Source organism: Dama dama, chromosome 21, assembly GCF_033118175.1.
Source record: "Dama dama isolate Ldn47 chromosome 21, ASM3311817v1, whole genome shotgun sequence".
In the NCBI taxonomy this organism is placed as follows: domain Eukaryota; kingdom Metazoa; phylum Chordata; class Mammalia; order Artiodactyla; family Cervidae; genus Dama; species Dama dama.
Window position 1 is genome coordinate 29,992,742 of NC_083701.1, and position 288,358 is coordinate 30,281,099.

The 288,358-nt window shown below is 40.5% G+C and overlaps 4 protein-coding genes and 1 non-coding gene across 18 annotated transcripts; 3 read left to right on the top strand and 2 right to left on the bottom strand.

Annotated features, from left to right (window-relative positions):
* Positions 1–13,093: 13,093 nt before the first annotated feature.
* ARMC1 (armadillo repeat containing 1) lies at positions 13,094–35,193 on the bottom strand. Of its 2 annotated transcripts, XM_061123389.1 has the most exons (7): positions 35,014–35,193; positions 30,025–30,245; positions 27,547–27,638; positions 19,137–19,326; positions 16,399–16,515; positions 16,238–16,312; positions 13,094–15,274 (listed from the first exon to the last, which is right to left on the bottom strand). In XM_061123389.1, the coding sequence occupies exons 2-7, from the start codon at positions 30,205–30,207 to the stop codon at positions 15,083–15,085; spliced, it is 849 nt and encodes a 282-aa protein (XP_060979372.1). In that variant the 5' UTR covers positions 30,208–30,245; positions 35,014–35,193; the 3' UTR covers positions 13,094–15,082. The 2 variants fall into 2 exon arrangements, with proteins under 2 accessions (XP_060979372.1, XP_060979374.1); XM_061123391.1 differs by lacking the exons at positions 19,137–19,326; positions 35,014–35,193 and having other exon boundaries at positions 30,025–30,091.
* Positions 35,194–42,605: 7,412 nt separating this feature from the next.
* Positions 42,606–43,977, top strand: LOC133042302 (biogenesis of lysosome-related organelles complex 1 subunit 5-like). The gene has a single exon (XM_061122821.1). The coding sequence runs from the start codon at positions 42,711–42,713 to the stop codon at positions 43,305–43,307; it is 597 nt and encodes a 198-aa protein (XP_060978804.1). The 5' UTR covers positions 42,606–42,710; the 3' UTR covers positions 43,308–43,977.
* Positions 43,978–46,101: 2,124 nt separating this feature from the next.
* Positions 46,102–105,897, top strand: MTFR1 (mitochondrial fission regulator 1). The gene is made up of 8 exons (XM_061123406.1): positions 46,102–46,205; positions 61,121–61,260; positions 67,988–68,086; positions 77,663–77,778; positions 100,221–100,456; positions 102,483–102,750; positions 103,382–103,550; positions 104,330–105,897. Exons 2-8 carry the CDS (start codon positions 61,198–61,200, stop codon positions 104,396–104,398), a joined length of 1,020 nt encoding a protein of 339 aa, XP_060979389.1. The 5' UTR covers positions 46,102–46,205; positions 61,121–61,197; the 3' UTR covers positions 104,399–105,897.
* PDE7A (phosphodiesterase 7A) lies at positions 104,720–215,602 on the bottom strand. Of its 13 annotated transcripts, none has more exons than XM_061123393.1 (17): positions 215,168–215,602; positions 214,168–214,287; positions 154,649–154,709; positions 151,323–151,406; positions 134,448–134,599; positions 132,641–132,704; positions 126,891–126,986; positions 124,525–124,625; positions 122,352–122,483; positions 122,055–122,146; positions 119,098–119,242; positions 118,093–118,189; positions 117,309–117,389; positions 110,776–110,947; positions 107,420–107,651; positions 107,033–107,201; positions 104,720–106,614 (listed from the first exon to the last, which is right to left on the bottom strand). In XM_061123393.1, the coding sequence occupies exons 1-15, from the start codon at positions 215,279–215,281 to the stop codon at positions 107,465–107,467; spliced, it is 1,698 nt and encodes a 565-aa protein (XP_060979376.1). In that variant the 5' UTR covers positions 215,282–215,602; the 3' UTR covers positions 104,720–106,614; positions 107,033–107,201; positions 107,420–107,464. The 13 variants fall into 13 exon arrangements, with proteins under 13 accessions (XP_060979376.1, XP_060979377.1, XP_060979375.1 ...); XM_061123394.1 differs by having other exon boundaries at positions 104,720–106,175; positions 106,454–106,614; positions 107,033–107,651; XM_061123392.1 differs by having other exon boundaries at positions 107,033–107,651.
* Positions 215,603–223,365: 7,763 nt separating this feature from the next.
* Positions 223,366–223,437, top strand: TRNAY-GUA (transfer RNA tyrosine (anticodon GUA)). Its single transcript has one exon. It is a non-coding gene; the product is annotated as a tRNA-Tyr (tRNA).
* Positions 223,438–288,358: the final 64,921 nt, after the last annotated feature.

Sequence of the window (288,358 nt, forward strand, 5' to 3'; positions counted from 1 at the left end):
CCTAAAGATTCTAGTGGGTAAAAACAGGTTCCCTACAAAAGAATAGAATTCAAAGTAATACTAGATTACTCAACAGGCTACCTGAATAATGTAACACAATATCTTAAAAATGGAAAGGAAGAAAATGGTATGGATCTACAATCTGTATTATTCAGTACTGGGCATCCAGAACAAGGCAGTAAGATTTTTTAAAGATAAGAAGTGGAAAGAAAAAGATAAGGCTGATTATTCGCAGGTGATTTGATCTTCAAATCAGTCAACTCATAAAAATAATAAGAGAATTGAGCACAGCTCTTAGATAGAAGATAAATTTATCAATAGTGTTATTCTACACTCACCCGGTGACTCAGCGGTAAAGAATCCATCTGCAATACAGGAAAGTCAGGCAGGAGACCTGGGTTTGATCCCTGGGTCAGGAAAATTCCCTGGAGAAAGGAAATGGCAACCCACTCCAGTATTCTTGCCTGGAAAATCCCAATCCATGGGGTCACAAAAGAGTCAGACATGACTGAAGGACTCCACAACAACAACACCACTCGCCAATTAGAAAATATAATTGAAAGTAAGATACCATTCAGAGCAGCAGAGTCAAGCATAAGGAAAAATTTAAAGTTTTATAGAGATGCAATGACTCCTTTGACACACACCCTTATGGGAAAAAAAAAAAAAAAAAAAACATAGAATCTGAAAACAATGAGGCTAACCCAGAGTACAATGAAAAGACCTTTCAAACAGGGAGCTCAGCTCAGTGCTCTGGGACCTCGGGAGGTGGGGTGGGAGGGAGGCTCTAGAGGGAGGGGATATAGGTACACTTCCTGCTGATTCACACTGTTGTACCGCAGAAGCTAACACAACACTGTAAAGCAATTATCTTCCAATTAAACTTTTAAAAAATAGCAGCCATGTGGCTAGACCGAGACATTAAAATGTGTTAAGAAGTGGATCACAAAGAGTCGGACATGAGCGATTGAGCACACCCGTAGGTGCAACAGAGAAGCAGAAGCCAAAGCAACAAGACAGAAGCTTTCCCAAGATCAGAGTTGTCTGAAGACCAAAAGGGCAGCCTAGGAAGAGCTACACTGATGAACACAGCAGCAACTGGGTGACAAAAGGAACTACATTAAAAAAAACAACATTCAACCCTGAGACTTTAGTCAATGTAATGTTTCTTTTTTTAGTATCTATTTATTTGGCTGTGCCGGGTCTTTAGTTGCAGTACATGGGATCTGAATTCCTGTAGCATGTGGGATCTAGTTCCCTGACCTGAGATGGAACCCAGACGCCCTGCATTGAGAGCTCAAAGTCTTAGGCACTTAACCACCAGGGAAGTCCCTCAATGAGATGTTACACATTGAGAGGATGTTGCCTCCAAAGTTTATGCTGGGAAAGTAGACAGTCAGGGGATGTTTTTGATCCAATATTTGACCCACTATGGACAGTGGATATGGCCCAAGCTGCCACATAGGATCAGACAAAACAGAAGAGGACTGAGTTAGCCTAGTGAGTCTTTCAGGGCCCTCAGATCACCCTGGTGCCAAGGCCCAAATAGAGTTAACCATCTAGAGAAGGATGCTTTTACTCCGGCTTCTTTATGGATTGTAAGCCTGTCACATTTCACTCGTTTCATGAGCACCATCTACAAGCCACACTAAAAATTAATCAGCGAAACAGGATGGTCGCTGTGATTACAGGACACAGAATCTAGAATCAGGAATGTAATGTTCACCACAGACCTGTCTGGTGAAGCCACAGAGACAGGAGGAGGGCCTGACCATGAGAGGATGATGAATCCAAGTTTCCTGAGCCACTCTTGCATGGTGAGCCCCCAGGAAGAGAGGACTGATGCAAGGCCCCATCACAGTCAGCACAACCCTAGTCCACGTGATCAAACTGTACAATCAGGGGTGGAGGCCAAGCTGATACATCAATCAGAAATAAAGCAGCTGCGACCTCCCTGGCGGTCCAGTGATTAGTACTCGGCACTCTCAATGCCAGGGCCCAGGGTTCGATCCCTGGTTGGGAAACCAAGGGATCATCATTATTAGGTTCTGCTCTAAACTGAATCCCACTGTGAATCCCACAACTGTACTATATGGTGATAACACAAAGGAAAGCTGGTCTCAAATTTAAGGGAAATTTTTCAACAGAAATTTAGAATACACTCCCACATATTAAACAGAAAAGACAACTTCATCAATTGAAAAACAAATATCTTCTTACTAGAAGTATAAAACTACTTTCTGACTCAATAGAGTACTCACAGTTATTTCAGTGCTCAAATCACTTTACTATTTAGTGCACCAGGGCTAACACCATCGAAAACATCTTGCATCATTTTAGATTTCACCTTAAGGATCTAGATCTTTATACAGATATATATATATATATAAAATCTTGCCTAGTCCCCATCTCTTTGAGAGAGAAAAGCTTCATCTAAATTATTTCATCTGATTGATGATTATAACTTTATTGCTACTTCTACCTTGAGTATTCCTTTGGAAAAGGTGTATAGATTCATTACATATTCTAATGTATTATCTATAGATTATAAGATAAAGTCAAGCATTTTATCTGCTGATACTTTTTAAGTTGACCTGTCTTTATACTTAGAGATGTCTCTTAATAGTAGGCTTCTCTGGTGGCTCAGATGGTAAAGAATCTGCCTGTAATGCAGGAGACCCAGGTTCAATCCCTGGGCCAGGATGATTCCCCTGGAGAAGGAAAATGGCAACCCACTCCAATATTCTTGCCTGGAGAATTCCATGGACAAAGGAGCCTGGCAGGCTACATTCCATGGGGTTGCAAAGAGCCGAACATGACTGAGGGATTATCCCTCAGTCACACGTACAATTTTACTTATTTTTGGCTGTGCTCGGTCTTCATTGCTGTGCAGGCTTTCTTAGTTGTGGTCAGCGAGGACTACTCTCTAGTTGCAGTGCAGAGGCTTCTCATTGCAGTGGCTTCTCTTGTTCTCCGTTCTCTAGGTGCACAGGCTTCAGTAGTTGTGGTGCAGGGGCTTAGCTGCTTCACAGCATGTGGGATCTCCCCAAACCCGGGATCAAACCCAAGCAGATTGTATCCCCCAAGCAGATTGTTAACCACTGGACCACCAGGGAGGTCCCAGGAGTCTAGATCTTTAGAGCTGTGATTCTCAAACTTCAGTGTGCATGTGTCAGACCTCTAGGAGAGCTGGTTAAAACCCTCATTGCTGGACCTCAGCCTCAGCTTCTAACTCAGTAGCTATGACTGGGAGGGAGGAGGGGGTCTGAGTATTTGCACTGCTAACAGTTTGCACTGATGTCAGGGCTGCTGATATGGGAATCACATATGAGAAACACTGCCTTGGGCATCATTTTCTAACTCAGAGAATCCAGCGCACGCAATCCAGCCTGTCATTTCTTTGTAAAAATAGTCTTATGGTGACGCAGCCCCATTCATTTGTTTTCTTGTGGTCTGTGGCCGCTTTCTTGGTACAACTGCAGGATCAAGTAGTTGCAACAGACTTTAAGGCCTTCAAAGCCTTTTTTGGTCTTTTACAGAAAATTTACTGTTCGGTGCTTTATAGAAAAAAAAAAAAAACCAAAAAGCTCTGGTCTAATGCATCATCATCTAGCCCTAGACAACCACCACATCATGTACTGGACCGGACAGAGGACAATCCTATCAGGATGTTGCCGTGACTGGGGCTTATTTCACTAAAGATGCAATTTGATAAAATTTTATAATAATCTCGACTTTGTGTGGGTCATTTACAACTCCATATAAACTAAAGAAAGGGCTTTCCCAGGTGGCTCAGTGGTAAAGAATCCACCTGCCAATACAGAAGACACAAGGGACCCAGGCTTGAAGCCTGGGTTGGGAAGATCCCTTCGCGGAGGGATTCTTGCCTCGGAAATCCCACCCACTTGCCACCCCAGTATTCTTGCTTGGGAAATCCCATGGACAGAGGAGCTTGGCGGGCTACAGTCCATGGGGTTGCAAAAGAGTCGGACACGACTGGCTATGCGTGCACGCATAAACTAAAGACATTTGCTCAAAACCCTGCTTTATATTCAGGTCATTATTTTAATTCCTTGAATGAAGACTTTTTTAAAAGGTCTCCATATACTTTGGAAGATAAAGAACTGTTGCAAATATGTTATCCAGTAACACAGGAAAATTGGAAAGATAACAGCATTTATGATGGAGTTGTATCTTGTGCACAGATATATACACAAGGAAAAAAAACCCCTCATGGAGTCAGAATTATGCTTGGAAATCAAAGTCACCTTTAAAAGATACAGTACACAACATTTACAGACCATGTTGGAGGCAGACTCAATGTGTCCAACACAGCCAATTTTCCCTTCAGTGTTCAAACAGATGGCTCATTCTTTGGGTGAGCACCAGATGAAGTAGTTGGCTTGCATTTGAGGCCATCTTGTGTAAAAAATACTTATCTTTAAACACTAGAATCACACTCTGCACCGTGAGAAGCTCACACTACAAGACACAAAGAATCTATGACCAACTTAGGGAGTTGTGGATTACTGTCTCCCTTTGAACGCTTAGTCCCGGGAGTACTAAGAGAAATGGTAGGCACAAGCGACTGCATGACTTCAATTCTCAACCTCTCTCTTTCTCTGTGGCCCAGCAAATACAGTTGGATGTATAAAACTTGAATGTGCCTCTGATGGGACTCCCCTGTGTTCCTGAAGACTCTGATGCTATAATAAAGGGTTCAAAATGGTGCTTCATATCCCACTCTTGGGACCAGTTTCTGGTATTGCTCTGCTTAGACTACAAGTAAGAAATATGCCCAGGTAAACCTAAAGGAAAATGGATTATTTTTAAGCTCTATCAGCATTACTGATGGTACTAGTACGCTGACACATTGTCATCTATTACGTCAGGGCTTTTTAGCTTCGAATAACCCAAGCTGAAAGCTGATTGGGTCATTTCATCACCATCCACCACCTCTGATCCCTGAAGAGTTATTGTTATTGTTCAGTCACTAAGTCGTGTCTGACTCTTCACGAACCCATGGACTGCACCATGCCAGGCTTCCCTTCCTTTACCATCTTCTGGAGTTTGCTCCAACTCACGTCCATTGAGTTGGTGATACTATCTAACCATCTCATCCTCTGTCACCCTCTTCTCTTCTTGCCCTCAATCTCTCCCAGCATCAGGGTCTTTTCCAGTGAGTCAGCTCTTCGCATCAGGTGGCCAAAGTTTTGGAGCTTCAGCTTCAGTATCAGTCCTTCCAATGAATACTCAGGGTTGCATTGCAGCTTTGCTGAGCAGTGGAGGATGTGTAGCATCCCTGGCTCCAGCACACTAAGTGCCAGCGTGTGCATGCTCGGTCGTGTCTGACTCTGCAAACCCATGGACTATAGCCCACCAGGCTCCTCTGTCCATGCGATTCTCCAGGCAAGATTACTGGGGTAGGTTACCATGCTCTCCTCCAGGGGATCTTCCCAACCCAGGGATCAAACTCCTGTCTCCTATGTCTCCTTGCATTGGCAAGCAGATTCTTTACCTGAGCCACCTGGGAAGCCCCTAAGTGCCAACAGTTCATTCCATTACTATGACCACAGCAAAGTGTGGGCGTTAATCATGCACATGCCCCCAAGCGTTCTGAAAACCCTGTGCCACTCTGCTCTTCCCCTTCAAGACCACTATGATGGATGTTACAGCAGCCCTGGACCAAGCTGGAAAAGTAGCCAGTTCTTTGGAAGAGGTTTTTAGAAGACTAGATGTATTCAAGGTAAGATATAGCTGAGAAATTTTTCTATAACTCATAATTTGACTTACTGACTTCTTCACTATTGAGCTGGCTTAATTTTGGAGTAATACATCCCTGTGATACTGAATAGGCATAACGAGTATTTTTTATTCCTGTAGATAACTGTGTTCATTTAAGTTAAAGAAGGGTTCTGAGTCAGAACTCAAAATTCAGGAATTATACCTTTCTCTCTTCCTCTGCACTCCCCCCCCAATACCACCCCCAATCACCACACAAGACTTGGACTTCTTTTTAACTTGAAAGAATAAAAATATAATGGAAAATCAGGGTACCTCTATTTATAAACTTCATGTATCATACAAGATTTCTTTAAAAAAAGAAAATCAGATTTACTAAACCGTTAAATCAATTCCTCATAGCTCAGATGGTAAAGAATCTGCCTACAATACAGGAGACCCAGGTTCAATTCCTGGGTGGGGAATATCCCTTAGAGAAGGAAATGGCAACCCACTCCAGTATTCTTGCCTGGAGAACCGCATGGACAGAGGAGCCTGGCAGGCTACATTCCATGGGGTCGCAAGAGTCAGACACGACTTAGCAACTAAGCCACCAGCACTGATTTTATAGAGCACATTTATATATTAGTTTTAGATGTGCTTTTGGAAAATTGTTATGCAGGCACATCTCACAAATATATTACACTGCAGAGCCCCAGTACAATTATAAGAACTACAAACCAGAAAATCTTAACTGAATAAGACTGCATGGAGGCAACTATTAAAACACAGGTGAATCTGAAATCTAAAAAGTAGGTGGAGAATCAATCTGCTTTCATCCTTTCTCTTGGATAGTTCATCTGCCAAAAAAGAGGGAGGTAATATTTATAAGAAAACTTTCAAATCTTCAGTTGAAATTAAAACCACTCCTTAGCACACAGGCACAGAATCTTTGTTTTATATAAAACTGTATTGAAAATAATCCAGAATATCCATTACATTTGTGTACTTGATAGTTACAAGTTATAATGTACATTATAGAGCCTTGAATCTACAATATGCACATAAACTGGCAATATTTACTTTAATAATGAGATTGCTTCTGTAGAGCAAATGATACAATAAATGTTCAACTATTTCGAATAGGGGCTATTTCTATTTTATAGTCTTCATATGTCTTCATTGTTTTGAAAATGTAGACAACTGAAATTAAACAGTCAATACCATTCCTCTGCAGTAAGTACTAATAGATGTTACACATGAACCCACTTATAAAAACACACTATGCTTTCCTTAGAAACAGGTAAAGAAAAATAACAGCCATAACTTGCTAAAAAGTCATGTAAGATAGCTGCCTTTCTATTGATGACATTTTTGCTTCTAGGGTTATGAATTAATATTTTTAATTTGCAGAATTTATAAATGTACAAAAAATGTATGACACCCATTAACCAAGACTCACAAACCAACATAATAGAAGTTTATGTAATAATAGAAGCTGTGATTTATAACATGTACCAAATAGCAATTCAAGCTTATTACAACTATCAAAAGCTTTTTCATCCTAAAACATTTATGCTTTTGAATAGTTGCTAGCTCTAAAATGTTTATGTCCATTTCAAGTATTCAACTGATTAATTATAAACCTTCTCCCCAGCAGAACCTTGAGAAAATTTTGAATTATATTCTTACCCTATTAATATCTTTTTACTTGGATCATGCCCTAGATTCTGGCTATCTGGAGAATACAAACATTTGAGGGTATATATGTTGTCGAAATATTTTAAAATAGGTAATATTATTGGGGGCTGAAATAAAAAAGAATTTTAAGGTTAAAAAACTTCAAGTCTATAAAGAACATACACCATCAAATAGGTGGCACCATGCTGGATGCAGTTTAGAATACCCTGACATTTATAACAGGAAACATGTTAGAAATAAGCCCAAGGGCAAAATGAGTACACTAAAAACCATACAAAACTGAGTAACTAATAAAACTGCAAAGATACTCAACTAACAATTAATGTTTTATACTGGGTTGGCCAAAAAGTTCATTCAGGCTTTTCCATTACATCTTCTGGAGAAACCCAAACAAAGATTTTTGGCCAAGCCTATATATAAGCTTTTGCTCAGAACTTCAATTTAAGCAGTTTCTAAACCAGTTGGTTGAAGGAAAGGGGCTTTCCTGAACTGAGAAATAAGTAACAGCTCTCACAAGACTTTTAGATCTTGAAAGTACAAGAATTAAGCCATGGTCTTCAATCTTGGCTGTATATTACTAGCATCAGCCCAAAGTTGTTAAAAAAAACACCCATGCCCTTACCCCATCCCCAGAGACTGGTTCAAGTGTCTCAGCTGGGGACAGACAGGGTTGAGACCCACTAAACTAGATGCAAGGATCAAATGAAAGGATCAGAGAAAGCAGATGGTAATCTGGGAATCTGATGATCTTCCACGGTAATAAGCTGATCCATGCTAACATAAGAAATATGAGTGACTAGAAGATTGAGACTGAGCAGTCTCATTCTGGTTAATTTAATTTTTTACTATTATATTTATTGCCATGTGTGTGTGTGCGTGCGTTCACTTATGTCTGACTCTTTGAGACCCCATGGACTGCCAGGCTCCTCTGTCCATGGGATATAACTGGTATATAACTGCCTTCATTCTGGTTAATTTTAAATAGCCTTAAGATAAAACTAATTCAACTTGCCACCTTAGTCCACGAGGAATTTAAGAATAGGAATATAAGAAATTTCCTAACAGGCCAACCTAGCAAGTCTCTGTTTAGCCTTAGAGACTCAGAAGAGTTCATCTATCAGAGGCCAGGCCTTCCACTCCACTCTGGATTACTACTCACTTCTCATTCTACATTAAATGTCTCTTTTCTATATCTTCTCTCTCAAAACCATCCCACTAACATTTAAACATGTCCATTTCTCCTATCCTAAAACACACACCCCTAGATCCTTCATCAACATCTTCACCCACAACCCTATTCTTCCAGCATCTCCCTGCTCAGTGTCCGACAAGCCCATCAGTGCAGCCACTAGGAGTGCTGGAAGTCTTCCCTCAAAAGGAATCACCGAGTCTTTCTGTGAAAATGCATTAAAAAACGTCTCCATGTCACCTCTCTCCATGCCCACTGCTACTTACCTGAGTCCAAGCCACCATCTTCCCTCACTGCAACTATAATAATACCCTTATTATCTGGTCTCCTTGGAGCCATTCTTCTCCTCCCAGGACCATTCTCCACATTGTGGCCTAGGTAACCTCACCTTAGGCAAATTATCAAGCTTGTGCTTCAGTTCTTTTCACATGTAAAGTCCACTTTTAACAGACCTCATACAATTGTTAAGATTGAATGAATACCAAACAAAAGCAATTATTAATAGCAACTGTGAAGCATAATAAATGGTAGCTATTTTAAATTTGTGTGTGTGTTTAGTCAGTCATGTCTGACTCTGATCCCACAGACTGTAGCCTGCTAGGTTCCTCTGTCCATGGGATTTCCCAGGCAAAAAGACTGGAGTAGGCTGCCGGTTCCTGCTCCAGGGGATCTTCCCAACCCAAGTATCGAACCCGAGACTCGTGTCTCCCGCATTGGCAGGTGGATTCTTTACCACTGTACCATGTGGGAAGTCACTTTTAGTTTATTAAGGTACAAAGACTTAAAAGCAACTAAACTACTTGCATTATGAGAGGAAAGGATACTCAGGAACTAAATCAAAGGGCCTGCAAAGTCTTGTTTTATCTGGCCTCCACCAATAATATTTCAGTCTCAACATCTCCACTGAGTTTCACCAACCAGAAACACTATACATAAAAGAGTAAGGAAAGTATCTTTTTATCCCCCCTAATATTAAGGTTATATTTCTAACATAACTTACAGAGGTAACAAACCATCTGTTTTGCTATGACAACACTAGGGAATGGTATGTGTGCTTAGTCACTCAGTAGTGTCCAACTCTTTGTGACTCCATGGACTGTAGCCTGCCAGACTCCTCTGTCCATAGGGATTCTCCAGGCAAGAATACTGGAGTGGGTTGCCGTGCCCTCCTCCAGGGGATCTTGGCCAACCCAGGGATTGAACCCAGGTCTTCTGCATTTCAGGCGGATTCTTTACCGACTGAGGGAACAGCATACTGAAGGAAAAAAGCTGGTCTATCTCTTCCTGTATCACAACTTGATCAGGATCTTAATTTCGTGAATTAAGGTGAAAACCCTAATTTCCAGTACACTTGCTACTTACTATCCAATCACAGGGTGAGAAAAAATTCCTGTAGGTTGTCATCCCTGAGTTTCACTATACACTGTGTCCACAGGAAGTTAAATAAAAGACTAGTAGTCCTTAATATCAAGTACCACATGTATCTACATCCAGAAATGTCCTTCTGTTGTTTACCGTCCTTACACTAGTTTTCTACTATATTTGACTCTCAAGGGACTCTATAAACACTTGGATTTCTCCTAAGTACGTGGGTGCATGCTAAATCACTTCAGTCGTGTTGGACTCTTTGCGACCCCATGGACTGTAAGCCACCAGGTTCCTCTGTCTGTGGGATTCTCCAGGCAAGAGTATTGGAGTGGGATAGCATGCTGTCCCCATGCAGAGGATCTTCCTGACCCAGGGATCAAACCAAGTCTCTGCCATCTCCTGTATTGGCAAGTGGGTTCTTCCCGTGTGTGTGTGTGTGTGTGTGTGTGTGTGTGCACGCATGTGTGTGCACTTAGTTGCCCAGGTGGGTTCTTCCTGTGTGTGCGCACGCTTAGTTGCCATGTGTGTGTGTGTGCGCGCACGCACTTGGTTGCCCAGTCATGTCTGACTCTTTGCAACCCCATGGACTGTAGCCCTCCAGGCTCCTCTGCCATTGGGGATTTTCCAGGCAAGAATATTGATTAGAGTGGGTTGCCATGCCCTCCTTCAAGGGATCTTCCCAACTCACGGATCAAACCCAGGTCTCCCGCATTGCAGGCAGATTATTTACCATCTGAGCCACCAAGGAAGACCCCTCCTAAGTACATCTTGCTTTAATTCCATGTGTCACCAGAATCTAATTTGAAAAACAAACCAGCCAACCTATGACTAGAGGAACTTGATACATTAAAAAATAGGAAACTTTGTTTTACAAAGCTTTATTTTTACATACAAATTTCCTTAAAGCAGTACACTTTTCCTCTGAGTCTCTGTACTGCTGCTGCTTCTGTACTGAGAGGTAGTAATTCTTCTTCCCATAAAATGTATCTCCTTAAGATGAATCCTGCCTTCTAGATCAACTCTTTCAGTCTGCCTTAAGAGTTTCACTCTATTTTTTCATTCATTGGTGATGTCAGGATGACTGAGTTTCCATGTATCTCCCCTTTTTCCATCTTTCATTTCCTACTATCATTTTAAATTCATTATATGCCACTTTCTTACCTACCAGTCTTCTATTGTCTTTATTTTAAGCTAAAATTTTCCTTTTTTCACCAATCACAAGGTTCCTTTTTCCACTGAAAGTGTAACTGGAATATTCATTTGCAGACTACACATTGAGAATTATTTTTAAAAATGTGCCCTAATAAACTATCATCCCACCTGGAATATTTAAACATGAGAAAATGGGTACTTACACCACCTACATTTTCACACTGAAGTCCTTGTCAGAAGAGAATCAATTAGAAAAGAACCTCAGGAAACAGGCTGGCACAGAAGCCAGTGGTAATGAGGCAGCACAGAGGGAAGCTTCAATGTGGGCTTGGTTTAAGAAGGCGGCAGGGTAAGAGGAAGCATGAGCTTTGAAAGTGATCTGTGCTGAGAGACACTCAAGCCTCTAGACTTGAACAGTGGGAGAAGAGAGGGCTCAGCAGGGGCCCCACGACACAGACTGCCCATGAGAGGCGGAGCTGGGAGCCAGGCCACCCTGTCTAGTCCCAGCCTCACTGCTTACTAGTTCTGTGACCCAGGACGAATGAGTTATTAGTTTACAACTAAACTAATACTTAGTTCCTGTCTCATTTTCACCCATCTATAAAATGGAGACATAACTATCTACCTCATAAACGTTAAGGATTAAATGAGCAAATATTTGCAAAGCACTGAATGCAGTGTCTGGCACAGGACTAGTTTCTGTGAAACTCACTGCATGCCTACCGTGAGCTCAGTTCTAAGAGGGATAAAAATTCTCAGACTGTACATCAGATAGGGACAGCAAAGGAGAGGGGAGTCTCGGGTGATGATAAAGGAAGACTTAGAAGGTATCCACACAAAGGGACATGGAGACAGAGGTGAGTTCTTCAAGGGACCACCTTTAGACAAAAATCAAATAGCTGATGATTAATTAGGCTCAAAAAAAAAAAAAGTCACATAAAGTGTGACTAGAAAGGTATAGTGTTGAGAGAGGAAAATCAAGAAGGAGGGAATATATGGATACTTACAGCTGATTCACTTTGTAGAAACACAACATTGAAAAACAATTATCCTCCAATTAAAATTTTTAAACAGCTAGAAACTTTTAAAAAATTTAAAAAATGTATGGTGTCTCACTTGAGAATCAAGGACAAGAAAAGAATCATGTTAACCTGGTGGCTCAGCAGTAAAGCATCTGCCTGCAATGCATGAGACACAGGTTCAATCCCTGGGTCGGGAAGATCCACTGGGAAAGGAAATAGCTACTCACTCCAATTTCTTGTCTGGGAAATCCCATGGACAGAGGAGCCTGGTGGGCTATAGTCCATGGGGTTGCGAAGAGCTAGACATAACTTACCGACTAAACAACAATTTCATCTTATACTTGTATCACTATTATATTTAACATTCTCCTAGAATAATTCTGTAAGAACACAAAAATCAAGATACGTTAACTTTAACTTCATTAAACAAAGCATTATACTCCTCTCCCGATTAAAAAATAAAAACCAAATAACAAAATAAAATGAAGGAATGTGCCTAACATTAATCTGTCAGAAGCAAACGGCCAGAAAAGAAAAAAAAATACAGCCTGACGTTTTTCCTGTTTGCCCCATGAGTTAAACAGTACCTTCCATTTAGTTTTACTGATTTGAAAAGTTCTTTGTTCATTCTCTTAAATAAATATTTGAGCACTAAATACTAGCCAGGTACCTCTACAGACTTTCTTGGTTCTCAAAGGGGAGAGACACTGGTACATACCATTTTAATCTAATGTGACACACGCTACAATGCATGTATGACAGGAGCACTGATCCAAATGCAGGAAAAGGCAGGTGTGCTGCTGAGGAGATGAATGGAAGATGCCCAGGAATTAGTCAGGTAACACACCTGCAGAGCGCTAGGAGAAGGTGCCAGGCATTGTGAATGCAAACAGGTTTTGGAGTAATCAGTAATGCTTATACCACACGAATGCAACATCCATTCAATTTTAATTATGTCACCTTTTATTATTTTACAGCATATTTCCAAAAAATGCCATTACAGTTGCCTTAACTGCTCTATAAGACCTGGAATCAAAGAACACTGAGAATTAGAACACACACATCAAGCTGTAATACCTACTTGTGCTGAACCATTACTACCAAAGGGATATTGTTTCTTAAATAAGCAGATGTGTGGCAATGCAAAATAAAATACAAACTGGTTAGAACAGTAAACTTTGTTTCAATGGCTATAGAAAGGAGGTGGTTTTGTTGTGTTTTTTTTTTTTAACACATCTGGTCTGGCAGCAAGATGTAATATGCATTTAGAGCAATACATGCCCTGAAAGCTTATATTTTCAGTTGTGTGCATCACCTGAACTCAGAGCCCAGATGAAAAAAGTAATCACTCTCCACACCCTCAACACCCCTCCCTTCATAAGGTCACAATATTCCTAAACTCGAGATTCTTGGTGAACTATTTTACAATTTTTCCTCCAGTGACACTGGATGCTTTTAGTTTTTTCTCTGAAAGAGAAGCAATGAAAATGCAAGGACACCCTCCAGGGTCCAATTTTCACATCACATTCTCCAAGTAGTAAAATAGCAGCTCTATAACGTGGATGAAAAAAGTTTTCAGTTTCTTCCTATTCCTCCTTCAGTTTTTAATCATATTGGCATTAAAATTTATCTGGAGTCAGTGGGCTTTCCCAAAGAAAATTTTTAGTTGCCAAGTACTTTTAGAAATTTATTAAAGCGTTACATATATGTAATTAGCTCTTATCTACCAAAAATATATATATGTATATATATTTGTATTTATTTATCTTACCTTCACTGAAGTGCGTTTTTCTTTTTTCCTGGCTGAACATAAGAACCTAGTGGACGGACAAATGCTGGCTTTATTTCTTTATAAGCAGTAACTGGAGTCTTTTTTCTTTTCATTCAATAGAAACTGCGTGTTCATAATAAACTCACAAAAGGCAATATAAGGAAACACCTACTGAACAGGCATCTGCCAAACAAGTCATGTTAAGGTTGGACTCTACCAAGTAGCACTATGGCATTATAGGCATTCCATTTTTCTTTTTTCAAGTCTGTCAGTTCTTTGCTAATTTTTCCCCCCAGCAGGGGAGAGTGTGTAATCACAAAGTAAGGCCTAGAAACCATTCATAGTCACTCCCAATATTAGGGTGGACATCATTCTCAAGAGCTGATATAAACCAGACTGAACAGGAAGTACTCAACTAGAACCACATTTGGTCCCATTCAAATAGTCTCCACTAACACTTTGCTGATACACATGTTCCCTTCTCGACTGATTTTGTGTTAACCTTTAAAAAACTTCTAACAAGTAAGACTGCAAAGTTTTCATAGAGTTGTAGTCTTAGGGGGACTGCTACGTTCCAAAGAATATGTTTTAATTCACAAAATGTCATTGGTAACGTCTTGTCCATAAACATGGTTGGCAAAATTAAAAAAAGGCACAAAAGGGGAATAACGAGAAATGCTTTCCACTTTCAGTGAAGAGTACCAAAGCAAATATCTTTCACGAGAAAAGGCAGAGAAAAGTGTTCAGTACGTCATGCACAACTTGAGCTAAAAAAAAAAAAAATTCTCTTCTAGGTCCTGAAGCTTGAGAAAATGAGTTTTCCTAATCACGTGCTTCATGTCAAATAAAATGTAAAGCTGCACAAATACATGTTTGGTTTAACAGTGGACCCTTTTTTTTTTTTTAAGTGAGGCAATTAAACAAAGGACAACAAAACCAAAATACCTTCATCAACAAAGCAACTCCACCTGTTGCCTCTGTCCCTTTTACCACTTAGTGGGGTAAAATGTCCGGTAGAATGTAAAATGCAGCATTCTCAATCATGGGATCTAGAAACTTTTCATGATAACTTATTGCAAATTGCACTTGACAGCTCACCACGACAATGGAAAACTGGCCCCTTGTTCGCTTATACAGTCCTTGAGCCCCAAAGGGAAGTCACCAGTAGAATGACCTGGATAAAAAGTTTGCAGCTGTGCTCAGCCAGCTAGCCCCGGCCTCCGGGTGGGAGCCCACCCGGGACACCGCCTTGTCCTGCTCCCTCGTGGGGCTCTCATCCTCGGGCAGGTAGTCAGGCAGCTCCGTGTTCTGCTCCACCTCCACAGGCGTGTCCTGGAACGGGACCAGCATCTGACACAGAGAACACGTGAAGAGTTACTGCAAAATCAGCCTGACTGATGGAAGTGCATGTCACACACTGAAAGTCAACTTTACTTCTCGTTCTCATCCATATTCTCGGAGGCTACATTCCCTGAAAAAGTATCTTTTTCTTGTCTGCAGGTAAGTCCAATTAAAGAGCACTATGTAGGCACAGAAGGAAGAACTGCACATGAAAATTCTCACACTTTTCTCCTGAGGTTCCAGGAATAAATGTTCAACCTCTGTGGTATCTCAGACAGTAAAGAATCTGCCTGCAATGCAGGAGATGCAGGAGACTCAGGTTCAATCCCTGGGTTGGGAAAATCCCCTGGAAAAGGAAATGCCTACCCACTCCAGTATTCCTGCCTGGAGAATCCCATGGACAGAGGAGCCTGGTGGGCTACAGTCTGTGGGGTTGCAAAGAGTCGGACATGACTGAGTGATTAACACTTTTGTTGATTTCAAGATGACAAAAACAAGTATCTGGCTGCAGTGGGCCGCTAAAGGGTCAATGAACCTCCTTTCTTTGGGAACTCAAGTGAACTAAAGAATCTTTTCCCTTATCACAAAGCTAGTGAAGAGTAGCAAGAGGCAAAGATTTTCAAATATGTACTTGCCCAATGATGCAACTGGATCTTAATTTTTTTGGGTTGGCAAAACTAATTAAGGTTAGAAAGTATTTAAAAACCAATGCAAAGAAATTACATACCCTTTCCTTCCACATACAATCAGCAAGTACACCTCCACGGAGATCAAAAATAGTCTGAAATCCACAAAATCTCTCTCCATATTTCTAGAAGTGTTAAGTGTTAATGAAGAAACAACAGGATAATCAGACTCTGCCACATTCCTACATACTCGGTGGCCATTTGTCTAGAAATACTAGCCATCTGCCAGCCCCAAAGAATAGTCGAGAAAGGGTCAAGCAGAAAGCAAACTAAACAGAGCTTTTACCTCTTCTCCACTTTCACTCTTCACAACTTGCTGAGCCTTCATAACCTTGGTTGATGCTATTGCTGATGCCAACGCCTAGGCCAGGATAAAAAGACAACACTTTTGAACATGGATGTGTTTACCCATAACCTCAAGTGTATTTAGCCATTTGAGATACCAACCTCTGCTTTAAGGTCTGAACGGATTCGTACCACACATCTCTGAACGGCCATTTGAAAAGTAAAGCTAATAACACCTTTAATTTTTAACAAGGCCTCTTCACACAGGTTTCTCCGGGACTGAAAAAGTAAAGGCAAACTGTTATTAAAATTTGCAAAATAATGAATGGCAGTAAACCAAACACTGAACTAGTAACACTGGGGAGATAGGAGGGAACAGGCAAAGTAAACGTCCCTATTTCAATTCTACAATTGCATATTTGAAGGCACATAAAGGGTGGTATTTTAGTTAAGTTTAGGAAAACTTAAGGGCCTTTGCAGAAGGGGAGACATGGGCCTTAACAGAAGGAAATTTGAAAAATTCAGAAATATATGGAAATTAAACTCCTAAATAACCAATGGGTCAAATAAAAAGTCACCAGAGTAAAATACTTTGAGATGAATGATATGAAACACCACATACCAAATCTGGGGGGATGCAGAGACAACAGTAGTGCCTAGAGGGAAATTTATAGCTATAATAATGACATTAAAGTAAAAGAAAATTGCAAACCAATTACCTAATACTCCATTCTAGGAAACAAGAGCAAACTAAACCCAAAGCAAACAGAGGAAAGAAATATAAAGATTAGAGTAGAGAAAAAAAAGAAATAGAGAATGGGAGGAGAGAGAAAATTCAATGAAATCACAAGTTGGTTCTTCAGGAAGAGTAAAGCTTGATAAAACTTTAGCTAGACTGATCAAGAAAGAAGACTCAAATTACTACAAGCAGGAATATAAGAGGATATATATATATTATGACCAACTTTACCAAAACAAAAGGATATGCAAATACTATGAACAACTGTATGCCTAACACATTAGATAACCTCAACGAAATGATAGATTCCTTGACATGAAAGCCTACATCCTGTATGATTCCAGTTACATGAAATGTCCAGGAGAGGAAAAGCCATAGACATAGAAGTAGATCAGTGGTTACCAGGGGCCAGGAGGAGTGAGTGCTAATGGCAATAATCAGGCTTCCCAGGGGGCACTAGTGGTAAAGAACCTGCCTACCAATGCAGGAGACCTAAGAGACATCAGTTGAAGATCCCCTGGAAGAGGGCATGGCAACCCACTCCAGTATTCTTGTCTGGAGAATCCCACGGACAGAGGAGCCTGGTGGGCTACAGTCCAAAGAGGTGCAAAGAGTTGGATATGACTGAGGTGACTGAAGTGATTAACACACACACATCAATAATCATATGAATGGTGAATGACCCCAGCACTCCTGATCAAAGGTAGAAATTTTTAGAATTAAAATTTAAAAAGCAAGGTCCAATTACAGAGTGCCTGTCCATGTGAAATACAGACACAAATAGAAGATACACACAATAATTAAAAGAAACCTTGAGCACCTAATATTAAAGGCCGACAAGATAGAATGAGTTGAGAAAAAAACAACACTTTACAACTACTGTACAGTACTTTTAAAAACTGTATAATTGGTATTACTTTTTCCTCAAACGTCTGGTATTAATAAAATTCACCAATGAAGACACTGAGACCAGAATGTCTTTATAGGAAGGTTTTTAATTGCAAAATCAATTTCTCTGATGGACACAGAGCTATTGATTCAGGTTATACATCTCTTTTAAAGTGAGCTTTGGCAATCCATCTTTCAAGAAATCTTCCTGTTTCATCTATATTATTAAATTTATTGGCATAAAGTTAGTCAAAATATTCACTTATTTTCCTTTCAATGTCTATATTAAAGGATCTATAGCAATGTTCCTTCATTTCTGAGACTGATAAATTTGTGACTTCTCTTTTATTCATGATAAGTGAGGTTTATCAATCTAATCGATCATGTCAAAGATCAGTTTTTTATTTCACGAATTTTTCTCTACGGTTTTCCATTTCACTGATTTCTGCTTTTTTTTGTTTCTTCTGCTTACTTTGGATTTACTTTGCTCTTTTTCTAGTTTCTTAAGGTAGAAGCTTCAGTCACTGAGGCCTTTTCCTTTTTGTATATAATATTAATCTGGTGCTAATGATTTCCTTTCTAAACTCTATTTTAGCTGCTTCCCCCAAATTCTAACACTGCATTTTCATTTTTATTTAGTTCAAAATACTTCCGAGTTTCTCCTTTCATTTATTCATTGACCCATGGATTATTTTAGAAACGTGTTAAATTTCTAAAATATTTGGGGGATTTTTCAGGTATCTTCCTGTGATTGATTTCTAACTTGCTTTTCGTTGTGAGCAAGGAATACTTTGCTTGGTTCTAATTCTTTGAAGACTTGTATTATGAGACACAATATGGACTCTTTTCATCATTGTTTCATGGGCACATGAGAAGAATGAATACTATATCTTGCTGCTGAGTGGGGTTTTCTATAAACATTAATTAGGTTAAGTTGATTGTTAGTTATTTGAGTCTTCTATGTCCCTAATGATTCTCTGTATATTTGTTCTATTCATTGGGAGAGTAGTATTCAAACCTCCAGCTCTAGTTGGAGCTTGGTTATTTCTCCTTGCATTTTTGTCAGTTTTTGCTTCACATATCTTGAAGTCACATTCTTAAGGCATACCTATTTAATTAATTGATCCCTTAAGCATAAAATGCCCCTCATTATCAGATAAAATACTGGTATTGGGACTTATTCTTGAAGATTGTTAGCAGGTGACACTGAGGTAACCAGTTAATAAGAGTTCTCTCTCCCATGTTATGAATCATGTGTTCATACAAGCCTTACCGTATCATCAAGACCATCTATATGCAAAACCACTGTTTTGGCACGTTTGTTTGTAGTTCCCAGGAAAAACTGAGCTTTCCTTCGACGTGAATTCATTTCACTGAAACTATCCCCATCTGCCATATTGGAAGATTGAAGAATGTCATAGATTTCAGAGGCTAGCAGTTTTGTTTCCCCTGGAGTTGTAGACCTTGAAAAGAAACATGTAAATTAGCAAAGTAGTCTTGTCATTTCTACTGATTCTGTAATTTTATTCCTCAACTTTGCAAAACCTTGTTTTCCTCATTCTGATGCTTTGTTCAATCTGAAAGAAATACTGGTGAATCCCAGAATAATCAATAATACAAAAAAAGCATCTAGTCTATAATAGTCTTCTAGTTTCAATTTAAACTCATGGTTCATCAATATTTAAAACTCATCACTAGAGTGGTATAAAAGCACATTTAAAGAAATCATTAATTAAACAGGAAATCAACTGAAAAAAAAAAATCAGGATATAACATGTCCCTGGATTAACACTAACATTCAACACTCAGTTCAACTTCCAAAAAAATATAACACATAAAAATCCAAAAGTAAAAAGCAAAATTGGAGAGGATCATTTATATTAGTTATCTCAATACAGGGATTTGTGAGTAGAAACAAACCCCATTTCTCAATTTACGTTTTTATGTACCTTTTACAAAGCAAGTACGTATCGTTAAACCACAACTCAGGCAATAGTTTTCATAAAATTTTCAATCCTACTATGGCTTCTCACATAAATGGTTAGTGCCATTCTGTCCAACAGAACTTTTGGCATTGACAGAAATGTCCACTCACCACATGTGGTTACTGAGGACTTGAAATGTGGCAAGCAAAACTAAACAATTTTATTTACTTTTAATTAAATAGCCACACACTGCAAGTGGTTACCATAGCTGGAAGCACACATTTAATGGTTCTTATTAATTAGTTTAATTGAATAAGCAATCAGTACACATAACCAAGAAAATAATCCTCATTTCACCTATACCTAGGCTCAATTAGGGTGTCTTCCTTTGTAGCTCAGCTGGTAAAGAATCCACCTGTAACGCAGGAGACCTGGGTTCAATCCCTGGATTGGGAAGATCCCCTGGAGAAGGGAAAGGCTACCCACTTCAGTATTCTGGCTTGGAGAATTCCATGGACTATATAGATCATGGGGTCACAAAGAGTCAGACAAAACTGAGCAACTTTCATCTCACTTCACTTCAAACCCTGTAACATGCATCCCAAGGATTTTACAATCTGTCCCCTTTCAGCTTTACCAACATCAGCCAGAAGAGCTTCACCTTGACTGTATCCTTGAAGGCTCAGCTCAACCACCGTCTTCTTCATGAAGCCTCCTCACCCCAATACCCACATTCATTCCTCTGCATTCAAAGTACTATGCTTGTACTTAACACTACTAATTGAAATTTTCCATTTCTCTTCAAGAATAGGGATATAGTCTCTCCATCCCTCCCACAGAGCCAAACAAAATTCTGTGTAATCCATTTGTTTACTGGATGGATTTTTCCTGATATTCAGACTGTACACATTCCAGCTACACAGACCATCAACTCCTGGGGTACTACTCTGGCAATTTTCTAGGCCCCCAACTTACCATACCAAGTTTTTTTCTGGGCTACTGTTGACCACAGAGATCAATTACCTTGAATGATTTTGGCTTTGTATTCCAGGAAGCTACCAAAAGGACAATTTTTTTAGGAGATGTCTCAGCACATTTCAGATAGCTGTTTCACAGGCCACTGCAGTTGTGAGGTATTTTGAATACTAGCCAACCAGAAGTTGTAAAAAGTATGAGGACATGGGTAAGAAGCACCATGAATTTAAATTGAAAAAAAAAAAAGTCTTTCCTCTCTACTATGAATACTGTTTCTACGCATTTCCATCAAATAAAAGAATCATGATGACATGTAATAGGAGATTATCTAATGGTCTTTCTCATAAAACTTTTTAAACACACACTATTCTAGAACTTTTTTATGTGCTTCCTAACCAATCAGTAGTTACCAAACCATTAAAAGACTAATATCAAATTATCTTTCTATTCTGCAGAATAGGAACTAGAACTAGATAGCACTGGTTCTTAAACAAATGGGTCTACTAACCCCTTTGAGAAGCGAGTATAAAATAAATACTCCCACCACCACTATTTTTAACTTCCTTTATTTCATAGTTCCAAGTGTCATCATTTTCATACAGTAATAAATTCCTTTCTGGAAGATTTTCAATTTCTATCTACTTAAAACCAAAAGATTTTAAAAGAATAATATAGTCAAATCAACATGATGGTCTCAGTTTGTTTTGAAGCATGTTCTACTGGCATATCTCATAGGACTAAATTTATTGCTGCACTTCCTATAAAGCAGTTGCAGACTGTTTCTTCAGACACAGTTTGAAGAGACACAGTTTAAGAGACACTCTCTCTTAAATGGAGTAAAATTTTGTCTTAGGCAAAATGAACTCTGCAAAAGCATATAAGCAAAAATGAAGTAAAAATTAAGTTACTTCTTGATCTGGGCACTATATAAAGTATCACAAATATCTATGTGTATGTTGCTGTTCAATAAATTATAATTTCCTTTTTTCCCCTTATTTTTAAAAAATGCTTTTAAAAGCAGAAAGAAAAAGTCAAGATCATCTACAGATTTGGAAGCAAGTAATTTAGTCTTTAAAAAAAAATTACTATTCAAATACTATGATTTAAAACATTCAAGTACAAGAAATCTAGAGTTATGTGGTACATTTGGCCATAAATGTAAGAAAGACTGTATAATTAAACAAGTATTAATTGCCCTAATCTTCTTAGACAAATGAAAACTGAAAGAGCTGATTAATGCCCTGGATTTAGTTCTTCAGTCTTTAAAATGTGACATCCAAGAAAAAGACCATCTTGAAAAACTCTTCAAATAATTGGAATTCTGCTCTTAGTAATTTACTATTCCATAATGAAGTATACTGATCCTTCACCACTTTTTCTAAATAGTTATCTATATTGAAAACAGTCAAAATGTTACTCATAAAAACACTGAAAAGTGAACTCTGATCTTTATTATATGTGAAAAATAATTTTCATTTTGGATATATTTCCTTATTGATCATAAACAGCAATTCACTCTAAGTCTAGATGCTGCAAATAACATTTTATATTACCTATAAAAGCCAGGTAAGACTTTCATATACTTCATGAAAGCAATGAAAATACTATTTCAGTATTAGAAGGCTTGCTATCATCTTTTGAAAAACTTCACAACTTTTCCTTTAGGAGTTGGTTTTACTTTTTTTTCCTGTGTTGCTCACTAAGAAAAAGTGTTCTCGTAATATTTATGCAACACAGAAAACCATCCTCTATCTTTCCACGCAGAAACAATCCTAACTTAAGGCCTCTAAGAAGAAAGCCAACAGCTCTGCTTAGTAACAGTGAAGTCCAAAGGCAGGAAAACTACGACCCTAAGGCAACAGCCCATCATTTATGTATCACCTCTGGCTGTTTTCACAAGGGCAGAGGTGAGTACCTCAACATACAGACTGTGAGCCCAACAAAGCCTAAAATAACTACTATCTGGTTTGTTTTTCTTTTTTTAGGAAAAATTTGCCAACCTCTGTTCTATACAAATAACATAAAAATCAAGGCAAAATGGAGCAGCATTTTCAAAAATCACAAGAAAACAAAAAGTGAGCCACGAATCTAGTTCAACTGTCCTGTTCAATTTTTTTAAAATATTAAAAAAAAAAAAAACACAGGAAAAAGCATAAAGAAATGAAGCACATATTTTTCATCCAAGATTTTAGCAAGAAGGATAGTCCACCATTACTATGGCACTGTTTCAAAACTAGAATTTTAGGAAGTTCTCCAGATGAAATGAGATACTTTGAAGTTGAAATGCCACATTTTATTAAAGTGACTTATTTATACCATATTTCATGTGAGATATTCACACATGCTTTTATAAAATGCATCTTATATCAGAAGTATTACTCCTGAAATACTAATTAACAAATGTCTTAAACTGAATTTAGATGTTCTCCTAACTGATATTCTGAAAATTTTCTTCACAGAGAGATTCAGGGTTAAAAATAAAACATAAAAAAAATTTTTTAATTAAAAAAATAAAAATAAAACGTAAACAGGTTCTAACCGCTAACGATGAGTTTTCATTTATGGAGAATTAAAATTAGAACACAATATGAGATTCATTTTGAGTGACAGAGAACTTAAAATTCTCTTCACAACTGAAGAACTGAACACAACAACGACTGAAGTCAATCCAACTGCTGATCTCTAAGCACCAAAGTGACCTAAACACAAGTCAAACCTGCTTTTGAGTAACATGTTAAAATCTCCACAAAATTCTGTAGCAAAATATAATTTGGTGATTAAAGGACAGAAATTATAAGATGCATAATTTTCTCTATTTTATAAAACACTCCTCCCTGATTCTCCCTGATTCTCATGGTAAGAACCACCTCTACTCTTCCCACCTTCTTCTGATTTCTGGTTTTCTCTTTGATCACTCAAGAGAGGATTCCTCTTCAATCAATATGAAGTAGGAACTTGCCACAAAAGATCTGTTCTGTGGGGTCTTACTAGGATATGAGGAGATCCTTCTGCCTCTTCCTGAGTTGCACAGATTTACAAAATCACAGCTCAATCTCCTAACTCACTGATCTGAATTCCACCCTGCCTGCCTGGCTGTCAAAGGGCAGCCACATCACTGAAAACAATTAGGGTATCTATATTATATGTGCTCCTGTGCTACAGCTCACCAAGATGACCTATGTAAGAATGGAAGAGTGTGCGTCCCTGGTGGTCCAGTGGTTAAGAATCCACCTGCCAATGTAAGGGACAGAGGTCCAATCCCTGCTCTGAATAGATTCCACATGCCTCGGAGCAACTAGCCCCACAAGCCCATGCACTGCAACTACTGAAGCTCCAATGCCTAGAGCTGGCGCTCCACAGTGAGAAGCCTACACATACCACAAGTAGAGAAAGCCCTGGCACAGAAACAAAGACCCAGAACATTCAAAAATAAATAAATATTTTTAAAAAAAAGAATGGAAGAGTGATTAAGTCATCTGTATCTGGCAACACAGGTGTGAAAATGCAGAATAATGTCTAAATAACATATGTCTACAGTGTCAAAACAATTATGTATATATAAAGCTCACCCTGCTCTATATGATAAAAACTTTTCATTTTGATTTAAGAATATTTAACACAAGTACCCAAAAGGAAAAAGTAAATGAGAAAATAAAAAGCCAGAGCAATCTAATTTTTTTTTTTAAAAAAAGAGAGAATCATGTCCAAGGCATGAGATAAGTTTACAACACTGAAATATGCTGAACCAAAACCTGATTCTAATACTTCACAGCTTTACATGTTGACAGGCCAAAACACATAGTTTTATCAGCCTTCTGATAACATTCACTGATAAACTTCTAAAATGATTATTTCGGTAAGCAGAGGTGACTTTTAAAAAGCTTGAAAGGCAACCTTCAAATATCCGATTTCCACTGGCCAAATGAGCTGAAAAATATATATAAAAATTATTACCTTGTATCTCGACTTTTCAGAGGGGTATAGGACCAAATTATAATGGAGTATGCAATGAGTGTGCATTCGTTTTACTACTGGAGGAGCCAGCAACGATCCCCACACTGTCCAAAAAAGTATACTTTATTTGTATTAAAAATAGAAGCTGCTTGTAGCAACCATGAAGACACACTGCTTGGATCTCCCTTTAAGAAGCTCCCCCTTCGGCTATACGAAGCAGAGTGGTAGAGCCACCGGTAACAGTGGCCCTGAGATCTAGCACGGCATACAGTCCAAGGCCTGACCCCTCCCGGGGAGACCCACAGTGGGCGCACTGGGGCCTGGCCAGTTCTGCCCGGTGCAAGACTCACCTACAGGGTGACCCTGGCTTTGCACCTCCCTCCAGAGCTTTCTGTCAGATCTGCACTGCAGTCTGAGACTCTCCTTGTCGCACCAGTTTCCTCTTCACTTTCCTTTAACAGAGGTCAGGTCTGTGTTGTAATCTAAAGACAACAATCCGATCCTTCTTCATTCCCTTCTACCTTTACAGACCATATCTTATAGTAAGCTCTTCCAGTTCTAACTCCATCTCAAGATCTCCCTCCCAGATGTTCTGTTGTTGTTTAGTCCCTCAGTCATGTCTGACTCTGCCACCCCATGGATTGCAGCACACTTCCCTGTCCTTCACCAGCTCCCGAAGTTTGCGCAAACTCACTTCCATTGAGTCAATGATGCCATCCGACCATCTCATTCTCTGTCGCCCCCTTCTCCTCCCAGAAGATACTGCAAGATAACGACCTGAACTGACACAACTCTTCTCCTATAAAGACACTAGTAGGGACTTCCCTGGTGGTCCAGCGGCTAAGACTCAGCGCTCCCAGATACTGATCCCTGGTCAGGGAACTAGATCCCACCTTCTGCAACTGAGAGTTCACTAAAATCCTGCAGGCCACAAACTAAGACTCGATGAAGCCAAATAAATGTTTATAAAAAAAAATATACACTAATAGTCTCCTTACTATGTTATAGATGGGTCTCTCACTTACATACACACACATACATATATACATATCAAAACCTTAGCCAACCAAGCTCAGAAACTGTTGTAAGTTAAATCTATGGTGCCTCTAAAACTTGCTCTAAAGTTCAAATTCGAAGTATATTTTAACAAAGAAATTTTCATTTCTTACATTTTTAAAATTTGTACCATGTATTTTCAGCTTCAATAAACAAACCTGTTAAAAAAATACACAATCTTAAGTTCATCATGTGACTAAAATAATTGTACAGAAGCATTAATTATTATGTTTAATCCTTTCACTGCTTCACAAAGAGTATGCCAGTTAAAAATAATTATATGGCATTAAAGCCTACTAAGAACAAGAATAATGCAACCTCATATTTTATATAACACTTTAAAATTTACAGAGCATTTCTACACAGATATCCCACTGAATCCTCAAGCACTTTGACCTCAAATCATGGGCAATGATTAATAAAATTAATGCCAGTCAATATTTTCTAATATTTATTTCTAACTGATCACCTGAATTTAAAAAAAAAAAACCCTTCAGGTTCTAACTTGTCATTATCAAAGATCAAGGGACCTATCAGTGTAGCTCGATTAAAAAAAAAACTATTAATAAAATAAAATTTATCTAGAAGCCAAGAACACTAAGAAAAAAAATACAGTTCCTTGGAAGTCAGTCTGGAAGATTCACCACTGATATAATTTAATTTAATAGTGTTTGGGAATTATAGATAGCATTATAGAAATTTCGTGAATGCTCAAGCCAAAGAAATTGCAAATTTTAAAAGCCAGTAAATTAAATGGTTACCTATTACAGTCTTAAAGACAGTCATGTCTTAGGTAAGATCAAGATACACAGTAAACTAAGATAAAGCCTCAGAAAACATAGTTTTTTTGCTTTCAGACACAGGAGAAGTATCAAAACACTTCATCTTCAATTTCTATTCTTTTACAAGGAAATCAGCGAAGCCTGAGAACCGGACGTCCCCAGAGGCAACACAGCTGAAGGACTATAGATAAAAAACCTGGCCTCTATGTAATTTTCTTACCCATAAAATTTATCTAACACACTTCAAATAGCAAAATAAGATGAATACAAAAATCTTTGTAAGATGAAAGGTACACTTAAAAAAAACATCCACTTGCTAAAATTCAAATTAAATGGCTCTGAGAATTTTCTGGAGGTCCAGTGGCTAAGACTCCACACCCCAATGCAAGGGGCCGGGGTTCAATCCCTAGTCAGGAAACTAGATCTCATATGCCACAAATAAGAGAGTTCACATTACCACAACTAAAGATTCTACATGCCACAACTAATACTTGGTGCAGCCAAATAAGTTAAAAAAAGAAAAAAAAAATGTTAATGGTTCTCAGTCTCTAAGAGACCTCTCAACGATGCTCAGGAAATTCTGACCTAAAGCCCCTTCAGTCATGATACAGATAAGGTTCTTTTGAGTAAGACTTAGATGGAGTAACAAAAGAATTATGTAGTATAACACTGCATATTTTCAAATGTCACTGTGTTGCTCTACTAGCAAATCAATAAACATTTCACAAAACCTCATACAAGGTAGGATCTTCTCTTCTTAGAAGAAATAATATTCATAAGCACAATGTGTATCAACATTTTAAATAAAATCTAAGCATTTTCGTAAGGACTACTATTAATGTTTAAGAATAATCAGAACACTGCCCATCAGAACAGTTTTGGACATACAACCCACACAACCTACAAAGCTATGCCTTCATTTCACCAATTTCAGTAAAATAACACGATCCACTTCTCTACCCTACTAGGAGACACTACCTACTGTACTTACTTCTGTATAACATTTTGCAAGCTTAACATCATTCCCAACTCTCCTTTCATCTTTTCTCTGTTGGCACGGCACTCTGCCAAGTATCGAAGAGCCTACAGCAAAAACAGGAATAGGTTAATTCACATGTCCAGACAACTCAAAGTGAAACCCTGTGCTCACTGACTGCAAGAGGAAAGAAAGTGAAAAATAGGTTTTTGTTTTTAGAATCAACTGGTTTTGAAGTGTTTGGAAACTCTTCTTTAAATGTGATCAGCAGAGCAGTCCTCTAGGGGAAAAAAAATAATTCTGAGCTGACGGAGCTGAATCTGCTCTTAGAAACAAAGGTTCCCAACTTATCTGCAAGGTCAAAATCAGGATGTTCCAGTTTTATTTTCACTTCATCCTAACAAAGATACAAGGAACTAAATTCCATTAATTTCAGAAAGCAGTCCCAGTAGCCATCATTTCCCTAGGTGCTTTTTACATATTAATTAAAACAAACTACCGAGAGGGACAAAACATACAACCCCCTTTATGGAATGGGTGGTTTCTAGCTTTATAATTCACTTTTAAAATGTCTTTTTTTTTCTTTTCCTTTTTTTAACTGTGAAAAGCCAAACCTGAACTCACTCTCACAGATTTCTATCTTGTGAATTTCACCTTTCTAGGATGCTTCTCTCTTAAGATTTGACGTACATTTTTGCACGTTTCCTTCATGAGCTGGTTCTTGGGGGACTGGGCTGTTCTACAGACCTCCTCCTCTCTCATCATGTGCTGCAGAGTTCAGTACCTGAGTCGCAGGGGAATACCTCTGTGGACTACACCACCCAAAAGGGCCCTGTCACTCCACTGACCTTCACATTTCCTACCAGTCCTCTCCACAACATCTCCAAAGTGCCTGGTCATCACCAGGAACGGTACCATCCATGAAATCACAAATCCAGCAACCTGGCTCTGACTGCAATCTCCTATCTTTCCTATCACTCCTTTTACCTAGATTTTTACTTGCACTAGGAGAGGGGAGCCCAGTGAAGGCTGGTGGTCTTGCCCAGTTAGGGAGGCAGAGAGCAGAGTTGGGGAGGTTAGGGTGGAACAATATAATTTAAAAATATACATTTGGTCTTCATCTAGTTCCTGGCACAGAGCTCCTAAGAGCTGTGGAATTTTCCAACAGGGGTTTGAGGAGGTCCTTTAGACCACACTTGGTTGAGTTTATGTGGAAGAAGTAAGGGAAGCTGGGGCCCCTTGATGGCCTCAGGCTGGGACTAGTCACCAGAAAGACCAAATGACTAGAGGGTGGCAACTTTCAGCCCCACCCACCAACCTGGGTTTCCCAGGTGGCACTAGTCGTAAAGAACCCGTCTGCCAGTGCAGGAGACATAGACACGGGTTTGATCCCTGGATCAGGAAGATCTCCTGGAGAAGGGCATGGCAACCCACACCAGTGTTCTTTCCTGGAGAATCCCATGGACAGAGGAGCCTGGTGGGCTATAGTCTATGAGGTTGCAAAGAGTCGGACATGACTGAGGTGACTGATCTGGGAGGTAGGGGGAGGATGGAAATTGAGCACTATACAAAGTCCTGAAAAAGGAGATGCAGAGTTTCTGACTTGGTAAATACATCCACCTGGCAAGGTGGTGTGCCCCAACTCCACAGGGACGGCAGTTCTGGCACTCCCCTCCAGATCTTGCTACTAGAGAGGAGCCCCCACCTGCTGCAACTAGAGAAAGTCCGTGCACAGCAAAGAAAGACCCAGTGCAGCCAAAGACTGATTTTTAAAAATGGAAAAACTTAAAAAAAAAAAAAAAAATGAAGTATTGACACATAGTACAATGTGGATGAACCCTGAAAACATTATGCTCAGTGAAAGAAACAAGTCACAAAGACCACATATTATATGATTCTATTTATACAGAAAATATATACGCACTTTTGCCAGAGACATCTGCAAATAGAAAACAATAGAGAGTCATGGCTGTTTAGGGAAAGGGTGTGGGGGCTGAGGAGCAATAGAGAAAGAGTAGAGCTTCTTTCCGACATGATGAAAACATTCTAGAGTTAACTGTGGTGAAGGCTGCAACTACGAATACACTAAAACCCACCAAACTGTACACTCTAAGTAGGTAAACTGCAAGGTCTGTGATTTCATCTTAAAGTTGTTACAAAACAAAAACAAAACATAAGTGCCTCTTTGAGTGTCTTTCTGTATTGATATAATATAATCCTGAAGATTTCTTCCTCTTCCTTGAAAAAAGGAAGCTGCAGAACATTCCATGCAGGTACTATGCTACCATTTGTGCCAAGAGTAAAAACAGTGTTATATCCTACCATTTGTCTAAGAGGACTATACACATTCATATGTTTGCACATACAGAAATATAGTCACACTAGTATCTGCTCTACACTTTTAACTTCTTACCATGTCATCTGCTATTTTTCCAAATTTTCTTTAACTGCAAAATTATAACACTGAGACTAAAATTACTGTAGTCAACTTACGAGCAAAGCTGAGTGGACAACAGGGGGGTTGGGATGGTCCATAAATAAAATAAGGCCAGGCAGACATCCCTGATCCTGGACAATGGCTCGTCGGTTTAAAGGATCTGCGGCTAGGTCTCGAAGCTGGTTAACTACAGAGAGAGCGTCAGGTTCCTCATTCATGGTGGAGGAGGACGAATTCATCTTCTATGCCATACACGTGGACAAAATCTTCTTAAATTCTGTAGAAATGGTTGGCAAAATCATTTCTAGGCTACTGAGCTGTTTTACAGCATTTATTAAACCATCAGAATCATAACACCTTCAGAAAGAAATAGATGTATCTAAATCATACAAAAAACTTAAGAACTAGCAATTCCACAGTCTGGGAACACAGTCAAATGAACATAAGAAAGGCTAACTTAAAAAAAGTTATTTATGTGTGCACAATGTTTAAGGAACATATAACATCTTCATGATTCCAATTAACTTATTTTTTAGCAATACAAATTTTAACACCAAAGTCACAATAAATAACATCTTTACAGTTCAAGTTTATAACCCTTGCTACACTTCTCAAGGAGCACTGAAGAACTGATGCTTTCAAGCTCTGGTGCTGGAGAAGACTCTTGAGAGTCCCTTGGACTGCATGGAGATCAAACCAGTCAACCCTAAAGGAAATCAACCTGAATATTCACTGGGAGGACAGCTGCTGACGCTGAAGCTCCAATACTTTGGCCACCTGATGTGAAGAATCGATTCACTGGAAAAGACCCTGAAGCTGGCAAAGACTGAGAGCAAGAGGAGAAGGGGACGGCAGAGGATGACACAGTGGGATGGCATCACCAACTCAATGGACATGAATTTCAGCAAGCTCAGGGAGATAGCTGCAGAGCCTGGCATGCTGCAGTCCATGGGGTCACAAAGAATCAGACAAAACAGTGACCGAAAACACTTCACAAAGTGTAACACTGCCAGTGTTTTCTTCCTCTAGGATACTACTGGAACCCAAGTGTCTCAGGGAAAAGCTGCTAGCTGACAGCTTTTTTTCTAATTCATCTGTGAACAAAACCAAGCTTACTGAGATTACAGCAGATAAAATCCTCTAAGGAAAGAAGACAGTCAAAGAAGGCCATAAACACAGAAACCAAGAAGGGTACCTTGCCCTGTGCCTCAGAACAGTGGAGTTTGGGAGATCAGCGTGAAAGTGAAAGTCACTCAGTCATGTCCAACTCTTTTTGACCCCAAAGACTGTAGCCTGCCAGGCTTCTCTATCCATGGGATTCTCCAGGCAAGAATACTGGAGTGGGTTGTCATTTCCTTCTCCAGGGGATCTTCCCAGCCCAGGGACTGAACTCTGGTCTCCTGCATTGCAGGCAGATTCTTTACCAGCTGAGCCCCAAGGGAAGCCCTAGAAGATCAGGGTGAATCTGAACCAAATCCAAGTACATCTGTCCATCCCTGGGTGGACCATGCTCAGAAGAATGAAAGAGAATCTGAGGTGACGTCATTCATTTGATAGATAGGGAAACTGTCTCCGAGAATTTAAATAATTTGCCCCAGGTGACAAAAGTTACGTAGTATGGAACTGAGCTAAAATCTTATCTCAACTTGATGAAAACCAAGCTGGAAAGACTGCCTGGAGAAATATCAATAACCTCAGATATACAGATGGTACCACATTAATGGGAGAGAGCAAAGAAGAACTAAGAGAGACTCTTGATGAAGGTGAAAGAGGAGAGTGAAAAAGCTGGCTTAAAACATTCAAAAACTAAGATCATGCCATCCAGTCCCAACATTTCGTGGTAAATAGATAGGGAAACAATGGAAACAGAGACACACTTTATTTTCTTGGGCTCCAAAGTGACTGTGGACGGTCACCGCAGCCATGAAATTAAAAGACGCTTGCTCCTTGGGAGAAAAGCTATAACAAACCAAGACAGCGTATTGAAAAACAGAGACATCTCTGTTTGTATCTTTGTACCTTTGTCAACAAAGGTACATCTAGCCAAAGCTATTGTTTTTCCAGTAGTCATGTACGGATGTGAGAACTGAACCACAAAGTAGGCTAAGCACCAAAGAACTGATGCTTTCAAACTGACGCTGGAGAAAACTCTTGAGAGTCCCTTGGACAACACGGAGATCAAACCAGTCAATCCTAAAGGAAATCAGTCCTGAATGTTCATTGGAAGGACTGATGCTGAAGCTGAAACTCCTATACTTTGGCCACCAAGAGCCAAATCACTGGAAAAGTCCCTGATGCTGGGAAAGACTGAAGGCAGGAGGAGAAGGGGGTGACAGAGGATGAGACAGTTGGATGGTATCACTGACTCAAAGGACAGGAGTTTGAGCAAGCTCCGGGAGATGGTGAAGGTCAGGCAAGCCTGGTGTGCTGCAGTCCATGGGGTCAGAGTCAGACACGATTGAGCAACTGAACAATAGCCATCTCCTAAACTGGTCAGCTCTTCCCACTTCCCATACCTTCCTTTGAAACCCAGCATACCTTTTTTTCCCACAAAAGTAAACAAGATTTCTAGATAATGTAACATGATACACATACAAGCCAAAATACAATATATCAAGGAATAATCTTCACAAATCCAGAAAGTTAAAAACAGAAACTTCCATTAAACAAATTACACAGTATATTTCTTATTAGGAGAAATATAAAGGTGTAAATACTTACCACAAATTAATGAGTTAGTTTAATGTGAATTCCAAAAACAATGCCAAGTGGGGGGAGGTGGGCTGGGAACAAAATTATTCTGTTAACTCCAGAAAGCCTACTAAAGTTAGTTGGGGACTGGTGGGGGTGGGAAAAGGGAAGGTAATAAACAGCAATAGCCTTCCAAAGTACTGAAATACACAAAGATATAGAGTAAAGCCATAGCAGGGGCTGGAGGGGCGGTGGTCAAGAGATACTGCTCCCAAGAAAGCTGTTTATACACCCAATCGCAGGCTCTGTGTGAGTCAATACCCAGGCTCCACCCATTGTTAAATGTGATTTTAGGCAGATCACTTGAACTCTTTGTCTCAGTTTCTTCATATGTAAAATGAAATTAATCACAGCAGCTCTTAAATGCTATATTGTCCAAATGAAATAACAATACACACTAAAAGGATCAGGGTACTCAGCACACTCTAAATGCTCAACAAAAATAACAGTTTTAAGTTACAAGGAGTCAAAAAGCAATTTTAAAAAATACAGTTATTCAAAAAATGGTACTGGCATAACTTCTAGGCAACTTTAAACCAGTGCTAAGGATCTTTAACTCTTAACATATTTTAAAATATCATACCCCAGAAAAAAATTTGAGAAGTTAAATTTCTGAAGTTTGCAAGCAGATGCAAAATATAAAACTCAGAGAACACAAGGCCTTAACAGGATAGTACTTGGCAGATAGTTTTCTCATAATGAAAATATAGTTACTTCAGCAATTTTAAAAAGAATTTCTTTTTTTTTTAAACTATAGACTGAATACACATAAGACTAAAGGGTTTGCCTCTTCCGTGCTTCTATTATCAACAGCATGAACATCCCTATTTACAAATCAACTTACGAATGAGCTTTATGTGCTGTCACCAGCACAAACCATATCCAAAAACCAAAACTGCAGAACCAACCACTGGACCAACGATCCAGGAACCACACTTAAGAACCAAATATGCTGGGTGATGGCCTTTGGCGTACAACACTGGCCTTGGAACCTGAACCCTCCATCCTCAACTAAAGAGTACTTAGAGAACCACTCAGTGGGAATGACTCAGTTTCAGTGAGCCTCCCCTGTTCCTTTGAGATGAACGAAAAAATCAGAAGAGTTAAGACTTTCAACTGTACCAGTCCATTGATAAAGAGATGGCACAAATTAGGATTTGCCCAGGAAGAGGCAGGAAATAACACAAGGCATACCTTTTCCTTTCTCTCATTTAGTTCAATTCGGAGAAACAAATCATCATAAGACAATGAAGGCACCCCAAACTTTAACAAGCACTCTGATCCCCATGTTAAAAAAAGCCAATTCAGTAGGTGGGGTGAGGCCTGAGATCTGAATTCTATCCTGCTAGTTGAATTCTATCCTGCTAGTCAGGGAACCACAAAAAACAGGAATTAGGTGATAGACGTGAAGCACCTGTAGCTAGGCAGCTGCCTGAAAGACTGTCTTTTCTTTCAACCAAGACATACCACTCAACTGGAAGATGTATTTAACTCTCATATGCAAAGTTAAATATAAATACACAGAACTGTGGAAGAAACACACCCACACCCTAAATCCACATTCAGCTAAGTTGTTTTTTTTTTTTTTTAATAACCTCAGGCATTGACAGCAGATCTGGCTTTTCCTCTGCTACCACCTAACTGTAACTATTAGAGAAGCTGGGTTACTACCTTTGAGCCTCAGCTTCCTCTCATAATAATCCTGAGTGGTTGTCAGGTTCAAAGAAAATAAGAACTTGGCATGGTGATGAGTACCAGCAATTACCAAACCACAATATTTGATCCTGTGGGGATTCTGTAAGGCCAAATGTTAGGGTACACACAAGAAAGGAGCTGCCTGTGTGCACAAGTGCCCCCAGCAACAGCTTTTAAAACACAGAGAAGTGAACGCTGGGCTCGCCTGAATGAAGCTGAACACAACCACCTCCTTCTGCCCCTGAAAGACAAGCGTGGACACAAAACTAATAGAAAGTCGCCAAAGAACTACCTGGAGAGATGAAGTGACGACGACACCCATTAATGCTGCTAGGGTCAAAATAGTGATAATTAAACTAGGGTTTGTAAAACTGGCGTGTAGAGGACGGGGAGGAAGTGAACAAAGCTATCATTTTCACAGGACACGTGGGAGCAGGACGCTTTACAGAGCCTGGAGGAAGGCACTGCTGGGTCCTGCCTGACCTGAAGGTGGGCAGAGCACCCCCGCCCAAGAAGATTCGCCGCCTGGGTGCAGGGGCCCGCATTCTGCGGCCTTCCCAGCCCCACCGCTTTGTCTGCCTTCCCCGGACACTACATACCACTCCAGCGCTCTAGGAATTCACAGCCTGCCGCACCATTAGGGCCACATCGACGATGAGGTAGAGGAACCCAGAGGCGCGTAGCAGAGTCAGCGACGACAAACGACCAAGCTGTCTTCTGGAGCCTAGACGCGAAGACGCTGGCGGGGAAAGGCTCTATAGACTCTCCCTCATGACCCAACCACCTCCGCCGGTTCTGCCCTCCCATTGGCTGAGACTATTCCAAAGCGAGGATAATCTATCCAATAAGAAACTGTCTTCTTAGACTAAAGCGTTCATTGGTGACCAAGGGAAATACCCGAAGTGTTAAACCGGAGGACCCAATGAGAACCCGGAAAGAGTGAATTGGCCCAAACGACTCTCCGTCTTTTAAGCGCTAAGACAAGAAAACTTCATTCCCCAGGAGAAACCCTCGCAGTTTCCCGACTACAAGTCCCAGAGTTCCGGCGCTTGAGGAACCTCTCCGCCCCTTTCTTCAGCAATTCAAATTGAGCTTTACTTCTCAAGCAACTCATTCAGTTCCAATAAAGCAGTTTTGTAATGCTTTATTCGCTTCTGTGGGTCTTAATTCAGAATCTTTTCAAATTTTTTTGTTTGTGCCTAAGAACATTTGCACTAGCTTCTTAGCAGCGCGAGGGTTGCAAAGGACAGGCTTTTTGTCGTTGTTGTTTTAAAGGAAGCTTCTTTTTGGAATGACTTTTTTTGGGGGGCGGGGTAAGGAAAAAGAGACTAATGATGAGATAATTTTCTCCAATTCTTGAGGAAGTATTTTTTAAACTTTTTTTTCTATTTAGTTTATCAAAGTAAGGATTTAAATACTTGTTTAATTCATGGATGTCACTGACATTTTTGTCTAGGTATAGATTTTACATTTTAAAATATTTCTCTCAGTTCAGTTCAGTTCAGTCGCTCAGTCTTGTCCGACTCTTTGCGACCCCACGAATCGCAGCACGCCAGGCCTCCCTGTGCATCACAAACTCCCGGAGTTTACTCAAACTCATGCCCATCGAGTCGGTGATGCCATCCAGCCATCTCACCCTATGTCGTCCCCTTCTCCTCCTACCTTCAATCTTTCTCAGCATCAGGGTCTTTTCCAATGAGTCAGTTCTTCACATCAGGTGGCCAAAGTATTGGAGTTTCAGCTTCAGCATCAGTCCTTCCAATGAACATCCAGGACTTATCTCCTTCAGGATGGACTGGTTGGATCTCCTTGCAGTCCAAGGGACTCTCAAGAGTCTTCTCCAACACCACAGTTCAAAAGCATCAATTTTTCGGCGCTCAGCTTTCTTCACAGTCCAACTCTCACATCCATACATGACCACTGGAAAAACCATAGCCTTGACCAGACGGACCTTTGTTGGCAAAGTAATATTTCTCTAAGTATAATTTAAATCCCACAGGCCAATCTGAGTATAATGATTGCATTGCACTCAATAAACTCATTGAATAAATTCTGAATTCTCTTTCACAGTTTCATTCCACCATGTACTAAATATATTAAAGTTCAGAGGAATTCGACAGGCCTCTAATGGAGAAAGTGTGAGTGAAAATAAATATCCCAAGCTGTAGTCTCTGCTAATGCCTCCAAAATTTAATTCGTCTATACGTAAATTTAAAAGCAAAATAGATACTTCTGCTCAAATTTTTTTGCCTTCTCTTATCTTTGGTTAGGGCTTCACAGATGGCACTAGTGGTAAAGAACCGGCAGGGGAGAAGGCAATGGCAACCCACTGCAGTACTGTTGCTTGGAAAATCCCATGGACAGAGGAGCCTGGTAGGCTGCAGCCCATGGGGTTGCTTGAAGGGTTGGACACGACTGAGCGACTTCACTTTCACTTTTCACTTTCATGCATTGGAGAAGGAAATGGCAGCCCACTCCAGTGTTCTTGCCTAGAGAATCCCAGGGACGGCAGAGCCTGGTGGGCTGCCGTCTGTGGGGTCACACAGAGTCCGACACGATGGAAGCAACTTAGCAGCAGTAGCAGCAGCAGCCAATGCAGGAGACATAAGAGACCCAAGTTCGATCCCTGGGTGGGAAAGATCACCTGGAGGAGGGAATGGCAACCCACCCTAGTAGTCCTGCCTGGAGAATCCAATGGACAGAGGAGCCTGGTGGGCTATAGTCCATAGGGTTCCACAGAGTCGGATACAACTGAAGCAACTTAGCAGGCATCCACGCATCCTTGGTTATTCTTCTCTTCCTCCTAATTAATTTGAGCAAAAGGAGCAAGGTTGAGTAGAAAAAGTCTCTTTCACACCATTTGACCTATATCAAAAATACAAAAACATGTTTGGCTGGTTTCTGCTTCCCAAAGTCACAACAGGGAGTGGTGGTAGTAAGTAAATGTTGTTATGTTGTTGTGCTCAGTAGTGTCTGACTCTTTGCCGCCCCATGGACTGTAACCCGCCAGGCATCTCTACCCACAGAATTTTTCCGGCAAGAATAGTGGAATGGGTTGCCATTTCCTACTCCAGGAGATCTTCCCAACCAGGGATTGAACCCCGAGTCTCTTATTTCTCCTGCACTGGCAGCAGGCTCTTTACCACTAGCGCCACCTGGGAAGCCCCAGTAAGTGAATACTGAGTCTAAAATAAAAAGAAAACAAAAACGATGGATAATGTCTGGTGGTAGAAGCACCAGCCTCATTTGTAACAATCAGCCAGACCAAGTAACAGCTAGAACGGAAAAAGAAAGAAACAGGGGAAAAAAGGAATTGTAAATGTAGAAAGATGTGAGAAACATATGTCCAAACAGCAGTCAGATTAAACATAGCCCATTGATTGAGTAAATGAAATTTCATTTGGTATTGTTATTGAAAACAATAACCCAGGAAAATAAACTTGCTATTTTTGCTAGATTAATTTGCACATTTGAAAGGGGAAAGACATTTGGGGTATTCCTAACTAGTAATTGATAACATAGGTTTTTAGCACCATCCAGAATAAAATGTTTAATAGAGTCTTTGACTTTTTTAAAATCATACTTCTGATTTCATAGTATTGAAAAGACCAATTCTTCCTAGCAAACTGCCATTATGGAGGGAGGGTAGGTGACTGACATTAAAAAGTAGGGCATATAATCAAAAAAACAATTACTAGTTTCATAAGCACCTATAATCCTATAAGCCACAAGAATGTCTTTTGAGATTTTAAGAATTTATGTTCCCATGCTAAAAATGAACTCAACACCAGTGAAGTTATAGTACCTGCCATTGTGAGTCATAGCTTGTGTTTAACCTCAGACATCTCGCCACAGGACACAGCTGGAATGTCAGGTTCCTCAATGGCTGTGTTGCTTAAGATACGAATCACACAATGGCAGTTTTATTCATTTGATTCATTAACAACCATTTTTGGAACACATACAACGTGCCAGAGACAATCTGAGCAATGGATTCAAAGATGAGGACAATCATTCCTCTCAAAGAGCTCAAGGTCAAATGCAGTGGTTTCTAAAACTTTTTTTTTTTTTTTTGAGCACATAGCTCTGATATATACATATATTATTTATTTATAAATTCTATACACACACTATCAAACTACTGTGTAAGACTTAAAAGCATGTCAAAATAGAAAAGTTTAAAGGATGACAAATAAACAGAAGCACTGAAATATAAAATTGTATGAACATTAAAGAGTTAGCCATATATCACTTACCAAAGAATTAAATTCCAGATAGACTAAAAACTCAAATGTAAAAAATGAAATATTAAAAATTCTTTAGGAAAATCTTGGAGACTACAATGAACAAGGAGGGGGAGACCTTAAATAAGAATGGAAATCAAGAAGTTTACAAGAAGAAGAAAAAATTGACATATTTGACTTGTTTTTAAAAACTTTTTTGTATGGTAGAAAGATACATAAGCAAGATCAATAGGTAAGAGATTTGGAAGTAATTTGGTGAGCAAATAGAGAGTAACATTCAAAAACTGATTACCAACTGTCAAGAAGGGTGTTAACAACCCTATTGAAATTGGGTGCACCTCTTCTAAATACATCCAGCTTCCCTTTAAGTGTCCCTATCATGGGTGTTCATTGGAAGGACTGATGCTGAAGCTGAAACTCCAATACTTTGGCCACCTCATGTGAAGAGTTGACTCATTGGAAAAGACCCTGATGCTGGAAGGGATTGGGGGCAGGAGGAGCAGGGGATGACAGAGGATGAGATGGTTGGATGGCATCACCAACTCAATGGACATGAGTTTGAGTAAACTCCAGGCATTGATGATGGACAGGGAGGCCTGGCATGCTGCGATTCATGGGGTCGCAAAGAGTTGGACACAACTGAGCAAATGAACTGAACTAAACTGACTGATCATGGGTACTTCACTGTCTTACCCAGTGGTCTTTTACCAGCTAGGTTTTCTTAGATTCTAAAATCAGGAACTCTTGAGGCCTGTTTCAATGTGATATTTTTTTTTATAGACAGGCAATCAGAGCTGTCAAAAAAGCAAAACTAGAGAAAGGGTCTTGTTTATCTATTTATTCATGTATTTTTGGCTGCAGAAGGTCTTCGTTGCTGCATGAAAGCTTTCTCTAATTGCAGTAAGTGGGGGCTACTCTCTAGCTGCAGCATGTGGGCTTTTCATTTTGGTGGCTTAGTTAGTTGCAGAGCGAGGGCTCCAGGTATGCGGGCTCTGCAGTTGTGACACATGGGTTTAGTTGCTCCACGGCAAGTGGGATGTTCCCAGATTAGGGATCCAACCAGTGTTCCTGGCATTGCAAGGTGGATTCTTCATCCCTAGACCACCAGAGAAGCCCTGCCCTTAGTATTTTACAAACGTTACACAATTAGTCCTCAGGACTACCCTTTGAAGGTGACTCTTTTCCCCACTGTCAAGAAATCGAGGCCCACAGAGGCTGGCTGGCTTGCCCAATGCTGCATAGCTGGTAGTGGCAGGAGCATATTTGTATATAGGTCTGTCTGACTTAGAAGCCCATAGTCTATCAATACAACAGAATTCTGCCTTACCACCAACCAATATGAATACATAGGAACCTAATCTCTTGTTAAATCTCTACATAGAAACTGGCCCACAACTGGCCTTGGTCACTTTTTTATTCCCTAATATACACTTAATGAGGATAAATCTCCTTGCCTTAATAATGGCATTATAATCCTTTAGTTTCCTGTTAAGAATCTGGAGGCATGTAAAGGTCAAGGTACTTTTTCAAGGCTGGACATTGAGTAAGAATGAACTCTTGTTTTTTTTTTCTCCTCTATTCAATAAATACTTCAACTCTCAGATGAAATTTCAGTTATTCTGGGTTCTGCCAAGAAAGCAAAGCCATTGGGTCAAGAATTCCAGGATCAGATACACTAAAAAGAGGTCTATTTTCTTCTAAAATCCCCAAATGGATTGCCCTGTAACCTTCTACAGTTTTAAACTTACCTATACAGAGCAATCACATAAGAATCTGGAAAGGAGCTTTGGTATATGCATTTTTAAACAAATCCCTGGGAATTCCCTGGCAGTCCAGTGTTACGAAGTGTCCAACCTTCCATGGCAGGTGGCATGGATTTGATCCCTGGTCTGAGAATTTTGAGATTTTATCCCATGTGCCAAAAAAAAAAAAAAAAAATTCCACAGTGAAATTTAAGAACCACTGATCTTATGGAAGAGTCAGAAATTGTATTAGTTATCTATTGCTTTCTAACAAATTACTCAAAATATAGCAACTTAACACAATAATCATTTATTATCTCGTAGTTTCTGTGCATGAAGAACCCATGTGTGGCTGAGCTGGATGTTTCTGGCTCAGGGTTTCTCATGAACCTGCAATCAAGGTGTCAGTGGGGCTGCAGTCACATCAAGGCTCAAGGTGCAGAGGATCCTTTTCCAGTTCACTCACGTGGCTGTTAGGATTCAGTTTCTTAGGCTGATGTACAGGTGGTCAGAGGCCTCCCTCAGTTTCTTGCCACGTGGACCTCTTCATAGAGCAGCTCACATAATGGCAGCTGGTTTCTCAGAGTGACTGAAGGAGACATCAAGAGAGAGCAAGCAAGTCACAACCCTTTTGTAACATAATCTTGGAAGGGACATCGCATCACTCTTGCTGTAGTCTCTTCATTAGAAGGAAGTCACTAGGTCCAACCCCACCCTCAAAGAGAGGAAATGACACAACAGCATGAATACCAGGCAGGGATCTTTGGGGGCCAACTTAGAGGTTGCCTATCACAGAGAGGTAAGCAAAGAATTCAAAAACAAGGCAGTAATATATGTCCACTAAGAGAGGCTAGTATCAGTGATACCTCGGGGCAAAAAGTACACCCAGTATCTAGATTTTGGTTCCTAAATACCATTCCAGGACTCCTGGAAGAAAGGGAGAGATGGCGACTCTAATGCTGGGGCAGGAAAAATACAAGATCAGCCTGGAGCTTCTTGTAGTGCAAGAAAAAAGATGGTGATCAAAAAACAAAAAGGACACATGAGCCAACCTCAAAGATTTCAATGGTCGAGATGGAAACATTTGAACTACAAAATTAAAATCATAATATAAAATATAAAGTATTATAATATAAAATATAAAATGAAGTATAAAATATATATGCATATTTATAATAAATGATTGGATATAAATAAGTGGGGGAAGGAGGAAGAGATGAATCTTCTTTACAGAAAAATTCCCAATAATATGCATAAATATTCTACTCCAGGAGGTGAAGCTTAATCTTCTACTCTCCTTCAGTGTGGGCTGGATTTTGTGACTTACTTCCAGACAATGTGAAAAGAGGGCAGAAAATGCTACTTTACAGTGTTGACACTAGCAAACACTACTGTGGTCTAGGTGGTCAGGGTTAAATTAACATCAGCATAATTAAATCATCATGGACCCCTCATATGATATGATGTGAAGAGCATCTAATCCATATGGTATTTTTCCCAAAGCTTATAATCCCAGTCTAATCACAAGGGGAAAAAAATCAACAAATTCAAATGGAGGAACATTTAAAAAAATATCTGACCAGATTCCTCAAAACTGTCATGGTCATAGCAAGGTTATGAAAAACAAGGAAAGATTGAGAAACAGACCAGGGAGCCTAAAAAGACATGATGACTAAATGCAATGTGGCACCTTGGATTGAATTCTGGGACAGAAAAAGAGTTAGTAAAATCTGAAATAAGTCTGGAATTTGTACCAGTGTTGGCTCCTCAGTTTTATAAATATTTTATGATAATGTAAGATGTTAGCCTTAGGGAAAACTGGGTGAAGAGAACACAGAAACTTTTTGTACTATCTTTGTAACCTTTTCAGTAAATCTAAAGTTATTCCAAAATAAAGTTGATTAAAAATAAAAAATAAAGCACTCTGCTTATAATTTTGAAAACGTGATGACTGAAGAATTTCCCCCTAGATTAGCTTCTGGCTGAGCACACTTCAAACCCTCTTTGTCTTCCATCAGCTACATACTTCTAATGGCAGGTCCCACAGGACACATCCATTTATGAGAGAATAAAGCATGGTTGGGAGCTTTCCTGGAAGCCATTCCAACACTGGGAGAGTCAGCAATAACTTATCAGGGAAGTGACTCAAATTCATCTTTTTCCCTCACCCAGATTCCCTATGTGCCCAGAGCCACTTACGTGCATCTAGAATGAAGCCAAGTGTGAATGAAATAAAACTGGAATGGAAAAAAGTCTTAACCAATCCCCGTTGAGGAGGTCTTTAAGATATCTTCCTCGGAGCTGGTCGGGATGAGCGGTGGTGGGACGGAGACCCTGGTGGGTTGTGAGGCCACTGCAGGTGGCGGTGACAAGAAGAAGGACTCTCTGGGGTTCGCGGGCTTGCCGGCGCACCTCATTATCAAGGATCTTGGAGAAATTCATTCAAGGCTCTTAGATCACAGACCAGTTATCCAAGGTGAAACCCGTTATTTTGTGAAAGAATTTGAAGAAAAACGTGGTCTTCGAGGAATGCGAGTTCTTGAAAATCTGAAGCATATGATCCAGGAGACAAATGAACATACTTTTCCGATGTGTGGAGCAACAATGCAAGACAACTTAAACCAAGTTCTCCAGAGACTGCAAGCAGCTACTGACTCGGTCTGCAGACTCCAGCAGAGGGAACAGGAGCGAAAAAAGATTCATAATGACCTTTTGATAGCTAGTGAGAAACAGCACGTGACGCAGTGGGAGGATTTCATGAAAGAGCAGCGCGGCAAGCAGGCAGAAGTGGACGGGGAGCATAGGAAGGCCCTGGAGAAGCTCAGAGAGCAGTATGCTGAGATGGAGAAGGGCCTGGCCAGTGAGCACGTGAGCCACAGCAGTGAGAAACTACCGAGGAAAAACTGACCAAGAAACTGCTCCCACCCAACCAGTTAGCCTCTGCTTCACGCTTAGCAATATATTCGATGGCACTCTTCTGTCGGAAGACGGAGCCCTCTCCTGGAGCCTTCGCTGTTTCCTAGAGGAGTGCCACATCTTTCCAGTTTCAAGTGCCTCTAAATGATCCTTCGAAGGGGAAGAAGTTGGAGGAAAGCGGTGTCCACATGCTCTTGGTTAATGTGGACCAGTCGTGGTTTCCATTGATTGATTATCTCAGAGAACTAACCGTAAGTACAGACTTCTTAGGGAAGTAATGTAATTCATCCTTCTGCAGGGTTAATGTTAGTTTATCATTGTGGCTTAGAAAGCAGAGATGGTGTCTGCCTGTCATGGCCTCCTTGGCTCTTGAAGGAATGTATATGGTGTTATTCCATGAGTAATGTAGACAGAAACAGCTGTCCCGGGAGCAGAGATCATAGTGAAGAGAGAGGAGCGTCAGAACCACGTCTCTGCTGTGACATGGGGCCACGCTGGTCTCTGAACAGTTCACTGGGAGAAGTTGTCGTATAATGCCGTGTTTTCGCTGGACAATAAGACACGCTTGTTAAGATTGTGGCCTTCCAACACTTCATGTTTTCAGCTTTGTTTAAAACATGCTTACAAAGAAAAGATTACCAGAAACACAGTTGACTTTGAACCTTTTCAAGAACCATAATCTTGCCCATAGTCTTTACCTCATTTTTATGTCTGTTTTTGCTGTGGGTAAGCTTTGTAAGATAAATAACGTCTCTACATGTTTCAGCCATTTAATGAGTAATCAGCAAATTCTGCCAAGGCCTCCCTCTGGAACCGTATAAAGATCCTGGCTCTGAATAAACCAGAAGTATTTGCCCACACAGCAAATGATCCATGTTAAATGTAAATCCTTTTTAGTGTTGAACGTCTGTCTGCATAAGCAGGTGTATTATGATGAAACATGTACCAGTTCTGTCATCACTATGATCTTTAAAAATCTGCATTTAACAGTCTAATTGAGGAACTAAATAGATTTTTTTTATTTACCATGAACCAAGCAGAATTTTATGCAATAATTTCAAGAGATTTATGGCAGATGAATGTGAGGTATGGGTAGACCTTTCAGGTGTTTTTCTCGTTGCTCTTCAGTGAAGAAAGGCACGAGGAGGAAAACACCCAGCTCGCTTGTGTTATCTCAGTGTTGCTGCTGCAGAAAAGTGACAATGCCTGTCTGTGTAAATGTATGGCTTACTGTCAAGGCTTCATTCTTGGCTGCATGTTGAAAATGTGATTAAAGTTAATAGAGGAGAAAAAAAAAGATATCTTCCTTTTAAAGAGTTGAAACTACATATGATCATGTGAACTCGGTGCTAGATGCCCTCCTTGGGTCTTGAAAAGAGCCAGTGCAAGTCACGGGGTTTGGGCAGAAGCTTCATTTGTCATTGTTGTTTAGTCACTAAGTCATATCCAACTCTTTTGCAACCCCGTGGACTGTATGTACCCCGTCAGGCTCCTCTGTCCTTAGGATTACTGGAGTGGGTTGCCATTCCTGTCTCCAGGGGAACTTCCCCACTCAGGAATCAAACCTGTATCTCCTATATTGGCAGGCAGATGCTTTACAACTGAGCCACCAGGGAAACCCTCAAAATGTATTAGCTTAGCACTAAATTCTCCATGGAAAGATCTTAGAGGATACAGGTGAATGCTATCAGAAATGATGCAAAGCTTGCCCCCTGCCCCTTTAGCTCAGGTGCTCCTGCTCTTTCATCAGGTCAGGTCCCAGCTCAAGCATTCAGTCCTCTCTATTGGGTTCCCTGAGAACCCAGGGCAGGTTTAGGTAAGTCTTTCAGGCCCCCTCCATGCCTCCATTGTAACATTTGACTACATAAGTTAAGTGTGTAGTTAGCCTGTAGGTTCACTGAGGGCGTGGTTCAAAGCTTTTTAAAAATCTTTGTACTGTCACAGAGGGCCCCCAACAATCCCTTGTTGAGTAAGTAAATTGATGCTCTTGTTGAAGGAGGGAAGCCCCGCCAGGGAGAGACTTGGGCACCCGTGATAAGAACATCAAAGCTCTGATGACTGACCTCTGGGGTCAATTACAATGGGAGGGTAAGAGAAACAGCTCATCACCAACAGCCTCTTGAAAGTTTATACAGAAATAGGTTTCTCATTCTACAAATGAATCTTTAATCAGTCCTACACAGGTTACCAAGCTTAATATATTGTTAGCTATAAATATAATGCTATTTTCATGACAATGGTTTGAAATCCAGTGTCCTAGGATATTCAACTATTGAAAACACACCTGTCCCAATGAATCAGACTAAGATGCTGGAACTGAAGACAGTAAAATCCTCATCCATCAGGCACTTTGTATAACACCACACCCTCACTTCCCCTAAAGACAAACACACCCGAGATATGAAGGCACAACATAGGCTGAGATATGAAGGCACAACATAGGCTGGGTGAGGACACGTCCCTACAGCGAGATAAGAAAGAGCTCAACATCTGTTAGCTTAATAAGGGCTTAAGATTCACAACTTCTTTCAAGGTCACCCACATTTGTGGCCACAGTCAGAATGTGGGTCTTCGTACACACCTAGAGCTTGAAGTTTACAAAGCACTTCGCAGCGCAAGAAGTGAAGACAAAAAGCCAGGTTCTCGAGAAAGCGCACACGATAGTCGAGCCCCGCGCGTGCGCACACTGCTAAAGACAGCCCCAGGCGCGTCCCGCCGTCACCTCGCCTTCCGCTCCGGGCTCTCAGTGCCCGCCTTCGGGTCACGCGCTGATTGGTCGGGCTGGCCGGTGCTCGGGGCGGAGACTGGGTGATTGTCAGCAACGCCGCCGGACAGCCTAGCTCCAAGCCTGAGTTGCCGGAGCAGGCTCCTGGCTGCCTCGCGGCCGAGGTAAAGTGGGGGCTGGCGACCCAGGAGAGCGGTTGGGGCTTGAGGGTCGAGGAGGTGCCCCCGGGCCTGACGGTGGTGGGGAGCCCTGGTGACAGTCAGCGTGGGAGATGAAGGAGCGCGGTTCGGGGTTGCGGGGAGGAGGGCGGGTTCCACCGGCCGGTTGGGTGCCTGCGCCGCGGCTGATGGGAGAGGCTCTGGGGCCGCCGGGTGGCTGAGGGCTTGGGTGGGGCTGGAGCTTCGGCGGAGCGGAGAGACTTCGGCCGACTAGCCCCGAGGGCTGCCCCGCTCCCACCCGCCCAGTCACCCCACGGCTGCCTCCTGCCTTCCTTCGTCTTCGGTCCGGTGTCCGGAAGGCCCTTGGCGGCGTTTCCCGTGGGTGTTGCGCGTCCCCCGGGATCGGCGGGCGCACCTCCCCAGCAGGCCTCGGGTGTCCGGAGAGGGCAGCGCACCTCCCGGGCGGCCCCGGGGCTTAACCAACTCAGCTGGCTGGCTTTTTACTGTTTTCGTTTTTCGCCTCCTTGGACTTTCCCACTGTGTGTTCTTGACCAGGACTTGCATTAATCCCAAAGGGGGATGGGGAGGGAAAGAATCGACCTTTTAACATTTAAAAACACGTTATATTATGGAAATCTAGTCGAGAGACTAGCGTGAAGAACGCGGTGTACCCATCACCCAGTTTCAACAAGTTTCAGTAAATGGCTAAGCTTGGTCCTCTCTCCGGATTGTTTTGAAGTGTATCTGAGACATATCATTATATCTTTCTTACGTATTTCTCAGGATCAATAGTCATCCTTTTCCAGTCATTTGCTTCCCAGAGAGATTGAGTAAAAATAAGGCACGCTTTAAGGCGTAGACGGCGCCAATACATTTTGCGGTAGGAGAATGTGGGCAATTTTCCAACGGTGCAGTCTCATTTACTTGGTGCTCAGGTTTTCGAAATCACTGAAAACAAAGGTGCCAAATAATCTCGTTTTGTCTGTAGCTTTACTGCATTTGAGTGGTAATAATATTTGATTTTTATTTAATAAATTTTGTTTTAGTACTGATAATTTTATATTTACTGAGTCCTTGATGTGTATGAAGCATTGTGAAATTGTTTTCACCTGTTAGTTGTTAGTTCACTGAACTTTTACAACAGCTGTATGAAGTATTGATACGTATTATCCCATTTTACAGGTGAGGGGGGAAAAGAGCTTTAGAGAGGTTAAGCAGTTTGCCTGAGGTCAGGCTGATGTAAGGGGCTTGTTGTTGTTTAGTCCCTAAGTGTGTCCAACTCTTTTGGGACCCCTTGGACTGTATGTAGCGCGCCAGACTCCTCTGTGAGATTTCACAGGTAAGGATGCTGGAGTGGGTTGCCTTTTCCTTCTCCAGGGATGGAACCCAGGGAGGATTCTTTACTGCTGAGCCATCTGGGAAGCTCTATGTATGAAGCAGGGGGCTGTAATTTAGCTTGCTGACCCAGGTCATTGCAAAATTCTTGCTCTTTTAACCATTATTGAATGTCCTAAGAATTGTGGGGTAAACCTAACTGCTGTGGAAATTGCTATTGGGCTACAAATCCATAATGTGAAAAAAACACACCTGGATATTTTGAATACAATAGTAAGATAGGTATTTTTTTGTCCCTTTGAAGCAATAAAAGGTTAATACCATTGGTTTTAAAGTTATGAGCAAAGTATACAAGTGTAGTTCAAGACCCAATCAAAAAATGGGCCAAAGAACTAAACAGACATTTCTCCAAAGAAGACATACAGATGGCTAACAAACACATGAAAAGATGCTCAACATCACTCATTATCAGAGAAATGCAAATCAAAACCACAATGAGGTACCATTACACGCCAGTCAGGATGGCTGCTATCCAAAAGTCTACAAGCAATAAATGCTGGAGAGGGTGTGGAGAAAAGGGAACCCTCTTACACTGTTGGTGGGAATGCAAACTAGTACAGCCGCTATGGAAAACAGTGTGGAGATTTCTTAAAAAACTGGAAATAGAACTGCCATATGACCCAGCAATCCCACTTCTGGGCATACACACTGAGGAAACCAGATCTGAAAGAGACACGTGCACCCCAATGTTCATCGCAGCACTGTTTATAATAGCCAGGACATGGAAGCAACCTAGATGCCCATCAGCAGATGAATGGATAAGGAAGCTGTGGTACATATACACCATGGAATATTACTCAGCCATTAAAAAGAATTCATTTGAACCAGTCCTAATGAGATGGATGAAGCTGGAGCCCCTTATACAGAGTGAAGTAAGCCAGAAAGATAAAGAACATTACAGCATACTGACACATGTATATGGAATTTAGAAAGGTGATAACGATAACCCTATATGCAGAACAGAAAAAGAGACACAGAAATACAGAACAGACTTTTGAACTTTGTGGGAGAATGTGAGGGTGGGATATTTCAAAAGAACAGCATGTATACTATCTATGGTGAAACAGATCACCAGCCCAGGTGGGATGCATGAGACAAGTGCTCCGGCCTGGTGCACTGGGAAGACCCAGAGGAATCGGGTGGAGAGGGAGGTGGGAGGGGGGATCGGGATTAGGAATACATGTAAATCCATGGCTGATTCATATCAATGTATGACAAAACCCACTGGGAAAAAAAAAATAATAATAATAATAAAAAGAAAAAAAGAAAACAAGTGTAGTTCAATAAATAGAATTAAATTTTTTTCTATAGATATGGCCAGTTAAAGGGGGAATGAAAAGGGAAAAAAATATATCAAGGAATAGTCTCTACCTCTTTTGGCAGTTAGCACATACTGGCTATGTATACTGGATACTTTAATATGTATCCCTCATCCTCTCAATTTTACACTACTTCTTATCCTCATCCGAGTATTGAATTGGCTGAAAACTTTGTTCAGGGTTTTTCTGTAACAGCCTTTGGAAAAAGCCAAAGGAACTTTTTGTCCAACCTGATAGTTTTTGAGTAAGGACTAGAGAGAGAGAGAGAGAGCTGGGCTTATTCAGAGGACAGTAGAGAAGACTTGCTGAGTTGGAGTTTAGGATTCCTACTGTAGGGGAGTAATTCAAAAGTCTAGAAGTAAGGTTAAATTCACACATGAAGGAACTTGAGTGCCAATTTAAGAAATCTGAATTTTGAGCAAAGAAGTGACATGATCACAGTCTCCTAGGAATATAATGAGCTGGCTCTGTCAAAAATGGCTTCACCTGAGACGTGGAAGCAATTAGTGATTTGACCTGGTGAATAGAAAGGAAATGGGCTTTCCAGGTCTTTCTAGCTGCAAAGAATCCATCTGGCAATGAAAGAGACGTGGATTCGTGGATTTGATGTCTGGGTTGGGAGGATCCCCTGGAGTAGGAAGTGGTAATCCACTTCAGTATTCTTACCTGGAAAACTGAAGGACAAAGGAACTTGGTGGGCTACGGATCCTGGGGCTGCAAAGAATTGGACACGACTTAAAGCAACTCAACAACACAAATATCCATGAGCCCTGTTCAATTTCAGGAAGAAGGAACTCAAGGCAATACAAAATGGCACAGGGAAGGTGGATATACATTCTGTCTAGTGCTGTGCAGGAAGGGGGAGTTCATGCTCTAAGCAAGTCTGGCAATGAAGCAAGACTCACGGTGTATTAATTTTCCGGGGCTACCGTAATATGCTGAGTGACTAAGCACACACATATAAAGGAAATAGATTTTGGTTTAACTGGTGAATTTATGGACATAAGGAAAGAAATGGAGGAAAAAAATAGTCTGTAAAAGAGTAAGAGACAGTGTGGTAGAGTGGTGCATGCAGTAGGTTCTGAAGTCCAGGTAAACTTCAGTTTCTACTCCTTTGTTTTCTTGGGTAATCTTGGTGATAGGAGTATTATTACTGTATAGCTGCTTTTTGAATTGTTGACAACTCAGCTGTTCATTTGTTCTTTTATATGTTTATTATGTACTGTTGATACAAATTGCACCACTTAGTTTAAGCAACAAAATGTGGCACTATAATCTCACTATGTAATGATACACAAGAAAGGTGGAGAATTCCATCACCTAGCCTGAGACACAGGCAATGTTAAGCTTTGGTATCTTTTCAGATCTTTTCTTCTGTGTATGCGTGTGCATAAAATATTTATTTCACCACCATTTCTATGCTTTATTTTTTAAAACAGAATCATATATGTTAGTCATTTAGATGTTTATCAGATATCCTTTCTTTTTGTTTTAATGGCCATAAACTTAGAATGGGTATGTTGAATTTAACTATTTCCTTATTGATGGACATTTAGTTTGCTTCTAGAGTTTCTCTTTTACAACTAGTACTTCAGTAACTAGGCTTCCCTCATGGCACAGTGGTAAAGAATCTGCCTGCAAGGCAGGAGACTGGGTTTAATCCCTCGGTTGGCACGATCCCCTAGAGAAGGCACTGGCAACCCACTCCAATATTCTTGCCTAGACAATTCCATAGACAGAGGAGCCTGGTGAGCCACAGTCTATAGGGTCGCAACTACCCTTACTAGTTTTTAGAAACTCAACATCTTTTTTGAAACTGACACAACATTGTAAATTAAGTATATTTCAATAAAAAGTAAAAAGTATTGTTAATTTGAAAACTTTAATTAAAAAGGTATAATTTATTGACTTGTTCCATAAGGCAATTTTATATATACATAATATGTAGAGGACAGTAATTATTACACAGCTTATCAAAATCACCTTTACAATGAATTTTCATCAATCTGCTTGGCCCAAGGAAGCAGTTTTAGTTAGTGAAAAATATTATTGACTTCCAAGTAATGTGAGTGTTTCTACTGGTGTCCAGGACCACTTAAGATATTTGAGCAGTCTTTTCAAAAGATTGTTTTAAAACTGATGCCAGAATACTTAATTCATTTGCATCGGAATGCTTAAAATAACACTTTAAGGAAATTCCTGTGTCATTCACAATAGGGTTATATCTCAGACTTACATGAAAATGACACATCTTTAATTCAAATGAAAACATACAATTACCTCTAACCTCTTTTATAACATAAGGAAAGTCATCCTCTAAAAATGTTAGTGAAAATGTCCCTCAGAAGTTTAGTTTCATATCTAAAGCTGTTTTAATTTGAAAGAACTTTCATCAAGTTTTAATTAGGTAATGTTCTTAGGCTTCTTATCTAAATAGTTTGTTGTTGAGAGATGTAGTACAGGTCATGAGATTTATTCATTTGTGGACTGAAAAAAGTTTAACTTAATATATGTCAGATTCTGTGTTGGGTACTAGGAATGTAGCAGTATATTTAATTTTCTATGACTAGTATAGAATATTAATTCTAAAATACTGCCAGTAAATCCCATACCCATAGGTTGAATACTATGTCATTACTTAATAGTGTGATAAAGTGTTCTTATTTAAAGTCTCAGCCCAGACTGATGTGGTCACTATAGCTGGTCTAAAGCTATAAGTGGTCTATAGCTGTGGTCACTAGACTTGAGTTTCTAAAAAGTAGGGTAGGATGTTGACATATGGTAGACAACTTTTTATTACGGTAAGTAAACATTTTTGGGGGGGACGGGGGCTTCCCAGGTGGCTCTAGTGGTAAAGAACCCTCCTGCCAATGCAGGAGACGAGAGATGCAGGTTTGATCCCCGGGTTGGGAAGATCCCCTGGAGGAGGGCATGGCAACCCACTCCATTGTTCTTGCCTGGAGAATTCCGTGGACAGAGGAGCCTGGTGGGCTGCAGTCCATAGGACTGCAAAGAGTCAGACATGACTGAAGTGAATTAACATGCACACACGAGCATTTTACGTATTTTTTTAATTAAAAAATATTTAGTTATTTAATTTTGGCTGTGCTGGGTCTTCATTGCTGGGCATGCTTTTCTCTCATTGCAGTAAGTGGAAGAGGGCTACTCTTCATTGTGGTACTCGGCCTGTCATTGCAGTGGCTCCTCTTGTTGCGGAGCACGGGCTCTAGGGCACATAGGCTTCAGTTGTTGTGGCAAGTGGGCTCAGTAGTTGTGGCCTCTGGGCGCTGGAGTGCTGGCTTAGTCGTTGTGGTGCACAGGCTTAGTTGCTCTGCAGTATGTGGGATCTTCCCAAACCAGGGATCAAACCTTTGTCTCCTGCACTGGCAGGTGATTCTTTACCTCTGAGCCACCAGGGAATAAGCATTTAAAAAAAAAAAAAAATCAAATAACTTTCATCTGCTATCCCCATGTCCTAAAAGAAAAAGCATTTTCACACTAGAAACATAAGAAGGATACGTTCTCAAAGGACAGTAACTTCTTTTTTTTTGAGGGGCGTGGTGCCCTGCATAACTTGCAGGATCCTAGTTCCCCAACCAGGGATTGAACCCAGGGCACGACAGTGAAAACACTGAGTTCTAACCTTTGGACTGCCAAGGAATTCCCATCAAAATAAAGGACAGTAACTTTAAATTGATTAAGCTTTTGTTTTTTTACTTCATGGCCCCTGTTTTTCTTTTGCATCATTGTTTGCACCCAGAATGTAAATTGTCCTTTGGGGTGCACTGATTTGGTTTACCTGACTTCTTAGTTTTCTGAAAACAGGAAACATTCCAGTAATTTAGGCAATGGAATAACTAAGAATGTTCTGTTAATCTTTTTAGACTCTGGGTATAAAGTGGTCACACTCTTCTGTTACATTGTAAAGATAATTAAGTGGCCATTTCTGTGAGTAGTTCACAAAGACATTATAAAAATAAGCTCCATGTACTACTGTAGCTTTTAAAGTTTGTAGCATTTTAAGTTTACTGACAACTTTGTAATCCCTGCTAGCAGGTTTCTTGTGAAACTATTGCTAATAACTTTTTTAAAAGTCATAACTATCTCAAAAACATACACTGCATTACTTGAAACAATTTGATTTGATTGTGGGCTTCCCTAATAGCTCAGTTGGTAAAGAATCCCCCTGCCATGCAGGAGACCCCGGTTCCATTCCTGGGTTGGGAAGATCTGCTAGAGAAGGGATAGGTTACCCACTCCAGTATTCTTGGGCTTCCTTTGTGGCTCAGCTGGTAAAGAATCCCCCTGTAATGTGGGAGACCTGGGTTTGATCCCTGGGTTGGGAAGATCCCCTGGATAAGGGAAAGGCTACTCACTCCACTATTCTGGCCTGGAGAATTACAGTCCATGGAGTTGCAAAGAGTTGGACAAGACTGAGTGATTTTCACTTTCACTTCACTTTTAATTGGTCTACCTGTGTGCTGTTATATATTTTCGTAGTATTTGTGGAGGGAAAAGAAAGTCTGTTTTCAGTGTTTATCTATTTCTCATTCAGTTTTGATTTTCTCTTCTACCAGCTCTCATCCTCCCCCCGACCCTGCTATAGTACTGCACTGTATTTCTATGTCTAGTCTAGCCAGATTAGATTATAAGCCTATACCATCATCATATAATTCTAGAAATTAAATTTTACACACAGAACCAAACCAACCAACCAAAACAAAGTGCAGCCTGATTCTTAGCCATCTTTTTTAAACCTTTTTTATTGTGAAGTGTAACACAGGAAGATGGATAAACATAAATAATACAGCTCAATATATGATCACAAAGCAAACATCCATGCAGTGACCACCCAGATTAAGAGCTAGAAAGTTGCCCGCCCTCTGGAAAACTCCTTTTGCTGCCTTGCACCTGCTACCCATCCCATCCAAAGGTAACCACCATGGTAACACCTTACACTACAGGTTTGTTTTGCCTTTTATGATTTTCTGCATGCCTTTAAGAGCTATAGTAATGTCCCCTTTTTCATTCCTGTTACTGGTAACGTGTGCCTTTTCTTTCCTCAGTAAATCTCATTTAGAGGTCAGTTCTTTTTAGCACCAACTGTTGGCTTGGTAATATTTCTCTGCCTTGATAGTTCTCCGATGCTTTCAAATAGTTAATTAAAAATTTTTGTTGTTGTTGTTCCCCTAGTTTACTTGTTCTCAGCAGGAGAGTTTGTCTGAAATTAACCTAGTTCACATATAAATAGAGGTAAAATTCCTCTTAAGATATCTGTTTACAATTGAGACAGTATAGAAAAGGCACTGGCTTGGGGCTTAGATTAAAGCCTTTCATTTAATATTCAGGTGTTAACTGAGCAACTGTTGTATTCTATGTAGTGTGCTGAGTGCTGGGGTCTTGTGATGAGTAAGCTAGTCTTTGCACTTTGGGCGATTACAGTGCTGTGGAGGAGATAGGCAGTCTAGATACATTGTTTTAATGTGCTATGTAGGAGAATACACACAGGAGGGCCCCAGTACTGGTTGATCAGGAAAACCCTCTTGGAGGAGGTGAGAGCTAAACTGAAACAAAAGATTGGTAGAAACCAGCATAGTCCAGGAAGCATGTTGAATTTTTATTATCTATGGGCCTGAATCAGTGATTAGATTATGAAAAATGCAGAGGATAGGGAAACAGATCAAATCATAAATACTTGGGCATTGAGAATGGATAGAAAGGGATAGTAGAATCAGGGGAAAGGGTGGTGCACATAATCTAGTAATGTATCTGTATAATGTATATTTTTTTACAATATACAGACTCAGCAAGAGCAATAGATATGGAATTTAATATATACAGGAGGGAAAATAGAACTTGCTTGTAGGAAATGAAACAGAAAGAAAGAAGAACTAGGGATACCATTGTCTGAGGTAGGTACGAACACATTTAGGAGGAAAATTAACATGTTCAGTTTTTGCTTTCTTTGGTTTGAAAGAAAATGGGAGAAACCAGAAGGTAGCATGTGATTGCCATTAACAGGGAAAAGAGAATCCATGTAATACAGGGTATAGCTGATGTCATGAGACCTGTGAATGGAGGGGTGGGTATGATCCTGAGTACTTGGTTAGAAGGAGGGATAGGAGCGAGTGGGGGAACAGGTTTCGGGGGACAGAACAGGTGTGGATACAGAGGTGCTGCGCTTGTGGCATATGGAGTGTGAGGTCGTTGAGGGATTTCCTGTCAGATGACTTTTCTTATTTGAATAGTAAGTTTGGTCATCTGAGAAATGACGGAGCTAGAATTAGAGAGATTTGGGTAGTATGGAGAATGCTAGAAACAGCTGCCCTGGAGAATGGAGGAGGGGAAGAGCAGGAAAATAAGACCGCCCTGAGTGCTCGGCAGCAGTGAAGGCCTGGCTCTATCAGTCCCTGAGTCGTGTCCGACTCTTTGCGACCCCGTGAACTGTAGCCCGCCAGGCTCCTCTGTCCATGGGATTCTCCAGGCAAGAATACTGGCATGTGTGGCCATGCCCTCCTCCAGGGGATCTTCACGACCCAGGGATCGAACCCTGGTCTCCCACATTGCTGGTGAATTCTTTAGTCTGAGCCACCAGGGAAGCCCGTGAATACTGGAGTGGATAGCCTATCCCTTCTCCAGGGGATCTTCCCCAACCAGGAATCGAACCAGGGTCTCCTGCATTGCAGGTGGATTCTGTACTAGCTAAGCTACCGGAGAAGCCCCCAAAGGCCTAGTTGAGACCAGAGGTAGTACATTTGTAGCAACTTCAAGATGTGAGGTTTAGTCATTTTTCTACAGCCCAATTTTCGGAAGTGTAGGCTGGTGTACTTACCAAGTTCTGGCTTGTTGAAGAAACAAGACAGTAGAAAAAGGGACCGAAAGTACTAGAAAGCAGTGGTTCAGATGTGGGGCTGCATGAAGAAGAAGAAAGTGAAGGTGAAGGGATTGACTAGGATGACTGAAAGTTCAGGGGAAGGAGACTGAAGGTCTCCATATATGATGCAAGGCGTGTCTGAGTGAAAGCGGCGACATTTGGATTTTGTGATTTCTAGATTTTGTTTTTAAATGACAAGTAAAACATGCTTTGTAGCATTGTTCTAAGCAGCAGAAACCATATAAAGAAAAAATTACTTCTCCCTGCTCTGGCCAGTTTTAATAGTCTGATGTAAAGCTGGTTGGGTGGTGCTGAATTCTCTTAACATTTGCTGTGTGTGAAGCTTTTGATTTCTTCATCAAATCTGAATGAGTCTTGCTGGATAGAGTATTCTTGGTTGTAGTTTCTTCCCTTTCATCATTTTGAATATACTGTGCCATTCCCTTCTGGCTTGTAGAGTTTTTATTGACAGATCAGCTGATAACCTTAAGGGTGTTTGCGTGTATTAATATGTTATTTGTCATTTTTTCCTTGTTCCTTCTAATATTCTATCTTTGTCTTTAGTTTTTGTCAGTTTGATTACTGTGTGTCTTGGTGTGTTCCTCCTTGGTGATTATCCTGCCTGGGACTCTCAATAAAACTTGAATCCAATTGTCTGCTGAGGGGCGGGGCTGCACTCCCTCCCTGTTAGTTTGGCCTGAAGCAACCCAGCCCTAGAGTCTATAGGCCCTGTGATAGGGCCAGTGGCCACCATAACAAGGGCTCATGCCAATGGGCATTTCCCAGAACTGCTCCTGCCAGTCCTCTGTCCCTGCTGTGGGCTGCTGCCCCCTCACGTTTCTGCAGGAGACCCTTCAACACTAGCGGGTGGGTCTGGTGTGTGCCCTCCAAGAGTGGAGTCTCTGTTTCCCCCAGTCGATAGTTGTTCAACAGCTATATCCATGCTTTTGCAAATGAGTGCATGTCCTTCTGCTCTACTGTCTTGAACCAATCTCTGTCAATAGTTTGATGTATATCTTTCTATAAATGAAAAGGTTGAAGATTTTTGTCTTTTACAGAAATGAAATCATAGTATATTACTCTCCTGTATCATACTATCAAGTCATTACATAGACTGTAACTCACTTTTAATAGGTGCATAAAGGTTTGTGATATGCATATACTGCAATTAACAGGTGTTTTATTGATGCACATTTAAAGCTGATCCTGATATTGTGAATAGAAGCAGCACTGCAGAAAGTATCTTTGTGTATGTTCTCCGTGGGTAATGCTTTTATTTCTGCAAAAAATTCCTGAAAGTCACATAATTTAATCAAAAGCTATATGTGTTTTATTTGAGGTGTAACTTGCATTACGAAAAGTATGTAAGTGTGCAGCATCTTGATAAGCATTCCCAGAGTAAACACATCCAACTGTCTGTCAAGACATACAGCTTGGCCAGCATCCACTGAAATCCCTCAGTCACTACCTCTGTCTCCACAACAATTAGAAAAAAAGCTTTGAAAAAGAATTCATAATCTGTGATTAGCTTGCTTTTAGTTTGACCTGTCTTAGATCTTTATGTAACTAGATTCAAACAGTTCTGTATTGGATGCATTATTGTAAATATTATAACCGCTCAGCACTGGCAAGAACATGTGTTTATGATGTACTAGTGCTGAGGAGTCCAGAGTGCACAGTTCCATTTAGGGAAGGACTTGGAGAAGAGAGGAGTCAGCTGAAGTCATAGTTGAATGATAAGGAATGCTCAGGCGTCCTTAAGTCAGTCCTCATGAGGAAGAGAGGGTGGTCAAGCAGTGCTTCCTAAGGAGAGCTGCTTTTGCTTGTTTCTTAAATGAGATACAATTTACATACAGCAAAATTCACTCCTTTTGGCAGATTTCTTTGAACGCAGTCATGTAACCACCACCACAATCAAGATAGAGACTATGTCCATTTTTCCAAAACTTGCCTTGTGCTCTGTTGTAGTTGTTACAGTGGAGCTGTTCCTCCACTGACAGTCCCTGGTGACCCCTGATCTGTTCTGTTGTCTCTTCAGTTTTGCCTTTGAGGGAGAGTTTTGAAAAGAACTTAGAGCAGTAATTCGGAGATGGTTGGATAGCATCACCGACTCAATGGATATGAGTTTGAACAAACTCTGGGAGATGGTGAAGGACAGGGAAGCCTGGTGTGCTGCAGTCCTTGGGGTCGCAAAGAGTTGGACGTGACTGAGCAACTACACTACCACCCCCACAAAGAGCAGTGATTGATTGGAAACAGCCTGGGTATAAAGTGAGCAAGAATAAGCAAGTACTGGACCCTTTGACACAGCATTCTACAGGGAGAGCCAAGTTTCAGTTCGGTGAGGGAGGAAATGCTTACCTTCATTCAAACAGGCTTCCAGAGAGCACAGTGGAGCGGTCTGGAGTAAAGGGTAGCTGTAGGAGGCCCCCAGCTATGTGACCTCTCTTCCATGTTTTCTGTTTAACAAGGATCATTCACTTCCCTGGTGGCTTAGACGGTAAAGTGTCTGCCTACAGTGGGGGAAACTCGGGTTCAATCTCTGGGTTGGGAAGATCTCCTGGAGACGGAAATGGCAATTCACTCCAGTATTCCTGCCTGGAAAATCCCACGGATGGAGGATCCTGGTAGGCTACAGTCCATGGCTTCGCGAAGAGTCGGACACGACTGAGCGACTTCACTATTCTCCTTATTGAAAATTCCTTTTTTTTCTTTTTGATGACAATATCTCACATTTTTCGTTACCTCTTTTGAATATTTTTTCCCACTGACCTTTGCTTGATCCTCAGGTATTTCCTGAGATTTCTATCCTGGCTTCATTTCTTACTCTGTATGAGTTAGCCCATTCACTCTCAGGTTGCATTTTCTAAGCCACGCTTCCTAATCTTTCTCTCTAGTGCAGACTCTCTTCCTTGTAAGAATAATTTTTAAAAAAACCTTTCACTTAAAAAATTAGGAAAAAACTTCTCAATGGAAGCTATCAAAATATGCCCCCAAAACCTGTGAAGAACCCCCTACTAAAATTAAAAAGACTGACAGTACCAAGTATTAATCATTGACAGTACCAGGGATTGTTGAACAGCTAGAGCTCTTTTATTTATCTGCTTTTGAGAGTGTAATTGGTATAACAACCTCAGAAAAGTTAGTTTCTATTAAAGATTTAACCATGTATCTGTATATATTATGATCTGGCTATCTTACTCCTGGGTATAAACTCAAGAGAAATTAGTTCTTATGTGTACCTCGCTATGTTATGTGCATGAATTGTTTCAGCAACTTTATTTGTAACAGCTAAAAATGGAAACAACCCAAATGTTCAGGAACAGTAAATCATGTAACAACACTGTAAATTAACAATATACTTCAACAAAATAAAACAAGAAACAAAAAATCCCTATTAAATTGGGTAAGTTAAATTGTGGTAGAGTATCATAGCAAAATACTGCACATCAGTGAAAAAGAACTGTGGTTCCCAAATCATGGGAATAAATCTCGCAGGCAATGTTGAGTGAAAGAAGTCAGACCCAAAAGAGTACATACAGCCTGCAAATGTGATAGACTGCAGAAGTTAGAGTACTATTTAGATGGGTGAAGCATAGATATTGATGGGGTGAAGGCTCACAGAAGCTCTTGGCATTCTTTAAGTGTTTTATATTTTGGTTTGGATGGAGGTTCTACAGGTTTATACCTGGACACACTTAGAATTTGTGCACTTTTCTGTGTAAGTTATATCTCAGTTTCTAAAAAAGCAGAAAGGGGAATTCCCTGGCCATCCAGTGGTTAGGACTTGGCGCTTTACTGCTGAGGACTCAAGTTCAATCCCTGGTTAGGGAACTAAGATCCCATAAGCCTCGAGGCATGGCCAAAAAACCCCAGAAAACGGTGATAGGTTTTCAAATCCTAAATAAAACCATCCTTTTTCTCTGATCAGTTTTTTTTTTGGCCAGTCATCTCCAGCTTATTTTTGGCCCTCTGCACTTTTTATTCCCATTACCTCAGAGTATTCATTCTTATAAGCAATTATAGATGCTGGTAATATTAAAATATATTAATATCTCACCACTGTTGTAGTTGTGACCGTTTCTTAGTTACCAGTAAATTATATGTTCCTGTTAGTGCTTTCTCTTTCATTACATACTTTGATCTGTCATTGGGGCTGGTCTCTTTCTAGTTCATGTTTCACCCAGCACCTGGCATATTTATGTCATCTTTATTCTACCCCACCCCCCCTCCATTCTTTATAATTGTTCATCAAGTTCTTCTCAAAGTGTAGGCCACAAACTTTATTTCTGGTCCACAAGAGGATAAACTTCTATCAGAATATGAATCAAATATATCACAAAGTACACAGTTTTTTTAAAGGCTTCCTTGAGAAGAAAGCAGCACATTGATTTATATCTGGTCTACAGTCCTTGTCGCTTTGGAGACCAGCTCTTCCAGTAAACTGGTTTATGCCGTATGAGTTCATATCTGTGTCAGATATACAGTGTATTGATGGGGAGAGGAGGAGGATGAGTGGCAGTGTCAGCGCCAGTGAGTGTGGAAGAACTTTGTCATTTTTTTGACCTGACATCTGAAGTCCTGCCTTATATTTATGAAGTTCCTTTAGGATTTTGGTGGAAGGTAGAATCTGCCAGGTGTACGCTCAGTCTCTCTGTCATGTCCGACTCTGTGACCTCATGGATTGGAGCCCGCCAGGCTCCTCTGTCCATGGGATTTCCCAGGCAAGAATACTGGAGTGGGTTGCCATTTCCTTCTCCAGGGGATCTTCCTGACCCAAGGATTGAACCCATATCTCCTGCACTGCCAGGCAGATTCTTTACCACTGCACCACCTGGGAAACCCTGTAGTCAGGTAGGTTTGACCAAACAGATGCCACTAGTAGGACAGCACCTCAGGAGCCAGTGAGACGGAGAAGTGGGACCTGGTAGATTCTGTCCCGTCAGTAGTCACGGGAGCAGCTGTAGAGGTGTCTCCCAAGACAGTTTTGCTATAATTTTGGATGTCTTTCCTGGTTGTGTAGCCTCTAAGTTTCTTCTAAGATTGTTATCTACTGGGTGTCTTTCCATAAATATATTTTCTGCTTAAGTCAGCCACAGTAGGCTTTCATCGCTTTCAACATAGAACCCTGACTGGAAAAGTTAAAAAATAGTTAGAAAAACAATTGTAATACTAGTTTATATAAAGCTGATCTCAAGCAAAAAATTTTTTTAATTTACACACACACAAAGATTTAAGATGTTGTAGATTAGACTGACTTTGTGAGACGTGTTGTAGACAGTAAAGATTCTAAATAATAATTTCACTTTAGTATTTGCATTTTCAAATTTCAGTGTGCTTTATGGACCATGTGCTGCTATGTATGCCTGAAGTACTTGAAATGCAAATTTGGAGAGACTTTGCCATCTAAATGCTTGGCTGGATTAAACGCCTAATTAGGATGATTTTTCAACAGGTTGGAAGCATGCAATCGGTGAGTGCTCAAAATTCATTTTTAAAATCCAGACGTTGATAATTTTTTTCTGGGAAAAATGAATCTATGTATGGCCAACATGTACTGTTTAATTTGCTTGCTATTTAAATCATGGAAATGAATCTTTATCCAGCATCCTAAGGGATGGGTTACATCGAAAACTTACTCAATATTCATGTGACTGTTAAAAGCAATGAATTTGTTATTAGTAAGGAAAAGGCTTAAATACATATATATATATAAACCACTGAATAAAATATGTTTGACTAATGCTTGACAACTCAGTGTTGTATAACTGTTAATATTGGAATATTGAATGCTTTTATTATGTGGTTTATTACACAACTGTTTACAATAAAAGTCATGTCTGCTAAAATACAACTACAGATACAAAGAAAAAATTAGTGTAATATGGTTATTCTATGCCAAAGATGCTCTAATCTTAACATTTAAAAAATATATTCTACTGATACATAATTTTTTTTCAGACCCAGTGTAAAGTTATTAAAACAATAGTTGTACCAAGCATATTTTGTGGAACATTTATCATTTTCAAATTTGGTGTTATTGGTGACATGGAATTAAGCTGTTTTCTTAAAAGATATAGGCAAATTACATAATTTGAGTATACTTTTAATTGCACTGCTTTTATGTTTTGCTTTTATTTTGTGTCTCTTCAAGCTGAGAAGGTTGAACTTTTATTTCCCCCAAGCTCCCAAAGTTAACATCTATTTTCTTTGGAGATAAAAAGCAAAGAACCAAATAAAATTACCCTTTTTTATAGTTGCATAATTTTGAGATTATCATCTTGAGGATAAGCAATGGGAAGATGGTTTGTAAAGTTAATACTTTTGTCTTTTTCAGTTGCATATTCTTATGTTTCCAACTTCACGTAGTGCAGCTATACCACCTTTCTTGCTATAAGCTATACCACTTACCACTATTTGGCTACCTGGGGCAGATGAACATTTCAGTACTGACAGCAAGAGAATTTCTTTTCCATTCGGGAAGTCAGGAAGCTTTTGTTGCTAATGATTCCCCCAAAGTGAAGCTTTACAGTTTGTGATTCCTTTTCATTTGCAGTTTTAGTAAGAAGTGTGGTTTAGTGGAAAGATCATATATAGGTCTTGGACTCACACACACCTCAGTCTGAAATGTATTTCTGCCAGTTACTTTCTTCATCTGCAGAGGACGGGCGGGAGGAACTGCTGCCGCACAGGGCGCCCGTGGGTTAAGGGGCAGGGTATGTGCAGTGGCTGTCCGTGGCTTGTGTGTAGCGTCTAGTCAGTGATGGTTAACTTCTACCATTTTGCTCTGTCATCCTCCTGCCCCCGCCCGAAGTCGGGCAATGTGACCAGGGCTGATTGAGGCCAAAGTGCAGAATTTTGTTTCAGGAACAGATAACACGCTTCACTTAGTTTAATTTGCTTATTTAGCTTTATTCATTTTGAACTCTAAATCGAGTGCCTTTCATCAAAGAATGGACCAGGTAAGAGAGCATTCACTTGCTCCCAATATTTTAATAAAAACTGACAGCCCTTTTTACTAATGGCAGATGGAAATACCATTTTTTTTTTTAATGTAACATATCATCACCTTTAACCAGTTAACTGAAAGTCTATATAAAAATAAATTTTCTCCTAACATGAAGCACTATGACCCTTTGGAGTTATTTTCTGTCTTTGTTTCCTGGATCTCTCAGCCTGCTACCTAAGAGTAATCTGAAAATTAAAAAAAAAACCAAAACCACTTTTTAGTTTGATTTTTCAATGATAAAATATGTATTTCTCACTGTTTTTTGATATACAAATGTACTGTGTTTGAATGTATTCAAGAACAAAAACTGCCTTCATCCTTTACGTATTTTATCTGCCTAAAAAAAAAAGTGCAAGTCTGAGATCAGGATTTTGTTTTTGGTGATGATAACCTATTTGTATTGTATCACACAAATCAGCGCCATCATAATAGCTATCATTCATTGGCTTAGTATACCTAGTTCTTTTATGCATATTATCTGTGTTCACTAGAACAGTGATTTGTTTTTTAAACAGATGAGGAACCTGAAGTTCAAGAGTGTTTAACTGAGTTGTTTAAAGTTACCTGACTAAGTGGCAGAGCTATAATATGAATCCAGTTCTGGTTCCAAAATCCTCTTTTTTTAGTATACTTGGCTACCTCTTATAATAGGGGAAGATGACAGTATTTATTAAATAATACATACTTAAATCTTTTAACTCATTTAATGCTCATAAGCATGAGGTCCCCATTTTATAGATGAGGAAAGGGAAATAGGGATCAATGACTTGCCAGCTTTATACAGACAGTAAGTGGTATGCCTACTTTTATTTCTTTTTTAATTTTATTTATTTTAATCTTGGCTTTTAAAGCCAGTCCCACATGCTGTTGAGGCCTCTCTGTTTTCTCTTTGTTGCCTTCCATTTGGCCTCAACATTTGTTTGACTTTAAAACCATATACAGCTGACCCTTGAACAATGTGGATTTGAACTGCTCACATCCACTGATATGCAGATGTTTTTCAGTAGTAAATACTGCAGTACTGCAGGATCCATGGTTGGTTGAATCCGGGGATGTGAAACCCTGGATATTGGGGGCAACTGTAAAGTTACGTGTGGATTTTGTCGGGAAAGTGGGGTAGTGCCTGGTACCCCAACTTCAGTGTTGTTCAGGGGTCTGCTGTATTCACATTTGTCCAAACTTTCTCCTCAGTGTATTATTACTATATTTTTGCCCTTAAGTAAAAATGTTTTTAAACTAGAGAAAGCAAGCTATGAATCTAATGCGATTCTGGTTAATCTCAGTATTTTACGTTGAAAAGTTACAGCAAATATCTAATTTGAACTAGTAATATATTTCCAGTAATACCTAAGAAGAGTACCCTTGTTTTCCTCCTGTGCTTTGGAGGAAGCGTGTGAATGTGGCTAGTTTAGATGAGGAAGAGAACTGAGGGAAGAGTTATCTTCAGTTGCCGAGTTCAAAATTGTTACAGAATTTCATCTTCCTATCTTTACCCTCTTCTCCCCAACAAATACTCTGGTTCCCTTGGAATTAAGAATTTATACCTTGTTGGTCCTAGACTCCCTAAAAATTTGATTAATAGTATGTCCCTTCTTCCCAGAAAAATGTTGTGTATGCACACAATTTTGCATATAATTTCAGGGATATGTGAACCTCAAAATAAGAACCTTGGCTTAGTATTACATAGTTTTTCTAGAGGAAAAAAAAAATTATTTAAAATTAAGTTTCTACTTTATCTTGCTAAGTGGTAACTCTCAAATAGAAATACAGATTAAACTAGTCTGTAACAAACAAATTAACATATAAAGCTTGAGAGCAGTCATCATGATGAGACAGATGACAGCTTCAGATTCCAACCTTACACTTCAGCACTGTGACAATAGCGTTGCACGTTGTTAAAAAAGAACAAATAGCTTTCCTGTTGTCATCCTCCTGCCTTGCTGTCATCACTTTCAAACTCTGTTGCTAAATGTTATGCACTGTCATTACTAGACTCAGATATGCAAACACCCCCACTCCCGATTCATTATTACATTATTTATCAGTAGTTCTTTTGAATAAAGCAAAACAGTTTTTTTATTTAATAATTACATTTATTTAATTATTCCTTAATGGAATTGAATTCTTATTTCTTAATGAAATGGAATTATCTAGTAATGACAGTTTTCTCCCTGACCTCTCTCTAACATCTGAAAATATTAACGACAGTTTATCTTTAGAGGAAGCCTTTCCTTCTCCAAACAAGTATCCTGACAAGCCAGTTCAGCCACCAGTTAGGACAGGAGATGCGCTTGGGCCGTGCAGCCTCCCATCGTGCGCAGATGGTGACTTTCCATACCATCTGTTCATTATTTCTTCACAGCCATTTACAACTTCGCCCCCTCCATGAGGACTGAATAGAAAAAAATAGTCAGACCTAGTTTTAGGTTAGCTGGAAGTTAGCTGCTCCTTCCTCTAACTTTTTCTTCAATCCAGTAAAGTTTATGGCTCCTCCTCTTTCTGAATATCCCCGTCACTAGCTCATTTAGACCCTTGCTCCATATTTTTTGGTGCTAAATGCTATGTAGTTCACAAGTAACAGGAGAACTACCTTATGTTAGTCCACTATGTATACTTAAAAAAATAATCATGTAAAGCAATCTGTTCTTTTACTTTCTTTAACTTTGTACAAAAATCCTAAATAGTCTACTTAGTCCTTGCAAGTAAAAACTGAGTCTTTGGCCACCTTTTGTGGAAGGCACCTGCAAGTCTTTCCTTCTGATATTAAGCAGATGGGAAGAGAGTAATTGAAACTTAGTCCTGAAGCATACATAGCAAGGAAAGCTAAAAGCTGGCAGAAGCCTTAGTTCCTGACCTCGGCAAGTCCTTTCTGAACTTTTCTTTGTGAGCTTTTCTGTCCTCTCCATCTGCAGTTAAGATCTTTGCTTACTGGAGGGACGAAAGGTTTCACATTAGGCTGTGTAACTGTCGCATTGTGATGCATAAATAGTGTTCTACTTGTACATCATAGAAGAGTTTTCACTTGTGGCTAAATAGAAGACACTAGAAATGGTTGACTGGTGTAGTTACTACTGCCCTATGGATTTTTTTTTTTTTTTTTTTTCTTTAAAGATCCATGTCTATTAACATGTATAAGGTAAAGAGTTTGCTTAAATACTGTCCATTTTAGAATTACTTGTCCTTATTTTTTCTTGGCCTCTTACATTGAGTTTGTAAGTCTGTGATTCTTCCCTTTATCCTCTGGTCAGGTGATTTTCCTGCTCTTAGTTCTTATGTGTTATTAATACTGTTCATGTGATGATCCTCTGTATGATCATTGGTGTGGATAATTTCCTTTCTTCAACTCCACGTAATTCTCTTCTAAGCTTCACATAGCTTCCTCTCGTATCCTTTGTTTAATGTTCTTATTTCAGTATTGATGTCTTTCCACTGACCAGTTTTCCAATCTGTATCATCCTTTTATATTTCTTAAAAAATATTTATGTCTCTAGAGCAGGAGTTAATATAGTTTTTGTTGGTTGAAGTGTTAGGCTATTAGTACTTTCTGGAACTCTCCTAGGTAAAATCATCAGTGAAACGTTGAACGTTGTTTTTATTTTATTTTATTTTTTTAACGTTGTTTTTAATGCCTTGAAAAAACAATCGAAGTATAGTTGATCTGCAGTGTTGTGTGAGCTCACATGTACAGCAGGGTGATTCAGTTAAACATATATAGGAAAATATATCTGTTCTTTTTCAGATTCTCTTTCATTATAGGTTATTGCAAGATGTTGAATATAGTTCCCTGTGGTGCACACAGGGTCCTTGTTATTTTTCTGAAACTTTGAACGTATTGATGATGACAATTACATGAGCTGGGGCAGATGCCAGAGGTATATATACCCCATGATCCTCACTTTGACTCATGCTGTTAACCTTAAATTGGATTTGATTGCTAAAATGTAAGAGATCAGACTGCTTCTCTGTTCGTTTTACAAGTTATGCATGCTTTTAGAATGGTCTAGAGGTCTAGTTAGGGTTATGTGTGGAAGCCATGGCTCTTTACACGAACACTGCTTGGTCAAACTGTAATTCCATTCTTCAGATTAGAATGGGCATGGAGTGACTTTAAAAAGGGCAGGCAGTGTCCATGGCTCAGAATACATTATTTATGTCAGGATATAATTGAATATTTAAGTTGAATGAAGTAAATAGTCACATCATTCTCCCTCTTGTCTTTTAAAATTGCTTTTTAATAGCATACTACCTCTCTTTACCTCTTCTGTCTAGGCTTTCAGGTATAGCACTGAAAACAGATGGATAGTTTTTCTCTTTAAGGAAAGAGCATATACTTGGGGCGAAGTTTCAAGGTACATGTCGTAATGATTTAACATTTAACATGCATTTTTTTGTTTGCTTTTTGCTTTGGAGGTTTATGTTTATTTTTGCTTTAAGCATAGCATAATGTCCTCAGTGTATCATGATTTCATCTGAAAAGTTCTGCTCATTAGGCTTATCACTAGCCTATTTAGTATCTTTGTATAAATTAGGAAAATGTACCTTTCCCCCTAGACAAGGTCTCATGAGAAAATGTAGTACAACTGAATTTTGGTCCCCACTTACCCTTGGCCAGGCCTTCCTGTGTAAGCAAACAAAATGAAGCATCGTGCATGGTACAAATTCAGATTTTGAACTTTGTACTGATTTGCATTTGTTTTGAAAGCCTATTGTAACAAAAGCAACTTGTAGTTTTGAGAGACTTATGCATATATGAAATTCTAAAAATAGAGGAGATAAAATAGCTTCCTTTGCAGAATAGTATGGAAGCCTAATGAAAACAGATGAGAGTTTTTATTCCAAATATAATGTTATTTTACAATTACTCGTAGTTCTTTTTATGGGGTGGGGGCATGCCAGCTTGTGGGATCAGATTCCTGACCAGACCAGGGGTTGAACCACTAGGCAACTCCCACTAATTTTTCTTTACATTTTTATATGATGCCTTACGTTAAGCTTTACTGCATTAATAACTGCCTGCTATATATATTATTACATTTTTAATTGAAAAATATTAGCTTATTTCCTGTAACATAGAGCATTCTGATTCCATAATTAATGTGTCAGCTTGTCATGCAGTTAATTGTCTGATGCTTTTGTATGAACAGTTCTGTAAGTCTTGTCATTGAACTTTTGGTCTTTCCTACTTCCTCAGGTTCTTTGGTCTTGGAAGCCATATGGGTCATCTCGGAGTATTGTAAGGAAAATTGGTACCAATTTATCTCTGATCCAGTGTCCAAGAGTTCAGTTTCAGGTACTGTATTTTATATACTTCAGATTTTATATTAATATGTTCATTGGTAATGTAAATAGGCAAGGCAGCTTTAAAAGTACTTTTTGAACCTCTCCTCCCATTGATGCCACTATCAATAAAATAAGAGGATAAAAACCACAGTAAAGTCTTTCTAATTTTAGTTCCTCTGTGAAGTGATTATTCAAGCTCTTTAAGACATTTATCCTTAAGAATACATATTTGAAGACTTAGAAGCATATAGTAAGCCAAGCAGTTAATTCCCAGGTGACCTTGGACATTGTCTTCTAGCACCAAATCAGGAACCACTCACTTCTTTGCTTGGATGTAAAGGTCGTATTTTTTTGATCTGGGCTTTTGTTCCTTACTGTTGTTTTAGTGTTAGACATGTATCACATAGCTTTGTTCTTGTTTTTCAGTAATTCTCTACAACAGTAATAAGACAAAACCTTTCAGTTCAACATTTAAGTATAATATAAAGTTCAGCAGACATTTATACCAATTTTAGATAATAGATTAGCATGTGAAATGTGGAAGATATATATTTAATTCATAATTCAGAAGCGCTCCTGTGAGCTTACTAGATATTATGTATTACTTAAAAGTTACTCCTCCTTGTAGAGACAGTTAACAGTCTGTTCCTCAGTAAGTGGTAGAAATTAGCATTTGTTCAGATTGACTAACAAGGTTGGTCATTGTGCCCACTAGCAGATTGACTGGCAAAACCCTTGTGCATCAATCTAGACATTGACAAATTGGAACTTTCCAGAAGTAATTTTTATCAAATGATACAAAATGATAAATTTTATCAAATTAAAAAAAAATGGAGAAACCTATGGTAGTAATTCTGTCAAGCACAATATCTGAGAATTCAGTTCAGTTAGACACCAACTGCTGATTTCTTTATTTGACAATTTCCTTCAAATAACTATTGTGTTAATCAAGACTTAGTAACTTTTCTTCTGATTGCACTGTTCCATTTAAATTCTATTTGTCAATCTGCTTAACCTAGTTGCAGGAGAATTTGCTTCAGCATTTGTGTTCACCTAGCTAGATGTGAATGAAAGCAATGGAGATAATCTAGCATTTTCTGGTAGCAGCCCAAATCTGCCTTGACAGTCAGTGGGCTGAGGTACTAGGACCAAGTTCATTTTCTTGGAAGGAGCCTCTTTTTCAATGTTATTAGTTACTTAGAAGGGTCTGAGCAGAAAAAGAATTTTAGGTTTAGTACAGGAGCTACATTTGAAAAGAGATTAACATAAGGAGAGAAATAAGGTATGAGAAATCCTGGTGACCTACTTGAGAGTGTAGTAGAAAACAGAAGACATTTGTTTAAAGTGAGATTTTTACTTCTAGGCAGCTTTGTAGCATGCTGCTGCTTTTCAGATTCAAAATCAATCTTGAAAGTGTTTGTCTGTTACTTAGATAATTTGTCTGCTATTTTTCCTCTAAATCCTCTGGTATTTTTGTTTTGCTTTTACCATGTCTATCAGAAATTTTAAAAATGGAGAATCTTTGAAAAATATAAGGGATGCAGTTTAGAGTGATAAAGTTGACAATCATTTTTGCTATTTTTCTGGCTCATTGGGGGTTTGATTGATATGGAATGGGTTTGGACTGTCTAGGACTCCAACATGACTATAGGAAGTCTGAAACTGGGAAGCCACTATTAGACCCAAGGAGAGTAGACCCCCATTATAGGGCCCTATTTAGGAGACAAAAGTTAAAATAGATTAAACTTGAGAATGAAGCATTCATGGGTCAATTCAGAAGCAGTAGTCAAAGCCAGTTCTTTGTTTTCCCGGGTGATTTCCGTGTTTTTGGAAACACAGTTTTGTATTTTGGAAACACAGTTTTGTATTTTCTTTACTTCCCCTACTCTTGTTGGCTTTCACGTCCATTCCTTCCCTTGTGCCCACACTCATCGGCAACACCTCAACTGTGTCGCCCTCACAGCAGTTTTCACCTCTGAAGTCTTAGGCCTCAGTATGTTCCTTCTAGGTCATACCATCTCTTCACTGTTGTCAGCTGACCCATTATCTGGACAAGTAAGACTTTCACATAAACGAGGGGCAAGACAGGAATGTTACTTTGTGATGTGATGGTTAGGATAACTCTCAGTATCATAACTGGTACATAATTAGTGCACAATAAAAGTGGTGGGATTTTATTGTTATTGTCACCTTACAGCAGAATAGCAAATTAAACTTATTTGGCTCACTAAGTGAACTCTGTGATTTACAAATTTGATTTCTGTATATTTATAGGGTCACAAATCAGAACATAGACCAACATGTTTGTTTACACCTGCATCCAGTTAACAGTCACAGGGAATATTGGGCTGGGAATAAAATGAGATAATAAATGTAAAAAAGCATGTAAAAGCACTCTATATTTTTGCTATATTGTTTGTTGGAATGGGGTTCAGAGGTTTTGATTTACAGTGGTTCTCAATACTAGGTGCATATTTAAATCACCAGGAGCTTTAAAAAATAAAACATACATGCTTGAGCTCCACCCCCAAGGCTCCACCCCCTCACAAAAACACTTAACAGGACTTCTAAAGAATATAGATGTCATTCAAAGTTTACTAAATCTGAATTTCATATATTTGACTTTCTTTCATACATTTGTTTTTTAAAACTTCTTCAGGAGCTTTTGCAGCTGGGGTTGAGGACTTCATTTACAGGTTGTGTTTTCATATTTTGCTGAAAAAAGTTTAAAGCAGTATCATGCCTGTCTGTTGGCAAATATGAAAGTAGTCACTAAGGCACCTTTAGGGTCATTTTTATAAATTTAAAATTTTATGAGTTTAATACATGGAATATAAGTGTGGCTTATTGGGGGTAATAAATAAATATTACGCTTAAAAAACCTAAGGCAACAAAAAAGTGATCTTGCATGCTATCAGATAAAGGGATGGGTGGGGACTTGGCCCTGTGCTATAGAAGTTTAAATCCTTGCTCTGCCACGGGCAGACCTCTGGGTAATTTTACCTGGACTACCTTTTTTTTTCCTGTGGAAACCCTGCCCCAGGCTAGTTTCTGGGATGGCTAAGAGTGATTGTTGGAATTGGTGGAGAAGGGAATGTTCTGTAACCAAACAGGTAATGATAAGATTCTCACTGCAGTTCTCACACTGTCACTAAATCTGGAAGGAAAACAACCACCTGCCCATTGCATTTAGCAAGTAAACTTGAGATCCATGTATTATGTTAGGTACTGTTGGTCAGTGATGAACCAAACAGCCATGATCTTCACCCTTACTGGGATATAGTTCAGTGGAGAGATATGAAGGAAATAAGCTAATAAATGTACAATTGCCATTTATACCGAGTGCCCTGAAGGAAGAGTTAGAGTTCCCATGCTCCATGGGAAGACTAACAGGTGGTCCAGGAGGAATGATAACTAAAGATTAGAAGGAGCCAGCCCCGCAGAGAGCTGAGGAGAGGAATGAAGGTGGGAGCGGTATTGGCTGAGAACAGTCAGTGCAGAGGTCCTGAGGCAAGACCGAAGTGACTGTGTGAGGAGCGAGACCAGGCCCCTCTGTCAGGAGCAGGTGAGGTGGGAGGCGTGGTGTGTGTCATGGTCTTTGATGTCTCAGCCTTCTGAGGATAAGTACCTGGACTCATACTAAGAATCCTCATTAATCTTAACATTTTCCCCAGTTTGTTGTTGCCGGTGTTGTTCAGTCACTAAGTCGTGTCCAGCTCTTTGTGACCCCATGAACTGCAGTACACCAGGCTTCCCTGTCCTTCAGTATCTCCCGGAGTTTGCTCAGACTCATGCCAATGAGTCTGTTTGAGTTGGTGATGCCATCCAACCATCTCATCCTCGGTCACCCGCTTCTCCTCCTGCCTTCAATCTTTCCCAGGCATCAGGGTCTTTTCCAGTGGGTCAGCTCTTCCCAGCAGGTGGCCAAAGTATTGAAGTTTCAGCTTCAGCACCAATCCTACCAGTGAATATTCAGGGTTGATTTCCTTTAGGACAGACTGATTTGATCTCCTTGCAGTCCGAGGGACTCTCAAGAGTTTTCTCCAACACCACAGTTCAAAAGCATTAATTCTTTGGTACTCAGTCTACTTTATGGTGCAACTCTCACATCCATACATGACTACTGGAAAAACCATAGCTTTGACTATATGGACCTTTGTCAGTAAAGTGAAGTCTCTGCTTTTTAATACACTGTCTAGGTTTGTCATAGCTTTTCTTCCAAGCAGCAAGCGTCTTTTAATTTTGTGGCTGCAGTCACCATCTGCAGTAATTTTGGAGCCCAAGAAAATGAAATCTGTCACTATTTCCACTTTTCTCCCCCCATCTATTTGCCATGAAGTAATGGGACTAGATGCCATAAATTTCATTTTTGAATGTTGACTTTTAAGCCAGGTTTTTCACTCTCCTCTCTCACCTTCATCAAGAGGCTCTTTAGTTCCTCTTTGCTCTCTACCATTACAGTGGTGAAAGTGAAAGTCGCTCAGTTGTGTCTGACTCTTTACGACCCCATGGACTGTCCATGGAATTCTCTAGGCCAGAATACTGGAGTGGGTAGCCTTTCCCTTCTCCAGGGGATCTTCCCAATCCAGGGATTGAACCCAGGTCTCCCGCATTGCAGGCAGATTCTTTACCAGCTGGCTGAGCCACAAGGGAAGCCCCATTATCGTGGTACCTACCATCTGCATATCTGAGGTTGTTGATACTTCTCCTAGCAATCGTGATTCCAGCTTGGTCTTCATTCAGCCCTGCATTTCACATGATATAGTCTGCATTTAAGTTAAATAAGCAGGGTGACAATATGCAGTCTTGATAGCTTCCTTTCCCAATTTGGAACCAGTCTGTTCCATGTCTGGTTCTAACTGTTGCTTCTTGACCTGTATACAGGTTTCTCAGGAGGCAGGAAAGGTGGTGTGGTATTCCCATCTCTCTTAAGAATTTTCCGTAGTTTGTTGTGATCCACATAGTCAAAGGCTTTAGTGTAGTCAATGAAGCAGATGTTTTTCTGGAATTATCTTGCTTTTTCAGTGATCCAGTGGATGTTGGCAGTTTGATCTCTGGTTCCTGTTTCTTTTCTAAATCCAGCTTATACATCTGGAAGTTCTAGGTTTACATACTCTTGAAGCCTGACCTGGAGGATTTTGAGCATTACTTTGCTAGCATGTGAAATGAGCAGAATTGTGTGGTAGTTTGAACATTCTTTGATGTTTCCTTTGGGATTGGAATAAAAACTGACCTTTTCCAGTCCTGTGGTCACTGCTGGGTTTTCCAGATTTACATCTACCAGATCTAGTCCCTTGAATCTGTTTGTCTCACTTCCACTGGATAATCATAAGGGATTTGGTTTAGGTCATGCCTGAATGGCCAATGATTTTCCCTACTTTGTTCAATTTGAGCTTGAATTTTGCAATAAGGAGCTGATGAGCGGACCCACAGTCAGCCCCAGGTCCTGTGTTTGCTGACTGTATAGTGCTTCTCCATGTTCAGCTACAAGGAATATAATCAATCTGAATTTGGTATTGACTGTCTGGTGATGTCCATGTATAGAGTCATCTCCTGTGTTGTTGAAAGAGGGTGTTTGTTATGACCATTGCATTCTCTTGGCAAAACTCTGTTAGCCTATTCCCTGCTTCATTTTGTATCCAAGGCCAGACTTTCCTGTTACTCCAGGTATCTCTTGATTTCCTACTTTTGCATTCCAATCTCCTGTGATGAAAAGGACATCTTTTTTTGGTGTTTGTTCTAGGAAGTCTTACAGATCTTCATAGAATCATTCAACTTCAGCTCCTTTGTCTTTATTGGTTGGGGCATAGACTTGGATTATTGTGATGTTGAATAGTTTGCCTTGGGAAATGAACCAAGATCATTCTGTCATTTTCAGATTGCACCCAAGTACTGCGTTTCAGACTCTTTTGTTGACTTTGAGGGCTACTCCATTGCTTCTAAGGGATTCTTGCCCACAGTAGTACATATAATGGTCATCTGTATTAAATTTGCCCATTCCCGTCCATTTTACCTAGATTCATGAACCTAACAGTCCAGGCTCCTATGCAATACTGTTCTTTACAGCACTGGGCTTTACTTTCACCCCCAGACACATCCACAACTGGGCATCATTCTGCTTTGGCTCAGCCTCTTCCTTCTTTCTAGAGCTATTTCTCTCTTCTTCCCCAGTAGCATATTGGACACTCACCGACCTGGGGAGTTCATCTTTCAGTGTCCTATCTTTTTGCCTTTTCATACTGTTCATGGGGTTCTCAAGGCAAGAACACTCAAGTAGTTTGCCATTCCCTTCTCCAGTGGACCACTTTTTATCAGGCCCTGACTTAGCAGGGACCTGCCCTTCAGCATTATCCGTTACTTTCTGATAATCTGCTGTATGCTAGCGTGAAATGTCATACTGTGTGTGATGTCCATTTCTTGATATTAATATTTTTGCTATAAGATGGCCATTAAGGATAACTGAATCAAGATTACAAGTGTTACGTTGTATAAATTTGGTAGCCTGGCATAGTAATTTGAAGCCCAGCTCTGTAAGTAACATTTATGATATTTTATTCTTTCTCAGTAATTGACTTCTTAGAGACTTGTTTCTCCATTGGGGATACTGTTACTTACCTTCCTGGGTTCTTATGAGGGATAAACACATTTCTCTCCCTCTCAACTCTCAGGTCTTTTTTCCTTCTCCCTATTTTCCCCTCACCTTCTTCCTCCCCCCATTCTAGGTGTGTCATGAATAGAAAGTGTTAATAAATGCTCAGTTTTTTGTTTTTTTTTAAGTGACCACATCACTCAGCAGTGTTAGTGCCTGCATTTCAGCTAGAGTATTTGGTGTTCTTTACACAGGCATGCCCTGTGACCTATTGGTGTCACTATATTAAAATGCAGAAATTCTGCTTTTAATATTTTAACTATGACAGGAATTGGTAGAAAAAGAGGAATAATTAAATCTGTAAATAAAAAAGCTAGATGTTGTTATCAGTATTTTACAGTATTGCTTTGAAGAATATATGTTTTGCATTTAGCTATAAACAACTGGTGGTAAAATAGACTGAGTATATTTACTGTTACACCATTTTTGGCAAGAAACAGAGAATCCTGGTTTCCAGGACCAGTGTGTTTATTTTATGAAAAGTCCCATGAGGACATGCTGAGTTCTTCTAATATTTTAAGTATTTCAATACTTTATATTTTTATTTTATGTATTTTATTTAATAAATCAGTTTCTTTAGTATAGTTTTACATTATCAGAATGTTTTAAATCACCTAAAATTACTTTGGTAAAATTCTTGAAATATAATTGAATCTTGGATAATTTAAATTGTATCAAATGTTGATTTGAATTTCTTAAGATCGGTAAAAAATACAGTGCTACTAAATTTTGCTCTGAATGAAATGCTTTTCGTACTTTCTGAAAAGACTTTGGATACTGATAAACACTAATTTTAATTTTAAATTTTATAATCCCCTTGATTTTGAAAAAAAATTTTTTCTATCCCTTCACTGTTGTTGTTTTGTTTTTCCCCCCACTAACAATAGCTGTGATAGGACAGGACCTTGCTGGAACCTTCAGTAAGTTGACCTTTACTTTTTCAAACTTCCCATCAGTCATCCATGCATGTCAGTAGTGGCGTCTACATCCATCCCACTTGCTAGAATTCCGTGCCCTCAGACCCTCTGCCTATGCTGACCTCACCTACACTAGCACTTTACTGAGTGAATTGTCCTTGTCATTTCATGCTTATGCTACTGAATGCACATTTCAGCAACAGCGGAAGAGGCCTTTTAAAAAAAGATTAGTATTAACTGTTTTTTCAGTTTTGTTTTTTATTTTTTTGTATGAGTTTGGTTTCCCCAGGGACTTTGTTAGGCTTTTTTGGTGGCATAAATCACTGTTATAATCTAGGTATGTAACTTAAATATTTAAACTGCCTTATTTTGTGGGGCAGGATGTCAACTAGAAATGATACAGATATTATTAATTCTGGAGTTGGTGCTTGACAGTGTCATTAACATTTTCATTTCATTGAGTACATGTTGTAGACATTATTTCAGTGGTTACATTTAATCAATGTTTAGTAAGATTACAAACTAAATCCATGGAATAATTTTTTTTAAGTTTGTGCAAAAAGCAGCATTTCATGTTTAATATATGAAGTATTACAGATGTAAAATTGAGAAGTAGTATATGATCTTTACATTATAAAATACTCTGACAAGCTGTCACAAAACATATTTTTGAGTATTCTTAGAAAAGTATCATTTTGCTTCCTTTTATGAACAAAACTATCTGAGATGAAAACAGCAATTTTTATAACCTTTATGGGGAGGGAAGAAGGCTTCAGGTCAAAACTCGGTTTATCATAAATATACCTTTCTTCCTACCAACTAATAACTGTATTAGAACAAAATTTATTTTCTAAACAAAGAATTATGTAACCAAACTGATCTTGATGAACTAACACCTAAAGGTATTTAAAATTAACCATATTAGTATTATGTGTTTGTATGGTATATTTTACAGTTGAGGAAGAAGTATTAATTCAGTGTAGCTTCCAAAAGCTTCATCTGCAGTGATAGTAAGAAGGTTCAAACTAAGCATGGGTTACAGTAGAAACTTTCTGATAAACCCGTAAATATGTAAATCTCTCTCTTTGGCCTTTTAAGCTTTTTCCTTCAATTAAGTCTGCATTTTCTTTTTTATTTAAACTCTATAGGAAGTATCATATTAATCTGATAACTATTTGTAAGTTATTATTCATTGGCCTTTTGGCTTTGAGGCATTATTCCATAACAAAAATTAAATTTAATTCTTCTTCCAGTTTTTTCAAGGTAAATTAAAAAGTCTGCATTTTCTTTATTTAAACCCTATAGGAAATACTATGCTAATCTGATTACTATTCTAAAATTATTATTATTCATTGGCCTTCTGGCTTTGAGGCTATTCATATTACAAAACTTTAAGTTCTTTTTCCATGTTTTGAAGGTAAATTTCAGAACTTGCATGCTTTTTCTTTGTTATATTTATTTCAGAATATTCTGTTCCTTCATCTCTGTGTTTAAGGTTCGGTAGGGAATTCTACTCTACTGCTATTTGTATTTTCAGTTCTTTAGTATAGTTAATACTTTTATTTAAAAATCAAGAGATTTAATGACATTTAAAAATGTATTTTCATTGTTACAACAGCAATATCCATTAAAAAATATTGCCAGATTTAGCACAAAGCAAGGTCGCTTGTTTATTCTTGTTTCTATACTTTTTTACTACATCTCTTCAGAAGAGAATTGATTCTAAAAATTTTCTTAATGTTTGAGGATGAACAGAGGTTTTTTTTTTTTTTAAGTCAGTCTCATTTGACCTGTAAAATTAAAACTGGATGAGTTAAATTATAATTCAGAGATTGCATACCTGATTAAACAACAGTATGACATAAATAAAGGTCCCTTTTGTGCAGACCTTCAGTGGAAATGTGAGAAACTGCCTGTGTGTTTGTAATGCTAGAGCTGAAGCTTTTCCTTTAGGTAATTAAGTGTTTCATTCTACCATTTTGGTGCCAGATGAAGAATTTCCCCTATTTGTAACTTACAGCTGACCAGCCCTACGACAGAATGGAGCTCCAGCCCCCCGGGAGAGGATGCAGTGGTGTCTTTTGCTGATGTGGGATGGGTAGCTGAAGAAGAAGGAGAGAGTTCAACAAGACAAAGGTTAGTTTGGGTGGCTATCAGGCCTGAGATGCAGTATTCATTATTTTAAGATGACATGTTTGCAGTATTTCCTTGTTTTTAAACTTATAACTTTTTAAAAACTTGTTTTAGTTGCAGCACACGGATCTTTTATTTGTGGTATTTGAACACTTATTTGCGGCATGTGGAGTCTATTCATAGTTCCCTGTTGTTGTTCAGTCCCTAACTCATGTCCAACTCTTTGTGACCCCGTGGACTGCAGCCCGCCAGGCTCCTCTGTCCTCCACTGTCTCCCAGAGTTTGCTCAGATTCATGTCCACTGAGTCGGTGATGCTATCTAACCATCTCATTCTCTGCTGCCCCCTTTTCCTTTTGCCTTTAATCTTTCCCAACATCAGGTCTTTTCCAGTGAGTTGGCTCTTCACATCAGGGCAAAGTATTGGAGCTTCACACTCAGCACCACTCTTTCCAATGAATATTCAGGGTTGATTTCCTTTAGGATTGACTGGTTTGATCTTGTTCTCCATGGGACTCTCAAGAGTCTTCTCCAGCACCACAGCTCAAAAGTATCAGTTCTTCAGTGCTCAGCCATCTTTATGGTCCAATTCTCGCATCCATACATGACTGCTGGAAAAACCATAGCTTTGACTAAGACAGATCGCTGTCAGCAAAGTGATGTCTCTACTTTTTAGTACGCTGTCTAGGTTTGTCATAACTTTCCTTCCAAGGAGCAAAAGTCTTTTAATTTCATGGCTGCAGTCACCGTCCACAGTGATTTTGTAGCCCAAGAAGATAAAATCTGTGACTTCTTCCACTTTTTCCCCTTTTATTTGCCATGAAGTGATGGAACTTGATCCCATGATCTTAGTTTTTTAATGTTGGGTTTAAAGCCAGCTTTTTCACTCTCCTCTTTCACCCTCATCAAGAGGTTCTTTAGTTCCTCTTCACTTTCTGCTGTTAAGAGTGGTATTATCTGCATTCCTTGCCCAGGGATCAAACCCAGGTCCCCTACAGGGGGAGCACAGAGTCCCAGCCACTGACCACCAGGGAGTCCCCTGCAGTATTCCTTTTATTAGCCTAATATGATCTCTCGTAATTCAGTTCTCTTTTTTGTCCTTTTTTTGGGGGGGGGGGACAGGGGGAGTAGTCCTCTTTTCTGTTCATTTTAAGGACTCAGCTAGTATTTGTAAAGTTCTTAGAGACATATAACTATTCTAGGTCTTTAAGAATTACAGAATTCCCTGCCCTTCAGAAGTTTACATTCTAAAATGAAACCAGAAAGACCTTATCCTAAATGTGTTTAGATAAGTAGAGTAAATATAATGGTCTTATTAGAGCAAAGGCATCACTGTGGATCATATTAGAAGACTTGTGTGTATAGTCAAGATGAGTTTTGAGTCAAAGGAGACAGTGTAAGAGAGAAGTGCTTTCATTGATTTAATAGAGACTGAATAAACTTTTGACTTCTGTTCAATCTAATAAACACTTAATCAACTCTTCATTCTTAGTAGGTATCAAGGATACAGAGATAAAGTAAGACACAGTCCTGTCTTTCAAGGAATACTTGGAAATATTTGCTATTTTACAAAATAGCAGATTACAAAATAGGAGATTTGCTACTTTACAACATAGGAGATTACAAAAGGAAATAAACAATAGCAATACTGGAAAGACTACTAAATAAATACAGTAGGCCACTGGGGATGGGAGGTTCAGCAGAGCTTCTCGGGGAGGGGATGCCAGAGCTGAATGCTGAGGTGTGACAGGAGCCATTCAGCTGGGAAGGCTGTATTACAGGGTGAGTGAACATGATTAAAGGTACTCATCAGGAGCCCACGTGGCATGTTCGGGAAATTCCAAATAGCTCTGTGAGGCTAGAGAGTAGCAGAGAAGGGTAAGCTGTAGGAGATGAATGTGGAAAGTAGGTTGAGGTTTAAAGGTCATACACATTAGGGTAAGAAATTTATACTTTTTCTTCAAAACAATGTGAAGCCTTGGAAGAAGTTGAAGCACCATTGTAATATTACCAAATTTGTATTTTAGTTAAAATTTCCTGTAAACAGTATAAACAGTGGAAGGGAACCAGGCCAGGAAATAGGCTAAATAAGAGATGATAAGAGTTTGACTAAACTAAGAAACTGACAGAACACATGAGAAAAAGGACAAAAATCAAGGGATACTCAGAAGAATTTAAAAGACTTAGAAACTTTTTAGGTATTGGGGTTGAGAAAGGAAGAAACTAGGAAAACTCCTAGGTTTCTGAGTAGGATATTACGAGAATGGCGTAACAGATAATAAGAATATAAGAAAACAGATTTCTTTTTGGTGGACAGGAATAGGAGGTAGTCCAGTATGGACTGCACTGTGCTTGAGTGTCCTGTGGGACACTTGCTCTGGAGGTGGTTTATGTCGTTAGATAATTGATAAGGACATGTGGATGGAATGGCTGATTCCCAGAATACTCAAGGAGCATATGTAAGACAAGAAATGCTGGCTGGATAAAGCTAGTATTTGGGAGTAAATAAGGGGGAAGAAAAGTGGGGGGGACTTCGCTACCCCCCAGAGGCAGCTGAAGAGGCAGGAGGAAAACCAACCGAGAGTGTTGTCATGGAAGGAGAGGTAGGAGAGCTTCAGGGAAGTGGAGTAAACTACCATCAGTGTCAAATAACTTAGAGGTGAGTAAACCAAAACACTAGCAAGTTTCCATTTTGTTTTGTAGTTGAAAGATGACTTTAACAAGAGTAATTTTATTTGAATGGTATTAGCTGAATAAAATAAGGGCCAAATAATTCAATAGCAAAGAAGAAATTTGATGTGAGTGATAGGTAGGAGAGGGGCCATAGCATTAGATGAACAGACCAGGTAAAGAGCCTTTCTTTTTTAAGATGTTTATTTTTTGACTAAACTTTTAATTTTGAGATACTTATAGATTCCTCTGGAGAAGGAAATGGCAACCCACTCCGGTATTCTTGCCTGGAGAATCCCATGGACAGAAGAGCCTGGTGGGCTGCCGTCTGTGGGGTCACACAGAGTCGGACACGACTGAAGTGACTTAGCAGCGGCAGCAGCATAGATTCTTCACATGCAGTTATAAGAAGTACAGAAGCATAGACGTTCCAAGGGTACAGAAGCATTCTCCATACCCTTTAATCTCCAGTGGTAACATCCTACAAAACATGTGCATTATCGTAGCCAGGATACTGACACTGCTGTAGTCAAGATGCAGAATATTTCTGTATTAGAAGAATCCCTCATGTTGGCCCCCTGTTATAGCCACACTCACTTCCCTCCCATCTCCAAACCCTCCTTAATTAACGGCAACCATGTACCTGTTTTCCATTTTCATAGTTTCATCATTTCAAGATAGTTTAAATCAAGTCATGCAATATACAGTCTTTTGGGACTGGCTTTTCTCACTAAGCATAATCTCTAGTGATGCATCCAGATTGCTATGTGTAACAGCAGTTCAGTTTTGTTTTTTTTTTAAGTGCTTAATAGCATTCCTTGGTATGGAGGGACCACAGTTTGTTTAACCATGCTGGCTGATGGGCATCTGGATTGATTCCAGGTCTTGGCTTCTCTAAGTAAAGTTAATGTAAATGTGTACAGGATTTTGAACCAGCCTGAGTTTTCCTTTCTCTGGGATAAATGCCCGTGAGTGGAGTTGTTGCTTCATGTGAGTCACAAGGTGGCGGCGTGTTTATTTTTTAAGAAACTGGCTGAATCATTACATTCTCACCAGCTAGTTTCTGCGCTTCCTCACCGTTTGATGTTTTCACTCTTTTTTCCTTTTTTATTTTTTGCCATTCTAATAGGTGCAAATTGTGCATCTCATGAATTTGTATTTCCTTAATGGCTAATGATGAACATTTTTCTTGTGTTTGCTCTCTTCATATGCTTTTGAATAGAATGTCTCCATGTCTTTCTCCCATTTTCTAATTGGGTTTTCTTTTGAGAGCTCTTTGTATATGCTAGATATGAGTCATTTTTCAGATATGTGGTTTGTAAACATTTTCTCCCAAACGTAGGGCGAGTAGCACAAGTAAAGTAGGACAAGTTAAAGATTGTCTTTTCCTCTGTTAACAGAGTCTTTCACAGAGCAAAACTTGTAAATTTTAATTCATTCCTTTTTCCTTTTATGGGTCATACTTTTGGTGTCACTACAAGAAATCTGTACCTAGTGTTAAGATCCTTCAGATTTTCTCCTGTTTTGTTTTTTCAGGCTTATAGTTTTATGTTTTACAGTTAAATCTCTGATCCTTTGTCTGGTTTTGGTATCAGGGTAATAACAAGCTTCAAAAAATGAAGCTTATCTATTTTCTGAAGAGGTTGTGTAGAACTGGCATTGATTCTTTAAACATTTAGAAGAGTTATCCTGTGAGCCATCTGGATCTGGAGATTTCTTTTTGGTGACATTGATTGATTGATTTTTTTTTTTCATGGAAAGGCATTTTATTTTAAACATAGCAGTGTGTTCCTGTCAATCCCAAATTCCCCGTCTATCCTTCCCTTCCACTCTTACTCACTGGTAACCATAAGTTCGTTCTCTAAGTCTGAGAGTCTGTTTCTGTTTTTGTAAGTAAATTCATTTATATCATTTTAGATTCTGCATATAAGCGATATCTGTGATATATGTCTTTCTCTGACTTACGTAGTCTGATAATCTCCAGGTCCATCTGTGTTGCTGCAGATGGCATTATTTCATTCTTTCTGAGTAATATTCCATTTTATATATTTATCATATCTTCTTTATCCATCTGTGGATGGACATTTAGATTTTCCATGTCTTGGCTTATTGTAAACAGTGGTGCAGTGAACACTGGGTGGATGTATCCTTTCAAACCATGTTTTTCTCCAGATATATGCCCAGAGGGGGGACTGCTGGATCATATGGTAGTTCTAGTTTTAGGTTTTAAGGAACCTGAATACTGTTCTCTATAGTGACTGTGCCGGTTTACATTCCCACCAACAGTGTAGGAGGGATCCCTTTTCTCCACACTTTCTTCAGCATTTATGTTTTCCATATTTTTTGATGAGGACCATTTTGACTGGTGTGAGGTTGTATTTTATTGTAGTTTGATTTGCATTTCTCTAATAATTAGTGGTGTAGATCATCTTTCATGTGCTCCGTGGCTATCTGTGCGTCTTCTTCGGAGAAATGTCTTTTTAGGTCTTCTGTGCATTTTTGTAATTTTTAATATTGAGCTGTATGAGTTGTATGTAAATTTTGGTGACTAATCCCATGTTGGTTGCATCATTTGCAAATATTTTATACCATTCTGTGGTTTGTTTTTTTCATTTTGTTTATGGTTTACTTTGTTGTGCAAATACTTTTGAGTTTAATTTGTTTAGGTCCCATTTGTTTATTTTTGTTTTTATTTCTGTCAATCTGGGAGACAAATTAAAAAAGATACTGCTGTGATTTATGTCAAAGGGTCTTCTGCCTATCTGGTCTTAAAGTTAGGTCTTTAATCCATTTTGAGTTTATTTTTGTGTGTATGATGTTAAAGAATGTTTAATTTCATTCTTCTACATGTGGCTGTCCAGTTTCCCAGCACCATTTACTGAAGAGATTTGTCTTTCCTCCATTTTATAGTCTTGACTCTTTTGACATTGATTAATTGGCCATAGGTGTAGTTGAGTTTGGTGAGTTTTAAAATTATGAGTTCAGGTTCCTTAATAAAGTTATGTGACCATTTTATGAATTTCATATTGGAAGAGATGTAGTAGATTGTTTTTTTTTACCTCTGAGGTCTCTAGTAATTTGTCCCCTGTTTCATTCCTGATATTAGTAATGTATGTTTTCTCTTTTTAAAATATTTGTCCATGTATTAATCTTTTCAAAGAACAAGATTTTTATTGATTTTTCTTTTTTTTTGAATTTTATTGATTTCTGCTATCTATTATTTTCTCCCTTCTGCTTGCTTTGAGTTTATTTTGCTTTTTTCCCCTAGGTTTCTTAGGTGAGAGTTGATATTATTGAAACTTGCTTGTTTCTAATGTAAGCATTTAGTGCTGTAAACGTCTCAACATTGCTTTTATCTGCATTCCACAAGTTTTGGTACATTGTATTTATATTGTAATCCAGTTCATTGTATTTTTTAATTTCCCTTGAGACAACCTCTTATAACTGTTGAAGTTAGAAGTTTGTTGTTCAGTTTCCAAATGTTGGAAATTTTGCTATTTTTCAGTTACTGAGTTCTGGTTTGATTCTGTTGTGATCAGAGGACACAACTGTATCCAGTTGTCCCTTGAGTAACACAGGTTTGGACTCTGTGGGGCTATTTGTATACAGATTTTTTCCATTTTAAGTACTATAGTCCTGTACAATCCAAGGGTGGTTATCTGCAGAATCTGAGGCACTGTGGATGCAGAGGAACTGCAGATACAGAGGGCAGACTCTAATTTATATGAGATTTTGGACTTTGGTGAGGGTTGGAGCCCCTAAATCCTGTGTTGTTCAAGGGTCAGTTGTATTTTCATCCCTTTAAAAATTTCTTGAGGATTTTTTTAATGGTCCAAGATATAGGTCATTTTGGTTTATGTTGCATGAGTACTAGAAAAGAATGTGCACTGTTGTTAATGGAATGTCCTATACATGTCAAATATATCCTGTTGGTTGATGGTATTGCTAAATTCTTCTCTATCCTTCTTGATTTTCTGTTTATTCTAACAGTTACTGTGGAGGAGGTGTTGAAGTCTACAACAGTATTTGTGGATTTCTCCTTTCTGTTCCTTCAACTTTTGGTTTTCATATTTTGGAGTTTTATTGTTTGGTGCATACATATTTAGGATTGCTGTGTCTTTTATCTTCTTATACTTATATAATGTCACTCTCTGCCCCTGGTAATTTTCTTTGCTCTTAAGTCCTTTTAATGTAATATAGCCACAACTGGTTTTTTTTTTTGGTTGACGTTTGCATAATACATCTTTTTCTTTTGACTTTCATCCTGCCTTTATAATCACCTTTGAAGTGAGTTTCTTATAGACTGTTGTTGGGTCATATTTTAAAATTTATTCTGTCAATCTGTCTTTTAATTTTTGTATATAAACTATTTAAATACATTTATGTAATTATTATTTTGACACAGTGGTAAAGAATCCACCTGTAATGCAGGAAACTCAAGAGACACAGGCTCAATCCCTGGGTCAGGAAGATACCCTAGAGTGGGAAATGGCAATCCACTCCAGGATTCTTGCCTGGAAAACTGCATGGACAAAGAAGCCTGGAGGGCTGCAGTTCATGGGGTAGCATGAAAGAGCGACTGAGCACACATAAAATTACTATGTTAGGCCTTACGTATGCCACCCCTCACCCCATGCCTCCATTCTGTTTTCATTTTTTAATGCTTTTCTGTGAGTGACTTATTTTGAAATTCCATCTTCATTTGTGTTTTTGAGTGCCTCTCTTTATATAGTTCTTTTGGTGGTTAATCTAGGTATTACACTGTGTATATCAACATATAGTTGATCACATTATATTGGTGTTGTCATTTTACCAGTTCAAGTCTTCTTTTATGACCTTCTACCTTCCCTGACTATTACATAATTTTCTTTAAAAACTTCTCTGCAGACACTTTGAATGACATAGGACAATATAATATTTGAAAAGAATTTATTTTCTCAAGAGGAGAATTTAAATTATTATCATTGGTTTTTTTTTCTGTCTGATGCAGTTCTTTTTTTGTTGCTTTGTTTCTGTTTAGAGAATTTCTTTGAGCCATTCTTTTTGGGTGGGTTCTGCTTGCAATAAATTCTTTTAGTTTTTATTAATTTGAGAATTACTGATTTTCCCAGTCTTGAAGGATATGCTTTTGCTGGATATAAGGTTAGAATTTCACAGAATTTTCTTTTAGTACTGAAAAATGTGCCAGTTTCTTCAAGCCTCCATGGTTTCAGTTGAGAAAACCTCTGTCCTTCAAATAGGACTCCTTTCCTATTAGGGAAAAACTTTCTCTAGTTGCTTTAAAATTTTCTTCTTTTATTTATCTGTTGGTTTAAAAAATTAACACAAATTTAAATTAAAAAAAATTTTGTCTCACACTTTTGAGAATACTTTCTGACAAAGGCCTTAAACAATGTCTGAGGTCATGTTCATGAAACAACCTCTAAAATAAAATGGACAGTTTTATTTAACTGATAAACTGATTTTTTTCAAGAGCTCCTAATAACATTTGGGGAGCTGGCAAACCAAACTAGCCTAATTTAAATAAGGCATGTAAGCTATCAAGACTGAGAAATAGTTCTAATTTATCTGTGTTTAGTGGTGGGGAAATACTATGTAAAGATATCCTTATTCTTTTTACTAAAGTTGCACAGTTCAAATTCACGTATAAAATAGTGAGATGTGCCTTACTATAAGAGCATGTCACCTCTCTTCACCTTCCCCAGAAAAGGAATATTAAGTCATTTACAATTCTTTTGCCATTACTACTTTTAATGGGGCTTCCCTGGTGGCTCAGCTGGTAAAGAGTCCACCTGCAATGCAGGAGACCCTGGTTTGATTCCTGGGTCAGGAAGATCCACTGGAGAAGGGATAGGCTACCCACTCCAGTATTCTTGGGCTTCCTGGTGTTTCAGTTGGTAAAGAATCCCCTTGCAATGTGGGAGACCTGGGTTCGATCCCTGGGTTGGGAAGATCCCTTGAAGAAGGGAACGGTTACCCATTACAGTATTCTGGCTTGGAGAATTCCATGGACTCTACAGTCCATGGGGTCACAAAGAGTCGGACACAACTGAGCAACTTTGACTTTTAATATTTACTTTTTGCTGTGTTAGGTGTTCATTGCTTTGTGTGGTCTTTCTCTAGTTTTGGCAGATGGGGGCTACTCTTCATTGTGCTGCATGGGCTTCTCTCATCGCAGTGGTTTCTCTTGTTGCAGCTCTAGAGCACAGGCGCGGTAGTTGTGGGGTGTGGGCTGTAGGACATGCAGGCTCTGTAGTTGCAGCTACAGGCGCGGTAGTTGTGGGGTGTGGGCTGTAGGACATGCAGGCTCTGTAGTTGCAGCTACAGGCGCGGTAGTTGTGGGGTGTGGGCTGTAGGACATGCAGGCACTGTAGTTGCAGCTCACAGGCGCGGTAGTTGTGGGGTGTGGGCTGTAGGACATGCAGGCTCTGTAGTTGCAGCTACAGGCGCGGTAGTTGTGGGGTGTGGGCTGTAGGACATGCAGGCTCTGTAGTTGCAGCTACAGGCGCGGTAGTTGTGGGGTGTGGGCTGTAGGACATGCAGGCTCTGTAGTTGCAGCTACAGGCGCGGTAGTTGTGGGGTGTGGGCTGTAGGACATGCAGGCTCTGTAGTTGCAGCTACAGGCGCGGTAGTTGTGGGGTGTGGGCTGTAGGACATGCAGGCTCTGTAGTTGCAGCTACAGGCGCGGTAGTTGTGGGGTGTGGGCTGTAGGACATGCAGGCTCTGTAGTTGCAGCTCACAGGCGCGGTAGTTGTGGGGTGTGGGCTGTAGGACATGCAGGCTCTGTAGTTGCAGCTACAGGCGCGGTAGTTGTGGGGTGTGGGCTGTAGGACATGCAGGCTCTGTAGTTGCAGCTCACAGGCGCGGTAGTTGTGGGGTGTGGGCTGTAGGACATGCAGGCTCTGTAGTTGCAGCTACAGGCGCGGTAGTTGTGGGGTGTGGGCTGTAGGACATGCAGGCTCTGTAGTTGCAGCTCACAGGCGCGGTAGTTGTGGGGTGTGGGCTGTAGGACATGCAGGCTCTGTAGTTGCAGCTACAGGCGCGGTAGTTGTGGGGTGTGGGCTGTAGGACATGCAGGCTCTGTAGTTGCAGCTACAGGCACGGTAGTTGTGGGGTGTGGGCTGTAGGACATGCAGGCTCTGTAGTTGCAGCTACAGGCGTGGTAGTTGTGGGGTGTGGGCTGTAGGACATGCAGGCTCTGTAGTTGCAGCTACAGGCGCGGTAGTTGTGGGCTGTGGGCTGTGGGACATGCAGGTTCGGTGGTTGCAGCTCACAGGCTCTGGGGTGAGGGCTCAGTGGTCGTGGTGCACAGGCTTTAGTCACCCTGCAGCATGTGGAGTCTTCCGAGACCAGGGATCAACCCTGTGTCCCCTGCATTGGCAGGCAGATTCTTACCCACTGCACCACCAAGGAAGTCCTGCCATTTTTTTTTTGAGTACTTTTTCAGCCTTGCCTTTTTACTTCTCTCCTCTTAGGACCCCGATGACACAAATGTTAGATCTTCTGTTGTTGCAGGTCACTGAGACTCTGCTCATGTTTTTTCCCTAGTTGGTTCATTTTTTTGTTTTCCTGATTAGATAATTTCTATTGTTCTGTCTCTAAATTTGCTGTTAGTTCCTTCTGTCTTCGTTCTGCTTTTGATCCTATCCATTGTGGTTTTTAGCTCTAAAATTTTTATTTGGCTTCCCCCCCTCTTTTTTTTTTGCTGAGACTTTTTTTTCATTTGTTTCAAGAGTGCTGGTGAATGTTCACTGAAGCACTTTTATTGTAGCCGCTCTAAAATCGGTTGGATAGTTCCCACATCTCGCCATCTCAGAGTCAGCATCTGTCAATTGTCTTTTTTCATTGTTTGTGTTCTTTCCGGTTACTGTCATAAGAAGTGATTTTATTGACTTCTAGGTATTTTGAGTATCTGAGACCTTGGATCATTTAAACTTTTTCTTTTACTAATAGCTTTCACTAATAGCAAGGGAAGCGTGGGTGCCACTTTGTCACTCTCAAGTGGGAGCAGAAGTCCAGGTTTCCCATTCAGCCTCCATTCACCCTGAGGGCAGTGATCCTTATTTTCACCGGGCAGCGGTGGGTGCTCCAGCTCTTCAGGAAGCCACCTGGAACACAATCCTAGCAGATGGGAGGATGCCTCATTACTGCTGGATGAGGTGCAATTCTGGGCTCCCCAAATTGTCTACACTACCCTACAGGGCTTCCCAGGTGGCGCTCGCAGTGAAGAACCTGCCCGCCAGTGCAGGAGACTTAAGAGACACGGGTTCAATCCCTGGGTCAGGAAGATCCTCTGGAGAAGGGATGGCCACCCACTCCAGTGTCCTTGCCTAGAGAATCCCATGGACAGAGGAGCCTGGAAGGTTACAGCTCATAGGGCTGCACAGAGTTGGACACAACTGAAGCAACTTAGCACACACCCACACATTGCTTATTCACCCTTGGAGGTAAACAGAAATGGCCCTCTGGATGATGTGCACACAAAAGGACTGCCTGATAGAGGAAATGCCTTTCACTGTACAAAAAGGCTTCCCAGGTGGCACTAGTGGTAAAGAACCTGCCTGCTAGTGCAGGAGACATAAGAGACAAGCGTTCGATCCCTGGTCGGGAAGATCCCCTGGAGAAGGGCATGGCAACCCACTCCAGTGTTCTTGCCTGGAGAATCCCACGGACAGAGGAGCCTGGTGTTCTACAGTCCATGGCGTTGCAAAGAGACCGAAGTGACTTAGTACACATGCATCCCACAGGGAGGTGGGTAAGTCCTGGCTTTCTCCGACACTACCTTATAGGGATTCAGGCACCTCATTGCAGCCTGAAAAGGAGGGAAGTTAAGTCTTTGTGGCATGGTGGAGGTAGGGCTACAGTGTTTTCTGTGATGTTTGGCTGGAGCAGAGCCACTGTTTTATGTAAGTTACCTATCGTGGGAGGCTGCCCCTTTCTTGGTGTTTTGGCTAAAGAACAGGCTTTTATTGGGGCTTTTTTTTCCTTCCCTGCATCTCTTGGCATTTCTGGGTTACCTGTTACTTGAGCACCCAGTCTACCATATATAAGGCAAAAAGAAAACTCAGGGAACTCACTCCTATGAATTTTTTTTTTTTTTTTTTAATTTCAGGTCCCACCCAGTCTGCCTTCTCTCCACCTGAGAGTCATCTTACATTTGTTGTATATGTGATATCCAGAGATTTTAGTTGTAGTGAGGATGAAGAATAGTGAAAGTTTCATTTGCTCCATCTTCCTCAAGATAAGTCTCTAAAGGGCTTTTAACGTAAATGTCATGTTTGTACTTGATGTGACATTATAGGGTAGCTATTATGGGGATTGTGGTTATAGAGTAATTGAGTTGGTATAATGGATCTGGATAATGGATTTTGTCTGTGATGTTGAAAGTAACTGGCTAAAGGATCTTTAAAAAGATGCCCGGAAGTATTCCAGGCAAAGATCATCTGATTGTGAACAAAGTGAGAAGGAAACAGAGGAGATCCAGTTGGATCTGCCTGGTGCTGTAGAGGAGGAAGTAGACACACGGGTGGGCAGTGGTCCCAGATGTCCAAGGTTAGTGACACGGCCCACATGACTAGGAGAAGTGGGTGGACTTTGTTTTACAGTGTGGTGCTGTATCACTTTTTGCATCAGTTGTGATTAACTATCGTTGTTATTGTTGTTCAGTCTCTCAGTCGTGTCCGACTCTTTGCAACCCCATGGACTGCAGCATGCCAGGTTTCCTTGTCCTTCACCATCTCCCAGAGCTTGTTCAAACTCACGTCCATTGAGTCGGTGATGCCATCCAACCCTCTCATCCTCTGTCATCCCCTTCTCCTCCTGCCTTCAACCTTTCCCAGCATCAGGGTCTTTTCTAGAGTCAGCTCTTTGTATCAGGTGGCCAAAGTATTGGCGCTTCATGTGTATAAATCTAGATGTCTGGGGGAAGGTACTGTTATTTTCCTGTGGCTGAAAAAAGAGTGAAACTCACTCAGTTGTGTCCAGATCTTTGCAACCCTGTGAACTGTATAGTTGTGTCCAGATCTTTGCAACCCCATGGACTGAATTCTCCAGGCCAGAATACTGGAGTTGGTAACCTATCCCTTCTCCAGGGTATCTTCCTGACCCGGGAATTGAACCAGGGTTTCCTGCATTGCAGGTGGATTCTTTACCAACTGAGCTATCAGGAAGCTGATATCCTAATAATTAGGCTGACAGAGTCTCACCATCTTCCCACAGAAGGGAGCTTTGAGGAAGCTCTATTTGGTCAGTTTCATATACCAGATCAAGTGCTTTTTACAGATTGATGAAATAGCAAATTTACCATAGAATGTATTTTAATCAATAGGACAAAATAGAAGGGTGAGAGCTGATGGAATTTTACTTTGTCTTGACAATTACTTAATGCTGATCCTTTTACCAGGCTGTCAGAGTCTTTTTTCACCTGTCACTTTGATATTAACTGCATTTCTATGGGAGTTTTTTATAGCTTAAACTTGTAACTTAACTTAAAACATGAAATAGAGTACCTCTAAGATTCATATATAGCCATTTGAGTGTTTCTCTGCCTCACATTTATATGAAAGCCAAAGCTGTTCAATATATAATTATTTCTCCCTTGAAGTTTATGTTGGCATTTCTATAACAGTTGGTTACAGGGTTATGGTATTCTCTCTCTGGGAAAATGGCATAAGCATGAGTTATTGTACAATTGAATATTTTTTTCTAAATACCCTGAACTTGAGTTTTTCATCTCTAAATTGAAAGTGCTAATACCTACATTGAGAGAATTTTGAAAGACAACATGAGAAAACTTGTAGCACAGTGGCACATACTATGTGTCTTTTTCTCTTTACACATTTTCATTTCCCTTTGAATTAGTATATGTGCTGCCGAAGCGAGCACTTCCCTTTGAATTAAAAGAATAGCCTCTATCGCTTCTTGGCCTTTTGGTTAAGATCAAGTGTAAAAGAATAGCCTCAGAATTGAAAAGAAATCTTCGTTTTTATAAGAAGCATTGAGATTCTTAGAAGGAGTCAATATAACTGATGGTCTTTCTCAGATAATTAAGTTGTTCTCTGTCATAATAGTAGTTTCTGGAGACTGTATGGTCTTTGGACATAGACACAGCATAACATTTGTTCTCTGTGTGGTGAAATTAAAGACTATAATCTCTGTGGCTTCTAGAAGACATCATAGGCATTATCAAGTTTCTGATTGCTTTTGGAGTAGAGCAGTTGTAAATTTTACTTTTTAATTGTTGTTCATTCACTAAGTCATGTTCAAGTCTTTGTGATTCCAGTGACTGCAGCATGCCAGGCTTCCCTGTCATTCACTATCTCCTGGAGTTTGCTCAAACTAAGTCCATTGAGTTGGTGATGCTATTTAACCATCTCATCCTTTGCCACCCTCTTCTCCTTTTGCCATCAGTCTTTCCCAGCATCAGGGTCTTTTCCAGTGAATTGGCTCTTTCCATCAGGTGACCAGAGTATTGGAGTTTGAACTTCAGCAGTCAGTCCTCCCAATGAATATTCAGGGTTGATTTCCTTTACGATTGACTGGTTTGATCTCTTTGCTGTCCAGCTTTTGCTATACAGTGAAGTGATTCAGTTATACATATACATACATTGTTTTTTATATTCTTTTTCATTATGGTCAGCACCAAGATATTGAATATAGTTCCCTGTGGTATACAGTAGGACCTCGTTGTTTATTCATCCTATGTATGAAGTGAAGTGAAGTCACTCAGTTGTGACACAACGACTCTTTGTGGCCTCATGGACTATAGCCTACCAGGCTCCTCCGTCCATGGGATTTTTCCAGGCAAGAGTACTGGAGTGGGTTGCCATTTCCTTCTCCAGGGGATCTTCCTGACCCAGGGATTGAAACCAGGTCTCCCGCATTGCAGGCAGACGCTTTACTGTCTGAGCCACCGGGGGAGTGAGTCATCCTGTGTTTGTACAATGTTTGCTATCTGCTAACTCCAATCTCCCTCCTTTCCCTCCTTAATCCCTCTCCCACCTGACAGCCGCAGGTCTCTTCTCTGTTTCTGTTTATAGGTAAGTTCATTTGTGTCATCTTTCAGATGCAGTGCTTAAGTGGTATCATATATTTGTCTTTCTCTTTCTGACTTCACTTAGTTTGGTAATCTCTAGGTCCTTTCACATTGCTGCAAATGGCATTACATCATTTCTTTTAATGGCTGAGTAGGATTCCATTGTATATATGTACCACATCTTCTTTATCCATTTGTCTGTTGGCATTTACGTTGTTTTCATATGGCTATTGTAAACAATGCTGCTATGAACATTGAGGTGCATGTATCTTTTTGAATTATAGTTTTGTCTGGATATATGCCCAGGAGTAGGATTGCTGGATTGTATAGTAACTATTTTTAGTTTTTTAAGGAAACTTCCATATTGTTTTCCATAGTAGCTGCACCAGTTTACATTTCCACCAACAGTGCAGGAGGGTTCCCTTTTCTCCGCACCCTTTCCAGCATTTGTTATTTGTACTCTTTTTTAATGATGGCCATTTTGACCCAAGTGAGATGGTATCTCATTGTAGTTTTGGTTTGCATTTCTCTAATGGTAAGCAATAAGCAATGTTGAACACTTTCCATGTGCCTGTTGGCCGTCTGTCTGTCCTCTTTGAAGAAATGTCTATGTAGATCTTCTGTCCCCGCCTTTTTAAAAATTTTATATAATAGCCAGGGTTTAGTTGCAGCATGTGGGATTTAGTTCCTTGACCAGGGATCGAACCCACGTCCCCTGCGTTGGGAGCATGGGGTCTTAGCCAGGGACCACCAGGGAAGTCCCTTCTGACTATTTTTTAATTGCCTTGTGTTTTTGTTGTTGAGTTATATGAGCTGTTTGTACATTTTGGAAACTAAGCCCTTGTCGGTCCCATCATTTACATGTTTTCTCCCTTGAGTAGAACATTATGTAGGGAATATCTAAATGTTTCAAAGTTAATTTCAGTTTGTTCATTCTTTATCAGTGTTAATTTCCAGTTGTATCTGATTGCCCACATTCATATCAAACTATGTATTAAATAAAAATTTATAAATTCACAGGATTTTAAAGTATTTGAGGTAGCTCTTCTTAATACATTACCAGAATGTTTGTAATCCAATGACTAAGAGGAACATACTTACAAAAATCTGACATAAAAATAATGAATAAAGTGAGAGTGAAGATACCAAGATAAAATGGAATGTGCTGTTCTTTTTAAAGCAATACTGGGGAAGAATCCTGACCTCAGAGGATGATAGTGGGTAACAAGACTCCAAAGGCAGGCAAGCAGGCTGGCTTGCTGAAACTCCATAGTGAGAATGTAGGCCAGGAGACATAATGGTTCAGAGCAAGGTAGTTTCCCATTCACAGCACAACAGACAGCAGATGTTATTCATTCCCATCTTAATCTTATTTGGTTGTTGTTCAGTTGCTAAGTGTGTCCAATTCTTTGTGACCCCATGAACTGACGCAGGGCCAGTATTCCCTGTCCTTCACTATTTCCCAGAGTTTGCTCAAACTCAGATTCATTGAGTTGCTGATGCCATCCAACCATCTTGTCCTCTGTCGTCCCCTTCTCCTCCTGCCTTCAATCTTTCCCAGCACTAGAGTCTTTTCTAATGAGTCAGCTCTTTGCATCAGGTGACCAGAGTATTGGCGCTTCAGTGTCAGTCTTTCCAGTGAATTTATTTCCAGGGTTTATTTTCTTTAGGATTGACTGGTTTGATCCCGTTGTTGTTTAACAGACTCTCTCTAGAGTGCAGCACCATGATTCGAAAGTATCAATTCTTTGGCGCTCCGCCTTTATGGTCCAACTCTCACATCTGTACATGACTACTGGAAAAACCACAGCTTTGACTAGATGAACCTTTGTTGGCAAAGTGATATCTCTGCTTTTTTAATACGCTGTCTAGGTTTGTCATAGCTTTTCTTTGAAGGAGCAAGCATCTTTTAATTTTGTGACTACAGTCACCAAGTGCAGTGATTTTGGAGCCCAAGAAAATAGTCTGTCACTGTTACCACATTTTCCCCATCTGTTTGCCACGAAAGTGATGGGATTGGATGCCATGATTTTCATTTTTTGAATGTTGAGTTTCAAGCCAACTTTTTCACTCTCCTCTTTCAACTTCATCAAGAAGCTCTTAGTTCCTCTTCGCTTTCTTCCATTAGAGTGGTGTCATCTGCATATCTGAGGTCATTGATTTTCTCTCTGCAGTCTCGATTCCAGCTTGTGCTTCATCCAGCGCTGCATTTCACATAAATAAGCAGGGTGACAATATACAGCCTTGACATACTCCTTTCCCAATTTTGAAACAGTCTGTTGTTTCATGTTGGGTTGGGTTCTAACTGTTGCTTCTTGACATGCATACAGGTTTCTCAGGAGGGAGGAAAAGTGGTCTCATATTCCCATCTCTTTAAGAATTTTCCCGTTTGTTGTGGTCTACACAAAGACTTTAGCATAGTCAATGAAACAGTAGTAGGTATTTTTTTGGAATTCCGTTGCTTTTTCTGTGATCCAATGGATGTTGGCAATTTGATCTCTGGTTCCTCTACCTTTCCTAAATCCAGCTAATACATCTGAATGTTCTAGGTTCACATACTGTTGAAGCCTGACCTGGAAGATTTTGAGCATTACTTTGCTAGCATGTGAAATGCATACAATTGTGCAGTAGTTTGAACATTCTTTGGCATTGCCTTTCTTTGGGATTGGAATGAAAACTGACCTTTTCCAGTCCTATGGCAACTGCTGAATTTTACTGGCATATTGAGTGCAGCACTTCAACAGCATAATCATATAGCTCAGCTGGAATTCCATCACCTCCACTAGCTTTGTTTGTAGTAATGCTTCCTAAGGCCCACTTGACTTCACATTCCAGGATGTTTGGCTCTAGGTGAGTGACCACACCATCGTGGTTATCTGGGTCATTAGGATATTCATTGTATAGTTCTCTTCTGTAAATTCTTGCCACCTCTTAATATCTTCTGCTTCTGTTAGGGCCATAGCATTTCTGTCCTTTATTGTGCTCGTCTTTGCATGAAATGTTCCCTGGGTATCTCTAATTTTCTTGAAGAGATCTCTAGTCTTTCCCATTCTATTGTTTTCCTCTATTTCTTTGCATTGTTCAGTTAAGAAGGCTTTCTTATCTCCCCTTGCCATTCTCTGGAATTCTGCATTCAGTTGGGTATATCTTTCCCTTTCTCCTTTGGCTTTTGCTTCTTTTCTCAGCTATTTTTAAGGCCGCCTCAGACAACCACTTTGCCTTTGTGCATTTCTTTTTCTTGGGGATGGTTTTGGTCACCACCTCCCATACAGTGTTACAAACATCCGTCCATAGTTCTTCAGGCACTCTACAAGATCTAATTCCTTGAATCTGTTCGTCACTTCCATTGTATAATCATAAGGGATTTGATTTAGGTCACACCTGAATAGCCTCCTAGTTTTACTTACTTCAATATAAGCCTGGATTTTTTAATAAGGAGCTGATGATCTGAGCCACAGTCAGCTCCAGGTCTTGTTTTTGCTAACTGTATAGTGCTTCTCCATCTTCCACTGCAAAAAATATAGTCAATCTTATTTTGGTGTTGACTATCCAGTGAGGTCCGTATGTAGAATCATCACTTGTGTTGCTGGAAAACGGTGTTTGCTATGATCAGTGCGTATCTCTTGGCAAAACTGTTAGCCTTTGCCCTGCTTCATTTTACACTTTAAGACTAAACTTGCCTGTTACTCCAGGTATTCCTTGACTTACTACTTTTGTGTTCCAATCACCTATGATGAAAAGAACATCTTTTTTGATGTTAGTTCCAAAAGGTCTTGTATCAGGGCTTCCCTGGTTGCTCAGATGGTAAAGAATCTGCCTGCAATGTGGGAGACCCAGGTGTCCCTGGGTCGAGAAGATCCACTGAAGAAGGAAATGGCAACCCACTTCACTATACTTGCCTCAAGAATCCAATGGACGGAGGAGCCCGGTGGGCTACAGTTTTTGGGTCACAAAGAGTTGAACATGACTGAGTGACCAACACTTCCATTTTTCTAGAAGGTCTTATAGATCTTCATAGATGTACATAGTTCAACTTCAACTTCTTCAACATTAGTGGTTGGGGCACAGACTTGGATTACTGTGATGTTGGATGGTTTGCCGTGGAAATGAGCCAAGGTCATTCTGTTGTTTTTGAGATTGTGCCTAAGTACTGCATTTCAGACTCTTGTTGACTGTGAGAGCTACTCTGTTTCTTATAAGGGATTCTTGCTTACAGTAGTAGATACAATGGTCATCTGAATTAAATTTGCTCATTCCTGTCCATTTTCGTTCACCGATTCCTAAAAGGTTGACGTTCACTCTTGCTATCTCCTGCTTGACCATGTCCAACTTACCTTGATTCATGGACCTAACATTCCAGGATTCTATGCAGTATTGTTCTTTATAGCATAGGACTTGACTTTTATACCACCAGAGACATCGACACCTGAGCATTGTTTATGCTTTGGGCCTGCCACTTCCTTCTTTCTGGAGCTGTTTTTCTGCTCTTTCCCAGTAGAATATTGGACATCTACCAACCTGGAGGGCTTATCTTCCAGTGTCATCTTTTTGCCTTTTCATAACTGTTCATGAACAATATGAAATTATTTGGTACTATCATTAACTATTAATGTACATCAATAAAATACTGTGGTCAAGGGTAATTTCTGCTACATATCATGTATAGGAAGATCTAGCTTTTAAAATACAAAACAGGATTTTGTTGAACAGAATCAAGAATAGGTGATAAATTCCACTAGTCATCTGTCTAGTGAGAAGTCATCTGTCTAGTAAGAAGAGAAGCAAAAAGCAAAGGAGAAAAGGAAAGAAATAAGCATCTGAATGCAGAGTTCCAAAGAATAGCAAGGAGAGATAAGAAAGCCTTCCTCAGCAATCAATGCAAAGAAATAGAGGAAAACAATAGAATGGGAAAGACTAGAGATCTCTTCAAGAAAATTAGAGATACCAAGGGAACATTTCATGCAAAGATGGGCTCACTAAGGACAGAAGTGGTATGGACCGAACAGAAGCAGAAGATATTAAAAAGAGGTGTCAAGAATATACACAAGAACTGTACAAAAAAGATCTTCACGACCCAGATAATCACGATGGTGTGATCACTCACCTAGAGCCAGACATCCTGGAATGTGAAGTCAAGTGGGCCTTAGGAAGCATCACTACGAACAAAGCTAGTGGAGGTGATGGAATTCCAGTTGAGCTGTTTCAAATCTAAAAGATGATGCTGTGAAAGTGCTGCACTCAATATCAGAAAATTTGGAAAACTCAGCAGTGGCCACAGGACTGGAAAAGGTGAGTTTTCATTCCAGTCCCAAAGAACGGCAATGCCAAAGAGTGCTCAAACTACCGCACAATTGCACTCATCTCACATGCTAGTAAAGTAATGCTCAAAATTCTCCAAGCCAGGCTTCAGCAATATGTGAACCGTGAACTTCCAGATGTTCAAGGTGGTTTTAGAAAAGGCAGAGGAACCAGAGATCAAATTGCCAACATCCACTGGATCATCGAAGAAGGCATTGGCATCCCACTCCAGTACTCTTGCCTGGAAAATCCATGGATGGAGGAGCCTGGTAGGCTGCAGTCCATGGGGTCGCTAAGAGTCGGACACGACTGAGCGACTTCACTTTCACTCATTGGAGAAGGAAGTTGCAACCCCCTCCAGCATTCTTCCTGGAGAATCCCAGGGACGGGGGAGCCTGGTGGGCTGCTGTCTATGGGGTCACACAGAGTCGGACACTACTGAAGCAACCTAGCAGCAGCAGCAGCAGCTAGATCATTGAAAAAGCAAGAGAGTTCCAGAAAAACTTCTATTTCTGCTTTATTAACTATGCCAAAGCCTTTGACTACATGGACCACAACAAACTGGGGAAAATTCTTCAAGAGATGGGAATACCAGACCACCTGACCTGCCTCTTGAGAAATCTGTATGCAGGTCAGGAAGCAACAGTTAGAACTGGACATGGAACAACAGACTGGTTCCAGACAGGGAAAGGAGTATGTCAAGGCTGTATATTGTCACCCTGCGTATTTAACTTATATGCAGAGTACATCATGAGAAACACTGGGCTGGATGAAGCACAAGCTGGAATCAAGATTGCAGGGAGAAATATCAATAACCTCAGAAATGCAGATGACACCACCCTTATGGGAGAAAGCAAAGAAGAACTAAAGAGCCTCTTGATGAAAGTGAAAGAGGAGAGTGAAAAAGTTGGCTTAAAGCTCAACATTCAGAACACTAAGATCATGGCATCTGGTCCCATCACTTCATGGCAAATAGATGGGGAAATAGTGGCTGACTTTATTTTTGGGGTCTCCAAAATCACTGCAGATGGTGATTGCAGCCATGAAATTAAAAGACACTTACTCCTTGGAAGAAAAGTTACGACCAACCTAGACAGCATATTAAAAAGCAGAGACATTACTTTGCCAACAAAGGTCCATCTAGTCAAGGCTATGGTTTTCCCAGTGGTCATATATGGATGTGAGAGTTGGACTATGAAGAAAGCTGAGTGCTGAAGAATTGATGCTTTTGAACTGTGGTTTTGGAGAAGACTCTTGAGAGTCCCTTGGACTGCAAGGAGATCCAAACCAGTCCATCCTAAAGGAGATCAGTCCCGGGTGTTCATTGGAAGGACTGATGTTGAAGCTGAAACTCCAGTACTCTGGCCACCTGATGTGAAGAGCTGACTCATTTGAAAAGACCCTGATGCTGGGAAAGATTGAGGGCAGGATGAGAAGGGTACGACAGAGGATGAGATGGCACTGACTCAATGAACATGGGTTTGGGTGAACTCTGGGAGTTGGTGATGGACAGGGAGGCCTGGGGTGCTGTGGTTCCCTCACATGAGACTGTAAGGGAAATTGGGATGTACTTAACTTGGGTGTGGTGATTATTTCAGAGTGTAAACACATGGTCATATTATCATGCTGTACAGTATTTATATACATACAATATTTGTCAGTGATTCCTCAGTAAAGCTGGAGGAAGGAAAAAAGAGAAAAGGGCTTAAAGGCCAGAAAAACCTAATTGTAGAAAATAGGAGGAAATGGATAAATATACAGATTGACAGTTGAAAAGAAATCTAAATGTTGTTTGCAACCCCAGAAGACTTCCATATGGAGCTACAGTGCATTGCATATTAGAAAACCTTTAAGTGAAAATGAGACCATCTATATAATTACTGCATGAGTTTAATTATTATCCCCTCCCCCCTCCTTTTTAGTGTCTAATGCTGTAGTTTGGGTCATATTGTTAACAGTATGTCTTATAGTTTGGTATGTTTTTATCATATATGGAAAACACTGATGTGGAAATGTGGAAACAAAGACATTGAGGAAGGGTTAATGGACTACTGCTTTGGATGTCATTTATAACCAGTAATTAGTTTACCATTTTTAAGAGCATTAAAGGTTGCATCATCTTAGTTCCGGCCACCAAAACAAAACATGAAGTAGCAAAAACACTGTTGGAACCTGTGATGCCTCCTGATAGTATTGGCTTGAATATAAAATGTAGAGATAAAGATTAAGAATGATGGCAACAAGAAAGTTGGCCTGGTGTGGATCTACATCAGGTTGACAAGTGCTTTGTTGTTTTGCAACTTACAGCGGGGGTTTTATGTAAGGTCAGCCTGGTAAGTGGCTCTCACGATGTTCTCTTCTGCTGTGTTCTGATTAACTTTGAAGTGACGATTTTTCATAGCCCCTCTCAAAGCCTGTGACAGCCAACTTCTGTCCTCCTTGCAGGATAGAGGTCCGGTCAAGGCCAGCCCTTCAGGATGATCTTCCTTTCCTTGAGAAGCCCCACAGCAGGCAGCCGTCCTTACCCACCCTGTCTCCAGAAGAGCCTCCGGTGCAGACCTCGACACTGGCCAATGAGGAAGCGCTGCAGAAGATCTGTGCCCTTGAAAGTGAGCTTGCTGCTCTCAGAGCTCAGATTGCCAAGATCGTGACCCTCCAGGAACAGCAGAACCTCAGTGCAGGTCTGTGAGTCCTCTAAGTTGTCAGTCAGCAAATGGGGGTGGGGGTGGGGGTGGGGGGGAATGCCACTCACTTAGGAAACAAATTATGTGTGTATATATATATATATAGTATGTAAAATTTGTGGACTCCATCTCTTCAGTCGTGTCTGACTCTTTGCAGCCCCATGGATGGTAGCCCTCTAGGTTCCTCTCTATCCATGGGATTCTCTAGACAGGAATACTGGAGTGGGTTACCATGTCCTCTTCCAGGGGATCTTCTCAACCCAGGAATCGAACCCGTGTCTCCTGCACTGCAGGCGGATTCTTTACCTGCTAGCCCCCTGCGAAGCCCCAGGATGCATACATATATATAACTGAATCATATGCTGTACACCGGGAACTAACACATTATAAATAAACTATATTACAATAACATTTTTAAAAGAGGCTCATTAGTGAGTAACAGCTGTTGGGCTTGCTAGAAAACTAGCAGCCAGTCCCCTGCATGGCCCAGTACAGGACCCAGGCAAGTTTAAATGGTTTTCATTGTTTTGAACAATCTTAATGCTGTCAGAGGATGATGAGTGTATTTTGGAAACACAAAATATACATCCACTGATAAAGGTGAACACTGCTCGTGTATCTGCTGTAGGAACTTCACTGTCTGTGATAATGGCACCATTCACATCAGACTGAGGAGGTAACTGCGAAACAGCCCTGACAGGGTTGAGTGTGTTTACTTACCTTTGTGTCCTGAGGCAAGCATAAGGCCTCGCTTTCCTGCTCTATAACTGGGACAGTAGTTACTTATGTTGTGGAGTTACTGTGGGAGTAAATGTGGAAACTACATATAGTATCTTTAGTGCCAAGTAGCTGTTTAATACTCATTTCTCTCCCTCTCGCAGGAGTGGAAACTGAAGTCAGGGCCTCTGACTCTGGTCTCATACTGTTGCTTTTCTTGGTGTGGCGTTGTCACTTTGGAGAAGAAACCACAGTCTTGAAACCCTAGCTTATTAACCTGCTGGCAAGCAATGGTTGTTTTTCCTAGTATTCCTGAGTCTTGACGAGAGGCAGTATGAGCCAGCTCTAAAGGGTAAAGGATAGTTAGTCCACCTCTGAGTCGCTCAGCTTGTGGTCCTGTAGTTTAATGTGACCCACACGGAAACCTCCTCAGACCTGGCTCAGGCCACGACGGGCAGGGTGAAGGTACTCCAGGCACCTGCTGTTACTTCCCTGAAATCTGCAGGTGACTTTTGAAAACCCAAAGTCCTGCCCTTTTCTGTTTAACCTGTAAGTTATTTCTCTCTGGCTTTACCTCCCTCTTCTGGCAGACTAGGAAAACTGCTGTAAATTGTGAGGTCATCTGGGGATTTCTGTTAGATGTTCTATGTACAACCCAACTCCCTTGAATAAACTAATCAATATAGTTCACGCCCAAACAACTCTCTAATCTCCAGTTATGCAGAAAGATGGATTTTTAGGTCCTTATTTTAGAACCGCTTTAACTCTTAGTTACTTATTCTTTTGGGGAATTAACTATACTTTTTTTTCCCTCTCAATTTTTTTCAATAAATCTAAAACTTTTCTTTCAAACACATTGTGGTCAATTTACATTCTCTAGTTCATGCGTATCCTCTATGTAAATATACTTAAGATGAACCACAGAGGTATCCGATAGTTACTTACTCTAGTACTAAACTGTCAGACTACCTGCTGGAGGCAGTTCTGTGTGCAGTCCAGATGCTGTTTCATCTAGAAGTAGCTGCACAGTGTGAAGCAGTGAGACCTGAACATTTGATATCACAAAAGCACCCTGTAAAGTTAAATGGAACATTTCCATCTGGAGACTGTGGGATTAAATGATACCATGACTGAAATTCAGGCATTTAGATTCCAAGCAAGCACTGAAACTTCCTCTTTACTTGTGACTGAGATTCTTTTTAAGGTTACCGCTTTCAGGTATAAAGTCCTTAACATAACTCTACTTTAAAATATTTTATTTGCCTCTTACCACCAGGATTAAGTTGCTTTTCCCTCACTTCTGTAGGTGACTTAGAGTCCACCAGGCCTGCTGCCACAGCACCACCCTCAGTCCCGCCAGCGCCCCCGTTGCCGCCCCCTCCGCCGCCGCCTCCCCTCCCACCCCCGGGGCTCCAGCAGGGCTCTTCTGCTATTGATCTGATAAAAGAGCGAAGAGAGAAAAACGCCTCTGCTGGGAAGACCCCGGCCAAGAGCAGTCCAAAGAAAACAGACCTGCCCAACATGCTGGAGATTCTAAAAGACATGAACAGCGTGAAACTGCGCTCAGTAAAAAGGTGAGGAGACGTCTGCCTTCTCTCCCACTTCCCTTGGTTTCTTATGCCTTTTATAAGCTACTGACTAAGCTGCTTTGGAGGAGGAAGTGGCAACCTACTCCGATATTCTTGCCTGGAAGGCTACAGACCACACGGTCACAAAGAGTCGGACACGACTGAGCACACACACATACACTAAGCTTCTTGAGAACCTTGTTTTACAACATGACTACTGGAATAGCTCCTAAGTTTTTAATTTAAAAAAGGTAAGCCCCCCGGGAGCCCTTGTATGCAGTTAACTGAGAGATTAGCAGGACAGACTCTCGCCGGCTGCTCCCATTTCTCCCCCATTGCCCCTGAAGCCCTGTTACTGTGTGGTCCTTCTTCCCTCAGGCTGTGTGTGTGCCTGCTAGGGTAGGGGCCAGGCTTGTGCCGGAGGGAACCCTGCCTGCCTTGGGGGAGGCTGCAGTCTCTGCTTCTTAGAGGAACTGGGGGACTATTCCCTGGGTACCTTTGTGCTGTTTTGTCAAGCCGTAAATCTAGGGCTGCCACCTCACTGCGTCAGCGTCAGCGTCTCTATCGGGTGTCTCTGCTGCTAGAGCTGTGCTGTCAGCCTTGCAATGCCCCCTTGATTTCTCTGCACTTCTCTAAGGTCAGAACAAGACACAAAGCCCAAGCCGGCAGATGCTGCTGACCCCGCTGCCCTCATAGCAGAGGCGCTGAAAAAGAAGTTTGCTTATCGGTATCGAAGCGATAGTCAAGGTGAAGCTGAAAAAGGAATCCCAAAGTCTGAATCAGAGGCCACCTCCGAGAGAGTGTTGGTGAGTACTGGGCAGCCTGTGGTTCAGCCCACTGCTGCGCAAGACACTCAGCTGGTCGTCTGCAAGATGCAGAAGGATGTGCTGTAGGATTTAGTCCTTACCGCCAGCTAGACTGCTTCCCTCTTGATGCTCTTCTGTAAGTAAAAGCTAACCCTGAGTATCTCCCATGTTAAATTTTCCATGCTGTTTGTTTATATGTAAGCACAGTGAAGTGAAATTCATTACAATAAAATTTACATCTAAGGACAGTGTAAATGGTGTGGTGTAGAAAGGAAAGGTCATTCTCTTAGGGCACCTCTGAGTCTTGTGAAGGGGAAAGAGATCTGACCAGGGCCTTCAAACTGTGGGCCCTGCAGAGGTGGAGACTGAGCAGACTTCATGGAAGCTCTTAAGTATCAATTTAGACCTTCCCTTTCCTCAAGTTACTGTCACTGGGGAGATGTGTTTATCTATCCCAGAGAGGTAGATATCTTAGAAATTCTAGCATCTTTGAAACTCTAGACATTGAAGGGGAAACTCTGTATCTTTCTTCTTTTATTAAAAGAAGTAAAATTGGACTAAGCCAGGGTCTTGCAATGATGACTACAGTTTGATAGGGTGTAATTTTGCTGCTATCTTTCTCACTGTTGATATGAATTGACAGGTTGTTACAAATGTAACAGTTTTAACACTATTGAGCTGCTTGGTTTTTCATGAACATACCTTGTGGCCCATGGTTGGGGGGTGGGGGGCTATCATTACTGTTACATGAACCTGTATCTTTTTTGTTTCTTTTCTAGTTTGGTCCACACATGTTGAAGTCTACTGGAAAAATGAAGGCTTTAATTGAAAATGCTTCAACTTCCTAATAGACAAAGTGCTGAGAAAGACTATCTGAAGTTCAGCTGTTGGTTTATTAGGGCTGTTCGGCTAGTAGATATCAACACTGTTTGTTTGGTAAATACCTGAATTGAGTACTTATTAATGGTCTCCTTTTAGGTCTCACTAGAGGATGATGCTATAACAAAAACACTCTAAGTTGTTTGCTTTTAAGAGAAGGTCAGTTCTGAAGTTTTCCATAGCATATGTACATTCCAGCATGTTTTTAATGTGTAGCCAAGATGTTTAGGTTTCCAGTCTGGAAAACAATTACATAGATTTCAGAACAAAGGAAGGACACTTTGTAGACGTGAGTTTTTAATTAACACTACTTTATCTGTACACATATTTTATATGCATGTATTTGGATATACAACAGGACATAAGATTTAGCAATGGCAGTGACAAGGCTGCTGGTAATCATTCCTGCCCAGTGATGGAGCAGCTGGTATATCCAAATTGTTGAAGTGAAGTGTTCGAGTTTGGAATTTCTTCTTGCCTTGAACAGAACTTTTAGATTCTCTCTCACATTTTCTTGGAGATGGGGTTTGAGTAGGAACCAGATAATGTTCGCTGCTGAAATTCCGTAATACTTTCCTTTAAAGGGAAGTCAGGGATCATGAAAACTGTTTCCACCTCAGTGCCATTCAGTTCTGAGGAAGAAATGTAGTTTTCAATAGTGAGCAATCAAACTATTGAATTAAATCTGTTTTAAAGTAAAAACTAGAATGTACCATCTTTTTCTTTCAGTTTAATAAAATGGCATATCATAAAGACGACTTCTTGCTAAGTTAACACTTCTGGAAATGTCAGCATAATGTAGTTAAAAATTTTTCCAAGTACTGGTCAAAATAGTAGCTTTATAATGAAACACTGAATAGGTGACAATTTCCTGTAAGCTGCTTATCATCGGTCAGACTACTGTTCTGCTGAGCCCCAGCATGTAGCAGCATAACCCGTAGGTGCTGTCAGGAAGTGGAGAACCACCTTTCTCATCCAGGACTTCTAAGGAAGTCGTCATTTCTAAATGTTTCATGTATCTTCATGATTTTCTATACTTCTGTTAAACTCAGCTATAGTTATCCAGAATCTCCTACTGTAAGTAAATAGTTGGACTTATTGTTTAAATCTAGTGGGAAAAAAGTTCCACTTCCCAGGGCGATTAGGAGATATGAAGACAATACATTCACTTTTAAGTTATTGAAACTATGTGCAATGTTCTAAATGATAGCAGCTTTTCATGGTTTGGCTGTTTAGCTTAAATTTGAACTGTGGCTTAATTTTACACATGTTGTTGACATACATTGTTTCTAATTGTTTTCTATGGTTTAAAAATTCTGCCTTTAAAATAAATTCAGGAAATTCACCTGATATACTTAAATATTTCTCAGGAGGTCAAAATATTTGTACCAATAATTGAACTTTTAGCCAGTGCTCCAAAATAAGGAAGTTACTGTTTTGAAATAAAGCAACTTTTCTTTTCCTTGGACCATCATGCCTATATAAATGCTTTTTTTTTTTTCCCACAGTAGGCAACATTCTTCTGTGTTGTACATGTAACTTTAGAATAATTTGCTTTCTGCATTTTCCAAGTGGAAATATACTGCTTAAAATGTGTCACCTTTTTCATTCATCTTCAGCATTAGAGAAAGGCGTGTGGGTAGGAACCCGGAACAGCTGGGAAAGAATCAAGGCTCAAACCTTTAGTTTCTGATTTCACATTTTGTGACCTCTGGTCAAACGCAGTCTTCTCTCCGTACTTAAAATCTGTAAATTGTAAATACAGGTACTGTATTTATACTGAAAGAAGTCCACGTATATGTGGACCCATGCAGTTCAAACCCATGTTCAAGGGTCAACTGTATACATAATGTGAGTCAAAGAACACTGGACTTGGGAGTTAAAACACGACATGTATATGTGATCCTGGCCCAGGCACATCTGTTTTTAAAATGGGAATAATGCTCAGTTCAGGAAATTATGAGGATTAAAAGCAGCATTCTGAACACACTCTATGAATAGCAGAGTACTAAGTAAGTTCTTACAGTACTTTACACAAGGTTCCCAGCAGACAGTCTTCTCCTAGGAGACGAGGTCCCTGTGTGCGGGCCAGGGTAGGGGGTAGGTCCCGGGTGTCTGCCCAGTCACAGGCCCTTCTGCAGAAGCAGCCTGTCCTCTTGCTGTATGAATTCCTGTGAGTCTGCATCTTGGTGGGGAAGGAAGAAAACACGAGGTAACAACTAATGGAAACACACAGCTGGAAAAACCATCCTCTAGTAACTTCTCTGAAAATAGAAGTTCTCTCTGTGGACTAGATCTGGCAGATAAAAGTTTAAACTTTCAGGTGTGAACCCCGTAGCAGCAGCTCTGGGATCGCCAGGCAGGAGGAGGCACTTGGTTTTAGCCAGTATCATTGTTACTGCCTGTTACTGTCAGTCTTCCCCATGACCTTCAGCCTCTCCTGAGTCCTCTCTCCACTCCTCATCCTCGGGTCAGTATTCTGTGCTACTCCACTGAGCCTGTTTAACATCCTTTTTAGTTTTTCCTTATCAATCTTGTAAGCAGGCTACTTCTTCATTGATACCAGAGCAATCACTTAAGGAAAAGAAATAAGAATAGCATACCTAAGGAAGGATCCAGAAATCTTAGATGTTTCCCTCTGAGACTGCTGTCCTTCGTCTGCTTTGTAAGGACTGGACACCTTACTGTTCCCCTGGCTGGAGCTTCTCAGACTTCTTTTCCCAGGGAGGTTCTCCAGCCTCTTCGGAAGGTCAGAGAGCTCCTTCCACAAAGCTGAGAGAGTAGCATGGGTGGGATTTAGATGTGATCAAGAAGGTGATTAAGATGACCCATATAGCGCCTCCCATTCCACCCAAACGGCTGTGGCTGCTGCGGGGCAGTCCCGCCCCTCCCAGCTGCTCTCTCCAAGCTGGCAAAAGCCTTAACCTGGGGGAGAAAGACACCCTTCACAACAGCGATTTTGCCAGAGGTGTGAACAGCCTTCCGCTCACATGGCTTAGGAGCCATCCCTCTTCATTGGCCGGCCACGCCTGCTATCAGAACAGACGGTGAGAAGCAGGTGCGGCGGCACGTGGCTGCGTGACCTGGTGTTCACAGTGAGGGTGGAGAGCAGGCGGCCCTCTGCAAGGGGCGCGCCTGCTGAGGCAGAGGCTGTTCTGCAGCCCAGGGTCAGAGCCTTCCTGAGTTGGTCCAGGTTGTCCCTTGGGAATTTGAACAGGAAACCTGGAGAGAAAGGGGTGCATTCGGTACTCAGAGCTCAAGTAAGCAGGTCACAAGGAACAGCTGTACCCACGAGCAGTTTATACAAAACACGATGCAGAAATGAAAAAGGACAATGACTCAGCCTGAACTATGCGTCAGTACATTTTTTAAGAGACACACATTTTACAGGTTAGAAAGACACTCAAAAGATGAGGTGACAGAAGACTAAACCTAGTCTATCTAGCCATAAAGACAATGCTTTAAAAATGTTTACCGCCTTTCCAAGCAGACACTCCAAGGTAGAGAAGAGGCTGGAAGAGAAGCAGGAGTGGCAAGAAACAGGTGCAGCAGAAAGCTACACTTAAGTGATTAGTCTGTCTCATGAAAACGGACCCTCAATATAAAGCTCCAGTTAACTTGCAGTGACCTGAGACTGTTCCCTACAGTGGAAAAAGTTAACCCCTGTCCTGTGAGGATTCTTAGGTGGAAATTTAAAAATTCTGCAAATGTTCAGCTAGGAATTTTACCACATTCCTTTATGATACTTTCTTCAAAAGATAAAAAGCACCTTGGGATATCATGCACCCTCCTGATTCTTTATAGCAGGGGTCCCCAACCTCTGGGGTCTAATACTTAATGATCCAAGGTGGAGCAGATTTAATAATAATAAAGTGCACAGTAAATGTTATGCACTTGAATCATTCTGAAACAACCCCACCACCACCACCAACCCTGATCCGTGGAAAAACTTGTCTTCCATGAAACTGGTCCCTGGTGCCAAATAGGTTGGGGACCACTGCTTTATGGCCCAACAATAAACAAACACTTTCAAATTTATGCTCAAAAATCTCAAATAATGCATAGCTTAAACATTAATACAAGATGTACTTTCTTCACAAGACTGTTGATGGGACTGGTAAAACTTGCAATAGACTAGTAAGTTTGCTGTGCTTCAGTTTTAAATTAGAGCTAAAAAGAACCTAACATTAAAAATGGGTGTTTCTCTTTCCCCTACAACCTACCAGACTTTAAAATTGGTTCAGGACAATTGAACGCAGCTATGAAAGTAAAAAAAAAAAAAAAAGATACTGTGATAAAACCTAGTATTTTACTAAAAGTATCATACTGACCATCTAACATTTTAGATGACATATTTTAGAATCAAATTTGAAAACTAAATTTTACCAGTCATGGATGTTAATAACATTCAGTAATTAGTAGAAATGGTATCATTTTCATTATTACCCAATAAAACCATTTTGTACAGGATAGAAACCCGCCATGTCATACAATAGATGCTTTCCACAGTCACCCAAACATTCTGAGAACAGGGACCATGCTCTGTCACTTTTAATGCCTTTACTACATCCCCAGTGCAGCGCCCAGCACACAACAGGAACTCAGGTGCTGTGACCACAGACTGCAGCATGGACTAGTGTCAGCAAAACTGCTCATAATGATAGACTGATAGCTAAAAAGGAAACATGATACCAAGTTATTAATTTGTTCAACATTCATTGATGGCAGTTTATGCCAGTCAGTCCTATGCTGAGCACATGACTGACTCATCAGAAAAGACTCTGATGCTGGGAAAGAGGGTAGGAGGAGAAGGGGACGATAGAGGATGAGATGGTTGGATGGCATCACCAACTCGATGGACATGAGTTTGAGGAAGCTCTGGGAGTTGGTGAAGGACAGGGAAGCCTGGAGTGCTGCAGTCCATGGGGTTGCAGAGTCAGACATGACTGAGCCACTGAACTAATGCTGAGCACAAGAGATAAGAAGGTGCAAGAGACAGCTGTGTGCACCTGGCTGTCCACTCCAAGTAGTGGTCACCCCCCTCACCCCCACTGGAGGCCACAGACCACCGGGGGCCTTCCAGAAGACACAGGTTGCCTGCAAATCCTTAGCCAACAAAGAATGTCTCAGGCTAAGTCCTGCACATATCTGGACAACTACCTGTTTCAAATATATGCTGATAAATGGTGATTAATGTCACATTTATTTAAAAACATTACTGAGTGTGTATTAGCCATTGGTCACTGTCCCAAGATGGAGATACTAACTGGGAAAAGATTTAAACAAAATATTTACACGTTAAAGAAAAGTACACATGGAAACACTGTGAACCTCTGATATGAAAATTTTAAAAAGAACTCTTTGGAAACAGAGAGGCCATTACAGGAATCTTCAAAGAGTTACTAGCACCTCTAACCTGCAACCTAAAGTACAAATATATTCCCCAGGCAACGTATGGCAAAAACCACTAGAGGACTGTAATTAGCCTCCAATTAAATAAATTAAAAAAATTTTTTTTACTTTTATATTCAGAAGATCATTATAAAGCACCGCATTGACAGAGTACAAGTACTGACCAGGAACCAGCTTGTTTGGTTTTGTTAAGCTGCTGCTGCTGCTAAGTCAACGTCAGTCGTGTCCGACTCTGTGCGACCCCATAGACAGCAGCCCACCAGGCTCCCCTGTCCCTGGGATTCTCCAGGCAAGAACACTGGAGTGGGTTGCCATTTCCTTCTCCAATGCATGAAAGTGAAAAGTGAAGTCACTCAGTCGTGTCCGACACCTAGCGACCCCATGGACTGTAGCCTACCAGGCTCCTCCCTCCATGGGATTCTCCTTGTTCTGAGGACCTTGAGGCTATAGCAGAGGTGCCGCCCCCAGCACTAGTTGCCCCAGGGCCCTAGCAAGCTGCTACAGTGCTCTAGAATTCTTTGAAGTTTCCCATTTTATCTTAAAAATTCACAAGAACTTTGCACTCTCTTCCATAATACTTATTTAAAATTGTGATCTTCTAAATTACTGTTTCCTCAAGTTTTCTGAATTATTGTACTGTTTCCTTTTTCTAGATTTTTCTAGAAAAATCAATGTTCAAAGAATACACAGGTACTATGAAGCAGAGCTATCAACGCTCATCCCACATGTATGTAACAACATGTATCTTTGCCATGGGTTTACTTACCTGTAGGCAGGAAACAGGAGCACACTCAGGTGTCTCCCCCTCGAGAATGGAAACAAGATATTCCTCTGAATAAGGAACCCAAGTCAGAGAAGCAGCAGCAAGCACAGCCTGGCAGGTGGAGCCCAGGCAGCCTCAGCCGATGCGAGGCTGAGGGCCTGACATACCTACCAGACACGCCAGCCGCGGGTGTGGAGACGCAGCTCCTGGCATTCAGTCCCTAGCCAAGCACGAGCACAGTAGGCGCCTCCTTGTAGGATGCGTGAGGGACCTTGCTCCCTTGGCTCAGAATCCATGCTCAAGTAACCGGCTGATTGTAATTTAGCTTCCCAAGAAGATCTGCCTAAAATGAGAGAATGGTTGATAGTTACCTTTCTCATTGTAAATTAAACTACTAATGGGAAAAAAACAGTCAGTCTCCGTGAGTTTGGTTACAGTGAATTTGCCATGAGACAGTTCTGCTCTCCATGTGCTGACATACTAGGTCTGTGAGCCCCAAGTTTCCTCATCACACGGGGTGCGTCAGATTCGCCTCCATCAGACTTCAGCACCCAGTGGTCCAGCGTGGTGGCCACGAGCCACATGAGGAGACTGGGCACCTGAGACACGGCTGGCCCAAACTGAGATGTGCTGTAAGCGTCAAGGACACGCCAGATTTCAAAGACTTGGTAACAGAAAAGAATGTAAAACATCTCAATAGTCGCTTTTTTATAATGGCTACATATTTTTTTTTTCTCTTGTTTTGTGGCTACATATCTAAATGATAGAATATTCTGGATATGCTGGAATAAATTTCATCTTTTTTTAAAAAATGTGATTACTCCAGAATTGACAATCACCTACTCAGCTCATGCTCTATGTCTACTGGTCCTCACTCTTCTATGCAAATGACGACGGCATGTTTGTGCTCAAGAGTTTACACTTATCCCTTCCAATGAAATAGACTTGAGGAGACCAAGGAGAGGCCCAGTGGTCCCTTTCTTACACTGAAGCCAGTCAAGCAGGATCAAGTGGCCATTTCCTATTACTTGACTTTAAAAAGGCCAACACAAGTGGTATTTTGGTACCTGCACAAGGGTCTGAGGTTCCCACCGTGGGAACAAAGGGCTGTGGAGACCAGCGGGTGGGCTCAGAGCTGACTTCTCCAGGCTGGTAGGACTCAGCCATCTATGCCCTGGGCCTCAGCAACTCACCTGTGAGGTGCAGGTGACAGGTGAGCCCACAGGATGATGCCTGCAGCCAGCGACACCTGAACAAGTGTCCTGTGAGCTAGTGCTAGAATTGAGGAGTGGACGCTTAGTTTTCCTGGTAACTTTGCCTTATCCTTTCCCACAGACTGACTTATAAGGTAAATATCAAAGAGAAAAATGTGAAAAGATAGGTTTTATTCATCAAAAGTGAACAGCAACAGGCACATATTAAAATGAGTCTGGCAAAGCCTTTTACAAATGGCTTTACACTCAAGCTTTCTCCCAAGAAAATGGCTGTTGCGACAAACTGTAAACATAATTAATAAACAGTCTTTTACAGTAACAAGGGAAATACAATGGAACTAAAAGAAAGCACCGGTTTCTCTTAAAACTAGATTACAGTTGTGCTTACTATACATAAAACAATTTAAAACAAATTACAAAAGTGGAATGTTTGTTAAATTTAAAATTAGTCCTTAGATTTTTTTTTTTTTTTTGTCCTAGAAAACATCTGTTCACATCAAAAGGCCCGGCGAAGGGGAACGTTTCATCAAAGGGAGGGACGAGAAAACAATGCACTTTTTTTTTTCAAATCAAAACAAGAAGTTTGGTCACTTAGCTTGGTGCATAGTTAAGGCATCTGGCGTCTGGAGCCATCATCTCTCACAGCCGACCTCCCTTCCCCTCCCATGTGTGGCTGCTCACTACGTCACATTCCACAATAATAAATAAAAGCCAACGTCTCCGATCCATCCTTGCCACGTGGATAAATAGAACACATGCACAGTCACACATGCACAAGCGTGCCCCAAACACACATCCACACACACACAACATACCTCACTCCCTGCAGCGAGAGGGACTTATAGTACCCTTGCTCTGAAGGACACACTGGCCCATCCCACTTTATTTCAGATTGGCAATACCCTGAGCTGATTATGGTGTTTTAAACATTCCACCTTTTTTTTTTTTTCTTGCATGTGCAGGTCAAGTGTACAGTAGTGAAAACAACATGCAATGTCTTCACCGCGGAATCATAATACAGCTAGGACACTGGGGTTCTGCCCCGCCCGCCCCAAATTAAAAATGAAAAGAGTTAAAAAAAAATTGCATTGCCAAACAGCACTGGAGTGAAAGCTTGGCGGCACTCTATGACAAACGCTCGGCTTCCAGTGCACGAAAGAAAACCGGAGCACATGGGAGGCTTTGGTGGCATTCGAAGGAAAAAAAGGCAAACGGGGGGAGGGGAAGAAAGAGCTGCAGTTCTAGGTTTGATCTTCAGAATTCTTAGTGGTTCCTTCACAATCATGCTCCAAGGCAAATTGAGAACCAATATTTCAAGAGTTGGTTTGTAAACATTGAGTCCTGCCAGAGGTGCAGACACTGGGCACTTCACATTTCCATTTTCTCCGAGAGAATCAGTGGAAGGTACAGATAACACACTGTTTGCATCAGGCTGGTCAAATTCCGAAGATTTCTGCTGAAGGCTTCAGTTCAAGCTTCACGATGATGCTTCGAACAGCAATACCTCCTGCAAAAACTTCCTCGCTTATTCCCTCCGTTTGCTCCTGCCAGGCGCTGCCTCTTCAAGGTCTCCCACGAAAAGCCAAATGCATATTGCTGTAGGTTCGGGTCTTGTCGTTAACAAGTGGGTTCAAATGATCCAACAGAGGAAATCTTGGAAATAAATAATGCTGGCATCATTCATTTCCCTTGGCAGTCAAGAGTAAGTTCTCTCACCTCAAGACCCCGTTTCACATTTCTAACAACCTCCAGGAGGCATCTGTCCACTGGTTCTGGGGGTTAGGATAACCGGTTTTCCTGAGGTAATAACTGTGAGCTCAACTCCTCGAACGTAGCATCAGTGTCCTCGCTGCTGGACTGTTCCCTCTGCAGCCCCTTCCAGCTGGCTTTGTTCAGCCCCACGTGTCCAAGCATCGTCTGGGACAGCCTGGTATTGGAGAACCGGGCCCATTCCGTGAACAGAGGCTCCACGAGATAGGTCATAAAACCTGAGGAAACAAGGAGAAAAGGCCTCTGTGTGTGTTCTGAAACTTTCCAAGGTCGATACAGCGTTTACTCTCTTAAGTCCTATTCCAGTACTATCTAGCTCTTATTTTTCTAGACGTGTGTGAAAATTTACATACCTTCTCGAAGAATCTATGTAAGCAACGTAATGAGACTTGAAGTGAAGGTGAGCTGACAAATGCAGCACATCTCTTCTGATGATTCCTCTCAGCTGCACCAACCACATCCTCCTATTAACGTTTCAGCAAAACCGTGGCGGCCCTGTAGCCGGGCTTAGCGGGTCCGAGGGCTGGTTCCCGCAAGACCGCTAGAGCTAAGGGGGTCTCCTGGGCTGCGGGTGACAAGACCGGAACCGAGGTGCAGCGGCTCTGCCGTCAGTGGGGGGTGATCATCACCCCTGGTCATGAGCACAGGGGGCCTTTATGTATTGATACCTCAGAATTCATAAAGCTAGAACTCACGACACCATGGCTTCCCTGGTGGCTTGGTGACAAACAATCTGCCTGCCAGTGCAGGATACCTGGGTTGGGAAGATCCCCTGGAGGAGGAAATGGCAACCCGCTCCAGTATCCTTGCCTGGGAAATCCCATGGACAGAGGAGCCTGGTGGGCTACATTAGTCCATGGGGCCACGAAGAGGCAGACACGACTCAGCAACGAAACGACAACATGACACCAAGTGCAAGTCTAAGAAGAACACAGACTAATTCAAACCATCACTGAAGTGAACACTGGAAGTGTGCTGGGGCTACCTTATGGACAGCTCATACAAACGATCTCCCTTAACTCAGAGAAAAGGAAAGGCGATGTCAGGACAGTCTGCATCTCGGGGTTACACAGTTCTCGAGCCCACACTGTATTTGACTTAATAACACTACACGGTATCTCACACAGGGTGAAAGAGGCCTCCTAGGAAACACCTTGACGAAAGCAAATATGACATCATCTTCCTAAACTTTTGATCAAGGACACGAAAATATACATTCAAATTCTATCACTGTTAACAGTTTTTAAATTTTTTTCATCTCTAAAACTTTCTTCTCAGGGGAAGACTCTATGGACCACAAACTACACATGGTCCACTTAGCCAACAAGAAAATCTCACTGGTGCGACTTCCCTCCTGGTCCGTGCTCCCAATGCAGGGGGCCTGGCTTCGAGCCCTGGTCAGGGCAGTAGATCCTGCATGCCACAACCAAGAGTCTGCATGGTGCAAGTAAAGATCCCACATGTTGTAATGAAGACTAAAGATCCTACAATTAAGACCTGGTGCAGCCAAAAAATATATATATTTTTTAATGTCACGGAAATAAAGCAGTTAGCACCCACTACTTTTAATCAGAAAAGTCATGTATGGTCTGATGGTTGAATTTTAAGGGTACCAATTCTGGTCTCTGAAGTGGCAGTGACGATACTGGAAACATGGCTTTCTTCCGTGTCTCCCATCTCCACACATGTTAACTGAGAACGTACGCTACGCCAGGCACTGCTCTGGGCTGGCCAGGGCTCAGCAGGGAACAGCTGAGATGTGCCTGCCACGAGGAATGTTCTGGTGAGGAGAGGACACGAGAAAAACGTCACCACTGTGGTGAGAGAGCATTTTGGCCTCTGGCAGCGGCCACCCTCACACCCCCGGTCAGGTTGAGCCTGCGCCCGGAGCCCCGTCGTTTTCTAGGTCAGGTCATGAGCAGCCGGGCTCTTATTACCTTATTACCACCGGTTTCACAGGGTCCATTTTCTTTTTTAAAAATGGAATAGCATTCAGCCTTTAAAAAAAATTTTTTTATAAACAAATTTGTGGCTGTGCTGGGTCTTCGTTGCTGTGCAGGCTTTTCTTCAGTTGTGGTGTGCGGGCTTCTCATTGCAGTGGCTTCTCCTGTTGCATTGGCAGGCGAATTCCTAACCACTGGAAGGCCTGGATCCCTGGTGATTCTCCCACCATTCCAACTGGCTGAGAGCATCTGCATCCTGTTTCTCCCATCCAACAGACTAGCTGTCTCTCCAGGCTCTCCGTTCCCTGGGATTCTCTGAGGTCTTAAGCACCTGGTAATAACACCCAGGCCAGGGCCACAGACACAGCCGGGAGGCACCCTGGGCTCACGAGCCGTCCACGCACTTGTGAATCCACTTCTCTGTCCCTGCCCACGCGCCCCTCTCCTTGTCCAGACACCAGAGGGCGCCGGGTCAGGTGCCTGACCCTCACCCAGTACACGACAGACCCAGGGCTCCAATCACAGAAGAAAGCCTATGGACTCGACATGACTGCTGCTTACTGACCGCACCCTGGCTCTGGGTAACTGCTGCTTAGCACAGAATTTATTCTAACAGTCCCCTGACTTACCCTAGAAGGAGAATCTCCGCAAGTCCCACTTTTTCTTAGGATCTGAGGTTGCAAAGACCAACACCTGCTAACTGTATAAACTGGGCAAACTGGAAGAAGAGGAGCCCAGCAGCGCTTGTCTTGGGTGGCTGTGAGTCAGGAGCTGCCCAACCACTTGTGAGTCCACTTAACTGTCCCAGTACAGCCCACGTGCCTGGGACTGCTGCCTTCACACGGTTGTGGCTGTGTGGAGCCCGGTGGAGTCTCAAGTTGCTGAAGGTAAATGAGAGGACGGGTGCTGGGGAGACGACTTGAGGCCAGGTTACAGGGGCCTGTGCGCAGTACTGCAGAGTCAGCTTCAACCAGCAGGTGGCGCTGAAGAGCCTGAGGTCACGCGTGTTCACTGGCAACCGGGTCTAGTGGTTCCGGAATGATTGTTTCTTTCTATTTTGGGGGGTGGGGGTTGGGGGCTGGGGAGAGGGTGCTGCACTGGATCTTCATTGCTGTGCATTGGCTTTTCTCTAGTTGCAGAGAGGAGGCGCACGGGCTCTGTTGCCCTGCAGCACGTGGGATCTTCCCAGACCAGGGATCAAACCTCTGTCGCCTACATTGGCAGGCAGATTCTTAACCAATGGACCACCAGGGAAGTTCCTATTCTTTCCATTTTAGAACAAAAGTTACTGCAACCTGCTCTGCTTCTTTTTTAACTATTTAATTTCTGGCTGGGTCGTTGCTGCGCACGGGCTTTCTCTAGTTGTGGTGCGCGGGCTTCTCGTTGCAGTGACTTCTGCTGTTGCAGAGCATGGGCTCTAGGCACACGGGTGTCAGTGGTAGGGCTCAGGAGTTGTGGCACACAGGCCTAGCCACCCCATGGCATGGGATCTTTCCCAACCAGGGATCAAATCTGTGTCCCCTGCAGTGGAAGGCAGATTCTTAACCACTGGACCAGCCGGGAAGCCCTGCTCTGCTTTTTATCAACTAAAATCAAATGAGAGTAAATTATAAGGGTCCAAAAAAAAAAAAAAAAATCCAGGAATAAGATTTCTTAAAGTATTTAAAAATTAGAAATAAGCATTTTAATATTTATATTTCAGATGTACCTCTCTTCCTGACAAAATTAAAGTCAGTGGCATTTTAAAAACCAGTTATATCTGAGTATGTATAGTTACCAATCTGGATGTTGGCAATTGATTCCGTCTGACGATCGCAGAGTGGACTCACACCCAAATGATACTTTTTTTCTATATCTCCTAGAAATTTAAAAAAGAGAAAGATAATTCTTTATGTGGAATATATCTTATTGGTTAAAAATATAATTAAAGTCTTCATCTTACCTGTAAATTCCTTAGGAAAAATGTAACATACTTAATCCTCATGAGAGGACGCCTTCTAAATTAGTTCTTTTTTAAATTTTAAGTTATTCACACATAGAAAAGGTTGCCAAGCTGATAACCTATTTCAAATGGAGAGGGTGGAAAACTTAACTAGATGTTATCCCAGGATTGTAATTCTGTCACAGCATTTTAGTTTAAAACTTAAGATTTCTAAAAGGAAGATGCATGGAATGAAGATCTTTATCTTTCTGGCTTTAATTCACAAAAATATGTCCTATGGCCACACCCTTCACATGGGACAAGGATGGAGCAAGGGTAGGACAATCTTTCTGTGCAGCAAAACTTCCAAACTTGCTCTGTGTCTATTCATAAATGCACACACATCAGATCATTTCAAAAGACAACTGCTGATTTTCAAAACAGGCCCTCAATTTGTGCATTATTGGTTCTACGTCCATCTATTGTGAACTGTCGCTAAAACTACCAGGCAGCTACTGCTAGACTCTACAGTTGTCTAGCCGTTATTTTGTCTAAGTTGTTTTAATTGTCTATGTTATTTTATTCATATGATGCTAAAAAATGAACAGATGATCACTCAATACTCAATACTGTAACTTGCCTTGATGGAAGAATTCCTCTGTTACTTTTTCACTCCACTGCTTGCTTAATTCCCAGGTCCGACATGGGTTACAAATATCGGCACACTTCAAAGCCATCTAGCAAGCAAAACATTGAAACTGTCTTAAGAAAAAAAGTAAAATTTCAAATGTACTAAGTTTAAATATACTCTAATAATGAGGAAAAGAACACCTTAAAAAGAAAAAGAAAATGTTGCAATAGGACATCTATTATCCTTTACACTGAGTTTGGGGCTTTCCTGGTGGCTCAGATGGTAAAGAATCTGCCTCCAATGCAGCAGACGTGAGTCTGCAGCAGAGTCGATCCCTGGGTCAGGAAGATCCCCTGGAGAAGAAAACCGCAACTCACTCCAGTGTTCTTGCCTGAAGAGAAGCCTGACGGGCTCCTCTGTCCATGGGGATGAACAGAGTTGGGGTACAACTGAGGGACTTTCATTTTCACACTGAGTTTATGATACTGTTAGTTACAGCAATCATTTTATAGAGGTACTGAAAGCCTACTAACCAAACTGAACACGCTTGATAATTCCAGAGAGCTAACACAGAACTGTATTAATCAGAAAGCTACAAACCAATCAGTCATTTCTCATTTTTCATATGTGAGAACTTGTTAAAATAAAATGCTGTTTGGGACTTCCCTGGCCATCCGGTGGTTAAGACTCTGTGCGTCCAATGCAGGGGCACAGGTTCAATTGCTGGTCAGGGAACTAAGATCCTGTGTGCGGATGCGGCACAGCCAAAAAATGTAACAAAAAAAAAAAAGCTGCTACTGTTGACTGGTACTGCATCTTGTAAACACTGTTTTTGTTAGAAATCTCAAGTGTGAAAAAGACAAAAGTGATGGCCCTTTCCTGCGCAGCCTTCTGCGATGCTTTGCAGACCACAGCTTGCTCTCAAGATTTAACCACTCAGAGAACTACATGAGAATATTTCATTTTTATTAACAATCTGCCCTAGAAATAGAATTTTTCCAGGCCACATTTTACCTGTAAGACCAAATGCCTATGCCTGGCATCTTCCAGATGTAGATCGCCCTTGTCCAGATGGGCCCGAAACAAGGACAAGTATTCATTCTGGCGGCTGATGTCTGTGGCCAGTATCAGAGTGCCTATCTGAGCCTCCATCTGTTGTCTGGAAGTAGAGACACAGAGAAAAACAAGGCTTTCAGTTGAATAGCTACTTCTTAATTATTTTTCCCTTAATCTTAAAACTCAGAAAGCTTTACTGAGCTCTAAGATAGTCTGTCATTCAACTTTCAACCTACAGCAAAACATGGGTTTTAAGGAATGCATTTTTCAGTTCAGTCGCTCAGTCGTGTCCGACTCTTTGTGACCCCATGAATCACAGCACGCCAGGCCTCCCTATTTTTAAAACCTACAAGAATTGATGCTTTTGAACTGTGGTGTTGGAGAAGACTCTTGAGAGTCCCTTGGACTGCAAGGAGATCCAATCAGTCCATCCTAAAGGAGATCAGTCCTGGGTGTTCATTGGAAGGACTGATGCTGAAGCTGAAACTCCAATACTTTGGCCACCTCACGCAAAGAGTTGACTCACTGGAAAAGACCCCGATGCTGGGAGGGATTAGGGGCAGAAGGAGAAGGGGACGACAGAGGATGAGATGGCTGGATGGCATCACCAACTCGATGGACATGAGTTTGAGTAAACTCCAGGAGTTGGTGATGGACAGGGAAGCCTGGCATGCTGCGATTCATGGGGTCGCAAAGAGTCGGACACGACTGAGCAACTGAACTGAAAATGGTCAAACCAAGACCAAGAGAGCTTGTGGGGAAATACCACTAGGCAAACACTCAGAAAGGAAGGCCTTAAGGTGGAATTATGTGCCTTAAAAAAAAAAAGTCTATGTACAATTGACATGCTGCTTGAGAAAATTTTTTGCTGTGATGTAGGGAACAACTTTGGATTCTTTGTTTGGTGCCTGAGATGCAGGAGGAGGGTCAGACGGAGGAACAGACTATTCAACTACTGACTTCTGCAGACATGAGAAGATATTTCTGAGTAAACCCTAATGAAGCTCCACCAAGCAATGTAATAAAGTTTAGATTCAATTATATTTTCAGAACCAAATTCAAGAATCAATTATCTGTAAAACTATTCAAATTTTCTGGAAGGGAAAATGTAACATGTTAAAACAGATAACAAATATATCATCTAAAAAGCTTTCTCAAGTCAAATAGGAAGAATGTTTAAAAATTCCTTTTGTTTCAATGGGCCATCGCCAATGTTTTCTTTGTATAATGGTCAGTAAAGAGCTGATCATTATAGATTAAAAAGTTCACAATATCAAGTATTAAAGCCCTGAAGAAAGAAGACAGAAAAGGGTGCGACTGTGTAGTAGTCCTGATTTTCGGTTTTTATTTGAAATAAATATGAGGATTCAACAGGGTTAACATCAAATGCAAAACATGATAAAAAGGGAATCATAAAGCGAACAATTTAATCCATCTTATTCAAGAAAAAGAGCACTTATATATACTAACAGCAGTTAGTATATGGTGGTTTAAATAGTTTTTATAATATTTGTATGACAAGAAACAATTTTACTTACCAGAAGTATTGTCAAACTCCAAATGGTAGCCATGAATACAGACTTAAAAAATTTTTTAAAAGTCCACCTTTTTTCTTATGATCATTACCCAAAACCGTTGTTTTATACAGTTCTTTTAAATTGAGAAAGCGAAAGAGAAAGGAAAGAGCAGTGACAGTAACGTAACCCTTGACACCCTGACACACGTGTACGTCCCCTTTCTCTGGAATTAGGCGCTGACACTGCTTCCCCAGGTCACCTTCTCGAGATGAGACACCATTAAAAGCTTTTGTTGGTGGACCAATGACATGAGATTCTGCTGACAATACCACGATACTGCGCTCCTCTATGTTAGTGCTTTATGTTAGCTTTTCACATGGTGTGTGTGTGTGTGTGTGTGTGTGTGTGTGTGTGCGCGCGCGCGCGTGCACACGTGTGTATACTTAGTTGGGGGTGTGTGTGTGTGTGCATGCGTGCACGTGCTTAGTTGTTCATTCAGTCGTGTCCGACTCTTTGAGAGCCTATGGACTATAGCCCTTGAGGCTCCTCTGTCTGTGGAATTCTTCAGGCAAGAATACTGGAGTGGGTTGCCATTTCCTCCTACAGGGGACCTTCCTGACCCAGGGATCAAGCCTGTGTCTCCTGCATTGGCAGGTGGGTTCTTTGACCACTGAGCCACCTGGGAAGCCCCACTCAAACGGCCTGCTTGACATCAAATGACAGTGATGTCTAAAAAAAAATTAAGTTTTCCATTCTTTCTCTTCATCATTTTTCCTAAAACAGATTTTAATCAATCTATTTCTTATACAGATTGCTTACTTTCTATCCAATTTACCTTTACATTAAGGTTTTATTCAAAAGAGTATAAAATGGAAATATGTAATTCTATTTACATAAACAAACGGTAAACATGACTGAGCCACTGTGTATCCGGAGTACATTCTGTAGTATCTGTGGATTGACCCTTCATAAAAATTCACTGAAAAAAAAATGCTACTGACTGTATTTCAGAATAGGTGTAAATTACTAAAATTTTGATGCAAGTTTGTAAAATAAGATAATTTACCCCCAAACTGGGGCTTCCCTGGTGGCTCAGATAGTAAAGAACCCACCTGCAATGTGGGAGACCTGGGTTCGATCCCTGGGTCAGGAAGATCCCCTGGAGAAGGGAATGGCTACCCATTCCAGTATTCTTGCCTGGAGAATCCCATGGACAGAGGCGCCTGCTGGGCTATAGTCCGTGGGGTTGCAAAGAGTCAGACACAGCTAAGCGACTTTCATTTTCACCCCCAAATTGTGGAACATCTGAATATAACATAATCTTAAAAACTTAAAAAAATAACTATTTTCCAACTTAATATCCACAGTTCATAACTAATTAATTTTGTCTTAACCTACCTGCTTTCTAATGGCATATGTGAGAATAAACCGGATTCTCTCAATAACCCCACTGCAGATCTCCAGTGGTGATTTTCCAGAACTGAGGTATTCTACCGAAAAAAAAAAAAAAAAAGGACAGATCTGAATTAGCAAAGGGTAAGTCTTTTTCTGAACACAGAGCAATATTTCTAAGTAATATCAAGCTGGTTAAAATTCTAACATTCACTGAGAACCGATTTACTTTCACTCCTTTAAAATGTGACCCATTTTCTAGAATACAAGAATATTAAACTTTGAGGAAGAGCTTGCACTCACCTTGTATAAAGTTGCCAGGTAATGGTTAGTTTTAATGAGGAAAGGTTGATTAACACCTGGATGATCCAGATCATGAGTGGCAGCTGCAATTAAGCTCAGCAAGACGTCCCAAGGAGTTACAGAGTTGGCAAGCTAGACAGTGGCGAGGAATAACTGATTACAGACGTGTCTGCAACGACCTGTACCATAACAGCTGTTCTAAACCAGCCCTGAATGAGACTGTCCATGGTCTCCTCCCCTCATGTTTCTCTGACTGTCCCTCCAGGCCAAGGCATGCCTGCCACACGCTGTCCACTCATGCCCCTGGCGGCAGGCGTGCTGTGATGCAGTCCCTTGTCCACGGGGAGGTCATGGACCCGGCTCACCTTTACACTGCTTCATTTGAAACAAGCCTAACTAAAACGACAGCTAAAGTATAAACCATCTTTTTGAGTGTTTTGAGTGTTTGAGTGGTGACAAGTTTTTAAAATAAGGATGATCAGGGCTACACAGGCAGACAGTGTTTCACATCACCACTGCCAGACGTGCACAGGTTAAGACGGCATCTGCACCCCTGTTCACTCCCCGCACACTCTCCCCTCTGGTGCCCAGCATCACTCCCCTCCGCTCCCCAGCCCTGGCTTCCGGCTGGGCGCGGCCAGTGGGAGGGTGAGGCCCGCACGGCCCATGGACTAGGTTTACCCCCACTACTCGGGTCCCCTGGAAGGCAGCACTTGGTTCCATCGGCCCACTTCCCTGGCTGTGTGGGAATGGAGTACCAATTTCTACCACAAGACTGTCAAAGAGAAACTTTAGGCTTGGCCCAGAGTATTTTTTTTTTTCTCCAGAGTATTTTTTTACAGTTTAATTTAAAAATTTGGGCAGCTGGGTGCACATGCATAAAACATATCCATTTTATCACTGTATATGAATGATGCCACAATAAAATCGGTGTTTTTTAATTGGGGTATTTTCACATATTCCACGGTCTCTTGAAAAATCAGAAGAGTGGCACCCACGTTGCTGTCTTCTCGGAGTTGGCATCAACTGGCACAAAATGGCCCTGTCAGCCTGCTTCCCTCCCAACATCTAGCCGGAACTAAGACCCCAGGGGAGAGGAGTCTAGAAGCAGGCCTAAGGGTGGGCGGATGTGATTTCACCAGCTCTAGAACAGGAAACGTCCATGAGCAAACACAGCTTCCCTTACATCTCTGGCTGATGACCCCCAACTCAGACTTCTCTGTTTTACTGCAGACTCCTATCCAACTCTTCACTAGATCCCTCCGCTTGGATATGTCGGCAGGCACACGTATAACCGCACACATCCACAATGGAGCTCAGCATCTCCCCGGCCCTCTCCCCCTCTACCTTCCCTCCCTCGCAGCGATTCCCACCCGCCCCTCTGCGGCCCAGGGCGGTGTCCACCCACCTCTCTCCCGACTTCACCCCCCAGAGGCGTCCAGACACCACATCCTCCTCATTCTGATTTCCGAAGACCTCACCAACCGCCCCCCTCTCTCCTGCCCCAGGGCTACAGAAGCAGCCCCCCACGGCGGCGTCCCGGTTGCTGGTCTTCTCTGCTTTGTTCTCCCTCCACAGCCAGGACGGTTCTGTCAAGTCTCCCACTTCACTCCCACAGCTCCCTACTCATCATCACTGGACACGACAGCAATGCCATCCCTGCCCTCATGGAGCTCAACGTAACCGCCAGACGACTCGCGTGGAGGAGCCAGATGGCTTGGCCCTCGCTTGGGCTTTTGCAGCCTTGTTCTTGACAATCACCTCGATTCTCTAGCTTAAAGTGTGATTAAAAATACAGCCACTATTGGAAACTTGATCCAGCTACAGCTCATTCCTGAGAAGGAAGCTTCTTAGTCTGATTAAATCACCAACTTAGGGCTTCCCAGGTGGCTCACTGGTTTAAAAATAAATCCGCCTGCCAATGTAGGAGATGTGGGTTTGAACCCTGAGTCGGGAAGATCCCCTGGAGGAGGAAATGGCAACCCACTCCAGTGTTCTTGCCTGAAGAATCCCATGGACGGAGGAGCCTGGTGGGCCACAGTTCATGGGGTCACAAAGAAGCGGACATGACTGAGTGACTAAACAACAAAATCACTAACTTAAGGAAACGTTTGAGATTAAATCAACAGAATCTTCTCAGGGCTTTGGCTGACTGTAAATGTCAGCATCTTACCTTAGGTTCTTTCAGGTAACAGTGCATGGCCTGAGTAACATCGGCAGCGTGGACTGCATTGTGGTAAGGGTTCTGACTGTGGTAATCTTCTTGAATCATCACTGCATCAAAGGAAAAAAGACCCCAAATTTAATTGCAAACGGGAGGCATTTACAAGCGCAAAAACTGCAACAATTATGTATTTCCCACTTACCCTATTCATGTGGCTATCAGCTAACAGTTCAATTCAGAGAGATGATAACTACTTCATAACTCACATGAACACCACTGTGACTAACTCGTTTGAAACTTTTAAAATGAGAAGTTATTCATGTCAAATTTATAAAATTATTTTCTTCTTTTCTTTTAAAATGTCAGTCTCATTGTGTCCAACTCCTTTGACTGTTGTTTACTTTAAAAAGAGTATCTTAGTTAAATAACGGAGTGCAATTCATTCAACAAATACATATTGTGCTAGGTGCTGTTCTAGGAACTATGAATTCATTAAAGAACAAAAATCTTTGATGCAATACTAGTACAGACGTTGGGGAATGTGGGTGGATTCCAGGATGTTTCATCAGTGAGGTGAGTTTCGGATCTGGAATTAGTTTTTCAGGAGTGCGGGAAGGATGACCTGTTAGTCCGCCTCCTCTGCTAGTGTCGGTTACGCTAACCATGAAAAAGTAGACGAGGACGAGGGGTCCAGCCAAACCCACCACCATCAAACCTGCGCCAGGGCCCCAGCGGCCCTGCACTCAGTCCAGTGGTACCCGGTGCAGTGGGCCAACCCCAAAGTGGTAAACGAGGACACACAGTGAGGGGCGAAGAGCACTGGAACTCTGTACTGACTCTGATTCCATCCTTTAAAATAGCTTTTTAAATGCTCTCGTTAACATCTATGTTTGTATGTGCTTTTATAATTTATGTATTAGTACATATTACAGACATACAATTTATAAATAAATATGCATTAGAAGTCTCTCAAAAAGTCCTAGCTATCTTCTCTTAGTTAGCTACTTAAGAGGAAAGAAAATAGTCTCTTCTTCCTTAAAAAAATAAGAAAGAATCCTTACGCTAATTTTCTTCTAACACATTTATTTGGTGAAAGACCCCAATTTGTTTCCTGGCAGAGTGCTCTTAAATATCACTGTGCACATTAAAACATAGTCAAAATAATCCTTGGAGGTTGCTGTCAAGAGATTTCAGGGATCAGGAAAAGAGGAGATCCAAGTGCCATGTACCTGATCATTTAAGGTTTTGATCTTTGAGAAGTTAGGAAAGGACAGAAGTCGTGTTGTCTTTGTGAGACAGTTGTGGCTGACATGGGAGACTGTGGGCAAAGGGGCTCCAGCTCCTCACCAGGCCCCTGGTGCCCCCACCCATGGCACTGGGCCCTCACAGCTTCCCCACCCAGAGGTGCGGTCCCCCCTCCGACTGGCTCTGGCCATAAGGTTGTGGTGGACGGGAAGGTGCCAGCGTCCAGCCTGGACTCTGGGCACACCAGCGGTCTCCTGAAACTGGCCACAGCACCTTGAATAAGCTCGGCTTATTGTAAAATAATAATTTTTCCCAAAAAAATTATTTTATTTATTTCACTGCATTGGATCTTAGCTGCAGCATGCGGGATCTAGTTCCCTGACCAAACCCAGGCCTCCTGCATGGGGTGCACCGAGTCTTAGCCACTGGACCATCAGGGAAGTCCCTATTTTTTGTTTTTAATGTGACTCTGTTATGGTGCCAAACTCCGCTGCCTCCCTTTAATTTAACAGCAGACCACAGAGAGCTGAGCTGGGTCAGGCCCGGTGCCCCTGGGGAGGGCCCAGCCGAGGCCCACGAAGCTGCCATGCGGCTCATCCTGTGTCCAAGGCAGGGACACAAACAAGCTCAGCCAGACCAGGAGCAGCCCACAGACTCAGGGCTCCATACATGTGTGTGGCTTCAAAATACTAACTTTGGGGTGGTTAGTTTTAAAACCATAGCTGATATAACTGAGAGAAAAGGTAACAGTTCAGTTCAGTCACTCAGTCATGTCCAACTCTTTGCAACCCCATGAACTGCAGCACACCAGACCTCCCTGTCCATCACCAACTCCCGGAGTCCACCCAAACCCATGTCCATTGAGTCGGTGATGCCATCCAACCATCTCATCCTCTGTTGTCCCCTTCTCCTCCTGCCCTCTATCTTTCCCAGCATCAGGGTCTTTTCAAGTGAGCCAGCTCTTCGCATCAGGTGGCCAAAGTATTGAAGTTTCAGCTTCAACATCAGTCCTTCCAGTGAACACTCAGGACTGATCTCCTTTAGTTTTAAAGCCATAGCTGATATAACCAAGAGAAAAGGTAAAAAGTTCCCGTATAAATATTACTCTTAAATGGGTTAGAATCACTTACCTAAAAATCTACGAAGTTTCATCATATCTAAATGGAAGTACTCAATTAATCCATGGAGACTAAATAAATGAAAGGTTAAACTTACTAGACTATTTCCTAAAAAGAAAGAAGAGGAGACATTAGTAGGAATACAAGATATTAATAACATAACTGCACTGTGCTTCCAAATAAGGGTTTGAATATACAACATAAAGAGTACTAAGTCCTACTAGTTGTCCATCTAAAATTTATATCTTATCTTACCAGTTTTGAATTTTAAACATCACATCTTTTTTCCCATTCTAAGAAAAAACTTTTTTTGGTTTTATTTTTCAAAAACCAAACAAATGGAAGACAAATAATTAGAATTGATAGAAAACTTTGAAAATTATCCACACTGAGTAAGTTTAATTCAATTTCCCAAAGCACCTAAAACTTCCTTGCAACCATCCCCCTAACTGAGCAGGCAGGTACCAGAGCAAAGCGTCTTGACTGCAAACGCTGTATTATTTAACAATTAAATAGACTGTATATTTAAAGGTGTGTGAGCTCATATATTACTGCCAGCATTCAGACAATAACATACACATGATTCTGTATTCTCAAAAGAAATCTATGATTCTTCCAAACATATATATATATATATTAAAAAAGTAAGACCCAACTAGTTCCACAATGAAAATTTGTAGTCATAATATTTACAAAGAATGATAAAGGACTACTGGGCTAAACGAATCCAAAACTGCCTGAGTAACTGTTGAGAAGCCCATGGCTGAGGGAAGAAAGCAAATTAACTGGAACAATGTTTGCATGAGCAACACAGGAAAGGATGTGGCTGCTGAGAGAGCCCTCTTAAACACCACCTCACTTATCATCTTCAAACAGAAAGAAAAAACCATTTCAAATCTTTACCTTTAAGAAGTGAAAAGTTAAAATGTATTCAAATTTTGGTAACACTCTACTGGTGCAAACATGAGCCCATGTGGTCTAGAATCTGGTGAAGAAGTGGGCTATGGTTCTATTTTTACTGCTCTAACAACCAACTTTTCTTGGGACAGATACACAGATATTTCAGAATGTATCATCAAGAAAAAAATCTGATTTTTAAAAACTGAGCTGAGGATCTGAATCAACAGTTTTCCAAATAAGACATACAAGTGGCCAACAGGTCTATGAAAAGCTGTTCACTGATCACCAAGGAAACGCAAATTAAAACCACAATGAGGGATTTACCTCACACCTGTCAGAATGGCTATTATCAAAAAGATAAGAGATAACAAGTGTTGGCAAGGATGTGAAGAAAAGGGAACCCCTTGGTGAACTGTTGGTGGGATTCTTAAGCTGGTGTAGTCACTATGGAAAACAATGGAGGTTCCTTAAAAAATTTTAAATAGAACTACCATATGATTGAGCAATTCCACTTTGGGGTACATATCTGAAGGAAATGGAATCACTATCTCAAAAAGATACCTGTACCTCTGTCTTCACTGAAGCATTATTTACAATAGCCAAGACATGGTATCAACCAAAGGGCCCATAGATGGATGACTGGATAAAGAAAACATGATATATATGCAATGGAATATTACTCAGGCATAAGAAGCAGGAAATCTTGCCTCATGTGACAAACAGACGGAGTTTGAGGAACCGTGCTAAGTGAAAGAGAAAGACAAATGCCACATGATCTCACCTCTATGTGGAATCTGAACCCAAACAACAAAGTCCTCAGTTCACAGATAAAGAGAACAGATCGGTGGTTCCCAGAGTTGAGGGTGTGGGAAGGTGGACAAAGTGTACTGCATATTTGAATGTTGCTAAGATAACAGATCTTAAAAATTCTCACCATAATAAAAAGTTGTAACTTTTATGTGTGGTGACTAGACCCATGTGGTGATTATTCTGCAGTATATACAAACAGTAAATCACTATGTCGTATACCTGAAGCGAATATAATGTTATATGCCAATTACACTTCAATAAAAAAAAAGGATGTATATTCATTCTCTATATTTAGGTTATCATAGATTCTCCCCAAAAGTGTTTCCCACACCTAATGAAATAAATGACTGATCTCTAGCGTCTAGAGTAAGTTTTACGGAAGCTGCAGTCCAATGGTAAAATACCCTCATCTGGAATTCAGGCAAATGGCAGTAAGAAAGGCATGCCAATGTTTTCCCTCCAAGAACCTCAGAGGAATCTGACAAGAACCAATCTGTCAAAGTGCACCACCCATACTAGAATGAAAAACTGCATGCAACATTTTTTCTTACTTTCAGTTCACAAGATACCAACTGACTTAATACCAGTGAGTAAGAATACAAGTCACTGAAATTTATTATTTCAAAGCAAGTGATGCTTAGCTGATATGTTACAACAAGAAATAGGCACTGAAGACATTATTTTACATGAAAACAGAAACAAACGCTTTCTGGGAAAAGAAAATTTATAACTTAGAGAAAAGTTACCTTATACAAAGACATACCAAAGGGCAGGCCTGCCTAAGGCGTTATGGCTCTCAACAGGTTTCTGGATGGGACTGTACATGTAAGGACTGGGCTACGGCAACAACACGGGTCTAGCAACAAGGGCCCTCATGTGCCAGGTGACCTTCAAGGGTGACAAGCCCTATCTTGGTATCTTATGTAACTTAACTCATTCCTGCAAAAGCAATATCTAATATATTCTGTGTGTGTGTGTGTGTGTATGTTAGTCGCTCAGTCATGTCGGACTCTTTACGACCCCATGGACTGTAGTAGCTCACCAGGCTCCTGTGTCCATGGGACTCTGCAGGCAAGAATAATAAAGTGGGTTGGCATTCCCTTCTCCAGCGGATCTTACTGACACAGGGATCCAACCTGCGTCTCCTGTATTGCTGGCAGATTCTTTACCGTCTCAGCCACCAGGGAAGCCCAAATATATCCTACCAGAATATAACTACTTTCCACGTTGCAGTGGACAAGCCAGGAGTCATCTGTCTTAGTGGGAATCAGAGCTTCTTCCCTGCCCTCCTCACAGTATCATTTGAAAAATCACCATAAGAAGAAACACAGGGCATACCGGCCCAATGAGTAAGAAGTGAAAACTATACACTTAGATACCAAGTACATGTAGCATCCAGGATTCATTCCAGGCTAAGCAGCTTTGAAAGGAAAGCAGATCCAATTAAATAATGCAAGTTAAAAAGGAACTTTCTTCTGCCCACTTGTTTCCCAATAATATCTCTTCCTATATAGAATTCCTTAACTTTTGGGTGACTGTAGTGAACTGAGTATGTATTAATAGGTCATCATCTGTAAAACAAGTGGGTAGTTAACCACGGGTGGTTTCTACTAACCCCTAACAACTCTAAGAAGAAATCATTTGGCCACCTTCTTCACAAAAAAAGGGGTGAGATGATTAAAAAAGAGCTGGTGTTAGTTGCTCAGTCATGTCTGACTCTTTGCGACCCCATGAACTAGAACCCACGGGGCTCCTCTGTCCATGGGATTCTCCAGGCAAGAATACTGGAGTAGGTAACCATTCCCTTCTCCAGGGGATCTTCCCAACCCAGGGATCGAACCTGAGCCACCAGCGAAGCCTACAGGCAAGCCAAGCGCTACCTAAGTTAACTCACGTGGACCAGTGGCTAGAACTTCACTGCCACTCTCATTCCACTCCCATTACCACGCCCCCTGGCTGGCAGGATACGTTCTTTTTAAAAATAAAATCTAGAGAAAAACAATCAACTATTTCCGTGAGTGACAAAGTGTCCAGGGGACTAAGAATAGGCTATGAGCTGTTAAGTGTTATGTGAGGTTAGACCTTGAAGGTGTTAAGGGCGGCACTGTATTATCTATATTTATCCTGAGATAAGGACTAAAGGAATATTTGTGTTGCATTAGGAAAGGGGAGTTTCCCAGATCTGGAAGAAGCTGAGGCGCCTATATTTTCAAAGAGGGAAGGCTGCATGGAGGGACAGCTATGTAAATGCGATTAGAGCCCTTTCTATGAGGACAGGGAGGGGCAGAGAGAGACAGAACAGGAAAAGAGAAGAAAAACAGAAGGTGGGCAAGTGGGAGGGAGGTTCCACCATGGAGGTGACCTTGACTGTCCTCACACTTGTGCCTGGGATGGTCTAGTTTATTTTCTGTGACAGACACAGACAACTAGAACATGATCACAAAGTTGTCTTCACTATGCCTGGCCCACACAGCTCAGAGGGAACGATGATGTGATACTAAAAAGCTTCTTCGTTATTGTTCAGTCACTAAGTCGTGTCTGACTCTTTGTGACCCCATGGACTGCAGCACGCCAGGCTCCCCTGTCCTTCACCATCTCCTGGAGCTTCCTCAAACTCATGTCCATTGATTTGGACCCATGCTATTCTCAAGATGACTATAGTTTGGTTTCCATATTTGGCTTCCTTGTAAAAAGGAACTTTATTCCAAAGTAAAATTAGGGGGAAAAAAAGGTAGTTTCAAAGTATAGCAGGGAGCCACATATTTATTTCATTCTCAACAGTGAGAACTTCCTCTCAGTGAACTTCCCACTCTGCTTCATTTATTAAAAAGGCAAAAGGGACAAAGTCTAGTTGCACTATATAGGTACCACCAATTTTTTACGTCAAAAATTTTACACTAAATGAAAAATGATCCCCAAAGGGAATTTGTTCCTGTGCCCAAAGATAATAAAGAAAAATGAACCTTGGCTCAGTTGGTAAAGAATCTGCCTGCAATGCAGGAGTTCTGGGTTCAATCCCTCGGTTGGGAAGATCCCCTGGAGGAGGGCATAGCTACCCACCATAGTATTCTGGCCTGGAGAATCCCTTGGACAGAGGAGCCTGGAAGGCTACAGTCCATGGGGCCACAAAGAGTTGGACACGACTGAGCGGCTAACACTTTTTTCACTTTTTGCCAAAGCAAAACAAAAACTCAGAAAAAGGTAAACAAATCAGAATCACCTTTTTTTTTTTTCCCCCCAATGCACTCATACTTTCCATAGATAGTGATTAGCTCCAAGCTCTCCCCCACCCCACCCCGCCAGGGAGAAGCAGTGTCAGAAGGACCTGCTCTGCTGATCATAAGACACCATCTCTCTAAAGTGTGCATAGAAAGGAGAGCCCGAGAACCACAGCGAGAAGAAAAATCATCTCTCAAAAGGGCGTCCATCTACCACACATCTCGGGGTATCGAAACTGGAATACAAGATTGGAGGATGTCACTGTACATGGCTACAGCACAAAAAAAACCCAAAAAGGAAACGTCAAGAACCATGAGATACTAATGTTCACATTGGGTTATTAATTGCAAGAGAAAAGAAGAATAGAAGTGTGTGCTCAGTCGTGTCTGATTCTCTGCAGCCCTGTGGACTGTGGCCCGCCAGGCTCCTCTGTCCAGGGGATTCTCCAGGCAAGAATACTGGAATGGGCTGCCATGCCCTCCTCCAGGGGAATCTTCCTGATTCAGGGATCGAAACCATGTCTCTTGCATCGGCAAGTGAATTCTTTACCAACTGAACCAGCTGGGAAGCCTCTTATTAACAGAAGTAGGTTTAATTAGAGATACCCAAGTGACGATGACAGTGATTACTTTTTATTACTACTAAGAGTGATAATCAAAAAGTAAAATTTTAGATGGATGCTCTAGGCTTACAGATCAGTCACTGAAGAAGGAACAAAATGATGCTCCCTCAGCCAGCAGAGGGCGCCTAAACTCAATAAATGAAAGCAGCGGCAATCCCATCAATGCAGCAATCCTGAGAATACATTAGAGTAAGTCAAAGTCTTCACTTACCATTTGTTAGTCTATCAAATAGAAAGATATCAAAATTCCAATTTCCAACTTTTTCCAGCATACACTGAAATGAAAACCAAACATTCCTACTGTAATTTAATCTCAGTAACTTTCTCTGTCTTTTGTAGATAGTCCATAAGGAAGCTAACGAAAACAGAAAGTGGTCGCTTAAGAAATGCTAATTATCACTCTCCTTAATCATGACCTTTCCAAACAACTCCAAAATATGTCCAAAAGGATAAACTCCATTTGAAAAACAAATAATGTTTTCTCAATTGATAAATGTATAGGTAAGGCTGGTGTTCCTTTTGACTTATTCTTATGCTCTCATGAATTGTCAAGGATTCCAATACCCATCACAGAAGTATAGTTCACACATTGCATGGTCTAGAAACTAGATTTTAAAAATCTAATAAAAGTTGTAATAGTTGAATACTTGCTACATTCCAGGTACTATTAAAAATGCTTTATTCTTGACACATTCTTACTATTCACACCAACACTATCATGTAGGCATTGTTTTCAACCCTCATTTATAGATGGGGAAAGAGGGGAAAAGTCATTAACTTGCTCAGCGAGAGAATCACAGAGCTGGGTCTTAAGTCAGGCGATCCGACTCTGGAATTCAGGTACCAGACACCTGTAGTATATACTACACTTAAATTATTTATTTGTCTTCTTAAAACACATTCCCAATTTATTTATTAATATTCCTTAAATATCCTAATAAAATAGTCCATAGCATTTACTACATAATTTTTAGGTTGATGGTTATTTCAGCCAAGCAAATAAGCCCCACAACAACTCTAAAAATCAAACAGATATTTTTACACCATGTCTTTGTAACCTGAAAATTTTGTGGACTTTATTTTCAAGAAAAAATTTGTATTTTGTACCCAAAAGTTCACTGTCATATATACATATATGGCTAAACCAGCATAAGCAATACTAGGTATTACCAGTAGAGATGATAACAGTCCTAACAACCAATGACACACAGACCAATATTCTCATTTGAAAAAGCAGAACTTGTGAACTTTTTTAAATTTAAAGAAAGTATGAGTACTTTTCCATTCATTTGTTTTATCAAACAGGGAAGCAAATGTTTTCACTTTAATGTAATCGTAGACTGAGTACCCTGGCCCCATCTACGCAAACCTACAACATCTAACCTGTAAGTGTTAAGTCAAAGAATACTTTTACAAATGTTAGAAATGTGAGATTATTAAAAAATCCTCATTTAGTAAAAAACAACCTCAGCCAATTTCCACCTTCATTAAGATATTTCTTTTAAACTATATTAAAAAAACAATGCTCACAGTCACCGAGTTTAAAAAACATTTAAATCTTCCAAATATTTCACTCGTACAAGAGATTATGAAAAACGTGACCGAAAGTCATGAGACCACCTGTGCTGAGTTTACTTTTAAACAACTGGAAGAGATCAACCAAGTCCCTTCTTAACTATAGTATAGAGAAATTACATCAGACAATCCATAATATTCTTTCCAGCATTAGGATCCTTGTGACCTTACAGTTTCATGTTCCACTGATCTACTTGCTGTTATAATAAATGTTATAATGCTATAATACACAAAAACATTTTCATTATTTTAGTTCCTTGCTCTGTAATAACCTAATCAGAAGATGAACAGTTGCTCTAAAGGAAAAACCTATAATAAAAATTGAGTTCAACTGATTTCACATACCAAAAAAAGGCTATATAAAATCAGTACCATATGGGAGAAACAAGGCTTTGTTAAACTTATGTAAGAATCAATGTTTTCTTGAAGAAAGCTATACACACCTTGGCTTGTCCATTATAATCATCATCTAAAATGTTCAGAGAATTTGAAACAGTAGTACCACGAAAAAAGCGTGAAGATCTAAGATACCGCTGGAAACTTAGTAACCTTCTGATATTCCTTGCAGACACAGAAACTTCAATTTCAGATTGAGCTGAAATGAAAGGAGTAAAAAGGTGAGTAGAGTAAGTCAAAACTGTACATAACCTATTAAGAGCCCCTTCTAGTTACATACAAATAATTCTTAAAATTGATCAACTGTCATGCCACATTTCTAGGAAAGAAGAGGTACTTTGATTTTCAATTAAACAGCTAAGAATGAAGGGGCAAATGGTCAATTTTATCAGCATTTAGAAACATAATGAGGAGTGTGGTTGGATTAATCACCAGTTTTTTCTTTTTTTTAACTTCCAAGAATGATCACCTCTCACTCTGTTGCTTCAATACACTACAGAAACACTACCGAGCAGGAGGACAAAACCTAGTTTCAAACTATCCTTCACACTGAGAAACCAGGTCCCCAGTTACATACGAGACTTAGAACTCAAGCATCTCAAATCCTAACGAGGTATCATTTCAAATTTCTTTATGATAACTTTATTTAGAGGAAAAGGAGGCAGAATGGAGAATAATGTAGTTCGGATACTGACATGTCTTCTTTCCATGAGTATAACCGTCATGTTTCCCTGCAGTGTGGGAAGGAACCAAAGTTTCTGGGGCACCAGACGAAATAACAGACTGTGGTTAAAAGCTATCTTGTAGGGAATGAAGTCTTCAAATTCTATAAACTAACTAAATTCAGCAAAATGTTCACAATATAAAACATGAAAATGAAGCCTAAGGATCAACAAGTCAGCCTCTCTCATCTTAACTTCCATTAACTCTCCAAAGGTCGAGTGACAGGCAATCAAATACATTCTCTAGTGTGTGTCCCATCACTAACTCTTCTATCAACCCCTATTACCCAGTGTTTTCTCATCTATAAAATAATGGCAATGATATCTAATTCAAACAGTGTTGGATTAAATGAGATAAATATATACACAGGTCAGATATATAATAGGTTTCAAAGAAGTGGTGCCAGTGAAGATGGTGATAAAATTGACGCTGATGCCGCTGCTTAAGAGGTAGGCATGCCTCTCAGTAATTATTCCAAGTTCCAAACCTGTTTCATGTTGCTCTAAATAAAAGTATTCATTGGTCTATCGGCATTTCAAAGTAAACTCCATCTCCTTATCCTCGAGGAAAAGGCCTCACTTTCCAGGTGCTGGCTCTCTCCAGACTCGACTCCGGTGACACCTTCCCTGGGACGCACACCTGGACACCTGCATGCACATCCCCCATCTAGGAGAGACGAGGGCACCTCCTCTGGGTTCTCAAGGCTACCTGGGCAGACACCAGCCAGACTTCTGATAATGTACAAAATTACTTATTTCCCTGTCTGCTTCAACAAATTATGACCTCCAATACAGGCACAAACTACTTTTTCACTTTTGTATTTCAAAGCCTAGTAATGGTGCCATGCAGGTATGCATAACACACACTGAATGAACGAATGAATAACTGCATGTGTGTGCATGTGTTAAGTTGCTTTAATCGTGTCCAACTCTCTGTGACCCCATGGACTATAGCCCACCAAGCTCCTCTGTCTGTGGGCTTCTCAGGCAATAATACTGGAGTGGGCTGCTATGCCCTCCTTGAATAAGTGCATGCTGTTTGCAAAATAACTGATGAGTTCTGAGGATCCCATACACTCATATAAGCCAGAAACAACACACAGTTATGTGGTTTTTTCATTTTGCATCTCAGTGAATCTAAAATAAAGAGTATCTAGAACAATTGTGGAGTTACCTTCTGATCTTTATCAACATGACTTACATAAAAAGGACGGGAAGCAAAATGGAAACACTATTAAATATCAAGTGATTATGTTTGAACTAGAATTAGTATGTTTGAGGAATGAGGTTAGCTTAATTAAGTTCAGAAAATGTTACATGTGCTTAAAAAAAAAAAGTATCTCATTTAGCCCTCTACAGTGTCAAAAAATGACTATTATTATCTTCCACTTTATACATGAAACACTGAATCTGCAAGAGATTATATATAAGGTTACACAGCCAATACAGGGTGACAACTAGATTTTAAAACACAGATCTGCTTACAAATCCTGTGTCCACAGTATTACTCACAAACTTCTTACTTCAAATCTACCATATGGTTTATTTTTTTACCATATGGTTTATTGACGGTTTATGATAAAATCTTGCATACACCATCATTCACAATTGTCCTTATTTAGATGAAAGTATGTACAAAAAGACAGACATAGGGGGAAAAGCTAACATGCAGAAATACAAGTATTTAATGTGACCCTTCTAATGTTATTCCTAGAAAAGACTGGACCTGGAAGGGACAGAGTGGAATGACACGAACACGTGGGGACCAGACGAGATCTAATTAATACTAGTACTGCCACCTCTGCATTTACAAGGCACTTTACTGTTTTACAAGAGTACGTTCACACCTGTGATCCCGTTTAGTAATTACAACAATCCTGTGAAGATGGCAAAGATTATCATTCCCATTTTACAAATATAACCCCAGAAACCAAAGTAGAAATGCTGTATAATTAACGCATTAGAGCCAATACATTTAAGAAAGCTTCTAAAAAATGCTGAAGAAGACACATATTCTATTAATTATGCAAAAGTAATCTAAAAGAGTTCAAGGTCATAAGCATGACTTCATGAGCATTCCCTTCTGTTCAGTATCTTAAATCACACAGTAAAGGTAACAGTTTCTGGCAATCACTTTGCATCCAGACACTGATAGGAAGGATCACTGCTCCCAAATTACACGTCCAAACTAACCCATCCTTGAAGTAAACTTGAGAGTCTCTTTGGGAGGATAATTACATAAGGTCCCAAAATTGAATGAGCCTCCTCTGAAGGGTTCAATCCACACTGTGCTAAGTGCATGCAACAACACGCTAGGATTTGCACAATCAATGTAAAGAGAGCTGGCACTGTCCAGGAGTCAGGGCTCTGCTTTCCTCCTATTTTCTAGGTGACTTCACAAGTTGCAACTTCTTGATGTCTCACTTCCCTTAACTGGGGGGAAAAAAACAGAAAACTAACCATAATTCATGTCCTTTTTTCCTGCAGAGCCCTGAAGTTGGGACTCATTATCAAGAATTCTGTTTTGACCACATTGAGCATGAATATTAGATATTAGCTCAAGAGGAAAAGCTCACTCGTCATAGGAGCCCAATGCCTTCCAGCAAGACTGCTGCTGCTGCTAAGCCGCTTCAGTTGTGTCTGACTCTGTGCGACCCCATAGACGGCAGCCCACCAGGCTCCCCCGTCCCTGGGATTCTCCAGGCAAGAATACTGGAGTGGGTTGCCATTTCCTTCTTCAATGCATGAAAGTGAAAAGTGAAAGTGAAGTCACTCAGTCATGCCCAACTCTTTGCGAACCCATGGACTGCAGCCCACTAGGCTCCTTCATCCATAGGATTTTCCAGGCAAGATTACTGGAGTGGGTTGCCATTGCCTTCTCCCACAAGTAACAATTACAACAGGGTAAGAACAAGACCTTCACTTAATGACAGAACCAGCTCTAACAATTACTGATTATTTCACATACAATCTAAGAAAGGCCAGAGTAGCTGTCCAAATGAAATGGCAAATCATCCAGTGAAAAGAATTTTCTCCATCTAGTGGGCAAGAAGCCTATACCTAAGATTACATTCTAGAAAGAACAGAAAATTCCATGAGACTTTACAGAGATGGCAAAGCAAACTAACTCAAAGCTTTGCCTGAGACTTAATATAGGACCAGATTGGGAGAGGGAGTGGTAATTTTTTTTCATTATGTTTTTTTCAAATGCACTGCACTCACGTTTTAAAAATAAAAATCAAGGAGGGAAAGAAGGAGGGAGAAAAGAACACAGTGATAAGTCCTTACCCCTATCCCATTCCCAATCCAATCAACTGCCAGACTCTCCCCTAAAATGATCATCTTTTATCTGAAAAGTTTTGTGGGTATGCTTCCTGAGTTTTTGGAGCAAACATGTGCACACACTGTTGTATACTATGTTTCTACTTCTTTTACCTAAATGGTAGCATATCGTAGTCCTGTTTTGCGCCTTGTCTTTAAATTTTTCTTAGCGTTCTTTCCCTATCAGTACACAGAGACCATCCTCATTTTGAGGCTATAAAGTATTCCACCATATGGATGGACCATAATCTACTTATCCAATCCTCTACTGAAGGACATTGCTATAACTCCACAAATTAAAAAATACCTCTGTTTTACTAAGTATACTTGTGTTTCTATGACTTGTTTTGTCTACTACCTTAGATGTCACCTTTTAATGTTGTGTTATTACATTCTATATCCCCTCTTCTTTCCCTTTTCCTCTTTCAATGTCTGTTAGTGGTCAGAGTGTTTCTCCTCCCCTTTTCATTCCAACCCCCATTTTCATTTTAGTTCAGCTCTGGAATTAAATATTCAGGCCCTTTTACTATGGCTTCCCCAGTTATCTTTGTCTTTGGGTTTCAACAATTTGGCTTTTTGTTATTTTTATCAGATTTTAGTTGCTTTACAATGTTGTGTTTAGTTTCTGCCATACAGCAAAGTGAATCAGTTACATATACACATGTATCCCCTCTTTCTTAGATTTCCTTCCCATTTAGGGCACCACAGAATATTGACTAGAGTTCCCTGACCTATACAATAGATTTTCATTAGTTACCTATTTTATACACAGTGTGTTAGTCACTCAGTCGTGTCCGACTCTTGGCGACCTCATGGACTGCAGCCCACCAGGCTCCTCTGTCCATGGAATTCTCCAGGCAAGAATACTGGAGTGGGGTGCCATTCCCTTCTCCAAGGGACCTTCCTGACCCAGGAAATGAACCCAGGTCTCCCACATTGCAGCCAGATTCTTTACTGAGCCACCAGGGAAGCCCTTTATACAAAGTATCAATAGTGTGTGTGTGTGTGTGTGTGTGTGTACATATATATATATATATATATATATAAATCCCAAACTCCCAATTCATCCCCCTACTTCCACCCTTCCATCCATAACTTTGTTCTCTACATCTGTCTCTATTTCTGCTTTGCAAATAAATTCATCTGTACCATTTTCCTAGATTCCACATTTAAGTGATAATATATGATATTTATTTTTCTCTAACTTATTTCATTCCGTATGACAGTCTCTAGGTCTATCCATGTCTCTGCAAATGGCACTGTTTTGGCTGAGTAACACTCCACTGTATATGTGTACCACATGTTCACCCTCCTTTGAGTTCACCAAGCTTCCTGGATGTGTATATTCACATCTTCATCAGCTGCAGGAAGTTTTCCACTGTTCAAACAGTTTTTTCTGCCCTCTCTTCTTTCTCCTGCTGGGTCTCCTATGAGTCACATGTGGTACACATGAGGATTCCTCAACAGGTTTCTTGCACTCTGATCATTTTTCTTCATTCCTTTTCCTTTCTGCTTCTCAGTCTGGATTATCTCAATGTTCTTATCTTCAAATTTGCTGACCTATTCTTCTGCTCACTCAAATCTGTTGCTGAATCCCTCTAGTGAATTTGTCATTTCAGTTATCATACTTATCAGCTCCAGAACTTGTTGGGTTCTATTTTATAATTCCTATTTATTGAGATTCGGATTTTGTTCACACAGCGCCTTCCTGATTTCCTCTCATTCTCTGCCTTGGTTTGCTTTAGCTCGTTGAGCATTAAAGACAGTTGATTTAACCTCTTTGATTAGCAGTTCCCATGTGTGAGCTTCCTCAGGGTGGCTGTTGTGACATTCTTTTGTCATATGTATGGGTCATAGTTTCCAACTTCTTTTTATGTTCTATAGTTCTTCACTGAGAACTGGACATTGTGCAAATCATACTTGGGGAACTGGAAATCTAATCTCTCACTCTTCCAGGACTGTTTATTTTTACTTGTGGGCTGAAGCCAACTGTTTTGTGATTTTTCCAAACTGGCCTTTGCATATCTATCTGACTGTTTATTCCTTGCTGTGTGTGGTCACTGAAGCTCCTATTACACAGTATCGCTGAAGTCAGTTGGTGACCCAACACAGATTTCCTTAAATGTCTGGTTCCAAAGGCCAGGGGGTGGGGGCAGTACCAATTCTTTAACTCTTCTGGTAGGTGCTGCTGGCCGAAGCCTCTGCAGCTGAAAAGGGATGAAATCCAGGCAAACATCAGTGCTCATGCCTCGGAATCTGCCAGACTGACCTAAAGACGCAACTCTAAATTTTTGGAGGACTGGATCCCCACTGCCCACCCTGGCTTCAGCAAGCCATGACCGGAACAGCGTTCCCACAGGCTGAGGGGCGGAGGAGCGGGTGATGATCACGGGTCTGTGCCCACCACACCGCCAACCGCCAGAGAGCAGCAGCCCCTCCCTCATGTCCAGCCGCGCCTGGAGTCCCGAAACAGTGAATTCTGCCCATCCCCCCTTTACAGTTGCTGTTTTGATGGAGAGATCAACCCCTGGAGCTTCCTACCCTGTTATTTTGAGGCACGCCGTCACTTTCTTTTAAAAGGTATGTTTTTCCTGGTCCCTTCTGGGAGGAGCTGCCCTAAGCCTTCTCTTCTCCGCAACCTGGGTTTGAGAATGGGGACAAGCTGCACGGGAAGGCTTAGCAGCCCAGAAACAACAGTGTCAACAGTCTGGCCCTCAAGGTAGTTTTCAACAAATTATTTCCTATATACACATACGCATAAAGTTTCTCTTTTATCCCACACAGGTCACAGTTTTTTTTAATTTAAAAATTGATGAATATCTCTTCAAGTCAGTAAATGGAATTTACATGTGCCATCATTTTTACTAAAGTATGAAAATCATCATAATTTACTAAATCTTTTTGCTGTTCTTAACTTTCACAATTCTTACCAGCAATTCTATAATAAACATTCCTGTGACTAAATCTTGGCACCCATCCTGATTCCCTTAGAACAAACCGTCAGAAGTAGAACAAGCACATAGGAGACAGTTCAATGGAGAACAGGTTTTCTAAAAGAAAATGATAGAGAAATTTCCAGAACTGGCCTAGGATAGCTTCCAAAGTATGATCGAAGAAAAGGGAATCAGTAACTATAAATCAAGGATGAAGCATGAGATATGAGATCATTTTAAGGTGGAAAATTTTAGTTTCTTCAGGTTTGCTTCACCTACCCTATCCTTCCTCCACACACAGATACACATTGATACTTCCCTATAATAAGTAAGAATAAAGCTTCTATATTGAAACAAGCAAGTAGAGGACACATGGGGAACTGCAGACAAGAAAGAGTGATCAGGGATTTCCCTGATGGTCCAGTGACTAAAACTGCATGCTCCCAATGCAGGGGTCACGGGTTCAATCCCTGGCCAGGGAACTAAGATCCTGCATGCCACATGTGCAGCATGGGCAAAAACAAATGCAGAAGAGAAAAAAATATATATATATAAAATAATGTATATTATATATATACATGTGCAGCGTGGGCAAAAACAAATGCAGAAGAAAAAAACATATATATATATTATATAAAAGAAGAGTGATCATGAGAACTTAACTAGTACTTCTATTCAGACAATTACTAAAAAAGCTCACCCCACACCATACTACATAAAATCTGACCCTACTGCCAATATTCTCATGAACTCATTTTGTGACATGAGACATGACATTATTTATTTCACAGCATAACAGACAACAGATTAAAGGTGTCTTTATTAAAGCCCAGCTTCCACCAGGCTAGGACTATTTAAGTCCTAGGCCTGTTCTAGTTTACATGGTTACCTACATTCCAGTCCAGCTTAGAGAGCCGACAGGGCTCAGTGACTTAATCAAGTTACTATTAAGAACTGTTGGTACTGCTGGTTCTCTTTTAAAATATCACATTACCTCACTGTGTGACCATAAACAAACTAATCAGCCTTCACCAAAACTAAATGAGCCTTGTTACTTAATGATCATGGGAGTTACTTCCAGTCACCCACCCTTGGCTTCTTGGAGCCAGCAATGAAATGTGGGATAGCAGTAAATTTAGAAGCCGTGTTTTTCTCTTGCTTTTCTCCTTCATATTAGAAAGCAGACTGAAAAAAGAAATCTAGGCAATAGGTTAAGGAAACAGACGGGCTGGAAAATCGACATACCTTGAGCAGTATCATGCCCAGCCCTCCCACAGACCCTCTTCTCTGTCAAACAAATGGCATGGCAGAGACATCACCGGCATTTAGTTATTAGACAAGAAAGATTTTTCACAGAAAAAGCTTTTGTATTTTGAGACTTGATCACTACCTGCTTTAATTGCCCACAAGAGGGCACCCTGCAATCACTATCATCTGCTACCTTACCACCGTGACAATCATTTAGATGCATGCTAGCATGAGTTCCCCTTGGAGACTGTTTAAAAAAAAAAATTTTTTTTTTTTTTTTTTTTTAAAATTCAGTGCTGCAAGGTTTTAACTCTAGACTAAAGCAAGGTCACACTGAATGATAATTGAGTAAAAAAATTAAGACATTCTAATCTCTCTTTAATTTTCCTTAAAAAAGAATAGGAGCCGCATCAGGAAGCCTACTGTTAAATACTGAATAAATATATTTAGTTACATCTAAATTCAAGTTTTCTTGGAAGAATTTTTACATTCAGCATGCATGGATAAAGGGGGAAAAGCAGCGAGGCGCCGAGAGCGATGGTCTTTAAGGAGTAGCCTGTACTGATACGGTATGGCAGTGCAGCAAGGGGAATGAACACACGAGCTCTGGAGTCATACCTCTGGGTTTGAATCCCAGGTCTGCCACTTCTACTAGTTTTGTGACATCAGGAATGTTATTTAAGTTACCGAATTGAACCTCAGTTTAATTACAAATGATGGAACAGCCATCTTTGCAGGTCAAATACTGGTTAAAAGAAATATAATAGGAGAAACTATATTTCTAATTTCAAATGTAATTTCAAATTTCCCATTTCCTTGTGAACAGGAAAGTAACGACCAGGCAGTACAGTATGAAAGAGAGCAAGAAAAACAATGTAACAACAACAAAGTCCTTGTTTAGTCATTAAGTCGTGTCTGACTCTTTGGAACTCCACGGACTGCAGCAAAGCCAGGCTTCCTTGTCATAGCTGAGGGAAACACCATGCAACAACTTCCATTCTTAAAGGGAAGAAGCGGTAAAAAGGGTCTGAATTTGCGTGGGAGTTACTGTATACTAAAGACTTAGATAATCCAAGACAATAAAATCAGTATGACATAAGCTTTTAAGCTCAAAATAAACACAGAAACAGATGTTCTTTCTGTTCATATCACAAAGTATCAAAAAAGTTCCCAAGTCTAACAGGGCCCTGTTAGGAAGATAAAAAGCAACCCAAATGCACATGAGGCTCTAAGGCAAAATTTAAAGAGAGTTTTGTCTGTTGTCACTGTAGGTCATCACAATAAAGACAGCATGAGACCTCCGATTCAACGTAAGGGCACTGGCCTGCCTGAATTCAGTTTACGGCTAATACAGATCATACTTAGAGAAATACAAATGGGACCTTATAAAGTCTAACTGATAGAAGGTACACAGTTTAGTCAACTTGATGCAACAAGAATATATTCAATCTTTATAATGAATCATAAAGAAGACTGAGCACCAAAGAATTAATACTTTCAAACTGTGGTGCTGGAGAAGACTCTTGCAAGTCCCTTTGACTGCAAGGACACCAAACCAGTCAATCCTAAAGGAAATCAACCCTCAATGTTCATTGGAAGGACTGATGCTGAAGCTGGAGCTCTAATACTTTGGCCACCTGATGCAAAGAGCCGACACATTGGAAAAGACCCTAATGCTGGGAAAGACTGAGGGGAGAAGGGGATGACAGAAGATGAGATGGTAGGATGGCATCCTTGACTCAGTGGACATGAGTTTGAGCAAACTCCACGAGATAAAGAAGGGAAGCCTGGTATGTTGCTGTCTGTGAGGTCGCAGAGTTGGACACGACTGAGCGACTGAACAACCAAAAATAAGTCACCGGCTGCCAAAAAGCAGAAACAAAAAGATTAGTAAGGCTAAAAGCCTTTGAGGCTACAATGTAAATACCTTGAAAGGTTCCCTTGGTATGGGGTGGAATAAAGCACTAAAGTGAACATAAAGGCTCAAGGTAACAGGCAAAACACATTTACATAGAATGGAACATTACCATGTGTCAGGAATTAAAAGAAAACGGAAAACTGCATTTGTGTGGACATGAAAGAAACATACCGCTTATATTACATCTTGCCCAATGTTGGCAGAGAGACCAGGGCTTCCAGTCTGGATGACGTCAATGAGCTTTGGTGAAGTCCATGAAAAGAGGGAACTGTCAAGCTGACAGCTTCGGTTACTGTTTAGTAATCATGTCAGAATCTTTCAAAGGAAGATCTTAGATTTTCTAAGTGTACATTATGGAGCAGAATTATAATAATTCTCTTATGTTTAAAGAGATTAGAATTTGTTACTATAGAAGCTAAACAGAAAGTGTAACTAAAAGAATAATTTATTAAATACAGGGACACTGAATTTAGAACAAACATGAATTTTGACAAAAACTCAATATGGAACCCATTAAGTCCACCTAGTTTAAGAGTCCAACATATTATATTTCAAGAGAACAAGTGTATGGTCAATTGGACATAGAAAAATATTTGTAGAAATATTTGGGGCTCTTAATCCAGACTACAGAAAGCTGGTCACTAAAGCCAACTGACTCAAAAGAAGGAAGCTGACAGGAAGGAGGCTCCTTGAAAGCCTGGTGAGGCGCTGTGATGCTCAGGAGCAAAGAAGCTGCATTAGGGAGACACAGCTTGGGGGCCTTTTCAGTTCACACCACTCAGCCACCAGCCTAACATCTTTGCCACTCTCTTGCTCTCTCTAATCAATTTCCCTCTCCTCAGCCTTCTTCTCTTCCCCCACTACTTTTTCCTCCCAATTTTTCTTACTGTACATATTGCTCATTATTATCAGGTGCTTCAAAACTGTCAGTCTTCGCAACATAAGTAAGGAGACTATACAGTTTAAAATTAGTTGAATGAGGGACATCAAGATCAGTTTATAAATGCCAGAGGACCAGAATTCTGGACCTTAGTGGAAGTAATTCCTAGACAGAGCAGGTCTGAAGGTTGGGGATCTTCTAAGAATAGGATGAATGTCGAAGTTTTTCAGTAGCTGTCAAAGACGTGTCAATGCTAACACCCAAGTTGAAATATTTGCCAGAAATGAATCAACTGCCTATTGAGAAAGTGCACCAAGCCTTTAAAAAAGATGTATATTATAAAATGATCACACGATTAGAAGAGGGAACTGCTTTATCTGCGAATAATCCTACCGGTTTCAACATCATTACAGGATTCCATGTATAGCTTTGGGGGACAGACAAGGGACAAACAGGTTAAGTAACAAGCACCAATGTGAGCTCTTTGCTATCTAAACAAGCAACTAGTGATGAGCATACTGTGAATACTCATGGTTGTTATGACACTTTTAAACAGCATCACCAGAAACCGCTCTCAATCAGTAAGCAATCTTACATCTCTTTTTGGGCTGAATAAAAACTTCTGACTAATGTAAGCATCTGAAAATTTCAGCAGTATCTTTAATAAGTTAAGATCTTCCAAATTTCTTAATAAACACAACCCATCATATAATTCCCAGTGAAATGTAAGTTCTGGTAAAGAATCTGCCAGCAATGTAGGAGACCTGGGTTTGATTCCTGGGTCAGGAAGATCCCCTGGAGAAGGAGATGGTAACCCACTCAAGTATTCTTGCCATGGATGGAGGAGCCTAGCAGGCTACAGTCCATAGGGTCTCAAGAGTCGGACACAACTTGGCGACTAAATCACCAACATCCAGAGAAGAAAATATTAGTACAAAACAGTACCCCAAGGAATGTTTCTGAGCATCCTAAAATAATGTCAACAATGACTTCCTTACATGAAAAATCCCTTTCTCAAACTATGCAAATATGTATGATATACATTATCTTTTGCACTATAAGGTAAGTAGTAAGAACTCAAACAGAGGCCTCATAAAATTTCTTTCGTGAGAGATGCTACCTGGGAAAATTTTTTGTTTTCTTGTCCCACAGAACCAAGATAATAACACCTGATAAGTTCACAAAGAAGCTAGCATGAACAGTCTACTTAAAGCATTAGAGACCAAGACACAAACAACCAAACAAAACCCCCCAAACAACAAAACCTAGTTAAAAATGAAAGCTTCTGTAGGATACAGCTTCTGTAGGACTCCATTAGTTGAGGGAAGATTTAACTTTTAAAGTAGAATCTGCAACAAACTGATCTTCAACAGATCAGAATCTGAACAGACTAACCCTGACTGCAGATTTACAACACACCAGGTGTTTGGGAAAACACTTCTAGCAAAGAGGATTCTCGGTCATAAAAATCCCTCCACCCTCTGTAATCATGAATACAGGGTAGTTTCAAAATGTCCTCCCAAAGTCTGAACTCTCTCCCTTCTTTATAAACAACCACAGACCTGATCTAATATTGGTTAATAAATTTGCACTCTGAGTATAAACCCCTGATTCTTAATAAATGCATAATTTAATTACTATACTTTTAAAGCTTTTTGTTTGGAGATCACAAAAAGTTGCAAAGCCAAATAGTACAAGGAATACTCTTTATCACATACCTCTTTACTCAGATTTGCCATTGTCAACATTTTATTTCACCTGCTTTACCATTTTGTACTATGTGTGTACATGTGTGTGCGTGCACTGTGTGGTATGTGACCTGATTCTATTCTGAACATCTGAGGGTAGGTTTTAAACATTCTGGTGTTTACCCTCAAATACTTCATTGAGTAACACCACAACCTAATTAATACATGCTCCTTTTATAAATAAGACCAACATGAATGTCTCCACACCTACATTCACATTTGTATAAGATTGTTCCCTTTGCATACATTTCTAGTGTTGAAATCAAAGAGGGAAAAAACATGTTTAAAATTCTTGATGCATAGTTTGTAATAATGTGAACTTCTATCAGTAGCACCTTAGTGGATTATTTGCTTAACTTCCTATATCTGATAGGAATCTGTCTTAAAGAGTGAGGCTGAACACTGCTTCTGTAGTTAATGTATTTCCATGTTCAGCTAATTTTTTTCTTTTGCCTCTTTATACCCTTTTAGAAAGATTCAAAGTCAGAACTCTCACTGCATGATAATGCCCATGGCAAATCCTATTGTGAAAATCCATTTACAGGCCTCATGAAAACAAAAATAACGATTTATGACAAAGGATAATCCAAACCACAGAAACTCAAGGCAGATTATGTGATATCTATGTCATAAAATCATTATTGAGATCCCACTTGTTAACTTGGAGCCTGTAATTGTTCCCTAACTGGCTAAATAGCTAGAGAAGAATGCACTTTGATATGGTAAACCCAAACACTGTTTCTTATGTACCAAGAAATCTTTTTAAGATCACACTTCACCAAATATGCCAAATTAAAATTTTTTCTTTTCAGAATTCTGAGTGGTGTGATAAATAGAGCCTACTATACCAGCAGAAAAGAATGACTCACTTTTCTCCATCTTAAAAACCCCTCCAAATTAAATGATCATCTTGGCTTAGAGAGACACTCCTGTTTTGCAATAACTACAGGATCAGTTTCATAGTGATAATTTTCAACTGTGGCCCAGAGTCTAGGACATTTGTCACGATGGGGTCAGAAAAGAATCCGCAATCCTCAGAAGCTGTGTGGACTCCTCTGACACCAGACCACAGAGGCTCCACATCCGGAGGTTAGGGTGCAGGCCCAGGTCCCCAAACCCGAGGAACCTCAAGCCTGGGACTGCTTCACATTGCCTCTCACCCTTTCTTGTCACTCGGTTTCATTTTTCTCCCAAACTGGGCATCTGTATCTCTGAGGAGTATTTCATCCATTTACCTTACTGCCATCACTGATATCTATGATCATATTTTTGCATTTAGATTTTATATTCTTTGCTCCTGGTTTCATAATGACTTAGAAGATAAACATCCTATTTTAATTCCATGAAAGATTACTTCCAACAATGTGACCATTTCTAACTTTCCTCTTCCACCAAAAAGTCCCATTATGTCTGTTTAAGATTTCCAACATCTTTTAACAATTATAATATTCAAACCCTCTATTTCACTAAATTCAATTAAAGACAAGGGGTAGTTTAGGGACTCACAATGCAACTGCATTTTTCTTTAGGTCAATATGGAGACTTCACCATTTATTGATATTCTTACTCAGAGCCAATTTTTCTAATATTATAATATTTACAAAGAATTTTATCTGAACATTTCAATGGGTAATATGTTCACATGCACCAAAATTCAAAAGGGTGTACAACGAAAAGTTTCTTTCTCATGTCCTCAAGCCACCACAGTTTCCCTCCTGGAGGCAACCAATGTTACCAAGTTCTAATGTATTGTTACAAAGAAAAAGTACTCTTCCTTTCCCAAAGAAACCAGCTAAGCTTGGAGTATTCTTTTATGCTATTCATATTCTTTTTACTAATATTTGTTTCCAAAGATTTTTTTATAGATATTTACACAGAGTATTATATGTGCCTCTTGAATACTGTATTTGCTCTACACAGAAATAAATCTGAATGATTCCTTTTTTTAATCTGAAAGAATTTAAAGAGCTGTGAAACTAATTGTTGTTTAGTCCCTAAGTTGTGTCCAACTCTTTGTGACCACATGGACTGTAGTCCACCAGGCTCCTCTGTCCATGGAATTCTCCAGACAAGAATACTGGAGCGGGTTGTCAGTTCCTTCTCCAGGGGATCTTCCTGACCCAGGGATCGAACCTGTGTCTCCTGCATTGGCAGGCGGATTCTTTACCGTCTGAGCCACCAGGGAAGCCAATAATCAGTCTTTTAAAAATCCTGAATAATTTGCTGTAAAACCTTAGGATGTCATGCTTTTAGAGAGGTAACTGCAACTTTCTACATGTTGATCCCAGAACTCTTTTACACTCTTAAAATTATTAACTGCCCCAAAGAGCTTTAATTTATAACAATTATATCCAGTGATATTTTCCATGATAGGAACTAGAACAGAAATTCAAAATACGTAATGTATCGTTTCATTTAAAGATAACATTACAGGATTTCTGGTTTCTGGAACTGCATAGAAGGAGGTGAGAAGTTGCCATTCTGTCCTAACAACACACAAGAAGCTGAATAGACTGAAAAGTCAACCACTCTTCCAGGATGCACTGAAGAGGTGGGGACACAAGGCGACTCACTGCCCCAAGGCTGGAGAGATGGACGAACAGAGGTAACTTGATAGCGTGGAGACTCACAAACAGAAACCTCCTTGGGAACCAGTGCTGGGGCAGAGGAACCTGAACATAGTTGGTGAGCTTCTGGAGGGTTCCCTGAGAGTTAAAAACTTCAGGGAAATCTAGGCATGGGCTGAGTACAGGAAGAAGCTTGTGAGATTTACCTCCAGGAGCCTGATCAGATTAATCCCACAGTAAACGTCCGCCAAAACTCACAGAGGAAGAATTGGCCAAATTATATCTGTTAATACTACAGAATCTGAATCATTAATCAGTAACCTTCCAAAACAGAAAACACAAGGCCTAGATGGGTTTCACTGGTGAATTATTTAAGTAAGAAATTATACCAATTCTTTACAATCCCTTTCAGAGGTTAGAAGCAGAGACAACACCTCCTAACTCACTCTAAAGAGATGCTATATATAAAAAAGAAAACTACAGACCATTATCTCTCATGCACATAAATGCAAAATTTCTCAATAAAATATTCCCAAGCCAAATCCAAGAGTCTGCTTCCTCCGAAGAGGTTTATCATTGACTTCTGGCAGGTGACCTAGAGGCTCTAAAAAATCACAGATCACCTTAATCTAACCATTGACTGAGATACTTTAAAGTTAGGACTTATTTCTAACACACAGCACTTGGAATTTCTAACTTAAGCATAGAGAGTTTACCAGGACAATCCCCCAGCCCCGGTGAGTTATAAACATTTGTTTTTGTTTTTCTAGCCTCGGGTGTTCAACAAAAAGCTCTGCTCAGCTTCTCACCCACTTTCCCAGCATCAGCAGATGCCACTAAGGGGAAAAGTCAGCTGAAGTGCCAGGCTCATCTCTGGCTCGATGGTACTCTCACACACTCAAATACATTATCTTTTATATTTTGTCCAGTTTTCTTAATGTTTTTAGTTGGAGTGTTACTACAAATGATCTATCCAATGCTACCAAAAGTGGAACTCCTCCAAAAACAGATTTAATATGTAATATTCAAGGGTCTTTAGAAGTTCTGTTTTTTCCTTTTTCTTCATCATGTGCTGGAACCAAACAATGTTTGTTTTCAAAAACATCTTTCACGGTTATATGTATTTTTTATTTATTTATTTTTTAAAAATTTTTTTATATGTATTTTTTAAAATAAATTCAAAGGATACATCTTCTTAGCGATGAAATACCTTTATAAAATATCACTTGCACAGAAACATTTTATCTACAGTAGTGAAGACAAAACATTTAGAATGAAACTTTTTTGAAAATGCAGCTTAAAAAAAAAAAAAAGAATGTACCTAAGTAATTTCACATTTAAATTAGAAAGAAGAAAAACTATTATCAGCTTTCATATTTCTATAATTTCCAACTCTACTTGCCTCTAAACATTTATGAACATTATTTAGGAATAAAGTGTCATTTATAATGACCTAATGTTTTGAAAACATTTTGAACATGTTTTTTCTTGTATTCTTTCTCCCCCCTCGGAAAATTACATCATTTTATGAAGACTCGAAGTTTACTGGAAGTCTGAGAGAAACAGTATATCTGCCAACACTTACCGTGAAAAATACGAAAATCAATATATGGATGAGAACCTCGTCTTTCTGATTCAAATCCTGCTCGACTCCTTACACGTACATCTCCTAAACAGAGTGAGGGATGAAATGAAAGTTGAGATGCTGTTATTCAGGAAGACGCTCCCACATGCAATACAGGTCTCAGTGGTATCACACTCATAAGGAATGGCCTGCTAATGATATAAATGGAATAGGTAGTTAAGAGCTGATTTATCTGAAGGGGTTTACAAATTTTCAGCACTGAGCTGTAAGGTTAGATGAACAGTTTTTTTTTTTTTAACCTCCCTTACAGTAATTATAATCTCTATTTTAGAGTTACCTTCTGAAAGATGATTCAAGTATGTGATAATCCAAACTCATATCTTATTACTCACATGGAGTTAAAAAAATCCTGAGCAGGAAACTTTAAAAAGCCACAGTGAGAAGCAAATATTTACCAAGTGTCTACTCTGCCTAGCACTATACTATAGGCCATATGGGATATAAAGAAACAGAAAATATATTACCTATTCTCGAGCAGCTTACATTTTTTGAAAGGTATAGAAAATGAAAACATTAAGTATTTCGCCTGAGACGTTTAATTTGATCAGCCTCTTTTCTCATTGAAAGTGGGTGTAGTCAAGGTCTTCGGTTTTCCGTTGTAAACTTCGTTGTTGATAAGCTCAGTATGTGACTCTTGTATCCATGTGACTCTTGGATCCACAGCAACATAAACACTACAGTCTTGTGCCAGGTACTCTTTTTGTGCCTTGAAGACATTCTTTTATTTAATTCTCTAACCAACTCTGAGAGATAGGAATCTTTTTCTTTTTAATATTGATTTATTTGGCTGCAACAGGTCTCAGCTGCAGCATGTGGGATCTATTAATAGTTTCCTGACCAGGTATCAAACCCCTTACACTAGGGGTACAGAGTCTTAGCCACGGGACCAGCAGGGAAGTCCCAAGAGATAGGAATCTTAACCCCCATTTTCAGATCCAGTAACCGAGATTTCTAGATGTTAAAGAGCACGCACAGGGCCACAAAGCTGGTATACAGCAGAGTCAAGATTTAAACCTAACTCTGCGGGCTCCAAAGGCAGGAGCTTTCCCATTACACTTCCACAGCCTCCAAGTTCATAGCCTTTCAGTCGTCAGTGCCTACACCTGCTTACAACTCCACTTGCCTGGAACGCCTTCCTGCTTATGCTTCGTTTCAAGGGGCCTGTCGGCCACTGTGCGTCTATCCTATAATGATTAATCACTTCTCTCACGCGGCGATGCCTTCACTCTGGATCAAATGTTTACTGAGCACTTGCTGCACGTCAGGAAATACAGCAGTGAGCAAAATACACAAAGTCCCTGTCTTCATGAAGTGCGTCCTTTCATGCAGAGACCAATAATGGAGCAAATAGATAATTCCACTCTATGGAAGATGGTAACAGCAACATGGAGAAAGGAAACCAAGGAAAGAGGAACAGGGAGGGAGGTGAGGGTGGCCGGGTTGGGAAGCGAGTCATGATGTGGTCAGAGACCTCAGTGAAAAGACAGTATCTGAGCAGGGACCTGAAGGCAGGGAAGCAGAGAGCCTCAGGGCCACCTGGGCAGAGAGGGTTCAGACGTAAGGAAGAGCAAGCATCAATATCCTGAGATGGGAGCTTGAGGCTCCCATCAAGCAGAGAGGCCAGGAAGGCTGGAGTGAGGTGAATGAAGGGAATTGACAGAAGGGGGGAGGTCAGAGAAACAGTCGGGCTAGATCATATTGGACCTTCAAGGGCCTTTATAATAGCTTTGGCTGTTACTCTAAGGTAGAAAACTACTGGAAGATTCAGAACAGAGGAGTGAGATGAGCAGAATGCGGACATCTCTGCAGAGAGATGGAGATGGTAAGGAAGAAAAGGCTCCACATTCCTGTGGGAAATATGTGCTAGAGTAGAATGGAACCAGGCAGGTATGATACACGAGGTAAATTAAAGAGGGAAAAAAAGGGAAGATGACACACACGGGGCATTGGAGAACAAACAGGCTTACGAGGAGGAGGAGGAGTTAGTGAAATGGGGAAAAAAATAAAAGGCCACCCCAGAAGCAGGTGAAGAATAAGGATGACTCAATATTGTGGAAATTGAGCAAGGAATTCTGAGCATGAGAAGAACAGCCAAGCCAGAAAAGACAGTAAGAAAAGATGAGTAAAGCTGCCTATTGGAATCTTTTTAAAATATTTATTTACTTAAAACTTTTTGGCCACTCCATGTAGCCTGTGGCATCTTAGCTCCTGGACCAGGGATTGAACTGACTTCCCCCTTGCATTGGCAACACGGAATCTTAACCACTAGACTGCCAGGGAAGTCCCTGGACTCTTAAGAGCACGTTTTTAATATTATGAACTAAAGTACAAGGGATCGAGGAGTACGTGGATGAAGGGAAAAAATCTGGCAAAGAGAGGGAGTGAGAAAGAAAATTATACACACGCACACACATCAAATCCATTTACCCTCTGGACTTGAGTAATACATTAAAGATTTAAGAACCGAGACTAGGAGAAGACACATGGCCTTCTCACCAGCCAACTGAGAACAAACACATCCAGTGACAGGACTATGAGATCAGGTGTTTCATGGTCTCGTCTTTGTTCATGTTACCGTGGACATCTGTTTAGTATTTAGCAACTCTGCAAATCTGAGACTCTTCATGAAGAATCATCAGGACGCATCTTAAAATTGTGTACTGGTAACAGAGTCTCAGTTATACAGCCAGAGATTTCTTAATTACCTATAATTATTAAGATGCCCCTCTTCTGCACATCACGTTAATTTTGGTTTCTAGATTCAACTTCAAAGTAATAGACGTTTATGCTGCTAACAGTGATGAAAAGCTACCTAATGAAAGATATCTCAGTCCTGAATAACAGCAGATAACAAAATTAACTTATACTAGTGCAAACTTAATTTTTTGATTTGCGGTGCTACAGGAGACTCTTGAGAGTCCTTTGGACAGAAAGGACATCAAACCAGTCAATCCTAAAGGAAATCAATCCTGAATATTCACTGGAAGGACTGATGCTGAAGCTCCAATACTTTGGCCACCTGATGTGAAGAGCTGACTCATTGGAAAAGGCTCTGATGCTGGGAGGGATTGGGGGCAGGAGGAGAAGTGGGTGGGTGACAGAGGATGAGATGGTTAGATAGCATCACTGACTCAATGCACATGGATTTGAGAAACTCCAGGAGACAGTGAAGGACAGGGAAGCCTGGCATGCTGCAGTTCATGGGGTCGCAGAGTTGGACACAACTTAGCCACCAAATAACAAAATGCAAAATAAAGAATTCTTACCGAGCATACGAATGTACAGTGCAGTCTGATCCGAGCTGTCATAGGAGATAGCTCCACGCCTCTAGAAGAAAAAACACACATTTTAATGCAGTCAATTTAGTATGTGATATCGAGTTCAATTCAACATATATGTATTTGTTATTTTCTGTGATGCACTGTGCAAGAGAAGTTGGGATACACAAAATGAAATTAAATATGGCATTTGCCAGTCCTGCTGACATCTTTGTCTCAGACTTCCAGTGTCCAGACTTCTCAGTAAATTCTGACCTTGCTCCCCACTCTGAGTATCTGTTGTTTAAGCCACCCGGTCAGTGGCACATGTTAGAGTAGTCCAAGCAGACTAACAAATGTAGGTAAACCAGGGTAGGCAGTTTTAATCCTCTGTGTTCAGGCCAAAAGTGGAGGAAGAGTTTCATTTTTCAAGGTATATATTTTCTTTTTGGTGTGTTCCCAATTTTGGCCCACTTTTTAACCTATTGTCTATTGCCTATCTAGTCATTAGATTTCATTTTCATGTTAGTAAGACATGAAAGTCACTTAGTCATGTCCAACTTTTTGCAACCCCATGGACTATACAGTCCATGGAATTTTCCAGACCAGAATACTGGAGTGGGTACCCTTTCCCTTCTCCAGGGGATCTTCCCAACCCAGGGATGGAACCCAGGTCTCCCGCATTACAGGCAGAATCTTTTCCAGCTGAGCCAAAAGGGAAGCCCAAGAATACTGGAGTGGGTAGCCCTATCCCTTACAGATCTTGCCAACCAATCGAACCGGGGTCTCCTGCATTGCAGGTGGATTCTTTACCAACTGAGCTATCAGGGAAGCCTGTTAGTAAGATATACTCACAAGTAATATGTTTCAACAATCCCTGAGTGAAGTATTCGCTTATCTTAATGCTTATTTTGTGTAACTATATATCTGACTTGCATCTGTTAAGTACCAAATACATGTTCCTGGAATGCAAAGTCAAGTGGGCCTTAGAAGTATCGCTACAAACAAAGCTAATGGAGGTGATGGAATTCCAGTTGAGCTATTTCAAATCCTAAAAGATGATGCCGTGAAAGTGCAGCACTCAATATGCCAGCACATTTGGAAAACTCAGCAGTGGCCACAGGACTGGAAAAGGTCAGTTTTCATTCCAATCCCAAAGAAAGGCAATGCCAAAGGATGCTCAAACTACCACACAGTTTCACTCATCTCACACGCTAGTAAAGTAATGCTGAAAATTCTCCAAGCCAGGCTTCAACAGTACATGAACCGTGAACTTCCAGATGTTCAAGCTGGATTTAGGAAAGGCAGAGGAACCAGAGATCAAATTGCCAACATCCACTGGATCGTCGAAAAAGCAAGAGCGTTCCAGAAAAACATCCACTTCTGCTTTATTGACTACAACAAAGCCTTTGACTGTGTGGATCACAACAAACTGTGGAAAATTCTGAAAGAGATGGGAATACCAGACCACCTGACCTGCCTCTTGAGATATTTGTATGCAGGTCAGGAAGCAACAGTTAGAACTGGACATGGAACAACAGACTGGTTCCAAAGAGGGAAAGGAGTACGTCAAGGCTGTATATTGTCACCCTGCTTATTTAACTTATATGCAGAGTACATCGTGAGAAACACTGGGGTGGATAAAGCACAAGTTAAAATCAAGATTGCCGGGAGAAATATCAATAACCTCATACATGCAGATGACACCACCCTTATGAGAGAAAGCGAAAAAGAACTAAAGAGCCTCTTGATGAAAGTGAAAGAGGAGAGTGAAAAAGCTGGCTTAAAACTCAACATTCAGAAAACTAAGATCATGGCATCTGGTCCCATCACTTCTTGGCAAATAGATGGGGAGACAGCGGAAACAGTGACAGACTTTATTTTGGGGGGGCTCCAAATTCACTGCAGATGGTGACTGCAGCCATCAAATTAAAAGACACTTGCTCCTTGGAAGAAAAGTTATGACTAACCTAGACAGCATATTAAAAAGCAGAGACATTACTTTGCCAACAAAGGTCCATCTACTCAAAGCTATGGTTTTTCCAGTAGTCATGTATGGATGTGAGAGTTGGACTATAAGGAAAGCTGAACACTGAAGAATTGATGCTTTTGAACTGTGGTTTTGGAGAAGACTCTTGAGGGTCCCTTGGACTGCAAGGAGATCCAACCAGTCCATCCTAAAGGAAGTCAGTCCTGAATATTCACTGGAAGGACCGATGCTGAAGCTGAAACTCCAATACTTTGGCTACCTGATGCAAAGAACTGACTCATTTGAAAAGACCCTGATGCTGGGAAAGATTGAAGGTGGGAGGAGAAGGGAACAACAGAAGATGAGATGGTTGGATGGCATCACCGACTCAATGGACACGAGTTTGGGTAAACTCCAGGAGTTGGCGATAGACAGGGAGGCCTGGTGTGCTGCAGTCCATGGGGTGGCAAAAACGACTAAGTGACTGAACTGAACTGAAATACATGTTCTACTTTATTTTCCATTAAAAAAAATACGGCATTTGATTTTGAAATCTATAGTTGTGACGCAGACAAATTGTAGTACAATGTGATTAAGCATTTCCATCAAAGTGGATAGGCAGATGCAAATTTAATGTCAGAGGTCATACAAGCTCACCTGAGGACAGAGCAGAGGTAGCCAGAACTGACAGAGACACGGTTCAACGACCTCACTATTCTCCTCAATTAAACACAAATGAATAAGACAATGAGAATCATCAGACATGTGCACAAACCCTCCAGCTAGAAATCAATGAAACAAAATGAAAAACCAAATGGCCCAGAAGCTAGCAAGACATAAGAGAATTAAAAAAGTTAATGAGCATACTCAAAGAAATGTGAGAAGACGCTGCATCTATTACACCAAAAATATGGAGTGCCATTGAAAGAGCACAGATTTAAAAATACATTTTGAGATTAAAACTGAACAGATATAAAAAGCAACATTATTCCTAACAGCCCCCGAGTGGAAACAATCCAAATATCCACCAACTAATGAACGTATAAACACACTGTGGTACAGCCATACAATATCTCATTCGGTGTTACTCAGTCGCAGAAATGACTGAAGTACTGATGCATGCTACATCATGGTTGAACCTTGAAAACAATGTAGAGTGAAAGGAGCTATCACGAGGCACCACGAAGCCTATGGTTCCATTTATGTGAAATATCCCAAATAGGCAAATCCACAGAATTAGAAATAGACTGGTGGCTGCCAAGAATTGGGAGCAGTGGTGGGAAATGGAAGTGAATGCTAATGGGTACAGAGCTTCAATCTGCAATGATGAGAATGTTCTTAAAGTAACCACAGTAATGACTGAACAACTCTGTGAATACACTGAAAATCATGAAATTGGGGATTATATACTTTAAATGGGTGAATTGTATGGTATATGAATTATATATCAATAGAGTCATTATAAAAATAGCCAGTATTGCAAATATTTTAAATACAATTACAAAAAGAAAAAAAAAAAAAAAAACCCTTTGTAAGAGCTGAAACACCCTCAGCAAGTTCTGCCAACTCCACTTCCACAGCCGTCTCCCTCCTCAATCTCCTTTCCTTGTTCTGTCTCAGACAACAGCATCTATCACCTGGGCTCCTTGGTGGGCTGCTGCCTGGCTTTCCTGCCACATCCCTTGACCCCCCAGGCCCTTCACACACAAGAAGCTAGAGTGACCTTGCTTCCAGCTACTGCTCGAAGTCCTCCAATGGCCCCCGTATACCTGGAATGGAGTCCACAGACGAAGCTCTCCACGACCTGCCCACCCCTCGGTTCTACCGCATCTGTCTCTTCACCAGGGAGACCCAGCCCCCTGGCCTCCCTGCGTCCCCTCAACCACGCCAACACACAGAGCCGTGCGACCCGCTGTTCTGCGCAGGACCGCGGCAGACCGTCTCCTTCCTCTCTCTCAGGTTCCAGATGAAACGTCATCTCTTCAGAGAGCCATCCCCAGGCTACCAAACCTAAGGTCACCTGAGAGATGCCCTCACTCCTCCTGAAGGCAGGGTCCCCCTGACCTTCACCCGCCACCCCGCACTTGGCCGACCTACTCTCGTTTACTTGTTCCAGAACAAAGGCGCCACAAGAGCTGGGACCCTGTCTGACTTATTCACCGCTGTATCTTTGGCCTCTAAAACTACTATTATTTAGCAGATGCTAAATAAATACCTGGTAAATCGATGATTGCGTGCATTTATTGTAAATAAGTTAGTGAATAATTTTTTACAGATTAAGTTGATGAATACATTTGATGGGCAAATTGACGAATAACAACTGAGATGAAGACAAATTAAACATCTAGAAGATAAAATTAACAAAGCCTCCTACCAGACTCTAATCTCTGCGGGGGCAGGGACTTTGTTCAGTGCTGTATCCCCAGATTTAGAATAAATCCCAACATTTAGAACAGTGCCTAGCACACTGAAAGAAATCAATAATAGTAGCTGAATAAACAGGCAAGCAAATTCTTAATACAGAATCTAGAATCAAATCCAATAATATATAGTAATTTTATTTATGCTAAAGGATTTAAAAATCTGTGGGGAAAATATTAATTATTTAACTTGCTATTTGGAAAAACATAAAGCTGCATTATTACCTTTCTATCTACTCCAAAATAAATTACACATGGAACAAAAGTTTTAATGTAAAAAAAAAAAGCATGAAGGTATTAGAGGAAAACACGACTGTATTTTTAAAAATTTTAAACAACAAAGACCTATAATGAATCACTTTGCTGTACATCTGAAACACAACACCGTAAATCAATTATACTTCAATAAAAAAATTTTTAATTTAAATAATGACACTAAATCTTAAATAGGAAAGACCTAATTGTCCTCTAAAATCGAGAAGTCATGAAAAACAAATCAATTTGGCCACAAAAAGTTAAATTATGCATGGCAAAAAATACCATAAACAGGCAAAAGACAAACCCCAAACCACAAAAATTAAGTTGAACAGATGACAAAGGGGTAATTTTTCCCCGCTAATCTAAAAAAAAAAAAGTCTCACAAATCAGTTAGCAAATAATGAATAACAATGCATAAAACAGGCAGGACATAAAAATACTACTCAAGGAAGAGAAATAATAAATAAACACAAGAAAAGATGCTTGACTTCATTAATGAAAGAAATACACGTTAAGGAAATGAGATGGTATTTTTACATATTAGATTAATGATATTCTGTCTTCACAAAACTCTGGCATGAAATTTACAGTTCTTTAACATACACCTAAAAATCTCAAGGAAAAATAACCATGCTTTTTACTATTATTATAAAGAAATTTTATTGCATTTAAAATCCTCATTTGGATTTAGCATGCAAAGTATTAGTCGCTCAGTGGTGTCCGACTTCTTGCAACCCCATAGACACACCGGACTCCTCTGTCCATGGGATTCTCCAGGCAAGAATAGTGCAGTGGGATTGTCATCCCTACTGCAGGGGATCTTCTCGACCCATGTATAGAACCCAGGTCTCCTGCATTGCAGACAGATTCTTTATCATCTGATCCACCAAGGAAACAGCTCCCCAAATCATTGTTTTGCATGCGTGCTTAGTCGCTTCAGCTGTGTCCGACTTTTCTCCACCCCATGGACTGTAGCCTGCCAGATTCCTCTGTTCATGGAATTTTCCAGGCAATACTGGAGTGGGTTGCCATGCCCTTCTCCAGGGGATGTTCCCAACCCAGGGATCAAACCAGCATCTCTTACAACTCCTACATTGGCAGGTGGGTTCCTTACCACTAGCGCCACCTGCAAAGCCTACTATTTAAGAGAAAAACATCAATTAAAGTCATGTATGATTTAATGAAGATGTAAACAAACAAGCAAAAACCTCCAACAGTTCATGAAATATAAAAGGAATACAAGTTACAAGCAAAAATAAAATTCTAATTTTTGACACTGGCTGCCTCCAAGGAAGCTGAAGAACACAAAGGTAAGAGGAGAAATTACCAATGAATACCTTTTGAATTTTGTAGCATGTGGGCTTCTCAGGTGACTCGGTGGTAAAGAATTCACCTGCCAATGCAGGAGATCTGGGTTTGATCCCTGGTTGCGAAGACCTCTGACCTCCTAGAGAAGGGAATGGCAACCCAACTCCAGTATTTTTGCCTGGGAAATCCCCTGGACAAAGGAGCCTGGTAGGCTACAGTTCATGGGGTCTCAAAGAGTAGGATATGACTAAGCATGTTCACACATAGTTATCATATATTCACAGAATAAATCAAATAAAAAATACAATAGGAATCTACTACAAAGAAACCTACAAAGAAGTGGATGATCTCAAATTCTAAGGGACTAAATCATACAGAACACATCCCTGGCAGCATCATGCTTAATAAAGTTAACCAACAGAAGACCCTAAGCCTCCTGCAGTGTCTCATCATAAACTACTTATTCGGGCGCAGTCACTGTAATCACTGGTATTAAAAGGTACAACTCACACCTGCTGTTCACATCCCCACCCCAAGATATTTAGCTCATTAGATTTCAAGCCTCCCCTAAATACCACCATAGGAGAGGAAAATCTAGTAGTATGAAGAGCACAAAGGTGGAAATAAGTATTCCTACCGGCCAAATCAGATTCATGAAACCACAGGTATGATTGTGTAACAGCCTGTCACGGTCAGTACCTATCAACCAACTCATATCCAATAAAACTTGAGTAAACAGCTTGTTAAAACAAATTGTAACCTGTTATCTCTAACAGTCCTCTTCAGGAAACCGGTTGCCTTTTTTTTTTTTTAAAGTGTAGGGAAGGGTATTTACTAAAAGAGGCACTAATTGGAGAGGTAAAATCTCATCACTTTAAGGACTGAGAAAGACTAATACCAGTTGTTAAAACAGTGTAAGTGAAAAACTGACTTGTTTGTGGCCAAGTCGTGTCCAACTCTTGTTTGTCCCCATGGACTGTAGGCCACCAGGCTCCTCTGTCTAGGGGATTTCCCAGGCACGCATACTGGAGTGGGTTGCTATTTCCTTCTTCAGAAAAACTGGCTAATGAACATAATCTAGATTATAACTATGACATACTAAACTTATTTTAAGGTATTCACTTTAGACTTATTTATAGGGGCACCAGTTTAGATATTAGAATTGTAGAGTCTGTCTTAGTTAATCATTTTTAAAAATTGGCAAAAAGGGTAGAACTTAATTTTAAATATATTTTAACAAATTACTTAAGGATGTGCAAAGTATTCATTTAATTTGATTCATTGCTAATTTAAGTAAGTCTTAAATACTTAAAGTCCGTAAATACTTAAAATTCTACCCTAAACCACAAGACATAACTCTTATGAAATAAATCTAAATGAGACAAAAGGAAATTTTTTTAAGAATGGACTTAAAAATGTGAACCATCAATGAATACATTCTGAGTGATAATTTACTCATTTACTTGCCTCACAGATGAAGCTTAAAATGAATATCAAATTTGTTTCACTAAGCAATCTAGGAACTCCTTTTGGAAAAATGCACTATAAATTATGAATTATAAAAATCTGATTTCCATGTTGTGTTATTTTAAAAAATAATCATAGGGATCTCCCTGGCCATCCAGTGGTTAAGACTCCCGGCTTTCACTGCAGGGGGCATGGCTTTGATCTCTGGTGAGGGGGGGCAGGGAACTAAGACCCCACCCCACATGACACACAGCATGGTCAAAATAAATAAACAAAAATTAATAATAAAAAAGACCTACATTTACTGAAGGCTCAATTAAAAAAACAATAATTATATGTGCTTTATACACCAAGACTGAAGCACAGGCTTAACATATACCTTTTCAAAAAGATTATCACTTTACAAGCCATATAGTTGTAAAATTCTATTTTTAATAAAGATAGTAAAACAAATTGAACCAAAATCTCAAGTCACGCTGTCAGTCATAAAACACCGTGAGCTATCATCCACATTCCTGCTCACCTCACCAGTGAATAGAAATAACTGAGAGGCTCCTACTTGTGACTTTTCTAATTTAGCCATCCTGGGAACAGCTTGTAAAGCGAACCAGTATAGGTCAAAACACGGGCGCGGCTGAGTTAATCCGAAACTGATGGCAGCACAAGCAAGTTAAACAGTAAGGTTCCAAAGAATCTACAGCCACAAGAGTGCCCAACTAAGACACGCACCTTGAATCAGGGTGAACTGCTCTTCCACAAAAGATCTGACTTACAAGGTAGAGGACAAAAGGCGTAAAAGTTGTTCCTGGTATCAGTTAGGATATAACTTTTAAAGACAGACATGTTGTGTGCTTTTGGGGGGGCGGGGCGCAATGCTGCAAGGCTTGTGGGACTTTAGTTCCCTGACCAGGGACTGAACCCAGGGCCCCAGCAGGGACAGTGAGAAGTCCTAACCACTGAACTTCCAGTGAATCCCCAAGGATGATGAGTTTTAAAGGGACGTCCCAGGTGGCTCAGTGGTTGAGAACTGGCCTGCCAATGCAGGAGACGTGTGTTCCATCCCTGAGTCGGGAAGATCCCCTGGAGAAAGGAATGGCAACCCACTCCAGTATTCTTGCCTGGAGAATCCCATGGACAGAGGAGCCTGGTGGGCTACATACAGTTCATGAAGTTGTAAACAGCTGGACACAACTGAGGGACGGAGCACAAGCACGAAAGATATTTTAAGTGCTATGGTTTTTATCTTGTTCAACTTTTCCACTAAAGTAACCTATTGTGCAAAAGAGTGTGTGTTTCCCTCATGTGGTAAAGTAATGATATATTAACTCTTTGCTGCGCTCCTACTCTGTGCCAGTGAACGCTCCAGGTGCTTTCAGACAAAATCTCTCTTTACTGAACAAGACCTCTGAAGGTAGGTTTTATACTCTCCGTCATTATACGCTCTGCCACAGGGCCTAAACACAGTAGCACTGAATACACTTCTGGGTCACATTACAAAAAATGGTAACACAGTACAAAAGATGAAGAAGTCCAAAGTTCTGAAAGCTTTCTCTGATGCAGTAAAGTGAGCTTTTTCAGAGTGTTTTCATCTTACACCTGGTGGGAAGAGCCAACTCATTAGAAAAGACCCTGATGATGGGAAAGACTGAGGACAGAAGTGGGTGACAAACGATGAGATGAGATGGTTAGATGGCATCACTGACTCAATGGACATGAATCTGAGCAAACTCTGGGGGCTGGTGAAGGACAGGGAAGCCTGGCATGAAGTCCATCCATGGGGTTGCAAAGAGCTGGACACAACTTAGCGACCAAACAACAATTCTTCTTACATATGCCAAAAAAGCGTTCCTATCTGAGTGCCTATCCAAGACCCACATCCATCCATTGAACTCTATCCTCCAGTTCTTCTTTGCTATATAAATATACCTCTAAAAGTCACACATCGAAAATAACAGCAGTCTGTTGCTTAAACACTTTTAAAAATTTTTGATTGTTATAACAAAGTAAAAAAAAAAAACAACTACAATTCAACTAATCCATTATTAACTTGACCTTCATCCAGTAACTTGGCAAGCTAATCCTCTAGAAACAATGAGTAAATTGGTGTCAGTGTGACAAAATTAATTAATTTACAAAAGACAAAGATTAAAAAAATTCAAACCTATTGTTTTTCTTTAAGAGATTTCTTCAATCATGTTCAGTAAGAAAACAGGACTGCTTCAAGAAAGACACAACTATGCCTAAAACAGTATGCTTAAATGTGAAAACACTACCTTATCAGTGATTAAAACCTCGCTTGAAAAAGAAGTTTAACTTTATAGAAGTTTTTGTGTTCCTTACTAGCATATGGTATTGGTCCTAAACATTTTAAGTTTACATTCATACTTTTCAGTTTTCTTAATAAAGGAAGAAAAAAGCTGCATGGTGGGTTAAAGATATAATCATTTTTACACAAGTACAGACAAAATAATTTTAAATAGTATAATCGTAAGTATTTCCTACTTTAGACTCTCAATCAGATGCCAAATGACTAGCATTCTATCAAGCACTTCTTAAGCCTGGTCTTGGGAATCCAAATTTAAGATCAACAGATACATAATACAATAATCTTACTTCTTTCGCTGTAACTAAGACATATATTTCAGTAGCAACAAGACCTTAAGTGAGAACATGCTAGAAAGTGGTATTTAGTTTTTTTAAAAAGTTTACAATAGCTTAGAAATCTCCAGTAATTATACTTTGAAGTTATAAGTAAAATAAATTTGGTATCTCCAGAAGAGAATGTTTAAAATATGTACACCAAAAGCCTAAACTGTTCAGTAATTTCATAACCTTAGAAGCTGAACTTCTTTAAGCATAAAAACTTGATTTTTAATGGCAATGAAGACTTCAGTTTGTTTGTCAGCCCAGTGGCACTCTAGTTTTTGGATAACTTCATCTTGATCACCCTGGCACAGTAAATAGACATGACATTAACTAGTTTGAAAAAAAAGAAAACAGACTTCCTTAAAGGCATGATCCTGAGCAAAGCTACTTCGATACCAAGAAATGATCCATAAAAAGCCCTTCAGGAGGAATAGATGGGAGAAAACTGAAAATACACATAGCAACATGACAATAACATGAAAATGACAGCTGACAGGTAAAACCGCAGAGCTCCTGTAATCAGAGGAACAAAAACTGAAGCAAAAGGAGAAGGAACTCCACTAACTAGTCCATTCCTACCAATGTATAAACTAAAGATTCATGTCACCATCCTAAAAATAAAGATGGCCTACCTTAGAGGTGATCCACTTGATGAGAACCAAGGCCAGACACCAGATCAGTGTAATTCCCATTGGGTCTAGGAAAAGCCCTGACGCATAACCTCCCTCCTCGCCCCGCAAGCAAAGAGCAAGGGAGGCTCGTCAGACCTGACAATAACCAGCTGTCCCGAGGCAGAAGAGAGGGGAATGCCCGCCCTGAACCTCACACAGCTGCCTTCAAACAAGGGTCACATGACTCTGAGAACGCGCTGCCAGCCAGCCTTCCTACCGGCGCGTGGTTACTGCCACAGCCCAGGGCTGGGGTGGGAGAGTCAGTGACGTGGGGAAGAGGAGAGGAGAAACCTTCGCGACAGCCGACTTAACAGTCCCACACAATGGAGGCAAACGAGGTCTCTGGCTGGCCCCAAGCTCGTCTACAACCTTAACATCAGCGCTGCTTTCAAATAACTTTCCCCCAAATGTCTGGCAGCACTAAAAAAGTGCTCATTTCTTCCATAAAGACCAGCTCCACAGGGAGAACTGTCCTGGCGCTTAAAAATATTAATGCATTTTATTCTATCTTTTCAACTTTTAGTACTGAATGTGTTCAACTTTTTCTTTCCTTTGGAGCTAGGATTACTTCACGAATGTTAGGGGCTTTCACAGACAATGTTGTGCTATACATTATAATTCACGCATTCTGGATTTATTGACAAAGGCCAGCCTACCTGTGTGTTTTCAAGCAATTATAAGAACATTACTTCCAAGCCCTAACTGCGATCTAGCATCTATGATAATACTTGTGCTCCAGGTCTCACTCACTCTTCCTTCAGCTATGAGTCGGGGGGTGCGGTGACAGCAAAGTGGGCCTCTGTCCACCTCTGTGATCTCTTACAGCAGCCAGCATGAAAGGAAAAGCCTTTCATGACACTTTCATGCAAGTTACTTCTAAAGCAGCAATCAGGGACCAGGCCCTTGGTGAGATGCCAGGGGTATTCAAATGGAAACAGACTCTGGCTCCTGCCCTCCTGAAGCTTTCCATTTCATCAGGATCTACACGAATCAAAGACTGTAAACAAGCACAACGCTGCAACGGAAACAAGTGTGATGGGGCTGAGGCGGGAACTGCCAACGATGCTTGGGTCTGACCTGGTTAGAAGTGAGGAGCTTCTTCCCAGGGGCCCTGAAATATCCCTGAGCTGAACTGAAGGGGCAAGAACACAGAGAGGATGGGAAGACAATCTGTGTGGATGTGACAATGCATGACAAAACCAAGCAGAAGATTCGGGAAGAAGAGTAGACGAGGCTGGAACGCGGGTCACGGGATGGCCCGAGGGGAGATTCTTTTGACTTCATCCTAAAAGCTAATCCCAACCTGCTGGATACTTCGGAGGTTTTGGTCAAGTGCAGCTCGGTGGGATAAGGCTGGGTGGGCACTCAGGAGACCACAGCAGAGGGGATCACAGCTCTGGTTGGGGGCAGGGAAGGGGAGAGAGGTTAGACAGGCTGGGAAACACTCAAGGCAGGACTGCGTCAGGGACCGCGGTTCACAGCGAGACAAAGTCATCTGCCTGGTGATGGGACCCACGTTATGGTTCTAAAATATCTGAAAATAGCCCCAATAGCTCAAATACCAGTGCTGTTTTCATTATCCAATCCTCAGGACAAAGAGAGCATTAAAAAAGAAAAAAAAAAAAAAAGTTAATTCTCAACCTGTTAAAACAAGGCATAAATTCAAATTACAGGTCCAAATAAAAATTTTTCTAAATTTAAGCTATACATGAAACACGGCCATGTATTTCTCACTACACCTTATACATATCTCTTCTTTCTTCTGAACAAGCTGTGATGCTAATCTTTGCACACACGGAGACAACTTTTTTAGTCTGTCATGGAGCTAGGTGTGACATGAGACTGTCAGGGGCTCAGGTTCCTCTTCGGGCAGTGAGGTTCCAGCCAGCAAATTCAAAGGATGCCCACGACAGGGACAGAGCAGCTGAGTGGAGTCAGCCCCATTCCCAGGAGAACGGCTGGTGGTCATCATTCATTACCTGCTGGGCTGGCCTGGGCGGCACACACCAAATGAGCCTGCTACCTCCATGCTCAGCCCAGAAACACTTCTTATCCTCACAGTGCCCTGCCAATCAGCTGCTCAAAAAGCTGAGTTCTCAGAGGCAAACACAATACTGCTATTTTTGACACAGTACTTAAACATTTTGATGTATGTCTTATAGGTTAACGGTGAGGTCAACAATCTGTACTTGCGTCTTATCTAAAAGGGAAGGATGGAACACGGGAAGAGGAAGAAGATCAGAAGTGAGACATGGAGGGGAGAAAAAGAAAGACAGTTCTAAAACTTCTCTCATTGAAAGGAACTTCCGTTGAGATTATTCCACCATCTCCAAACTGTACTGGGTCTGGAGTCAAGAGCCTGGGTTTGCTTCCCAGCTGTGCTGCCAACAGCTGAGTGAACCTGGGCGAGTCAACACCTTACTTGCCTCCCTTCACAGAAGTTAAGCGACATCTGTGCAAGAAGACCTTGCTCAGAGCAGGCTCTCAGAAACACTAAGTCAAGTCCAGATTAAATCAGTAAGGCCCAACCATGGTAATGACCTAACCTCTCCAGCTACACCCCAATTATGGGCCTAACGGAAACCACACGGTCCAGGAGGGGAACACGTGCGGGGCCCACCCAGCACCCAGAGACGCTTTTCTGGGTCCTGGGAGGGCCAGGGTTAATTTTTCACACCAGTCAACAGGCTGGCTCCCTACAAGGGTTCCCCAGCAACTCCTTCTTCAATTTCCACTACATATCTGACGCTGAGATACAGAGATAATCAAGACAATCCTCCCAGGTCAGGAAATTTCCTATTTGAATAGAAACAGCAGGGACTTCCCTGGTGGTCCAGTGGGTAAAGCTCTGTGCCTCCAATGTAGGGGTGCAGGTTCCATCCCTGGTCAGGAAACTAGCATCCCACATGTCAAAAAAAATTTCAACAGAAATAGCTACTGTGTTTATGCCTAAAATCATAGCTCCTTCATTGCCGATGACACATGTACATCATTCAAATCTCACAAAAACCTCAGGCAATAGTTTTTTCTTAGTATACTTATCGTTCTTTAATGGCATGAATCTAACGGCTTTAAAACTTTTTCTTCTTTTGAGATATGAAATACTTACTACTAATTTATCTTGACAAATTATAAAGCTTCTCTTAATAATAAAGAAATTTCAGTAAGATGAAATAGAAACAAAAGCTGTTATCAAATTGTATTAATACTCATCTATGATATTACATTACTTATCATAAAATTATCTTAAAAATTAATCTCTCCAAATATAATTTATTTTCCCCTAAAGAAATAGTTGCCTCTTTTACAACAATAACAAATGTATTTTTTTATATTAACATTTCTCACCTGCCTCAAAGCCTGAGTGAAACATGACAGGCTAACAAACAAGGGTCACTTGGCTACACTAGAAAAATTCATGCGCAGGATACAGTGGAGCTTTTGACAACAGAATTTGATACTATAAGGGGAAAAAAAGGATAAAATCCTTTACCTCCCTGGGCCTTACAAAATATCTGAACAATCAGGGTATTAAAAGCAAATCTCACTATTTTAAGAGCACAATCAATGGAAGGAAAAGGTACAACTTTGATCGCTGTGTCTTAGAGAAGTAATCCAAGTACAAATTTTACCCCTGGGGCTCTTTGCCACTCACAGGACACCTGTCAATCTTGGCAATAGCCTTTAGCTATCCATACAGAGACTCAGCATGTCCTTCTCTTGACCAAATTAGGCCAACCTCATCTGCATTGACATCAGTGTCTATAATTTTGGAATCATGTTGACAGGAATAGTCTATCCCAGAGTTCTTTATACGAATGTAGTGTCTGTTGAAACCACAACCAGATTTATAGTAGAAAAGACGTGAATGCGATAGTCACAATTTCCACTGCGCCCTTGTCATTTTGTATTCCAGCCAACTTTAATAACAAATAATAAATCAGGGTGAGCTTTTTTTTTAACTGATATTTCTTCTACTGAAAACCTCATATCAAAGCTGATTATTTTTCAAATGTTATGAATTTCAAGATCTATGAAATTGGTGAAAAATTAAGCCTTGATAAGTAACAAAAATTATTTTAAAACTATGGTAACATGGGACTTTATCAGTTAAGACCTCTGTTAGCACTCTGAATTAAGCTTTCTATATTTCTGTCATCTCAGTATTTAATGGCAACGAACACATGATTAGTCCTAGTATGAAGGAAGTAATAAAAACACCCTGACAGTTTACAAACATTCAAGTCTTCTGGTTCAGGAAACTACATCTAAAAAAGAACTGAGATTTGCTTATTGAACCATCGTTCACAATATTTTAAAAATATGGGAATCCTGCTCCTCACCACATTTTCTCACAAGATTTCCAGGATCAACTGATTCCTGGCCAAAAAACAAAAGCAGAATAGTCCTATTCCCCAGTGGATTCGAACGAAAACTGGTACTGAAATCAGGTACAACTCCAAGAGAAGACGCTGGAGGAGAACCAAGCTGGGTCCATAGGAAGCCTCGGGCAACACATGGCACATGGATGGAATCTGAGTCAAGGTCAGCTGCATCTTACACTGAGAACATTGCTACTATTCTAACAGCTGGATATGTTTTATTGGGAAAATGTTTTTTCTCTTTGTGTCAGTGTTTCTGCACTAATGCTGTGGCTCAGTAATAAATGTGAGAACTTTTGTTGGAAAAAAAATTATGGAAAAGTAGAAGTGGCCACAATTACCAGAAGGGAAAAAAACCCAATGGTGTGGCTCCTACAAGTGTAGAGTTTGGACTTAAGTTGCTAGTATAAAAGACCAGGAGCATGTCACAGACATCGGCCACCTTAATTTCCGCAAGGTTGCACAGTCTCTGGATGCATCCGTAAGAAGAAAGCAGAACACTGTTAGGCTGACTCCTGGCTGACTGAGCAAACTTAACCAGAGTTCAAGTTCTGGATATGAAACTAGTGGAAGAATTCCAAAGATACCTAACAGAACTCTATATCCGACTCTTTTTTTTTTTTTTTTTTAAGGGCATGGTTTTTCCACACACGCTGTGAGTACATCACTCTCTCTTTTTTTAAATTTCATTTATCTATATATTCATCTGGCTACACTGGGTCTTAGCTCCAGCACGAGGGATCTTCAGTCTTCACTGCAGCATGTGGGATCCAGCTTCCTGAATAGGGATCGAACCTGGGTCCCACGCATTGGGATCTTGGGGTCTCAGCCAATGAACCCCCAGGGAAGTCCCCTGACTTTTTTGTTATTTATTAGGAAGCAGATTGGACTAATGTATATCAAATCTGCATATAAAACAAAGAGTAAACCACATTTTAATACAAAATAACCTGAAGAGAATGGAGTGTGTGTTTTTATGGAAGATAAACTGCACACAGATAGAAGAGAGGAAACAGAGCTTAAAACAGTTTCCTTTGAAAAAAACAAGTCAGGATATTTCAACTCTAAGAGGAGGCAGTAAGTGAAGGCAACCTTAGGAAGCACTGAGGGTCAGGTATTATGTTCAGTAGCTTTAGTTGGGTCCGACTCTTTGTGACTCTATGGACTATAGCCCGCCAGGCTCCTCCATCCATGGGATTCTCCAGGCAAGAATACTAGAGTGGTATGCCACGCCCTCCTCTAGGAGTTAGATATTAATAGTATCCAAATCAAGGATGCTCCTCTTGTCTCAATACAGGCCACATTTATAAGACTGAATTCAGTTCTGAGTATTACACTGGAAGATGCATTCATACATAACATTTTTAAAAGTACATAAGGATATGACAAACTTAGTGTATTAAGAAGCAGAGACATCACTTTGCCAAGAAAGGTTCGTACAGTAAAAGCTATGGTTTTTCCAGTGGTCACGTATGGATTTGAGAGTTGGACTATAAAGAAAGCTGAGCGCTTAAGAATTGATGCTTTCAAACTGTGGTGCTGGAGAAGACTCTGGAGAGTCCCTTGGACAGCAAGGACATCAAACCAGTTAATCCTAAAGGCAATCAACCTTGAATATTCACTGGAAGACTGATGCTGAAGCTCTAATACTTTGGCCACTTGATGCAAAGAGCCAACTCACTAGGATAATATATAAGGAATAGTTGCATAAACTGAGATGCTTTAGGCAAAGAAATAAAAACAGGGTATAAACTGCTATGAGATAAAATAAGCTAAAGAATTTAACTTCAGTCTATGAAATCATAAAAGGTGGAAGCAGGCCCAATGCGCAGAAGTTTGTGGAAATATTGATTCAATATTACTAAGAACTTTCTACAGTCTCTAAGAACTTTCTGCAATCAGAATAATGGAAATTGAAAGAAGCTATCTCAAACTAGCCTCTGTCAAGGAGACTGCGGGCAAAAAGAACAAATGACCTTCAAGGTCTTCGCCAATTCTAAGATTCCACAATGCTATGTGTCCTCAGTCGCTTCAGTTGGGTACAACTCTTTGCTACCCTACGGACTGTAGACCGCCAGGCTTATCCTCCATGAGGATTCTCCAGGGAAAGACACTGGAGTGAGTTGCCATGTCCTTCTCCAGGGGATCTTTGCAACCCAAGGGATCAAACCCTTATCTCTTATGTCTCCTGCATTGGCAGGTGAGTTCTTTACCAGTAGTGCCACCTGACTCAATTTCATTTTCAAAGAAGCCTTTCTAAGAAAGCTACTATTATTAAAGGCTCTTCAATGGCAACTGCATCCCTTACCACAACCCACAGACCTAGCCATACTGACTGCCTCAAAGCTATGAGAACAATTAAGTGGTTACCGGTATTGATCTCAAAAGATAATTTTAAAATGAGAGCTATTTGCAGGTACGGAAAAAAAAAATTTCACCTCTAAAAATAATATTGAGTCAAGCACTATTTGTGGGTAAGTGTATATCAAAATATTTGGAACATAAATACTAAAGAAGAGGGCTTCCCTGGTGGCTCAGTGGTAAAGAATCTACCTGTCAATGCAGCAGACATGGGTTCGATCTCTGGTCTGGGAAGATCCCACATGCTGTGGAGCAACTAAGCCTGTGTGTCACAACTATTGAGCCTGTGCTCTAGAGCCCACGAGCCCAACAACTGAATCCTGCATGCCCCAGAGCCCATGCTCCACAACAAAAGAAGCCACTGCAAAGAGAAATCTGAGCACTACAACTAAAGAATACGCCCTGCTCTCCATAACTAGAGAAAAGCCCCTGCAGCAATGAAGGTGCAACACAACCAAAAATAAATAGAACAAACAAACAAACACTGTTCAAAATACTAAAAAGGAAAACTATTGATCTCTACAGAGACTGGTCAAAAATTTTTAAAGGAAATTTCTGAATAAGGATGGCAGCTGTCAATAATTGTTCCCCTCTCCAAACCAATCGGAGCAGAGGCATAAAACACTTCAAAAGCATACTTGAGGCACTGAGTAACACCACCTCATCTCACATACAGTGGTGCAAAGGAGAGAACAGGACACAGAAGAGATCCTGAGGTTCCCGCAGGGCTGGCCGTGAAGGATACAACATAACTGGACACGGTCCTTGCCTTCAAGTGGATCAGAGTTTTGTGGGGACTACAAACGACCACAATAACAAATAACTACAATTACAGGCAAATGTAAGATGAGTATGGGTACCAAAAGGAGTACTTAAGCTATGAGCACCAAATATGAAACTTCATCCAGGATTTGGTAGTGGCTAGAAGACCACTGGGGGAAAGTGACATGTAATCTGACCCTTCAGTGATTTCAGGAGTGTCATACAGGTGGCAGGGGAAAGAGTTCCAAGCATAGAAAAAGCAGTAGGTACACATATCAGAGGCAAGCAAAATCATGGCCAACTAAGAATATTAAACATGGTTCAATAAATGGCAGGACAACTGACAGTGTACTAGCACTCCCATCAGAAACAACGAGAGAGCTGGGTCTTCTGTATGAGAACAAGAAGTACAGGACATCGATCCCTGAGACAATGGGGGTAAAAACAAGGTGAACCCTATAGTTGCCCAGCTTTCTTGAAAGGAGTTACCAAAGCCCAAAGCAGAGCAGGGTAACCACGCAGAGCAAGAAGGCTCACAGAGTGGAGGACACAGGGACTGGAGCTCAGGGAGGGTCCAACACTGGGCTTTTGCAGAGCTGTGAAGACAACAGGCTCCAGGCGTCTGAAACGGGGTCTCCTTGAGCCTGTGGCCGAATACCAAGCTACGCATGTGTAGGACAAGCTCCCGTGGGGCTTGGAAAAGAACAGTTACCAAGGAAAGAACAACTCAAGGGAGCTGGGAGACATTTCGGTCCCAACCAACCACGGAGAAGAACTCTCACAGGATACCCGGAGTGTCTCATAGAGACCCCAAAAAATGGCCTTTCATCAGAGAAGGGCAAATGAAGGTCATCAACGCAAAAAGTTCTACTGGACAGCACTGTTCTGGAACCACACTAACAATGCTTAAAATATGCCAAAAAGGATCAGGCTGATCCACAAGTAACTAGACTGCTTACCAGATCAAAACCCAACACTCTTTTAAAGATGGTACATGAGATATTATAAATTAGGGGAATAAACAAGAAAATGTGATCCCAAACAAGGTGGGGGACACCAATAAAAACAAACTCAGAAATGAATAAGATGATGGAATTAGTAGATAAGGACTTTAAAAACGTTACTGTGAATATATCCAATTATTTAAAAGAAAACATGGGCATTATGAAAAAAGAAATGGAAACTTAAAAAAAAAAATGGATCACCTATAGCTGAAAAATACAACACCTAAATTAAAAATTCAGTTGGTCTTAACAGCAGAAGAAATGCTATAGAAGAGATCAACAAAAAAATACTTCTAAAATATTTTCCATATTTGATGACAACTACTAATGCAGATGTCAAAGAAGCTCAATGAATCCCAAATAGGAGAAACACTAGAAAACCACACCAAGACACATCACAATAAAATTACTAAGAAAAACAACTGATGCCCAAACCAGACAGACATTACAAAAGGAAATCATGGACCAAATAGCTCATAAACAAAGACACAAAGATCTGTGAGAAAATAATTGTAAATCAAATCCAATAATTTATAGAAAGGAAATGCATTATGATTAAATGGATATTATCTCAGGCCTCAAACTGGTTTATTGTTAAAAAAAATAAATGTAATTCAACATATTAGAATTAAAAAATCATATAATATTTCAGTTGGTAATAAAATTCAACACTCATTTATGCTAAACATTCTTTACTAGGAATAGAAGGACACTCTCTCATCTGACAAAGGATATCTATAAAAAACCTACAGCACCTCATATTTAAAAATAAAAAAACTAAATGCTTTTGCCCTAAGATCATAAACAAGGCAAGGATGTCTGCTCTAAATCTTTAATAGGGTATTTAAAGTCAGAGCCCATGCATTAAGGCAAGAAAAAGAAACATGTGGCATCCAAACTGGAAAGGAAGAAGAAAAACTGTCTTTTATTTGCAGACAACATAATTATCTATATGGAAAATCCCAAAGACTCTACAAAGGAACTACTGAAATTCATAAAATATAGCAACATTACAGGGCACAGATTTGATATGCAAAAGTCAGTTGCATTTCTATATATTAGTAAAAAGTGATTGAAAAATGGAATTTTAAAAATAGCATTTCCAACAGCACCCACAAACATGAAATGCCTGAAGACAAACTTTACAGAATACGAGCAAGATCTGTACAACGAAAATTATAAAACATTTTTGAGAGAAATTAAAGACCTAACTAAATGGAGAAATATATCATGTTGTTGTAAGATTGAACTGTGTTTTCCCCAAGAGATCTGCCAAGGTCATAACCTGGTACCCATAAGTGTGACTTTACTTGGTTCCTTGCATATGTAATCAAGCTAAAATAACAATATGCTGGGTTACAGCAGGCTCTATAGCCAATATAACTCATGTTCTCATAAGAAGAGAGAAATGTGGACGGAGATACACACAAAAGGAGAAGATCACGTGCACAGGGAGGCAGAGATTACAGATTTACTGGATCTACAAGCCAAGAAATGCCGAGGATGGCCGGCAGCCCCCCGAAGCTAGAGGAGACGAGGAAGGATTCCTCTCCCAGAGCCTTCAGAGAGAGCACACCCCTGATGGCACCTTCATTTCTGACTGCGAGAATAAATTTCTGTTACTTTCAGTCATACAGTTTATAATACTTTGTCTTGGCAGTCCTAGGAAAGTAATACATAAGTTTATGGAAGGCTTGACGTCGTTTCCAATTTTTCTCAAGTTAATCTATAAATCCAACACAACTGCAATTAAAATTCTAGCATGCTTTCTTTAAGAGAGAAATTCTAAAATCTATATGGAAACACAAAAGATCTAGGATAGCCACAATATCTTTGAAAAGAATAAAGAAGATTGGAGGACTTACACTACCTGGTTTCAAGACTTATTCTGAAACTACAGTAAACCAGACAATGTGGCTTTTACATAAAAGCAGATGTAGAGCCTCAGAACTGAATAGAGAATTCAGAAACAGACTCACACTGGTGTGATCAATCAATATTCAACAAAGGTGCCAAAGTAATTCAAGGGCAAGTATAATCTTTTCAACAGATGGCACTGGAAAAACTAGATAAACTTAAGAAAAAAAATCTCAACATGCAATCTCTTACTATACAAAAAATTATTATATCTAAACATAAAGGCTAAAACAAAATTTCTAAGAAAAAGGATGAGACTATATTCAAGATTTGGGGTTAACTAAAGATTTCCAGATACAAAAATACTAGTTACAAAAATTTTAGTTATGCTTAATTATAATTAAAAACTTCCCTTCAAAGATAGTGTTAAGATATGAAAAAGCAAACCACTGACTCAAATATTTGCAATACAAAAATCTGACCAAGGATTTGATCCAGATTATATTATACATCTACTAAAAACTCATCTTAATGAAAAATAATTCAATTTAAAACACAGGCTAATGACTTGAGCAGACAAGTCACAATGGGAAGATATATAAATAGCTGATACGCACATGAAAAGATGCTCAACATGTTTAATCACTGGAGAAATGAAAATCAAAATCATAAGATACCATTAAACACCCAAGAAAAATGGCTAAAATTAAAAAGGCTGATAATATCTAGTTTTAGGATGTGGAGCAATCAGAACTCTGTAAATGAAACATATGCCCCCAAAATGATCTGAACATGAATGTTCATAGCTTTATTCTTAATATAAGCATCCCCAGGAGACAGTACATGTTCAGTTATAGATCACTGCAATAAAGCAAATGCCACAATAAAGCAAGTCAACCCGAAGTCTTTTGTTTCCCAGTATATAAAAAAGTTATATTTACTGTGGTCTATTAAGTGTGTAATGGGCTTCCCTGGTGGCTCAGTGGTAAAGAATCCACCTGTCAATGCAGGAGACTCAGGTTCAATCCCTGGGTCAGGAAGACCCCCCTGGAGTAGGAGATGGCAACCCACTCCAGCATTTTTGCATGGAAAAAAATGGGGATCTTCCCAATCCAGAGATCGAAACCATGTCTGTCTCCTGCACTGGAAGGCAAGTTCTTTACCACTAGCACTACCTGGGAAGCACTATTTAAGAGTATGTGTATGATTTAGGAGAGTGATGCATAGGCTATATTTTGGGGAAAAAAAATACTTTGGTGCCAAGGGATGGAATTGATTAATACAGTGGAAGGCCAGTCTTCAGGAGCTCTGCAAGAAGGCTGCTGCCTTAATCCAGAATAAGATGATGGCCAAGATTAGGGATGGTCCATGGGAATGGAGAAAGGTGACAGGATTCAGGGGACTAATTTGTTGTGTTTCAGGAGAAGGCTCAGTGCCCCAGGGACAACTGAGTGGAAGTGTCCATTCAGGAGTCTGGCTTGTGTTGAGCTAGAGAAGGGATCTGGGAGTAATCACTCAAGACCATGTGGTGAGTCAGACAGAGAACAAATTTATGGCTGCCAGGAGTAAGGATGAGGGGAAGGAACAGTTAGGGAGTTGAGGACGGACAGGTACACACTGCTATTATTTCAAATGGATAAACATTTTAAAGGACCTACTACACAGCACATGGAACCCTGCTCAATGTCATGTGGCAGCCTGGATGGGAGGGGAGTAGGGGGAGAGTGGAAACATGTGTATGTGTGGCTGAGTCCCTTCACTGTCCACCGGAAACTGTCACAACACTGTTAACTGGCTATACTCCAACCGAAAAGAAAATGTGAGAAAAATAATAATAGATATAATTGCATCCCCCCAAAAGAAGACCATGTGGTGAGTTAGATTGAAAGTGAAAGTCGTTCAGTCGTGTCCGACTCTTTGCAACCCCATGGACTGTTGGAATTCTCCAGGCCAGAATACTGGAGTGGGTAGCCGTTCCCTTCTCCAGGGATCTTCCCAACCCAAGTCTCCCACATTGCAGGTGGATACTTTACCATCTGAGCCACAGTGAATCACCAGATTACTCAAGGAGAAAAGCTAAGACAGTTAAAACCAAAATCTTTAGACTTACAAACAGGAAAGGCCTGTGAGGGCAAAAGACCAAAATTCGCAAATGGTTAACTATTCAAACTAACCAGTAACACCTCCATGTAGTGTTTTTTTTTCCCTTTCACACATGAATACAAATTACATTCCCTCTTCTACCTCTGTCACATTAAAGCCAGTAAGAAACAGCTTTAAGTGCAATACGAGAAGCAAGTGACAAGAAGACCATCACTCAACAAATCTCTACCTGCACTCCTGGCAGGGCTTATAGCTCCTTTCAGACCTAGGCTAGCGAAGGAACTTTTGGTTCAGACCCTTCCTCCAGTTCAGGCTCTCTTAGTTCCTTTATAAAATGAAAGCGAGATACAGTAGATAATACTAAAAATTCTTCCATCCAGTCCTGTAACAGACACTGATTTGGAACAAGGAGCCAAGAGTAAATAATAGCAAATTAAGACAAAGCCTGTGTTCTAATTTCTATTATTATTTACTCAGTGACAGTAATGAATCAGTGGCCTCTGAGACCAGTTCCATTTTCAACAACAGACTGCTTTAGAGTGGACCCTATCACTGAACACAACGGAAAATGCTAGAAAATATCTATAGAAATAAATTCATGAGCTGGAAATAAAATAAAGAATATCTGGGCAAAAACTAAGTAAAGGCAGGGAGGCAAAGAGAGAGGCAGAGTACTGAAGCTGCCTCTAGCATTTAGGTCAAAGTAAAGTGGGTGAACCTGAACGCCGGGTTTCTCACAACCTCCTGAGTACATGGAACAACAGCAAGAAAAAGCATAAAGTCCATGGTCTGCCCAGAGTAGAGAGAGCACCTCTGAGTAACCACTACTAATGAATACAATGAGCAGGAGTAGTTATATTTTATGTATACCTACGGCAGATTCAGGTTGCGGTTTGACAGAACACAACAAAATTCTGTAAAGCAATTCTCTCTCAATAAAAAAAATCAGCCTGAGTCAAATCACATCAATCATGGTGTGATTTGACCAGCATCAGCTAGGAGAACACAATGGACTTACATAGGCTAGTGAAAAGACTGTCATCTTTTGCATTTGCTACTATTTTGATGAACTTAATTGCAAAGGCAGTTAAGATTAAATTGATGCCACCTTAAGAAGCTGGAACTGGGATAATGTATTTTAAAAAAGCAATTTGGTAATAAGGTTCAGAAAAAAGAACCATTTTCTCTTACATTAACACCATTTGTTTACATTTAATAAAATGAAAAGAACACAAAGGCTTCTGTACTTAACATATGTAATTACAATGTTTTGGTTAAAAACAATAGACAAAGAAATAAAAAGGCAAAAATAACTTCTAATTTATGGCAAAGTATGTTGTACTTCTCAAAGAAATGCATTCATTATCAACATTCTATAAAGAAACAGAAAACTTAATTTATGCTATCTAACATCAACAAAACTGTCTCACTAAAAAGGAATTTTATCCATAGAGACAAAAAGTAGAATAGAGGTTCCTAGCGGCTGGGAAAGAGGGGACCAGCAATCACTGTTTAATGGGTACCTAGCACCATGTGGCCAATAAGAAAGCTGGGCAAATGGAGAGAGAGGTGATGTTTGCCCCACACTGGTGAACAAACTCAATGTCACTGAATTGTACATCTGAAAGTGGTTAAAATAATAAGCTTTATCTTAGGTGTATTTTAGCACAATTTCAAAAATACATAGGCAAAAACAAAACATTTTCATTTAATTTCCCTCAAAGTTTGGATTCTCTTAAATTTGAAATTCGTGCCAACATATATCTTCTTAAAGCTGGACCAGGAGAGCAGAGACTTTGTGATCATGGGTTCAAACCTTCTTATTGTCCAGTTTTGCTACAAGTCACATTCTAAAAACCTCTGTTTCTAGTCTTCCATTTGGTGACGTACTGTATCACACTGATTGACTCCTGGATACTGAAAAATCCTTGCATCCCTGGGATAAACCCTATTTGATCACAGTATATGATCTTTTTAATGTGTTGCTGGATTTGGTTTGCTAGTATTAATATTTTGAGGATTTTTGCATCTATGTTCAGTTGCAATTTTCTTTTTTTGTGATACCTTTCTCTGGCTTTGGTTATCAGGGTGATAGTGGCCCCACAGAATGAGTGCGGGTATATTCTTTCCTCTGCAACTTCTAGGATGAGTTTCAGAAAGGTAGGCATTAACTCTTCTCTAAAGGCTTGACACAATTCGCCTGTGAAGCCCTCTGGTCCTGGACTTTTTTCTTTGTTGGAAGATTTTTAATCACGATTTCAATCTCACTACTTGTGATTGGTCTATTCATATTTTTTATTTGTTCCTGGTTCAGGAACAGTCTTGGAAGACTGTACCTAAGAATTTTTCTAGACTGTCCATTTTATTGTCATAGAGTTGCTTGTAGTCATCTCTTATGATCCTTTGTATTTCTGTGTTGTCCGCTATAATTTCTCCTTTTCCACTGCCAATTTTACTGATTGGAGTCCTGTCCTTTTTTTCTTGAGTCTGGCTAAAGGTTTATCAATTTATCTTCTCAAAGAACCAGCTTTTAGTTTCATTATCTTTGCTATTATTTTGTCTCTTTCTTTCTTTTTTAAAGCCATGCCATGCAGCATATAGGACATCAGATTCCTGACCAGGGATCAAACTCACGCTCTCTGCATAGGAAACACAGACTGTTAGCCACTAGACTACCAGGAAAATCCCTGTGCTTTTATCTTTACCACTTCTTTCCTTCTTCTAACTGTGGCTAAAAGGCACATGGAAAGATACTCAACATCACGCTATTAGAGAAATGCGAATCACCTCACATCAGTGAGAATGGCTATCATCAAGAAACCTGCAAAGAATAAATGCTGGAGAGGGTGCGGAGAAAAGGAACTCCTATACTGTTGGTGGGAATGTAAAATGGTACAGCCACTAAGAAGAACAGTATGGAGGTTATTGAAAAAACAACAAAATAGGGCTACCATATATATGATCCAGCAATCCCACACCTGGGCAATATACCTGAAGAAAACAATAACTCAAAAAGACATATGCACCCCAAAGTTCACTGCAGCTATGTTTAAATGAATTTAATCACAGGTGTATTTACTCATATTGGAAAAACAGTTTAATAGGTAAGTCGTGACACTTCTGTGACCCCGTGGACTCTGTAGCCCCTCCTCTGTGGACTGGGTTGCCATTTCCTCCCCCACGGGCTCTTCCTGATCCAGAGATGGATCCACTGGGGAAGCCCATGTCCCTCTCCAGTATTCTTGCCTGGGAAATCCCATGAACAGAGTCAGACATGACTCAGAGAGCAAACAAAAACAACAAATATATGAGTTTTTACATTTACTATTGCAAATACATGTGGGTTCAAGAACCCCTTGCCAATATCCCACATTCTCCTGGGATCTGCCACAATCAATTGGGAACTATTTGTCAGAGGACCGTGAGGTCAGGTGTGTGTGTATGCATGCCCCTCCCCTCCCCTACCCCAAAGACACCCACTTCTAAAAGAGGTATGTCCCATTCAATATACCACCATATCACTTAAAAAAAAAACAAACTGATTAAACTGAGGAGGTAAAGGTGATATGAGAAAAACTGATAAGAAAAACACACAGGATCAAGGTTAAAAGGGGGACACTCCAACGAGCACTAAGTATTTAACCCTCTCACCAAGCTGCACACATAGCATCTTATCATCCATCCTTCCCTACCCTGTAGGAGGATATTTTTTATTACCAAGAAGACAGAGAAAACCAGTTAATATTTGTCTTTTATGGCACAAATTTAACCTCATTATCTCATTTTCACCCTATACTTACTTGCTCTAAATAATCTGCTCACGTTTTCCTGATGAGAGCCTGGACATGGCTACGGTCACACCTGCACCCAACTCACTTCCTCCATCTAGAATACATTCCCTTCCACTTGGGAAAGTCACATCAGTTTTAACACCTCCAATGTCTGGTGTGTAAAGAGAAAAATAAAAGTCAGAGATTTTTGTCAGCCAAATGGCTTATTTCAAGATTTACTGAGGAAGCTTAAAAAATTAAAAAAAGAACTGAAATAGCTAATTTAATAGAGCTTAAAGATTTATTGTATGAACAATTAAGAGCCAGTTATATAAAGTTCAGGCAATCTGCAACTGATTAATAAGATTTATTTAGAGAATTTCTTGTTTTGAACTTAGAATACTAGATGATACTATATAGTTGCACTGCTAATTTAAGACAATGTTTCAAGTACAACTGATATAAAAATTATGACTCCTGTTCACTGAAAAGTTTCTAAAGTGTTGAGCAGAAACAATTTTCAAAATTTGACAAGTTAATTTGACAAGTTAAATGCTTAACTGAAAGGCATTAGTATACTTCACAACTTACATGATTCTTACATTACTTTCTGAGTGTAAATTAATACACGCTTTCTTCAGGGTAGTTTGGCAATGTTTATCAGAAGGCTTTAAACCACACCTAACATTTTAACGAGTCATACCACTTCCAGGAAATAATCTTTAAGGAAGCTACCAAAATAGACTGATTGGTTAACTATTAAAGTGAAATATGGAATAGCCACAGTCATTTACAGTGAGTGGTAAACAACATAGTGTTCTATTTTCAAAAAGATTTAATTCCTGGATACTTTTAACTACTTGAAATTTGTAGTAAAAACAATGCACATATTCCATATGTAAATACACACAGACAGAAAGTAAATGACTAGTTGCAGGGGCTGGGGAGGGGAGTGAGGAGTGACTCTGGTTTCTTTTTTAGGTGATAAAATAGTAGTGAAGGTGTGCAATATTCCACAACTTTGTGGATGTATGAAAAAACACGTTACATATTTTAAAAGAGTGAATTTCATAGTATGTGAGTCATTTCTCAAAAAATACACATATTTGAACATTTAATATTTTAACTCTTTGAGCACTCCCACCTCTGGCATCTCTATGTATCTGACTGTTTCATATATGTACTATTGTTTAGCAAAGTCCAAATTAACCTTCTTTTTTCTCATTTGCTCCTGTGTGTGGTTCCTCATGTAAAACTGTGCTAGATCTACCAAAGCAACTCAGCTCCACAAACAAATGCAAGGCAAAGTTCAGATGCATCTGCTCAGTCATTAAAATTAAGCAGTTTTATACTAACAGATGAATATGCAAGAACACACCGGCGTTGTATAATTTTTAATGCTTGGTGTGACTCTGGCGTACTTTTCTGACTTTATGACCAACAAGATGGACGGAACTTTAGATATTATGACTGACACCTACATTGAAGCAAACATTTCTGAATATTTTTCCTTCAAAATTCCAGATCATTAATTTTAAAATATTCTGAAACTGCAAGGGAAGCTTTAAATAAAATACTGTTAACTTTTTTTTAAACAGCTTTCTTGAGCTACAGCTCACAAATCCTGTAATTCCCCCATTTGAATATACAATGCAATGGTTTTTACAATAGTATAGTGACAAATTCAGGCACCCATCACCAGTGTTAATAGTATTTTCATCACCCCAAAGGAATCCCCGGACCTGTAAGCAGTTAGTCCCCATTCTCCCTCACCAAGCCCACTGCAACCACCTATCTTTTTATCTCGATTGAAATACATTTCCTGAATATTTTATATAAATGGAATCATGCCCAATGTGTCTGGCTTATTTTCTGTCTCAGCATGTTTTCAAGATTCACCACATATCAGAAATTTATCTTTTTTATTGTTGAATAATATTTGTCTATTATGGAAATCAGTCCTGAATATTCATTGGAAGGACTGATGCTGAAGCTGAAACTCCAATACTTTGGCCACCTGATGCGAAGAACTGACTCATGGAAAAGACCCTGATGCTGGGAAAGATTGAAGGTGGGAGGAGACAGGGGAACGGCAGAGGATGAGATGGTTGGATGGCATCACCGACTCAATGGACATGAGTCTGAATAGGCTCCGGGAGTGGGTGTTTAACAGCCTGGCATGCTGCAGTCCATGGGGTCGCAAAGAGTTGGACACCACTGAGCGACTGGACTGAACTGACTATGGATATAACACTTTAGTCTATCAGCTGATGAACATTTGGGCTATTTTCACTATCAATTTAATAATGCTGTTATAAACATTCATGTACAGATTTTTGTGTGGCCCTGTTTTCCCTTCTCTTAGGTATATACCTAGAAGTTAAACTGCCAGGTTGTAGCATAACTCTACACTTAGGGTTTTGAGGAACTGCCCAACAGCTTTCCGAAGTGACTGCACCATTTTACATTCCCACCAGTACTGTATGAGGGTTCTGATTTCTCCACAGCCTTGCTAAGACTTACTATCTTGATTTTTTTTTTTCATTTATTTTTATTAGTTGGAGGCTAATCACTTTACAGTATAGCAGTGGGTTCTGTCATGCATTGACATGAATCAGCCATGGAGTTACATGTATTCCCCATCCCGATCCCCCCTCCCACCTCCCTCCCCACCCGATTCCTCTGGGTCTTCCCAGTGCACCAGGCCTGAGCACTTGTCTCATGCATCCAACCTGAGCTGGTGATCTGTTTCACTATAGATAATATACATGTTTCAATGCTGTTCTCTCCAAACATCCCACCCTCGCCTTCTCCCACAGAGCTATCTTGATTTTTTAAGTCATGTCCCATTGTGGTCTTAACTTCTATTCCCTGATGGAAAAGATTGGACTATCTTCCATGTCCTTACTGGCCATTTGTAAATCTTCTTGGGAGAAATGACTATTCAGATCTTTGGTCCATTTTTTAATTGCATTGTTTTTCTTTTTATTATTGACTTGTATGAGGTCCTTTTATATCCTAGATATGACTTCCTTATTAGGTATGTGATTTGCAATTATTTTCTTCCATTATGTGGGTAGTCCTTCACTTTCCTGAGAGTGTACTTTGAAGTATAAAACTTCTCAACTTTGATGAAATCCAAATCTATCTATTTTTTTCCTTTGTTGCTCAAGGTTTTCACACCAAAGAATCCTTTTGGAATCCAAGGTCATAAAGATTCACCCTATGTTTTCTCCTAATTTTGAAAGTTTCAGTTTCTAAGTTTAGGTCTCTCATTCTAAGTTATTAGGATCAACTATCTTTGTGGGGTTCTGGTATCAGGGTAACACTGGCCTCATAGAATGAGCCGAGAAGAATATTATTAATATTTACAATTTTTCTCGATGAATGAAAACTTACTACACAATCAAAATAAATTAGAAAAATATACTGAAGATGATGATGTGATTGGAAGTGTCATCCACAATCCTGTGTAGACAACACTGTTGGCTGTATATTCAATAGCCACCCCTCCTTCCTCCCTTTCTAAAGCAACATTTTGTTCAGGTGTGTAGACAGCCATGAGCATCAGAGAAGTGTGGGCAGCCTCAGACCCGGACAGTGGGCTCTGACTGGTCCACACCAAATCAGGATGGGCCCATCTCTCTTGCCATGGACCGAGTTAGAAATGGCCAAGTGAAGCAGTCAGGAGTGATGCAAAGTTTGTGGTGGGAAGCTTCACACGATGGGGTTCTTTGCACTTAACATGATACAAAACCGAAGACTGCCCCTTTCTTCCTCTGGAAGTTGTCCTGCCTGGATACAGAGAACTGTGCAGCCACAGCAGAGACACATCATCATACCAAAGAGGGTAAAACAGAAAGATAAAGCACCTGGGTTAGTGATGGTGATACGGAGCTGATCAATCAACTAAACCTGGAGCCACTCTTGAGTCTTCTTGCTAAAGCTTTTGCTTGCAGAAACTGGAATTAGTTTTTGGCTACCTTCAACTAAGAACTAGCTGTATAATGAGTGGTGAGAGGGAGCCTGTGCACATCAGCTCCAGGCACCAAACTGTGCACTTGTCCCGACAATTCGTTCACTGATCTCACGTCAGCAGCGTCATATCAGCCACGGTAAGGGTAAGTACGACGGCAGAAGCTGGCACACAACACAACTCAGGGTTACTTTTTCCTCAGAGATCCAGTCATTTTAAGCCCTTCTGGATACAACTCGATTTAAAATTTTTCTTTTCATCAAATCAACCTTTTTATTCCCATGATAAAGCTATAAATGAGTACTTACCAAGTTTACCAATAGAATACTGTACATATTTCGGTTTTTAATAAGACTACTCAGAAAAGAAACTCAAGTATCTGAAATACTGCCATAAAATATCCCAAATGAAAAATTACTGATAATGTAAGTTTTAGAAGATTATAAAACATTATGCACAGTAAAAGCCAGAAAGAAAGAATATATCTGGATAGATATTAGGATTGTTGAGTGAAGTGAAAGTTGCTCAGTTGTATCCAATTCTTTGCAATCCCACGGACTATATATAGTCCATGTAATTCTCCGGGCCAGAATACTGGAGTGGGTAGCTGTTCCCTTCTCCAGGGGATCTTCCCAAGCCAGGGATCGAACCCAGGTCTCCTGTATTGCAGGCAGATTCTTCACCAGCTGAGCCACAAGGGAAGCCCAAGAATAATGGAGTGGGTAGCCTATCCCTTCTCCAGCAGATCTTCCTGACACAGGAATGAAACCAGAGTCTCCTGCATTGCGGGTATATTCTTTACCAACTGAGCTATCAGGGAAGCTCAGCTTGACACCAATATGTTCATGCTGCCATCGCTGGGTGGTAGAATTACAGATCATTCTTATATTTTTGCCTGATTATTTTTCCCCTAAAATTTCCATCATGAACATGTATTACCTTAGTAATGACGAAAAATACAACTCATCCTTTAAAAAGGAAGAAATTTAGTGTTTTTTGTTCATGAACACGAGAAGACACTATTTTTTATTTCATTTGTATCCAGAAAGAGCCTACATAATCCTCTGCAGGCAGGAAGAGAGTTCCAGTTTTTAAACTGGGTGATTCTGTGCTACTATCTATAGCACAAAGTCATAACCTGTTCTCTGACACTACCTCAAGATGTTGCAGGCAGAAACTGAATTATAATATGCATTATAAGAAGAGTGGCTGAATTCACATAATCCTTTGAAAATAAAATCTGAACCAAAATCTCTATTTTGAAATATGCACGTGATATGATCTATGAAATTGCATTAATTCTATTCTTAAAGATAATGAAGTAAAGGAGCACAGGTAGAGTGTCAAAAGATTTGGTTGCTAGAGGTCAACCTTATTATCCTTAGGATCTCTGGCAGGCAGCAAAACTCTCTGAACCTAAACCTTTGCACTTGTCAAATGGGGCTAATACCTTCCCATCTCTCTGCACAGGTTGAGACAAAGGAGATGAAAGAACTATTAGGAGAAAGATGGTATTATATGTCACCACTTCATTACAGACACATTTTAAGTCTTGTAACAACTGTATTATGTTCCACTCTGATACAAAAGACAGCAGTTATAACTAACAATGTATGATGCTAGTTTCCCTGGTAACAAGTTAACTTCCTCACTGCTTTAAAAAGCTTTGTATTAAAAAAATCTCTTCTCTTTGCTGCCTTGCCTCAAAAAATATAAGAATGCTATCAACAGGATACTGTTACCACAACACAATATTGGATGGGAAAGAAACCTATAGATCATTTCCTGTAGAGTGCTGCAAATGTCCTTAACAAAATACTAGCAAGTAGGAATACCAGACCATCTGACCTGCTTCTTGAGAAACCTGTAGGCAGGTCAGGAAGCAACAGTTAGAACTGGACATGGAACAACAGACTGGTTCCAAATAGGAAAAGGAGTACGTCAAGGCTGTATATTATAACCCTGCTTATTTAACTTTTATGCAGAGTACATCATGAGAAACACTGGGCTGGAAGAAGCATAAGCTGGAATCAAGATTGCCAGGAGAAATATCAATAACCTCAGATATACAGATGACACCACCCTTATGGCAGAAAGTGAAGATGAACTAAAAAGCCTCTTGATGAAAGTGAAGGAAAATTAAAAAGGTGGCTTAAAGCTCAACATTCAGAAAACTAAGATCATGGCATCTGGTCCCATCACTTCATGGGAAATAGATGGGGAAACAGCAGAAACAGTGTCAGACTTTAATTTTTTGGGCTCCAAAATCACTGCAGATGGTGACTGCAGCCATGAAATCAGAAGACTCTTACTCCTTGGAAGGAAAGTTATGACCAACCTAGATAGCATATTTAAAAGCAGAGACATTACTTTGCCAACAAAGGTCCGTCTAGTCAAGGCTATGGTTTTTCCAGTGGTCATATATGGATGTGAGAGTTGCACGGTGAAGAAAGCTGAGCGCCGAAGAATTAATGCTTTTGAACTGTGGTGCTGGAGAAGACTCTTGAGAGTCCCTTGGACTGCAAGAAGATCCAACCAGTCCATCCTAAAGGATATCAGTCCTGAGTGTTCATTGGAAGGACTAATGTTGAAGCTGAAACTCCAATACTTTGGCCACCTCATGCGAAGAGTTGACTCATTGGAAAGGACCCTGATGCTGGGAGGGATTGGGGGTGGGAGGAGAAGGGGACGACAGAGGATGAGATGGCTGGATGGCATCACCGATTCAATGGACATGGGTTTGAGTAAACTTCAGGAGTTGGTGATGGACAGGGAGGCCTGGTGTGCTGCAATTCATGGTGTCGCAGAGAGTAGGACACAACTGAGCGACTGAACTGAACCAAGGACCATTAAAGGAATAACATACCTTAACCAAGTAAGAATCATTCTAGGAATGTAACAGCTAATTTAAGAACACTTACTAGGATAATTTACCAAATTAGTGGTTCAAAGGTGAAAAACTTTAAGCACCTCAAACAGATGTCCCAAAATGCTTACAAATAAAAGAAACAACCGTTCCCAAATAAATACTCCCAATGAAGTAAAGATAAAATGGCAAAATTATCATTATTTGCAAATTCTGCATTACTTGCAGGTGATTATGAAATAAACAAGGTACTGAAAAAACATTAGAAAAAGAAAATTCAGTATGCAGCTGGTGACAAAATTAATACAAAAATCAATCGTTTGTCTACTCAGACAGCAAGATCAAACCAGTCAATCCCAAAAGAAATCAGCTCTGAATATTCACTGGACGGACTGGTGCTGAAGCTCCAATACTTTGGTCACCTGATACGAAGAGCCGACTCACTGGAAAAGTCCCTAATGCTGGGAAAGATTGAAGGCAGGAGGAGAAGCGGGTGACAGAGGATGAGATGGTCGGACGGCATCACCGACTCAATGGACATGAGCTTGACCAAACTCTGGGAGATGGTGAAGGACAGGGAAGCCTGGCGTGCTGCAGTCCATAGGGTCACAAAGAGTCGGACACAACTGAGAGACTGAACAACAACTTACAAACAGAAAACATAATGAGAGAAAAGATTCCAATGACAACTGCAACTGAACAGAAGCAAACCTGGGTATAAACAACAAAAATGATAAAGGACTCTACAAAGATAATTTTCATCTCTATTGAGGCATCTCAAAAAAAAAGACTGGACTAGAAAGACTCAGTACTGGGATGAAGCCCAGTATTGGAATGAGAGCAGTTTTATCAGTCAGGCTCCAGGCAGGACACTGATGACATACTTCAAGGAGTAACTGAGAAGAAATTCAGGAAAGAAATATTTACTAAGGTCTGGCCATGGTGAAGTTCTCAGAAGCTAGTAGTAGCAGGAAGCTGTTACTTCTAGATCCTAGTGAGGATGCTCACCATAGGCGAGGAAATACCAGGTAGAAGGTGAACCTTCAGGAGACAAACAGCGCTAAGAGGGTGAGAGGCTGGGAAATACACCCTTAACCTCTCCTTCCTCCCACCGCCCGTCTGCCGCCAACCCTCCCATGTCCAACAAGAAGCCAGGGGCAAGAGACAGCCGGCTGAAGAAATCCACAAAGGTCAGCCTCCTGAGTTGGTGCAAAAAGAAGACCCAGCAGCTTGTCTCTTCTGACTCCTCACTCTATGTTAAGCACTGGTCTAACCAGGTTGTTTGGATGAATTCTAAGAATGGCAGTTTGCCCACACAACAAATTCCAACAATCCCAGTAAAACATACCAATAGGATATTTTATGGGTGTGACTAATCATAAATACTTCTAGAATAATAAACATGCATGCCCAACCAGGTAGGGGAAGAAAGAGGGGACAAGAGTCCTCTCATTATTTTAAAGTACTATTAAGCTACAATAAACACAACAGTTTAATCCTGGCACATCAACAGACTGCTCACTCAAAGAGAATAGGGTGCAGCAATAAATCAGATAGATACCAGAATTTCACTCATGATAAAGGTGGCATTTCAAGCTGTCTATTTAATAAATGGTTTAGGGGAAACCGGATAGTAAGTAAAGGAAAAAAGAGAGATTTGTGCCTGATTTTCTTACACCACAATAAATTCTAGAAGGAGCCAAGATTAAAACATGAAAAACAAACTGTGGAAATAGAATTATCAATGTAAAAAGACTATGGAAGAATACAAGAAAGCTCTGTTATCTTGAGGCATAGCAGTAAGACTCTAAGTATGACACAGAACCAGAAGCCTTAAAAAGGGGTAAAATGATACACTTCACTAAATTACCACACACAAAGAATTGCCATAAAAAGTCAAAAGAGACTAAATATTAGTAACATTATAATAAGAATTTATTTCCCTAATGTTGGGACACTACTTTTATGATATAATAAGACATTTTACATGTTATTTAAAAATATAAATGCCATTAAAATAAAAATGTGCATAGTATCACTTACAACTAGAGAAGCAAAACATACCTACATAGATACCTTTTTAACCCAGCACACTGTCGAGGACTAAAAACATTGATAACAACATCTCACTGCCAGTGAGGGTGTGGTGATGACATAAGAAAGAAACAGCAGGTATTCTGCATTATTCAAACTCTCATCATCTAACTCAGGAACCAGCAGCATCCAATCAGTTTTCAAATGGCCCCCTCACTGTACAGATTGTCCCTACTCTGGCCATCCAAATCTTAGGAACTAAACAGATTTCAGTAACACCACATCTCTCACTACTTGAACTCACTGCACAAACTCTCACTGTGTTAATTAAGAAAAGATGTGAACAACAAGGAACACACTGTGAAGTATACAGACAGTTTTGCAGTAAGAAAGTCAATTGGTGCAACCCTTCTGGAGCAAACAGAATTGTAAATGCATGTAGCTTTTGACCCTAGTTCTTCCCCTTCTAGAAATGTACGCCATGGATATACTCACGTGGGAATGTGAAAATACATGCACAGGATATTCACTGCAGCACTGTTTTTAAGAGACACACAAACAAAAGTACTGTTAGCCTAAATGTCTTTTCTTCTTTTTTTGGCCACACCATGTGGCTTGCAGGATCTTAGTTCCCCAATCAGGGGTTGAACCCAGGCCCTGGCAGTGACACCACTGGCCTGCCAGGGAATCGTACACATGTAAATAAATGCTCACTTGTGTCAACTCTTTGTGGCCCCATGGACTGTAGCTCGCCAGACTCCTCTGTCTGTGCGATCTCCCAAGCAAGAATGCTGGAGCGGGTTGCCATTTCCCACTCCAGGGGATCTTCCTGACCCAGCAAATTTCCTAGCCTAAATATCTTAATCAACAGGGACATAAAAGTTAAAGAATATTCATGCAATGAACTCATGAGTTCCCAGTTTTCCAGAGATGACTGATACTGGGAAAAGACCACTTAGTAAAACTAAGGAGCAAAATATCACTGTAAATATTAAAAATAATTGATTTCTAAGATTTTGACGTGCACGTGCAAAATAAAAAACATAAAAACAGTTATATTTAACAAAATTTAGGTTATAATTTTAACTATGCACAATTCTAAGAATAAAAAAAGAATCAAGTATTGACTATTGACTTTTCAACAAAAATGTGTAATATAGCCTTCATGTTTTCTTCCTCAAATCATGATGATCATCTTTTCCAAAAATACTGAATGGCTTCATCCATTTTTCCTAAGATTCTCTCTTTAATTATTTGCATCAAAAGTCACTGTAATTGGGTTTCCTTAAAAACATCTATAATAGTATGTTATCATCTTTCACCTTCAGTTGGCCATCAATAGTTTTGAATTCTTTAATGTCACACACATGAATCTCATGAAAACCTGCATACTTTTTGCAAGATATACATTTCAGTTTGCAACTGATTTTATTGTATTTGACCAATAAAAATATTAATAATGGACCAAAAGCAATATTTAAGCAGGAATAAATTTTTAAAGTGGTAAATTTTTTTCCAATAATCAATCTAGTAACAGATACTAGATACCTGTGCAAAGAAAACAGTGATCAAATTGCCAACATCTGTTGGATCATAGAAAAAGTAAGAGAGTTCAAAAAAAATATCTGCTTTATTGACTACACCAAAGCTTTTGACAACAAACTGGGGAAAATTCTTCAAGAGGTGGGAATACCAGACCAGTTTACCTGCCTCCTTAGAAATGTGTATGCAGGTCAAGAAGCAACAGTTAGAACTGGACATGGAACAAGAGACTGGTTCCAAGTTGGGAAAGGAGTACGTCAAGGCCATATATCATCACCCTGCTTATTTAACTTATATGCAGAGTACATCATGTGAAATGCTGGGCTGGATGAAGCACAAGCTAGAATCAAGATTGCCAGGAGAAATATCAATAACCTCAGATATGCAGATGACAACACCCTTATGGCAGAAAGTGAAGAAGAACTAAAGAGCCTCTTGATCAAAGTGAAAGAGGAGAGTGAAAAAGTTGGCTCAACATCCAAAACACTAAGATCATGGCATCCAGTCCCATCACTTCATGGCAAATAGATGGCGAAACAAAGGAAACAGTGAGAGACTTTATTTTTTTGGGCTCCAAAATCACTGCAGATGGTGACTGCAGCCATGAAATTAAAAGACGCTTGCTCCTTAGAAGAAAAGTTATGACCAACCTAGACAGCATATTAAATAGTAGAGACAACACTTTGCTGACAAAGGTCCATCTAATCAAAGCTACAGTTTTTCCAGTACTCATGTATGGATGTGAGAGCTGGACCATAAAGCTGAGCACCAAAGAACTGTTATTTTTGAACTGTGGCGCTGGAGAAGACTCTTGAGAGTCCCCTGGACTGCAAAGTAATCAAACCACTGAATCCTAAAGGAAATCAGTCCTGAATATTCATTGGAAGGACTGATGCTAAAGCTGAGACTCCAATACCTTGGCCACCTGATGTGAATAACTGATTCACTGGAAAAGACCCTGATGTTGGGAAAGACTAAAGGCAGGAGGAGAAGGGGACGATGAGAATGAGATGACTGGACGGCATCACTGACTCGATGGACATGAGTTTGAGTAAGCTCCGGAGTTGGTGATGGACAGGAAAGCCTGGGGTGCTGCAGGCCACTGGGTCACAAAGAGTCAGACACAACTAAGCAACTGAACTAAACATAGACACTAAGGAATCATTAAAATAACATACCTACTATACTCATACAAAGATGCTCAAAATTTATGTATTTATAGAATAATGCTTATTATGATTTCATGTGCTTAAAAAGGATTTTCATATATATACCTATAAAATGTACCCAGATGTATATGCGAACAAAACTGCAATAAAAAAAACCTTTAAGAAACCACAAACACTACTTATCTCTGGGGAACTGGGAAGGAGAAGTTTCCTTAACTGCATTCAATACCCTTCTGAATTTTTAAATTTCACCACAAAGAAGTATTACTTTTACAACAATGATGGTGATGAGGACACTATGGGCATGCTGTGTGTGGGTGCTGAGTCACTCAGTTGTGTCCGACTCTTTGCGACCTCATGGACTGTAGCCTGACAGGCTCCTCGGTCCATGGGATTCTCCAGGCAAGAATACAGAAGTGGGTTGCCATGCCCTCCTCCAGGGGATCTTTCTGACCCAGGAATCAAACCTGAGTCTCTTACGTCTCCTGCACTGGCAAGAGGGTTCTTTACCACTAGCGCCACATGGATGATGCTGTAACTAAGCTATAAATTAAGTACCTAATAATGATAGAGAAAAATCTGTGATTCCAGCTTCCAGGAGTTTAAACTAAGTCCTAACTTACTGAAGGCATTAAATTTAGAAATCTCAAAAGCTAGTTAATGAAAAGCCTTTCAAAAGATATTCTTACGCAATACTTGATTACCCTAATAGTTGTTCCCCCCCAAATATATTACCTCAGACAGCAAACTTTTTATTCTATTATCCTTTAGAGATAAACAGGAACAATGAGCTTTGAAGGAACAAAGTTTAACAATGAATCAAAAAATTCACCAATAGTTTTAGACTCTACACTGCAACTAACTACCCAGAAACTGCCACTTCTTGAGTTCTGGCATCACATCAAAGAAAAATATCAACCATTATAAGGACAGGCAACTATAATACATCTCTTTTTCAAATAGCAGGGCCGGATTTTCTTCACATACCTCAGCCAAAGCAACACACTGAAACAAGTTCCAAGCAGACTGTCTTCCATTAAGCCAAAACTAATGAGATCTGAAAAGTGTAAGTCAACGACACTCATTAACTTTTGTGCTTTGGAAGACACAGAATTTTTTTTCATTAAAAAACATTTTGTTAACACACAATTGGTGTTACTGTTATTTTCAAATGAATAGTATTTGAATTTTTCTACTTTGTAATACAAAAAAATATCAATAGATAAAATCCATATTTTAAAAAAAAAGCTCTTTAGCATCTTCACCAACTTTGTTAGCGTGGTCCTGAGCCAAAATTTTGAGACCAGTTCAGTTCAGTTGCTCAGTTGTGTCCAACTCTTTATGACTCCATGGACTATTATGTAGTCCATGGAATTCTCCAGGCCAGAATACTGGAATGGGTAGCCCTTCCCTTCTCCAGGGGATCTTCCCAACCCAAGGATCAAACGCAGGTCTCCCACATTGCAGGTGGATTCTCTTCCAGCTGAGCCACAAAGGAAGCCCAAGAACACTGGAGTGAGTAGCCTATCCCTTCCCCAGCAGATCTTCCTGACCCAGGAATCGAACTGGGATCTCCTGCATTGCAGACAGATTCTTTACCAACTGAGCTATGAGGGAAGCCCCCCCCTCCCCCAAAAAAAACACATTATGGTAACACACAATTGGTATTACTGTTATTGTTAAATGAATAGTATTTGAATTTTTCTACTTTGTAATACAAAAAAAAAAAAAATCAACAGATAAAACCCATAGTTAAAAAAAAAAAAAAGCTCATTTGCATCTTTACCAATTTTGTTAAGAGTGGAAAGTGGTCCTGAAACCAAAAATTTTGAGATCAGTCCAGATCAGTCGCTTAGTCATGTCCAACTCTTTGCAACTCCATGGATTACAGCACGCCATGCTTCCCTATCCATCACCAACTCCTGGAGCTTGCTCAAACTCATATCCATCGAGTCAGTGATGCCATCCAACCATCTTATCCACTGTTGTCCCCTTTTCCTCCTGCCTTCAATCTTTCCCAGCATCAGGGTCTTTTCAAATGAGTCAATTCTTCACATCAGGTGGCCAAAGAAATGGAGTTTCAGCTTCAGCATCAGTCCTTCCAATGCATATTCAGGACTGACTTCCTTTAGGATAGACTGGTTGGATCTCCTTGCAGTCTAAAGGATTCTCAAGAGTCTTCAACACCACAGCTTGAAAGCATCAATTATTGGGTGCTCAGCTTTCTTTATAGTCCAACTCTTACACCCATACATGACTACTGGAAAAACCATAGCTTTGACTAGATGGACCTTTGTCAGCAAAGTTGAGATGGTAAGGACCAAAAGGCAAACAGCTTGGAACAATTTGTGTACAACTAGGATGAATGAGTTAAAGAACTGGACATGGAACGGCAGGCTGGTTCCAAATAGGGAAAAGGGTATGTCAAGGCTGTATACTGTCACCCCACTTATTTAACTTCCAGATGTTCAAGCTGGATTTAGAAAAGGCAGAGGAACCAGAGATCAAACCACCAACATCCGCTGGATCAACAAAAAAGCAAGAGAGTTCCAGAAAAACTTCTATTTCTGCTTTATTGACTATGCCAAAGCCTTTGACTGTGGGGATCACAATAAGCTGTGGAAAATTCTGAAAGAGATGGGAATACCAGACCACCTGACCTGCCTCTTGAGAAATCTGTATGCAGGTCAAGAAGCAACAGTTAGAACTGGACATGGAACAAGCGACTGGTTCCAAATAGGAAAAGGAGTACATCAAGGCTGTATATTGTCACCCTGCTTATTTAACTTATATGCAGAGTACATCATGAGAAACGCTGGGCTGGAGGAAGCACAAGCTGGAACCAAGACTGCTGGGAGAAATATCAATAACCTCAGATATGCAGATGACACCACCCTTATGGAAGAAAGCGAAGAAGAACGAAAGAGCCTCTTGATGAAAGTGAAAAAGCAGAGTGAAAAACTTGGCTTAAAATTCAACATTCAGAAAACTAAGATCACGGCATCCAGTCCCATCACTTCATGGCCAACAGATGGGGAAACAGTGGAAACAGTGTCAGACTTTATTTTTTTGGGCTCCAAAATCACTGCAGATGGTGACTGCAACCATGAAATGTAAAAGACGCTTGCTCCTTGGAAGAAAAGTTATGACCGACCTAGACAGCATATTAAAAAGTAGAGACATTACTTTGCCAACAAAGGTCCATCTACTCAAAGCTACAGTTTTCCCAGTAGTCATGTATGGATGTTAAGAGTTGGACTATAAAGAAAGCTGAGCACCCAAGAATTGACGCTTCTGAACTGTGGTGTTGGAGAAGACTCTTGAGAGTTCCTTGGACAGCAAGGAGATCCAACGAGTCCATCCTAAAGGAAGTCAGTCCTGAATATGCATTGGAAGGACTGATGCTGAAGCTGAAACTCCAAAACTTTGGCCACCTGATGCGAAGAACTGACTCATTTGAAAAGACCCTGATGCTGGGAAAGATTGAGGGCGGGAGGAGAAGGGCAATGGCAGAGGGATGAGATGGTTGGAGGGCATCCCCGATTCAATGGACATGAGTTTGAGTAAACTCCGGGAGTTGGTGATGGACAGGGAGGCCTGCTGTGCTGCAGTCCATGGGGTCGCAAAGAGTCGGACACAACTGAGCGACTGAACTGAACTGAGAATGAATGAATTAAAATGTGGTGGAGGTGGGGTTGGGGGATGAAATGTTACAGATACTAAGCTTGTTTTTAGATCTAATCTAATGCCTTCTTTAAAAGTTAAGAAATAGGGGAAATGTATTTAACGTTTTTATATTAACCTTCATATTTAGATTTCCAGTGTCTTCATCTTATCCTGTGGATCTGATTTACCATCTGGTGTCACTTCCTGACAACCTTAAGAACTTCTCATATTTCTTTTAAGGCCAGTCTGCTTGCTACAAATTTCCCTCAGTCTCTGCATAGGAACATATTTATTTCACCCTCATTTCTGAATGATAGCTTTGCTAAATGTAGAATTATTCACAGGCAGCTTTTTTTCTTCCAGCCCTTCAGGCACATCACCCCATTGCCTGCAGAGTTTCCGAGGAGAAGGCAGCCACTGATGGTAACTGAATTCTTTTTTTTTTTTTTTTCCATTTATTTTTATTAGTTGGAGGCTAATTACTTCACAACATTGCAGTGGGTTTTGTCATGCATTGACATGAATCAGCCATGGAGTTACATGTGTTCCCCATCCGGATCCCCCCTCCCACCTCCCTCTCCACCCGATTCCTCTGGGTCTTCCCAGTGCACCAGGCCCGAGCTGAATTCTTTTATCTTGCTGCTCTCACAGTTTCCTTGTTGTCTCTCAACAGATCGTCCACACTGCATCTAGGCACAGGTCTCTTTGTATTTATCCACCAAGATTCACTGAGCTCCTGGTGTGTAAAGCTCTTCATCAAATTTGGGAAGTTTCCCAAAATGCTGTTTTCTGCACCTTTCTCTCTCCTTCTGAGACTCCCATTACACATATATGTTTTATGCTTGAGTCTGAGGCTCTGTACATTTTTCTTTTTCAGACTGAATCCTATCTGTTGGTCTGTCTTCAGATTCATTGACTCTTTTTACTAGCATCCCAAAACTGCTGCTGAGCCCGTCTGGTGAATTTTTCATTTCGGGTATTGTAGTCTTCAAGTCTAAGAATTTCCATTTCAACGTTTCACTTTGGAATACACCTAGATTTATTCGCAAAGAAGTTGCAAAGACAGTACATACACAGAGTTCCTGTATATGCTTTACCTAGCTTCTCCTAAAGTTAGTGTCTTACATAATCATGATAAACTTATCAAAAGAAAGTAACATGGATTCAAAACTGTACACTTTACTCAGATTTCACCAGTTTTCCCTCAAGTGTCTTTTTTCTGTTACAGGATCTAATGCAGAATACCATATTGCATTTAGCCATTATGTCTCCTTCAGTTCAGTTCAGTCGCTCAGTCATGTCCAACTCTTTACGACCTCATGAATTGCAGCACACCAGGCCTCCCTGTCCATCACCAACTCCCGGAACTTATTCAAACTCATGTCCATCGAGTCGGTGATGCCATCCAGCCTTAGTCTCCTCTCATCTATAATAATTTGTTTCTCATGATCTTGACAGTTTTCAAGAGTACCAGTCAGGTGCTCATGTAGCATGATCCCAAATTTCACTCTGTTTTCTCATGATTGGACTCAGGTTATAGGTCTTGACATCATATCAAGGAGAGGCTTCTTTTTGGTTTTTTGTTTGTTTTTAAAATAATTTTTACACTCCATTTGTTGGAGAATCTCCATCTGTTGATTTACTATTGTCATATTTTCCTTTAATTATTTAAATACAGTTTCCTTTGGTTCTTTTAACATAGCTACAATAGTTGAAGTCTACTAAATCTAACATTTGGGAACATTCAGACACAATTTTTTGGGCTGCTGTATTTTTCCTCCATGCACTAGTTACACTTTCTTTCTGTTTTCTTCCATGGCTTGTAATTTTGCTATTGCTAAGCCTTGGGATTTTATATAACGTAGCAACTCTGGACTCTGATTCTTTTCACCTTACAGGTACTGTTGCTGTTTTTTACTTTTCTGTCTGGGATCATGCCTGGGCTAAATATGTGAACTCTTGCCTCCCCGAGGTATGTCATCACTGATGTCTCTGCTCAGTCTTGTTTTAAATAGACCTTTTTATTTTCAAGCCTGACTTCCCAGGGCCTGCAGCTTTGCATAACCTTGTGGTCAGCCTGTGACAGGACAGAGATTATGCTCAACTCCTCAAGCCAGTGAGGTTCCCTCCTCTGCTGACCGGTACATGCAGAGGTAGGTGAGCTTATGTGATGCTCAGTCTGTTCCAGTTTGCCCCAGGTTTCCTTTCCTCAGGGCCCTTTCACATCTCCCAGGTGTCTTTCCTGTGTTTATGCTCCGCCTCATCCAGCACCATGTTTACCCCAAACAGCACTGCAATTCCAGGCTCTTTGAGCTCACCACTGGCCCTCCCTACACTTCTGAAAATTCGCATCCACAGAAGACGTCACTGCACATCACCCATCACTCCAAAGAGCTGAGCCCTTTTCAAGCTGAAGTCTGTATGCCCTGCTTCCTGCTGGCAGAACCTCACAGCAAGCAAGCCAGGACACAGTGGGGTGAAATGGGAGGAGCTCCCATCAAGAATGCCACAGATTTTCGTTTTTCTCACTCCAAGTTCAACGGCATTACACTTTCCAAAGTTTCATGCAATTGGCCTTTGGTCAGTCTCCAGAGTACTGAAATGGTTGCTTTAGAAAAGCAATGTAGAAATAAAAATTCTATTCAAATGTTCACACTCCTTGAACCAGTAATCCCAGTTCTATAAAAACTAACCTAAGGAAACCCCGAATGTGGAGAAAGCTGTGTATAGCACATTCTTTTATTTCTGCACAGAAAGACATGGGATAAAAATGTCTAAAATGTTAACAGCAGTTATCTCTGGATGGTAGACTACGGACGATGCTTATTTTCTTCTTTATAACAAGTGTGTATTAACTTTGCTCCAAAAAAAAATTCAAGTGACTTTTTAGAATTCCTCTTAACAAATATCACCCAACTCTCTCTTATAATGTGTTTGCTGTTCCCAGTCCAAATGGACAGGGCTATTTTAATTCTGGGTTTTTCCTTCCCACTCACCGAAAAAAACTCAGAGAAGCACAATCAGAAAGGCACTCTCAGAAAGAGATCTAAATCCAAATCCTAGAAACACTGCTTACAGCTTTGCTACTCTGGGTAACTTCTCTAAATCTCAATGCATCCTTAAAAAAGATTATGTAATCTTAGAGATTAAGATAGGGAAAAGGCAATGGCAACCCACTCCAGTACTCTTGCCTGGAAAATCCCATGGATGGAGGAGCCTGGTGGGCTGCAGTCCATGGGGTTGCTAAGAGTCAGACACGACTGAGTGACTTCACTTTCACTTTTCACTTTCATGCATTGGAGAAGGAAATGGCAACCCACTCCAGTGTTCTTGCCTGGAGAATCCCAGGGACGGCAAAGCCTGATGGACTGCCGTCTATGGGGTCGCACAGAGCCAGACACGACTGAAGTGACTTAGCAGCAGCAGCAGAGATTAAGATAGCTCCAGTACCACAGAGGGCAGCTCAGAAAGGGTATAAAAATGAAGCTGGAACTTTGGAGGGTGGGGGAGGGAAAAGTCTGGGACTATAAAATGAAATTGTCAACATAAGAACATGGTTTGGGATCCATCCCAAAGAGAGTTGTGGTGACGCATGATATGACATGATGAGCATGACTCTGATAGAGGAAGTTTTTCTTCCTTCTGTAGTGAACACTTCCTATGTGTTGAAGGAAGGACACAGCAGGGAAGAGTGTGAACAAGGTTCGTGCTTCCTTACCATACCTTCTGTGGTGGCAGGGATGGAGAGTAAGGTCTGGGTGGAAGCCAGACAGAAATAGACAAATCCAATTAGTGGGTCTGTGTCATAAATAAAACAAGGTAATAAGACAGATGGGGGAGGGGTGCTTTTTAAATAGGGTGGTCAGGGAAGGCTCCTCTGCAAAGGGTGAGCTGAGACTTGAAGGAAGAAGAGGCACAGAAGACCTTGGGTCTGGGGGCAGAGCAGGTACAAGGTCAAAGATGGGAAGAAACCTGACAATGTTCACAGACACCAGGAAGACCACTGCAAAAGGAAACAAGACTGAAGTTAGGAGGGGTTAGATTTTACAGGGCTGTATGCTGAAAAGGAGTTTGAATTTTATTTTCACTGTGACAAGCACCATGAAACAGGGATTTTTCAGCACAGTAGCGTGATCTGGCTGCATTTTTAAAATTACTTCGAGACGTCCCCTGGTGGTCTAGTGGTTAGGATTCAACGCTTTCACTGCGGAGACCTGGGTTCAATGCGTGGTCAGGGAACGGAGATCCTGCAAGCCGTGTGGAGCAGTCAAAAAAAAATTTTTTTTGACTGATCTGGCCAGAGAGAATTCTAGCAACAGGATACTACATACCTTGAACTAGTAGGAGTGACAGCACTCGCAGTGGCAGGATCAAGCAGCATTCCCACACAGGTGGTTTCAGCTCTCTCTTTCTAAGCAAGCATAAAGGTCTCTTGTCACACCTTCCTTGGCTCTCCCAGCTTCACTGTGCCCCCACTGAACTTCACACACAATCCTCCTCAAGCACTGCAACCGTGTCCTTACACAGCTATCTTTCTTGATGGACGAACTCTAAGAATGGGAAGCAGGAAGCGTGTCTTATTTATCTTTGATAAACCAAGCCAAGTGCCTGGCAGGGTAAAAGTGCTCCAAAATCTCCTGACGATTGCAAGGAGGAACAAACACATTTTAAAACATTCAAAGCTGCGTGTGTTAGTTTCCTAGGGCTGCTGTAGCCAAGGACCACCAACAGGGTGGCTTACACTAACAGGGATTTATTCTCAGTCAGCAGGCTAGGAGTCCAGAATCAAGGTGGTGTGGGCAGGGCTGTGCTCCTCTGAATAAATGAAGGCGCGAGGGAGGAACCCTCCCATGCCCTGCAGTGGTTCCCCACGCGGCCCGGCCAGCACTGGAGTTCCTGGCCTGTAGCTGCCATCAGTCCCGTCTCTGCTTCTCTTTATGGTTTGCCTTCTTGTGTTTCAGAGGCTCTCTGGGTCCTTGCCTCTTCTTAGACTCCAGTCTGCCCTAACCCATATGACCTCAACTTGACTGCATTTACAAAGATCCTCATTCCAAACAAGGTCATGTTCTGAGTTTCCACATAGACGTGAATTTCTGGTGGACTCTATTCAACCCATCACACCTTTCAACACTGCAATGGACTGCCTTAAAAAGCGGTAGTCTTCTCATTCCAAAAGTGCTCAAGCAAAAATGCAGTAGCCAAAATCAGGGTGTTCAACTGAAGAGACGGCCACAGTGCCCAGCATGTCCTTAAGCCCGTGTTCCAGTTACTCATCTGGACGCAGGGGGGCTAACTCGCCCAGACTCCTCTCACTTTGACGTTCTATGAACCCAGGTCATAAATATCATAGCAGAAAGCTTACCTTCTCAGCTCTGAAATGGGCAAAATATTTTTTGTAGACTATCTGCCTCCAAACTCACTCCATTTTTCCATTAACAATGTAGTGCATTCCTCCACACATCAAACCACCACTATAATTCCATTTTAATAAACCGTTTTTGAATACCTACTGTATGCCAGTAACTCATTTCTGACCAACCTATCAACATAATAAATTATTAGCTCGTGTATTCCTACAGAGAACAGTAAAATACAGCAACAAGGTACTGTGGTGAAACACAGTCAACAGTGGCTGACACACGGGGTCACACACACATGTACTGAGGAGCACCCAGGCATGGGGAGTTTCAAGGGAATCGATTTTTAGGTGCTCAGCTTCCAAATGTACAACGTTTTAGAACCATTCTACTGACACTTTTCATTTACCTCCTCTCCCCTTTCATCTCTCCTCTTCTATCAGACGTAACTCAACACTTCCTAAAACTTTCTGTGGAGCTGGGGCCTGACAACAGCTGAGGAGCCCAAAGGAGAGTCTAAAGCATTCATGTTGAAAAAGTTAATCACTTTCTGGACTGTGTATCAATTTTTTTTTTTTTTTTTCAAGTCAAGGGTCACCAGCTCCTACTATCATGAAAATGGAAAGAGGATCAAGTCCATTTGCTAAATCTATAAACGAGACTTCTCAATACTTCCACTATTAAAGTAAGAAAGAAGAATATCAATGGAGAACCTCATCTTTTCTAATAATATTTATAAATAGATAAAATCTATTAATAAGATGATTAAAATAAAATGCATGTCCCATTAAATTTTTACTATTTAATACTTATAAATTTTAAAACTCACGTTATTTTGAATGTCTACTGGCTATCATTGTATTGAAAACTCAAGCCAAAATAAATTTGACACAGCCTTACAGACACAGAAAATTTCAAATGTTTTACAACTGTTTTTGCATAGAACTCAGAAGAAATGGTGACACTGCTAAAATATTTTCTATTTCCATCTGTTAAATTAATGAATGAATTTACTTTTGTTGTAGAAAAGTATACTGTAACTGATAATTATTCTTTTATACTTGAAAGCATTTTAAGGATAAGCAGGATCAAATAGAAATGAGCTCAAAGAGAAAAATAAGGAATATAAAAATTCTGACTTGAAATTAAGAGCTTGTTCATACCGTGGTTCAAGTAATATACCAAAATCTATATCATTTGCAAATACTGATACAAATCTATATCATTTACAAATACTTATCAATACAAAGAAAAGTTCTAGATGAATAAGAAGGGAGTCAGTCTTTTATCTGTTTTTTCAAGTTTTTCAAAGGGATTTGAGCAAAAAAATGTTTGAAAACCCTTGTGGTAGAAGTCTAAATATGTCATTAGTCTTAACCTTCATCCTAAGATACTGCCTATTGGACATCCTCACCTGGATGGCTCCCCAAAAACTTGAACTAGACATATTTAATGTGAACATAAAATGCACTCTACCATCCTTGCCCAGTCCTCCACACACATACACAAAACAGGAAAAGAAGAAAAACAAAATCTGCCTCTTCTTTTGTATTTGTGTTACTAGCCTCATGATCTAACTACCTGGTCTCTCAAATTTAAAAGGTGCAGAGTTTTTGTTTGTTTGTTTTTAACCTCTCAAATCAAACCAGTTCCTAGGATCTAACTCCTCCTAACTTTCTATTCCTTCCACCACTACCACTGCTCAAAATCTCTTCACAGGCTGTTATCAAATAGCTCTTCTTTAAAACAATAACTATTAAAAAAAAAAAAAAAAAAAACTATACTTAAACGTACTTCCCAACACCTCCCATGGAGAGTGAAACCTCTTTATCATTACCAGAGCTACATATCTATCAACCACGCAACTGAGTTACCAAAGAATCACAGAATCATGAAGTTGGCAGGAACCAGAAAAGTTAAACCCCTACACAAGAACTTCATCCAAGTATCTTTCGGGAATTTATAATCTCACGAGGCAGTGTTCATGAGGTTTTCTTCTCTGGACATCTCAATCACAGATCCAGCCCAAATACAACTTATTTAAATTTTTCTAGGATTAAGAGATTTGTATGATGCAGGGAGTTCAAACCTGCTCTGTGATGACCTGCTCTGTGATGATGGGCTGGGACGGGCAGGAGGTGGGAGGGAGGCTCCAGAGGGAGGGGACATAAACACACCTATGGCTGATACCTGGTGATGTGTGACAAAAACCACACAACACTGTACGGCAACTATCCTTCAATTAAAAATAAATTTAAAAAATGGAGATTCATGCTAAAAGAACATGTACAATTACATAAACTGCTAAACCAAAAGTTAAATTACTTATAATTTCACCATCCGGAGATAGCTTCAATTAGCATTTTGGGATATATACTGGCTCCACCCCCCCTCCCCCACCCTCTTTTGCAAGCATGCAACTGTGTGAATGTTTATGCTTTGTGATCTATTTTTTTTTCATTTATTTTTATTAGTTGGAGGCTAATTACTTTACAATAAACAAATTAAAAAAAAACACTGAGGTTTTGTTTGCTAGCTTAATATTGCTATAAGCTATTTTTCATGCAATTCTTCCAAGTATTTAAGTAGTACATAATACAGAAATAATAGGAAATACTAAAATTTATTTAGCCATTTGTAAACTGTACTGTATATACTTTAAATTCAATGCATTTTAGTAGTCACACAATGTAAAAAATATCATATACTCACAAGAAGAAATACTATAATTCAACCAATTATAAATTAGGTTTTTAATTTTTCATTGATAAATACATGATGAAAATCCCTGAGGATCATTAACCTTTATCTAAATTTCTGGTTATTTGCTCAGTACAGATTCCCAAAGGGAAATTATCAGGCAAAAGTATTAATTTTATTCAATTGTCAAATTACTTTTCAGAAAACTTAAAAATGATTTAGACTCTTACTAGCAGCTTGCATGAGTACAATCTTCAAGCTATACACTTGCTTTTTAAAAAGTTGTCAATGTGAAAACAAAAATCAGTATCATTCTTTTAACATTAAATATGGACTTCCCTGGTGGCTCAGACGGTAAAGTGTCTGTCTACAATGCGGGAGACCTGGGTTCGATCCCTGGGCCGGGAAGATTCCCTGGAGAAGGAAATGGCAACCCACTCCAGTACTCTTGCCTAGAAAATCCCATGGACGAAGGAGCTTGGTGCCCATGGGGTCGCAAAGAGCCAACTTCACATACATACATGGTTAAATATAAGAGCTCCCTCTCTATTTCTATTGTTTCTACCTATTGGTCCTTATCTACCCTCTGAGATAACACCTTTTTTTTTCCCATATAGTAAGAGGAAGTAGAAGATAATGCATGGGCTTTAAAGGGTCAGAATGACCCAGAGGTGAACTCTTTTCCAATACGTGGTAGTGTTGTCTTGGACTAGACACAACTTAAAGCTTGGGTCTCCTCCTATATATTAGCAACTGACCTCACAAAGGAAGGAAAAGGCACTGCAATTGAGAACATACAACCAAAGCAAAACCTAAATTTATCCTTTTCTTCTCATTCACATGGCAGTCCTTCAAATACTAGAAGACAGCAATGCTCCATCACATCTCAACAGCCCCTACCCATCTCCATTCCCACCCCTCCTGACTTCAATCCTGAGTCTTCCTCTCCAGACTGTCTTCCACTTCCCCCATCACATATCAAACAGTACAGCTTCAAATCACCTCACCACCCTAGTCACTGTCTTCATAGTATGACTTGGCTAAATCTTGTCCCCCTAGAACATGGCGCCTAGGACAAAATATTCCAGATATGATTTGAGAAGACCATAGTGAAGGTTATCATTTCAAATAATTGTCTCAAATTACCAAATGTTTTCTTTATCCAGATCCGTGAGTCAACAAAATCTATAACCCATAAACCTAGAAGTCTAACTATATTCCACTCACCTTCACCAATGAGGCAGACCAGTTTGAAAGTAAGACTCTGGAATGTGAAAGGCTCTTCTCCAACATCTTGCCTGATGCTTTAGGCAAAGCAAGTGCAAGTACTAAACTCAGTTTACGTGCTCCTTGGTAAAAATGGGATTTAACGTCTCTAAGCTCAGTTTTTACTCACTCCTCAGTAAAAATGGGAGTACTGCCAATTATCTCATAAAGTAATCTTTTATAAAGATTAAAAACATCAGTTACAGTATCTGGCATGTAGGAGGTACTCAATAAGTGAAAACAAATAATTATAATTAATATTAAAGAGAGATTACTGCCTCTTTACTGAGTGCTGTTTGCCGAGTACTTTACATGGTCCTGAGCCAGAGTTTGGTCTACTCAAAACTCCAAGAAATAGAGTAGATTTGGCCTGTATTCAGTCATCTGATTAACAATTTTTCTTTCCCAAACTATGCCCTCCCTGCCTTTGTCCTTGCCTTCTCCCTCTAGCCATCTTCTGAAAACGAAGCGCCAATCCCTACCAGCAGGTGGAGGCATGGAGCAAGAACCCTAAATTCCCACTCAAAATTAGAAGCAGGAGAGACTCATGTCCATCACAGGATCAGTGGCGTAGGTCTCTTCAGAAGGTTTCCTGCCAGCAGCCAAAATGAAGCCCTGCATGCTTAGAAGGTTCATCTACAAATATAATTTTCATTCCTTTCCCCATATACTGATCACACGAACATTTACACCTGAATGCAACCATATAAAAGTATCATTTATGATTAATCTTTTGAAAGATGTATTTGTCAACAATGTAAAAATTTACCTTAATTTCAGGCAAGAACAGGCCATTTCAATGTGGAAGAGAACACTCAATTTTCTCGCAATTCAAATTATAAAATATGAACAATCTGTAGCCATAATAAAATAGGTTTTGAATTTTTTTTTTAATTAGAAGAATAAAAATTGTTGAAGTTTTCTGGAGTGGTCAAAGGGAATGTAAGAAGGTCCAGAAAACTCTGACTAAAGATACTGAGTGAAAAAAAGATAATGGGTCAAAAGATTTCTAACAAAATTAGTAAAAAAAAAAAAAAGATTTCTAACAAAATTAGAAAGATTTTACAGAAACACAGCAAATGTGATACACAGTCTATAGTACAGACAAAAAAAATTTAATTCATTAAGAGTATCTGCATGCAATGAGGGTTCTTTATCATCTAAAATTTCCTAGGATCTCTATAACTATTAATGATCCTAGACAAAAATTGAGTCAAGCTAAACTTTGTCTATTTCCCTTTCTTCAGCTCTCCTCTTTGAGCTTGTCTCTGTATCCATCCTCAGAAAAGAATTCAATTCTCTAAAACTGCTCTAACCCTTTTTGCAAAGAATGAAGGGAAGGAGGGAGGGAGGAGGAAAGGAAGTGTTAGCAGAAGTCTTATCAAACTGCTTCAAAAAGAATGGATGATACACACCCCTCCCTGTTTCCACCTAAAGTGAGTCCCCTAATCTTCCTAACTCCTGTAAAGGGCTTAATATTTTACCTCAAGCAGGGCTTCCATGTTTAAAAAAGAATTTTTGAGTATACAGTATATACAACTGACACTAGGCAACACAACAAAGCCACAAAATCTGGAAAAAGGTCTAAAACCTCTCAGTTCACATCCCACAGACGACACATGCTCCTGATAACAACGTAGAAACCAGCAATTTCAACACCCTAATCCTCAACCAAAACTACAGTCCAAATACACTATAAATTTACATTAATAGTATGTGTGAGCATGTATCTGTAGTATGAATATACATATACACACATATGTTTACTTTGAAGTAAAAGCCCAAACATGGGAGTACTGAATTTAAATCAAATTATGAACCCTTTCTGCAAACAGAACAATGAAACCAAGGTTCCTACCAAAGGAGTGTCTTGGCAGTGGGCAGGGAAGAAGGTCTCAGAAACAGAATCACTCCCTGGTTCACCACTGGCTGCACGACCTCCCTTCCCCCTCCACCACCCTCCCCACTGGCTTCTGAACACAGGCTTGTGAAGAGCCTTGCAGCTGTGCTAACATCTGAGCAGTGCACCTTTACCAACTATTAGGTAGGTAACAGCAGCGGTAAATAAGCACAGGATATGCAAAGGAGGGACTTTATTTTGGGGGCTCCAAAATCACTGCAGATGGTGACTGCAGCCATGAAATTAAAAGATGTTTCCTCCTTGGAAGAAAAGCTATGACCAACCTGCTACTGCTGCCAAGTCACTTCAGTCGTGTCCGACTCTTAGTGACCCCATGGACTGCAGCCTACCAGGCTCCTCCGTCCATGGGATTTTCCAGGCAAGAGCGCTGGAGTGGGGTGCCACTGCCTTCTCCGATGACCAACCCAGACAGCATATTAAAAAGCAGAGATAGTACTTTGCCAACAAAGGTCCATCTAGTCAAAGTTATGGTTTTCCCAGTAGTCATGTATGGATGTGAGGGCTGGACTATAAAGAAAGTTGAGCACCCAAGAATTCATGCTTTTGGAACTGCGGTGTTCGAGAAGAGTCTTGAGAGTCCCTCAGACTGCAAGGAGATCCAAGCAGTCCATCCTAAAGGAGATCAGTCCTGTATATGCACTGGAAGGACTGATGCTGAAGCTCCAATACTTTGGCCAGTTTGAAGAACTGACTCATTGGAAAAGACCCTAATGCTGGGAAAGATAGAAGGTGAGAGGAGAAGGGGACGATGGAGGATGAGATGGTTGGATGGCATCACCGACTTGATGGACATGAGTCTGAGCAAGCTCCGGGAGCTGGTGACGGACAGGGAAGCCTGGTGTGCTGCAGTCTATGGGGTCACAAAGAGTCGGACACGACTGAGTGACTGAACTGAACTGAAGCAAAGGAAATGTCACAAAAGAGGAGATGCAAATGTACAAAAACATATCAGAAAGTGTACTCTTGCTTACTGCAAGTGAAAACAAACTTAGAGTACCACAGCACATCTGCTGAAGCAGTAAAGCATTTATATAAGTGTTTATAAAATATTTAAAATGTTTATCTAACATATAGTATAACGATTGCATACTATACAACTGGAAAGAGATATGCTCATTCATCTTTGAACCATAAAAGTGAAGATTCGAGAAAGTCAAAAAGCTTTCCTACCTCCTGACCCAATCAAGTGATTTCACTCTGAAGACTTGATCAAATTTGCATGAAGGTATTAAATGAAGTTTTGCAGATAACAGCAACAGCCCGAAAAGAGCTCTTACATTCAGCATCCAGAGAATGAGCTACTGACAGATCAACACCACATCACCACTAACCACCATTAACTACAACTACACACCACGTCCGCCAATGCCTGAGCCACTAGCCATATGCAGCTATTTAAACAAAACTCAACTGAAAATTCAATCCCACAGTCAAACCTAGCCACATTTCAAGTGCTCATCACATGGCTGTGTGTGTGTGTGCCCAGCTGCTCAGTCATGTCCAATCCTTCGTGCTCCCATGGACTATAACCCGCCAGGCTCCTCTGTCCATGGCATTTTCCAGGCCAGAATACTGGAGTGGGTTGCCATTTCCTTCTCCAGGGGATAGTCTCGGCACAGGGATCAAACCCACACCTCCTGCCTTGGCAAGTTGATTCTTTACCAACAGCACCACCTGGGAAGCCCTGATATATGACTAGTGACTATTAGATACTACAGAGAACATTTCCATCATCACAAAAACTTCTTCTGATAGTCTATTAATCTACTTAGCTGCCTGTGTGCTGTCTCTCCTCCTCCCTTACAAGCACCCATTTACCTAGAAACATCTTCTTAACCTTAGCCTAAGGCTTAAACTACCAAGTGAGGCTTACCTTCTTGTAGTCTCATGACACCTTGACAGTGTCACTACAACAAATATATCACATATAACCATACCATTTTCCTCACCAAAATCCTGTAAGCTTCTTCAAGGAGGAATCAACTGTTTTCCAAGGGGCTCTGAACTGTCCTGGCACACACAGGACTCTGATAATCTTTCCTACACTAAGAACACTGCTAAGGATGACAGATATGCACACTATGACTACAAGTTAAAAATGTTTATGAATAAGGACGGCAAGACTTCAGAAAGAAAAACTTGGTTAGGCTGGCAGGCTCACAAATGATTTTTTTTTTTTAACTAATTCTTTGCATTTTCTCAGTACCTAACACATTCACAGAAGGTGTTCAGTAAATATTTGTGGAATAGTTTCTGGGTTAAACAACCAAAAAAAAAGATACCAATAATGAACCCTATGGCAAAGGATGCACGCCTGGGTGATGTGCAGAGGTAGGTGATGTGCAGAGGTAGGTTCAGCAGTGTAACAAATGTTCCAACTGTAACAAATGTTAAAATATCCCACAGGTGAGAGATATTGATAACAGGGGAATGGTACATGGGAAATCTCTCCATATTCTACTCAATTGTGCTGTGAACATAGAACTGCTCTAAAAAAATTAAGCCTATAAAAAAGATACAGATGCTAAATTAGCAATCAAATTTAGCTTATTACAGTGCTAAAAGCATATGTTTGCACACTAGATCCCCAAATTTTGTTCAATAATAATACATACCATAGATTTATGATCATTAAAAAAAAATTAAACCTCAGATTTCTCACCCAAATAAGATTTGTTTCCAGTGCATAGGAAATCTGACTGAAATAATCCCATGTGTGGTGTTTTGGCATGCTACCAATATACTAACCCAACTTCCACACTTAATAAGCACCTACCTACGAAAAGCACTGTGGCCACAGTGGTGGACAAGATAATTTCTGTTCTCACGTTTTTGTTTTCCAAATAACAAAGGTGTTCTGCGAGAGAAATGTTTAAATTCATCTAACAACAATACATATCCCCAAAATAACCAAAAAAAAAACTATTATCCTTATTTTTCAAATAATTTAAAAATCTCTCATTATCAACCATTTGAGAAAGTAGTACGTGACCTGTTTTAAAACAAAAAATTAATGCTTCATTTATTCACTTGGCATCCTTGGGAGAGCTGGTGCTCCACATAAATGAACTTTCCAGATAACACATGCTTGCCCATTTAAGCACCAACACACAACGGAGGTTTTGTTTGTTTTAAACAGTATCAATCTTTCAACTTTTAAAAACAGATTCTATTAAGTACTATTTTGACTAAAATCAAAAACATGATTGTGCTGCAGACACTCAAGATGCCAAACTTTTTAAAAGCTGCTGGTTTTGAAGAGTGTTTCTTGCAGTCCTGAGCTTCTGGTGCATCAGTTGTCAACTTCTGCTGCTCTCAGTGTAAACCTGACTCCAGAAGCCTCCAATCCCCCTGCAAATGTGCCATTACTTGGAAAAGGAGTTTGTCAGAACTCAGAGGATCTCCTTTGGCTGCTGAGTCTTCTGATTTCCTGAATCTGTTAAAAAGTCTACACTTACAAACTCCAAAGCAAGTTTTGGATAAATGAGATACTGCTAGACCGGGATCAAAGACTTTATGTTGATTTCCTATTTTCAACTGAGGCTCAGTCAGTGATAACTTCATAAGCCATTCACTCATTCAGCCAGTACTTACTAAGTCCCTACTATGAACTGGGCTCCAATATTAAAGTAAAAATTGAAAAATGAAAAGATTGCTAGCTGTGAACATATTTTAAAATAGAAGTACTCTAAAATAAATGACTTCTATTTAGTACCCAAGGAGGAAAAAAACAAAACCAGGTTTCCTTAAGTCTTTTCAAAGAGACTACAAAACCACCTAAACTTTTTATAATTCCTGTAGCTCTAGACTTAGAAACTCAAGATTCAAGGGTAAACGAGGCTTTTGATTTAACCAAATATTTACTTTAGGAGCTCTGAATAAGATTCCAAGATTTGTCTCTTTTTCAGTCTATTACAAATTCCCATTGGCCCCAAACAAATCACTATGATGTATGTTTTAGTATTAAATAATTATTTAAAAATTTGAAAATGATAAAACATACCCACTCAGCACCATGGTAAGTTTAATGTCATTTTAATGACATCGCTAAGTTGAACACTCAGGAAAACCAGAAGTTTCTATACACATCACTTTGGAGTACAAACAATTTTTTTTTTTTTAAGTTTTAAGAGTAAGTATAATCATCTTCCCGAATGATTCAGAAGGTAAAACAATCTGCGTGCAGTCCAAGAGAAACAGGTTGGATCCTGCGTTGGGAAGATCCCCCTGGAAAAGGAAAATGGCAACCCACTCCAGTATTGTTGCCTGGAGAATCCTATGAACAGAGGAGCCTGGCAGACTATAATCCGAAGGGTGCCTGAGAGACGACTGAGCGACTAAGCATGGCATGGCATTACAGTGTGACTATCCAATATTTGCTTTATCTTCCACAATCAATTTTAAAATTCCATTACCCATTTATACCTAAAGCTAGGAACTGAGTTAAGAAGGAATGGGCCTTAAAATTGGTCTCTGAGGATTAATTAAGGCATCAGGTAAAACCCCTGGCATCAGCCTTACTTGTATTAATTCCCTTGGAATCTCCGATATCATTCATTTTCTCCTTGGGGAGCACAACTAACCTTATTCACCTTTTATAATTTTACAGGTGATAACTGACTGCCTTCATTATAACATTTAGACTGAACCGGAAATGAATATTAGTCATGCGCTGCTGATATGAGAAAGGGAAAAAAGTTACTACCATTAAAAACCTTTTTAATCCATTAGTATCTTTTCAATTTTAAATTTGGAACCTGAAAATGCTTGAAGCAGTACTTTAAGGGCAGATCATGGACCTAACTTTGAAAGTTACTACATAACAGTATTTTAAAATGTCACAGTAATCTTTATAAGTTGACTCTGACCTCATTAGCATACTACTTTGTCCCGTGAAAGAAGTCTGATTTTAAATAAAAACAATTCAGAGAAATCCAAATATAGGCTTCTGCTCTCTCTCTCCAAACTATTTAGGCAAAGAAGCAAATGACGAATATTTACCGGACACACCTACTCTAAGAAATCTCTGTTGGGTGCTATCCACTGTACCAGTAAAAACAAAAAGAAATACAGACCGGGCTCAAGTTATTTACAATATACCTGGGGTGGGGGGGAGATATGCTCCCATAAAAGAAGCTAATACTAGTCAACAGGAAAAATAAACATATGTGACAAAATGTGATCATGAACATGTAACGTTCTGGCAGCAGAAATGGACGGCACTCAGTTCAAATGTAAACAAAATTCTTTTGTACTCCCTATTTTAAATCTGGCAATCAAAATCTGCCAGAAATAAGAGGCTGTGCCAACAGAATCAAAAAACCGAAATTCTCAGGAGCAACTGGTACTGGACCATTCAAAACAAAGTCTTCCTGTGAGTACTCCATCAGTAGTTTTTCTCTTAATAATCTTCTTATCAAATTAAAAACAAAACTGATTCCTGGCTATCAACTTTCCGGAAACCGAAGCTTTGAGGAGGCACTCTGAATACTTGTTTCTCTGACCTCACTCAGGGTCCATCCACAGAATCGAATGAGTAGGGAGACGAGCAACCGAGAATCGGCCTATTGTTCGGAGAACTGCAGGACCATCCCAGCACCGCGGGGCGCGCGGGAGGCGCAAACCCAGCACAGGTGTGTAGGGGTGAGGGGTGGCCAGGTGTGCCCAGGACCACAAGTAAGGAAGAGAGAGGCCCAACTTCCAGACTGAGACGTCGAGAAAAGGAAGACGACTTAAGTCATTCCAGACCCTTAAGCCGCTGAGCACAGAGTGGGGCGCGCCTGGGGAGGGTACGAAGGGGCTCCCAGAGCCCACCCGGCTCCAGCCTTGAGCAGGCCGGGGTGGGGGGTGGGGTGAGGCTTGAGTCCCGAGGATCAAAGAAAAGCCTCCCGAATGGAGGGGGTCAGCCTAGACATCCCGAAACAACGGGCAGTGCTGGTCGTGGGGGTGAACGGCGAGGACTGAGGAGTAGGGGTCGCGGAGGTGAAGCCAGGTGGAAGGAGAGAAACAAAAGAGCAGCCCCCAAGTGTGGGGCCCCCGGCGGCGGCGTTTACCTGGGAGAGCTGCCGGGGATTGGGGCAGCCGAAGAGCGCGGAGCTGGAACTGAAGCTGATGGCTCCTCGGCGGCTGAGGACGTGCTGGGGGACCGGCCTGTCCAGCGGCAGCACCGGCAGCTGGTAACATACTTCCATTGAATACGCCCGCCCTGCCCCCGCGCGGCGCCCGCCCTGCCGCGGCCGCCGGCCCCTGCGCTGGGAAGGGGCCGCGGCTCGGGGGCGCCGGGCCGAGGCAGGGGCAGGGCGGGCGGGCGCCGACCCCGGGCCGGGAAGCCGCGCTCACGCCTCCCCCACCCCAACACTCCGCCTGGGCCGCCGGCGGGAAGGCGCTGCGGCGGCCGCGGCAACAGTTAACGAAGACCAGCGCGCGCCCGGCTCCCGGGGTGCAAGCGAGGGCAGCACCCGCCAAGTCGGAGGGGGAACCCCGGCGTCCCCAGGCTGTTCGGCCCAGAGGAGAGGGTCCGGGGCGGGGGGTGGGGGGGCAGCGGAGCAGGAGCGAAGCAAAAACAGAGCAAAGCGGTGCAAAAACACACAGCTGGAGCCAGCAGCGAGACCCAGCGCGCGCGGGGCTTGGATGCAGGCACCAGCTCCGGCCGCGGTCCTGCCCCCTCCCCTCCCCTCCCCCGGAGCCTGACTTCACTCCGCCGCCGGCGCGAGCCCGGCGTAATTCACACTTTGCAGCCGCGGACCCTGCGCCAACCACGGCCGCCGCCACCGTGACGTCACGACGCCGCGCCGCAGGCCCCGCGCCGCCGCAGCGCCCAGGGAGCCGGGCTAGCGGTGGTGGGGTTGAGCCGCCCTCCCCCGGGGCCGTACCTCGGGGCTCACTCACCGTTCCCTCCCGCTGCCCTCCTCCCCGACCCATCCTCGTCCTGCAACACGCCACCGCCCCGGTCAAGGCGCGTGCGCACGAGGCCCCACCGTGTGGGGACATTCCCCCTGATCGCTAAACTCTGGTGTTGGGGCGCTCTGAGGGTGTGGGGTGGGCTCTGCCTACGCGGGAGGCGCCATTCCGGCCTTTTCGCTTCGGAAACCCCAAGCACGCGGCCCAGTCGCAGCGCTCAGCCCTGACCGCCGGGTCACCGCCGTGTTTCCCTCCTTGAATTCCCATCCTTGGGCTTCGTTGGGAACCGCTGCGGCAGTGACGTCGGCGGGCCGCGCGGGCCCCGGACTCCCCTCTACGTCACTGTCAGCACCCCGGGAGGGTCGGGGTCGAGCGCTCCCCTGGCAGGTGCGGGCCCCGGGGCCGTCCCGGGTGGAGGGGCGGAGAGCAGAGCCCAGTAAAGCGGGCGTGAGGAGGGGGCGAGGGTTTGGAGGGAAAACACCCGAGACTGAGAAAGAAGAAGTGAGAGTATGCATTGGAAAAAATGAGAAGAATGAAAATGAGAAGACAAAGGGGGAAAAGAGACTGCCCGCCCTTTACCAAATGTGTTTGTTTCTTGGCTTCGATTTTTAGAAGGCAGGAGGAAGAAAACTCTTGACCTGAGTTGTAGACTGCAGGTTTATTTTGTCACGTTTCTCCCCAAACCATGAAAGCTTTTCAGCTTCAACCCTTTGTTTCAAGTGCATTCCAGCCTCTGGGACATCAGCCTAAACCAGCTCTCCCCGGTTGGCAAAATTGCTTGGGCTCTGCTCTCAGGGGACCCACCCTTCCACTTACGTGCTATGACCAGCCACTGGCAAGGTGGCAGGTCTTTGAACATACTGGATAGCCCGTTCGGATGAGATCAGATATCATACGCTCATGATTTCATAAATCAACAGAAGTCTGCAAAACCTTTTATCTTTCTACGGCATCTGTTTCTTTCGTATCACTTAAAACTTTCTACCATCTTTGCGGGTGTTTTTCAACTTGTCTGCTTTCTACTATTAAAAAGACATCACTTCCACTGTGGTTTCATGGATTTTTTTTTTTTTTTTTTTTTTTTTTTGTCTTCACTAAGTGGAAGCTTCCCTTTAGCACAACTTTTACTAACCGATGTCCTTGGATTTATGGATAGGAGCCAGATGAAAGTTCAAGTAACGCTTTATTGGGCCTCATGATACTGCACCAGGGAGTGAAAACTAGCAACAGATCTTGCTAGCTCCCTGGGTGAGAGAGGCTCCATGAGCCTGTCCCTTAAATGGAGTAAGGGTAGGGGTCCTGAGGTCATGCTGGAGAGGTGGCCTAGGTAGTCTACCCAGCCCTTTGATGATGTTGTGTGCAGAAATAATGCACAATACCCTGCTTTTGCTCCCCACATCTCAGAAGTGGCAGTTGGGCTTTGGTCTTTTTGTAGCTTATTGTTCATAATTTGCACCAGCTGTGCCTTCATGCGTGTAGTTTATTTTAGCCCCTTATTGTTTCTTTGTATTTATTGCTAGAGGAGCCCTCTGTTCAGGTGTAAGCACTGCAGCAAAGGGTCCCAGGTCCCAGTTTGTTTCATAATGACTAACCCAAGTCATCTTTGAAACCCTAGTTACTCCCACAACATCTCACAGATGCATTGAGCACCTTCTGTACCTCGTGATTAAGCTGAGTACTCTCTTGCTTACTTCTGATGAAAACCCCATGAGGCAATAGTTTCTAAATTGGAATGATGCTCAGGTAAACATAACTTGCCTAAGATCTTCCACAGATAAATGGCAGAACTTACCTCCAATAACATCTGAATTCTGTGTTCATCTAAACACCCAGAAGGCAGTATTGGTGTGATATCAGACAGTATATGCCAAAATAACTGTCATATTTAGTAACATCTAAGAGATGGGGAAACAGTGTCAGACTTTATTTTTTTGGGCTCTAAAATCACTGCAGATGGTGATTGCAGCCATGAAATTAAAAGACGCTTACTCCTTGGCAGAAAAGTTATGACCAACCTAAACGGCATATTAAAAAGCAGAGACATTACTTTGCCAACAAAGGTCCGTCTAGTCAAGGCTATGGTTTTTCCAGTGGTCATGTATGGATGTGAGAGTTGGACGGTGAAGAAAGCTGAGCGCTGAAGAATTGATGCTTTTGAACTCTGGTGTTGGAGAAGACCCTTGAGAGTCCCTTGGACTGCAAGGAGATCCAACCAGTCCATCCTAAAGGAGATCAGTCCTAGGTGTTCATTGGAAGGACTGATGCTGAAGCTGAAACTCCAGTACTTTGGCCACCTCATGCAAAGAGTTGACTCACTGGAAAAGACCCTGATGCTGGGAGGGATTGGGGGCAGGAGGAGAAGGGGACGACAGAGGATGAGATGGCTGGATGGCATCACCAACTTGAAGGACATAAGTTTGAGTAAACTCCAGGAGTTGGTGATGGACAGGGAGGCCTGGCGTGCTGCGATTCATGGGGTCGCAAAGAGTCGGACATGACTGAGCGACTGAACTGAACTGAAGAGACTCAAGTTTGATTAAGTCATTTGAGAAGACTCAGATCTCCCTTCAGAGAGGGGAGCTGACATTTACTATGCACCCACTGAGAACCATGATAAGTAGTCTACATACAATGTTTAACTTAACCCTATGCAACAGCCACATAAGTAAAAACTTGATCCCAATTCTATAGATGGGGAATCAAGTTTGGGACCATAAATCATTTGTGCCACTTAACTCTGTTCTGTATGATTTCAGAGCCATGCATTGGCACCACACCATGTGCTTTTTGGAGACCAGAACTTCAGCTGTTTTCAGTGTTCTTGACTATTGGAGAGTGTATTCTTCAGAAAAGCAGAACCAATAGGGAAGGGAGAGAGAGAGTGATTGATTTGCCACATCTGTGTCTGGTCCAGGAGGCAGAAAAGCCGGAGGGGCTGCAGGCTCTGCTGCCAGGGAGAAGAGTTAGCAGGCCATGTGCCAAATCACAGTGGTGTCTGGGACCCTGTACGGATCTTTCAAGTGTAATGGCTGCTGCTTCACTTCCACTTTGTAATTCTCTCAGAAATTTCTACTGTGGCCAACTATAACCAATACTATAAAAGAAAGAGAATTCTGGGAAATCCAGTTCCAGCTTAGCTAATTCGTGAGTATAAAACCTCTCCACTCTAAATACTCACCAACTTGACATCCACACATGCTCTTTTAATCATATTTAATTTTCAAATAAAAATGATAGCAAAATCATGCCTCTGTCCATATAATGTAACTTTCATATAACCCAAAACAACTCCCTACTTCCCTCAAAGAGGACAGAACCTTAGAGTGATGTTAATTCCTCTTCTTGACAAGTTATAGTATACTTTGGCTATTCTGTAACTTATATATTAAGATACAAGTTTACCTACTATTAACACATTCTAAGGCACTTATCTCACACACTAGCAAGGTAATGCTCAAAATTCTCCAACCCAGGCTTCAGCAATACATGAACCATTAACTTCCAGATGTTCAAGTTGGTTTTAGAAAAGGCAGAGGAACCAGACATCAAATTGCCAACATCCGCTGGATCATCAAAAAAGCAAGAGAGTTCCAGAAAAACTTCCATTTCTGCTTTATTGACTATGCCAAAGCCTTTGAATGTGTGGATTACAATAAACTATGGAAAATTCTGAAAGAGATGGGAATACCAGACCACCTGACCTGCCTCTTGAGAAATCTGTATGCAGGTCAGGAAGCAACAGTTAGAACTGGACATGGAACAACAGACTGGTTCCAAATAGGAAAAGGAGTATGTCAAGGCTGTATATTGCCACCCTGCTTATTTAACTTCTATGCAGAGTACATCATGAGAAATGCTGGGCTGGATGAAGCACAAGCTGGAACCAAGACTGCTGGGAGAAATATCAATACCCTCAGATATACAGATGACACCACCCTTATGGCAGAGAGTGAGGAAGAACTAAAGAGCCTCTTGATGAAAGTGAAAGAGGAGAGTGAAAAAGTTGACTTAAAGCTCAACATTCATAAAACTAAGATCATGGCATCTGGTCCTATCACTTCATGGCAAATAGATGAGGAAACAGTAGCTGACTTTATTTTTCTGGGCTCCAAAATCACTGCAGATGGTGACTACAGCCATGAAATAAAAAGATGCTTACTCCTTGGAAGAAAAGTTATGACCAACCTAAACAACATATTAAAAAGCAGAGACATTACTTTGCCAACAAAAGGTCCGTCTAGTCAAGGTTATGGTTTTTCCAGTGGTCAGGTATGGATGTGAGAGTTGCACGGTGAAGAAAGCTGAGCGCCGAAGAATTGATGCTTTTGAACTGTGGTGTTGGAGAAGACTCTTGAAAGTCCCGTGGACTGCAAGGAGATCCAACCAGTCCAACCTAAGGGAGATCAGTCCTGAGTGTTCATTGGAAGGACTGATGTTGAAGCTGAAACTCCAATATTTCAGCTACCTGATGCGAAGAACTGACTCATTTGAAAAGACCCTGATGCTGGGAAAGATTGAAGGTGGGAGGAAAAGCGGATGACAGAGGATGAGATGGTTGGATGGCATCACCGACTCAATGAACATGAGTTTGGGCAAACTCCGGGAGTTGGTGATGGACAGGGAGGCCTGGCATGCTGTGGTCCATGGTGTCGCAAAGAGTTGGACATGACTGAGTGACTGAACTGAACTGCAGGGAATGAGAGAAGAGTAAAAGAAAATAATTGGTTAATAAATACACAAATTCATATCAAAATTAAGAAAAATGCTCAGAACTGTTAAGGTCCTTGTAGCTGGAATTGACAGCATGATCATAATTACTATATATAACTATTTTCTCCCATTACTTGTCTCATATCCCCTTTGCCTTCAGCAAGAATCTCAGCTGAAAATGATTCCTGGCCTTGTTTGGGGTGACCCAAACCTTCATTTCTAAAGGATCTGGCCAGCAGAGGTTCTAGTTCTATCTAAACGTATTCTTGGGTTGCAGTTTTCCATTGCCATAACACAAAGCATTGGAGTACTAAATACTAAGAGACACCCCAAAGAGTCTCCTGCATTCCAGCCATACTATCTACTTAGTAGTCAGGGTCAGTCACCTCAGGCAGGTTTCTTCGCCTGTTGGTTAACTAGCACCAGGATCCCCAAATGGCCAAGGGGCAGTCTCAAGTTCCAGTTTAATTGAACTCTTGCTGTGTACCCTGATGCAAACATTCTTCCTTGAGAACAGAGACCTCTGGACCAGGAGAGCCCAAAGTTGCAGGAATGGAAAGCAAAATTTTGCACTAGGGGTAAAAGTAACTTCTTAAAAGTAACTTCCCACTCCCAGTCCCACTCCTTGATTCCTGGATCATGAATATACATTTTGATTTAGAACATATGCCAAGACCTGGAGAATATTATCCTAGCCACAGGAAGTGCTGCCACCCAGTCGGAACCATTATTGAGTCTTCAAAGGCCATTCCAATGAACCTTAAAACATGCTAAGTGAAGGAAGCCAGATATGAAATGCTAAATATTGTATGACTTCATTTATATGAGATATCCAGAACAGGCAAACCATGGAGACAAAAAGCTAATTAGTACTAGCCAGGGGCTAGAGAGAGGGAGGAATGGGGAGACTGACTAATGGGCATAGGGTTTCCTTTTGGGGTAATGAAAAGTTCTGGAGCTAGATAGTGGTGACAGTTGCACAGGATTGTAACTGTACTTAATGCCACTGCATTATACATTTTAAAATGGTTAAAATTGTAAAATTTTATCACAATAAAGAGAAAGGCCATTTGACCATCCTATTAAGTCAGCTACTTCAGGGTAATAGGCAATATATTAAGACCAGTAAATTCTATGAGCATGAACCCATTGCTTTATTTGCTGTACAGTGAGTTTCTTGGTTAGAAGTAATACTGTGTGGAATAGCATAATTGTGTTAAGTCCATATGTGGTAGTTTTGATAGAAGCATTGCCATCAGGGGAGGAAATTCATTTCCAGAATAAGTATCTATTCAGGAAGAAAAAAAAAAAAAAAAGACTGCTTCATCCATAATGGAAGTGGCTCAAGTGCAATGTACTTGATGGCTAAGTGATACCTCCAGGAAATGAAAGCTTAGTCTTACACTCTCCTATTGGCAACTGGAGCACTTAGCAGTTGCGGTAGCCAGATTGGCCTTGTCAAATAGGAATCGATCCTGCTAAACCCATATCGAACCCTCATCCTGCCACCATGGTCACGTTGTTCATGAGTCTGTTGGGCAGGAACAGGGTTCGATGAAGGAAAAGGCGGACATACACAGAATGTACCATCTCATCCACCTGATTATTATGCTTATCCTCTGATGAGATTCCTCTTTGGAAGCCCATGAGACACAAATATATTCACACTTTGCTCATCCAGTCCATCCACATATGCATACCCCCTCTCCCAGGCCTCCTTGTAATCAATTGTCTAATTATATTCCTAAGTTTCAGACCATACAGCCTGTTGGTCAGACACTGCCCATCAGCATGATCTGTATATCTAGCTCTCTTTCCTCAGGGGAGGAAAAAAAAATGAAGAACCAGGTACACTGCTCCAAGTTCTCCCACTGGGAGTATTTCTCTTCACCACCTTCAGGACCACCCCCAAAGAGTGATCATAGTGCTGTAGCTATCCACGTTTCTGCAACATAGAATACAAAACTACTTGTAAGTCAATCCCAAGTCAAATATTTTTCTTCTATCACTCAGTAGGAGATGGGGGCTCCCCATGATGCCTTATATGAAAGTTGAGAAGCAGGAGACAAAGTTTTAATAGTAGTAACAGGACTGATGGCCATCAGCCCACAAGCTTATATTTATGTGCACCCTCCTTGTTTTATGTCCCTGGATATGTTCCAGTGTCTCCTAGTTTGCAGTCTGTGGGAACTTGAATAGAATTTATATCCTACTGTTGTGTGAAAATTGTATAAATCTTAATTATGTCAAATTGGTTCACAGTGCTTTTCAGGTCTACTATATCCTTCTGTTTCTCTGTATATTCATTCTATTAATTTTTGAGAGCTTGATATTGAGAGTCCAACTAAAAATCTTAATTTATCTACTTAAAAAATAATTGCGATATATAGTGGAACTATATGCAACTTTGTTCTGTATTTTGCAAATCTCCTGTAAATGTGTTATCATACTTTTATTATATACAAAAATAAAAATTAAGTCACATGTCAAGGGGCAACTAAGCCCACACACTGCAGCTACTGAAGCCTGTGAGTCCTAGAATCCATGCTCTGCAACAAGAGAAGTCACTGCTGTGAAAAGGCCATGCACTGCAACTAGAGAGTAGCCCCCACTAGCTGTAGCTAGAGAAAGCCCATGTGCAGCCAATACATAAAAAAAATAAAATCTATGATACAAATTTTTCTAAAAAAAATCCTATAGAAAGTGGAAAGTGTAGTTATAAACCATCAGCATGATCTGTATATCATGATCTGTATACAATAATAATAACAGCCAACTATCTCAGCCTTTGTAGATAAACTGAACCAAACAGTCTCTGGACTTGGGTTCACAGGCAGAGCTGAGAGTAGGGTTAGAGTGACATGTGAAAAGTGGTGGGATAAATGAGACTCTGCCTACTTGCTGACAGCCAAGTTCATATCCTTGAGGCAAGGGGTTTGGAGCGTCCTCTTTTAGAAAATTGGACCTATCTGGGACTTCCCTGGTGGTCTAGTGGTTAAGAATATGTGTTCCCAATGCAGGGGGCCTGGGTTTGACTCCTGGTCAGGGAACTAGATCCCACATGCTGCAACTAAGAGTTTGTATGCCACAGCTAAAGATCCCAAGTGCTGCAACTAAAATCCACTGCAGCCAAAATAAATAAATAAACAAATAAATATTCTTTCTATTTTTTAAGAAAAATAAAAGTGAACCTATCAAAGGCAAAAGTTTTACAGGTTCTATCAGTTTGGGGTCTTCCAGTCAAATAAGTCATAAATAAGGTCATAAATAAGGTCAGCTCATAAATCTAAGATAAGTCCTTCCTGTGTACATACAGTTAGAAATAGCATATCAGTGTCTCATTCTTAAATATGAAAGAACAATCAAGCACAATCAGAATTTAAATAAATCCCATAAAATGAGAGACAATGAAATGAAAAATGAAAAAACAAACAAGAGGAAACAGAAACAATAGAGAGAATCCTTTTTCAAAAAAAAACCCCAATAATATCACTGGAGAGCTGAGGATTTATAATATACAAAAATACGATATAACAGAAAAACTGGAATAATTTTTAAAATTAAAAACTGTGATAGGAAAAATTAAATATTTAATGGATGTTATAGAAACTAAAGTTGAAGATATCTTCCCAAAAGTAGTTTCCCTGGTGGCTCAGACGGTAAAGCATCTGCCTGTAAAGCAGGAGACCTGGGTTCGATCCCTGGGTCGGGAAGATCCCCTGGAGAAGGAAATGGCAACCCACTCCAGTACTCTTGCCTGGAAAATTCCATGGATGGAGGAGCCTGGTAGGCTACAGTCCATGGGGTCGCAAAGAGTCGGACACGACTGAGCAACTTCACAGGTTCGCTGGCTCCCAAAAGTAAAACAAAAAATTAAAGATTCAGATAATGGGGGCTTCCTGGGTGGTCCAGTGGTTAAGAATCTGCCTTGCAATGCAAGGGACACTGGTTTGATCCCTGGTCCGGGAGGATCCCACATGCCACATGCCACAGGGCAACGGAGCCTGTGTGCCACAACTAATGAACCCGGGTTCTGGAGCCCCAAGCCAAAACTACTAAAGCCCGTGTGCCCCTGGAGCCTGTGCTCTACAACAAGAGAAGCCACAGCAGTGACAAGCCCTCAGCGCCACAACTGGAGAGAGCAGCCCCCACTCCCCACAGCTAGAGAAAGCCTGAATGCAGCAACAGAGACCCAGCAGACCCCAAATAAACACCATTCAAAAAAAGATACTGGCAGTGGAAGAAAAGATACTGATATGGAAGTCCCAGACCAGGGTATTTATCATCCAAAATGAAAATGGTCAGGAAGACATGATTGAGAAAATTACAGGGAAGAAATAATTCAGGAAAATCTACCTGAACTGAATTTCCAGATGGAAGCAGTCACATTGGTGCCTAGAAGAATGGATAAAGACCTACACCAAGGTATATCGTGACATTTCAATATAATGGGGACAAAAATAAAATCTTAAAATCTTCCAGGGAATGGAAATAAAAGCAGGTCACATAAAAAGTGCCATCTCAACAAAGAGAAAGTGTTGAAAGTGAAGTGTTAGTAGCTCAGTCGTGTCTGACTCTTTGTGACCCTGTGGACTGTAGCCCGCCCGGCTCCTCTGTCCATGGGATTCTCCAGGCAAGTATACTGGAGTGGGTTGCCATGCCCTTCTCCAGGGGATCTTTCTGACCCAGGGATCAAACCTGGGTCTCCCCACATTGCAGGCAGATTCTTTGCCATCTGAGCCACCAGGAAAGCCCAAAGAGAAAGCCAAGAGAGCAACCAGGCCATGTAGGAGCCGGAGTATGGGTGCTCTGAGATGAAAGTGAAACTAAGAGATGACCTGAAGAGGCTGAACACAATGAGAGAAGCTCTGGCAGAGTTCTGGAATAAATTTATTAATACTACATGGAACACTAAGCAAAAGAAATATACAATTATTAACACCAGGGGGGGAAAATGTATGAGAATATAGATTTAATCATCATATACTATATGGGTCCTCTATAAATAATAGTTACATATTCATAATAATATAGGCCCTGAATACTGATTTAACAAAAATATAGTGTTATAACTATACTGATGGATGGGAGGGGATGAATTGTGTTTATCTGGGTGGTATTAGAAAGATATATTTTCACCTTTCACAGTAGAATATTAATAGACAATATCTAAAATTGATATGTGAGCTAATAACAGGGAGCTAAATATTGTAAGTGCCTGTCAGTCGCTCAGTCATGTCTGGCTCTTTGTGACCCCATGAACTATAGCCTGCCAGGTTTCTCTGTCCATCGGATTCTCCAGGCAAGAATACTGGAGTGGGTAATCATACCCTTCTCTAGGGTATCTTCCTGACCCAGAGATGGAACACGGGTCTCCTACATTGCAGGTAGATTCTTTATAGTCTGAGTCACCAGGGAAGCCTGTAAGGAGCATTTGAAATATTAAAATATTTTAATTTTTTACAATATTTTTACAATATTAAAATATTGTAAGAAGCAATTTAAAACAGTTAACATTCTTGCCTCAGCAGAACAGGAATTGGTAGGATACTGAAATGGAACAATATGCTTCTAGGTTTATTGTAATATAGTGTAACTACTGAACTCTAAAAACTATGTGTTATTTTTCTCATTAAAAATTAAAATAATTATAGTGAGTTCAACTATGTTCCCCTAAAGAGATGTTGAAGCCCTAACTCCTGGTACTTATGACCTTCCTGGGGCTTCCCAGGTGATGCTAGTGGTAAAGAACCCACCGGCCAATGAAGGAGATGTAAGAGACACGGGTTTGATCCCTGGGTCGGGAAGATCCTCTGGAGAAAGAAATGGCAGCCCACTTTGTATTCTTGCCTGAGAAATCTTGTGGACAGAGGAGCCTAGTGGGCTACAGTCCATGGGGTAGCAAAGTGTTAGACATAACTGAAGCAACTTACTGAATACCAGACCACCTCACCTGCCTCCTAAGAAATCTGTACGCAGGTCAAGAAGCAACAGTTAGAACTGGACATAGAACAACAGACTGGTTCCAAATCAGAAAAGGAGAACATCAAGGCTGTATATTGTCACCCTGCTTATTTAACTTTTATGTAGAGTACATCGTGAGAAACGCTGGGCTGGATGAAGCACAAGCTGGAATCAAGATTGCTGGGAGAAATATCAATAACCTCAGGTATGCAGAAATGACACCACCCCTATGGCAGAAAGCAAAGAAGAACTAAAGAGCCTCTTGATGAAAGTGAAAGAGAAGAATGAAAAATTTTACTTAAAACTCAACATTCAGAAAACTAAGATCATGGCATTCAGTCCCATCACTTCATGGCAAATAGATGGGGAAACAATGGAAACAGTGACAGACTTTATTTTGGGGGGGCTCGAAAATCACTGCAGATGGTGACTGTAGCCATGAAATTAAAAGACAGTTGCTCCTTGGAAGAAAAGTTATGACCAACCTAGATAGCATATTAAAAAGCAGAGACATTACTTTGCCAACAAAGGTCTGTCTAGTCAAAGCTCTGGTTTTTCCAGTAGTCCTGTATGGATGTGAGAGTTGGACTATAAAGAAAGCTGAGCACCCAAGAATTGATGCTTTTGAACTGTGGTGTTGGAGAAGACTCTTGAGAGTCCCTTGGACAGCAAGGAGACTCAACCAGTCCATCCTAAAGGAAGTCAGTCCTGAATATGCATTGGAAGGACTGATGCTGAAGCTGAAACTCCAATACTTTGGCCACCTGATGCATAGAACTGACTCATTTGAAAAGACCCTGATGCTGGGAAAGATTGAAGATGGGAGGAGAAGGGGACGACAGAGGATGAGATGGTTGAATGGCATCACCGACTCAATGGACATGAGTTTGAGTTGGTGATGGACAGGGAAGCCTGGCATGCTGCAGTCCATGGGGTCTCAAAGAGTCAGACATAACTGAGCAACTGAACTGAACTGAACTGAAGCAACTTAGCATGCATGACCTTATTTGGAAATAGAGTCTTTGCATGTGTAGTCAAGTTAAGACAAGGCTGTACGGGATTAGGGTGGGCCTGATTCCCGAAAACTAGTGTTCTTATAAGAAGACGAGAGTTTGGAGGCCCACATAAACACAGGGAAGAAAGACATGTGAAGACAGAGATGGAGATTGGAGTGTTAAGTCTACAAGCCAAGAAACATCGAGGACTGCCAGCGACCACCAAAAGCTAAGAGAGAGGAATTAGACAAATTCTCTTCCAGAGACTTCAGAGGGAGCATGGCTTCGCCAACATCTTGATTTTGAACTTCAAGCCCCTAAAACTATGAAAGGAATATGTTTCTGTTTTTCTAAGTCACCCAGTTTATGGTAATTTGTCACACAGTTTATCGCAGCCTAAGGAAACTAATACAATTATGTTCTTCAACTTCTGTGCACCTTGAATTGGAGCAGGAGATGTTTCACTGAAGGCCAATTCTTCTAAGTTCATGTCCACACTTGAGGTTAAAAAAAAAAAAACAACAACTAATCAAGTTAGCTGGGGAATTTTGTATTTTTTGTTTTTTTTTAAGGGCACAGTATAAAACCCATCTGTTCAATTAAGGGACGTGGGAGCACTGGCAAATGTGAAGCACAAATTTTGGTCTCTAGTTACAATATAAATATTTAAGAGTATGCCTCCCTGAGATTAACTTTCTGTTTTTTAAAATATTACCATTCTCTCTTGCTATCTCTGAAGGAGAATAGTTATAAAGAATAGGCCCCTTTCCTTCACACCCCATACAATAATAATGTAAAATGTTGAATGGAATGAATATTATTCAGAACAGCAAACTCTTTGGGGGCTTCCCAGGTGACTTAAGTGGTAAAGACTCTGCTTGCCAGTGGAGGAGACACAGGAGACACAGGTTCAATCCCTGGGTTGGGAAGATCTCCTGGAATAGGAAATGGTAACCCACTCCTGTATTCTTGCCTGGAGAATCCCTGCAAGCCTCCTCCTGCAGGCTGGCAGGCTGCAGTCCATGGGGTCACAAAAGAGGTGGACATGACTGAGTGACTGGGCACACAAACCTTTAAAGTGCAATTGAAAATTAATTACTAAATGTTTCTCCAACTAAAAAGCATCTTGGAACTTGTTAATTATCATTTTTATATGAAATAGTAACAGATTTAAAGAAAGCTCTGGTATTATTATTAATTCCAGTGTCTTGTCTTAGGGTCCAATATCATCTTAAAACTAATGAGATATCTCAAGCAATGAGATATTTAAGATCTTAAAGCAGTTCGTTGCAGAGTATTATGGTTGAGTTATGCCAGCTCCTCCCTCCTCCTTGCCCCTATCCCTCAAAAAATACATTGAATCATAACCTCCAGTACCTCAAAAATGTGATCTTTTTGGGAAATGAGGTCAATATGTGCTCAGTCGTGTCCGACTCTGTGTGACGCCAGGGATTGTAGTCCGCCAGGCTTCTCTGTCCATAAGATGTTCCAGGCAAGAATACTGTAATGGGTTGCCATTCCCTCCTCCAAGGGATCTTCCCGACCCTGGGATCAAACCTGTGTTTCCTGTGTCTCCGGCACTGGCAGGCAGATTTTTACCACTGCACCACCCAGGAAGCCCCAAGGTCATTACAGATATAGTTAAATTCAAATTAAAATTAGGTCATAATGAATTAGGATGGGCCCTTAATCCATTATTACTGGTGTTTTTATAAGAAACTCTGCACTCCCAGTGCAGGGGCCAGGATTCCATCTCTGGTTGGGAAGCTGAATCCCACATGCCACAAACTGAAGATCTCATATACTGGATCTAAGACCTGGTGCAGACAAATATATAAATATTAAAACGAAGAAGAAGACAGTCATGTGAAGACACAGGTACAGGGAGAAGGCTGTGTGAAGATGGAGACAAAGGCTGGACAGATGCCTCTACAAGTCAAGGAATGCCGAGGATTACTGGCTGTCACCAGGAGTTCCTAGGTAGATGACATGGAGCATCCTAGGATGGAGACATGAAACAGATTCTTCCTCAGAGCACTAGAAGGAACCAGCTCTGCAGACACCTTGATTCTGGACTTCTGGTCTCCAGAACTGTGAGAAAATAAATTTCTCCTGTTTTAAGCCACCCAGTATATACAGCATAACATAAAATTTACTATTAGCCACCCAGTCTGTGAGACTTTGAGTGGCAGTCTTAGGAAACAGATATTCGGGGCTTTTATCAAAATTATAATACTTGGGGTGGGGTAACGGGTCCTTGAAAATGTTTTCACTTCTAGCTTTTTCATTCATTTGTTTATTCACTAAATGGTGGTTGGGTGACTATTTTGTGTTAAGCCCTCCTCTGGTCAATAGAGATAAAATAAGATAGAGAAAGGTTCCTGTCTGAATGAAGTGAAAACTCTAATGGAGAAGAGTGACAAATAAATACATAACACAACATAACAAGCTAGTTTTAGGTGTGTGAAGAAAAATAAAACAGGGAATGTTTTAGAAAGTGGTATAAAGAGACTTATGAAAGGCATCTTTGAAAAGATGACATTTGAACTGAGTCTTAAATGAAGTCAGGAAGTAAGCTAGGCAAGGATTAGTGAGTACAGAGAGCTTTCTTGATAGAGGGAACCAGGATAAACACCTAGCACATGAATAAGGCCAACCAATGTAGAGGGAACACAATGATTGGGAAGCAGGGAAGGGAGATGAGACCAAATCAATGTAGGCCTGGTTAAGGATTTGGATACTATTCTAAGTGTGATGGGAAACCATTGGAATGTTCTATTGTTTTGTTTAATCAGAGCGGTGATATTCTCTGATTTATATGTTTTAAAGATCTTTCTGGCTGCTCTGTAGATGATGGTTTCTAGATGAAAAGTGGAAGCAAGGAGATGGATTAAAAAGCTTTTTAAAAAGCCCAGAAGAAAGATGGTGGTGCCTTTGAGCATCTCTGGAGGTGTTGCTATGCAAATTTATGTAGAGCGAATTTAAAGATAACCATCTAAGCCTGAAAAACACCGTCCCCCTTTCAAGTTAAATATCGTACAGTCATGGGTTCTCTCACATTCCCTGAACCTTTTTTTTGACCATGCCATACAGCTTGTGGGGTGTTAGTTCCTTGACCAGGGATCGAACCTGGGCCCATGGCAGCAAACTTCTAACCACTAGACCACCAGGGAATCCCTCCTCCCCCGAACTTCTTTAGAGCAGATACCAGCCGGAGTTTCTGAATCAACTAGTTAACATCCATTTAGAACATCTTATTCATAGCTCAAATCCTAAAATAGCTCTAAAGTTGAGGAATGAAATTGCTATTGAAAAATCTCAGGATTAATTTTTTTAGGTAAGCAACTTATATAATTAAGTTTTTATAAGGTATAACAAAATGTTATGTATGCTAGCAGTATCAAATCAATTTTTAAAATGCAAACAAAATAATTATTCTACTTATAGGATTTAGAAATCTCATATTATCTAAGATTTAGTAAAACTTCACAATTCTTAGAGTAAAAGAAGTCAGTATTCAAAATTCAGCTAATTTTAAAGAGACATCTGTTCATTTGGGAGTAAGTGAATATAATTAGAAATAATGGTCATTGACTCTAGAAAATGAAATGTATTTGCCAGCAGGCAAAATACTATAATTGCAATGTCCCTACTGGGCTTCCCTAGTCGCTCAATAGTAAAGAATCCACCTGCAATACAGGAGATGTGGGTTCAATCCCTGGGTTGGGAAGATCCTCTGGAGAAGGAAATGGCGACCCACTCCAGTATCCTTGCCTGGGAAATCCTTTGGACAGAAGGAGCCTGGTGGGCTATAGTCCCTGCAGTTGCAAAAGAGTTGGACACGACTGAGCCGCTGAACGACAACAGAATGTCCCTACTGGCAATTATGATAAAACACACAGTCCACAAGTCAGCACAAGTAGACTGCAGTACGCATACACACAGGAAGACAAAGGAACCAATTATCTGTCATGCCAAACAAAATACTAATAAAAGCTTTAAACCAAAGGAGCACTTCACAAAAAAAAAAAAAAAAAAAAAAAAAAAAAAAAAAACACCTCCCCAAACAAACAACCAAAGGTTAAAAAAAAAAAAACAAAAAAACCTCTGGAGCAAAGCCACAAGAAACAGGTTGCTCTTATGTTAGACAAAGTTCAGTCTCATGAAAATCTTCCTCATGAATAAAGACTTCCTCTGAGAAAGTCTTCCTCAGTTGGAAGGAATGTTTTCCTTAATCTGTGGAGAGTTTCACCTGCCAAATAAACCTAAGTTGTCCCTCCTCACTCCATCATGTTTAAATGAAATCACACTCTTCAGGCTTATAATAAATGCAGCAATGATGAAAATTCTCAAAGAAGTAGAAATAAAAAATGTTTTGCATAGGCATGAATAAATGTTATCAGAGAAAAAAAATACCAATTGTTCTGGAAAATAAGTGACTAGAAATGACAGTGAGAGAAGAGAATGCTCCAGCTTCTGTAAAACTCACAGGACTTTGGAGTAACTGGTACCCTCAGAGCCCTCATTCTAGCATTCTAAACTGTTCTTCCCACAAGCACCTTGCCCTTTTTTCTCCACCTCTTTGCTCACAATATTCCCTCTGAACTGAGCACCCATTCCTTCCCACCCAGTGGCTGGAAGTTTGAAGGTTCCCCAAGTTCGAATCCTACACATCAGATGATGCAGTTTACATGTCCATCTTCAAGGAAGCCTTTCCTGAACTTCTCAGCTGGAAGCAATCTCTCTTACAAGGTCCTGTAGGACCATCCGTGCTTCTCTTAAGGCATTCCCATTTGTGCATGATGCGATGTTTATTTATGTACATAAGTGATCTCTCTGGATTCCTAAACACAGATGTTCTGCAAAGATCTCTGCTGGACCCTTTTCTCGTCAGTCTATACGGTAGCCTAACACACTCATCCCTCCACCATGGCCATTTCTCCACTGCTTTGCTCTCTCTTACTTCTATGAACATGACTCCAAAATCTCTACTCCCGTCTTCCGTCCTACGGTTCTCTCAAGTTTCAGCCCCTCGTTTCTGACTGCCTCCGAGATTTCTGCAGCAAGTTGCCCCTTTTAACCTTAAACTCACTAAATCTACAGTGGAAATGATCATCCTCCCCACCCAACTTTCTTCCTCTGTTCTCCTTATGCTAAAGACACCACTGTCTTGCTGGTCATTTGGGTGCAAAACCCTTTGCTATCCTCACTGTCCAGATCTAGTTGGTAACAAAGCCTTGCCAATTTCATTTCTGTAATACGATTGTTGCTTCAACCCTTTCTTCTCATCCCCTTTCCCTTTCCCTAACCAACTCTTAATAATAATGTCTTATGTCATCCACTACTGTAGCCACAGTATCTCGAATGGTGTCTTACCTAAAGTGGAAAATCAGCAAACACACACTGAAAGATTAAATGAGTGAATTTTCCACCCCAACACCTTTGCTCATGCAATTCTCTTCTCTTGAAGTGTCCTTGTACCCCACAGTCAGTATCTTCACTATACAAGGCAATTGCCATATCAGAGGGCAAATGTCAGATTTTAGACTTCTGAATCAGTCATGACTCTTTTCAAACAAATTTGACTATTTTAAAGAGAACAACAAAAACAATTTTTCGAATGATGTGATGGAGACTTACAAAATGGAGGGGAGCCTGGAAATGGGTAGGGTAACCTACAGGCTAGACAGAAGCATTTGGCATGGATGCCACCACCTTTATTACCACTATACTCCACTGCTGCTGAACTAACAAGCCAATACAATCTCGTCATCTTAAGTTACTTGCTCAAGGTCTGAAGTCTCAGGTAGGCATGTACATTTGGCTATTCCCAGATTATATGCAGGGTTCAAGGTCACGGGGTACTTGCTCCTTGACTTTCATAGGAGGTGGCAAGACTACCTCTCCAAAAGACTCAAAAATGAAAGAATACCTATATTTATAAGAGGATTCAGACACTGGGCAACAAAACAGAGCAACAAATGTCTACTACCCTGTGCAGTGGCCATGCCCAGTGGCCATGTTTCTTCAAGGAAAACAACAGACAGTGTTTGTTGTCAATGATAAATTTCAAACTTTCAAGTGAGTATTAGAATTTTGAAAAATTTTGTCCACCATCATGAGCTAATCCTGAAAGATTTTTTTTTCTTTTTCTTTTTGGCCACATTGCACAACTTGTGGGATCTCAGTTTCTTGACCAGGGAGTGAACCCAGGGCCTCGGCAGTGAGAGCACCAAGTTCTAACCATTGAATCATCAGGGAATTCCTCTGTAAAATTTTTTTAAATGAGATCCATGGTGATATTAATGGATGTATTTTTATTTTTCAGCAATAAAGTATATATATTGACGTGTAGTTGATGTACAATATTATATAAGTTGGGGTTTCCCTAGTGGCTCACAGTTAAGAATCTCCCTGCAATGCAGGAGATGTGAGTTTGATCTCTGGGCAGGAAGATGCCCTGGAGAAAGAAATGGCAACCCACTCCAGCATTCTTGCCTAGGAAATCCCATGGACAGAGAAGCCTGGCAGGCTATAGTCCATGAGGTCGCAAAAGAGTTGAACACGACTTAACGACTAAACACCACCAACAATTATATAAGTTACAGGTGAGCAATATTTAAAGGTGCAATTTTTAAAAGTTATAGTTGTTATAAAACATTGGCTGTATTCTCTGCATGGTACAATATATCCTTGAGCAATAAAGTATTTCTAATTAGGGTATGTACTTTGTTTTTTTAGACACAATGCTATTGCACACTTAATAGACTACATTACAGTTTATACATAACTTTTATGTGTGCTGGGAAGCCAAAAATTTGTGTGACTTGCTCTGCTGTGATATTCACTTTATTTCGGTGGCCTGAAACCCTAATCCACAATATCTCTGAGGTATGTCTATATTTGGGCTTCCCAGGTGACGCAGTGGTAAAGAATCTGCCTGCCAATGGAGGAGATGCCAAAGACTTGCTCAGGTTCAATCCCTGACTGGAGAAGATCCCCTGGAGTCGGATATGGCAACCCACTCCAGTATCCTTGCCTGGGAAATCCCATGGACAGAGGAGCCTGGCGGGCTACAGTCCATGGGGTTGCAAAGAGTGGGACACAACTGAGCACACACACACATGCCTATATTTACATGAATATTTGTCATAAGCTATTTCTTTTATTTAAGATGTTTATGTTTCCACATAGCAGTAAAACCTTTACTTTCCCTAACTCAAGCCTTTAAAATTTCTCAGTACCATACAAACTAATCCTGTTCTGTAGTGTAAATCAGGGGTGATTGTCAGCTTGTTTCATTACGAGACATGAAAGAAAATAACATTTAATCCTAAAGAGATCCACTTAAGCATAATGGATGTATTTTTAAAATATTACATAATGAAATGTTCCACTATTTGGAAAATTTGTTCTTTTTTTCCCCCTTCAGTAATTGAAAAGAATTGAGATATAATTGACACGTTACATCATATTAGTTTCACATGTACAACATCCCTCTATCTGCCCCTCACATCTGATGATCTTGGACTCCAACCAGGTCACATCTCTGAATAGCATTTATTTCCTAAGGCGAAGCAGGAGTCATGTCCAGCCATGTTTGATCGTCAAGCTTGTATACACAAGCCCACACCACCTACCCACAGTACCTTTGGGCATAGTCTCGGGTGTTCAACTTGGTCAGGGAATTTGGGTTCATTGCAAAATGATCACCACAATTAATCAAGTTAACAATACTCAAGATTTTTTAAGAGTGTAGAAAGGGGTCCTGCGGTCACAACATTTGAGAACTGCTAAGTGTTTTGGAATGAGCATGGTCTTTGGAGCCATGTGGAACTGGTTCAATTCTGGCTCTGTTTTTTTCTATTTTTTCACTTGTTTTCTCTATTACCATGGGTAAGTCACTCAAGTTTTTTCAGTCCAGTCTGCCTGTAGGTAAAATATAATAAAAATAATAACTATCTCATAGGGTTGTCTTTAGGATAAATCTGGTAATATCTGAAATACCTAAAACAGTGTCCAGCACACAGAGAAAACATAACCTACAATATCTAAAAAAATACTCATATTTTTTTGACCTGATAATTCTATACCACAGAATGAACTACAAGGAAATAACTTCAAAGGTTGGGGCAATATTTAAACAAAAGTGTTTATATTAGCACTTTCAACTATAGTGGAAAACTGAAAACAATAAGAAACAAGATAAACACATGATGCTCTTACAATACAATGGATTATATAATCACTAAAGTGGAAGAGTATACAGGTTAGGTTGATTCATGCAAATCAACACATGAAAAAAATTTAGGGGAAAGATAATATTGTAAACAGTGTGTAAATGCATTATAACCATAACAAATGCATTTTATAAATTGAAAATATTGGGACTTAATTTGAATAAAAAGTGAATTTAAGATTTACTAGCTTTTTCGCCTGTAAACTTGCTTACATTCATGTTTTTTAAATTATAGCAAATTCCTTACTGTTTAGTATTTTGGGGGAGCGTCTGATAATTACCCTAAAGTGTTTTGTTCATTTAGTCCTTAAGTCATGTCCAACTCTTGCAACCTTATGGATTGTAGCCTGCCAGACTCCTCTGTCCTCAGGATTTCCCAGGCAAGAATACTGGAGAGGGTTGCCATTTCCTTCACCAGGGGATCTTCCTGCCCCAGGGATTGAACCTGTGTCTCCTGCTTGGCAGGTGGATTCTTTACCACTGAGCCACCAGGGAAGCCATTCTGAAATTTACATAAGTTTATGCACACCTTTTGCACTGAGGCTATACAGAGTTATCACTGCAAGTTAATCATATATACCAGATGTCCATCTTCTCTTGTAAATTTACCAAGTCTCACAAAATCCTTGAATTTGCGGATGACTCTCTAAAACTTGGAATTAAGGCCCATGTGACCTTTGTCATGAGACACGGGAATCACAGTTTCCATCCCTGGGTCGGGAAAATCCCCTGGAGGAAGAAATGGCAACCCACTACAGTATTCTTGCCTGGAGAATCCCATGGACAGAGGAGCCTGGCGGGCTACAGTCCAAAAGGGTCAGAAAGAGCTGGACACGACTGAGTGACTAAGCAGAGCACACAGCCCAGCCTCTGTTACAGAAAACTGTCACTAGGAGTGGGGGAACGTTCAGAGCTAACAAGGGAAAAGAAACCTCTGGAGCAGGGGGAAGGAGCGGACTCAGCCGTTTACTGTCTTAGCTCTTCGCCTTGAGAGGTGTTACGCTAATAAAATGATTTCTGTTACCGCTTCCCTTACACTGAAGTATGGAAATAAATTCTCAGATTTAGTCTTTCTTTGGATAGCACTTACTGTCTTGTTCCAGCACTGAGAAGTTCCAGCCAGCAGAGCCAGACTATAGACTTTCTTTTACTAACCAACCGACGTGTCCATTATTCAAGTCATCGTTATGGAGATGCTGAGTGAACAATGAAACTAAAAACTTTTTTGAAAAATAATTTACTCTCTCGCACCAGGGATGGTAACTCCTTTCAGGATTTGCTGTCTTCACACCATAGAGTTTTCTCATTATCATTCCAGTTACCAGACTGACTACTTTGTGCCTAGTTAATTATTCACTGGGGCTTTCCAGGTGCCACTAGTGGTAAAGAACTCACTTGCCAAGGCAGGAGAGGTTAAGAGACATGGGTTAGATCCCTGGGTCAGGAAGATCTCCAGAAGGGCATGGCAACCCACTCCAGTGTTCATTATATAAAATTTCCTCTCTTCAAAAAAAGAAAAATTACGCTCTCACCCCTGAAGCATTCCAATTCTTTCCATTTTTACGTTACTCTTCAGTCTTGTTGATAGGGAAATATATATTTATGTAGCTGCAATTTCAGATTCCCTTTCTTAAGACAATGGCATTATTTAAAAACTCATTTTCCAAAAGCCACTGTTGCTGTTTACATCTGTGGCTGACATTTAACTAAGCTGGTGTTCATAAACATCAAGTATGAAGGGCCGGAGAAGAGAGCGTTGTCATTACATAATCTTAGCGCTGATTACTGAAATCTCTAGCATGTTATCTGACCTTTCCAGTTTGGCCTCAATTTTGTCTTCTGCTCATATTTTAAGGTATCCTGCCACAATATTTCATTCAATTTTGTGGGAAAATAAAGATATATAATATCTGACATTTTAAGGAAGCATATTAAATTTTTTTAAAGGGAGCCAAGAGTTTTGTAGCTTATTTACAATAGACTGACAAAGTGTTGCCATGGAAGATGTGACATCATCAGGACAATGAATGTGAGAAAATTATCAAGAGTGTTACAGTTACAAAGGAGAAATAAAAAGGAAAGGAAAGCTTGAACTTGCCAGGGGGTCAAATCTCCTAGGAAATGAAAATATTAGGTACAGTTGAAGTCCCATGATTTTTCTAATTTAGTGTTCTAAGGATCATTAAAGACGTAATTTTTATCTAGAGAGACTGCTATGAAAGAAGTGTTGGTTTTCATAGCTTAATTGTCTCATGAATTCAGATGTTATATATTACTTAAGCATACCTGGAAAAATTGTTAGATTCCTATTCAAATAGAAATGGAAAAATTAATTGAGAAGAACCTAAAGAAAATACATTAGAGGATAACGTTTTGGTGATTTTTCTATGGTATTTTTAAGGCACATTTAAAACCATCTCACTGCTTCTTTTCTGTTTTCTCAAGTGGGAAAGTTATACTGAAAGGTTAATAATAGCCTATAAGATTTATAGAGAGCATTGAAAGGATAGTTTTCAAATCTACATGTCTGTCATTCATCTTTCTCTGAGAATAAATTTTCATCCTTCTTTCATATGATGTCATAGATTGATGATGAATGCCCTAAGAAGTCATCTCACCACTCCTGCCTTCAGGTAAAAATAAATCTTGATCTAATCTGGAGGGGAACATTTTATTGTAGGGAGCTAAAACACTTTTCTAAATGTTGCCTGTTTTCCTTCTGGTTGTGTCAACTTGCTGGGATGGCCTCAGAGTCTGCCTCTGGATTTCTTTTAGGGCGCCAGGTAAACCTGCCCCAGGTATTAACTCCAGAGATATCACAGTTCATCTTTCATATTTCCCATTTTCCCTGTTGGGGCCTCTTTTCTCCCAGGCCCCATCTGGTGCCTTGCCTGTCACACACCTGTAATAACAGCCCTGGGCCAGCGCTGCAGGCAGGATGACTGAGCTGGCACTCAGAAGAAGATTCTCCCTGATTGAACCTGGGCTTCGTTTCCATTAATATTCATTCTTCTCTCAAGTAGGCAATTTCCCTTTACTGACCCCAGAAAATTCAGTTGAAAAATCCCTGAAGTCTCAGAGGAATATGGCTTCAGTTAGTTGTAAACTTTATTTACTATGATATAGGAAGGAAATTTGTTCCTCCAGAGAAGCAGACTAACTTCCTTTAAATCATGATTTACTTCTGCGTGGTGATGTGCTTTTGCATGTGTGGCTCACAGGGTGAGAATTCCACACGTGAGATAAAGTGGACTCAGGAGCAATGGACTAAAGTAGGGGATGCTGAAGGTTCAGGTCTTTTTTTTGCATAGCTCTTTCTAAGGCTTTGGGAAAGGATTAAGCAATGTGTTCATGTGCCACATGTTTTTGCAAAATTTGTGAAATGAGAAATATTTAAGCTACTCTCAGTTAACAGGACTCTCTTGCTCCTCTGACTTACCCCGTGAAGGCTTGTCCCTGTGTGGTGTGTTAGAGTAGCTACAGATAGTATAGGATCCTGGTAAGCGCAAGTTAAGTTGGTGATACACTAAAAGTCTCAGAGGATATCTTTACATAGTTTGCAGTCATTTTTGTGACAAGTTAAGTTATATCCATGTGTCCTGGTGAAGGAACAGCCTCCAGGAAAGCTTGTAACTCCCACTATGTTGACCCACCTGGCACCATGTCATAAAGCTGCAAAGCCAAGGTTTACACAACACGAATTGGTCCTATCACACCTCTGACCAAGATTGTGTAAGTAAGTGGTGGAGAAACATGTTTGAAATGTCCTAAGCTAGTGTATGAGAAATTCTTCCAGTCATCAGATGTACAAATCCGTAAATGGAAGATTTAGTTTGCCTCCAAGTCTAGGCAAAACCATGGCTTTCCAGTTGGAACATATATGATGAGGTAGCACATACAATTATCAACACATCATACAGGTCTTTCTTTTGCAATGGGAATTGTGTGAAACAGAATTGATCAAGATTCTTTAGATTTTAAGACACAAACTTGTAGCAGTATCAAAAACAGCAAGTAGGTCTGTGTATGAGGTTGTGAAGATTCCCTAGTCTCTAGTACCTAGTCCCTAGTCTCAAAATGTGAAACAAACTTTGATCAACTACTGCAAGAAAGACTGAATTACTTATATATTTTCTTTACAGAAGATGATATTACAAAATAGCTGTTGCATAAAGAAGATACTTAAGAGCATTAAGCCAAAACAAGTAGAAGAAAAGTATGATAATAGTATGTTATGCATTTAATTATCAAAAATATCATGTATTTTTTCTGAGTTTGTATTATTTACAGTATTCATCAGCATTAGAATGTTTTTAACTTATTGTAATTTCTATTATCATTCTAACTTTTAACCTACTTTTGCAGTCATAATTTTGTATCCTTTTCTTTAAAGAAGGGCCCCCAATTAAGTAAGCTTTCATCTGTACAAAACTTGTACCTGCCTCTAAATGAAATGAGATGATCTGAGTCAAGTTGATCCCTGGCATCTGACACAATGGGCTAATCAAATAAAAATGAACTTAGTAAGAAAAGGTAAGAATAGTCAAGGTGCTATAAGCTAGATAAGGAGTAAGATATATCTTTCATAAAAATAAAAACATATTTTCTGTATTCTCTGTCAGTGGATCTGATGGTTTAGATGAGATTACATATGGGAAGGGGTTTCCCGGGTGGCTTAGATGGTAAAGAATCTTCCTGCAATGCAGGAGATGCGGGTTTGATCCCTGGGTCAGGAAGACCCCTGGAGAAGGAAATGGCAACCTATTCCAGTACTCTAGCCTGGAGAATTTCAAGAACAGAGGAGCCTGGTGGGCTATAGTTCATGGAGTTGCAGACTTGGACATGACTGAACACAGCACATTGGAGGGATATTAATGGTAAACATTTTTTAAAACTTACTTTTGAGGGTTTTTTTGCCACCAGAATGTTTTCTTTTTTTTTTTTTTTTAATTCTTCCATTTATATTAGAGGAATTTTCTCTAAATGACACAAGTCCAAAACATACACCTAAGGTATTCAATGGATTATTGAACTGAATTGTCTTTCCTACCTTCATAAGCAGGCTTCTGTCCAGGGGAGCCGACTCTTCATCTCAAGTTTATGTACAAATTCAGCTCCTTGGAAAGTGAACCTAGTGTTAGTGGCAGGTCAATCCATAGATGATTACAGCGTCCTGGAACCAGTTTTCTTGGTGCGGCCTCTATAAATTCCTGTTAGGATGATTAGTTAATTCTTACTCTTCATTCCAAGGGTCTGAATCTCCGGGGCAAGCAAAGGCACATTGTTGGCGGTAGATTCTTGCCTCTGGAATTTACATTCCTTGTTATCCTTCTGAGATCTGGGAGTTTCTGATCCTATCTCCCAAATACCTGCCCAAAGCCCTCAACAGTGCTCTTCACTCTGGGTTTCTCATTGACTGACCTTCCTAATGAAGGGTAATGGTGTTGCGGGAAAGGCTGGAAGAAACTCTCTTCTACTTCCACCACTGCTTCAATTTTTATCTTTTTATTCTGGAATTAAATCCTTTTTTTCTGGAGTATTTACTATCAGGTTTTCATTCTCTAGTATAAATCTTACAGGTAGGAAGTAGTTGATTAATGATAATAACTGGGTTGAGAAACTGCTAGAATCCGGCTCTGGCTGCTTCTCTCCCTTTTGCTTGAACTCTGCTTAAAAAACAAAACAAAACTAGACAGTTTTGCTCAAACAGTGAAGGAGCACAACGAAGCACTTAGAAAATCCAATGATGGGAACCAGACTGCATCTGTCATGCTTTCTGCACACCCTAATGCAACATGGATATATAAGAAATATCAAATTTAAAAAGTTTCCAGAGGATATACAGAAGTTGCATTAGACTTCATTTAAAAAAATTTTTTCACAAATTGTATCCACTTGAGCTGTATTTAATCCACATGTTTTTATTGCCATTAAGTATTTGAAACTAGTTAAAACTGCTGTGTGCTTCCCTGGTTGGTAAAGAATCTGCCTGCCAATACAGAAGATGCGGCTTCGATCCCTGCATCGGGAAGGTCCCCTGGAGGAGAAAATGGCAATCAGTATTCTTGCCTGGGAAATCCCATTGACAGAGCAGCCTGGAGGGCTACAGAATTGGACATGACCTAGTGACTGAACACACATATCGTGTTCTTTGTGTTGGAAGAATGACTCAACAGAAGTTTGTGAACTGCTAAGCCAGGATGAGTGATTTTCTGGAGCTTGTTGTACCAGGTCAGAAAGATCAGCCTCCAGAAGGATGGTGGCAACCTGCCAAATGGCACAACCTGGCGCTTACTCGAGCTGATCAAGTCATGAGTCTTTTCTGTTTATTAGACTGTGTTCAAGAATTGAGAGGAGAATATGACCCATTGTCTCTTTACTGCATTTTAATCACACACAAAAAGCAAATTTCTTTCAGGCAAATGCTCCATATTCTGAAAATACTAATAGTGTAACACTTTTATTCAAATATTCCAGCAAATCATTAGCCACTGTGTTAACACTTGCCACAGAATACTCAGTTTCTAATTGGCCAAGTGTGACCTTGCCAGTATTTTAGGTAAGTTTTTATATGTGTCTATTATTAAATGTATTATCTGATATCAATATGATATGATTTATATATGTATATTGGTAATCCTTGTGCACAAAAAGACTTTAACTCAAACCCCCAGAGAATTAAAAGAAGAACTGGAAATCAGAAGTCATGGGTTTTCTCATTTTGTGTTCTTACGTTGGTGCTGTTTAGACGCTAAGTCATGTCCAATTCTGAGACCTCATGGACTGCAAGGAAAGCATGCCAGGCTTCCCTGTCCTTCACTATCTCCCAGAATTTGCTCAAACTCATGTCCATTGAGTTGGTGATGCCATCCAACCATCTCATATCTGTCACTCCGTTCTCCTCCTGCCTTCAATCTTTCCCAGCATGAGGGTCTTTTCCAGTGAGTCAGCTCTTTGCATCAGGTGGCAAAAGTATTGGAGTTTCATCTTCAGCATCAGTCCTTCCAATGAATATTCAGGGTTGACTTCCTTTAGGATCTCTTTGCAGTTTGATCTCCTTGCAGTCCAAGGGACTCTTAAGATTCTTCTCCAGTGCCACAATTCAAAAGCATCAATTCTTTGGCACTTGGCCTTCTTTACATTCCAACTTTCACATCTGTCCATGACTATGGATGTACGGAAAAACCATAGCTTTGACTATGTTTGTTTTCTTATAGTTTTAATTATTAAAGTAATATTGATCTCTAAAATGCTTGTTTTAACAATAGATGAACATAAAGAAAAAGGTTAATAGTCTTTCTGTGCTTCCTTTCCTAAATCGCTGCCTTCTAATAACTAAGACTAACAGTTAGCTAGGTGTTTTCTCATATCTTTCTCCAAAACAACACAGCTCTGTAGATCCTATTTTGCCCCTGACTAGCTGGGAAACAAAGCATGAGACTCAAGACTTCAGTTTCCTCTTGTAAAAATAAGGATGATTCAAAACTACAATGAGATACTACATTAAACTCACTAGGATCATTAAGAAAGACAGGCAATAACAAGTGTTGGCAAGAATGTAGAGAAATTGGAAACCTAGTATACTGCTGATGGGAATGTAAAATGGTGTAGCCATTTTGAAAAATAGCAGTTCCTAAAAATATTAAATATAGGGTTAATATATTTAACTTAGGTACAGTTTTTTAAAATATATCCTTTATGTATATTTGTGTATATCACATAGCATTTAATATATGTTAGTTTATGACCCAGTCATTCTACAAGGGTATACATATAAGAGAAATGAAAACATATGCCTACACCAAAATGAATGTTCTTAGCTGCATTGTTAATCATTGCTAAGAAGTAGAAGCAACCTAAATGTCCATCAGCTGGATAAATAGAATGTAGCATGTCCACACAATGAAGCATTATTCAACCATAAAAAGAAATAAGATACTGACATGAGCCATAACATGGATGAAACTTAAAAACATATGATTCTATATGTATGACAAATGTCTAGAACAGGCATATTAGAGACAGAAAGTAAATTAATGGTGTCAGGGGCTAGGGTATCAGGCTTCTGCGAGCCCACAGAAATGTTTTCTAATTACATTCTGGCAATGGTTACACACCTATGTGACTACACTAAAAACCACTGAGCTATAAACTTTAAATTGGTAAATTTTATGGTACTGATATATGAAGTATATCTCAAAAAAGCTATAAAAAAGAAAAGTGAGGAAGTTTAACTTTGTTGCTCTACAACATATCTTTAGATAACAGAATTTCTCTCTTACACAACACGAAGACACTTCCACGTTCTTTCTTATTTGTTGCAAATCAATTTCAATATCAAGTTCTTTACCTGTTTATTGGATTCACTCCATTTCTCCCATTCTCTTAAAATAGTTTTTCATATAGACTTAACATGAGCTTTTACTTAGGACAATATAGAATACAAAATATCTCGGTCAACAGGAAAGTAAAAGTGAGTTGTCGTAACTAGTGTTCTTTTGGCTTTGTATACACAGTAGGGTCCTTTATTCATCTGAGTAATTGATCAGAGAGTCAAAATATTGGACTGGTCCTATTGATAAAGGATATCAATTTTTAGTTTCTAATATTTCTAGTATAGTTATTATATTTTTTAAACCTCAAAATAACCTTAATTTAGTTGTCATTTGGCCAAGGTGAATGTCCAGCACAGGAACCATCTCTATACAGACCTTCAGCGATTGCTCCAGGATATCTCAGAAGGCAGGGGCTTCTGATCTGCACCCTACAGAGGTGAGGGAGGAGACTAGAGACTATGTTTGCAAAAGACTGAGGAGGCTTCAAGTGACCATTTAGGTCTGTATACGTTACAGAAAGATGTATGAAAATTAGGGCAGATCAGGGGAAGGGGGTAAAGCCGTTCCCCTATCCTTTTCTTGGTATAGGCACTGGCTTAGCAATTTTCTTAGTATCAGAAATAACTTTCTCCTTGCCTGTACTTCCAGTGTAGAAAACTACTCTATTCACACTCAGAGAAGGCAGATCTGAGCATGACCCTGACTCCTATGCAGTAGCCAAATAGACCAGAGTTAGGCTTTTTTAATTTAAAATAAATTTATAGCACTCTCACTTCTTAGAATTCTGTGAGGTTATATATTTTACTAAAGTAAGTTACAACTTAAGGGAGACAGAAAATAAGTTTGGAAAAGTAAGTTGAGGTCAGATTATAGAAGGCACAGAGCACCCAATTAAGGAGCTTGGATTGTATTTTAGGGGTGAAAGGAGAAATGAAAGGTTTGGAACAGGAGACTGACGAAAGCAGAGAAATGGTGCATGGGAGGAGCCGACGGAAGACAGACACTGAAGGTAAGTCTTTGAGGACCTCTTTGGGGAGTAAACTTTTAGATTAGAATGTCAGTGGACAGAGTGAAGAGGGAGGAAGACGTTTCTAAGGCACTGAGGCGTAAGAGTCAATGGAAGTTTGTGGCTGATCAGATATGGGAGAAGAGAGATGAGGACAAGGAATTATCAAGCATGAGGGGGGTGTTAGGGGCTTCCCTGGCAGCTCAGAGGTAGAGAATTCACTTACAATGAAGGAGACATGGGTTCGATTCCTGGGTTGGGAAGATGCCCTGGAGGAGGGCATGACAACCCACTCTAGTATTCTTGCCTGGGAAATCCCATGGACAGAGGAGCCTGCCGGGCTATAGTTCCATAGCGTCTCAAAAGAGTCGGACACAACTGAAGCTACTTAGCATGCATGCACACATGAGGGGGATGTTAAATCTCAGAGCAGTGAGACTGCTGATGCCATAATGTAAATAGGAAGTCTGGAGGGGGAGGCACTTGAGGACCAGGTTAATGATTCAATTAATAAGATCACTGGTGGCCAGATATGTGACATGAAGTGTCCAACAGGTCACTGAAGCCAGGGAACTGGAGCCGAGGAGTGGTCCTAGTCACACTCTGGGTCATCATAGCGTGACAGCTGAAGCCATGAAGATGGACAAGATTTCAGAGGGACTGTTGGGGCGGGGGATGGAGCAGGTGTCCGACAGCTGATCCTTGGGGACCCGCCACTGTCTTGGGACTGGAGATGTCCAGGAAGCAGCTGCCAGAGAAGAAGGGGGTATGCCAGAATCTCATTGTTTCTCTTAACACCAGGAATAAAGGGGTTTTGAGGAAGAAAGCGGGGAGTAAACTATTTCAAAAGCTGCTAAGAGAATGGGAATGGAATTTAGTGAGAGGTTGAGTTTAAGTACACAGTTGCAGTGGAGGCCTCGGACCAGAATTCATATAATAAGGGACTAAAAGGAGATCCGTGGAGAAAAAATAGAAGCAGAAAGTAGGATCAGTCTCTATGAAAATTAAGCAATGAGAGAAAATAGAAAAACAGCAAATTATCTGGGGGAAGCAGGAGGGGTTAAATGAAGAGTTGCCTCGTCCCACTTTCTGTCCATCAGAGAGGAGATGGGCATGTATGAAGATGCCAGGAGAGAGCAAAAACAGTTAAAACTACGTAACAAGAAGAAAATGAGAGAGAAAGCAAGGTCCACGTATTTTGATGGTTTTCAGTTTCTGTTAGAGCTAATTCCTCCAGCCAGTCTCACAGGGAAACCTAATGTGTAAAACAAATAGAAGGGGGGTTGCTCCACTGCAGGTTACTCTGTGGTGTGTGAGTTGGGAGGTGTTGCCTTGGGGTTCAGGTTCTTCTATGAAAACCAATGACATGCCTGATCTCATTTGGCCTCCCTATCAGTGGTGGTGTTGTTTAGTTGTTAAGTTGTGTCTGACTCTTTTGTGACCCCGTGGACTTCAGCCCACCAGCCTTCTCTGTCCATGGGATTTCCCATGTAAGAATACTGGTGTGGATTGCCATTTCCTCCTCCAGAGCATCTTCCCTATCTCGGGTGGAATCCGTGTCTCCTGCATTGGCAGGCAGATTCTTTACCACTGAGCTACCAGGGAAGCCCTCCACTTCCTGGGGGAGGCATTTTTATTGTTCTAGGTTACATTTGAGGAAACTGGTGTAGAGTGGCTTAGTGACATTAAAAAATCAGACACGCGGGATGGGGCAGAGTCAGGGTTAGAACCCACAGTATACAGCCCCAAATCTCTGTTCTTTCTGATACAGCACTGAAAATGCCTTTTTCTTTCTGCTACAGTATACTCTCTTCCTTGTCAAAAGGATATCCTTTGAAGAATCAGGAGCAACAAAAAGAAAATAAAGTTTTGGGGAAAATATGCAGCAAATAATAGCTCAGTAAAATCAGCTCCCGTGTCTTACCAGAGACTCTAAAAGGTAGTGCATTTTAAGAGGGAGCTATGGTCCCATGGCACCTTTTAAAAAATGATTCCTTACTGAAAAACATGATTGCTCTTCTTTTCAGAAATGCCAGGCATTCCTGATGGAAAATGTAAAATGGTGCAGCCAATGTGGAAAACCGTATGCTTGTTCCTCAAAAAAATTAGACAGAATTACTGTGACCCATAAATCCCATTCTGGGTATATACCCATCAGAATTGAAAGCTGGACTTAAAAAGATATCTGTACATTAGTGCTCATAGCAACATTATACACAATAGCCAAAAGGCAGAGATAACCCCAGAGTTCATTAGTGAGTGAAAGGAATACACAAAAATGTGGCAAATACATACAGACAAATGGGATGTTATTCAGCTTTAAAGAGAAATAAAATTCTGATACATGCTACAACATGGATGAACCTTAAAGACTTTATGCTAAATGAAACAAAGTGAGTCACTCAGTTGTGTCCGACTCTGTGACCCCATGGACTGTAGTCCATGGAATTCTCCAGGCCAGAATACTGGAGTGGCTAGCCGTTCCCTTCTCCAGGGGATCTTCCCAACCCAGGTCTCCCGTATTGCAGGCATCTTTACCAGGAGAGCTATCAGACACAAAAGGATAAACATAGTATGATTCCATCTGTATGAAGAACCCCAAAGAGTCAAATTAATGGAGTGAGAAAGTATGAACAGTGGTTATCCGGGCTAACAGAGGGAGCATGGGGAGTTAATATTTCATGAGTACAGTTTCTGTCTGGGATGATGAAAAAGTGCTAGAGATAAAGAGTGATGATGGCTGCACGGCAAAGTGAATACTGAATGCCAGTGAAATTCTACTTTAGAATTATTAAAATGGTAAATTTTAGGTTACATGTATTTTACCAAAATACAAAAGAAGAGGAATTCTGTCCTTTGTTGCCTTCTCTGCCATATTTAATTTCTTGGCTTCCATAATAGTTGCTAAGTCGTGCCTGACTCTTTTGGGACCCCTTGGACTGTAGCCTGCCAGTCTCCTCTGTCCATGGGATTCTGCAGGCAAGAATACTGGAGTGGGTGCCATTTCCTTCTCCAGGGGATCTTTCCATCCCAGGGATCGAACCTGCATATGCTGCATTGGTAGGCAGGTTCTTTACCACTGGGAAACCACCTGGGAAGCATTCCTGAGAGACTCTCCAAATGAGTGACCAGCAAATCTGTATATTAAGAATGATTCTGGGACTCCCCTGGTGGTCCAGTGGTTAAGACTTTGCCTTGAAATGCACAGGGTGTGGGTTCAATACCTGGTAGGGGAGCTAAGATCCCACATGCCTCACAACCAGAAAACCAACACCTAAAACAGCAGCAATGTTGTAACAAATTCAATAAAGAGGCTTAGTGAAAGTGAAAGTGAAGTCGTGTCTGACTCTTTGCAAAGCCTGGCTTTGCTCTGCACTATCCGCCAGTCTGTATTAATTTACGAGGTCCTGTGATCAAATTCTCAGAATATGGTAGTCTTCCAAACTCAGCATGTTGTGAGCACTAGTCTCCCGGCCTGTTCTCTGCTTACGTGACTTGTCTCTGGGGTCTGGATGCCCAGCTGCCCTAGTGTCCGCTCATCACTTTCTAGAACAGACGGCACCCCTTCCAAACTCACGTCCTTACACGGCTATCTCCTTGGCTTCTAGAGCTCACGCTCCTCTTTGCTAACATCAACTCATTCACTCTTCAGGTCTCAACCTTCCTGTCACTTCCTTGGGGAAACTTTCTCCAACCCCCTAGTACAGGTCAGGTTTCCCTGCTGGAGACTCTCCATCATGGCACTTGAAAGTGTGAAAGTGTTAGTCACTCAGTTGTGTCCAACTCCTTGCAACCCCGTGGACTGTAGCTTGCCAGGCTCGTCTGTCCATGGAATTCTCCAAGCAAGAATACTGGTGTGGGCAGCCATTCCCTTCTTCAGGGGATCTTCCTGACCCAGGGATTGAACCTGGGTGCTCCTGCAGGCAGATTCTTTACCAGGGAAGCCCCATCATGGCACTTATCTCAAGTGGAATTTATTGATTATTTGGTTAATTATTTCTCTAATGTATAACTTCCTCCACTAAATGGTTAGCTCTGAGAATATAAGAACCATGTTGTATTTTATACTCTCCTCTCCAGGCACAAATACCTAAAATATAATTTCCAATAAATATTTGTTGATTTAATTAATGGATATTAATAATGTCTGTGAAATATAAAGTTTTATAAATGTGGTATTGTTACAACCATTATTTGTACTCTACTTAGGATTTATATTTTAGTGTGATTATGATAAATAGTAAATGTGTATATGTTAAATTAACTAACATATTTTCTCTTATTTTAATACTTGAGTCTAACTTTGGTCAATCTTATGGGTCTATATGGGGGCTTCCCAGGTGACTCCATGGTAAAGAATCCACCTGTCAGTGCAGGAGCCACAGGAGAGTCAGGTTCCATCCTTTGGTTGGGAAGATACCCTGGAGGGGGAAACAGCAACCTGCTCCAGTGTTCTTTTTTTTTTTTAATATTTATTTATTTATTTGGTTATGTCAGGTCTTAGTTGCAGTATGTGGGATCTTTAATTGAGACATGCAAACTGTTAGTTGTGGCATGTGGGATCTAGTTCCCTGACTAGGGATCAAACCCTGGCCCCCTGCATTGGGAGCACGGAGTCTTAACCACCAGGCCACCAGGGAGGTCCCTGCTCCAGGATTCTTGCCTGGAAAATCCCATGGACAGAGGAGCCTGGTGGGCTGCAGTCCATGGGATCGCAAAGAGTCGGACGTGACTGAGCACACACGCATGCATGGTTTAGTATGACATGCACTGCAAGGGCAAAAGTTAACCAAGCAATGGCAGGCAGATTTTCATTCAGCCGTGATGAGAGAATCCTAACTGGAGACAAGGCTGTAAATTTCATACGTCTGACCTTTTGCCAGTAAGACAGTAAGTCAATTCTAAAAGATTCATAGCTCCAATCAGAAGAGTTTTGGCAATCTTGCTGGTACTGCTTGTTCCCAGGAGAAAGCATGTGTTTGCAGACAAAAGGGTTTGGGTTTTTTTTGGTCAGAAAATGTAGATCATATTACACAAGATGCTTCCAACTTCTGTCATAGTTGCCAAGATAGTAAAATAAATCCAGTGCCCAACTTTAACTCTTCAAAGTCTGGCATTCTTTACTTTTCTGCTCTTTTTAAATGACTTCTGTTCTATATTTATTTCTCATTGTGCTGTTTTACATTGTATTAGGAAGCCCAGAGCCCTTTGGGGCAGTAGGCATGACAGTTACCAGCAGTTCAAAAAGTAAGGGTGTTTTAAAGGAGGAGCTGGCAAAAATAAAGCTATTATCTTTACTACAGTAATGGAATATAGACACTGTGCCATTTGCACTGGAGAATTACACTGTGCATTAAGCCTTCTTTGTGCGTGTGTGTGTAATGTACTTCAGTCGTGTCTGACTCTTTGTGACTCCATGGACTATAGCCCACCTGGCTCCTCTGTCCGTGGAATTCTCCAGGCAAGAATACTGGAGTGGGTTGCCATTTCCTCCTCCAGGGATCTTCCCGACTCAGGGATTGAACCTGGGTCCCCGCATCATAGGCAGATTCTTTACCGTCTGAGCCACCAGGGAAGCCCCTCTATGAAACCTAAGATTGACCAGTTAGACTCAGCTATTAAAATAAAAGAAAATGTATTACAGTTAAATTAACATATACAAATTTATCATCAATCTCACTAAAGTTTTCTTTAGTGTTCCTCAAATCAAAATCATATATAACTCCTCTTTTAACTAAGAGAAGGTAATCTTTAACACAGGATCTCTAAGACTAGCCACTATTTTTTAGTTCACGGTATTAATTTAATAATGTGTAAGAAAGCACTTTGTAAACATTATTTAGTAAAGGTTTTGTGCTCTGTTCCTCAGTCATGTCTGACTTTTTGCAACACCATGGACTGTAGCCCTCCAGGCTCTTCTGTCCATGGGATTCTCCAAGCAAGTGTACTGGAGTGGGATGCCATTTCCTCTCTACCCAAGAGTAATTCTACAGTTATAAGTATATAATTATTCTTACTCTTATTACATAAAAAAATCATTTAACATGTTAAATGTTTTGAATCTTGAATATTGAATCTGGGCATTTTGAGCATCCTAAATAGTTGTGCATTGCCTTTTGTCATTTAAAGAAAATAACTTTTTGCTAGCAAAGTATTAACAGTTAACATTTTTAAGAGTTTATTGTATGCCAAGCACTGTGTTAAGTACTTTATGCAAATGATCTCATATAATCCTCACAATCCTAAGAACAGAACCATTATTATTTTCACCCTCATTTTAAGATGAGAGGAGAGGTTAGTAACTTATTAATATAAACCAGGGTGATTTTCATAGCCTCTAACAGTAGTTACGGCAAGGAGACCTAACAATCAGAATGGACATTGTCTATAGCCCTGCAGGGTCTAGAAGTCCAGTAAATTCCATTTAGCTCTTGCATTACTGGCTGGACCCGAGGTTGTGGTTGTAGGATTGGATAGACTGGGAATTCAGCTGAACACCAGCTCTGCACATAAAACAAGACACTTGCATGGTGAGTATTAGACTGAGAATTCATTTCAGCAGAAAACTAACTCTGTGCCAGACACTAAGAAGTCCCTCAATCAACAGGACTGAGGAAGATGTGATGTAAAACCAAGGAACTTGGAATTGGAAGACCTGAGGGTTGGTCTTGGACCTGATTTGGGGAGCTGAGTGATTTGGGAGCTGAGTCACTAGCTTCTTGGAGCTTCTTAGAAAACGGATTAATTTTCTAATTAGTACAACTCAGGGTAGGCAGAGGGCGATTGATTTTTTAGGAGCCTAGATCATAAGCAACCACTTCTTAAAGATTTGCAACTGCCTTCACATACATGTCAAGTAACATTTAGCTGATGTTTTCTTATTTGGTGGCACTGTGATAGTCTGCATTTGAAACTCTGCAAGGCAGCAAAATTGATTGAAATTGTTAAATAATTTAGACCAACTAAACCCTGTACACAAATGTGTAATTATGTAAATTGCTGTGACTGATGTTGGAATGTAACTGTTTACCCAACGAAAGCTAAAGGTGTCCTCCAATTAAAGTCTTTTAAATTCATGCTGATATTTGTACAGTTGAAATGCCATAATTGGGTTCAAATGAATTCTTCAGGGAACATGTGGCTGTAGAAAATAATAATCTTGCCATAATTATTTTCAGTGTATATTTAACGATGTCATGGCTTATGCAATGGTAATGTTCAGACACAACGGATTGTTAATGATGTGATTAATGAAAACAGTTAAATATGTCATCATTTAAAAAAATCTGTGACTATCTAATTTTTGTTATATTATGCTAACGTGATTTTTTTATTCACATGTGATAAATATCACATGTTACTTTCTTACATAGTTTATTTACATAAATCTGTTGGGGTAGGACTTTACATGGTTCACACTTACTGTGTACTTAGAACACACAGACTCCGGTATTTATCCATCCTCATGCATGCATGCTAAGTCACTTCACGTGTATCCAACTCTTTGGGACTCTATGAACTATAGCCCGCCAGGCTCCTCTGTCCACGGGGATTCTCCAAGCAAGAATACTGGAGTGGGTTGCTATGTCCCCCTCCAGGGGATCTTCCTGACCCAGGGATGGAACCTGAGTCTTCTGTCTCCTGCATTGGTGGGCAGCTTCTTTATCATTAATGCCACCTGGGAAGCCCATCTATCCTCATAGAAACACATTTCTGAATGTTGTCAGCAACTGACATTCTGGTAAGGGAAGCAACAGAAACTAGGGAGATGGGTAAAAAGAAGCAAAAGGTTGACATCACATTTCATCTTACAGGACCAATTCCTTTCCTGCCTCTAGCACTGAGAAAGCATGTTGTGCCCCACATTGGTTTTATTACTCTAAGACCTGAGTGGATTACATTCAATGAATGTTTCCATAAAACAACTACACTGCTTCAACTAACAATCAAGACTGCATTGTCCAAATCACCAACACACTGGTCGCTTTGAGCTGGACATTTGTATGTTCAGAGTTATGAGACTAAAGAGGGACTTCCCTTCTGGTCCAGTGGCTAAGACTTGGAGCTCCCGATGCAGGGGGCCAGGGTTCAGTCTCTGGTCGAACTGGATCCTACATGCTGCAACTAAGAGTTCAAATGCCTCAACTGAGGATCCCTCATGCCACAACTAAGTCCAGGCACAACCAAATAAACAAATGCCAAAAAAGAGAGACTACAGAAGTCCTCATATCATTGTGTACAAATACATCCATGAAGGGGCCATTCAGCTTTGCTTGTCACAGGACAATTGATGGTATAGTGCTGCATGTGGCAAAGGTGGAAAGGGTCTGAGATTCACAGTCAGGGGCGGTGCTGGTTGTTCAGTTGCTCAGTGGTGTCTGACTCTGTGACCCCACGGAGTGCAGCATGCCAGGTTCCTCTGTCCTTCACTATCTCCCAGAGTTTGCTCAAATTCATGCCTGTTGTGTCAGTGATGCTATCTAACCATCCCAGGGGGACCTGGGTTTAGATCATGGCTCTGAATCTTAGCTGTGACTAAGATACTTGTGCTCTCCAAGTCTCAGTTTCTTTCGACCAGGGTTTCTCAACAGAGGTGCCATTGACATTTTGATAACTCTTTGTTGTGGGGGAATATTCCAGGCATTGTAGGATGATTGGCATCTCTACCGACTGGAGGCCAGTAGAAGTTCCCCCTAATCATGACAATCAAAACTGTCTCCAGACATTGCACATCACCCCACTTGGAAATCATTGTTTCAGATGTTAAATTGTGAATTATAGGTGTGGTAGGCAGAATAAACAAATTGTAGGTGTGGTAGGCAGAATAATAGCCTCTGAAGATGTCCATATCCTAAGGCTTGGAGCCTATGATGATGTTACCTTACATGGTAAAGGGGAGTTACAGTTGTAGATGGAACTACGGTTGCTAATCAGGTGATCTTAAAATAGGGAGATTATTCTGGATTGTCTGGAGGGACCCAATATAATCACAAGTGTCCTTGTAAGTGAAAGGGCGAAGCAGAAGAGGTCTGAGTGACATGATGTGAGAAGAACTGTGAGTTTGCCTGTGCTAGCTTGGAAGACAGGTAGAGGTCTGCAAACCAAGGAATACGAGTGACCTCTAGATGCTCGGCAAGGCAAAGCAAACGGACTTGACCAAGAGTGCTCAGGAAGGAACACAGCTGGCCAATGCCGTAAATTTATTCCAGTGTTGCACTTCTGACCTACAAAACTGGAAGATAATAAGGTTGTGTTCTTGTAAGCCATTGAGGTTGTGCTAACTTGTTGCAGCAGCAAAAACTAATACAGGAGACTTCCCTAGTGGTCCAGCGGATAAGAATCCACCTTCCAATGCAGGGACTCAGGTGTGACTCCTGGTCAGGGAAGTAAGATCCCACATGACACGGGTCAACTAAGCCCGTGTGCTACAAATACTGAGCCCACACACCACAGTGAATGAAGATCCCGTGTGTGCTATTAAGACCCAATGAATCCAAATAAATAAATATTTTTAAAAAAACTAATACAATAGGGCCACTGGGAAAATTATGAGAATGCAAGTATGTTACTAGTGCCTGACTAACAGTAAGGGCTCAATCAATGTTAATAACTTTTTTTTTTATTATTTCAGGGAAAGTTTAGGTCATAATTCAATAATATGCAAACTTTAATGGTGTTCTTGGAAGGACTGATGCTGAAGCTGAAACTCCAATACTTTGGCCATCTCATGCAAAGAGTTGACTCATTGGGAAAGACCCTGATGCTGGGAGGGATTGGGGGCAGGAGGAGAAGGGGACGACAGAGGATGAGATGGCTGGATGGCATCACCGACTCGATGGACATGAGTTTGAGTAAACTCCGGGAGTTGGTGATGGACAGGGAGGCCTGGCGTGCTGCGACTCATGGGGTCGCAAAGAGTCAGACACGACTGAGCGACTGAACTGAACTGAACCGAATGGTGTCCTAGCCCTTTTAAAAGTATCCATGGATTTTCATGCAACATGCAATCTGAGCATGGCACTTGCTCAGCTATAGCAAGAAATCTCTCATGCTACTGCTTGTATCTGTCAACCTACAGGTCTATGCTCTGTGTTCCCAGCTCTCTGAGTCTTCGACTTCCTTCTCTAAGGCCTTTCTTCCTGTGGCCACTACTCTGGACATGTACCTTTGGCTCTGGTCCTTGGAGCTCTCTCGAGTGTGGTATCTTTACTTGTCTTCCAGTCCCTGCATGGCAGCTGTGATAAGGCACATGAGACTTTGTCCTAAAGTCACTGTAATTACACAAGTTGTCCTAGACCACCAGCCAGCCCCTTTCCTGGGGTGTGTACCGGACAACTGGGATAGCTTTGTTTTACGTATTTTGATGCCTTGTTTTTGATGCTGTTATGTTTGGAATCATTATGTCTTGCTGGAAGATTGATCCTTTTATCATTATAACATGTCTCTGTTTGTCTTCAAGCATTTTCTTTTCTCCAAAAGCTACTTGATATTAAAGTAGCCACCACTGCTTTTTTTTTTAAATAATGCTTATGTGGTATAAGCATCTTTACCCTCCTTTTACCTCCAACCTATTTATGTACTTGTATTTGAGGTTTTGAGGTGAGTTTCTTGTAGACAGTCTATTGTTAGACCACTTTTTTTTTTTGAGGATGACCTTTATTTTTTATTATTACTGTTTTTAATCAATTTTATTGGAGTATTGTTGCTTTACAATGTTGTATTCGTTTCTGCTGTGCAGCAAAGTGAATCAGCCATAAGCACAGAAATTCTAGGTAAAAGGACAAATCTGAAAACCAGAACTGATCAGTTTCAATTTCAATGTATTAATGATCTCTTCTCTACAAAAGAGCTGCATGTTCCAAGCATGTTTCAGGTAGTAACTTCCCAAAAGGTATGATAAGGTTTGAAGTTAAAAGGTGTACTGAACTTCATTCTGGACCTGGAGACAGCAGACTCCAGTGAGAACCTTTTCTGTGAGCTGTATGCCTGTACAAGAGAAAAGGTTTCAGGATGCGGACTCAGAGAAGTAAAGAATCCTGCTTCACTGAATGTTGAACATGGCTTAAAAATGCTCACAATGTGGACTTCCCTATTGGTTCAGAGGCTAGGACTCTGCACTCCCAGTACAGGGGGCCCATTTCTATCCCTAGAGACATGACTTGGCTTGCAAAGGTCCATATAGTCAAAGCTATGGTTTTTCCAGTGGTCATATACAGATGTGAGAGTTGGACCATAAAGAAGGCTGAGCACTGAAAAATTGATGCTTTTGAACTGTGGTGTTGGAGAAGGCTCTTGAGAGTCCGTTGGACTGCAAGGAGATCAAAACAGTCAATCCTAAAGGAAATCAACCCTGAATATTCGTAGAAAGGACTGATGCTGAAGCTGAAGCTCCAATATTTGGCCACCTGATACGAAGAGCCAGCTCATTGGAAAATACCCTGATGCTGGGAAAGATTGAAGGCAGGAGGAGAAGGGGACGATAGAGGATGAGATGGTTGGATGGCATCACCGACTCAATGGACAATGAGTTTGAGCAAACTCCAGGAGTTGGTGATGGACAGGGAAGCCTGGCGTGCAGCATGCAGTCCATGAGGTCACAAAGAGTCGAACATAACTTAGTGACTGAACAACAGGGAATTAGATCCCACATGTCAGAACAACAACAAAAAAGACCCTGCATACTGCAACAAAGGTCCCACGTGCCGCACCTAAGATCCGATGCAGCCAAATAAATATATTTTTTTAAATGCTCAGTGTGGAAGTCTCTAGACTGAGCAGAGAAAAACCTGTAGGACAACAGAGGATGACAAGAAAGTGAGACCCTGGCCTGCTCCTTGCTGTGGGGGGCTCTGATTGGCTGTGTTCTCTGGCAACCCTCTTCAAGTACTGTTTTCTCTGGATTCTGGCAATGCTGCCCTCCATGACTACAGGTGGTAATAGCTTCCTGCAGTTGCTAGCACCAGGGTTCTTCCCCATCTTTCGTTAATTTCCCTAAACCCTGCTCACACCTCTATAAATAGACTAATTATTAATTCTCATTAATTACTTAGTTGAGGGGCCCTGTTTCCCACCGGAATCTAAGGGATATGCCCATTCTCCTGTGAGATTCTCCTCACAGCCTGTGGGGGAAGGAGAGTGAAGATTTATTTACTGCTCACCTGTGCTCTGGGGGATGTAGACTTTTGAAGACTCAATTTGGCCTGAGAATTCTTTTATCAGCTCATTTGCGTGTGTGTTACGTCACTTTGAGTCGTGTCTGACTCTTTGCAACTCTACGGACTGTAGCCCACCAGGCTCCCCTGTCCATGGGATTCTCCAGGCAAGAATATTGGAGTGGGTTGACATGACTTTCTCCAGGGGATCTTCCCAACCCAGGGATCAAATCCACATCTCTTGTATCCAATGTTTTGGCAGGCAGGGTCTTTACCTCTAGTGCCACCTGGGATGAAGTCTTTTAAAAAGATGACGTTTTACCTTTTATCCAGGTAAACTTTTCAGCATACAACCACCATATCACCACAGATGAAAATTCTTTGTTACTTTTGTGTGTGTACGTGTATGTGGCAGGTGAGAATTTTTCTTTCTTATACCCTTTCCCTTCCTACCCTCTATCCTCTTGGTTTTGTACAACACAGGGGTTTTCAGTTTAGTTTAGCTTTGTTTTCCTTATATATTCAATGTTTTCCTGCTTTGACTGTAAAATCATTCAATGTTGAATTAGAAAAATAGACTATGACTACCTTTCCTTATCTATTTTTCCAGTTGACAATCAACTCAATTTTTAAAAAATCTATGACTAATCTTTCTGTGCCATACCTATCCTAAATATCTTGACTGATAAGTTAATTGGATATAAAATTCAGGGATACAAATCATTTACCAAAAGATTTTTAAATGCATTGATCCATTGTCTTCTTATTTTAACACTGCTATAGATAAGTTGATGTCATTTTGATTCCAAATCTTTTGTATGTCTCTGTTTCTCCTTTCTCTGGAATGTTTTAGGATTTTCTTTTTTTTCCCTTACAATTCAATATAGTGAAGTTGATATGGGTGTTCTTAAAATCTACTTTACTAGGCATTTAGCCACCAATATCTGGAAATTCTTATCCTTCAGTTTTAGACAAATTTCTCAAATTATTTGATACCCTTCCCCCCTTAGTTTTCCTTTTCTCCTGGAATGCTTATTTGTTAGATGTGGTACCAGTTTTTTATGACTGGTTCACTAATATTCTTATGTTTTATGTTCAATCTTTATCTTCTTTTATTTTTAGTGAGATTTGTTTAACTTTTCCTTCTAATGTTTCTAATCAATTAAATAAATTCTTCAATGATATTTTTATTTTCAAGAGTTCTTTCTGAGAATTCCTTGGCAGTCCAGTGGTTGGGACTTTACGTTTTCACTGCTGAGGACTTGGGGTTCAGTCCCTGGTCAGGGAACTAGGACCTGTTGGCCACACAGAGCAACCAAAAAAAAAAAAAAAAAAAAACCTAACCAAACAAAAGGAATTCTTTCTTATTTGCTGTTCTTTCATATAACATATCATTCTTGTTTAAATATGAAACATCTCTTATCTCTCTGGGGATATTAATTACAGCTTATGATTTGTTTTGGGTTTTCCTGGCCAAATGGCTTGGTAGTGAAGAAACTGTCTGCCAAGCAGGAGATGTGAGTTTGATCCCTGGGTTGGGAAGGTCCCCTGGAGAAGGATATAGCAGACTGCTCCAGTACTCTTGCCTGGGTAGTTCCATGGACAGAGGAACTTGGTGGGCTACAGTCCATGGGCTCTCAAAGAATCGGACATTACTGACTGACTAAACATCAACAAAATGGTTTGTTTTGGTCTCTATCTTTTGTGTCAGAGGCTATGTTCAAAGAACTGGAGATACCCTAGAAAGCAGATTAGGATTTCTGTGTAGGGAGTGGCTTGCAGACTGATAAGCCTCATTGTTGGTCGGTAGTCTCTCCATTAGCCCTTCTCTTGGCCCACCCTCCTGACTACCCAGAGACATTTGACAGCAGCCTCCCCTCTTACCCGCCCATACCCCCAACAAAGAATTATCTGGTCCAAAATGTCAACAGTGCTTAAGTTAAGAAACCCTGGTGTAGGGGCAAGGCCAGCATGCTTTCTCATTGTGGACTCCCTATGTCAACAACTGAAGGATTTTCCTCTGGTGTGTGCGGTCAATTTCTTCAGGGAAGAATCTTCTAGTCCCCGTTGGTGTTGTTCAGTCCCTAAGTTGTGTCTGACTCTTTGCGACCCCATGGGCTGCAGCACTCCAGGCTCCTGTCCTTTACTAGTTCCCTGAGTGAATGAGTGAGTGAGTGAAGTCGCTCAGTTGTGTCCGACTCTTTGCAACCCCATGGACTGTAGCCTACCAGGCTCCTCCTTCCATGGGATTCTCCAGGCAAGAATACTGGAGTGGGTTGCCATTTCCTTCTCCAGGGGATCTTCCTGACTCAGGGATCGAACCCGGGTCTCCTGCATTGCAGGCAGACGCTTTAACCTCTGAGCCACTAGTTCCCTAGGGGACAGTAAAAGCCTGGATGCTCAGGTTTAGAATGGGCAAATGTCGGGGGAAGAAGGAAGGTGCTGGCAGGGTTCTTAAGCTTTGATATGCAGACTTTTGCTTATAATCCAGGTTTTACTCTTGTTCACCTGACCATTCTTTTTGTTAGTCTCCTTTCTAGTTCAAATCTCTCCAGAGGGATGGTCCCCAGGCTGAGAGAGGTGGGAATGAAGATGTGAGCATCCAATTTTTCCTTTTACAAACTTCTCAATGACCTTCTTCTTATTAACGCTTCTTATTAATATCCTTATCTTTCAGGGGGTTGGTGTCTCTGCTTTCTGAGCCATACTGGCATATCCTGTGAGTCAGACAGGCTTGCTTCTAGCCAGTATCAGCTCTGCAGGCACTTAGATGTTCGCTCCCTGTGTTCTGCTAAGTCATTTATCATTCCTCCGCCTGATTTCCCTCCTAGTATAATGTGGTTTGGGGTTACAGATGTTTCCTAGATCAAAGATGAAATTTGAGTTTCTGCTTCTTGTTCTCTATGTGAGAGGAAGGCATTGGAAATGTCTTTAAGAAGGAAGTAATTAGAACTTTATACCAAATTGCAGAAAATTCATTCTCCCCACCTTACTTATTAAAATTTCTTTTTGCGTATATACTTGCTTTTTTATATATTTGTTTGGCTGTGTTGGGGCTTAGTTGCAGCATGTGAACTCTTAGTTGTGGCACATGGGATCAAGTTCCCTGTCCAGGGATCAAACTGAAGTCTCCTGCATTGGGAGCTTGGAGTCTTAGCCACTGGACTTCCAGAGAAGTTCCTCTTTCCATCTTTAGCTATTTTCGGTTTACCATTTAAGCATAGTGTCTTCCTTTACAATGTGCTGAAAGACGATCTTTGAACCTCTCTCTTCTGAGTCCTCATGCCTCCTTCACAGTTGTGCTTGCTAAGTCGCTTCAGTCGTGTCCGACTCTTTACAGCCCCATGGACTGTAGCCCACCAGGCTTCTCTGCTTACGGGATTCTCCAGGAAAGAACACTGGAGTAGGTTGCCATGCCTTCCTCCAGGGGATCTTTCCATTATAGTTGTACTATAGCTGTTTTTTTTTTGTTTGTTTTTTGTTTTTTTATGAAAAGAGGACAAAAGTAATAGATAAATGCTTTGGAGGCCCAGAAGAGAAATGAATACTTTGGTAGAATGCAGGAGGATTTGAGAGAGGGGAGTCTTTGGTCAAAATTTAAAGATTGTTGAGCATCTGGTTGTCAAAGAAGGTAAACAAAGGAGAGGGAGCAAAGTGGAGAGAATTCCAGATACAGCAAAGTACGAGTAAAAGAAGTGTGGCAACACGAAAGAATTGTTAGGGAGAATAACAACCTGCTGATTGTCTCTGGAAGGATCAGAAGATGGAACAAAAATCTAGAGACGTTTATAGAAGCAGTGTTTATACACTGGTATTCCTTGGAATGTGGAGCAATTTCTCATTTCATTACCAGAGACTGACATGCAATGGGATCATTAAATAATTAATGGTCATGGATATATTTATATAAATATGTTACAGTTACAGTGACTTATGATATTAAAGTCTCTTTTCATCAAAGTGCATTACAATCTTTATGCTGGTAGAAGATTTTGAGCCTATGTGCTATTAAACATGTGATAAAAAATCAATAAACATGATTGAGCACCTCCTAAGGGCTATGGGAGATACAAAGAAGTATCAGGTATTGTCCAAGACCTCAAGCAATCTGTAATCTAACCAGGTGTCATCTGAGATGGTTTTGTATACATTTTTGTTTGTTTCTTATTCTTCTTTCTACATCTCAATTATAAACTGCTGAAGTAAAAAGCTCCTGCTAGATGTTGGTCCTTTTATCAGACATTCATACATTTTATGACACTCAGCACAGGGCCTGGGTCATAGCAGGAACTTCATCATCATGGCTTCCTTCTTCATTTGCTGCTTCGGTACCTTTCAGTGTTTTCTGCATTAAGGTAGACTCTATATTGACATCAATAGTGGAAGACTTAAACATTTCTTATTAGTATCGTTTATTTTGGGATATATACTGTATTCACCTAGCTAATTCTTTCCAAGCCCATGTAAATGTAAATAATATAAAAGCTATACTTTCAATTTTCTTCTTTTTTAAAAATAAAATATCTATTTATTTGGCTGTGCTGCGTCTTAGTTGTAGCACACAGGATCTTTCAGTTGTGGCATGTGGGATCTAGTTCACTGACCAGGGCCCCCTGCATTGGGAGCTCAGAGTCTTAGCCATGGGACCACCAGGGAAGTCCTTTAGTTTTCTTCTGATTATAAAAACAATACAGTATAGAAAGTGGAGAAAAGTAGAAAAAATAAAAGTTACCCATAATTTTCCCACTCAAAGATAAGATTGTTAATATTATAAAATATTTGCAGATTTTTATTCTGCGAAAAGCATCAGAAATGATAAGGATCTTTTCATCCTTTAAGCATAAGGGTGCTTATTATAACATTATTTATCACATTTAAAGTGAAAAAAATATAATTGTTCAAAAGAGGTAAATAATTTTGGGGAAGAGCTCATAAAGAACTGGTATTTGTTTTTCATTGATAGAATCCAACAGTGAAGTCAGGGTCTGGATCCTTTCTGGGCAGTTTTGATTCAATCTTTTATTTGTTAAAGGTCTGTTCAGGTTATCTATTACTTCATGAGTTAGTCTTAGTAGTTTGTGTTTTTCTAGAAAATTTTCCATTTCATCTTATTTGATGTTCAGTCATTCATATTTTTTTACAATCCATTTTATCTCCCTATGGTTAGTAGTAATGTCCCGTCTTTGATTTCTGATTCTAGTGTTAATCATTGAGTCTTAACTTTTTTATTGGTCTATCTTGCTAAAGATTTGTCAATTTTGTAGATATTTTCAATGAACCAGCTTTTTGCTTCTATTGCTTTTCTATTCTCTATTACATTATTTTTTGCTCTAATTTTTATTCTTTCATTTGTTTGTTTTGCATTTAGTTTGTTCTTTTTCCAGAGTCTTAATGTAGAAGTTTAGATAATGACTTGAGATTTTTCTTCTTCTTTTTTTTTTTTTTAATTTTTCTTCTTTTTGAATCTAGGAATTTATAGCTGTAAATTTCCCTCTAAGCACTCTTTAGCAGTATCCCTAGAGTTGTGGTTCACGACTCAAGATACCAAAGAGTACCACTGCTAGATCATATGATAAGAACATGTTTAGTTTTATAAGAAACTTGATGTCAACTATAAAGAAAGCTGAGCACTGAAGAATTGATGCTTTTGAACTGTGGTGTTGGAGAGGACTCTTGAGAGTCCCTTGGACTGCAAGGAGATCCAACCAGTCCATCCTAAAGGAAATTAGTCTGAATATTCATTGGAATGACTGATGCTGAAGCTGAAACTCCAATGCTTTGGCTACCTGATGCAAAGAACTGACTTATTGGAAAAGACCACCCTGATGCTGAGAAAGATTGAAGGTGGAAGGAGAAGCGGACGACAGAGGATGAGATGGTTGCATGGCATCACCGACTCAATGGACATAAGTTTGAGCAAGCTCCAGAAGTTGGTGATGGACAGGGAAGCCTGGCGTGCTGCAGTCCATGGGGTTGCAAAGAGGTGGACATGACTGAGCAACTGAACTGAATTGATCAGACTATCTTCCAAAATGGCTATACCATTTTGTATTCCCATGAGTGATATACAAGAATTCCTGTTACTCTATAGGAATTTTCATTCCATAGTTATTCCATAGTTCTTTTTCATTTATCTCATTGAATTTTGTTATTTCCCTGATGAATTTTCTTTGACCCATTGATATATCTTTTTCCAGTCTTTCAACATATTTGAATCTAAAGTGTGCTATAGGCAGCAAAAAGTTGGATCTGGCTTTATAAATCTAGTTTCATAATCTCTGCCTTTGGGTTCGATTATATTTAATCCAGTCACATTTAATGTTATCATTGATATAGCTGAATTTATATCTGCCATTTTACTTTGTTTTCTTTATGTCTTAAGCCTTTTTTGCTCCTCTATTTTTCCTTTCCTGCTTTCTTTTGCATTAAGTGAATATTTTCTACTGTAAGATTTTAATTTATTTAATTTTTTCACAATTTTTTGAGTTATTTTCTTAGTAGTTGCTCTATCTAGGACTTATCATATGCATCTTATCATAATCTATTACAGATTTACAGTAACTATTCCACTGAGATATAGCAATGTTACTCCTATTTAACTGTAGCCCTTCTTTCCCACCTTTTGTGCTATTATTATTTTATATCTATATATGTTACAAATTAATAATACAGCTATTATTATTTTATATAGTTTAATATCTTTTTAAAAGGTGGAAGTAGACACCCACAAGAAAAAAAAGAATCTAAACACAAATTTTATATTTTTTGCAAAAACTAACTCAAAATGGATCATAGACCCAAATGTAAAATGCAAAACTAGAAAACTCCTAGAGGATAATATGGAAGAGAAAACAGATAATTTGGAGGTACAGTGATGTCTTTTTAAGAAAGAATACCAAAGGCACAATCCATAAAAGAAATAAATTGATAAGCTAGACTTCATTAACATTAAAAAATGTTAGGAGAATGAGAAGACAAGACACAGACTGGGAGAAAATACTTACAAAGGACACATCTGATAAAGGACTATTATCCAGAATACACTAACTCTTTAAACTCAACAATAAGAAAACAAATAACCCAATTGAAAAAAATGGGCCAACGGCCTTAACAGACACCTTATCAAAGAAGGTATAAAAATGGCTAGCAGACATATGAAAAGATGCCTCACAATGAATTATCATCAGGGAAGTGCAAATCAAAATAACAATATGCAACTATGCAACTATTACAATGGCCAAAATCTAGAACACTGACAACATCAAATGCTGGTGAGGATGTGGAGTAATAGGGATTCTCATATATCACTCATGGGAATACAAAATGGTATAGCCACTTTGGAAGACAGTTTGGTGATTTCTTATAAAACTACACATGTTCTTACCATATTCTAGCAATGGTGCTCTTTGGTATGTAACCAAAGGAACTGAAAACTTATATTAAACAAAAACCTGCACGTGGATATTTTTAGTACCTTTAATCATAGCTTGGAACCAAGAGATCCAAGATGGATAAACTTTTGTACATCCAGACAATGGACTATTATTTAGAGTGAAAAAGAAATGAGCTATCAAGCCATGAGAAGACAGGGAGAAGGAATCTTAAGTGCATATCACTAGTGAAAGAAACCAATCTGAAAAGGCTGCATACTGTATGAATGCAACTATGAGACATTCTAGAGGATGCAAAGCTATGAAGACAGCAAAAAGATCAGTGGTTTCCAGGGTTGGGGTGGGTAAGAATGGGGAGGTAAATAGGTAGAGTATACAGGATTTTTGGAGCAGTGAAACTACTCTGTATGGTATCATAATGATAGACATAAATCATTGTACATTTGTCCAAACTAGCAGAATGTATAACACCAAGAATAAATGTTAAGATAAACCATGATTTTTGAGTGATTATGATGTGTCAATATGGGTACATCTTTGGCCAAAAAAAAAAAAAAGTACCATTCTGGCTAGTAATAGAAACAACAACAAAAAACTTCCCCCAGAATATCTTCCTTGTAAATATTTCTCTTCATTGACAAGAACTGTTTTCATGACCACTGTTATCTTCAAAAGAGTTTGAAAGCAGTATCTTAGCCTCTGTAGTTGAAAAAGACAAGGGGAAAGAATATGAATGGCTTTTGGGTCATCAACCCATTATGTGACACACCCCAAGTTCATTTAGTTGGTAAATTGTGTAGATCAAATCTCTTAGCCTAATAGCCTGCCTGCAGGTTTCAGAGATTCTGTTTGGAGTATACATATGACTTGTGTCACATTTTGCCATTTTATGACTTTCAGATTTGTAGTCACAGAGCTACACAGAGGATTGAGAGAATTCCTGATCCATGAAACGACATTAAGAGGGCTGGAAAGCTGTTGCCTAAGAAAGATCTAAAAGAAGGTAGATTCAATCATGCAATAAAGGGGTCAGTTTAATTCAATTAGGGTTAACAAAAGGAGGGTGGAAAGTGGTTTGTATAATTCCATCTACCAAAATCAAGGTACAACAAATAAAAAATAGAGGTCTTCCCTCCTATAGAGGTTGGGTGAACAAGACCCCATGCTTCCAATGCAAGGGGCTTGGGTTTGATCCCTCATCAGGGAACTAGATACCACATGCTGCAACTAAGAGTTCGGGTGCTGAAACCAAAAAAAAAATCCCACATACCATAACGAAAATCAAAGATCTTCCATGCCTCAACTAAGACCCGGTACAGCCAAATAAATTTTAAAAATTTTTAATAAATAATGCAAATACAAATTAAAAATAACTGTAAAATAATAAAGTTGAAAAAACAAAAAGGTAGAATAAACCCAGGGAAAAAACTGCTCTCTGCAAGTAAGTATCCTCAAAGTAGCGTCCTGTCTGGAATTCATAAGATAAGCAGCCATCTCAGGTCTAATGATCAGCAGTCACCTCAATTTGCCTGGATGTTCCAACTTCACTTCTGTGCAGCTAAGTGTCCTTCCAACCATATTGAGTTTTAGTATTAAATTTAAATATAATAAATTTAACCAGCCCACGAATAACACTTTGGTGTAAAGTATAGGAGTAGTCATTGGGATACTCTACTATATTTGTTATTTAAAGTGTAATGCTTAAAGAATCTGACATATCATGTGCTTTCAGGTTTACTTGGACTATTGATTTCAGACTTATAATTTTAAATTGATACACATAATAATTTGACTAATTTTATGAATCATTCTTAAATTTTTAGGATAACTTGAGATTCACTAAATTAGTATTAAATTAGCTCATGAATTGTTTTGCTTGTAAAGATTACTTAGTTTACCTTGTCAGGCATTTGAAGTCTTAGAAGAGAACAGTCAATGTGTGATATTTGCAAATGTAGTTAAAATACTTAAGGAAGTGACTAAAGAGCTTGGGAAACTGGTAAATGGGAATGATTATTAAAAGGAATTTAGCTTGTTTAGTTTGAGTTAATCAAATAATAAAAGAATGAACAAAAATATTCTTATCAGAACTATAAGTTGAAGACCATGACTCATAAGTTGCACTTAAAATGTAAGGGGATTAGGTTTTAAATTTTGTAATGTTAATAAGTAAATCTTAATTTAAAACTAAAGGAACTGTGAAGAGTCCTTTCTCTGAACAAAGGCCCCTCTTGGACTTTAGAGGCTACATGTTGACACATTTTCACTCTGGATGAATAGAGGCTTTATGTAGCAATTCAGTGTTTATGCAGCCCATAGCACTTGTCTAGACAGGGACAATGAGTTGGTTAATGCCAAATATGAAGGGAGCAGCAGGTTCCAAGAACTCGCTGTGCACTCTGGTTATTGCAAAGGATCTTGCTCCAAGATCCCAGCCATTCTAGCCCTTGCATGACATTCTACAATATGCAAAAGCCACTTTTTCTAACTATGAAGGGAGACCTGACCTTGGAGGAAGGCAAATCAAAGATGTCCCATTCCACAGGTTTGATGATTCCAGCAATGGAGCTAAAGTTACACTGCTCAGAGAATTCCTGAATACATGGTTTTGGGCCTGTGTTCTCTTGGTGAGAGGCTCCAAAATTCTCCAGAAAAGGAAGAATTTGATATTTCCTGTAGAACAAATGAGTGTAGACTATATCAACATCCTTCCCTGTTTAATAGAACTTCAGTTTATTTATCTTGGTGGATGTCAAAATTGCTGGATTGAGAATTCATCTACCGAAGTATCATTCAGTTCACTGTCCTCTGTGAAGTATTTTCCTATTTTTTTTTTTTTTATTAGTTGGAGGCTAATCACTTCACATCATTTCAGTGGGTTTTGTCATACATTGACATGAATCAGCTATGGATCTACACGTATTCCCCATCCCGATCCCCGCTCCCACATCCCTCTCCACCCGATTCCTCTCGGTCCTCCCGGTGCACCAGGCCGGAGCACTTGTCTCATGCATCCCACCTGGGCTGGCGATCTGTTTCACCATAGATAGTATACATGCTGTTCTTTTGAAATATCCCACCCTCACATTCTCCCACAGAGTTCAAAAGTCTGTTCTGTACTTCTGTGTCTCTTTTTCTGTTTTGCATAAAGGGTTATCATTACCATCTTTCTAAATTCCATATATATGTGTTAGTATGCTGTAATGTTCTTTATCTTTCTGGCTTACTTCACTCTGTATAAGGGGCTCCAGCTTCATCCATCTCATTAGAACTGGTTCAAATGAATTCTTTTTAATGGCTGAGTAATATTCCATGGTGTATATGTACCACAGCTTCCTTATCCATTCATCTGCTGATGGGCATCTAGGTTGCTTCCATGTCCTGGCTATTATAAACAGTGCTGTGATGAACATTGGGCTGCATGTGTCTCTTTCAGATCTGGTTTCCTCAGTGTGTATGCCCAGAAGTGGGATTGCTGGGTCATATGGCAGTTCTATTTCCAGTTTTTTAAGAAATCTCCACACTGTTCTCCATAGCAGCTGTACTAGTTTGCATTCCCACCAACAGTGTAAGAGGGTTCCCTTTTCTCCACACCCTCTCCAGCATTGATTGCTTGTAGACTTTTGGATAGCAGCCATCCTGACTGGCGTGTAATGGTACCTCATTGTGGTTTTGATTTGCATTTCTCTAATAATGAGTGATGTTGAGCATCTTTTCATGTGTTTGTTAGCCATCTGTATGTCTTCTTTGGAGAAATGTCTGTTTAGTTCTTTGGCCCATTTTTTGATTGGGTCATTTATTTTTCTGGAATTGAGCTTCAGGAGTTGCTTGTATATTTTTGAGATTAATCCTTTGTCTGTTTCTTCCTTTGCTATTATTTTCTCCCAATCTGAGGGCTGTCTTTTCACCTTACTTATAGTTTCCTTTGTAGTGCAAAAGCTTTTAAGTTTCATTAGGTCCCATTTGTTTAGTTTTGCTTTTATTTCCAATATTCTGGGAGGTGGGTCATAGAGGATCTTGCTGTGATTTATGTCGGAGAGTGTTTTGCCTATGTTCTCCTCTAGGAGTTTTATAGTTTCTGGTCTTACATTTAGATCTTTAGTCCATTTTGAGTTTATTTTTGTGTATGGTGTTAGAAAGTGTTCTAGTTTCATTCTTTTACAAGTGGTTGACCAGTTTTCCCAGCACCACTTGTTAAAGAGGTTGTCTTTTTTCCATTGTATATCCTTGCCTCCTTTGTCAAAGAAAAGGTGTCCATAGGTTCGTGGATTGATCTCTGGGCTTTCTATTCTGTTCCATTGATCTATATTTCTGTCTTTGTGCCAGTACCATACTGTCTTGATGACTGTGGCTTTGTAGTAGAGTCTGAAGTCAGGCAGGTTGATTCCTCCAGTTCCATTCTTCTTTCTCAAGATTACTTTGGCTATTCGAGGTTTTTTGTATTTCCATACAAATTGTGAAATTCTTTGGTCTAGTTCTGTGAAAAATACCGTTGGTAGCTTGATAGGGATTGCATTGAATCTATAGACTGCTTTGGGTAGAATAGCCATTTTGATAGTATTGATTCTTCCAATCCATGAACACGGTATGTTTCTCCATCTGTTTGTGTCCTCTTTGATTTCTTTCATCAGTGTTTTATAGTTTTCTATGTATAGGTCTTTTGTTTCTTTAGGTAGATATACTCCTAAGTATTTTATTCTTTTTGTTGCAATGGTGAATGGTATTGTTTCCTTAATTTCTCTTTCTGTTTTTTCATTGTTAGTATATAGGAATGCAAGGGATTTCTGTGTGTTAATTTTATATCCTGCAACTTTACTATATTCATTGATTAGCTCTAGTAATTTTCTGGTAGAGTCTTTAGGGTTTTCTATGTAGAGGATCATGTCATCTGCAAACACTGAGAGTTTCACTTCTTCTTTTCCTATCTGGATTCCCTTTACTTCTTTTTCTGCTCTGATTGCTGTGGCCAAAACTTCCAACACTATGTTGAATAGTAGTGGTGAGAGTGGGCACCCTTGTCTTGTTCCTGATTTCAGGGGAAATGCTTTCAATTTTTCACCATTGAGGGTGATGCTTGCTGTGGGTTTGTCATATATAGCTTTTATGATGTTGAGGTATGTTCCTTCTATTCCTGCTTTTTGGAGAGTTTTAATCATAAATGAGTGTTAAATTTTGTCAAAGGCTTTCTCTGCATCTATTGAGAGAATCATATGGTTTTTATCTTTCAATTTGTTAATGTGGTGTATTACATTGATTGATTTGCGGATATTAAAGAATCCTTGCATTCCTGGGAGAAAGCCCACTTGGTCATGGTGTATGATTTTTTTAATATGTTGTTGGATTCTGTTTGCTAGAATTTTGTTAAGGATTTTTGCATCTATGTTCATCAGTGATATTGGCCTGTAGTTTTCTTTTTTTGTGGCATCTTTGTCTGGTTTTGGAATTAGGGTGATGGTGGCCTCATAGAATGAGTTTGGAAGCTTACCTTCATCTGAAATTTTCTGGAAGAGTTTGAGTAAGATAGGTGTTAGCTCTTCTCTCAATTTTTGGTAGAATTCAGCTGTGAAGCCATCTGGTCCTGGGCTTTTGTTTGCTGGAAGATTTTTGATTACAGTTTCAATTTCCTTGCTTGTGATGGGTCTGTTAAGATCTTCTATTTCTTCCTGGTTCAGTTTTGGAAAGTTATACTTTTCTAAGAATTTGTCCATTTCATCCAAGTTGTCCATTTTATTGGCATAGAGCTGCTGGTAGTAGTCTCTTATGATCCTTTGTATTTCAGTGTTGTCTGTTGTGATCTCTCCATTTTCATTTCTAATTTTGTTAATTTGGTTCTTCTCTCTTTGTTTCTTAATGAGTCTTGCTAATGGCTTGTCAATTTTGTTTATTTTTTCAAAAAACCAGCTTTTAGCTTTGTTGATTTTTGCTATGGTCTCTTTAGTTTCTTTTGCATTTATTTCTGCCCTGATTTTTAAGATTTCTTTCCTTCTGCTAACCCTGGGGTTCTTCATTTCTTCCTTCTCTAATTGCTTTAGGTGTAGAGTTAGGTTATTTATTTGGTTTTTTCCTTGTTTCTTGATGTAAGCCTGTAATGCTATGAACCTTCCCCTTAGCACTGCTTTTACAGTGTCCCATAGGTTTTGGGTTGTTGTGTTTTCATTTTCATTCATTTCTATACATATTTTGATTTATTTTTTGATTTCTTCTATGATTTGTTGGTTATTCAGAAGCGTGTTATTTAGCCTCCATATGTTTGAATTTTCAACAATTTTTTTCCTGTAATTGAGATCTAATCTTACTGCACTGTGGTCAGAAAAGATGACTGGAATGATTTCAATTTTTTTGAATTTTCCAAGACCAGATTTATGGCCCAGGATGTGATCTATTCTGGAGAAGGTTCCGTGTGCACTTGAGAAAAAGGTGAAGTTGATTGTTTTGGGGTGAAATGTCCTATAGATATCAATTAGGTCTAGCTGGTCCATTGTGTCATTTAAGGTTTGTGTTTCCTTGTTAATTTTCTGTTTAGTTGATCTATCCATAGTTGTGAGTGGGGTATTAAAGTCTCCCACTATTATTGTGTTACTATTAATTTCCTCTTTCATACTCGTTAGTGTTTGCCATACATATTGCGGTGCTCCTATGTTGGGTGCATATATATTTATAATTGTTATATCTTCTTCTTCGATTGATCCTTTGATCATTATGTAGTGTCCTTCTTTGTCTCTTTTCACATCCTTTATTTGAAAGTCTATTTTATCTGATATGAGTATTGCGACTCCTGCTTTCTTCTGGTCTCCGTTTGCATGAAATATTTTTTTCCAGCCCTTCACTTTTAGTCTGTATGTGTCTCTAGTTTTGAGGTGGGTCTCTTGTAGACAGCATATATAGGGGTCTTGTTTTTGTATCCATTCAGCCAATCTTTGTCTTTTGGTTGGGGCATTCAATCCATTTACATTTAGGGTAATTATTGATACGTGTGGTCCCGTTGCCATTTACTTTGTTGTTTTGGGTTCACGTTTATAGTATTTTCCTATTTATGTGCCTAAATTGATTATCAGTAGAAGTCCTGTCTTGTAGGGTTTTGCTGGTGGCTCAGACAGTAAAGAATCCACCAGCAATGTGGGAGACCTTGGTTTGATCCCTGGGTTGGGAAGATCCCCTGGAGGAGGGCATGGCAACCCACTCCAGTGCTCTTGCCTGGAGAATCCCATGGACAGAAGAGCCTAGTGGGCTACAGTCCATGGAGTCGCAAAGAGTTGGACACAACTGAGCAAATAAGCACACACCTGTTTTGTCAGGAGGAAGGGAAGGCTTTCTGGTTGTTCTTCACGGCGTCTCCCTGTCATGGAGCTGTAGGGGAAGTCATTCACTAACGGGCTTTTGTGAGTTTGAGGTGTTTTGGTAGAAGCACCCCTTGAAGTAGGCAGTACGTATCTATCTTTGATAATGAGTCACCTAATTCCTTGATGACAATCTGCTTCCCAAGTAGTCTAGATCCCTCTAAGGCACTCCTTCTTAAAATCTCTATTACTTCAGCAAAGCTGCCTTTGTCAACTGGCTTTATTTTCATTTTTAAAAGTTTTCCCGACACTTTCAAGAGTACCTTCGCAAAACCCTATTGTGTGAGCTTGCTTATGCTTGTGCTCCGTCTCTAAGTTGTGTCTGACTCTTTGTGACCCCGTGGACTGTAGCCCACCAGGCTCCTCTGTCCATGGGATCTCCCAGGCAAGAATACTGGAGTGGGTAGCCATTTCCTTCTCCAGGGGATCTTCCTGACCCAGGGATCGAACCCATGTCTTCTGCATTGCAGGCGGATTGTTTACCACTGAGCCACCTGGGGCTTCCAGAGGTGATTTGTAGTGACAGAGTCCTCAGGGTGGCAGGGACTTAGGATTGGTTTCTGGCCACGTCCTTGGACACAAGCCACAGTCCATGGCCCATGCCTCCGGGCAGACCTTCCACCAGCCACAGCGCCTAGTCTGGGCCCTGTGCCTGCGTCATCTCTGAGCTCTGTTGACATCCTCGCCTCCTGAGCCTGCCGTCTGGACGGGGCTGTCTCCTCTTCCTCCAGCTGGGGCGCCAGGTCCGATTGTGGAGGACAGTGCGGCTGAGACCCTGCCACCCTCTGGAACTCAGAGCTGCTCACTCTTTACTGAGCTACAGACCACCTGGAGAATCTGACGAAAATGCACATTCTCACCCACCTTCCTTCCTCCTGTCCTCCGTCCCTCCCTTCCCCTCTTTCTCTCTCTTTTCCCCTTTCTCCCTCCCTTTCTTCCTTCCTCCCTCTCCAATCCCCCCTCTCTTTTTGTCTCTTCCTTTCTTTTGTTCCCTCTTTTGCTAAGAATCCTGTACCTAATTAAGGTTATGTGGCTTTTGTCTCTTCTATAAACTTGAGTTACACTTCAAAACATCTCCTTCTACACCTATACCAGTATTCGGGGGAAAAGCTCTGTGGTGGTGGTGGTGGAGTGCTGAAAACTCATTTTGTCATTCAAAGGGTAGCCTTTTAAAAATGTCCTTCAATTCAAAAATGACTGCCTAGATTCACTGTGGAGACTTGTTTATAGTATGCCAAATAAGGCTCTGAAGATAATTCTCTTTCTATCTCTTGTCTTTACCTCCTTTTGAAAAATAAGGTTAGTTATTTTTAATTCACTCTTTGGGAAAAAAAAATTATGTTCCTATTAAATTCTGGTAATATTACTTCCATTGAATCTCAGAATCCCCATCAGTAGTTGTCACTGATTTAAAAAACTTATATTTCAAAGTGGCTTGCCCATTATGCAAAAAAAGGGGGAAACTATCTTCTATAGTTAATTTAAAAATCCCAAATCAAGAGGTTATTAAGTTTTGTTAAAAAACAGAACTGAACTGAGTAAGTTTGAAGATCCTATTGGTCTTATTCAGCGATTCACGAATCAGGCAGGCAGCATTCCATCTAGTAAATACAGACATACCTTGGAAAGTATTTAGTGGTGGTTCCAGACCACCACAGCAAAGCAAATATTGCAATACAGTAAATCATGAATGTTTGTTTCCCAGCGCATATAAAATTTTTGTTTCCCAGTGTTCACACTGTACTGTGGTCTATTTTTTTATGTACATATTTACATTTTTTATTTATTTATTTGGCTGCACTTGGTCTTGGTTGTGGCACATGGAATCTTTGGCATTCAAACTCTTAGTTGTAGCTGTGAACCTTTACCTGTGCCACATGATCTAGCTCCCTGACCAGGGATCGAACTTGGGCCCCTTGCATTGGGAGCATGGAGTCTTAGCCAGTGGACCACCAGGGAAGTCCTACTGTGGTCTACTAAGTATGCAATAACATTATATCTAAGAAAAAAAAAATGCCCGTACCTAAATCAGGGCTTCCCAGGTGGCTCAGTGGTAAAGAATCCCCCTGCCAATACAGGAGACATGGGTTTGATCCCTGTGTCCAGGAGATCCCCTGAAGAAGGAAATGGCAACCCATTCCGGTATTCTTGCCTGGGAAATCTCATGGACAGAGGAACCTGGCGGGCTACAGCCCATGGGGTTGCAAAGAGTAGGACACTACTTAATGACTAAACAACAACAAATACCTTAATTAAAAAATACTTTATTGCTAAAAAATGCTAACTACATCAGCGAGTCATAAATTTTTTGCAATACTACCGTCACCATAGCAAATATGATAATAATGAAAAAGTTGGAAATAATTTGAGAATTACCAAAATGTGACACAGGGACAAGAAGACAGCAAATGCTGTTGGAAAAATGGCTCTGACAGACTTCTCAATACAAGGTTGCCACAAACGTTCAGTTTGTAAAAAACACTGTATCTGAAATGCACTAAATTGAAGTAAGCCTGTTGAGAGACTATACAAAATGGAGGGTTTTTATAGGCAGAAGGAGAGTGGGGCAAGAATATATTAGCATAAGAAAAGAAAGGATTGTCTCAGACCTGGCCTTCTTTGGAAGGAAAGGAATGGCAAGGGTCTTTATCCTGCAGATTACACCATCAGTGTTGACCAGGAAATTTCAGATTGACTCCTGCAAAGGTCACATTTCTGGAAGGGATTGAAGTTGCAATTAAGTCTTAGTTTGGTGTGAAGTGTCAGTCGCGTCTGACTCTTTGTGACTCCATGGACTGTAGCCCAACAGGCTCCTCTGTGGGATTTTCCAGGCAGGAATACTGGAGTGGGTTGCCATTCCCTTCTCCAGGGGATATTCCTGACCCAGGGATCAAACCTGGGTCTCCTGCACTGGAGGCAGACTCTTTACCACCTGAGCCACCAGGGAAGCCCCTGCAGTTTGGTGTAGCTGGGGGCAAATGACTGTTTGGGGCTTGCTGCTGCTCTTTCTTTTTTCAAAGAAACAACTTCTAGAACTAAAGACCCTGTAATCTTATTTTGTATGGCATGTGCTCCGTACATTATACTGGCTTGTGTATTATTTCCTATTTTCTTTTTTTTTTTTTTTAAACTCTTGTAGCAGTAGCTGGTCTCATACACTTAGCAAAGGCAATGGGTTTCCTCTCTGTGTTGTCACATCAGATGTGGTCAATGATATCCTGTTTCTGCAGGAACAAGTACAACTTCCTGCCTGCTGCAGAAGCAGAAGCTGCCCCTGAGAATGAATAAATGTCACACAGAAGAGTATTCTAAAAATTATCATCATAAACTCACTTTACGAGAGAGGAAGCCCTAATGACAGCTAAACATTGTCAATACCACTCCGTGTGCACTTCCAGTTTCCCAACATTTGCCAAAAGATCAAGAAGATGCTGATAATGTTGTTGAGACTGGTACCCAGTACACCCTCTGGGTGCTGTTTGGCTGAAGGGGACACTTTAAATCTGTGAGGCTGCCTCCTGTTAATTTCAAAGATGGACAGGATATTTGCTTGGGTTTGAATGGTCAGTAGCAGCAGCGGGATGGGCCTGGGCCCTTAGAGGAGCTCACAGTCACCAAACTGAAGCGGTAGGTCAAAAGTGTACACTGCACTTTGTTACACTCTCTTCTAAAAAAGGACTCATGTATCATGCTGCCAGTTTCTAGTTCTGCCAACTTGATTTCTATCACTTCCCTGGCATCTAAAAATCATTTAAATATGAATACAACACTACCACTGCTAAGCATTTACTATGAGCCAAGGGCAGTTTACTTCATTCTTTCAATGACTCCTTGAAGAAATTATTATCCCCATCTTGCTAATAAGCAAACTAAGACTCAAAGAAGTTAAGAAACTTGCTAAAAGTCCAGGAGAACATTAAGAGGTGGGTATGGTTGTGGTTGTCCTGAGTTCAGGCAATAAGGAGGTGCACTGGCTGCAGATAATTTAAATATAATGTGGCTCAGATGGTAAAGAATCTGCCTGTAATGCAGGACACCTGGGTTCGATCTCTGGGCCAGGAAGATTCCCTGGAGAAAGAAATGGCTCCCCACTCCAGTATTCTTGCCAGGAGAATTCCACGGACAGAGGGGCCTGGGGGGCTAGAGTCCATGGGGTTGCAAGGAGTCGGACACGACTGAGCAACTAACAAAAAAAAGTCAGACTAACTTTTTTTTTCCATTTATTTTTATTAGTTGGAGGCTAATTACTTTACAATATTGCAGTGATTTTTGCCATACATTGACATGAATCAGCCATGGATTTACTTGTATTCCCCATCCCGATCCCCCCTCCCACCTCCCTCTCCACCTGATCAGCATTTACAAAATTTGTGGGTAAAATATATATAACATAAATTTACCATCTTAACTATTTTTACGTGTACAGCTCAGTGACATTAAATATATTATTGTGCCACCATCACCACCATCCATCCCCAGAACTCTTTTCATTTTGCAAAACTGAAAATTTGAACCAACTAAATGATAATGCCTCAACTACCTCTCCCTCTAGCCCCTGGCAACAACCATTCTACTTTTTGTCAAAAGAGCTTTGACAAGTCTAAGTACCAAATACAAGTGGAACCACATAGTCCTTTTGTGACTGGCTTATTTCACTTAGCAGACTGTCTTCAGGGTTTATCCATTTTGGAGCATATGTCAGAATTTTCTTCCTTTTTAACAGCTGAATAATATTCCACAGCATATAGGTAACACATTTTGTTTGTCCATTCATCCATCAATGTACACTTGGGTTGCTTCCACTTTTTAACTATTATGAATACTCTCCAATGAATGTGGATATGTGTGTGTGTGCATGCACAAGTGTGTACATGCATATATGTGTGTGTTTAAATCATTATGTACCAGAAATTCTAGATAAAGTCAGGGATAAAGTATTCCTTCCTAAAAAAATCTTTTGTTGGTCACATTTTAAGCAATTGTAGGTACTACTGAATTTGAATAATACAGTATATGCCTCAAAACTAGCACAGTTCTTTTTTTTAAACTAGCACATTTAAGAAATTACTTTTCCTTTACAAAAGAAAAACAACACTGGATTCTACACAGATGTGAATTCTGAGAACAAATTAGAGTCTTCCTCTATTTATTTAGAGAATAAGTGTGTGATGGGTTGAAATTGAGCTTGCTTTGTGAAAGTGTTAGTTGCTCGATTATGTCTGACTCTTTGCAACCGCATGGAGTATAACCTGCCAGGCTCCTCTCTCCATGGCATTTTCCAGGCAAGAGTACTGGAGTGGGTTGCCATTTTCCTTCTCCGGAAAGGAGATTGAATCCACATCTCCCAAATTAAAAGCAGATTCTTTACCATCTGAGCCACCAGGCACCCAAGCTTACTTTGAGTGTAATCTGTATCTTGAACCCCTGTGGTACTACCCATTCCTATGTTTACATACTAAATTTAAAATAAGCAATGATAGCACATGATTGTAAAGACAAAGAACAAAACTTGAGTCACTTTAATGCTGTCATTCTATGTGAACAGTTTGGAGTTTTCATTTTTCTTTAAAATCTAAAGTAATAAAACAACTGCCAATGCAAGGTATACTTACTTGTTTAGTAAGTATAAATAGTTCACTCATTAAATATTTGGATGATTCCAGGTATCTTTAGCTTCAAAACGTACTTTTGAAAGACTGCTGTTTTGAAACTAAAGAATTAATCAAGGAAATAATGACCATTTACTGATTATCATATGAGTATTACTGAAAAAGTTCTGTTATATAGAGGAGAGGACATTAAAAATAACGGTCTACTTGGATGTCAAATATCTAGGTACATCAAATCACAAGCTTATAAGGGGCATGTGTTCAAATCCAGATTTGTCAAATTCTAAGCTTTTTACTCCTATTCTAGGCTATTTAGGGCTTCCCTGGTGGCTCAGTCAGTAAAAAGCCTGCCTGCGATGTGCAAGACCCAGGTTCAACCCCTGAGTTGGGAAGATCCACTGGAGAAGGGAAGGGCAACCCACTCCAGTATTCTTGCCTGGAAAATCCTGTGGATGGAGGAGCCTGGTGGGCTACAGTCCACGGGGTCACAAAGAGTTGGACACGACTGAGCAACTAACACACTAGGCTATTGAACTATTAACAAGCGTGCCCATTTCTAAAGAGAGTTTCCTGTCTAGCAGTATAATGTAATGCTTCAAACACCTACTACACAGCAAGTACAATATCATGGTTGAACCCGTGCATTCTCCCTCTTCTCAGCGGGGAGGAAAAACTGTGTAATAGGTGGAGGTTTTTTTTAAAAAGATTAACTGGTATTTTGGCTTTTATATTGCTTTTGTTTTGCTACTAGGGGAGTGTGGAGCAATGTACATCCAGATTTTTTTCTGTTTCTAGCTAGATGTAGAGTCCTGCATGGTGCTTGTGAAACCCAATTACCTTTTACCCATTCTACCCCACATGGGTGTAAGGCTAGCCCCTGAGTCTGACAGTGTACATGGGCATGGGGGGCAGAGGGGTGGAGGTTTCCTTAAGCTCTAAGTGTTAGCTGCTCAGTCTTGTCCAACTCTTTGCGATCCTATGGACTATAGCCCACCAGGCTCCTGTGTCCATGGGATTTCCCGGGCAAGAATACTAGAGTGGGTTGCCATGCCCTCCTGCAGGGGATCTTCTCAACGCAGGGATTGAACCTGGGTCTTCTGCATTGCAGGCAGATCCTTTACCATCTGAGATTTCCCTAGATATAAATAAAAGGAGTTTGAGGGGTTCCTGTTTATGGTGGGGTGTATAAGGGGAGGTGAACTCTGCCTTACCAGGGAACCAAGCCTGATTGGCCATTGCATACTGAGGCTTTATGCAGCTGTGAGGGCGCTGTGTTTTCCTGCCATTGGTGGAGAGGCGTGCTGGGGTGAGGGGCGGTCCCTGAGTTAATCAGACAACCGGCACCCAACTGTCAACTGCAGCCTCTTGCGGCTGGAGAACTAGCTTTCTGGTGTTGCATGAATTCAGAAATCTTGGGAGTGTGGGGCAGGGAGAAAGCTCAGAGATTGAATTCTTATGATTTAAGAGGATGAGAAGGAGAAGCACAAGCTTTAATTTTGATTTAGTAATCATGCAATGTGACATTTCTTGTACCTGAGTAGTGAAAGTAAAATTTCTTGCTACCTAAATAAACAAACAAGTGCAACCCAGGGAACAGCAATGTTGGGTGAAGCATGGGGCACACAGGGAGCACTTGGGAGGGGCGGGGAGGCCTCCTGTGGGAGAGGTCCACGCTGAGAATGAGGAGCATCAGCCAGGAGAAGGGGTGCTGGGATGCACCAGGGGAAGGGAGGAGGAAGCATGCTTCAGGCAGAGAGAACAGAGGCACAAAGGCCAGGCGGCAAAAGAGCAGGAGTCCCTGGAAATGAAGGATGGCTGGAGAAGACGCTACAGGGAGAAGGGTTGGCACCAGCTGAGCTAAGCTGGGGACAGGTCAGGAAGACCCCACTCTGGGAAACTGGGGCTTTATTCTGGGGACCATGGGGAAAACCATTACTGTGTTTTATGCAGAGGCATGAAGCTTCAATACTTTGACCACCTGATGTGAAGAACTGACTCACTGGAAAAGATCCTGATGCTGGGAAAGATTGAAGGCAGCAGGAGAAGAGGACGACAGAGGATGAGATGGTTGGATGGCATCACCGTCTCAATGGACATGAGTTTGAGCAAACTCTGGGAGTTGGGGAAGGACAGGGAAGCCTGGCGTGCTGCAATCCATGGGGTTGCCAAGGCTCAGACACGACTGAGTGACTGAACAACAATGAAGGGATGAGATGCAGGCTTTGGAAGATCACCCTGGTGGCCATGGGGAAAACAGACCACAGAGCAGCAAGACCAGTCCAAGAGAGGCAAGTCAAGAGCCCCTATCTGGTGTTCTGCAAAGCCTCATCAGAATGCTATGAAGACTTTCCTGGTGGCCCAATGGTTAAGAACTCTCCTTCTGATGCAGGGGACATAGGTTTGATCTCTGGTCCAAGAAGATCCCACATGCTTCAGGGCAACTAAGCCTGTGCACCACAACTATTGAAGCCTGTGCTCTGCAACAGGAAAAACCACCACAATGAGAAGCCCACACACTGCAACGAAGAGTAACCTCACTCAGAGCAACTAGAGAAAGCCTGTGCATAGCAATGAAGATCCAGCACAGCCAAAAATAAAAAAAAAAAAAAAAGAACTCTGTGCTGTGTGCTCAGATGCTCAGTTGTGTCTGACTCGTTGTGACCCCATGGATTGTAGCTCTCCAGGCCCCTCTGTCCATGGGGACTTCTCCAGGGAAGAATACTGAAGTGGGCTGCCATTTCCTTTTCCAGGGGATCTTCCTAAACCAGGGATCGAATTCCAGTCTTTTACATCTCCTACATTGGCAAGCAGGTCCTTAGTGCCACCCGTGAAGCCTGTAGAAGGAATATATCTCTAATATATGGTAAGATGAGTACTCTAGCATTTCTCTTGCTTTTGGTGAGGAGTAAAGCACTTAAGCCTTATTGTTTTCTCTGTAACTTCACATCATGCTGTCTACAGTCATCAAAACTACTTTAAAGACTACACACAGAGAAAAAAAAATTCAAGGAGCCTCGGCTTGTTTTTCTGGTCTGTGAGGAGAACTCCTTTTGGGTCTTGAATCCATCGTGAAGCATTATGTGCTTATCTCTTCTAATGAGAAGTTACAGTTTATGAGACTGCCATTAAAGCTCTTGTCTAATTTGTTCATAAAAGTTCACAGACTAATGGCCTCATACACTTCCCTTCAAGTTTACATCACCTTTGGTAAGCACCATCAGCCACATGCAAACCCACTTTGCTGAACCATCACCAGGCCTACCCTAGTTTTCCCAAATGCCTAATGGTGTGTTGTGGGAGACTATGCTGGGTGCCTTGCTAAACCCACTAAGTGTTATGTTTACCTTGTTAGTAACTAAGTGTGGGGGCCATGCCAAAAAAGGAATGAGGTTAATTATAGCTGATTTGTTAGTGAATATGTTATACCGCTCCTCGTGGCCACATCTTTCCTTTTTAGGCAAAACATTATTTGACAGTTTTTGAATCTTGGATTAACGGTACCTATACATAATTTCTAGATATAATAATAACCCCAATCATTGCCATTTTATTGAGCGCCTACTCTGTGCCTGGCATTGTATTAAGCACTTTATTTATGTTATTCCATTCGATTTCTACTACCAGCCTAGGAGGTAGACTTTACCCCCAGATGGAGAGTGAGGGCCAGTTGTTTAATTGCTTTTCCAGATCCACATGGCTTTTATGAGACAGCTGGTATCAACTGCACATCTAATTTGTAAGCTCATACACATCACCACAACTCTGATCGCCTGATGATATCCTGTGCAGATCAATAGTGCACTTTCTAAATGTTTACTGTGTCATGTCACATGCCTCCCTTCTCCAGGAACCATATCTTCTTTCTCTTTTTACCCCCAGTGTACTTGTTACTCAAGCAGGTTCTCAATAAGATTTTGTTGAGTAAATACATTAAAAATGTCTTTCTGTAACCCAAAGTGTTACTATGTCTGAAAATTAGAAGAACTTTTGCTTTATCCAACACTTTTTTCTTGCCCACAGGGATTATAGACAGTGGCACAATTATCTCTGTGTTTCTGGCAATCAGGGCTTCTCATAATATCCTGTCTATCCAAGGCTTAAAGAGAGGAGTTGTCTTAACTTTTTTCAATCTGATGATCGTTACCTGTGCAGAGAACACAAGGCAAAAGGCAACATGGGTAGTTTCCTTTTCTTTCAGGGCCATTAACTTTTCACCAGTTACCAGATATGAACTGATGCTTACCATATTCTTTGTCTTTAAACACAAATTACTTCTCCTATTTCCTTTAACCGTATTCTTTATGAAATGGGCAGCTATCTTTTAAAAACTTTATTTATTTATTTACTTTTGGCTGTGCTGGGTCTTCGTTGCTGCTTGGGCTTTTTTTCTGGTTGTGGAGAGCGGAGGCTACACTTCGTTGTGGTGCTTGGGCTTCTCTTTGAGGTGGCTTCTCTTGTGGAGAAGCACAGGCTCTAGACGCACAGGCTCAGTAGTTGGGGTGCACAGGCTTTAGCTGATTCACGGCATTGGGGATTGTCCTAGACCAGGGATCAAACCTGTGTCCCCTGCACTGGCAGGCCGATTTTTAACCACTGGACCACCAGGGAAGTCCTGAGTGGCCATGTTTAAGTCCATAATACATTGCGGCGATGCATTTAAAACTTTGAACACCGAACACTTCTAGGCCTAAAGTCTCATTCTTTTACTTATTCATGAAATAGCCTTTTTAAAATATAATTTTAATGATATTCAGAAGAGTGGGAAAATAATTTGATAAATGCTACCTAATACTTTAAGAATTTTTGAATTATGTGTATATACAATCTTAAAAATGGAGGAAAAAAGAAAAAATGATGGTTTTAACCTTTAAAATAGAAATATATTCTATTTTGGCTTTAACTAACATCTACAAATTTTTTGCCTCCCTGCCTTTTATGAATAACACACACACACACACACACACACACACAAGAATACATGCTCAGCCAGTATGCTTTTCCAGGAGATAGTGGAGGACAGAGGAGTCCAGCATGCTGTAATCCAAGGGGTTGTAAAGAGGTGGACATGACTTATTGACTGAACAACAGTATGCTTTGATAACTATCTCTTCCCAGATAGGAATTTTACGTTTTGGTCAGTAATTTGGAAACTGTTGACATTCAACGTATGTGGTCCCTCCCTTATTGGTCCCCAGGGAGGAAAATAGCTGGCAGAAATTAAGATCTTCATCTACTCAAGAGTTGCACACATCAAATAGTAAATAGACGAATTTGGCAAATGCCAGAAACAACACTGAACTCAGGAGAGCCAACTAGGAAGAAATAAGGCTGGAGCATCTCCAAATCATAGTGGAGCCAGAAGGAAGTCAGACATGAGGTGGGAGTGGATGGGATACTTGGATAAAGGAGGTCAACTGGATGGTGATGAATGGAAACAAATTTTTGATGGTGAATACACTGCAGTGTAGACAGAAGTAGAAATACAATGTTGTACACATTAAACTTAAAAAAAAAGTCAGATGTGAATCTGGGCTAAAGAGAATACCATGGCAGACAAATGGAAAGAGATGTTTCTAGACAAGGTCTGTCCACGGATCTCATCAAGAAGATTTGTCCATAGTTTTTATCTCCCTTTTTGTCCATGTTGTGTCTCTCATAAAGTGGAAGAAATTCATTGCTCCTCTAAATGCTATTTATACACCTACTCAATTCATTTCGTTAATTCACTCATTAACCACCATTATTAGGAACATTATTAGGAACATAGTAGATGTTAAGGATGCAAAAATGAGTTAAGCCAATATTTTCAGAGTAGCAAGTGAACCAACCATGCCCATCAGTACACCTGTTCTCCATCATAACATAAATCCAAGCAATTAGAAAGCTCTAGCTCTGAATCAATGTTACGTGCTATAAGAAAAGGGATACATTATTATGTGGTGTGTATGCTTATCAAAGTGCATTATAAACATAGAATTAAATATTTAAAATATACAATGTGTATATCTCAAGCTTTACCAAGATATGATTACAAAATAAAGTCACCTGAATGTCCCAGACCTTACACCAAGATGTACTATTTGATACACCTAAATAAAGTCACTGGTGGCTCAGACAGTAAATAATCTGCCAGGGTTTGATCCCTGGGTCAGGAAGATCACCTAGAGAAGGGAATGGCTACCCAGTCCAGTATTCTTGCCTGGAGAATCATGGCAGAGGAGCCTGGTGGGCTATGGTCCATAGGGCTGCAAAGAGTCAGACAGGACTGAGCAATGGAAGGGGGAAATAAAGTCATGCTTCTGATAATAAATTATTACATACTGAGTGCTCACTCATGAAATTAACTCTCTTCAGTGTCTCTTTCCTACCCCTTTCTATATACACACACATGCGTACACACACATGCACATATATGCATTATTAGTACTATTATCTTTTGATTAAACCATTTGAGATAAGTTGCAGACACCATGACCTTTCACTTCTAAATACCTGGTCATTTATCCTAGACAACTAAATACTGAAATACCTCCTAAGGACAAGAACATTCTCTTACATAACCACAACTCAGCAATCAAACTCAGGAAATTGGCAACAGAGATACATTACTATTATCCAAAACACATCCCATATTCAAATTTTACCAAATATATCAATAATTAAATGTCCTCAATGGCATTTATTCCTTGCATCCAGGGGTCAACCCCAGATCACACATTTTATTTGGCTGTCGAGTCTCTTGTCTCCTTTACTCCAGAATGACTTCTCAGTCTCTCCATGACTTTTATGAACTTCACATTCTTGAGAACAGGCTCATAGTCTGTGGAATGTCCTCCGGTTGGGTTCTCTCATTATCTTCCCAGGGTATTTTTCAGAGTTTCCCAGGGCGCTGCCTCATGTGTGATGTGGAGCCGGTCCTTCTGGTTCTTCCGTCTGGCTGGCTGACTTCACTGCCCTCCACGTGGCTGCTGCCACCTCTACCCTTGAACTTTAAGAGGAGGCTGGGTTGCCTCCTGCTGATGCCACCACTCAGATCCTTGCAGACCTCCAAGAAAGAACGCTGCAGGTTCTAGCCTCCCACTCTAAACCCTGGGTAGTGCGTAAGCTGTGCATAGTCATGTCAGACTCTTTTGTGAGCTCACCAAACTCCTCTGTCCATGGAATTTCCCAAGCAAGAATACTGGAATGGGTTACCATTTCCTACTCCAGGGGAATCTTCCTGATCCAGGGATCAAACCTGTGCCTTCTGCGTCTCCTGCATTGGCAGGCAGATTCTTTACTAGTGCACCACCTGGGAAGCTGAGGGAAACCCTTGAAGATGCTTCTTAACTTTTCACAGCACACCTAAGGCCAGGATATAACTTTTTAACAGAATTGCTTTCAATGCCTGAAGGTATCACAAACATGTGTGTTAGTCACTCATTCATGTCCGACTCTTGTGACCCCATGGACTATAGCCCACCAGGCTCCTCTGTCCGTGGGATTTCTCAGGCAAGAATACTGGAGTGGGTTGCCACTCCCTTCTCCAGGGGATCTTCCCAACCCAGGGATCAAACCCAGATCTTCTGCATTATAGGCAGATTCTTCACCATCTGAGCCACCAGGGAATCCTGTATCACAAGCATAACACAGAAAATAATGTCAAACTTGCTACTGAGAAGTTAACTATGCTTGGGACTTCCCTGGTGGTCCTGTGACTAAGACTCCAAGCTCCCAATGCATGGGGTCTGGGTTCCATCACTGGTCAGGGAACTAGATCCCACATGCCTCAACTGAGAGTTTGCATACGGCAACTGAAGATCTTTCATGACACAACTAAGACCTGGCACAGCCAAATAAATAAAGAAATGAATTTTTTAAAAAAATGAAAGAAAAGTTACTGTTCTTAGAGCTCACAGACTAAAACATGATCCCAGAGTCATTAAAAAAGGTAGTTCCCACCTCCATACGGAAGGCTCAATTCACTCCACCACAAATGTCCCCATAATGTCCCTGCTAGGAAGTCCAGACTCAGCAATGTGCCAGGCCTAGAGGGAAAAACACTGTCCTCAAGGCCCTCACTTCCTGATTTAGGTGGACTGTCTTCCCAGGATGAGCAATGCTAAGGAGACCCCCTACCTTTACCTGGGAACGTCACTTTTAAGCACTAGTTAGGCTCACCTAGCTCGGCAGGTCCCACCCCCCCACACCATGTTTATTAAAATTAGGCTGTCCAGTTTTATGCAACACTAAATGTGGCCACCAAGAATCCAGCCTGGAAGCACTACCACAAGGCAAATACAGTTCCTTTGTAGCCTTTTTTTCTCCATCATGTGGTGCAGAGTAGTATGGTCCTTGAGAAACCCCTACTACAGCTGGGTTTTCATTCCTGATCTCCCGCAAATAAATGCTTGGGTGAGAATCCATTGACGCATCTCCCAGGAACAACCAGCAATTTTCAGACATAAGAAATTCTAAATCTAGATTGAGAAAAAAAAATTATAACCCTGTAGGAGCATAATTGAGCTTAAGATACACCCAATTTACATGACTAAATAGCTGTTCAAAGTATTTGCATTTGGGTTACTTCATCCCATTTTGGCCTTCTTTAAGAAAAACAGTGAGTACTTACTTGCCCTCATATCTACAGAATTAAAAGGCCCATTTAAGTTATGTTTACAAAAACTGATTTAGCAGTTTGGCCCCAAAGGTAAATTCCAGTCTCTACCCGAGAGGTTGAAATGGCTTATAATTTCAAGACTGAAAGGTTTTCTAGCCTCAACTATTTTTACTATTTTAAGTCAAATTTGCAGCTTCTTCAAATACGCCCTACCTTTCCAGCTTTGTCACCCCAAATCCTCTCCCATCTTGTGCTTCTGCCAAGAAAGCATACTTTGCTGATTGTACTTCCAGACTCACCTTTGTACTTCCAGACTCTTGCTTCTGTGGGTCTCGTGTCTTGAATGATCTCCCTACAGTGCTTCCCTGGTGACTTGGAAGGTAAAGAATCTGCCTGCAATGCAGGAGACCCCAGTTTGATCCGAGTGAAGAAGATCCCCTGGAGAAGGGAATGGCTGTGCTAAGTCGATTCAGTCATGTCCGACTCTTCGTGATCCCATGGACTGTAGCCCACCAAGATCCTCTGTCCATGGGGAGTATTCTTGCCTGGAAAATCCCATGGACAAAGGAGCCTGGCAGGCTACAGTTCATGGGGTTTCGAAGAGTCAGACGTGACTGAGTGACTAACACCTTCATGACCCCAATCTCTTAAAATTTTACTCAGCCTTCAAAGACCTACTCAAATGTCATCTCTCAATCTTCCCGACTGGTTATGATATATCTTTTCTCTTAAAATCCCACAGCAGGGACTTCCCTGGCATTCCAGTGGTTAAGGCTCTAAGTTTCCACTGCAGGGGGCAAGGGTTTGATCCCTGGTCAAGGAACTAAGATCCTGCATGCCACGCAGAGCAACCAAAATAAAATAAATTAGATTGTGGTGATGGTTGCACAACATTATAAAAAAAAATAAAAGAACTAATGTTTAATACTTAAAAAAAAATCCCACAGCACAATATTCACATCTTCTTTCTTACAGCAGTTATGTTCTACCTTATGCTGTAGTTACTAGGTTCATATCTTATCTGTTCCACTTGATTTTTTTTGAGGCTGATGAAAAATCCCTGCTCACGTTTGTATATCCCCTGTTGTCTCTCACTTGTAAACAGTAGGCACTCAATATATTTTAGAGTTGAATTGAACTAAAACCCAGTGAATACAAGATCTCACAGAAAACTGATAGCTCTGACCTAAATTACGTCACACGGCAAATCTGAAAATATCAGTTTAAGAATGAAAGATGAAATCTGTTGTCAATTTGCCAACCACAACTTTGGCTAAACACTAACAAAGACAGGCATTGTAAATAAAGCCCTCTTCTAGTCAAAACTAATGGACATTTGATGACAGAGTAGAGCAACTGGATAGTAATGACTCCTGGGTTGGCAAGTTTGAGATTTATGAGAAAAGTATAATTCCCGCTAAATGAACAATAAATTGCTTCTGCTTTCCCTGCTATTTTGTTGGCTATACTGAAAGGTAAATAAAGTAGAAACAAGAACATAATATACTAAGCAAAGATCTTTAGAGACACATATCCGGTGATGTATTGGTCATTCAGTTCAGTTCAGTCACTCAGTTGTGTCCAATTCTTAGCAATGCCATGAACGGCACCACGCCAGGCTTCTCTGTCTATCACCAACTCCCGGAGCTTACTCAAACTCATGTCCATCGAGTCAGTGAAGCCATCCAAACATCTCATCCTCTGTCATCCACTTCTCCCACCTTCAATCTTTCCTAGCATCAGGGTCTTTTCCAACGAGTTAATTCTTCACATCAGGTGGCCAAAGTACTGGAGTTTCAGCTGCATCATCAGTCCTTCCAATGAATATTCAGGACTGATTTCCTTTAAGATGAACTAGTTGGATCTCCTTGCAGTCCAAGGGACTCTCAAGAGTCTTCTCCAACACCACAGTTCAAAAGCATCAATTCTTCAGTACTCAGCTTTCTTTATAGTCCAACTCTCACATCTATACATGACTACTGGAAAAACCATGGCTTTGACTAGATGGATCTTTGTTGGCAGAGTAATATCTTCTTTTTAATATGCTGTCTAGGATGGTCATAGCTTTTCTTCCAGGGAGCAAGCATCTTTTAATTTCATGGCTGCAGTCACCATCTGCAGTGGTTTTGGAACCCAAAAAATAAAGTCTCCCACTGTTTCCATTGTTTCCCCATCTATTTGCAATGAAGTGATGGGACCAGATGCCATGATTTGAGTTTTCTGAATGTTAAGTTTTAAGCCAGCTTTTTCACTCTCCTCTTTCACTTTCATCAAGAGGCTCCTTAGTTCTTCTTCGCTTTCTGCCATTAGGGTGGTATCATCTGCATATCTAAGGTTACTGATGTTTCTCCTGGCAATCTTGATTCCAGCTTGTGTTTCATCCAACTCAGCATTTAGCATGATGTATTCTGCATATAAGTTAAATAAGCATGATGACAATATACAGCCTTGATGTACTCTTGCCTAATTTGGAACCAGTCTGTTGTTCCATGTTCAGTTCTAACTGTTGCTTCTTGACCTACATACAGATTTCTCAGGAGGCAAGTAAGGTGGCCTGGTATTCCCATCTCTTTAAGAATTTTCCACTGTCTGTTGTGATCCACACAGTCAATGGCTTCGGCGTAGTCAATAAAGCAGAAGTAGATGTTTTTCTGGAACTCTCTTGCCTTTTTGATGATCCAGTGGATGTTGGCAATTTGGTCTCTGGTTCCTCTGCCTTTCCTAAATCCAGCTCGGACATCTGCAACTTCACCGTTCATGTACTGTTGAAGCCTGGCTTGGAGAATTTTGAGCATTATTTTGCTAATGTGTGAGATGACTGCAATTGTGCAGTAGTTTGAACATTCTTTGGATTGCCTTTCTTTGGGATTGGAATGAAAACTGACCTTTTCCGGTCCTGTGGCCACTACTGAGTTTTCCAAATTTTCTGACATATTGAGTGCAGCACTTTCACAGCATCATCTTTCAGGATTTGAAAGAGCTCAACTGGAATTCCATCACCTCCAC

Excerpts from the sequence above, each read along its gene's own strand:
- ARMC1 (XM_061123389.1), bottom strand. The coding sequence starts at position 30,207 with ATGAATTCGTCCTCCTCCACCATGAATGAGGAACCTGACGCTCTCTCT. Across the intron at positions 16,516-19,136 it reads TAGATGGTCTTGATGATACG|TCCCGGAGAAACCTGTGTGA; the intron begins GTAAGGCTTGTA and ends TTACTTTTTCAG. Across the intron at positions 16,313-16,398 it reads GTTCAGACCTTAAAGCAGAG|GCGTTGGCATCAGCAATAGC; the intron begins GTTGGTATCTCA and ends ATCCTGGCCTAG.
- PDE7A (XM_061123393.1), bottom strand. The coding sequence starts at position 215,281 with ATGGGAATTCAAGGAGGGAAACACGGCGGTGACCCGGCGGTCAGGGCT. Across the intron at positions 151,407-154,648 it reads ACTGTACATTCGTATGCTCG|GAGATGTACGTGTAAGGAGT; the intron begins GTAAGAATTCTT and ends CACTCTGTTTAG. Across the intron at positions 126,987-132,640 it reads ATTTGATAGACTAACAAATG|GAAATAGTCTAGTAAGTTTA; the intron begins GTAAGTGAAGAC and ends CTTTCTTTTTAG.
- LOC133042302 (XM_061122821.1), top strand. The coding sequence starts at position 42,711 with ATGAGCGGTGGTGGGACGGAGACCCTGGTGGGTTGTGAGGCCACTGCA.
- MTFR1 (XM_061123406.1), top strand. The coding sequence starts at position 61,198 with ATGCTTGGCTGGATTAAACGCCTAATTAGGATGATTTTTCAACAGGTT. Across the intron at positions 61,261-67,987 it reads AGGTTGGAAGCATGCAATCG|GTTCTTTGGTCTTGGAAGCC; the intron begins GTGAGTGCTCAA and ends CTACTTCCTCAG. Across the intron at positions 102,751-103,381 it reads AAACTGCGCTCAGTAAAAAG|GTCAGAACAAGACACAAAGC; the intron begins GTGAGGAGACGT and ends CACTTCTCTAAG.